The sequence below is a fragment of the Aphidius gifuensis genome, linkage group LG1, assembly GCF_014905175.1.
Source record: "Aphidius gifuensis isolate YNYX2018 linkage group LG1, ASM1490517v1, whole genome shotgun sequence".
Lineage (NCBI taxonomy): Eukaryota > Metazoa > Arthropoda > Insecta > Hymenoptera > Braconidae > Aphidius > Aphidius gifuensis.
The window spans coordinates 9,747,865-10,036,222 of record NC_057788.1 but is presented as its reverse complement, the minus strand read 5'-3'; the positions used below and the strand labels follow the sequence as shown (position 1 = coordinate 10,036,222).

The window sequence follows — 288,358 nt, the reverse complement described above, 5'->3', positions numbered from 1 at the left end:
ATAAATAACAGAAAAAAAAAAAAAATGAAAATAGCTAAAAGTTCAATCCATTGAACAAAAGCAATTAATAATCTACCAACACTTCAGAGCTTTATTTAAGTTTAATTTCCCCCAAGACCAGCTATAAGAAACATGTATTAGTTAAGCGTTGAAATAAATAAAAAAACTTTTTTTTTTTAAAAAAAAAAAGGATATCTGGCTTTCACCCAGAAGGTCCGGGTTCGATTCCCGGTATCGGAATAATTTTTTGTTTTTATTTATAATATCTCTATGACTTTTTGTCATTTTCATTTTGCTTGGAAATATTTCTCCGACTCTTCTCCAACTTTTTTTCTTTGTCCAATTGTCCAAAAAAATCAAATAAAGGGTAAGGCGTCAAGCCTTCCCTTGCACAACCTAAAAATGACAAACGTCAACGCAAGTTCACCATCCAAAACGTCAAACGTTAACATAAAATCTCCATTTAAAACTCAGTCAGCTAGATACACATCAAGCCAACTAGACAGGTTATATAAAAATAAAAAAATAAAGCTAAATAATCCAAAACCAAACTTAAATCTAAAAAGAAATTATCTTGGTAATTCCCGGATCAACAGATAAAGATGGTTACACATTTCCAAAAAAAACAAACAGAAATCAAAGCAATATTCGGATCAAACACCAAACATCCACTACACAATTCATATGAAAGCTTGAACTCAATTGACATAGAAACCAACAATGATCTACCAAACTCATCAGATACAAACAACAACACAACAACATCGACAACTAATCCACCAAGTGGTACATCACCAAAAAACATACACAACTCTAAAAAATTGGTATCAACAAAAATGACATCATAATCAAAAAAACTCACAGTGACATCACAATTTTACCAAAAAACATTGAGTTGGTACAAAAATTTTTTCAACAATGCTTCTGAGTGTAATAAAAAATGGATCACACAAATCAAATGGTATTAATAAAAAACAGTCAATTAAAATCGTGAAAAATATTCACAAAAGAACGTGCAAAAATTGATCTCAACACATACGTGAAGGCAACTAACGTAACCGTTGAAACAGGAAACAAAATCAGATCAAAAAACACAAAAATTTTATTGCAGGTACATTTTTTCCGCATTTGATGCCGTGTCTTTTATAAATTTGATGTTTTGAAAAATTTTTCGATATTGTAAATAAGGCTGTCCAACCACACTGTATCGAAAGCTTTTTCAGAAATTATCAAGATGGCACCAACCATTGAATATTTAAGCTTACAATTTTTTTTATACGACAGCAATGTACGGAATGTATGTGTTGTCTATGTTTGTCTGTGTATAGTTGTGTAAAGTAGATGCCCTGGTAAAAATATTTCTCCGCAATTTCTCCTAAATTTCTCCCGAATTGACCTATGCGGAGAAATGAGTGGAGAAAGGTATCAAAATTTTTTTCCGAATTTTCTCCAAATCGATTTGGGTGAAGAAACGTTCGGAAATATTTCTCCACGATAAAAATACGCGGAGAAACATTTGAAAAAAATAATTTTACCGCGCAGAAATTATCTCCGCCTGTCTTTTACGCGGAGAAATTTTTCACGAATTTTCTCCGAATCAACTTGAATGGAGAAACGTTCGAAAATATTTCTCCACACTCATTTCTCCTCATTAATCAATTTAATGAAACGATCACGAGAGTTTTGTAGACCAAGTACCTCAGATATATGTATCAACTTTTATGAAACACATACATATGTGTACTTAATTAAATGGCTGTTCAAAGAGTATGGTGTTGCATTTTTCTAGATTGATGAGAGAGTGAGTAAATGAAGGAAGGATAAATAAAGGTATGAAGATGACGATGAGGATGAATGTATTTACAATGGAGATGATGGATGAGTATGAGTTGAGTTTATGATGTGGAGTCAGTTGATGAAGATCAGTGATGGGTCATTAAGTACCATTTGGTCTTAATAGTCTATCAAGAATTATGTTGATGAATTTTGATTCATTGCTGAGCCACCAATATTTTTTGAAATTAAGCCTGTGCTTATCTTTACTCTCCACAGTTGATATAGACGTTGAATAACCAAATGCATCATATCTTTTGGTAGCAAAATCATCAGCAATGAATCGAATTTTTCTATTTTTACGATGACGTTTAAAATGATATAATATCGGTATGTTGTCTACATTTTGTATCAGACTTTTTTTGTCGCACTTAATAAAACCTTGCGGTTGCAGTAGCCTTCATATTTCCTCAGCTGGTAGTCGTTGGTGTCAACAGATCCAAGGTTTTTATTGATATTGATGATGTTGCTAAAGTAGTCATGAGTCAGCTTGATGATAAAATTATCTATTCTAGGTATACCAGCTCTATCATAGATAACTTTATTGCTGACTCTTCTAGTGTAGTTAGAAACCTTGGATCTATGGAGGTTAAGGCAAACCCTCAGGCATGATCTTTCAAATTGTCTCAATTCCTCCATTTGAGCTGCACCAACGTTCCACCAGATTTGGCATGCATAAGTCAGAATTGGACGAATCAATAGCTGGTAACAGATTACCTTGGCCATTTTTGAAAGTGATTTGTTGTGGAATAGGTTAGCATTTGCCATGAAGGCCCTGTTCAGATCACCAATATCAACAATACTTAGCTGGAGTGTTATGTGGAATGGTGATTAAGGTATTGGTACCTGGTATTGTAGTTGTTAATTCTATTGAGTGTTTAACACTGTTGCTACTTTTTGTTACTTCTGATGTTGGTTTTTTAAATAAGATTGTAGAACACTTTTGAGGGCTAATTTTGAGTCGCCAAGTGGTATAATAATTGTTCATTTTGTTGAAGATATCGTTGAGTTTGTGTTGTATTGATGATGGATATCTGTCACCAACATAAATGTCAAATTTAGATCTTTTGAAAATTGCTCGTTCGTAGATATTAATTGAATAATATTGATGAATATTAATTAAATTGTTATAAATCTATGAATAATTACTCATAGAAAAAAGAAACGAAATACAGCGAAACAGCCTTTTTTGTAATGTATTTGATATGGTCTGGAAATAATAGCTCTGTAGATTGGTCATGACTGATTTGTACAATATGATGATATCTGTCTGGTCTGTTTTTGTTGTAGATGAATTTATTAACTTTTAGTATTTTGACTTGATTATTTGTTGTTGTTGTTATTTCATTTAATATTTCGTCTGATGTGAAGTCACCTCTAACTCCTTTAAGAACTAGATTTTTTGGTCTAAGTTCTTTGGGAGTGTATGTGTAATAAGGTGTTTTGTCTTCTTTGAGTTGGTCAATACATTTGTTGTATGTGTCAACGTTTTTGCACATGATTGTCAAGTCGTTATCAATTTTTTTAATTATAATATCATTTTTGGCAATGTCTTTTTTGACATATAGTAGACCATATCGGATAGGACCTACCCGCAATTTTCCGGCTCACTCCGTTCTTTTTCGGTTGCCAAATTTGGCGGGCAATTATTTAATAAGGAGAATGAGACCTTTCTTCGGGACATTTGATTGGTTCTCACATTAAACAATGATTAATAATGATGTTTTATTTGTTTTTGTTTGATTAATCATTTTTTTTTATTAAGGTTGTTTACCCGTTATGAAGTAAGAATTTTTCTTTTTTTTAGTTAAATTAATAAAGTCAATAAATATAAAAAATTGTGCATTAATGAATAACTATTGTAGAAAGTATTTATTAATTTTGAATATTTAGTACAAATGTTGTATACGTTCACCTTCAATAACAAGATTGAAGATTGTTTAGAGCTATATTGCTCGTTCGTAGATATTAATTGAATAATATTGATGAATATTAATTTAATTGCTATAAATCTATGGATAATTACTCATAGAAAAAAGAAACGAAATACAGCGAAACAGCATTTTTTGTCTTGTGTACAAAAAAAAAAAAGGATAGTTGGGAGAAAAAGAGTTATTTATTTCTCGAAAGATGGATCATTTCTATGAAAAATTTGATAAAAGTTGGAGAAGAGTCGGAGAAATATTGCCAAGCAAAATGAAAATGACAAAAAGTCATTGAAATATGATAAATAAAAACAAAAAATTATTCCGATACCGGGAATCGAACCCGGACCTTCTGGGTGAAAGCCAGATATCCTAACCAGTAGACCATATCGGATAGGACCTACCCGCAATTTTCCGGCTCGCTCCGTTCTCCTCCAATTTGCAAAATTTGACGGAAAATTATAAAACTATAAAATCAGATGATTTATTTTTACTTTAAATTTGTCAATCAGTATAACGTACATAATTTTTAAAAAAAGTAAATAGATAATGTAGTATTGATGTTTTTTTCAATATCCAGACAATTATAGGTAATAAAAAATTAAATAATAAAATAAGTTTATATTTTTTATTACAATTATATAATTTAAAATAATTTCAAGCTACGAGAGTGTTTTAGAATAGACGTTAAATCATCAAGGTCAAAGAAATATCAAAATTACCATCATGTTCATAGACGAATATTAGACAGATAATTTCATTGACAAACTCGTCAACGACTTGACAAATTCTCCGACAGCCGTCACATCAAGAAACATTCTTTAGAACTTCTAGCATTTCTTTTCACATTTGATCCAGGCTCAGGAGCACACCTTGATAGAAATCAATTGCAGCTGAGTAGTTCATATTGACCAATAGGTGATAAAATTGTTAATAAAAATTGTAAAAAACTTAGATGGGATGCTCAAAAAAAAAAATGGTAACTGCCCACATGTTAGATCTTGATGAATTCCGTTTAGATAATACTACTTTAAAATAATTGGTCAAGATGACTCGAGTTGTATCTTAAAATTCCGATATTTATTGTATTGACAGGATAATGTTCATTTCGAATACCAATATCAAATAATATTTTGTACGCTTTACAGCTGTCTGAAAAATCATCTTATTTCCATAAAACATTTATTTTTCAAAATGCTCACACGTTTATTATATAAAGTAGTTAAAATTTCAATGAATATTGCGTGTTTATAAAACATTATGAATTCAACGAGCACCCCACCCGCATATTTATTAAAACAATATAATAATTAGACTGTGTATTGCTTATTATGACAATCATGCACATCGAATATCCATATGAAAAAAAAAAAAAATTTATATATATTTTTAACACAGAGTATAGGGGCACCAGTGAGAGCCATCAACACCCTCCGTTTTTATCAAAAAATCAACAATATAATATTGATTTATTTTAACGACTCGTAAAATTAATTTATGATATTTTTAAAAATACAATATAAATTTTGTATAAAAGCAAAAAAATAAAAATGAAGAAGAAATTTATTTAACACACTAAGAGCAGATGTCAATTGATTGGGGGAGTACATGAAAGTCTATATAGTCTATACGTGTTATAAGTGTCCCCAAAAAAAGAAAAAAAAAAAATTCTTTTTTAGAAAAATATTAGTGTGATACCAGCTGTTGAATATTTTTATATATTTTTTCTAAATTTTTCTAGACGAAATATTGTAAATAATATATTTCGAATAATTGACAAATAAATTATTCTTTTATTTTAATATTATCATTGTCTTGTCATTTTTAATTAACATTATTTATCAATAAAATATTATCATTGTATAAATTTCTAAAAATAAATATGTATAGACAAAATGAATAAATAAAAATAAAATTTTTAAAATAACTAAAATATTCAATTATTTGAACTTTGATATTTTGGGGATATTTTATTTTAAATATACACGTGTTTTGTATTTATAATAAAAACATGAAAAAATACAATAAAAAAAAAAAAAAAACAATTTAATATGTATTATATTCAAAATTTATATTCACTATTTATTATTCGTATATTAACTGTTAATTTATAATCTTTTTTTTTATTTATTTATTCTTTTTTTATATATTTTTTATTAAATATTTATCCAATTTTTTTTTAAATTATAAAAATAATTATTGATGTTATTTGAAAAAATACAATTAATATTTTCATTATTATTAAATGGAAATATGAATTATTATAAAGTTGACTAATGGGCCGATAAGAAGAGTAGAAATAACAACAATTACGTATTGCCCCTGTTGAGATGGCACGCGTCAATGTGATAAATCTTATGGGGCTTGGATTTTGATATGAAAAACACGCGGAAACGAGCATGCCCAGTCAACTCGTCTGTGCTGTCATAACAGGGGCGGTACTTGGCACGTGCTCGCGCCCTCTTTTCACCCTGTATATATAAAAATACATTTAAATATACATATTATTTATATAACCATATATCTACACGCATTCATAACTCGCAGACAAACAGTTTATGGAAAGATTAATCTTCAATAAGTACTCATCAAATAACAAGAAAAAAAAAAAAAAATGAAAAAATTTGATTTACACTTGTTGTTTATTTTATATAAACATAATAATTTTATTACAAATTAAATAACAGAAATATTTTTTTGTTTTTTAATTAAATTTTAATTAATTTACTATAGTTTGTTTGATATTTTTTTAAAAGTTAAATTCATTTAATTTTAATGAAAATATAATTAACATTTGTGTGCATCATTTATTTTTTATTTTTTTAGTTGTCATGTAAAATTGGATAAAACAATATGTAAAACAAAGGCTAATAAATACACACAATCCATGAATATTCGTTTGTAATTTTCGAATGGTCGAATAATGATAAAGAGAGTGAAAGAAAGAGAGAAAAAAAAAAAAATGACGCGTGCACGTCGTAGATCTATATCGACTCTCCCTTTCGACTTTTATTGTCTGTAATATTGATTGGTATGTACAGTAAACTACCATCATTCAACTTAAATATAACTATATATATTTATGAATATGTTTATGTATATATATGTACAAAATGTTATTTGTATTTGTCTGTTTGCTGTCTCCGCTCAGGAAACGTTAACGTCATAGGAAAAATCCATAAATTCAAAATAATACAATACACCGATATTCAATCAAAAATTTTCCAATTCTATAAATTAAATCGTAAATCAATTCTCCCTCTATTATTAACATCATAAAATTTCAAAAATTAAATGTCTAAATTATTTAATAATTTTTTGCGAATTGATTTATTGAAAACATATTTTCTTTTTCATCTATTTTCATTTATTATAATTTTTTTTTTTTTTGGATTGACACATCTGTGTCAATATTTAAAAAATTAATAGGAAAAAAATTTATAATGAAAGGTGGTATATTTAATTGTCTGGGGAGTTAAATCATTGAACAATTTACGACAATGGGAAGAGACAATTATCATCGATTTTTATTTGGTTAATAAAACGATTATTTTCAAACACGTTTATTTATTATTTTTTCTATTATTATTATCATCATCTCATCAACAACGCTTACTGAACACTTGTCGACAAATTTTAGTCTGCTTCTCATCAGTGAAAAAAAAAAAATTTTGTATTCATTCAGTTGTTATCCCCCCACGCTTTCAGTATAAACGCGTTCAACCAAAAATGTAATTTACATCCTTTTATGTTAGTGAAATTGAAATGTTTGTAAATTAATTTTCAAATGAAAATTTTATACTATATTATAATCATCAAGGGAGTACCGAATTAATCTGATATTCGTTTTTTATTTTCATATAAATATTCATTTATTTAAAAAATTGATAAATAATTTATTAAAAAATATAAAAAATAAATTATTATTTTAGCTGAAATAAATTTTTTAATAATTAAAACTTTATACAATAAAATTGTTGAAAAAAATTATATATAATTTATCTTATTTTTATTCTTTATCTTAATTTCAGTGACATTTGAATTCAATTAATTTTCAAGTGGAAAATTTGTCGCTGATGATAAATTTTATTGGATTTAAAGCAATTTCATTTTACTCTTATTATATTTTTTTTTTTTACTTCTTTTTATGTCTTAATTTTCTTCTTATCCATTTTAACATTTTAATATATTATTTGAAATAAAATTATCTGTTGAAAATATATTATAAAAAAAAGAAGTTTAATTTTCTTTATTAAATTTCAAATTAAAATTAATGAGAGATAAATTTTATTAATTTATTTATTGAATATTATATTGATGATGGAAAATACAAGTTATCTGAATGAATAGTTAGTTGTCGAAATAAATATTCATGGTAAATCGATAAAGTGAATCAGACATTGATGGTGGTGGTTGAATCTTGTGTTAAAGATCCGCAATGGGTACAATGCTTTGGATATGTACCATTAGTGAGATTGCTTGTATGTCTCGTTGATTTTACTAGTTCAAAACATCTTTTTGCCGCCAATGAAATACTTCAATGTGTTTCTCGATAATATCGACATTTGTTACAATTTTTTTTAAAGCTAAATATATAAATTCAATTTAATCAAATATCACGCGCAATCAATGTCTTAAATATTAATTAATATATTTTTTTATTAACAATTTTTCATTGATTTTTATAAATTAAATACAATTGATAATAAGTTGACAATGTTCATCATTAATGTCTGTGTATAAAGAGATAGTTTAAAAAGGTTATGCAGCTATCACTTTTTTTTTTTAAATATATAATGAGAATGTTCTGAAATTTTGTACACAGTTAGATCTTTTCATAATGAATACAACGGTATAATTATTTTCTTATGTTGATCGGTTGAATTTTTTGTAATTAATTATTGAAAATATTATTTAACATTGGCTCTTATGGAGATTTCAACCATTTTTTTCGGATAGAAAAAATGATGAAAAAGTCTTGAAAAAAATCACACATATACTAGAAACCGAGTTTTATTAATTGCGCGAAAAATTTTCATATGTTGATCGGTCAATTAATGAGTAATTAATTATAAACTTTACAAAAATTAGATGTGGCAACGTATGGCATGTTCAAACACACACACACATACCCGCAGTCCCATATATTGTATACGGGGCGCAGGCGCTTTTCACTTTATTTTTTTACAGTGTAGCCAGATTTCAGTTTTGTCTGTGACGTCAGAAGCGCCCCGCAACACCCGCAATGAATTTGTGCATTACCTCCTTAAGAATCAAATCGTAATATTATATCTTTAAAAAGAGTAATGACAATGGGTGTGCCAAAGATATTGTTATATCTTTTCTACGTGCACTTATATATTTTTTTTCTATTTTTCCTATCGATTGATAGAGTCTCAGATTGCTTCAAGATACATATAAATTTATGCAATATTTAAAAATCATTGTTGTAAATAAAAAATTGTAAAAATATATAAATTAAATTACGAAAAAAAATCATGTATGAAAAAAAAAAAAATACAAATAGATTATTGGACAAGGGTAGAAAGTAAAAAAATATTTTTAAGAAAAACTTTTATTTATATTATAGTATATACATGTGCATATGTCGATAATGTAATCGGAAATTCAATTCAAGAAAATATTTTGCAATGGAAGAAAAAAAAAGAGAAAGAAAAAAAAAATATATATAATAATATATAAAAGAAAAATTCTTGGGTAGTTGGATTGGCACAATCTCTAGTCGTGTGTACTACTGCTTGATAGAGGGGGTGGTTGGGTGGCTAAGGGGGAGGAGTGGTCTCAATATACTTTTTTATAAAATCTTGGGTTATAACCATCACTGATAGTAGTTGACTTTGAAATACGTTTCCATATGTAGATACATAAAAAATAAATTAAAAAAAAAAAATCTTATCTTATAAATATATAAATTTTTATTTTTATGATATTTTTTATCTTTTTATTATTATTTTTATTATTATTATAAACATTAAGTTTATGTTTCTTCATGTTATTTATTAATTTTATTTTTTAAAAAAACAAAATAGTCGTTAATTTAAAAATAAAAAAATTTCAAAAAAAAAAAAAAAACAAATTTTTTATTAAATTTAATAATTTTTTGTTAATATAAATTAAATACATATATATATTTTTAAATTTATCGTCTGGTCATTGTGATATACACAGTGTCTTGTTTAAAGCTCATAAAATTAAATGAATAAATAATGAAAATATTTATTGTATATAAAATTAAATTTAAAAAAATTGTCGTTGTATATTTGATATTGGTACTTTGACGATAAACTATCAATAAAAAATTCTAGTGTGTATATAAATGGCAAATAAAATAGCTTAAATTTGACACCTTATTACACAATTATACGTGTGAACCAAGCTGACAATATACCTTTAATATCCATTAAAATAAGATTGTTCGATGCATTATATTTAATGAGTTTGTCACACATGTGATTCATCAATAAAATTTTTATTCATCCATAGAATTATTTTAATTATTTTTCAACAATGTTTATTTATTTCTAAAACAAAAAATAAAATTATATATATTCTCTTTTTTACATACATATAAGCTTTTTTTTTTTTAGCCACTTTGAAATAGAACATTCTAAATTTGTCTTTTTTATTTTCATTTTATTCAGTATGTCACATGTGTGTAATTTGTATTTCACGTTTTACCTAGAATTTTTTATTTTTTTATATTGCAATTTTTTTTTTTTTATTTTTATTTATTTCATATATACATCTAAATTTCCGTTTGTCTCACTCGAAGCGTCGAGCAATCGTGCCTGGATTTTTGGAGTCACTGGTGGAACGGTTAGAGACAAAAAAAAAAAAATAACAAAAATAACAAAAAAATTTTATATATACATATAGATAGCTAGATAGATAGATGGGGTGTGTGAATCCGGACGTTTCGCGTAGCTGAATATACAGTAAAATAAAAATAAAGAAAATGAAAAAAAAAATATATATATAAATAAATAAATAAAAAAAGTTGAAAAATTTAGCAGCGTGGCATATCACAAACTCGACGTGCATTCAAACGCTAGTCACTACAGTAACCCGACGGTTTTTCCAATCAAGCAACTTGCTGAATTTGTTTTCCAAACGTCGGTGGTGTTTCAAAGTTATTGATTGCCATCCAAAGCCCTGAACTACTATATACAATATAAAAAAAATCTTTACAAAAATACAAAAAAAAAAAAAATGGATTTGACAAAAAAAAATACATGCAGGACTAGTTCAGTTTGTACTAATAAAAAAACCTACTGTATTTTGTACGAGTGTCTCAACACTAAAAATAAAAATTCGTTGAATTTTTTTGTATATATTTATTGCCTTGTATGCGTTTACATTATTATTTTATATAAACGTGAACATTGAGACTATAGATCATTGAATTTGCTGGCCAGTCGATTGTTCAATATGCACTTGTGTCAGTTTGATTATTTAACAAGGTATATATATTAAAATAAAATTTAAATAAAATGAAATTAAATTAAATAAAAAAAAATATAATAATGATAAATAAACATTTGTAAAAATAAAAAAAAATTTTATTATAAAAATTCATGTATATTTAATGTATAATGTCAGGAAGCAATGCTGAACGACATGTTAAATTCGATCGGTGCTTTCTCACCTGTTTTCATCTTGGTCGTAGTAGTATGGTGCCGGGTGCTTTAAACATTTCATCTGTAACGAATCGCGTATTTTCGATCGTTTGCCCTCGATTCGTAAAACTACTGAAAGATTTATATTCATCGATCGTTTTTCTTTGCCAATTTCTTGCAAATAAATGTATATGTTTATCTTTTGTATATACCACCAATATACATTATTATATTGAGAAAATATAAATAAATAAGAAGAAGAAGAAGAAGAAGCGCAGTCGGCTTGGTGAGGACCAAATCGCGATATCATGAAACTTTAGTAACAACATGGTGAATCTTCACAATATGTTGAGACATTTCCTTGTCGTTTCCCGTGGATATATATATATTTTTTTTTTTGTATTCATGCAAAAAGACACTCGATTCCTTTTAACGCACCCTCACCTTAAAATTATTACCTGCCCACCACTCGTCCGCACTCAATGCTATCATTTATTCTCTGATCCTACCTGAAGTCTTGTTGCATGTTAAACACAGTGACACAACACTGCGGTAAATTTTAACTTCTTTTTAAAAATACTATATACAATAAAATACATATGAAAAAATAAGAAAATATAAATAACCAAGTAAATGAATAAATAAATAAAAACAAATAAAAAAAATATAAATAACTAAATAAACAGCTCAATATGTTTATGGATGCATACAATCATAAATTAAGTAACCTTCTTAATGGTAATGATGACAATCTTACAAGAAAATCCAATCCCTCCCAGTTCTCAAAAAAAAAAAAAATGAAATAAATAAAAAAAAAAAACGCAAAAAAATATAAAAACGATAAAAAAATTTTTTATTATTTTTTTTCAAGAAACATTAAAATTTTTGATGATAAATTCATATTTTTTTTTTTTTTAAATTACGACTATGTCAAGTTGAAATGATTATAATAATATTTTCAATGTTGAATAAAGATAAAAAAAAAAAAATTATAATAAATGATGAATAAAAATTTTGAAGAGAAAAAAAAAAAAAAAAATACACAATGCGATCAGAAGCAAACCGTGAGTCAAGCGGTCCTTGCGCGCATTCCGCGCTTGCATTGCGATATAATATACGAGTGGTCAGGAAGCAGTCGGCTTTCCTCAACGACAAAGGCATGATGACGAAAGACCCTGAGGGTTGTGGGAGGAAGGGAAAGAGGTGGATGAGACCCTCCGAAGGTCAGAAATTCTGTCAAACAAGATACCAATGTATATACATAACTGAGAAATAGAATGCCGCACTTCACTCGTGTATAGTTATATATAAATTTTATATATATTCTTTTATATAAATATATAATATGAGGATGACATGAGGGTACCTCTCTTAAGCTCAACGCATATTAGGACGGTATGCCAAACTCGATTCTCAATCGCCTACTCTCACTGGTTATTTATTAATAAATCCCGGTGGTCATCTTTTTATATACAATTTTTTTTTTTTCATATATTTATTTAAATTATTTTTTATATTCAATATTTTTATATAACCCTTGTTTCTTTTTCTCATGACAAAAATAAAAATACGCACCACTCGTAATAAATAAAAAAAATTTAAACAAAGAATTGGCGCAAAAAAAATGAGGTCTTTTTTTGTATTATTTTTTTTTTTTTTTAAGTCTCTTTTTTACGTCATCAGGTATAAACACCTGATTTACATCCATGTTGCTCTTGTTGTCTATTTTCGAATTTTTAAAAATTCAAATAACACCGCCTTTCGCGTAACCGTCATATTTTAAAACATGAATAAATTTAATAAAATATATTCATAATGATATAAATTCTTGAAAATATTATTATCAATTAAAATATGTATTTATGACATAAATATAAAAAAAAAATTATTAATAATTAATCAATAATTCATTTTAATAAATGCAAATATTTTTTATTCAATTTTCAATGAAATAAAATGAAAAAATGGTTATTATGTATTGATACTTGTTATGGCAGGTACAAGTGCGTGTGGTACATACCAGTATGTTTAAACTATATACAGATATGCGGATAAAAAATATTTATAAAAATAATAAAAATAACATACCATATCAGAGACACCTGTTATATAGTTTGTCGGTGTGTTTTTTTGTATTTATATATTGGTACGGTTGTTGTAGGTTGATACGTCCGGTAGTTCATATGAATCGATATCGATGGATAAGGAAAACATGTTGAGAATTAAAAGCGCGTTGAGTTTATTATAATTGTATTATGGCGATGACCACCGCTGAGATGTTGTTTGACACAACGACAATATTTAAAAAATAAATATATATAAATAATTAATAATAATAATGACATTAATAATTAAAATTCACAGAAGCAAATTTTATATATATATTTATGAATAATAAAACCTAAAAATAATAAAAAAAGATCTTAATTAATATTCGAAATAAAAATATAATTAATTTACAAATATAAATTATTTAAAATATTTTTTTTAAAAAGTTGAGTAACTATCTGTTTGATATAAGTGACTCATAAATTGAAAAAAAAAAATTTCATAATTTATGTTTGGATAAAAAATGTTGTATGACAACATTGCCGAAAATAATAAAAATTAATAAAAAAAAAAAAAGGCAATAATAATAATGAATAAAAATATATATATTATTTGAAGTCGTGAGAATAAAATGTGCCTAAATATAACCCAATTACGTTGAAGTGCATCTGACTTGCTGTTGATTTCATTGGTCCAGTGTTTGTGAAGAAGCACAAGGATGACAACCAACTTTGCCGGCGGATAAAGACTGAAAGGACAATAAGAGGAAGATAATGAGGCACAACACACACACATGCATATACACATCAGATCAAAGATGAAAAAAAAAAAAAAAAATCCAAGAAAAAAAGAATATAAAGATTATATTTCGAGACAAAAAAAGAAAAAATATATCGATATGTATATAAATATATTGATTTATTTTTTCAAAGAAAAAAAAAAAAAGTTTTCCTCGTAATCATTTAAAAAAAACGATAAGACTATATGATGGTTATAACATTGGACCAATAGGCAATGGAATAATAAGTCCTTTTAAACTTGGTGTAAACTGTAACAAATCCAGCTTTCACTTGGTCTAACCCAGACAGGGAGACAATTTATGTGGCGCGTGTTTAGTTTTATTTAAAAACCGAAACAACAAAGGGATGCTTTACCTTATTTTCTATATACCTATATTCTATATATATGTAATATCTTTGACCAGCGATGATGGAATCTTCTATATATATTTACAAAATAATAGACGAGAATTTATTTTTAAAAAATTTTTATTCTTCATCATATTGACATAAAAAAAAAAAAACACCAAGACTATATTTTATATTAAAAATATCTCAACCTTTTTTTTTAGAATAAAAATAATATAATGTTATTATTATTGTTATTATTAATAATAATAAAAGGAGTTGTATAAAAAAATGAAAAAAAAAAAAGGTATTTACCATGTTAATGGACCATTCGCGCCCTTGTTATATTGAAAATTATCATTAAAACCTGACTGAAGGTCATTTTGGTACTTGTGTCTATATATGTGATGTATAAATTTTTATTTATAAATTTATATATGTATTTTATTTTAGCAGTGGCTATACCACGCGATCATCCATCCAGTCAGTGTTACCTCTATTTTACCAGCAAACGGATAAGTACGACTCCCAATTATAATAAATACCAATTAACGATGGAACGACGACACCCCTGGCCAGGAAAAAATACCGACCACTATACTAAAACTTGCATTCAATACATATATATTCTCTCAATATATTTTTTTATATTTTTTTTCATCTTCTTGGTTTTTTTTTTTCTCTTTTTTTTTTTTATATCTTCTTTTTGCTTTCTTATATATTCCATCTTCTTATTTATTTTTTTATTTTAATTTTTTTTTATTCATTTCTATCTGATGTATATTTTGATTTTTTTTTTTTTTTTTTGTACCTTTATTTGTGAGCAAAAAAGGACAAACAAGTACAAGTGCAATATCACATTGAGTCAGTACATTGAATACATACCAATTATTTGAATAAAAATTGATTCAAATTGTAAATAAATAAAAGGATTTCTATTATTTAAAATTAATATAAAAAAAATCATATATAACGAAAATTAAAATTTTCAATACTCCGGTGGGTTATGTGCAATTATTAGTTAGTGTAATTTTTTTTTTTTTTTCAAATAAAATGTCATATTGTTGAGTCACAACACTACGAAATTTTATCATAAACATATGTTCATCTGTGTAAGTGAGACGAATAAAGCAGGGCTGCCAACACTGCGCGTCGAATCTTCACAAAACATGATTTTGTTGGGTTCCAATGTAAATCGGGAAAAAAACAGCCACATCAAATTTTTCTATTAGAATTCTAATAACTCCGTGAGTTTTAAAGATATCGTTTTCAAAATAGTGGCGATTTAAAGATCAAAATAAAAGGAAACTTTTAATTAGTCGGTGCAAATCGATCACGCTTACAGATAAAAAGTTATTTAATATTTAAAAAAAAAAAAAGAAAAAAAGGTTTTTAACATTTTTGGCTCTGGCAACTTTAATAATTATTTGAGAAAAAATCGAAAATATACAAATTAAAGAGATTGAAAATATGCTTCTTTTGGTTCTAACACGGAGTATCTCTGACAATTACTCAAGAAATGAGAGCGTTTTTTAATTTTCGGTAGACAAATCCAATACGTAGGTGACGCGAAGCGTCCCACCTACGTAATAATATTTCTCAGATATTTGTCTTTGCTATACTTAAAGTTTTAATATATATAAAAAAATAATAAAAATTGTTATGATCTATTATGTCCATTTGAAGATAAAATTAATGTTAAAAACGTTTAAATTGTAAGATGAACATATAACAAGAATAAACAAACGTGAGACACAATGTACGTGATAAAAATGTAACTAAACAGTATATGATATGGTTGAAATGATCGTGAAACCGTAATGATGACGATGCAATTTAATGTTCATAATACCATAATAGGTACTCCGGGTAGGTAAGTTTTAACAAAATCAAGTAAAAAAAAAAAATCATCTATATATAAAAATAACATAATATAATAAAAATAAATAAATAATAATAAAAAAAAAAACTTGAAATGCAAGATCATTCTGTTGGATCCTTGGTGGCTACTGGCTGCTGTTATGGTTCCAAACACTTGATTCAACGCGTTCAACGGTTTATTCACTATACTACCAGTAAGAATATCATCATTTTCTTGGAACCAATCACTCGAAACGATTAATAAGGAATAAATGCACCGGTTGTATCAACATCCGGCAAACCATTTAAAGATTATAGTCATGTTTGAATGATTAGAAAAATCATTGTCAGCATGATTAATTCACAAATATCCTAGTCATCATAAAAATTATTATATAATTTTTTTATTTTTATATATATTTTAAATTGTAAAGAGGTAAATTTTATTTTATAATTATTTTTGGAGTGGTTAATTAGATGAAATGAATTTTTTTTTTTTTGAAGACATTGTAGCCATTAAGATGGCTAATAATTTGGATTTTAATGTAGGGTGAAAGAAAGAGTTGAAAAAAAAATATATAGTGTTCATTGGTGAAACAAAAAAAAGGTTTACTTGCCTTGGTTTGGAAAAAAAAATTAAGGGGGTTAAGGGTGGTTTGTACAGATATACACAATGATGAGGAAAAACGAGCAACGTCGAGGTTAGCTATATCATGCTTTAATTCAAAAATGTTCATTCAATGTGTTTCTTCTTTTCTCACTCGTTTTATATATCTCAACCCCCAAAAAATCTCATACCTTTGACTCATACCTTCACTGTCTTTCAATGAATACTAAAAGTTTTTTTTTTTTTTTTTTTAATTTGTGAATGCTGTTTCGCCTCTGATATTAGTTATACTTAATTCAAGATATACGAGAGAGACTCTATAACTGCCAGAAGTTGATGAGGCTATGCTTAGTACTTGGAAGATAAAAATAAAAAAAAAAACATTTTTTTTTAATGAAAAATAAATGCAGTAAAAATAAAGAGATGATGAAGGGGTGGGAATTATTGCAGAAGTAAAAAAAAAGTTAGATGGAAATGACGAATAAGAGAAAAAGTTTAGCTCAAAGGTTAAAAAATCCCTTTTTTTTTTTTTATTTATTTTATTTATTTTTTTTTTTCTACAGTTAAAACTTCTCGTTCTATTGATGTATGTGTATTTTTTTATTTTCATTTAAATATCCATCATGTTACAACTTATATTTTCATTAGCTTTTGAAACTCGCAAAACGAGATCGTAAAAAAAAATCACTGTATTTCACCTGTATGCCTCTGGCGAATTTTTGTTTCTTTTTTTTTTCTTTTTTTGTTTTTTTAATTTTATGGATATGATATTTTGATTTTTTTTTTTTTTTTAATTTTATTGGCTATTTTATTGAAGAGGTTCACGATCTCATTGAACCTTTACAACACATCATTTAAACCATGGATAATTTTCAATTTGTTATGGTATTATTTTTTATTATTATATTTTAAGATAGAAATTTTAAAATGCCAATGAGTATTATAATTTTTTTTCAATATTTAATTTTCATTTAATTTTATATTTATTATTTAAATATGTTATTATTGATTGTTTATAGCTAGTCTATATTGCTCAAAATAATTATGTACAAAAGTCTTTCGTCTCTTGTCCTGCAGTGTAAATTCCATCTCAACTTTCAAGTAATGTCAGTCACATTTTCCCGAAGTTTAATTGATCAATGATAAACTTTATCGATCATTTTAAATTCATTAAACTTTCTTTAAGTCTTTGGATAATACAGCCTGAAGGTTCGTTGACTTAAAATGTATATAAATCTTTTTGTATTAATACACTGTCAATTGACACTAAATTATAAAACTAGATTAGATATAAAAAAATAAATAAACTTTTCAAGTAAATAATTCATCTTATTTTAATTTTCATATATTTAATTTTAATAATTAAACATATTTAATTGATAAAAATTACACAAAAATAAATGAATAAAAAGTGTTATAAAAAAAATATGATGATGGTAAAAAAAAAATAATTTTTAAATGTAAAATAGTGAGACGATGTAGCTTAAAGAAACGAGAAGAAAAAACCACACACATTTGTTTATGTATTTATAAATATGTTAGGATATATAAGAGTGTAAATAACACACAAGTTTTTGTATATAACCCATGAACAGCTATGTTGATATTTTTTAAATTCTTTTTATTTGCATTATACATTTTATATTTTTTTTTCATTTTTCACGTGGGCGAAAATCACGTGAGTATAAGTTTTATATACGTCCCCATAGTGGGGTATCATTTTCACGCAAACTTTTTAAAATATTTACAATGAAATAAATAATCCTGTGAGAGTCCTTAAAACTTCTTATCCTCTCTTGTGCAAACTGGACGAACTTGCCGTGACAATAAATATGACACTGCTTTATTTTATTTATATATTTAAATTTTTTTCTTTTCCTTTTCTTTTTTTTTATCATTTTTATATATTTATTTATTTATATATTTTTCATGGTGATATTTATACAATGTCCTTCTTCTTGGCAATTTTTTTATTACATTTTACGTAGGTGGGACGCTACGTATTGGATTTGTCTACCGAAAATTAAAAAACGCTCTCATTTCTAAAGTAATTGTCAGAAACACTTCGTGTTAGAACCAAAAAAAGCGTATTTTCAATCTCTTTAATTTGTATATTTTCGATTTTTTCTCAAATAATTATTAAAGTTGCCAGAGCCAAAAATGTTAAAAACCTTTTTTTCTTTTTTTTTTTTTAAATATTAAATAACTTTTTATCTGTAAGTGTGATCGATTTGCACCGACTAATTAAAAGTTTCCTTTTATTTTGATCTTTAAATCGCCGCTATATTGAAAACGATATCTTTAAAACTCACGGAGTTATTAGAATTCTAATAGAAAAATTTGATGTGGCTGTTTTTTCCCGATTTACATTGGAACCCAACAAAATCATGTTTTGTGAAGATTCGACGCGCAGTGTTGGCAGCCCTGCTTAGTTCGTCTCACTCACACAGATGAACATATGTTTATGATAAAATTTCATAGTGTTGTGACCAAACAATATGACATTTTATTTGAAAAAAAAAAAAATTCCACTAACTAATTGCACATAACCCACCGGAGTATTGAAAATTTTAATTTTCGTTATATATGATTTTTTACTTTGATATTTTATTATTTATAATTTTTACTATATTTATTGAATCGCAAAAGCGACCTTATGCAAATAATATACAAAATGATTATATTCAAGTAGATATGTATGTTATATGTCAGGCCATATATCATATCGAAATTTATTGCTTTTTGCAATAATCAATTCTGATATGATTCTTACCAGTTTTTATGATATTTTTTTTTTTCTGTTCAGCTTTGTACCAGTTATGGAATCGATGCAATCACACATAATGGTAAGTAACTTTGTCTAATATGTCTGTGCGACCATATCAATTTTTTTAATTTATTTTACTTCATCACGACACTTTTTTTTCTCAATGATATTGTATATAGTCGAAGCGAGTTTAGTTAGAGTGCCAATTCAAACACACTCCGGTTTTTCTGGTTTTGTTGGGTTCTGATATTTATTTTTAAATATTATCATTATTTATTTATTTAATTATTATTATTTTTTTATTTTTTTCATTTGTCTTTAGTTTTTTATTTTGTTTTAACATGTAGATTCACGAATAACGCATAGAGATCCACTGATTCTTAAATTATTTGAAGAATTTTTTAATTGGTCACGGAAGATTGTATCAATCTTTTTTTATAGTGAGAGTGAAAACGTTTTTATAAAAAAAAAAATTGAAATTTGTATTTATAAATCATGGCATTTATTCAACACCCTTGAATTATTTATTTATGAATATCTATATATATTTATTTATATATACATCAATTTTATTTTGAACATAAACGACGAGATTAACTTTTCTGGTTTTTATCTGGTTTATTATGATTTTTTTTTTTCTTTTTCTTCTCATTTTTTTTTAGGGTAAAATTAAGTGTTTAATGTATTTTTGGATATTTACTATTCGAATATATATAACATAAATCTAGAAAATAAAAATTTGTTATTTATTTTTTTTTTCCGTATTTCGAGAAATAAACGAATTATTATTTAAAATTGAGGAATTTTTTTTCAAATAAATATGGTGACAGAAAAAACGAGCGGATCTTTTTCATTTAAATAATGCATTTTTGTTTCTGTAATATATATATTTTGAGTTGGGGTGTTTGTGGGTATATTTAAATTGAGTTTCTTGCTTGCATGCTCTTGTCTTGAGTCTTCCAATTTTTGTCTTATGTGCCATCTAACTAGCACCAATAGCGTCCGGGAACACATATCCCTGGTTTTTAGGGAAGAGATGCCTTCTTTTCACCAGAGATCGCCAGATTTATGACGGTCTGTTTTTACCTCGCTTTATTTTTAACCTTTCACCCATTAACGAACTTTATCTTGTGCTCATATATTTTTTCCTTCTTTTCCTTCTTTTACCTTTCCTTCTCTCAACCCCCTTGATATGAGAGACCTTTTATTTTCCCTTTTTTTTCCACATTTAAATAATAATTTATTTCCTTTTCTTTTTATTCATTTTAAAATTCTATAATCCTAAATACATCTTAAAATATATATATCGATAATAATCATATCTTAATGATCAATTTATATTTATTTTAGTCATTCAAATATAAAAAATAAAAAACGACATTTTTACTATTTCAAATCAATTTTTTAAAAATAAAAATGTAAATAATTTTTTAGGTATTTTTAGGTTAAAAATATAATAATATTTTATTAGACATATATGATATTAATTCTGGGTTTCTTTAACATAAATATTTCATGTTAAAAATACTGGGAAAAAAAAAATCTATAATGAAATATAAAATTAAAGAGCTTTATTTTTAATTTTGATGATTTTAGTTTAGAGCCTTTCATTAGTAAGAAGAGGATATATATAATATATATTATGATGCTACATGTAGTATCTTAATTCTTAAGGGGTTGCTTTTGGTACAAGATAAATGTATACACACAAGTTTTGGTATGTATTGAGATATAGTATTGCAAAATGTGAATGGGATGAGTCAAAGAGAAAGAGAGAGTAAAATGAAATTGAAGCTTGAATCTAGAGAGAAGTAGAGAATAGCATCTAGAATATAGTCAAGGCTATAGGAAGCATTACGGACATTAGATTGGGACACGAGCGCAATAAACCTATCTGTATATAATCTGCCCTACAGGAATTAACAGCCCTCTGAAGGTAGCCACTAACGAAGTAATTCACTGGATGAACGATAGAGAGAGATAGCAAGTTTAGCCAAGTGAGCAAGCATATACTGTTTCTTTTTTTTTTTAGGGTTGACTAAGCTATATGAACGTATTTGATAAAGGAAAATTGGTGGTAGTGGTGGATGAAAATCTCCTCTAGATGCCACTGTATCTGTAACTCTCTATACACAAAAGCAACCCTGTATCAGAATTTTCCAAAATTAAGATTTAGATTAAATCACTGTAAAGTAGCAACAATAGTAGTAATAGTAATTATAATAGTTGCAGTAATAGTAATCATTTTTCATCCTTTTTTTAAACCTTTTTTTCAACATGAGGATCTACATGTTGTTCAACATCATTCTGCCACATTGAATGGTAAATAATTTTCAAATGTATATACTTTTATTTTCACTTAATCCATTTATATATTTTTTTAATTAACGAAATCTTTATTTAATTTTATTTTAGGGATATATATTGAAGAAAAAAACAGGTAAAATTTAGTTGGATATATTTTTTTTATTTTATTTTTTTTGAAAATTGGATTAATATATAATTTTTGAAATTAATTTATCTCATTTTACTTGTGTATTTAATGTAGAGAGTACGAAAATTTTATTGAATATTTTTAAAAAATTGAAAAAAAGATGAAAAATATTATTGTCTATATTGTTTTAATAATGTTATATCTTCTGGTGGTGTAAGACAGCTTTGTAAATCTCTAGAAGATGAAGTTATTGTTTCAGTAAATTTAACATAATGACTCATTGAGCACTCGTCATATTGTTTTTCCAATGAACGAATTACATCTGTTGAATTATCCAAAATGTAAGCGTATTGAATGGTAGATCTCAAGTGTCGGAATTTAATGTTAAGACATTGTTTCCATTCTAAAGTTGTCATTCGTTGACAATTTTGTAATTCGTTTTTGATTTCTGGTAAATATGATTCCAACTGTGTTGAAAAAAAAAAATTATATAAATGAAAGCTGATTGATAAATTTGTTGATTAATTATATAAATAATTACCGAACGTGCTGCTGACATATCATAAACGAATAGTTCCTTAGAATAACTCAAACATTTTTCAATTCCAATTTTAGTTTTAAAATAAATATCATCATCAATATTACTAGCTGTTGAATTACACTTATTTTTAGTTTTTGGTCCAGCCATTGATAGCAACACTGATGAATCAATATTTCCCATTTCATTTGTATATGCATTTACAAGATTACGAATGTAATTTTTATATTTACTATCCAATAAATCAACTGCTTTTGAATGAAAATTATTCAAATCTTTACTATATTTTTCAACTGCTTTATTAAATTCATCTTCACTTTTTGATAAATTTTCAAGCAAATTATATCTTGCACCAAAAGTTGCCTAAATAATTATAAAAAAAAATTTAATTAATAAACAAAAAAATAAGTATTTATTTAAAAATATTACTTACTTGAGCAAACAATGCAATTGAAAGAATAAAAAAAATCCAATTTTTCATTTTTAAAAATGATTAATCACCGAAAATAATAACAATGAATATTCAAAAGGTAAAATTACATGTAAAAATATATATTTCCAAGAAGACCAGTGGGGAAAAAAATTATGAGCTTTCTCTTTAGCTTCGTCAGACGAATACTGAGACTAAAAAAAAAATTCGTCGACAGTTTCTAAGGCTCATATGGGACTTGAGCGACACCTATCATCAAAAAAAAAAAACAACTAAATAAATAAATAATAAAATATTTGTTTTCATTGGTTGTTTTTGTCTTTGTAAGGGCAAAGAAGGGATGTCATGTTTGTGATTCGAGGATATCAGGTCATAAACTAAGTATCATATATACCTGGCAATGTTAAACAGGATTGACACAAAAGGTTTTCTCAACATGTGGGCCTTTTTTTATATTTTCTTTAAATTTGTCAGTAAATTCTTGAATTCTTGCCACTGGTTTTTCCTCATATTTCTTTATTTTACATACAATTTATTATTTTTTTTTTTCAAGGTTAAACCTTGCTCTATATAATCCATCGTTTAGTCAAAAAAAAAAAAAAGACAATTCATCAACTTACAATGATATTTTTTTCTTTTTTGGCACAAGTGAAATTTCTATTATTCTCAACAACTAATGGTTTCATCATTTCCTTGTAATTTTTTTTCTTCTTTTTGATTTTTTTTTCTAGAAAATTTTTTCTTTATTGTGCTGGTAGAAAATATAAGGGTAACTTAGACATCAAATAAATAAAATAAAAAAAAAAAAAATTAGAGTAATAAACGCCGAGTGGATATATGTAGTTGGCCATTAACAAGAAGTGTAAGTTAGTGTCTGTCATAGAATCTCTACGAACAGTTGATGTTTTCGTGTGAATTCCCTGGTGAGCCACAAATATATTTATGTCGATAGTTTCTTGATTTGTCGACTCGTACAACTCATCAATATCTTACTATAGATACCACTCTCATACCATTTATGTTACTCAATATTATATAGCCAAACGAGCAAGTAGAGATATTTTTTGGTAATGCATGGTAAATCACATGAAAAAAAAAAATACTTTACCAAGTTGCAAATATATACTTGAAGATTGACTTTCAACTACTTTTTAAAGTTATATATACACTTAACTTGAGTCGTGTTAGTTTAAATGTTTTATATAGTTAATCAACTTGTTAATATGTTTATTTTGTAATCAACATTTTCAACATGTTGTTTTTTTTTTTTTTTTAGTTTCACGTATTTGTCGATGTACTTGTAATTAGACTTTCATTTATTTAATGCATCATTGAATATTTTACATTCATTCATTAAAATGTCATTACAACATTTTTCAAGTTTATTATTCAATTTGTATATATAAATTTTAATATTAATATTATTTTTTAAATTTAAAAAATTAGCTACATTATATTACGTAAGTGGGACGCTTCTCGTCACCTACGTATTGAATTTGTTTACCGAAAATTAAAAAACGCTCTCATTTCTTAAGTAATTGTCAGAGACACTTCGTGTTAAAACCAAAAGAAGCGTATTTTCAATCTCTTTAATTTGTATATTTTTGATTTTTTTTCAAATAATTATTAAAGTTGCCAGAGCCAAAAATGTTAAAAACCTTTTTTCTTTTTTTTTTTAAATATTAAATAACTTTTTTTCTGTAAGCGTGATCAATTTGCACCGACTAATTAAAAGTTTCCTTTTATTTTGATCTTTAAATCGCCGCTATTTTGAAAACGATATCTTTAAAACTCACGGAGTTATTAGAATTCTAATAGAAAAATTTGATGTGGCTGTTTTTTTCCCGATTTACATTGGAACCCAACAAAATCATGTTTTGTGGAGATTTGCAGCCCTGCTTAGTTCGTCTCACTCACACAGATGAACATATGTTTATGATAAAAAAAAAAAAAACCATAACTAATAATTGCACATAACCCACCGGAGTATTGAAAATTTTAATTTTCGTTATATATGATTTTTGAAGTTAAACTTGCTGTCAAAAATGATAAGAGTTGATTTTTTCGTTTTAAAATTAATTTACACCAGCTAGAAACGAGTTTAGCTTATTGAATTTTTTTTAAGTTTAATTTTTTTTTGGATAGTTTTCTGTGAAACAAAATCATATACAAAGTAACTAAAAATTTTACGACCCTTTTTATTAGGAATTTGCTTTTATTATTTTATTTTTAGTTGTGTTTTTTTTTTTTTTTCTATCTCAGTGTGTGTCATTCTTTGATTTTACCTGTTGCAAGAAATTTTCGGTAAGGTAAAAAAATATATAATAAAAAAAAAAAAAAAATCTCAGTGACCCATCACATTACCCCATGTAGTGGAAAAGTCAAAGGTGAAATTTACGATGCAACGAGCACACGCAGTGACTCTAAGATTTTTTTATGTTTATTTTTATTTTATTTTTTTTTTAGCTGATACTTTGGTTATCGTTTTGAGAATTCAAGGCGGTAGACCGTGACATTAGAAATGACACAGAAAATTTTACGATCTAGTATATGGAATATAATTTACAACAAAAAGCTAAAAGGATATTTTTTTTTTTTTGTCAACACCAGGAGATCCAGTTTTGTCTTGTCTTGTCCTTTCATCAATTTTTACATATTTCTTGTCTTCAATTTTTGATTTTTTTTTCTTTCTTTCTCACGCATATTTTCTTTTTTTTTTTTTTTTCATTTCAAAAATTTTCCCTTTTTCCAAGTAAGTCATTCATTTGGAAAATGAATATATTGACCTCTAAGAGTCTTACTGGGCATGACAACCCCCCGCCCTTTTCTTCATTTAAAAATTTTTCATTTTGTCACACTCTCAAGGTCCTGGGAATCAGTTTGTCAATTTCATTTTTTTTTTTTTTTTTTCGCCAACTGAACTAATATATTTTCTGTAAATAATTCTCAAAAAAGAATAAAAGAAAAAAATATACGAAAAAAAAATTCATTGTCACAAGGGCAAAAGTTGTGTCTAGACGATTTTACCTTCGAGATAGACATCGACAATTCCCAGGCCCTGCTGCAGCATATCCATGTGTGCCCTCTTCGAGATATCTTTTTTTTTTTTTTTTTAATTTTTTCTTCGCCCTAAACGTGGTCCTGTACTCCCCCTTCACCCACTCATTATAAAAACAGGGACAAAGTGCAAGAGAAAGAGAACTCGCCATTTAAAAAGACAAAAAAATTAAAAAATAAATTTAAAGTGTACTTTTTAGATGGAGAAAGAAACACAGTTGTATATAGTCTCATTGGCAAAAGGGAAATAGTTAACTCAGATATATGGTAGACAGTTTTAATATAGGTATATATTAAAGCTAAAAGCTACCATGGCAAATGCAAATGAAAAATATAAATAAAAAGTTAGCATGAGTGAGACAGATTCATCTTAAAATTGTATCGGCATCTCTATGGCTATTAGCATACTGGAACTGACGTATCTCCAAATGTTCTCATTAGCCAAAATTCATGGGCGGCATCTTCTTGCCTTGGCTATATATACTGACTAAAAAAATGCTTCTGAATTTATCCAAAATTTATATTCATATCTAAAGTTTTTTCAAAAAAAAATTATTTATATATAATAAAAAGTAAGGTGTCTAAAAATATATATGTGAAAATAAATTTTATATATATATTAACTAAAACAGATAAGAAAAATATTACATGTATATATTTTTTTAGTATTTAAAAATGACTTTTTATTGCAAATTTTGATGATGATGATGATGATGATGATGGGCTGATAAAATGAAAACTGTTTGAATGGAAAAAAAAAAGAATAATGCTAATGATTGAGACCAAGGCGAGGCACAAGATCGATTTTAATGACGATCATGTGGAAGGCAACATCAACATCAACTTGAAAAAAGACAGAGGACAAGTACAAGAGAGAGATAAATAATGAAAATAAAAAAATAAATAACATATTGGAATGATCATGCTCCCATAGTAGCAAATGCGTTGAAATAATCGATGCAAAATCGAATCACAACATACTCATTCTGTATTATATTATACAATGACACAAGACTCACAGGGTGGTAAAATCACAACAGAAAGACAAAGACAATAAACAAAAAAAATATATAAATATTGTGGCTATGCAGTTACGAAGCTTTGGTGAAGAGAGAGAGAGAGAGTATACTTATATTTATAAATATAAAACGTATAGATGGATATAGATAGAGTTTAAAAAATAAATATATATAAGAAACCATCAAAGAGTTGAGGTAAAATTCAAGAGAGTAAAATCAATGCCAGCAAATCATGTACGCAGATTGTTGGCAGATCCTGTCAACGTTGAACTTACAGTTATGTTACTACGACAGGGTAAAAACCAGCAAAACCAAGGAATGCCTTTATATGCAAATAAGCTGAGTGAAGAAGACGAGATAAAAAAAATAAAAAATAAGATAAATATATATATAAAATGGAAAAAATGAAAAATGAAAAAAAAATTAAAATTGGAAAGAGGTATATTGAAGTACATGCTGACTTAAGATTTGTTGGTTTGTTGGAATGGAAAGGCTTTGAGCTACTGTTGACTTCACTGATTCAACAACAGTTTGCATTAATGCATAAAAAAAATATAATAATAATTACAATAAATAAATTGTTAATGAATAAAAGAGTAAAGGGAGAGATAAATTAATTCTGATGATCATATATGAATATATTTTTGTCTCAACAAGACAATGTCTTATATTATTTATAAAAAAAATTAAATTTTATATGCTCATTCACCATCACCACCACCATCCACCAGCCATATTTTTTTATATTTTATTTATTATTATAATATTAAAAATTTCATGGTCATTATTCTTTTTTTTTTTATCTTTCATTCTTTGGTTACATTTGCTACTGGTGTATTATGATTAATGAATTATTAATGATTCAAAATGTATGTATATATATATATTGTAACGACTGTGTAGATCCATCAATGACTAAAGTGTCTTTTTACACAGTAGCAATGTGAAAAATACGTGAGTTATTCAACAACAAGAAAAAGCAATAAAGACACAAAACCACTTTCTTCATCTTTTTACTTTTTCTTTCTCTCTTTTTTTTTTTTTTTATTTAGACTATAAATAAAGTCTTATTGTGATGCCATGCAAAGATATATCGTTAGTCACATACTCATCAACAAGCATGTTGAAACAGCCAAGTTAACATGGTGACGATCAGTGTTGAGTAGTAACAACTAACATTTACAAAACCAACTCGTTCACACCATTTAAACTCAACACATATCAATAGAAAAATCTCAATTTACTATTTTTTTATTTACAATCAATATAGATAATAATATTTATATTTTTTATTTATATTAATTTTAAACTTGGCATAAACAATGAGACATTAGTTTTTGACACTCTGTTTGTAAAAGACGCCATTACGCACCAATTATAGTGCGTAAAGAAATACTTTTACGCACGATTTTTTAAGGTGGTTATGCAGCTATCACTTTTTTTTTTAAATATAATGAGAATGTTCTAAAAATTTTGTGCACAAGTAGATCTTTTCATTCTGAATACAACGGTATAATTATTTTCTTATGTTGATCGGTTGAATTTTTTGTAATTAATAATTGAAAATAATATTTAACATTGGCTTTTATGGAGATTTCAACCATTTTTTTCGGATAGAAAAAATGATGAAAAAGTCTTGAAAAAAATCACACATATACTAGAAACCGAGTTTTATTAATTGCGCGAAAAATTTTCATATGTTGATCGGTCAATTAATGAGAAATTAATTATAAACTTTACAAAAATTAGATGTGGCAACGTATGGCATGTTCAAACACACACACATACCCGCAATCCCATATATTGTATACGGGGCGCAGGCACTTTTCACTTTATTTTTTTACAGTGTAGCCCAATTTCAGTTTTGTCTGTGACGTCAGAAGCGCCCCGCAACACCCGCAATGAATTTGTGCATAACCTCCTTAACAAGAAATCGTGCGTAAAAGTATCTCCACGACTTTGAAAGTGTCACACTCGTCACCAGGTCGTTTTCGACTCGCCTTCGGCTCGTTCTCAACTCCTGGTGACTCGTATTGACACCTTCAAAATCGTGCAAAAATCACCTACTTCACATACTAGTTATATAATATACTATTTTTGTTGTTTTTATTTGTTGTTTGTTTATTTTTATTAACGAGGCAAGGATAATTGATACATTCATTATGAAAATATATAAAAAAAAAAAGACTCATCCAGGCTTTGAGGGTATTTATAAAGATATCTAATAGAACAGCTGACACACAATATTTGAATCCAAGTTAAGAAGATGGTCCAGTGAAAGGACAGCTGATCGGTCAGCTGATCGTCTTTACATTTGTCGTCTGATTACCCTCGAGAATTCATTTGTTAAATTCAACTTAATTATCAAAATGTTTTTTTTTTTCTCATCTTATTTATTATTTTCAAACTGGCTTATATTCATTATACAATTTTTATATATAGATCATCAATCTTTTGATGTAAATTAAAAATAAATATATTGGCAAACAATTGACCTTCATATATTTAAAAATTAAATGTGTCTATTGTAATGAGAAATTTTCAATTCATTGTTGTAATATACATGAATTGTTAAGATGAATTCTGAATTAAAATATACACAACCCCTCGATGAATTTTATTTTAAAACATGTACAATATATATTACTCAGCAATTTGTATTTTAAAATGAAAAATAAAAAATATTAGAAAAGAGAAATCAAGTTGATGTCAAGAGATTGACAGTTAAAAAATATGTATATAATGCTTTCTATATGTAATCGAAGGGTTCGTGAACCTTTTACCCTTCGAGAGGATTAAATTGGACGCCATGAATTAATCGGCTTCTGTTTGAGTGAAATTGGGCGAGTGTTGTTAGAAAAGGCCAGCTATTCGTATACCTACCCCATCATTATCATCATCATCATCATCATTCTGTATGGGTATTGTCATAAAATGAACCAACTGAATAATCGTACCGATAGTCAAAATATCTTCTCCCTCATTTTAAATACAACATACACTTTTCAATCATCCTGCAATTACTAATTTCTTCAACAAATAAATCAATTCTTTATTTATTTTTTTACTGCAAATAATTTTACCAATATTTAAACGAAAAAAACATGAAAATATTCTCCAATAAAATGAGAAAAAATAAATATATATATATGAATTTTAATTGACAGTTCAAATGATGTGCCAAATGACAGAAAAAAAAAATATATTGATGGCTTTAGGATTAATAAAATGTGATACGAGACTAATAAGTCTGACAAATAAATGGTGTTGTGTTCATGTTGAAGCAATTCTAGTGTATGAAAAAGCTCCTGTAACGCAATATCATATTCAGACGCATGTTGTATACTTAATTTACTATTTTTATTATTTATTTATTTGGCTTTAAATATATATTTTGTGTAGCCCCTCAAGCTGACACTCATTAACCTCTTGGGTTACAATGTCTATACTAAGTATGTATTTACAACTACCTTGGTTATTATCTTTCAAGAAATAAGAAGAAAAAAATTTCTATATATTGTTTGAAAATAAAGATGCATTTTTATCTATGAAGGTAATCCGAATAATGAATTCTTCTTGATGGATAAAAAAGTTTTCTTATTTCAGCTATAAACCCAGTTGGATAAAAAACGAAAAAAAAATAATAAAAAAAAAGGTATTTAAAAAGTAAAAATTAACTGATAAAGTTTTATAATAATAACAAAATAAAATTGTATCAGAAGCTTTTCATAGTGTTTTATATTTTTAGGTTTTTTTTTTTTATGTTTATCGTGCACCTTTTGAGATTCTCTTGGTGTTGTTTGTTGAATGCAATAAAGATATACCTGTTTGTCTTTCTTTCCTCGTCTAAACACTATTTTGAGATTGTTGATAAAATATATAGTTACATAGTTATATAGTCCAGTTAAAAAGAGTGAGAAAGATAGTTAATTCAACGATGCAATACCAAAGCCTTGGTGTGAAAAAATAAAATAATAGGGGAATGAGAATTTGTAACTTTTAAATTAGAAAAGTTTTTTAACGTCGTCGACATTGCGACGCTTAGAGTCGATGCTCCCTTGTAGATTTTAACTGCATTCATATTAAAGTTTAAACATATATAAAAATTTAAAAATTTAAAAAATTAAAATACACCAAAAAATGATTCAAAGCGACATGTGTTTATTGCAATTATAATTGAAATGATATATCAAATAATAATTAACAATTTATCTCAACTGTAAAACACTAATTTTTTCTTATTTATTTACTCCAAAATAAATTAATAAATTACGTAAATTATCACAGCAAAAATTTCATCAGATTATTATATTTTTATAATTAATTTATCATTTTTTAATTAGCAAAAAATATGATAAAGATTTTTTGAATTTACAAATTGGAGCAATGCCAAGTTCAAGGTCAAGTTTTATTTATTTATTTATTTTGAATTAATTGATAAATATTAAAATAAATTTTTATTGTTTGTTGTTATTTTCATTTTCAAATTTAACCGTTTGTTTTGTTTTCTTTTTCTTAGTTTATTTTTTGTCTCTTTCTTTTGCTTATTGTGTGCCCAGCAGCTCCCCCATAGAGAAAAATAAAATATTATTATTGTCATAATTTTTGACACGCGTCATCACACTTGTACAACGCTCTGAATATTTATCATTAATTTTGTTAATTATTAGTGAAAATTAATTATCAAAGTATAATAATTTAATAGTTTTTCAATCCAAGATTGATATAGTGTTGGTGTTTGTGTTTACAAATCAATAATTATTATTTATTTGAGTTTTTTTAGTTTTAGTAAAAAAAAAAAAACTATCAAATGTTTTTTACTGTTGACAGTGTTTGTTGGTAATTACAAGTGTAAATTAATAATAAACAGTGAAAAATTAGATATTTTAAATAATAATTTCAGTGTATTTTTAATTTTTTTTTTAGTTTTTGATAACGCCATCAAATATCTTGACATAATAAATGTCGTGAATTTTACAGGTTAATTATCATTCCAATAATATCTCCAATCTCGTAGTTAAAATAACTAATAACTATCATAATTTTAAAATTGATTGATTAAATATATCAGTGCAAATATCCTTTTTTTTTTTTTACAATTTTTTTCATATCAGTTTGATGTTGAGCGTCCATTTTAATCGGTTTTTTTCTCACCTTCTTCCTCCTCTCCTTGCATAAAAAAAAACAAAAAAAAAAAACGACTATAATCGTCGGCCATTATGTCACAGTGTGAATGTGTTGTATACTAGTGGAAAAAAAAACAAAATAAAAGACGCTCGCATATTCTTATTGACTTTAATTGTTAAAACTAATTATAATTAAATTATAATTATTAACAACTCCCAGTTACGAAAATTGAAGTAAATTTAGTGTTTATTTTTTTGGAGTTTGTCATGCAAAATCATGACGTAATTCGTTGACCTGGTGCATGTATAAATTCAAGGTATTTATTCAATTTTTTTAAATCATTTTTTTCATAATTAATTAATACATATTTTACAGATTATTGATTTTTTTAATCGAAAAAAATAATTATTGAACTCTGTAACTGTGTGATGTACTGGATGAGTAATTTTTTTTCTCACAACTTCCCTTTCGCCGCCCCCCCCCCACCCCTAAAAAAAAAGTCAATTCAACTAATCAAGTTGAATATTTTTATTTTTAAAATTATCATTTTGTTATTTTTTTAAATTAATTTAAAAAAATTATTAAACAATAACCTGCAGAATATATAAATTAACAGACTTTTTTTTAAAAAAAATAATTTTTAAAGACTATTTTTAGCCTTGAATTTATAATGATACCATATATCGATATAATTTTTTTTTTATTTTTTTATTTTCCATTCTTCTATATCTATCGAAAAATTATTATTTTATTTAATATTAATCATTTGATTGTAAGCCGACCGATGCGAATGATCTGGGTGAGTGAAAAAAAAAAAATATATAAAAATCAATATAAATAAATAAATAAAAAAAAAAAGTTATGGTATATAATCGTGGTTGGCATCGGCATCGGCAAACAGCAGCACACAGTTCCATTATGTCCGTGATCGGCTCCAGCAATATATACCTATAAATCGATGAATCGAGACGCGTAAACCATCCGTGGCTCTATCAAATTGAATTTATGATCATTTTGATGATGATAGTTTTTACTCGGTATATGTATGTTTCTTCATACATGTATTAAATGTTAAAATAAATAAATATATTTTATATTACACACACAAAAGTTTATGTATTTTTATATTATTATACATATTTATTTGTGTATGTTTGTGTGTTAGAAAAGTGGGCATATTTGCGCGCGCGTTCTCTTCCAGATAAGACTAGCAAACAAGGTTTCTGCTAACAAGTATCTCCTATGACCTAACGGAACATGATTAATGTCCATCTTATTTTATATTATATATATTTTTACTATTATATATCCACGCAATCTTAAAATGGTCACGTGTTTATGTTTTTAATTTACTCGCAACGAAGGACGTACGTATATATATTGTAACATCAAATGAAAATTGAAATGTTATATGTTTTTAATATTATAAATAATATTTATATATTACAAAATATGTTTATGTTAAAATATTTTTAATTGCATAATAATACATAAATATATATTATAAATTCATTGACGTATTTTATGAGTACTATTATATAAAAAAATTATATTACAAATGCAATTTTACAAATCAATATTTACTATGAAAATTTAATACGCTGTTTTTTTGTTGTTGTTTATTTTTTTATTTTACATATTTATATAAATATTGATAAACATTAAATTTATATTATATTATTTTGCAAAGTATTGATATCGCACGTAATGTATTTTTTATTTTTTTTTTGTAGTAGCTTTAAGCCAACGACGACGACTGTTATGCTAATTTTCCCAGGCAACGTATCAAACGTTAATATCGAATATTTATGATCGGCAAAAGCAAGACTTATGTTTATTACTTTCACCTCCGGTATCACGATAACCGTGTCCCCGCATTTCTTACCCGTCCAAATGGCTAAATTATGCAGCACGTACGTACGAGGAAATAATTACCGGTCAAGAATAATTGCTCTTTTGTGTTTTAAGAAAATTGATTTTTCTTATTATTTATTAAATTATATATTTAAAAATATTATTTTATTATTGTCAATTGAATATAATATATTTTTTTTTTACTAAGTAGGTGGGACGCTTCGCGTCACCTACACTGAGAGAAATTTTAACTAAAAATTACAAACGTATAAGAAAAAATTACAAAGCGAATAGTAAAAACTGCGTTCCTCCGATTATTTGTAAGGATTATTCGTATATTGATAAATAATTTTTACAATAAAGTTATGTAAAAAATTTGGCCATTGACTATATACAACACTAAGCCATAAAAATTACATAATTCTATTGTAATTTCTCTTTAAAAAAAATGACTAAATTCACGATACTCACAAGTAAATTCTAGCAGACTGAGAATTTACCCACTACCGGTTTTAGAATTTACTATATTTTATTATAAATTTTATTTAAAAGTTGGACATTTTTGCTAAGTTCGGCAGTTTGTTAGATTCACGGAGAACGGCAATCAATTCCCGGCAAATTTTTTTTCTCTTTACACGCTCAAAACTCGAAAACTAATTGATAAATAGAAAAATTCATTCTGATAAATTGTTCAGAAATAAATTACCAACAATAAACCTCGCTTAACCCCATACCTAGCTTCAACAGATAGCTGTAGAAATGCTTGAAATTACATGACAATTCAATCATTTGTTCAATCAGTCGCCATCTTTTGTATTATTTCGCTCACAACCAGAATTTTTACAAAGCGATATAGTAAAATATTTAAGTCTATGCTAACTTTTATATGTGTACATGATAAATTTTATTATATATATTAGAATATTTATTAAATTGTTCAGTATTTTTATTCGAACTTATAATATTTTATCGTTTCCACAAAACATGTATGCGCTTTATTTTAATTAACTCATAACTCATTATCTAAGACATTAATCAAAAAAAGTAATTCTTTATAAATTGTTTAGAATTAAATTCTCAATAATTAACTCCACTCAACCCCATGTCTATCTGCAATAGATAACGATGTACAGAGACTTGAAGTAACATAACAATTTTTTGACATTGTGTGACATTTTACATAATTTTATTGTAGAATATCATCTCTCGCGGCCAATCCCAGAAATAAAACAAAAATTACAAAGCAGTATAGTAATTTCTATTCAACATGGGTTTTGATTTTTAGTTAAAATTTCTCTCAGTGTATACGTATTGGATTTGTCTACCGGAAATTAAAAAACGCTCTCTTTTTTTAAGTAATTGTCAGAGACACTTTGTGTTAGGACCAAAAAAAGCGTATTTTCAATCTCTTTAATTTGTATATTTCCGATTTTTTTTCTTAAACATTTATTAAAATTGCCAGAGACAAAAATGTTGAAAACCTTTTTTTCTTTTTTTTTTTTAAATATTAAATAACTTTTTATCTGTAAGTGTGATCGATTTGCACCGACTAATTAAAAGTTTCCTTTTATTTTGATCTTTAAATCGCCGCTATTTTGAAAACGATAACTTTAAAACTCACGAAGTTATTAGAATTCTAATAGAAAAATTTGATGTGGCTGTTTTTTTCCCGATTTACATTGGAACCCAACAAAATCATATTTTGTGGAGATTCGACGCGCAGTGTTGGCAGCCCTGTTTAGTTCGTCTCACTCACACAGAAAAACATATGTTTATGATAAAATTTCATAATGTTGTGACTAAACAATATGATATTTTATTTGAAAAAAAAAAAATTACACTAACTAATAATTGCACATAACCTACCGGAATATTGAAAATTTTAATTTTCATTATATATGATTTTTTATAATTTTATTTACTTTCGAATTGAGCTTGTGATTTTTATCGATTATTACTCATATCCTGAACATGTCGATCTTAATGATATGCATAATTATTGTTACTTGATAAATATATAAATGAATAATAGAAAAAAAAAATTAAATTATAAAAAAAATTATGAGATTGCTTCTGTGTGGTTGTCAACATAAATCATGAAATTTTTTTTTAACATCCTTAAGTCATTAATAATGACTCATAAATCAATGACTGTTGACATTATGATGATGATGAAAAATTATTATTTTATTATTTTTTTTTTAATTAAATTTTTATTAAAGGAAGATTATAAATACTTGTTAGTATATTATAATAGTTGTTATTATTTTTAAATATTTAATATTCATTAATTCAATGAGTGAGTTATTTATTAGTATGATATTTTTTATTTATTGTTAATTTATATTGATGCTATGATTTAAAGTAGACATATTAACTTGATGATTGCATAAGTTGAGTCATACTCAATGAATTTTATTATGTTTGGTATTTTTTTTTTTTGTATTTATTTTGTTAAATGTTTGTGTGGATTGAGGTGTATCGCGTAATCGTTGAAAACCACAAACGATAAAGCTAATTGCAAGATCTTGTGGTATGATAGAAATATAAATAAATGTGGATAAATTTACAGAGGTTTTGCATCGACGAAGAAGAGCAAATGAGTATATAAAAAAAATATATTTTCAAATTAAAATTATGCATAATTAACACCTGGATTTTTTATTATGATATTTTTAGCTTTTTAATTCTGATTTTTTTTTGGCAATTATTATTTAATTGTATTCAATTATGCTATGGTTTAAAATATTTAAAAATCTTCACATTTGATCTTGTAAAAAAATGAATTATAATAACAAATTGACTCAATTATTTGTATCGTCATATATAAAAATCTTTGAGTCAAAAAAATTTCTAATCTTGTTTGAATATCTTGACAATTAAATGATGTGAATTTTGATACAAATAAATAAATATAATGAACAGTCGAGACTGCAAATAATGAAATAATAAAAAAAACAAAATTTAAATAATAATAATGAGGGCTAATACGTAAGAGGGAAGTTGCTTCTTAATAAAAATATATTCCCGCACTCATCAAATAATGCACCAAGCAATGCAATTATTACCAGCTTATTATTATATAATTGAAGCAACATATACAATTACTAAAAATAATGGACAATGCTACTTGAGACTAACCAGTTATAAATTTACCACTCGACAAATCATCATTTCATTTGCAAAACAATATGTACATATATATTTATTATAACTATACACATTATTTATTCAAATAGAACTATTAAATCATACATAATACAGATAAGATAACAGATAATAATAAAAAAAGGAAATATTACTTGTGCATAAAAAAATTTAAAATACTGGTTTTGTCAACAAACAAAGATATGAAAAATTAAAAACATAAGAAAAATATTTATTTATGTAATATAATATCTCATATGAATATTTAAATTTTGACACAAATGATAATTTTTCAAGGATTATAATTTTTTGAATATTCTATTTATTTATTATCATGAAAAAAAATACTACATTTATAAAGAGGGAAAAAACAAATCTTGTTTAAAGAGGTTATGCAGCTATCACTTTTTTTTTTTTAAATATAATGAGAATGTTCTAAAAATTTTGTACACAAGTAGATCTTTTCATTCTGAATACAACGGTATAATTATTTTCTTATGTTGATCGGTTAAATTTTTTGTAATTAATTATTGAAAATATTATTTAACATTGGCTCTTATGGAGATTTCAACCATTTTTTTCGGATAGAAAAAATGATGAAAAAGTCTTGAAAAAAATCACACATATACTAGAAACCGAGTTTTATTAATTGCGCGAAAAATTTTCATATGTTGATCGGTCAATTAATGAGTAATTAATTATAAACTTTACAAAAATTAGATGTGGCAACGTATGGCATGTTCAAACACACACACACATACCCGCAGTCCCATATATTGTATACGGGGCGCAGGCGCTTTTCACTTTATTTTTTTACAGTGTAGCCCGATTTCAGTTTTTTCTGTGACGTCAGAAGCGCCCCGCAACACCCGCAATGAATTTGTGCATAACCTCCTTAAATTTTTTTTTGATTCAACTCAGGTGTTTCTTGTAATCAAAATTGTATGAAAAAAAATTAGGTTATAAATTAGGTGAGAGATGAGACAGGTATGTAGACGCATTGACATTTTTGTTGAAGCAAAAAAGCCATGGGTTAATGAACGTCAATTTTAAAAATGCTAGAATGAGACAAAGATGCAAACGGATGCATCACAAAGGATCCAAAATAATATTGCAGTTGTGAACAAAAGTCGCAGTAGAAATAAAAAAAATTAAAATAAAAATAAAAAATTTAAAGTGAGTTTAATATTGATGGTAAATTGGTTGGTGGGAAGAGAAAAGAGTATGTAGCATAAAATTTTGGTGTATTGCTGAATTGAGGAAGGCGGTCTTACAAAGCATCCCGTAAATCCGCGCCGGGTTCGACACCCGACATTCCCTCCGTTTTATTTCTCGTCTTTCGATCGGTCCTCCCAGAGATAAAAAAAAAAAATTTATACATATAAAGAGGGATGGATTTAAAAAATAAAATAAACAAAAAGGAGAGCAAAATATATATATTCACTTTGATATTATGCAGCTTATATTTTCTTTCTCTTTCTGAATTTTATTTTTTATCTTTTATCTCCTCTCAACTGCCCTTCAATCCTATATACTTTTTTAAAAACTCTCTATCACTCCATCTTTCTATTTTTTTTTTTTATATTTTTATTCCTATTTTTATATAAAATATATTTTTTTTTCATTTGAATAAATATTTCATCCTTTTTTTTTCATCTCCTTTCTCATGCATTTATTTTTCGGTGGGACATCTATGCTGAGAATACATTAAAAAACATTAAAAATAATAGGTATAGGGATTTTTATATACGAGTGTCTTTTACATTTGACACTAACACGTAAAAATATATTTATTTTAATTTTTAACATTTTTTATATATACCATTCGTTTTTGAATTTTCAGCAAAAGACATATGCCCTTGGCATCGAAATGCAGAGCATTTAACATATATAAAAAACAAGCAAAAAATATTTCTATATTGATTAGATGATTTTATTTTAAACTAACATTACTTTTGTCTTTCAAGCAATATGTTGGATAGTTTTGTATTTCAACTGTTGGTACACGAAATGAATGCATTTTTAACTTAAAAAAAAAAAAAACATTAAAATTAAAACAATTTAAAATAGATAAAAATGCATTGTATACACGTATGAAGACAGTATACTTTTATATATATATAAACCCATATGTACATGAAAAATAAAAAATAAAAAAAAAGTTCGACCTGGTATGGCACCAGAAGAGAAATGTTTGGAATAGTGCATCAGTTGGCACTAAGCCCACATTTCAAGTGACAGTAAAGGCAAGTGCAATGGATACTTGGCTTGCGTATATAATTCAATTTGAAATAACACGTATTTATATTTCTTTATATCGTATGACTAATGTAAGCATGAAAATAAAAAAGATAAAAATTATTTATTTTTTTTTTTTCTCAAATGTTAATGAGGGTAATTAAGTTAAATTAAAATTAATAAATATATTTAAAAGCACCTGGAATAAATTGTATATAACTTGTTACAAAGTAAGATGACAGTGTCTAGAATTTAGACACTTTTGATTTTTAAGAAACAAAATCTGTTACAAAGCAAGACGACCATGTCTAGATATTAGACATTTTTGTAATTAATAAATTCAAACTTGTTACAAAGCAAGACAACAGTGTCTAAAATTGAGACATTTTTGTTTTTTAAGAAACAATATCTGTTACAAAGCAAGACGACCGTGTTTAGATATTAGATATTTTTGTAATTAATAAAACCAAACTTGTTACGAAGCATGACGAAAGTGTCTAAAATTTAGATACTTTTGATTTTTTTCAAGACAATTATATTTATTGAATAAGAAAAAAAAAATATTAATTTAATTCCTCCAATTGTTTTAAATGGAGGATATGAGTGGTTTAAAATAAAACTTTTTTCACTGTATTTGATGTTTCTAATATTCGAATCGAGATTTATTTTTTCTTCCAACCAAACTGTTTTTTACTTCTTTTAAATGTTTTTATTTCCTAGAAAAAAATTTTTATTTAACATAATTTTTTGTCTTAATTTCAACAAAAAATTTTAACAGTATATTGAAAATCAATAAATATAATTAAAGTGCATATTAAAAAAATTGATAAATATAATAATAACGGGCGTCGGCTGTTTAGTCGTTATAAACATATACAAATTCGTCAGTAGCTACCGCAAACAATAGGCCGTTTAGCATGCCCAAGATATATATCATCATGTGCTTCGGAGATATACTCAAATGTACATATATAAACTCGCATTTTATTTTTATTTATATATATTTTATTTATTTTTATTTTTTGCGTGTGTATCTCTTTCCATGTCCTCGTGCTTCTGCTTGATCTTTCAACGCATATAAAAGCAAATCCAATTGCCACTCTTTTCGCCATTACATTGCTGTATTATTATGTATCAAATTTTAAAATAATATATAACAATATATTATTGTTGAAAAAATTATAATAATATTGTTATTGTTCCTTAACTTTATGTATTTATATAAATTTTTTTATCTTTTAGTATTTGCAATTTTTGCTTTTAAAATGTGATTTTAGTCAGCTGGTTTTTATATATTTTACAAGACGTTATTATAAACAAAACAAATAAAAAAAAAAAAGTAATCAAAAGTTTTGAGACTGTTTTTATTTATTATCGGTTAATTAGAAAAGTTTGAAGTTTTTTTTTCGATGATTTATATGAGGATTCTTTTAAGAAGTAGTGTTGATTTTGTTGCATTAAATTGTTTTTTTTTTTTGTTTTTTATTGATTAAATATTTTTCCTCACTTGTCAATTAAGGAGGCTATGCAGCTATCACTTTTTTTTTTTTAAATATAATGAGAATGTTCTAAAATTTTGTACACAGTCAAATCTTTTCATTCTGAATACAACGGTATAATTATTTTCTTATGTTGATCAGTTGAATTTTTTGTAATTAATTATTGAAAATAATATTTAACATTGGCTCTTATGGAGATTTCAACCATTTTTTTCGGATAGAAAAAATGATGAAAAAGTCTTGAAAAAAATCACACATATACTAGAAACCGAGTTTTATTAATTGCGCGAAAAATTTTCATATGTTGATCGGTCAATTAATGAGTAATTAATTATAAACTTTACAAAAATTAGATGTGGCAACGTATGGCATGTTCAAACACACACACACATACCCGCAGTCCCATATATTGTATACGGGGCGCAGGCACTTTTCACTTTATTTTTTTACAGTGTAGCCCGATTTCAGTTTTGTCTGTGACGTCAGAAGCGCCCCGCAACACCCGCAATGAATTTGTGCATAACCTCCTTAAAGATGATTCGAAATTTTTTTATTTAAACTTTATCCTCTATTCAAAACAACAAAATAAATATCAATAAATTTGAAAAATTAAACTTTTACAGTTGCATTTTGCGGAAAACTTTTTCAATTTTTTAAATAAATAAATGAATACGTATTGTACATAATAAACAAAAAATAGAGGTGTTAATATAATGGGGGGAAAAAGGGGAATAAATATATAAAAAGGGCCGCAAGAAAGAGGCAATTTATTAAGATCCGTCGTTGAAGCTGTTGCTGATAATGATCAAAGTGAAATCATGAAAGATCTCATAGTTCGATAGAATGTAACTTTGAATTTTTTGTATATAAATATATATATATATATTTATTTTTTTCAATGCAAAAATATTGCAATGAAATTCATGATAAGATCCCATTGTCCATTTGGCAAAATAAAAAATATAAATTATTTAAATAAAATAGAAAAAAGTACATTTATTTATAACTTGATCTCGTTTCGGTTGTTTGCGTATTAAAGAATAGCAAGAATATATATACCTAAAAAAGCAAAAAAAAAAAATATCTAAGGAGATGAACTGATGGTGAAATCCAATTGTATACCTATTGTATATATTATTTAAAAAAAAAAAAAAACATACCATAAAATTATTTGACCAAAATGTAATATTCAATATGTCGAATAAATAGTGAATTAAATTTAAAAGATTTATTATAACATTTGGCGTATTAAAATGAACATATATGAATAAATATATATTTGTATATATTGATGGTTATTTTGTGTGCATAAGATTGGATGAATAAAATGATTGTAAGCAGTTTGAAAAGACGAAAAGAATGCCAGCGCACTATACAATCTCTTTTTTTTTTAAATTTTTTTTATATAAAAGTTCTCACTCTGTCGCGCTAGGTTGAATTATTTTTATCTCACTTTAACTTTAGCAACCCCTTGTATTGCTTTCTCTTTCTCACCCCTATGTTATATTGACCATCGTCGGTTTATTCGCAGGTGCCGGTGCCGCCGATAAATATGTCAACGAGCAACACCAAGAGCGCCAGAACCTCGACTATGCGCGGTCCGACTCGCGGCTTATTTCCAACGCGCGCCACTTCTATACCAAACACACTCTTCTTATTTTATTATTATTATTTTTTTATTTTTTATTCATTTTTCTCTTTTATTTTTTATTTTTTTCCCACCCTTTCCTTCTCTACTTGTCAACCCTGTTTTTATACGTTTTTTCATACCCTAAAAAGCCATCCAAGATTCGCGCATTTTAGCCATTTGAATATTATGGAAATTCATCGTTGTTGTCGTCGTCGTCTTCGAGAATCGCTTGATACTCTCTCACGGCTGCCGAAATATCTCGGCGTTCCAGTCTCGCGATTCAATGTAAAATGATAAAAATTTTTTTAAAAAAAAGGAAATACATATATCTTTGAATAATATGCATTTTTATTTTATTTAATTTTGAAAAATATATTTAAATGGAATTTGTTTTAGAAATTTATTTGGAGTCAATCCAGGCTAAAAAAATATTCAAAGTTATTTAAAATAATGATGATGATGATGCGTTGATGTGACTGAATTAAATTGGAAATACAATTCAGGTCGAATGGAAAATTACGTCTACGTATTTTTCACATTTTTATAATAACAATTTCATATTCTCGTTGAATTTTATATTAAAATTTACATAGATTTGTATTGTCTTTACATGATATTATATTGACCATCGTATGTATAATCTATGCCGGTGCCAATATATGTATACAGCAACACCAAGAGCGTAAGAACTTACTATAATAATTACGAATCGCGGCTTATTTCCAACGCGGCCATATATACAAATGTATTCTTATTTATATACAGATTTCATATTAATTTATTATTATTTATTATAATATATTCAATATACTTTGATATAATAATTGAATTATCCTTGTTTAATACAAATTAAAACATACATATATTTGTTAATTTTATATTGTTATATGAAATTAATTGTACAATCGAGAATCCATAACTGTATACATCTGTAAAAATTTATAGTATCTGAATATGAATAATTAATTGATAAAATTATATACATATACATTAATATATTTTTATATAAATACATATGTATTTTTATGCATTTTATTTTTAATAATTTATATATTATGTAAAATATATATTGATAAATTATATATATTTATATTAAATTGGAAATATATTATCATTAAAATTATAAATTAATCTACGTATTTTTCACATTTTTATAATAACAATTTCAATATTGATGCTTGAATTTAGATAGTATACAATGACGTAATACAAAGAATTATTAACAGTAAATAAATAAATAAATTTTTTTTTACATTTACAATTTATACATGATTAAATAATTCCGAGACACAGTAGATCTTATTGTCTACAATATTTCAATGACATTCATATAATTCCCACATTTTTTAATAATTTTTTTATTATTATTTTGCAATTTATTTTAACATATATTGCATTGATTATTCAAGCATTAATAAATCAATTTAAACTTAACATAATTCAGTATATATTTTTTTCATTTACATTTATTAAAATGCCAAGTGTTTTATTTATTTTATTTTTTTCCTTTTTTAAATATCAATATATTCATAATATCAATAAATAAATAAATAAAATTATATATAACGAAAATTAAAATTTTCAATACTCCGGTGGGTTATGTGCAATTATTAGTTAGTGTAATTTTTTTTTTTTCAAATAAAATGTAATATTGTTGAGTCACAACACTATGAAATTTTATCATAAACATATGTTTATCTGTGTGAGTGAGACGAACTAAGCAGGGCTGCCAACACTGCGCGTCGAATCTCCACAAAACATGATTTTGTTGGGTTCCAATGTAAATCGGGAAAAAAACAGCCACATCAAATTTTTCTATTAGAATTCTAGTAACTCCGTGAGTTTTAAAGATATCGTTTTCAAAATAGTGGCGATTTAAAGATCAAAATAAAAGGAAACTTTTAATTAGTCGGTGCAAATCGATCACGCTTACAGATAAAAAGTTATTTAATATTTAAAAAAAAAAACAGAAAAAAAGGTTTTTAACATTTTTGTCTCTGGCAACTTTAATAATTATTTGAGAAAAAATCGAAAATATACAAATTAAAGAGATTGAAAATACGCTTCTTTTGGTTCTAACACGAAGTGTCTCTGACGCAATTACTTAAGAAATGAGAGCCTTTTTTAATTTTCGATAGACAAATCCAATACGTAGGTGACGCGAAGCGTCCCACCTACGTAAAATTAATTTTAAAACAATAAAAAAAGAGGATATATTTGATGTATAATTATTATTTTTTTAAATGAATTTAAAATTTTATTTTTTAATTAATTAAGATATAATTAAAAAAGTTCAAGTTTGTGAATAATGGCAAGTTGATATTACGTTGTTGAAGTGTCTTATGTATCTTTGAGACTAGTCTCTTTTGGTTTCTCAACTGACCACATCGTATGCTAAGCTACCAAGTAACAAACCAAGTTACCAACCAAACCTTTTACGAGATCCTCTCTGTCTTTTCAAAGACACTTTCATATACAATGTATTTTCGTTTTCAAAGACCCAAGTATTGTTCTCACTTAACGAATACAGAGCTTTGGTCAGTTAAACATGCGCATATTGCATGAAACTTGCTAACAGAAAGTACAACAACTTGATAAACTTAAATATTCTTTTAAAAAAAACAATTTTGTTTTTATTTTTTCATCATTTTAAATATTTTTTACACTAAAAAAAGCTATTAAAATTCAATAACTAAATGCGATTCATCATATTTAAAATAATTATTTATTTTCAATTATTTTATGTTATTGTTATTATTATTTGCAAGCGCAGGTTTTAAGCTGCAGGGCAATGTAGGTATACACGTATATTACCAACACGAACATTCTCTTCCTCGTAGCAATTGGAGTCAACATGCCACATCATTACGCTTTGCTAATTAATTGTGATTTATTGCCTTCAAAAATATTTCTCGTGTATTTTACAATTGAGGGTGGCCATCACAAGTAATACTCGAAATTTTTTTTTTTTTTTTTTTTTCATTTATCTCTTTCTTAGTTTTTTGATCCTTTTCTTTATCTTTTCATTTCATTTTACTTCTGTGTATTGCTCAAACAATTTTGCTTTGTCCCTGTAGATTTTATTATAATATTTTACCATTTTTTTTTTTTTTTTTTTTCTATCTTCTTTATCTTTATTCATTTTTCATGCTTTAAATATTTTAAACCATGAAAATTTTAAAGAAAGAAGTTTTTAAATGTACTTGAAATATTTCCTAGGATTTTTTTTTTTTTTGTTAAATACAAGTGCAAAAATTATATGATGTATGAATGACAGTGATTATTCAAAAACATTTAGATGGCATGTCCTAAGGATTATAGATCATCAGGGGTTGAAATATCTTTGCGACAATATTTTGAAGTATCCAGTTGAGCGTGAATAAACGGTTTAAAATAAGGTTAGCTGTATAGTTTCTTTTTTCTTTTCTATTTAGTCTCACTGTGTGACATAAAAGCGGAAAAAAAAAAAAAACCAAGATATACATGTATTTTTTGGGTGACGGATGGTTTGAAATTTTCAGTAGATCCTTGGTAGATCCTTGGTTTATTATTCGTATGGAGACAAAACTTGTTGCGGTAAATTTTATGCTTCAAAGATTATTAGTTTGAAATATTTTACTTATTCTTTTTGGCCTTGAATGGGGAGAAGATAGTGTCGTGTGGCTTCGTAATATATTTGCCAAGAAATGAAGATGAGAAAAAAAATATTAGAAAATATTTCTTGCAGCTGCTAAATGTGTGTTCGTTTGGGATAATTCAAACGAAACAATTATTATAAATATGTGAAATATATATATATTTTTGTTAACATCTTTTTTTTAAATTTAATTTCAAGGATATTTTTTTATTTGTATTTGAAGTATGTCGAGTGCTTATTATAATGATGTGATATTAAACTTTTTTGATATATTTTTAAAAAACTATTTAAATGATAAATTTATTGATTATTTTGATTTTTAATTTATCAGAACACACTTGATTACTGGATCTTTTTTATCCAGCTCCAGATCTCTTCAATGTTATTCAACAAAAAGTAAGTACCTAAAAATCAATTGACTATTTATCTATTGCTGCTATTTCGAAAATGATTTATCATTTTATTTGTCGAAATAATTAGCATTAAAATTAGCAAACATGATGATAAAATAACATACAAATTTCTCTATTTTAAATTCCACCTTTTGCTCTATTTTTAAGCATAAATAAATTAATATTTATTTTTATAAATAATGACTAGACTATTGACTATTATAGTAAATTAAATTTTCATCAAAAAAATATATTTATTTTATTTTATTTTCTTTGAAAAGTCTGTGAGCAGTAGAAATACCATAAACAATAATTTATCATTATATAAAATTGTGAGTTTTTTATATGAAAAATAGTTGGAATATAAATTAATTTTTTTCTATTTTTATTTGTCAAATGGTTGATTACTGGAACGACGATGAAGAACCAAAATTGTTATAAATCATCTTTTTATAATGTATCATGTACGTGGTATGAAATATCCAAGACAGGCAAAGTCTGTCAACTTTTATTACTTGCTTTTTATATTGATATAAATCTATGTAGGGAAAACGAGATGTAACATGGCAAACATGTACACTCAACTTACCACCTGGAGGACAACAACTCGATATGATTTTCCACCTTTTTATATATATATTTATCTCTTTTTCCCTCGAGACAAAATTTTTATTTATATTTAAAAATTTTTTTTTTTTATTTTATTTATAATCACATTTAAGTTGTGAAAATAAATAAATACATGTATAGGTGTCCAGTTTGCAACTCGATATACATTAACACAAAGTCAATACCAGTATAAACTATTAAATACAAACATTTACGGAAATAATACAAGAAGTTGTCTGGCTACAATTTTACGAGATACGCACGTGCTCACATTCAGACAAACTGAGCAAGTCAGGTCAGGAAGAAATTTAAACGCGTGCTCTTCTCTTTTACTTTTATATATACTTATATCACTACTACAACTATATATATATTTGAACCATGTTATATCAACATTCCCTAAATGGTATTATACTCTAGTCATGCATCAAATTCTGAAAAATCATCGCGCAAATATATACCATATATAAAACAAAGTCGCATGTTGAGTATAAAAAAAATTTCAAAAAAATATTTCCATCATTTTAATTCGTTTATATATTTATTTGCCTTTTTTTTTTTTTATTTTATTTTCTCGAAATTTTATCATATACAACCCTGTATTAATCTCGTTTATGGCATCAAGTTATAAATACGAAGAAAAATACATAAAAATTTGCAATAAAAAAATTCAATAATATAAATTTTTAAATATATAATTAAAAGAATTAATTATTATTTAAAATAACAAGTGTATTTTCATATGATTTAAATTTAAAAAAAAAAACAATAATAATTCGTTAAAACAAAGTGATGGGCGAGTCATCATTGGACTTTTATAAATTTAATCTTTATCGTTATATATACCTTGTTGTTTTCAGCATCTTTATGCTTTTGAACATGGTACCCCATTAACGTTTGATTTACAACATTCTAGAAATCTATATAAAGGAAACACAAACCTCCAAGTATGCATCAAATATTTTTTTTATATTAAAATATATGTTGATTTGTTTTTTTAAATTTTTTTATTCAAAAAATTGTATCATTATAATTCGTCAGAAAAAAAGATAATATTTTTTTTTTTAGACTATATTTTTATGTTCTATTAATTTTTTTTTATTTTGATCTTGAGAAAGACACATCTATATATTTTATTTGTATGTTTTTTTAATGGTTTTTTATTTTCTTATGTATTCGGGGCGCAATATTTGGGGCCCATGCCAATGTCTCCAAGATCGGTTAGTTTGATAAAATTATATACACCATATAAGCTAGGTATCTCTCTTTATTTTGCCTACCCTCAATCTCCTCATCTTATTTTTTATATATATTTATTTTTATTTAAACATTATTTTTTTCTTGATCGTGAATCCCTTTTGGTCCACGTAGTAAGAAAAAAGTAGTTAAAATTAAAAACTGACGTAAAGGGTCGTTGTGCGATGAGTTAGCACCGGATATATTTATATGAAATATCAGCTTCTGACTTTATTTATTAACGTATCATTATTCTTATATATATCTTGCGACTATATATGCAAAAAAAAAATTATTTATACATCAAAATGACATATAAATTTATTTGACTATCAATGTAATAAACAATAATAACATTTATTATTATTTTTTTTTTTTCTTCAAATATAAAATTATTATCTCTTTCAATAATCAATTTATTTAATTTTTTTATTATTAAAATGTAATAAAAAATATTAATATTTTGTAGCTTGTTTTTTTTTAAATTTTTAACTTTGACTTTTTAATGGTTTTGAGTGGGCTTTATCATGACCATCATCATCATCATCAACAAGGTAGTTGGGATTTATAATATTATGGCAATTTTTGCAATAAACTCCCAGCGGCAACTTGGCGCGACTATCCTCTCGTTATTATTATTTATTTATTTTATGTTTTTTTGTTTATATTTTTTTTTTTTTATTATATCACTTTATTATTGGCCATACAACGTTTATTACCGTATTAAAAAATATTGCCCTCATGACGATATAACCCTACAATAATATAACATCGAAGGTTTTTTTATTTTTCAATTTCAATGTTGTATATTTATCATTGTTATAACGATTAAAATCATTTATATGTATTTTTTTTTAGCTTTGTAATTTTGCCACTATATTAATTATAATTTCTTGGAAAAATAAAATACGCTATACCATGAAGAAGAGACATCATTTTATTTCCAAAAAAACTTGCATTTTTCAATGATGCTTTTAAAAAATTTATCTTAAAAAATATAAATTTTTTTATGACACTTATACACACTTTGGATATATTATATTTAAAAAAATATCTTATAATAAAAAAATAAACAAATAAAAATAAAAAATCTATTGTTTTTAAATTTTATCTTGTCACTTAAATTTTATATGAATGATTTTAAAATTCTTCGTATTTTATATCTAATATTCTTTTTTTTTTTTAAAAAAAATCATTTAGATTTTTATCTCACAGGGTGTGTATATAATATCGAAATAATCAAGTAAAATATATTTGGCTCGTTAGAATCTAAATTGAGCTTCAGGTTAAAGGGGTTAATTTGTATCCATTTAAAAAAAAAAAATAAATAAACACGATTGCATGACATTTTTTTCTAACCGCAAAAGATGAATAATAATTATAATTATAATCATCATCATCAGGTATAAAATATAAATATACATATAATTTTTAACCATACATTTTTTAATATTTTTTTTTTTCTGTTCTTTGATAAAAACCGTCACACATTATATTCTAATTTACATACCTGACCTGTGTCTTTGTGCCCCGTCGGCTCAAAACACACACATCCTGTTATGTATCTCATAATTTAACAAAACTTGAATTAAATATTTAAAATAATATATAATATTATAAATATTCTTGATAATATACATAACGATACAAATAAATATGAGATTTTAAAATTAGCAAAGAAAAAAAAAAAAACAAATGGAAAAATGTATAAATATATATAAACAAGTTTTTAGTGTACTTCAAGTGTAGTTGGATAATCTATATAATAGTATAATAAGTGTATTTATATATAGTAGTTGTTGTCCTATCGATTGGAGATTAGCGGGTGCGCACGTTTGCGATTATCGATCGAAGTCACTGTACGCCGTGGGACCACCGGGATCGAGAGATGTTGGGCGCTGCTGTACACGATCGTTTCATCCAACTCTCAACCCATTCGATTCATTCTGCCAATACACACTTTTTTTTTTTTTTTTATTATTATTTTTTTTATTATTTTTCATTTCCATTTATGATTAAATCAGTCGCTAATTTATGCTAATGAATTTTTCTTTTTTTTTTTTCAACTATTTCATTTTTTTTTTTTTATTAAATCTTTACTGTTAGATGTTCAGACATGTATCAAATTATTCTCAGGGTAGTTAATAATTTATATAAAATATATTAAACTTTTAAATTAAATTTTCTAAAAAAATTTGACCCAATTTTATTTAAATAAATTATTGAAAAATTAATTTAAAAAAATTCTATTTTTTCTATTTAATTAAAAAGCTTTTTATTGTAAATTTAATATGTCTATATTAATATTTAAATAAAGAGACAGATTTTTGCCACTGTTAAATTGAAAAAGATAATTTAATTTAAATGAAAAATTGATTATTAAAAATGGGCGTTTATATATATTTTTAAAAAAAGACAAAAATAAACACAAATGTATATTTATTGAGAGGGCGTTGATATATTCAAAGTTTGTATATATATATTTACTCAATCAATTAGGAAATAATAACTCGTCTCTGTCGCGAGAATAAAAGCGCGATCACACTCCCTGCAGGTTCATTTAATTTATTCTCAACAGAGGCTCCCCGCAGTTACCTGCCACGCCCTGAATCGTCACCATCTCATCGGCCTCTTAATAATGTAGCATCTGCAAACGACCGTGTCATAAACACACACTTTATTATCATTGTTATTATATATTATATTTATTTTACCTTTTTTTTTTTTTTATTTTTATTATTTTAACATCTTGATTTATCATTATTTTCTCTCCATCAAGCCCACCAGCTTCATTATTTTTATTTTTAATTCAAATTGAATTTTTATTATTTTATTTTATATCCATTATAATCCATTGTAACTGACAGTATGACACTTTAAATTGTCGATATATATCGTTGAAGTTTATAAGAATAAGAAAATAAGGGGTTGTATACTCTTCTTGCATAATTATATAGTGTTCAAATATATATCCAATAGACGAGAATTAAAATAAAAAAGGTACATTGAAAACTTTTGAGTTCCTGATGTTTCTGCAGGGCAACAACACAACTGTTGTGCACAAATTTTTATATAAAAAAAATATAATCACACGCAAGAGTATAATTTATATAATTTTTTTTTTTTTTCAATTTTTCATGAAATACATTTCGTGAGAACTTAAAATCCACCCACCTCCCTCCCCGATCTACTCTATTCTCATAATTATTTTAAAAATGTTTATTTTATTTCCAAATTAAAAGTAGTCATGGTTAAAAAGAAAATTAAAAAATATAATAATAATAAATCATTAAATAAAATATATACGTTTATGAAAAAAATAAAATAAACAAGAAGATAACTTTGACTTGTGAGGATATATATAAACGAACGCAATGTTACATAGCAAGAGAGAGAGAAAAAAAAAAAAAATACTATTTGTTGAAGAAAAAAAAATTGAAAGAAAAGAGAAGCAAGTTTCTTTGGTTTCGGGATGGCAGAAATGCATTCAAGGCCACATTGAATCTGAACGCATAAACATGCCATGATCTTGGATGCCCATCACTCGGCCTATAATAACAATAAGAAATCTCATGGTTCTTGTTTTTGATTCAAGCCAAAAGCCTTCTCTTTTCTCCCTACATCTTACAAATACACCAAGGGCTTTTGACAGTATATATATATATTTTTTTATTTTTCTTAATCATTTGATTTTACGAATTTACTATCATTCTTTTAGTCTCATCTTTCAAGCATCCCTTTATGCAACCCTTTTAGTTACTTTTGTGTCATTCGCTCTTTATAACCAAGTGCAAGCACACACCAAAGACTGTTGAGAAACGACAGTCCAAAGATCCCACGTGATTACGAGCGCGGGAGCGTCTTCACAAATCACTCGAAGGGTTATTTTTTTTTTATTTTTATTTTTTTCAAATGTTTAAAACAAAGACAGATATATTTATATCACAAATAACCTGAAAACGAAACGATGAAATGAACAGAGAAATACTAAACAAGACTATGTGTGATTTTTAATTTTTTTTTTTTTTGAATTATTTATTTATCAAGAATGGATACAAAAATATTTTCACACACTCGCAAGTATAATACTTTTATATTTGAATTTATAATAGGACATAATCTTATGTGTGTGTGTGTGTGTGTTTAAAAATTTAAATTGAAAAAAAATATTTCAAGTATTTTCGATGATGGTCGCGCAAGTATAAAAGAATGCACTGACACAAAAAAAAAAAAAAATTTAAAAAACAAAAAATTATATATATTTTATGTAGGAAATATATATGAAAAATAAAAAAAGAATTATAATAAATTTGAGAATTGTTGAATGGGGTGTTAATAAGCTGGGAGAGACAATGGACAAGTTTAAATGGTATTGGTGGGTAGTCTTTGGACTTTTGGTTATTTTTTTTAAGTGATAGTAAGTATATATAGTCATACATTAACACATTTATATATTATATATTTGTGTTTGTGATTGGTGGTAGTTGTTGTTGTTGTTGGTGTTGAAAAACTTGAGCTTGAAAATACTCGCGACAAAGTGTGTGGGAAGAAACGGGCGTTCATATGTTTATTAGCCAGACCCAGCATAAATAACGCGGCCATAAGGTGTATGGCTAAATGTATACTGAAGGTTTATATATATTGTGAAAATAAATAAAAAGGGTTAAATGCAAGAAAAGAGTGTTATAAAAAAGAATTTAAAAAAAAAAATAAAGATGAAATGATACTTTGAGAATAAAAAGTTAAATTATTGGTTAAATGTGATAAAATATTATAAAAAATTTGATATTTTTTTATTTATTTTTTCTTAAATTAATTTCAAGTATTATATAGGTTTTTGTAACTGTCTATTATTAGTACTTTAAATGGTTAATAATTTTTAAAAAAATTTATAAAACTATAACTTGCAAGTCCTTTTTTATATACACCTTTTTTTTCTGAAGCTAATTTTCAATCTAACAAATATCTTTACTCTCGTATCTACACTAAAATAATAAATATATTATTTGTTTGAAAAGAAAAAAAAAATATATATAAACTTTTCTCAACTAAGAAAAGATCTTATTCGTATTTATTGATTTATTTGCCTGGAGTTTTTTTTGGTCAAACAAAGAACAATAAAATACAAAAAATATATAAGAGAAGAAAAAAAAAAATTCGAGAAAGTAAAATAAATATAAATTAATAAAAAGTAAAATGAAAAAAAAAAAAAAAAATGTATATATAGGGGAAGAAAGTGCAGTTTATAAAGGGGTGAGAGGAGGAGGAGGAGGAGGATGCAATGGGGGAAAGGGAGAGCAAGGGATTTTATTAAAGGGAGGCAAAAGCGAATTGTATGGTATATATCGACAAGGAATAATCCAAAGTAAATGGAGTGAGTGAATGAGGTATAAGAGAAATATATGTATATATAAGATATATATATAATATATAAATACAGAGACGGCAAAGCTGGACCTACCTACCTAATTTACCTCCCAGATAATGCGGCATAATTAAAGCAAAATGTAACGTCGCTGGCAATTAAAACAAATTTATGCGACCGAGATCCACGATCGGGTCCGAACCCCGAAGAGACTCGAAGAGAAGAGTGGATGTATAAGCCCTCCCTCTTTTTCGCGTCCTCCCTTTTGCTAACTGAAAACCAAGGTGAATGCAGACCTTGATGGAGAATCTGCCTTTGCTCGATTTTATTATTATATATACTTAAACTTCGTGATTCATACTCTTTATTTTATTTTATATATTTTTTTTTTTGCTATAGCATATTTAAATATCTTTGCATTTTTTTATATAAATTTCCCATCAGGCTATACTCAAGATGAAGAAAAAAAAAAAAATTATCATGTTATAGTTTTAATGTAAGATGTTTAATAAGATCAATTCGCACACAATGGAAAATAAAAACATTGATTTGTTTTCATCGTATAAGAAAGAGAGTAATGATTTTTTATTCATTTATTTTTTGTTTATTTAATTTGATTTTTTTAATTTAATGTTTTTTTTTATTGTTGTTTATGTATATATTTATTTATTTATTTATTTGTATTTGGTATAACATATATCCTTATAAACATCGACGGGAGAGGAGAAACGACGACGAGCATGAATTCTCATTAGCCAATCGAGATCTGTCCCAGCGGTCAAAGATCCTTTGAAAGATTAGCCCACCACTGCTAGCATATACATATATACATTGCCAATTCACCATAAGTACATTAGCATCTCAAGATCGATAAAATAAATACCCATAAAAAAATTAAATCAATAAAAAAATATATATAAATAATATATTTATCATTTAAAATAATTTCATTTTAAGGGATGCTGTAGACCTGCAGTTTAAATATTTTTAACTTTTTTTTTTTAAATTAAATTAATACTTTGTCGTGACAAAGAAGATTATTTATTTATATATCTAAATATTTATTTACGTAAAAAATACGATCAAACTATACGCGGACACATTTCGCATTCTGACGAGATCAAAAACCTTTTTATATATTTTTCTTTCTCACACAACAAATACTTTTATATACCGCAAGTCATAAACCAACTTCCTCGACAGACATTCATGAGACTTATATTCAACAAAATACCAAATGTATTTTCAACCCTTCACCCTTCTCTTTTCATCTTTTTTCATTTTATTTTTTTTTATTTTTTCAATTGCATTTATACAGCTTGCTCTGTCTTATATTTTATTTGTGCACTTGCATTTAAAAGACACATATATATTCTATTTTCTCAATTCGATTTCTTACCCCCCTTGTGTGTATTTACTTTATCTTCCACAACAATCATCATGATAAAAAATATATACTGACCATTGGTGAAGCTTTCAACAAAGAAAATTGCAATTTTCAAATAAAAAAATAAATAAATAAATAAATATTAAGAGGATATTATTTTTATATGGTATATAAGAATGACGAGAGAATAATAATAAAAAAAAAAAGAGAAGTGGTGAAAGAAAGGTGATAGAGAACAGGTCTGGTCTCGCCTGAAGCGAGCTCAAACTATTTCATGTTTTTCTTGATGCCGCACTCATGCTGCTCGGTCACTCTCGATGGACTTCTCCATCAGTTCTTACTTTTTATATTGGACAGTATTTAAGTGCAACAGAGAGAGATATTATTATACCTATATGTACCACAAGAGCCATCCCGCAAAGCCCACAAAAAGAGAATTTTAACTCCCCTATATTGTACAACGCGCACACGCCAATATATCCAACCAATTGTTGTACATATGTATTCTATATAGATGTATTGATTCATCAATAATACACACACACGAACAAAATGTCATAGTATACATTAGACTCTATTCAATTTATACATGTCACTCGAATAGATCTACCATATGTAGTGTATTTTTTAAAATACATCAAAATTTAATCCGTCAAAGCTAAAAAATTTCCTTAAATTACATTTTTATTTTTACAATTTTAATTTTACATTGTTTTTAATTGCATTTTAGTCTATTATATACCCTTGCTATTAAAATTATTCAAGACAAAAATTTATATATTATATAGAGCTTTAAAATTTTTGCCTTTCAATATTGCGTCTGACTAAATTTGTTTATGACTACTTGGAATGTTTGAATTTATTTAACGCTATATAATGGGTCAAGAATATAATATAATATTTTATTATGTTTATTTTTTAAAAATAGAATATATTCCATAGAGACAGGAAAATATAGTATAGCTATTGTTTTAAAAAAAATAAAAGAAAATATAGTTTGAAAAGTAAAATAAAAAAGATTTTTGAATAAATAGTTTTTTTCGATGGATATATATACATACATAGAATTGTTTTTTTATATACATGTGTGTTATTTTCATGAATGGTGAATACTTGTGTATGTTTTTTTAAGTGTATATATATTTATATGTTGGTATGAATGTGTGTGGTACAGGGGTCTCACAAACTCGACGGTTGCAGGTGTGAAAAATGCCGACTCTCGGTCATCGGCGCCGGCGCCGACCACCCTCGTTTTCCGCTTAAAATTCTTTACCTGTTCTCATCCTTACACCTTACTGTGTATATATATACAAATACACAAACTTTCAAAATACTTGTTCACAAATTCAACAAACAATTTGTCATATTCATATATATAAACTTTAAAGAACTATAAAAAATACTTAAAAAGAAAAATTTTAAAAAAACATTTTCACATGCACAAGTTTTTTAAAAAAATAATAATATAACAATGCTAAAATTTAATTTGAAAATACATATATATGTATAAAACAAAAGAATTAAATTTCAAAAATTTATATAAATAAAAAAAAAAATTTTAAATCAAAAGTTTTAATGAGATATTTGTAAAAAACATAAGTACTTTTGCGATTTATTTAATTTAATTTTTTTTCTTTTTTTTAATTTTATTTTATTATCTTATGAAATGATAGAGTATTATTCTCGGGACTTTGGCGCGATAATAATGCATAAGGGGGGCGGTTACTTGGTTGGGAAGTTGGTTGCTCCGCCTACGATTCACGTACATATCGTGGTCCAAATAGTGGGGGAAATCGCGCGAACGATTCAGTTTTACCACCCAGTCAATAGAGAGGGAAAGGGGAAAATATAAGACAGACTGCGACAGTTGAATTATACGGGATTGTTCATATGCAAAAAAAAAATAAAAAAAATATACATCATCCATATATACACACCCAAACTCATGGAAAAAAATAATCCCTTTCCAATTTTTTACCATCAAAATCAACCCCTAAAATCAGCTACAAATAAAATAATAATTTTTGCATTGTAAAAAATCTCCAATATCTATATATCAAAATAACTTTTATCAATATTGAAAAGTAGAAAAAATTTATTTATAAAAATGAGTAATGAAAATTTATAAATAATTTATTAATGATTATTTATTTAGCAATATTTATGACCCTTTTTTTTTTATTAATCATCATATAAAATATGAAAAAATAGTAGGGATAAAATTGTATGTACTTGTATATTTGCGGCGCATGAATTTTGTGTTGAGTAGGGCGAAGCACGTTAGGCCCGACCCGCGTATTTACACAAGTGGGGGATATTTGAAAAGCGCGCGCATATTTTTAGCCCTACCATCGGACATAACCACGGTAGGATGGAGAGGGGCGTCGCGACGACAGACCCCCAGAGCTGGTCCGTCCGTCGTCCGGCCGACTTGACGATCCGAAGTCGCGATTATTTAACTCGATATTTCATATGAATATTATTTTTTAAAAAAATTATTAATAAATAATATTTAATAATAATAACAACAATAAAAAAAAAAAAAATTTATTTTACTGTGCAGACACGTATTATCATCGTAAATAAAATTCAACAACGTATTTAAAATACAAGTAATTTTATTTTTTTATTTTTTAATTTCTTTATTTTATTTTTCAAATTATTTATATATATATATTTAAATAAAATTAATTTGTTAATATACGAAATAATAAACAAATATAAAAATCAAAGTAAATAAATATAAAAAAATTTACATTTGAAAATTTAAATATAAAAGTTTATGAATTATATTACTTGGATTAATAATAGCTATTGTTTAATAAAAATAATAACGTGTTTTTTTTTAATACACTAATGTGATTTGTGTTGCAATTTAATACCAGACAAGAGGAATTAATTTTTTTTTTCAAATTTTAAACACAACAATATAATACTTGGTACTAGTGACAGTTGTGACGTTTATATATTTTTGTTTACGAATATTATATATGCATTTGTGAGTACTTGGCATAAAGGTCAAACACTAATAAAACATTGGAGTAACAATGGTGACAACAACAACAATAATAAATTAAAATATAATTATCAATTAAAAACAAATTATTATTTTTATTTAATTTTTTTTTCATTTTTAATTTTATTAAAATGGGTATTGTGATTTTGATGATTCGTGTGCATCGACATGGTGCAACTTGACATTAATTATTATTTAAATAAATAATATCACGTGGATTAATAAGCAAAAAATATTTTTTGCACGCATGGAATTGCCAAAGGAGTGGAATCATCACGATGAGATGTTGCGAATTCGTGATTGTGTCTATTTACTATGTCATGAACGTATTAAGATAAACATAAAGTGTCACAACATTAATAATAAATAGTAACAACCAATTATCTATTAATATTTTCTATAAATAAATTTTAAAACTGTAAAATATTATTAGCAAAGTGAAATGCCTCGTGAAAAAATCAATGTGATTAAATTTCGCGAGCCAAAAAAACTTCGCTTAATTTTTTAATAAAAAAATTTTTAAATTATATATCAAGTGTATATGTGTATAAGTGTGTGATTAATTTTTTTTTTATTTATATTTTTTTTTTCTGTGTCTAATACATATAAAAAAAAAAAAACAAGAAAAATGCAAAAAAAAAATATTCTTTTGAAATAGAAAAAAATTTAGTTGTGTCAAGGGCACAATTTGTCCCGTCGGGGTATAAATAAATAAAAAAATAAAAAGAACGTGACGTGGTGTATTTAGGAGTAAAATAAATTGAGGGGTTATTGCACTTTGTTGATATATCAAAATAAAGGTATGTCGAGAAGAAAGCAGGCACGACCAAGCCGTGCGAATTTCGAGGAGGATCCGTTGCTTGGATCACGAAATAATCCATTGACAACAAATGATGATCAGCAACCATCAACACCACGTAAGTTTTAATAAAAACTTTTAAAAATGAATTTTTTTAAAAAAGCAAAATAAATTTTTTCAAACAATCATACCAACCTTCGCGCATTAAAAAAAAATAGACATCAATGTAAACTAGAAAAAAAAAATTTTCATAATTTTTATAAAATAAATATTTCGGTATACTTTAATAGGTATCCGGCGGCAGTGTACTTTTAAATTTTGTATATAAATTACTGTTTTTTTTACAAATCGTCATATTGATGTCGACACACACACACCCGAGTGTATCTATAAGTAGTCAAAGTCAGTGAAGCGTCATACACGTGGTCGCGTGGTTAATACCACTCATACAACTTCCCAATTTGTTATTATATAAATTAAATATAAAAATTATCAATATTGATTATTATATTTTATATATTATAAAAATTATTTTACGATAATAAACTGATTGGTTAATATATTTTTTTTCATTAATTTTATTCATCGATCAGGTTGAATTGAGTCGTATTCTGTTACCAAGTCACTCATCCTTTGAATGCTACTTCATCTATCAATTTATTTTATAAATTTTTATCTTATTTTTTTTCTTTTTCATTATAATAAAATATATATATAATTATAATTTTTATTTATTTTTATACTTAATTTTAAAACTTTGTTTTTTTTTTAAAAAAAAAAGTTTTTTAATTTCTTTTTTTTTTTCGCTCGTTTTTAATGACCAAAAATTTTTGTGTACATGTTATTTTATATATATATTTTTTTTTTCTTATTTTTAGTTTCTCGTATAATATGAATTAAGTGAATTTCTAATATATCGTAAATTACGAGGCTCGTATAATGTATCGCGATACGACGAAAACCTGACCGCATCATCATATCAGATGTCCCCGAATATAACCACCCGTTAATATCCACTATCGTATATGTCATAAAAAAAAATATTCAATTTTGTCTTTAAATTTTAATTCATAAATTTAATTTTTGTTTCTTTTTTTTTTTTTTTTTGCTATCTTTTTTATTTATTTCTATATTTTATTGATATTATTTTTTTTTTATTTTTAAATATTGTCTCGTTATTATTATTTTTTTTTTTTTATCTTAATTCAACTTTAATTTAAAAAAGTTTTTAAATATATATAAATTATACACATATATAATTTTTTTTTTAAATGTTTTATTGATGGGTCAGGTTGATAAATTATTTTTATTATTATACGAGTTGTGTGTGTGAAATGAATGACGATTGATTCAGACAATATAAAACATGTGTACATAAAAATACAAGTTACAAATATGACCTGAGAATTGAGGTGTTGAAAATAATAAAAAAAAATAAAAATAAGAGACAAGTATTAAAACTGTTATACTGTCACGAATTGAATCGTGATGCGAAATCGAAAAATTTCACACGACACACTCATGTGTGTGTCCAAGCCTTCAAAACGTTCATGGAATTTAAACTTGACAAATAATAATATATATAAAAAGCTAGACACATCAAACCAACATTTAACAATTCTTTCAATGAAAAAAAAAACTAAAAAAATAACCCACACTAATACAATTGACATCTATAATAATATATCAAACATATTTCTCAATAAAATTCAAAATTTATTAACCAAAAAAAAAATAAATATAAAGATATAAAAAAATTAGTATATATATAATTTCAATTTGTCCCCTTTGTTCTTGTGTTGTCAATATTTTTGGATACACCACAGGAAATGTGTGGGTGTCAAATCTGTACTAACGCGTTTTTTCATTTCGTTTTTCATCTTAAAGTTTTTGAAAATCCCTGAAACTTTATGCACCACTATCAACTATATATCAAGTCACAAAAAAAAGCTCTCTCTTTTTCTATCTCGAGAGGGATCCCTAAAAAAAATTTCGATATATAAAATAAAATTTATGTTCTTATATCCATTTGTCATCATTATTATATGAGAAAAATAAACTTGCTTTTATTTTTTATTTATTATAAATTGTATTGTTGATACTGGTATATAATAAAAATATATAAACAATATATATTTTTACATTATAATGATCCACAAATGATATGATGTGACCGTCGGTGCGAAGAAACGGGAGCAGGATCATCGACCTGATGCGAATATAATTAAAATTCTGGCAGCAATATAGTTTGATATATTTACGTGAGAGTCCCGCAAGCTATATGACAGACAATACACAAAAAAATTCAATTACAAATAAAATAAATAATTAAAAAAACAAAAAAAAAATCATATATAACGAAAATTAAAATTTTCAATACTCCGGTGGCTTATGTGCAATTATTAGTTAGTGTAATTTTTTTTTTTTCAAATAAAATGTAATATTGTTGAGTCACAACACTATGAAATTTTATCATAAACATATGTTCATCTGTGTGAGTGAGACGAACTAAGCAGGGCTGCCAACACTGCGCGTCGAATCTCCACAAAACATGATTTTGTTGGGTTCCAATGTAAATCGGGAAAAAAACAGCCACATCAAATTTTTCTATTAGAATTCTAATAACTCCGTGAATTTTAAAGATATCGTTTTCAAAATAGCGGTGATTTAAAGATCAAAATAAAAGGAAACTTTTAATTAGTCATTTAAATCGATCACGCTTACAGAAAAAAATATTTAATATTTAAAAAAAAAAGAAAAAAAGGTTTTTAACATTTTTGGCTCTGGCAACTTTAATAATTATTTGAGAAAAAATCGAAAATATACAAATTAAAGAGATTGAAAATACGCTTCTTTTGGTTCTAACACGAAGTGTCTCTGACAATTACTTAAGAAATGAGAGCGTTTTTTAATTTTCGGTAGACAAATCCAATACGTAGGTGACGCGAAGCGTCCCACCTACGTAAAATCAAGAGTAATCAACTTGAAAAGTCTGCACATTCGCGAATAAAAATTCATATAAAATGGTGAAGGGTTGCGATAGGAGGAAGAGGGCATGATTGAGAGGGAGGGAAGGAGGCTATATAATAATATGAGGCCATCATACAAAACCATCAGAAAGTTCATATATATGTTTAAATGTATTGTATATAATGATTCGCGTCTTGCGCTCATCATGCACCAATGATAATTGTTCGACCTTGGCTCTTCTTCGAAAGAATTTGCGCGTCTCTCTGAGAAGAATATATACACTGTTGTAATTGTTTGTATATGGTTTTTTTTTTTTTTTTTTTTTATATGCAAGTTCTTTAACAAACGGCATATATCGTTGTTTTGTCGGCAAAACACTGAGAACTCGTGTGACATAATGAAGGGACACACACGACAAACTGCCCCCCTCATCATTTTATTATTTTTTTTTTTTTAAATTTAATTAAAAAAAAGAACGTCATTTAGTCATTTTTAAATATGCATTAACGTGTTCAAGGTAGTCTAGGCTTTTTTATTAACTCAGAAAAAATAATAATTTATGATTTTTTTTTTTTGCTTATAATATTTAAAAATTGATGAATATTATTTTTGATAAAATTGTATAAATTATAAATATTTATTTATATTAATATATTGAATAAATAATGGTAAAATATAATATTGAAAATTAACAAGCATCAAACACGTTTATAAATATAATTCAACGTGAAATTGGCAACAAATTACTCGCGCGTTTTCATTTCATGTATTTTGTGCGGTATTATTTCATGATACATATATGTAGCAAAGAAATATATATATATACACTTTAAGTTAGCCAATTAGTGTGGTTCGTTTCAAACTTGCTTCCATACCATGAAGTTTTTAATGCAAAAAAATAAAATAATAATAATAAAGAACGATCCACAAAATTTCATGTTGTCTTTTGAGTTTCACAAGTCAGCATCATGCACTCACTTATCATCATTTTATTTATGTATTTATTTATATATAAATAAATATATACAACAACAAAATTATGTTTTTTATATCGCCCTTCACATCAACACACTTTGTTATATTTAATTTTGCTTTTTTTTTTTTTTTGTGTTATTGATGTTAACACAATTTTATCGGTGATGAATATAGTGAGATATTTGCGGTGAGCATCAAAAAAATTATTTATATGTATAGAGAAGAAAGGCATTCAGTATATGTATCTGCACATTACCCTGATGGCTTTTCTCTTCTTCATCAGTGTATAGCCTTTCACAATTTTTTGTCATTCTTGATTTTAAACCAGCAGAATGACACAGGGAACAAAAATATTTTAGATAATAAAAATTTAAAAACAAAATAAATAAATTTATACAAAAGACTTTTCAAATGTATATATAAAAATATAATAGACATTTTAATGTGTATGTGTGTGTTGAAAGGAAAAATACAAAATATAAAATTTTTTTTTTTTTTTTTTTGTATTTTTAAAATAAAATTTTTCATTTTAAAATATGCAATAAATTAAATATATATATTTTTTTATTTGTATTTTAAATTTATTTTCAAATTGACATAAAATCTTTAAACCAATGTCTTGAATATTCTATTTTTATAAATTTCTAATGTATCACTTATCGTTTATTTAGCCTGGTTTTAATATACCAAGGTAACTGTACTAGAAAAAAAAAAAAAAAAACATATTATGATTTATTTTAAAAATGAGAATCATTGATTTGTCATTAATTGTTTTTATTTAGATATTTAAAATACAAATAAAATACAAATTTTGTTATCAATGTTTCGATGAGAATGACAAGGTACTTGAACATTTTATGTACTCATTTATATATATATTTAGTAGACGATACACTTGGCCTTACAATTTGCACTCTCCAGCAGAGGCGGAGTCGAAGAGCAGGTGTCTCGTTTCACGGTCGATAACCCGACTAAAGTCAAGTGTGTCGTCGGAAGTTACCGATCTTGACGCTGATGACGCGCTTTTTACTCATTTGGCTACTTGTACACAAAACGGTTATTACACAGCTTTTTTTTTTTTCCATAAAAAACCATAAAACAAATCAAAAATTAAATCGAAATTTTTGAATTTTTAAAATGCGTTTAAAATGTAATTGTGTTTCAAAGTTTCATAGTCTTTTTAGCTTTATAATTATCTATATAAAATTAATAAATAAATTTTCTAAAAAATATATATAATTATATTTATCTTTTTTAATAAATTTAAAATGTATATAAGCATGTGTAAGTACAATACAAATACAAAAGCATGAAGGACACGCAGACGAGCCCAATTGGCACTCAGCCAAATGAAGATATTTTCAATGTCCGGAATTTAACAATTCTATATGTGTATTCAAGTCAAATATGTGTATATTCAATTTGTTGATATTCTTATTGGGAATATAAAAATATAAATGATTAAATTGCTTTTAATGTCCTTGTAGTTATCGAGGACATAAATAGGATTAAAATATTATTTTTAAAATGAAAAATAAAAAAATATATACATTTTAGATTGTGACGTGTGTATTTCTTGCCAATGAGATTAAGCCATATCAGTCAAAAAAAAAAATAACTGTGATGAGTAAAGTCTATCAACTATTAAATTATCAAAAAAAAAAAAACTTAAAACAATTTATTAAATTAAATAGAAGATAAAAAAAAAAAGCAATGGAGATTTTTATTTTTATTTTTTTAAATATATAAGCGAATGAAATAAGTGGTACTTTTGGATATATCCATATTAAGAAGGGGATGAAATAGCATTCTCTCGACAATTTAAATTGGCCAAGTGAGAGATTGGCTGGCATGATGGGTTTAAAATGTTCGTCCAAGCGATGACACATCAAAAGAGCCTCGTTTAAGGGGCTCATATTATTTGATGCGTGGGTGCGAAAAGGGTTATCAGACAACTAATACAAATATATTTTATATTAAACGTGTGGATTATAAAAGGCAAAATGAATGTCATGAAACAATATATATATATATATTGAGTTGAAGTACAAACAAAATACCTTGGGGGCGTATTTACTTAATAACCAGCCACGAATATCTAACTAAACGCACAAAATATTTAACATACATAACCCCAAAGGGCTTATTTACACTAAATCTATACTTTTTTATTTAATTTTTTTTGATGATATTGACTTTGCTCTGTCACCCAATATTTTGCAATATATAACTGTCAAAAATAAATTAAATTATTTTATTCAGATGACACGAATATTTATTGGAAATCAAGTGTGTTCCTAACCTCTTCTAAAAAGTTTATTGTTTTTATTTTATTCATGAATCTAAATAAAAATGCGGTAAAACACATGAAAATTATAAAATGGTTTATTTTTTAAAAATTAATAAACACGTTACATTTTTATTTTGATGTTTAAACAATAATGTTTTATTTAATTTTTTGTGTTGTTTTTTTGTTTTGTTTTGATTAAAATTACTGTAGTGTAGCAGGAAATTCTAGTCGATCCTGGTGGCCTCCCCACGCAACTTTTCAATTTCCAGTAGACTACAGTAAAATTTGTTTGATACTCTACAGCATTGTTTGCTGCGGATTTCTCTCCGTGTATGAATTAAAATTTACATGAAAAATGAAAATTCGTTTTTATTGATTGCAAATCAGTACTGTGACATGTGTACAGTTAATGAAAATAAATATACATAATAATGTGCCTTATGTACAAAAGTAAGTGGGGTGCTATTTTTTTAAAAAATATATAAATACATGAAGAAGAATAAATATAATAAAAAAATTGATGAGACCAAAACTGCGACAATGTATAAAAGGGGATTTATATAATGTTGCCAGTATTATATATATTTTTATTCACTTTTTTTTTTGTTATCCTGATTATTATTACATTTTTTTTTTAACCTTGTCACAATTCGATCTCGTTCCACTGCGTTATGATTCGATCTTTCGGTTGTCTATATGTGTGAGTTGATAAATATATGCTTATATTTATAAATGTATTTTTTAGATGTAATCGTGAGAGCTATTTAATAAGTATGTGTGTGTCAGAGGGAGAGAAAAATAAAAAAAAAAAAAAATAATATTGTCGGGTGGAGGGTGACAAAACGCGGGGCGGGTGTCCCGTTTTCCGGGTGACTTGGCTAAACGGGATCGCATTAGCACATAGTTTCCCTTCCATAGACGACTATGAGAGATTAGCATCTCGATATATATTTTTTTTTTTTTCATTTAGTTTTTTTATTTTTTATACTCACGTGCAGAAAACACACAAGCCGTATAGCAGTAGTAGCTTCTGTTGCTGGCACACGAGGGACTTTTGAGCCGCTTGTACTTTATATGTTTTAAAAAATTAAATTAAACCTTAAATGGAAAATATTTAATAAATAATTATGATTGGAATTGCAATGTAAACACTTTATACTCAATGTTTATTCATATTTTTTTAATTAAATAAATTTTTTTTCACCTGTAAATAATATTCCCTTTTTTTTTTGCAATTGACATATTTTATTTTCTTTTTTGTTTTAAAAATTCTATAGTGATTTATTTTATTATTCAAATTATTTCAAGTATTTCAAATATATCTTGAGATAAAGTTTGTCAAGTTGTTAAAATTGTCATCAAGATGCTTTAGAAAGGTGTTTATTTAATGATCATAAATTTTCTTGACTTTCCTGTAATTTTTTTCTATTTTTTTTTTGCTACTAATCGATAGTTTTGTGGAATTTTTGTTGCAACATGTTAACGAGCCAGTCGAGTAGTACTAGTATACCAGTAGATAGTTGTAAAATAAAAATGAATTATTTTGATTACACTAATCAACATGTCAATTGATAAATAATTAATCAAAAAAATTTAAATAATACTTTACAGTAAAAATTTAAGTTAAAATGTATGAATTTTCTATACATACACCCTCAAGACTTAATTATAGTTCATATATTATGAAAAATGAAAAAAATAAATAATTTACTCACACCGGATTTCAAATAAATTAGCATACTCGCATAAAGCTAATATCAGCTGATATACAAAACTGCATAATGACCAAGATTTTCATTAAAAAAAAAAAAAAGGGCCACTGATACACAAACAGTGATCTAGTTAAATGTAGAATAACAACAACAAAAAAAATCAAAGAATTGTATACGTTGAATCGCGGACATCCCGCAGTAAATAAACGTAATCTACAACTCATTTCCGGACACCTTTTATCCTTATCTTTCACGTTGAGTGAATACAAAATTTTACTAAAATTTACACTAAATATATAATTCATAAAAATAAATACAAAATAAACATAAAACAAAGAAAAATTTTAATTATAAAACTAGGCCCTTCGTTGAGTGATAGAGCAATGATATTTATATTATTTGTACATTTTGTCTTGACGTATTTCTTTTGACACATGTGAGTAAAATGTCACGTGGTTTTTGATACTAATAGTCTAGATAGATGTCTACTAGGTAATCCAGACGTTCACAAATGAAAACCTGATTTTTCTATTAACGCGTTAATAAAAAAGTCCACGTTCTTGTGTTTTTTATAAACGCACTAAAAAAAAAAGCTCAGTGGAGCTTTTTACAATAAATAAAATTTTTAATGCTACATTACACATAAAATTCAAGTTATGATTTTTCATATTTTTGGAGTTAAGACCTTGTATTAATAGCCAAAAAAAATATATTGTCACGTTAAACTGATAAAGAATAAAAATGCCGGATAAACGTGGCAAACCACTTTCACCCTTTTTCAGCGTCAGAAAGCCCATTGGAGGTTTCATCCCTCTGACGATTTTTTCGTTAGCATATCATATACATTTACATATATATAAGCATAAAATATACATACACACACATTCACATATATATCTTGATGTTGAGGCGGGTCTCTGAAAAAGGGTTATAGCTTGTTGTTCAAGTACCTTCAACCAATAACAATCCATCCTCAACACGACTCTTGCATATCACACACAATCACAATTCTTCTCAACCCCTTTATATCTCTATATTCACAAACATCTTTTTTTTTTTTTTTTTAAATGTGTGTTGTGCATGTATTTATAATATATAAATGAATTTACCTGCACATATTACAATGCAATATATATAGTACCAGTTGCCGCAGCCCACCAAACCACTTGGATCCCCGTTCATTTGTCCATCCAATAGCCAGACAGTTCAAAAAAAAAATTTTTTTTTTTCACTGTACCTATGCCGAAAGTATAACCCATGTAATATATACATAAACCGCCATTTCTCCACCTTTTTCTCCTCCTATATATATTTTCCTTTTATTTTTATTTGAATCAACCACAACCCTTGTTATAATTTCATCTCATATTACTTGATTATTATGAAAAAAAAAAAAAAACCACCCCCTCTTGTGTCCTCGAAATAATAATAAATATATATAAGAGAACCGCGAACGTGTTATTAATATCTGGTGACATTTTTTCACATGATTTTATATTTATTTTTATTATTATCCCTGATTTTTTTTTTTGAATATAAAAGGGGATCAAGGGGAGGACACAGTAGGCATATTGTTTGACACAGGAATGCTGCTGGTTTTTTTCGATTTTTATATAAGCCAAGTATAAAAAATAATATATAAAAAAATATAAAAAACATTTTATATATGTGTATGAAAATAAAGAAGGGGCGAGGTTACACGCGAAATTGACAGGATATGTCGTCGCGGTTATATTTTTTCTGATTCAAAAGTTGATGTTTATGGTATATATTTGTATGTAATGTATGTATGGATTGTTATTCCTGACTTGTGCGTATATCAGAAAATAAATATAAAAAATCCATAGGGAAAATATACATGTATATAAAAAATAATATAGCAAAAAAGATATAAAATTGAATAAAAAATATAAAATGGAACTATCGAAAATAGAAAAAATAATATTAAAAAAAAAAAAAGGGGAGTATGTGTTTACACACGGTTTTTCGCAAGACTGCACATTATTCTCCTAGAGGGCAACCATGATTTTTTATATTTTTTTTTTTCTAGCTTTACTACCAATAGATTATTTCTGCATGCTGTGTTTCATATATATATATTTAATCTATGAACCTGATATATATATTGGGAGCATCTCTCTTTCTCTAAATATACCTCATATTATCCCGGCTATTATTAGCTTCTTTTATTTATTTTTTTTTTTTTGTCATTTTAAAATGTAATACGTTTGTGACCTGAGGGGCCAAAGGGCACGAGGAGAAATAAAAAAGATGAACAAGAACACGGTGGGTTTGTTTTCTATTCGAATTTTTCGTGGCGGAAAATTTGTCCCGATGTCGCTAGTTTTTTTTGTATGCAATTGAAAATCTGCTCTCTTTCGGCTTTAGATATATATATTTATTTTTTATATTTATATGAAATAAATATAAAGACCACATAGTACAATGTGATGACAGGGTGGTCGCGAGTTATTCGCTTAAAAATATATACCCAAATGGTTATTTGACTGAAGTCCGGTTTGAAATATAAATATATAAGGGAGCAAGCTTGTTGCTTCGACGATGCTCACAGACATCTCTTTATATTATTTTTTGGTACATACTAAATACTGGATTACACGTGAGTTCTACTGTCAGACAATAACCAGGACAATACGACAAACCTGGGGACATATTTTTATGTATACTTGAAAAATTATCGTCATCCGGAGAAAGAGAAAGATAATGACTAGAAACAGAAAGAACATAATAATACTATAATAATATTTTATTATATTTTATTATTTTTTTTATTGTATTTGTCCTTCTTTCATATTTTTTTTTTTTTTTTTCATTATATTATTATTCCTTTGATTTATTTATTCAGTATTAAACGAATAATATTATATGCCTCGGGATATCAAATTTTATATACTTCCTTTTTTTTTAAATTAAAAAAAAAAAAATTCTTTAATATATTATTATATTATTTAAACGACCGTGGTGACAATATTATATTTTTTTTTTTGACATATTATTTATATTTTTTTCCTTTTATTTCGTCTTTATCTATCCTTGAAATTTATGACAGTATTTATATGTATAATGAGAATAAGTTGGTGAGATGAATTTGAAGTGATGTCGGGACATTGCTATTTTAGTTTGGCTGCATTTCGAGACATGAAAAAAAATTAAAAAAAAATTTTAAAATGTTAAAAAATATGTTTAAAAAAATTAAAACAAAGGAAGAGACATAAAGGAGAATAGATAGAGAAAGAATTGTTGGAAAAAGCAAGGGAATATAAAAAAAAAAAAAAAAAGAAAAATGAAAATGAGAAAAATGAAAAAGACGTAAAACAGACGGGCAGTTGGTTGGCCGGTGTGATGTACGCGCGACTAAAACGCCGCCGAAGCAAACTGATTTATCGAGGTATACACCACCCTCTCTTAGCCTCCCCCCCTCGCACTCCTCTTACCGCGTAAATTCCCCCCTGTTGAATGTTCTTCTTCACCATGTGTCTATGTCTCTTTTTTTTTTTTATTATTTTTTTGTCTCAATTCCTCCTCATTGCATTCACTCTCTTTACAAAGACTAAAATTTAGAGATTAAGAAAGAGAGAAAATGAAAAATTACATTTGGTTTGTTATATTCCACACTCAATTCTACTAAAGTAATTTAAAATTTTTCCTTTCATACAGATGACACTCAGTATGTTTTGTGACTTACTTATTATTATACAATTTTCATGTATATTCGCGTCTGGAGAATTAGACATAATATATAAAAAAAAAATAAAAAAATTTCATGATAAATTAGTTGTTATAGTTTTTGTGTTAGTTGGTGGAACAATGATAGCTTAACATCCCTTTAATATTACGCCTTGTACATTTACATTTTCATTTATATTTTTATTTTTTTTTTTTCGTTTATTATAATTATATATATATATTTTCTAACAACTGGTGACATACAACATATAAACGTCATTATATATTGTATGCCTTGGCTATATTCTTTGAATAATCACACTTTTATTCATCACTAGTATATCTGTGTCTGTCGTTTGTCTAATTCAAAAATAGATTTATATTTTATATATTTTAACATTTGGTATATCTTGATTTTCAGGTCATTCAATTGAAGTGTCGTAATTAATCATTCCTTTAAAGTTATAATTATTTAAAATTATTTTAAACTTTGGAGAAAATAAAATATTTAATTTTTTCATACTAATTAAAATTTTCATTAATTAGTTTTTTGTTTTTAGTTCAATAAAAATTATATATTTTAGTAATTTAAATTATTTTTTATCATCGAAAAAATTTATTTATTTAAATACCACGAATTAATGATAGATAAATTTTATTTTTAAAAATTTTTTTTTTAACTTCAAAGTTAATATTAATGTTACATTTCAAATTTAAATTTATCATAATATTTTAAGGTGTTTTTTTTTCTTTTTTACTTTGATATTTTGATATTATATATGTAGTTGAAATTTGTGGGTTTGGTGTACGTGATCGATTTGCTTGAACGACAATTCCAATATAGATATTTTTATATCAGATAGTCGCGTGGCAGTTGGATATGGAATTGAATCTCAAGAGAGTTAAAAAGAGATGGATAAAAAAAAAAAAAAACAAGCCAAGTGATCTTTGGGCAGCCAAAAAAATAAAATAAAAATTCTCAGTGATGTGGATATAGTCTCGGTTCGTGCGTTTTCTTATTTGGGGGATGAAAAGTGATAAAGATGCGGCCTCGAGGCAACACGAATTCACCCATATAAATTCACAGATATATATTTTTTTTATATGACATGTTTTGAAAATTCGCGGAAGTATATTACGATGAATAAAAAAAAAAAAAATGAAATATAAATTTCAACGCAAAGTCGTTGGTTTGTTTGTTGAGTAACGCGATAACTTGGAGCCACACTTACTGTGCCAAATACCATCACAGCTAGTAAAATCTCCCTTTTAAAAATTTTTTTTTTTTCTTCAATTTTCCTTCAAAGGCCTTCATTGATATTGTATAATATTAATGCCCCGGGTGATGGAGTTAGACACGCGCTCTCCAATTGTAAATATTCCGCAACACAAAATCTTAAGCACCGAAAAAAAAAATCAATGATATTATCTAGACTAAATAAAACCTCAAAAGTTTGTACAAAATAAAAATATATTTTTCATTTTTAACATTGTCAATTGTCATAAATAAAATTAATAAAAAAAATAAAAAAAAATATAAAAATTGGCAATATACAACAACTGCATTTATGCCTGAAAAGTGTTTAATGGTTTGGAAAATTATTACTACAATAATACTCCCTTTTTTCAGTATAATTCGCAAATATTATTTTCCCCCAAGTATATATATTTTTTTTTCTGATGAGGGACAATTTTTATTCTCATTTATTTTCATATAAAAATATGTTTTTTTGCTTCTATTATTTGATGATAAATAATAAAATTAAAGAGATGAACTATCTGTCATAATAACTCAAAATATAATAAGTATATAGTAAGTTAAAAAATTAAAAAATAAAAATCATAAAAATATAATATATATATCAAACAAAGTGTGTTATATATATGACTATGTTATTATTCTTTTTGACATATAATGCATGTGTGTTTATAACGAGTCAAGGGTGGTAAGATGTGACTTTCAAGGAATAAAAAAAAATTTTTTAGAATGAAATAAAAATAATAATGATAATAATAAAAATAGTGTTGTGTGCCCGTGATGAGTTACGACCGTTGGGCAAAGCGACCAAGCTGCAGCACTAAAATCCCGACTGATATATTATTACGTATTATTGCTACCGTTCGGTTATTTATACCCATATAACATAATGCCCCGCGAGATATCCGACGCAAAAGTCTACAGTCTGATACCTCTTCTTCTTCTTCTTCTTATACTCTATATATATGTAATTTTTTTTATTCTCTGCCCCACACAACATCCCATGAGACATTGATACCTTATAACAGTATTGGTCATAATTTTTATTTTGAAGCTTTATAAACCTTTGATTCAATCGCAATTACATATCAAAAAATAATAAAATATAAATAACTTTATTTTTATTGAAATATAAATATTTATAGATAATTTTTAAATAAATTTTTTAATTCTGTAAATTAATTAATACTCGGACAATTTTTATAGCTAAAATTGTTTTTTTTTTTGTGGAGAAACAAAAAAGCTCTACGAGGGAAAAAAGCTCCCCTTTATTTAGAAATAATATTTTTTATTATTTTAAGACAGTAATTTTCTTTTTTTATAAATAAAATATATACAATATAATTTAATATAATTTTATTCTACATTTTTATACATCTATAATAATAAAAATAAAGGAATAAAAATAACGAAATTCATTAAAAATTCAATCGCCTCTTCCACGCTCGTGTTATTTTATACTTAATATATTTTTTTTTTAAAAAAGTGCATATGGTGTATATAAAATGATAATGTTTTATGATATTATATTTTATAAATATATGTGTATTTGATACTTGACTGTTCACAAAGCGCACAATGCAAGTTATTTACAACAAACAAACAAACAAACAAACAAACAAACAACGGAATACGATATAGAGTCTTGTGGTAATAATTTCGTGGTAGAAAATATTTTCTAACGAGCATTATAAAAAAAAAAATAATATAATTTATATTATAGTTTATAATAAGCCATTGGAATTATTATTGCCTTTATACCTTTCACCAAACTCATTTATCCAAACGTTAATTAAAGTCACATACATGTTATTTTTCATATAACAAATATAAATATTTTATTGAGATTGTAGAAGCACGTGCCAAACTTTAAACCAACTACCAATTTACGTATTGAGTATAATAAATATATTATATATTTTATTTACATCGTTTGATGGCATATCAAAAGAACTGAGAGTTTATCAGTTTAATCGGTCTTTTGAAAACGACACATATATGTTTGTGCCGTCGGGCATTTAATTACTCGGTCGTGCAGATTATCGCGTGACACCTTTTTTTTTTTTACTTTTTTTATCATTTTTTCTTCTTCTTTTTTTATATATATCTTTATTTTTTTTTCCTTAAAAATGGATGAAAAAAAATTAAATAAAATTATGTTGATCACAGGTGTAACACGGAGTCTCTTGATGGGGGCAATGTGAAAGCTATTCCCTTGACAATTTACATAAGCATAACGAAATATTTATTTTACAACCCTACATTTAGTTCGATTAAAATCTTTTTGATTGTATATTAAAGAATGATTTAAAAAAATTATATTTTGTTGAGCTTTTTAAATTATTTTTATTTTAAATTAATGGATTTAAATTATTTCTTTTTTTTGACAATGTCAGGAAAATGTATTATTGGGTCAATCCTCCTGGTTGTTCTATAGATAGTTGAGTGTGTCGTGTGTGCTTTATTTTTTTTTTTTTTATTTTTCCCCTTGGGAGCACGCGTCGACCGTCAGATATATGCGTTAACGACAAATCGACCAAATATCTTCAAGCATTATTTCAGTCTTTTTCATTCATCTAATATATTTTATTTTATTTTTTTTTTTTTCCAAAAATATGTAAAAGTGCTTGCATTCATTTCCTACCAGTCAAGAAAAAAAAAAAAAAAAATATTACACACTCTTCGTTTATATTCTATAAATAAAATGCACATAGACTCATCAATTTTTTTTTTTTTTTTTCTACTCTGAATATATTTAAATATATAAAGAAATATTTCGCAGTAAAAAAAAAAAATATTATAATAGTATACAATATTATATAGTATACAAAAATAATTTCTTGACGACCCCATCAAATTTTTTTTTTTTATTTCTACATATTTTTGTGTAATAAATTTTTTTTATTTTTTCACTAAAATATATTTTTCTTAAATATTTCTAAAAATAACAAAAAAAAAAAAAAAAGTTAATACGTGATGGTATTCATTTACCCTCGAGGGTGTAGTGATATTGTTGAGAAAAAAAAAATAAATTCTTGTTGTTTTCAATACAGTAATATGACGAGATGAGAGGGGTTGAAAATAAATAAAAATAAAAAAAGGAGTAATAAGAGAAAAAAATAAGAAAAATAAAGATAAAGAAGAAAAAAGGGAAAAAAATTTGAAAAAGAAAAATAATAATATATTAAAAAAAGGGAAAAAGCCAAGGACAAAATGACGTGGTTGTATTTATTTATGGTTGTTGGTGTTGGTTGAAATGTCGAAGGGTAGATGAAGGGCGAAAAACAGGCACGCGCCACCTATTTGCCTTGATGCCACTTGGTTTTCATTCTCACTTTTCCAAACTTTACTTTCTCCCCCAATATATTATCCTCTTTTTACCAAAAAGCATCAGTTTACAATTCATAATATACATCCAAGTCTTTTTTTTTTTTTTTTACTTTATTCACCTCATTTTCATTTTTAACCATCTTCTTTTTATCATTTGAATATACACATTTTAATAATATAAATTTAAAATAAATTTATTATTTTTATTTATTTAAATAACGTGCGTATTTTATATTTCATTTATATTACTTTTATCCTCAATTTCAACTGAATTAAATCAACAACAATTGACTGATGAATTTAACGATCAAAGTCATTGTCACGGTTTCAATTTAAAGAGGAAGTTGAAGAGATGAAAAGTGGTCAAAAGAGAAAAGAGTGTAGGCGGCTGCATTGGTTTTTACTTTAACTGGAATATATATATGTGTTTGGTCAGTTAAGAGAACGGACCAGCTGTTCACTATATAGCTTTTTTTCCAATTCAACAGCTGACCATTGCCACTGAAAAACTTATCCTTGGTCCAGTAATTTTTTTTATTATTTTTTCGGGGTATATAGAGACATAAATGGTATTGTGTTTGACAAAATAATATATTGTTAGTTACCTATAGAAGCCATTAATATTAAGGACACGCGTACACTGTCCACCTACACGAACCAATTGACATATACTTTGACAATTCACTCTTATTATTTATCACGCTTTTATATATTTATGTCTATTGTTGTAATTCTGCAATAATGATTTTTATAAAATTTACCAATTTCATTATTATTATTATACATCCCTCTTATTTTATATATATCCCTCAATTTTACAATATACTTTTTATGAATCACATTGTTGCGTGAAAATTGAATTACCATTGAAGTATTTTTATATTTTCAATTCTTTGATGGTATAACAATGATACAATCAACACCTATGTAATTAACCATTTAACTATTTTTGAATTAATTTTTATTTATTTTATTTATATCTTTATAAATTTTATAAATTTTTTTTATATATATAAAAATCATGTATACTTTATATTTATATTCAAGTTTGTGTTAAACATTAAAAACCTCTTACCCTTTTGGGTTTAAATTCGTGTATAGTCGTATCGCTTGACCAAGTTTTCACTCGTAACGATCATGATTTTACGTTAAGGACAGATAAGAAATCCCTCGGGTATGATTCGCAATATAGTTCGTACTACATGTACCTATATGTTACGATGGTATTTCAAGTCGTTTCCGAGGTTGCCATACAAGCCGGTTCAACTTTTTTTTTTTTTTTTTTGCTTTTTCAATATATGGTTTTTTATTTAATACTATATATTTTTTTTTTTTTTATTTAAACTCTCTTGGTCCTGCTTCACAAGTGTCTTCAAGTTCTTGTGTCAGAATCGATCGACCTTATATTTATTAATTTACAAATAAATAAGTATTTCGATGGGGCTCCGATGTTGTCCAGTGAACCCGATAAGATAATACTACAATCTTTTGCGATATTTTTTTTTTTATAAATAAACTATATTTTACGCACTTTTATTTAATTTTTTTTTTTGCAATACTTGTTTCTTTATATATAATTTTTTTTCTTATATTTTTTGTCATTTTGTGCTTTTATTTTTATCTTCAAAGAAAAATACATACATGTTTTTTAAAAAAAATTATTTAAACATCAAAAGAATTGTTAAAATAATGTAAAATTTTTAACATTTTAAAATTGATGTTTATATACATGTTTAATATGGATAAAAAGATTTAAATACTATTTCGGCAAAATAAGATAAATAAGTAGAAGACGACAACAAGATTCAAGAGTATAGAAAAAAAAAAAAAAATAAAATGAAAATACAGTCCAGGGGTTTTGTAAATTATGACTTCCGACCCATTTAAAACTATTGTCAATTTAAAATGAATTTTTAAAGGCCACCTATGGTAAATTGTTTCAAAACTTTATGTTTGAACCGTAACGAAAATTTATAAAGAGAATAAAAATTTTAAGAAATAATGAAAAGAAAAATATAACAAGTATCATGCAGAGTGGTCATCACCACAGGTACAAGTCAAATCTACTGTCAAAAAAAATAAATGTCCAGTGCTTTTTTTTTTTCATGGAAAACAGACTGTTGAGGTATAGATTTTTCATATTTATTATTTTCTTGCAACTTTAGATAAACGTGAATATGCATGTCTATGAAATATTTGAAAATTTTTAAATCTTTTCAGATGAATATTTGAAAAAAAAAAAAAAACTGTTAACAACCCGCTGACTTAATGACACTAATGTATTACCAAATTCACAAATCATTTTACTGAGAAAGAAAGCTTCCAATTGTCATTATTATTATTAGTGTTAATATTTTTTTGTATAAAAAAAACACGTGTTTTTCTTTGACCGATTAAATTGCGTAATATTGCATGATAAAAAAACAAGAATGAGACAAGTTAAAAAAATAAAAAAAAAAAAAGGTCAAAAAGAACAACCTGTGCGACCTTGGCCGTCGGAAATTGACTGGACCCCCAGTAAATCACCTCATACAATAATTCCTAGAAGAAGAGTCAAAACGCAAATGATTGAGAGCAAAAAAAAAAAAAAAAAGCGTGACGAAAAATTTTCAAGAAAAAAAAGTGTGAAAAATAAATCTAAGAAATTTAAATTTTTTTTTATTTTTTATTTTTCTTTCACAAAGCGATACTAATTTTTTTCCTTTTTTAAAAGACATGTTAATTTTTTTTTTTTTTTTTCCTCTTTCTCTTGGAAAAAAACCAAAAAAAATTTAAATTTTATTTGAATTTCTTAGATTTATTTAAATTTTCATTTGATTTTTCTAACATGATTTTTCTTATCACAAATGTTAATGAGTAATTTGTTATAATTGTACAAAAATATTAATGATTTTTTTTTATGATAAAGTGGGTGTTACAATAGGTATAATAATAATTAATAAAGTCGTCGGTGAATGGTTCAATTTGACTCCGCCTTTTCTACTCCCCCTGATTTATGAATTGAAACACGCCCCTCCTGTCATAATTTAAGGTATATAATAATAAAAAAAAAAGTCTAATTTTCATTTGGTATTTTTTTTATTACTCCTTCTCTTATATATTATATATATATCTATTTATCTGTGTATGAATTTATATAGATATTATTATTTTATTTGTGATATTGTATTGAATTCGAGCAACGTAGGAGTCGCGAGTTGTTGCAAAATTCCTTGGTGGGGGATATTAAATTCTGCGCTGTACAATTTACAATACAGGCAAATAGCGACTATAAAAAAAATTCAAAATAGTGGGGATAAATATACTTATATATACAAAAAGAGAGAGAGTTACCTTTGTCGTGCTCTCTGCCTCCCTGCTGGTGCCGCTGGTGCTGCTGGTGCTTATTGCTCTTGCGGAGTCAAGTCAGTTGCCTCCTGTCTCTTCTCGATGTTACATCTACATCACTAATAGAATTTTTTTTTTTTTTTTTTTTTTTCTAAAATCATTATTATTGTAAATAATATTGATATTATTATAGTACTATGAAATAGTTATTATTATTGAATTTTAAATCATTACTATCACTGGATTACGTACTTGTGTTGTGATTACTTTCAAATTATATCATTAAATTAATTTACTATTTTTTTTTATCATTAAATTATTTCATAGAAATAATTAAAAAGTGAAAGTACTTGTAGTTTATAAAAAAAAAAAAAAAATTTATATATTGTACTACAAAAATATACTAGTGGTGATAAAAATTAATAATAAATTTTTGCCGTCGGATTTATAAACTTTGATGCAATTTTTTTTGTTCGAATTAATATATTATTTTATTTTTATAAAAAAGATTTTATTGAATATTATACTGTGGTAAAATGTCTTCAAAGACTGATATTAATCATAACATGAGTTTAATGAAATGGAGTATTACAAAACGATTAGAAGGTCTAACTAAAAAACAATTAAAACGTACATATGATGTATTTTTACGTAATTCCGGTACGAAATAATTTAATTATTTATTAAATTTAAAAAATTTTTTTTCTTTAAATTAAGATTAATACATTGATTTTATATTTATTTATACGAGAACCATTGAGTGTGCTTTGCCCGCCTGTTTCATCAAACAAATAATTCGTGCCAAATAGTTTTTTATTTATTTTTTTTGATTATAATCATTATTAATAAAATAATTTAAAAATATCAACAATAGATCTACATGAATAACAAATAATTTTAAAAGATAAAGATTTAAATTTGAAGCAAAAGACATTTTTCCAACATTTATTTTTGTTTCATTTGCAATATTTTTTAAATAATCAATTAATCCTTGATAAATATCAGCTCGAGTTTTTTATTGATTCAACGTAAAATAATTCATTTTATTTTTTTTTAATTTTCACATAATTATCAAGCACATTCTTTCACCAATTAAAAATATATTATCATTTTGAGATCCTCTTGAGCCATCCTCTTGTACCGAAAGGATAAATCCATAGTTCTACAATCGATTCCATATTACTAACATACTTAATTTTTGTTTTTGTATTTTTATTATGTATCGTTATATTATGACTCTGGAATATCTCCATTAGCAGGTGTAGTAAAAATTAAAAAAAAAAATTAAATTTGTGTTACAGAAGATGAAAATGATACAGGATCAGAAAATGAAGATACACATGTAACTGGAGAAGAAGCTGTAGATTTAACATCAAATAGATCATCACATCATGAAGAGGATGATGATGAAAGAGAGGCATCAGAATCACCAATGGATGAAGATGAAGAAGACGATAATAATATAGATAATATTAAAAATGATGCTCATAATGATCCTATTGATGATGATGAAAATTCAAAAAAACAAATTGAAAATCTTCAAGATGCAGAAAATAATAATGATGGTATATTTTCATTGGCATCTGGTCATACGAGTCATGTTACACTTGAAGCATTACAAAATACAAAAGTTGCTGTTGCACAATTTGCAGCAAAAGCATTGGCTGGTTGTGTTGATGACTCAGCAAAACGAGAGTTTGAATTAGTAAAAAGTACATTACAAGAATTACAAGATCAACAATCTCGTCAAATACAATTAATTGATCATTTACAACAACAATTATCAATTACACATAAACAATCTGGTGATAATATTAAAGAAGAAGGTAGTGATCTCACGTCAGTACTTTCATCACCACTAGGATTTTTATATCCAAAATCAATATCAAGTTTAACATTAAATCCATTAACAATACCATCATCACTATTACTACCAACAACTATAACATCACCACCAACACCATCAACAACGCCAACGACAACAACAATGGCAACAAATACATTATCATCAATTGGTACAGCAATACCATCATCAGCATCAGTAGCAGCAACATTAGCAGCAACAATTGCATCAAGACCATTACTTCATCATCATAATATGATGACATCATCAAGTTGTTCAACAACATCAACATCACCAGTGACTGTAATATCAGCTCCAAGCTTCACAAGTCATCATGATGATTCTCGTTCAAATAGTTTATCACCAGTATCACTTGTATTACCAACATCAACAACAACAACAACATCAGCAGCAACAACACCAATATCATCGTCATCATCATCATCAATAATTGATACAACAGCTGCAGTACCAACGATAACAACACATAATAATAATAATAATAATCCATCAAATATGTTACCATCACATCCAGGTTTAGCATCAATATCATCATCATTAGCATCAACAATTATAACAAATAATGATCCATTACCACTTAATGAACCAAATACATTGGAAATGTTACAAAAACGTGCACAAGAAGTACTTGATAATGCAAGTCAAGGTTTATTAGCAAATAATTTAGCTGATGAATTAGCATTTAGAAGTGGTAAAAGTGGTTCACGTTTATCACCATACGATTCAAAATCATCTGGTGGACGTGGTGAGCCATTCTTCAAGCATCGTTGTCGTTATTGCGGCAAAGTATTTGGCAGTGATTCGGCACTACAGATCCACATTAGATCACATACAGGTGAGCGTCCATTTAAATGCAATGTATGTGGAAGCCGTTTCACTACCAAGGGCAATCTAAAGGTTCACTTTCAACGGCATACTGCTAAATTTCCACATGTTAAAATGAATCCTAATCCTGTGCCTGAACACCTTGACAAATATCATCCACCTTTATTACAACAATTGGCTGCCTCTGGGCAACGTTCATTATCATCACCACCATTACCACCACCTCTTCCACCACCGCTACCACCACTACCACCATCATTACAACAACAACAACATCAACAACAACAACAACAACAATCACCACCACCACCACCTCCACCACCACAGCCACCATCATCATCATCATCATCATCAACAGCAACAACAGCAACGACATCGTCATTATTATTGTCAACAACATCAACAGCAACAACAACGACATCATCCTCACCTATAATTATTCCTGGTGGTACTCCAAATACAACAAATTTACATTCACCGTATCGTCCACAACAACAACAATCACCTTGTTTATTACCACCAACAACGCACGGTTTTTTAAGTCCTCAACCACCCTTACCAATGAATATTGCGTTACCAATTGCAGCTGGTGTTTTACCATCCTTTTATCATCGTCTTCCAATTATAAATAATTGTATTGGTGCTATTAACAATAATAATAATAATAATAACGATGATGATGAACAAGATTTACCTGAAAATTTAAGCAAATCAACAACAACAACAGAAACAACAACAGCAACAACAACAATGCCAACAGAAACAACAGCTCCAACGATATTATCATCAAGTGTATCAACATCAACAACAACATCACCATCACATTCACCCCGTTCATCACCTTTATCATTATCCATGCAATCATCCTCAACATTACAAACTACTACCTCCTTATTAAATAACAATAATAATAATAATCATAATAATAACAATAATAATACTCCAATTCATTCCTATCATCAACATTTACAACAACAACAACAACATCTTAATCATAGTGAAACATCACGTGATAGTATTATAAAACGTGAACAACAATCATCACCAGAACCAAGACCAATGAGTTGTGATAATAATAATGATGATAATATGCAAATAATACCAAAAAAAGAACCAGAAGAAACAATTGATGAATTACCAGATGAAGAATCAGAAGAATTATTTGAACCATTATCACCAGCATCACGTAATAGATATTTAGATCATTCAGTATCAATGAATTATCATCAAAATATTATTAATGAACGTATGTCACAATCACAACAATTTCATCATCAACAACAATTACAGCTACATCATCAACAACAACAACAACAACAACAACAACAACAATCATATGAAGATTGTAGTATGGATAGTAGTAAAGTAAGTGGACATTGTATTGATGATGATGACGATGATGATGAAGAAATGGATGAACAACCAGAAAATTTATCAGCACGTGAATCATCAATACGTCATTATCAACAATCATTAAATTATCATAATCAATCTGGTGCATCACCAGCAAGTAGTACAGCATCAAGTGGAAGTTTACAAACATCATTTGCTGGTTTATTATATCCTCCAGTAACAACATTACAAAATTCACATAATAATAATCATCATCAATCACATAATGTTAAATTAAATAATAATGAAAATATGATGGTTGATCCAGCACGTGATCCAGCAGTATATTCAAATTTATTACCACGTCCAGGTAGTAATGATAATTCATGGGAAAGTCTTATTGAAATAACAAAAACATCTGAAACATCAAAATTACAACAACTTGTTGATAATATTGAACATAAATTAACTGATCCAAATCAATGTATTATTTGTCATCGTGTATTATCATGTAAAAGTGCATTACAAATGCATTATAGAACACATACTGGTGAACGTCCATTTAAATGTAAAATATGTGGACGTGCATTTACAACAAAAGGTAATTTAAAAACACATATGGGTGTACATAGAGCTAAACCACCATTACGTGTATTACATCAATGTCCAGTATGTCATAAAAAATTTACAAATACATTAGTATTACAACAACATATACGTATACATACTGGTGAACCAACAGATCTTAGTTTAGAACAAATACAAGCTGCTGAAGTTAATGATTTTCCACCAGGTTATCCACCACATCATCCATTAGCATCATTTTTACCACAAGGTTTTCCTGGTTTACATAATGGTCCTGGTGGTTTTCCAATTGGTTATCCAGCAACACGACATTTATCAATGGAACATCATCCATCACATGACGATATGGATATTAAAGATAGAATAACAGCACATTATAATCATCAACGTTATATTGATGAACAATCAGAAGATATGATGGATGATCAAGATGATGTTGATGATGAAAATAATGAAGATGATGATGATGATATTGATGATGATGAACAACGACAACAACGACATCATCATCTTCTTCTTCTTCATCATCAGCGTCAACAACAACAACAACAACATCTACAACAATTACAACAACTACAACAACAACAACAAAAACAACAACAACGTGATAATGATATTATGTCAAATTGTGATGAATCACGTGATAAACGTGAATTAAATGATATTAATGATGATGATAATGATGATAATGATGATGATATTGATAATGATGATAAAAAGACTGAAAAAAATGATAATAAATTAATATCATCAATGCCTATTAATTTTTCAACATCATTAGCTGCACTTGAAAATCAAGTACGTACAATAACAACAATGGCAACATCAGCTGGTTCAATATCATCACTTGATAAATATCATTGTAGTGAAAAAAGTACAAGTCCAGTAAGTTCAATTATTGGTACACCACTTGATTTAACACCACGTGCATCATCATCACCTGGATCAATTGTATCAACATCAACACCACCACCACCATCATCACTGCCACAATTACCTTCAACAACTGCAACATCATCAACAACAACAACAGCAGCAACAACAACAACCACAGCAGCAGCAACAAATCCATTTGGTATGTTTGCTGGTATAATACAAGCTGTATCATCATCATCGTCATCATCTGCATCATCATCATCAGCATCATCATCACCAAATAATTTACAAACATCAAATAGTACTATTGGTGTTGGTGTTAATAGTAGTAATAGTGGTATTGGTGATGGTAATGGTAGTGGTAGTGGTACAACTGGTGTTGGATCATCAATGAACGTGATCAATCCAGGAACTGGTGGAAGCGGTGGTGGAGGAGCACTTGCTTCACTAACAACATCCTCTGTACTTGCTGCATCATCGACCTACAATCCGCTCGGTCTCGCTGTTGGAGGCCCAGCAGGTAGGCGCTGCTAGCACCAAGGCGAGCTGCAATTCCCACTACATACACAAACATTTACAACAAATATCATTCACACAAACATACACATCATTATCTCCAATTTCTTTCTTTTTTTTTTTTATTTAGTTTCCATCAATTCACAAACAACATATCTTTTTCTTTCCCATTTTTAATTATATATTATAAAAAAAAAAAAAAAAAGAAAATAATAATAATTAAAAAAGAAAATCTAGAAAAATTTTAAGATCTTTGTTTTTTAAATTTATTATTAAAATGAATAATAAAAATTGTTAAATTATATTAAATTTGTGAAAAATTAATATTATACCTTATTTTTAACACAAATAATTTTTATTATTATTTTTTTTTTTTTGTTAATGTATTTATGTTGAATGTCATCGAATTCACTGTGCACTATTTTCTCATTTTCCTTTTTATAAATAATTTTTCCTTCAGTATTTGTATATTTTTTAATTTTTTTTTTTTCTATATATAATATATATATTTGTGTATCCAATTTTTATTCTTATTCGTATGAAAATTATTTTATATATATCTGTAATTACTAGCTGTCAATATGAAATTTTATTTTTTTTTTTATTTTTCTCTGTTTATATTTGAATAATAAATAAAGTAAAAAAAAAATTAAATTACTAGTTAATATTACTCGCGAATGGCGTTATATGTAAAATTCGAAATAAAAATCATGGACTTTACCTTGACGCTTAAATCCTTTTATATTTTTTTTTCATTCCCATTATTTTTTATTATTTATTTTAATATATAAAATATATTTTTTTTTAGTTAATTATGCATAAGCACACTATTTTTCATTTATCTTTTTATTTTTATTATAAAAAAATACTACAATTATTATTTATTTAAATATTCTCGAGCTCGATAAACCTTGATCAATATATATTATTACTTGTAGCATATCATGAAAATTCATAAAACCAATAAAACAAAATCATTAATAAAGACAAAAAAAAAAAAAGATAGCTTTTGTAAAATTTAAAAAAGAGAAAAAAAAAAAGTAGATAAATTTAATAAAATAAAAAAAAAAAGTTGTTGAAATGAGCTTGATGTGATTTTAACTGAACTTTGACACGATTTGTTGCAGTACGTGGCAACACAACGTGTAATATCTGCTACAAAACATTTGCGTGTAATTCAGCACTGGAGATACATTATCGGAGTCACACGAAGGAGCGACCATTCAAATGCACTATTTGTGACCGTGGTTTTTCAACAAAGGTAAGTCACTATTTATTTTTTTTCTTTATATTATTGTTTTTGTTAACATCATGCTTGTAATTTCCATTCGTGTGTGGTTAAAAAATAAAAAAAAAAATACTTAAAGAATTTGTTACGCTATAGATTACTTTAATAAACAAAAAAAAAAAATAATAAAAAATAAAAAAACCAAATAAATAAATAAATAAAATTTTGCACACGCGAAATGTTGCAATAATAAGTCAGTCACACCCCCAAAATATCGATTAAACCATACGGGGCAAAAGAAAAAAAATAGCTAAAAATTTTCAGAATGATGATACAATAATGAGAACGTGTAAATGTATGGATCAACGTGATGGAAGTACAACAATCCAATTACAACAACAGAATAAACAAAATAATCAGTGTGGACAGAGTGGACAGAATACAAAAAGCAGGCGACGAAGGAACGAGGATAAGAAGAACCGGGGGCGGACAGTTATCGGAGGGGGGCGGGGGGCTCTGACGTCTGTCTGTGCTACCTCTGTCCACCTGCCCCCGCGGATGCCAGCCGCCCTCGGACTTCTCGCCTCGAACCACGTCTTCCTGGTAATCTCAATCCTAGTTCACTCATTTTCCACTTTTTTTTTTTTTTTTCAATTATTTTTCAATTTAATTAATTAATTTATTAATATGAAATATCATATAAATAAATAAATATTTTATAAGAAAATTTAAAAAATTATAACAAAAAAAAAAATTAAATATAACTAATTATTTTTGAATTTTTTCTTCTGTTTTTTAAAAAATAAATAGGGTAATATGAAGCAGCACATGTTGACACATAAAATTCGTGATTTACCATCTCATATGTATGGTGATTCAAAACAAGTTGGACAATCACCACAATCTGGTAATCAAGAACAACAACAACAACAAAGATCACAAGAATTACGTGATCAAAGACATCATCAAGATCGAGAAAGTTCACATAGTCCAATGGAACCAGATGAATCAAGTTTACCACCACCGCCACCACCACCACCATTGCCACCATCTGCATCAGCACCAGCAGTGACACAACCATCATTGCCATTACCATTACCACCACCTTCATCACCAATGACACCTTCGTCACTTCATGAACAACCTATGCCAATAAAAAGATCACCAACTGAGGGTGATCTTCCAGCCCCAAAGAGACCGAGTAAGTTACCACAATTTTACTATGTCCTCTTTAATTATCTCTCTTTCTATTTCCCTTTTTTTTTTTTTTTCTATATCTTATTTAAATGTATCAAATCCATTGGTGCTTTTTCTTTGCAGCTTTATGGCTCATTTTTTTATTAAACAAAAAATAAATAATAATGTACTTAATGAAATAGTAGAAACACAAAAAAAAAAATCAATGCATGCATATTGTGTTCTCAAATTACAGTAGGACTCGAGGCTTCTTCAATCGATTTGTTCTTGATATAATGGTCTCCCTTTTTTTTTTTTTTTTTATATATATAATCTCATAATATCTATTCAGAAAAAAAAAAGATAATAATTTAATTTAATTTGTAAATTTATATAAAATAATATTAGTGTTACAAATATGATTAGAAGGGATATAAAAGATGATACAAAATAGAAAAAAAAAAACAGTTGTATGAGAGTGTGTGTGTGTGTGTGATTGCAGGCATGTCCAGCAAACACTTGTGTCACGTTTGCAATAAGAATTTCTCTTCATCATCGGCTCTGCAAATTCATATGAGAACACATACTGGCGACAAACCATTTAGATGCACTGTTTGTCAAAAGGCGTTTACAACCAAAGGCAATCTCAAGGTATATAAATTAATAATAATAATATTTAAATTTTTTTTTCCAATAATTTAATTATATTTTATTTCTATTTGACTTACAATGGCTTTTTTTTCACTTACTAATTAATTTACTGATTTACTTGAAATATAAAAGAATTAAATAAAAAAATTCATTCGGATAATTAATTTATTGATTTTATTGAATATAATGTAGTCAATATTAATTTGCCCTCGGCTTTTGCACTAATAAGATTATATATTAATATCAAATATAGAATAATGTAAATTATATTTTTATTTAATTAATTTTTATATTTTTTAAATGTTAGGTTCATATGGGAACACACATGTGGACAAATGGAGCATCAAGAAGAGGCAGAAGAATGTCACTGGATTTACCACCACTTCCAATAACACCAAAAGACTCGGAATTTTTACAAAGACGACCTGATCTTTTTTATCCATATTTACCAGGTCCAGGATTTCTTAATGGTGTTCAACAAAAGGTTAATATTATTTAAAATTATTGATAGTAATTTTTGTATGTAAATGTTTTTATTAATATTTGATAATTAATGTTAATATAGTTGAGTGAAATATCAGTAATTCAAGGAAACAATGGTTTACCAGTAAATCATCCAGCAGCTGGTAAATATGCTGGATTATTTGGTTCACTATATGGTGGTGGTGGTGGTTTAAATCTTAGTGTTGGAAATGGTTTTCCCATGGACAAAGGACCACTTGTGCCAAGTAATAATTCTCATGATGATGGTAAACCATTAGTACCATCTGGCTCAATGCTTTTTCATACACCATCACCATCACATTCACCAAGTACACCATCATCAAATACAGGCAATCAAAATTCAGCTAGTATACCACCATGGAATAATGAAACATTACAACATCATTTTGAACGTGATGGTCCATCAAGAGACAATGACAATGAATCAACAAGTCCACCAGCACCACGTTTACCACCAACATCAACAACAAGAGGTGAAGGACTCGCTGCGTGAGATTAAATTATATAAAAAAAAAATTATTTTAAATTATTTAACATTTAAAAGACATTTTAAAAAAAAATTCGAAAAAGAAAAAAAAACAAATTTAGTTGACTGCATTTTTAAAACAATCAGATAAAAGTCAACTCTAAAACAAAAAAATTTTTTAAACAAATGAATATATATTAGAATAATAAATGGCATTTTATTCTTAAAAAGAATTTTTTTTTTTTTTAAATAATTAAATTGCAATTATTCCAATTGAATGACGATATAAAATTTGGAATATTTGCACATTAAAATTAATTATTAAACCAGTTAAAAAAGGACATTCATGTTCCTATTATCACACTAGTCGTAAATGTTGTAAAACTTGATCAAAGGACTTGTTTATTAATATTTTATTTTCATAAATATATGTGTATATATATTTTTTGTTTTTTTTTCTTTAAATTAAAAACTCCCAAATTTATTTCGATTTGAAAAAAAGAAAAAAAAATGTGACAATTATTTTTAAATTTAGAAAAAGTTCGAAATTAATTTTTAAAATAATTGATGAATGATAGAATTATTCATTTTAATTCGGTGCAAATGAGGTAATTATGGAGTTGATTAAGTGCATCTGTGCCTAGACTGAGCTCAAGGGTTACATTTATATCATAAAATAAAAATTACATAAATGCTTTGGGCCACAAGACACGTGGTGCATTATGATGCACTTAATTATTAATTTAATTCATATTAAAGACTTTTAAATTTCGATATTATTATAAATCTAAATAAATTAAATAATAAATAATAGTAACAAAATTTATTATAAATAAATTAAATAAAAACTGATGAATGAATGACTTGTAAAATGAATGAAATGAATAAATGAATTGTAAAAAGTTTTAAAAAAAAAAAATAAGAAAAGACGCAGAAAAATGTATAAGATAAAAATTGTATATGTGGTTAAAATACATTAAGTAAATTGAAAAAAAAAAAAAAAGATTAATCTAAATAAAGAAATGCAAAAAAATAAAAAAATAATGATTATAAATTAATATAAATAAAATGAATATAAAAAAAACGAAAAAAAAAACGAAATAAAAAATGGAAAAAAAATGAAAAAAAATGATAAGATTTGTTGTAAGTAAAAGGCCGGCCCGGCGACGCCCCTCGATGTGATATGAGAGGAGCAGCCTGCAATCTATAAACCAATGTACTTATATCCTGTATCATATAGTATTATCACAGATTAGATTTAATAGTTAAGTTAATTAATAATAATTTGTGTATAATTATACCAATTAAATATGAAAAAAAAAAAAAGTTGATTATGTTGAGTGTAAATGTATCTATGGCATCGCAGTCATCGCGATAGATACAAAATTTTTAAAACAAAATAACGATTATTATAAATATTTATAAATTCATTCAAAATAATAATTATGTTTTTTTTTTCCTGTTATAAAATTACCCGATAGTTCAACTGTATGACCCATCATCATCACCACACACGACTGAAAGCCAAAAAAAAAATTTTAATTTATTTTGTCTGATTATTATGTGCATTTTTAATTGAAATTCAAGTTAATGGAATTTGCATTTTTTTTTTGTCTCTTTCACTAGCTCTCTATCTCTCATTTCCCAATTCTTGATAACCCGAAATTTTGCATTGTCATTATGAGACAATTAAAGTTAAAAATATTATACAATAAAATCAAAAAAAAAAAATTTATTCAGTATTGATTTATTCATTTTATAATATTGTTATTAAATTTTTTTTTTTATATATGTATTTTTGAGCATTGAATCATGTCGCTTAACAGCGCCCAATCATATCGATAAAATTTTTGATATAAAAATTTATGAATGAATTTTTAATAAAATGTGTAAGAGATAAATTAAATTGTGAAAATATATTTATACGTTGGCAACGGTAATAGTTAAAAAAAATATTTCAGATAAAAAAATACACTGGCATTGATGTGCAAATTGTTTATAAAAAATAAAAAACAATTTGGAGAAAAAAATAGAAATTAATTAATTGTATTTATATAAAAGAAAAAATTCTTAGATTAGATTAAAAAAATCAGACAAAAAATATTATTTCATAAATTTTATCTATCAAATTAAAAAACAAAAAACTTTATCGAAAATAATATAAATATATCAACATTTATATAAAATATAGATAAAAAAAAAAAAAAACAAATATTTAAACTCAATTTTTCTATATAATAATAATGGAATTTTTTTCTCGCATACCAATGTTGTGTACTAGATCCAAAGTGTTAATAACATAAATAAAAAACCTAAAAATAAATAAATAATAATAATAAAAATAACGACAGTGATAAACAGTTGATAAAAAGACTAAATTAAAAATTGAAGAAAAAAAAAAATTAATTACGAGGTATACAAAAAAAAAAAAAATAAATAAAATGTGTCGGTCTTTGTGTCGTTTGCATGTATTATAAATAAATAATCTTCGTAAACGCGCAATGGAAAATAAAATACTATATAGAATTTGTAAATAATAATTAATTTAAATGAATGAATGAAAAGAGAAAAAAAATCAAATAAAATTCATGGAGGGCTCCATTCGGGGTCAATCTATATACTCACCAATGCGTGCTGCATAATTTCACATATATATCAATAAATAAATAATAAAAACATCATAATAATCATAATAAAAATAATAAAGCTGGCTCTTTGAGTGTCTAATGATCCATCGAAACAAAAAGAAAATTTAAAAATTATATTAAAATAAAGTGTTGCTTACGATGATTATGTTTTTTTGTAAATATTGTATAATCCGTGTATCATATAAACATCACTAAATTACGTTACGAATCATTATATCTATGATAATACAACAAGAATAATAAACCATGATTAATTAATGACAAATTATTAATATGATTTCATTTTATATTTTTATGATAATATAGGTTGTACTTGTGCTTTCTGCGTCTGTGGACGTTTGTTTGTACATAGCTGCTTATGAATATTGCTAAAAAAGAATTTCATTTAAAATTTCACTTGGATATCATCAAACCTGTAATTACATATGGTCGATTAAGGGTAAAAAAAATTGTTCAATACAAAAAATTATATAAGAAAGTATTTTTATTATTGAACTTTGTTTTAGAAAAATATAGACATTTGAGTTTTTATGATTTTAAGTAATATAGTAAACAATCTTCTTTTACAATGTCTTTGACTTGGTAACGTATTTTATGTCTTTCTAAAAATACATTATGGAAAAATATTGAGCGTATAAATAGAAGAGAAAGTATACGATAAATTTAAGAAAAACAATATTCAACAACCAACCATTGAGATTTAATTATTGACTTAGAAGCTTTGATTATTGACCCATCGCTTATTCTCATATGTAAAATGATACCATTTGTACGATTTTTAGTTGCCAGATCAGCAGCAATAACCAAGTCACTTGTCAAATCAGTAATAGCGAAAAGATCAATCTTTTCAAGATCTGGGTTATTTTTTATAAATTGAATAATACCAACATCTGTAAGTTCGTCGCAATAAGAACAATCGAATTCTTTTAATCCTCTTAATCTGATAATGAAGCTGTCTGAAATATCATGGCCTACGTTCAGTTTTTCTAAATTTTTCATGTTTGTTAAAGCAACGAGAGTTGTATCAGTAATATGACTACTTTTACCCTGAATATTTAAACTTTTTAGGTTTTTACAATTATTAGCAATAGCAATAATTGTACTGGCTCCAAGATTTTTTGCAAAACTTAAATTTAGATGTTCCAGATATTGTAATTTTGATAACTCATCAAGAACAGATGAAGAAGAAAGTGGCTCACCATCAATAGGTGATACTATAATACATTGAGAAATTTCTAAACGTTTAAGTTTTTTACAATTGTTTGAAATTGCAATTATTGATCCTTCACTCAGCTTAGTACAAGGGAGAAATATTAAACTTTCAAGATTTTCCAACTCTGTTAGCTTCTTTAAAGCAGTTTCATTCATGGTCGAGTCATTAGGACTTATCTTTAAGTGTTTTAAATTCTTGCAATATTTAACAATTGTATTTGCTAAGTCAGGCATTATATTACAATAAATACCAAGATATTCCAAGTTTTTAAAATTTATCCATTTCGCAAGAGGAATTTCATCTAGATCATAATGCCCCGATGGAATATCAAGATGTTTTAGATTTTTGCATGTACAAATAATAGTATTAACTTCTATTGTAGAAAGGTTCTTCGCTTCATACTTTGCACTCATTGTTAAGTCGATGTATTCTAAATTAACGAGTTTATTAAATGAAGGAAAGTTTGCGTGTTTATCATATAATCCAATGTGAAGATAAACAAGTGTTGTTATGTCTGCTATTTCTTGAAGGTTTATACTGTCTAAACAGAAGCCAACTGATGTTAATTTTTTGAGATTTCTGAATCTTTGAACGGTCTGAAAACACTAGAAATTTATTTGTATTTAATTAATTGTATTGATTGTCACTAGTGATACATAAACAACTACTTGATATTCAATAAGAACTTACCATAGAAATATTTTGTCCTTTTTGATTCCAAAAAGGTGGTTTAGAAAATAAATGAATTTCATTAATGTCTTCTGGAAGACTATCAATTATTGCAGAGAGATTAATTGTCTTACTCCAGTTAATGTGAGTCACCGTTATTTTGATGCATTTCAATTTATCCAACTGTGTAAATGCTTGAACAAAATGATCAGCATTATTAATTAAGGTATTATCATAAAATTCACATTCCAAGGTTGTCAAATTTTTACAGTGATTACCAATAAATGGCATGATACTTGAATCACAAACATTTGAGAGAGACAATTCCATTAGATAATTACTACATCTTAATAATATTTTTTCGAGGTAAGATTGTGTCAACAAAAGGTTATCATAAGAACGTCCAATTGATGATTTACATTTGTATTTTTTAATGTCATACCAAGCTAGTTGGCATGCCTCTTTCCATTTGGTACAAACTAGAATAAAAAGTATCAAATTTAAAATATAATAATAGAAACATTGATATTTTATTAACAAAAAAAAAACTTTATTTTGATAATAATATTGTATACCTTCTTCCATGTCTATCCTCTCTGGTATTGGCAGCAGCGAGATGATTTTTGCTAATGAGTCGTAGTCCAGTGAGTTGATGACAACTTTTCGATCACCATCAGTCTCAACAGAGGTTGCTTGGTCTGTCTCAACACATATTTTTTTTGTATTCATTTTGAACCCTGAAACTATACATTACAAGAATGATGATCAATGTAAATGTCACCCAGAATAATAAAATAAACAAAAATAACCTTAAAAAAATTATATATACTTAAGATATAGATCAATCAAAGATGATGATTTACCAGCAAAAACAACATCAATAAAATTACATTTTGAGCTAAATAATATTGAATGTCATACAGTATGTTATCATACTATAGATACGTGATTGTTTTATAAATGTAATTGTTAAAATTATAAATTTTTATTTACCTCAATTGATCCTTTGATTTTTTGATAATTAATTTAGTCTTTGATGCAATAAATTGTGCTATTGTTGTTTGTTAATCTTATTTTATTGCCTTTTATATGGATTAATATGGATGTCATGAATGTCAACAGATGTAAAAAAAAACAAATAATTAATAAACCTGTGTAGAACAGTGTAGAACAGTGTGGAATATAACGTGATCCTAGCTAGAATTCTATGTTACCAGCATGGTTTTGATAACTGACTACAATTGACTACTGAATTTATTGAGTTGACTACACTGACAATGCATTTATCGAAATCAAAACTCGTAGTCAACTTGTAGTCAAAACTAGTTTAAAGTTTCAAATTGTAAATAAAAAAAAAAAAAAAATTTCGAATATTATAGATGATCATTATCATTGATAACAAACAAATAAATTGTGCTGTAATTCATTGTCAGCTGTTAAAAATTAAACCCAGTGTATCATCAAACTACATTAAACTACTACTACATTAACTACTTTATTTGTTCAACTCAATCTTCTTGTATTTATTATTTCATCATTTTAATTACGATACGTAATGGTTAATTCAATAAATAAAAATTATTTTTGAAATACAATATTTGTTTTTTATTTTTGACAAGTATTTAGAAATAATTTTGTTTTATTTGTTTAGGTGAATGATTGTTCAATTCATTTTCGTAAATTTATAAAAAGAATATATTGTCAATAAGATGCGATTGTCATGTTCAAGAATTCACCTTACTAACAATTTAGTAATATATCAATGCAACAATAATGCAACAAAAATTTTTAAAATAATTTATTATTACTATACATAACACTTGTAATTAATTAGATGACTTTTTTTTTTTTTATAATATATTTTATATTTTTATGTATTACAATAAAAAACGAATTATATTCATTAAAATTATGAATTAAGCGTCTCAAAAAAAATGCATAGCAACGCAATTTATCATCGATAAATTTTATATAAAAAGGTCTGCATAAGAACAATTGTTTTGTATTTTATAAAATTTAGATTGATATTGAAAATACAAAGAGTGGGAATGCCATATGAGTTGCCAGTCAGCCCTAGCTGTTTGATAAATTTTATGTTCATTCGTTTGATCAATTTTCATAGATTTTATAAAAGGTTTGTTATTTTTATAAATGAAAAAATAAAAAAAACACAACGACAATTACTAGAAAAAAAAAATCAGCTGTCGTTAAATTAATTTGATAATCGAGGAAATATTATTAAGATGTGGTAATTATCTAAAAGAATTGTCTCTCAAATGTTGGTGATTCAAGTACCATTATGCCATTTATTGGAGATCATTGTAAAAATTTCATTGAAATTTCACTTGGATATCATGAAACCTGTAATTACATATGGTCGCTTAGGGGTAAAAGAAAATTGTTCCACACAAAAAATTACATAAGAAAGTATTTTTATTATTGAACTGTGTTTTAGAAAAATATAAACATTTACATTTGAGTTTTTATGATTTCAAGTAATATAGAAAACAAGTTATTATAGAAAAATATTAAGCGTATAAATAAGAGACAAAGATATACGATAAATTTAAATTAATTTAAAAGACAAATCTAAGTGATAACCAACCATTGAGATTTAATTATTGACTTAGAAGCTTTGATTATTGAAAAATCATCGATTACTATGTGTAAAATGATACCATTTGTACGATTTTTAGTTGCTAGATCAGCAGCAATAACGAAGTCACTTGTCAAATTATCTATCCAGCTGACATTAAGAAGTTCAAGATCTGGATTATTTTTTATAAATTGAATAACACCAGCATCTGTAAGTTCGTCGCAAAAACAGCAATTTAATTCTTTTAATCCTCTCAACCTGATAATGAAGCTGTCTGAAATATCACACATGCTTACGTTTAGTATTTCTAAATTTTTCAGGTTTGTTAAAGCAACGACAGCTGTTTCAGTAAATTCACAAAAGCTATAACTGATACCTAAATATTTTAGGTTCTTACAATTATTAGCAACAGCAATAATTGTACTGTCTTCAAGATCTAATGAGGCAAACAAACATAGTTCTTCAAGATATTGTAATTTTGATAATTCATCAAGAACAGAGGTTGAAGACAGTGGGTCACTATCAACAGATGGTACTATAACACATTCAGCAAGGTCTAAACGTTTAAGTTTTTTACAATTGTTTGAAATCGCGATTATTGATTCCTCTTTGAGCGAAGAATACTCACCATCCAATATTAAACATTCAAGATTTTTCAACTCTGTCAACTTTTTTAAAGCAGTATCCATTATATTGTCACTAGTTATTATCAAATGTTCCAAATTCTTGCAATATTCAACAATTGCATTCGCTAAGTCAAGCGTTACATTACAAGAAATACCAAGATGTTGTAAATTTTGAAAGTTTATCCATTTCTTGAGAGGAATTTTATTTACATCATAAGGACCTCGTGGAATATAAAGATATTTTAGATTTTTGCATGTACAAAAAATGGTCTCAAGTACTTTTGTAGAGAGGTTGAACGCATTATACTTAATACCCATCGTTAAGTCGATATACTCTAAATTAACGAGTTTATTAAATAAAGAAAGGTTTTTGTGTCTATGATCATTATACAGTCCAATGTCTAGATGAACAAGTGTTGTTATGTCTGCTATTTCTTGAAAGTTTCTGTGGTCTAAACAGAGGCCAACTGATGTTAATTTTTGAAGATTCTTGAATCTTTGTAGAGTCTAAAAATAATAGAAATTTATTTTAATAATTTGTATTCAATTGATAGTATTGTTTGTCACTGGTAACACGTGAACAACTAGTTGACGTTCAATGACAACTTACCATGGAAATATTTTGTTTTTGATCAGACAGAGGTGCAGCAAATAAATGAATTTCATTAATTTCTTCTGGAAGACTATCAATTATTGCAGAGAGATTAATTGTCTTATTCGTAGCTTGGATGACATTTTAATTTATCTAACTGTGTAAATGTTTTTCACCAGTGATCAGCATTATTAATTATGCAAATTACATGTCTAAATTCTACATTCCAAGATTGTTAAATTTTATCAGTGATCACATTGGTTTTTTGCAACACATGTTCTTTTTGGCCTCATTTTAATTGAATTCTAAAAAATATATATTCACAAAACTAATGATAAATTTAAATGTATAATACAACCAGAATAATAAAATAAACAAAAACTGCATGTTCCAAGATGTACATCACAGATTTATGATTTAGCAGTAATTACCAGTAAAATTAACATCAATAAAATTATATTTAATGTCAAATAATATTGAATGTCATGCAACAATTGAAACATGTATTTTTATTTTATAAATGTACTTATAATTATTGTTAAAATTATGAATGTTGATTTACCTCAATTAATCCTTTGTTTTTTGTTATTTTTAAATAAATGTATTGATTTACTGATGAATCCAATTAGACAATTTTGTATGTAACGAGTCATAATCCAGTGAATTGATGACAACTTTTTTTTTATTCTTGTCACCATCATCAGAGATTTGTTGGTCTTTCACAACACATCTTTTTTTTGGCCTTTTTTTATTATTGTGACCGTCATCAGAGATTTGTTGGTTTTTCGCAGCACATCTTTTTTTTGGCCTCATTTTAAGTAAATTCTAAAAAAATATATATTTAAAAAACTAATGATAAATTTAAATGTATACAACCAGAATAATAAAATAAACAAAAACTGCATGTTCCAAGATGTACATCACAGATTTATGATTTAGCAGTAATTACCAGTAAAATTAACATCAATAAAATTATATTTAATGTCAAATAATATTGAATGTCATGCAACAATTGAAACATGTATTTTTATTTTATAAATGTACTTATAATTATTGTTAAAATTATGAATGTTGATTTACCTCAATTGTTCCTTTTTTTTTTGTTATTTTTAAATAAATTTATTGATTTAATGATGAATCCAATTAGACAATTTTGTATGTTTGACCGTTAAATGTTAATTTTGCTATTGTTATCCTGGATAACCTTGATAATTAATATATCGAGTTGATAAATGAAATATGCATTGACCAGAATTGACATGAAAAAAAAAAAAAACACCATCACACATGTTATTGTAAAAAATCCACGTGTGATCCCAGCTAGAAGTCTACGTTACCAGCATGGTATTGATAACTCATTAGTTGACAATCCATTTAATCAAAGTTTAAAATTGTTGCAAATAAAAATTTTTAATTATAGTTATAAATGATAACAAACAAATAGATTGTGCTATAATTTATTGTCAGCTGTTGAAAGTTAAACCCAGCGTATCATCAAACTACATGAAATATAATTACTAATTACTTTAACCGTTCAATTAAATCTTCTTGTATTTATTTTTTTATTTCAAATTTAGTTAATTAAATAAATTAAAATATTTATTAGTTTAGAAATATAATAGTTGTTTTTTATTTTTGACAAATCTTTATAAATATTTTTGGCTATATACAAAAATATTAATACTGTCATTTGAATTATTATGATTTCAAGTAATATAGAAAACAAGTAATACTAATAATGTGGTCATTTATTAATATAATATATTGTCCATAAGATGATTGTCGTGATCAAGAATTTAACTTACTTACAAAGCTACTTAAATATTATCAAACCTGTAATTACATACGTACCATTTAAGGTAGAAATAATTGTTCCATACAAAAATTATTTGAGAAAGTATATTTATTTTTAAACTTAGTTTTACAAAAATATTAACATGTAAATCCAACAACTAACCATTGAGATTCAATTATTGCCTTGGAAAGTTGTCTTATTAAATGATCAAATATTCTTATGTATAAAATAATACCATTTGTACGATTTTTAGTTGCCTCATTAGCAGCAGTAACCATTTTAATTGTAATTTTATAAATAGAGCAGACATCAAGAAATTCAAGATCTGGATTATTTTTTATAAATTGAATAATACCAACATCAGTAAGATTGGAACAACTAAAACAATTTAATTCTTTTAGTCCTTTTAATTTGGTGAGGAAGCTGTCAGTAATTGTATCAAGAAAATTTACATTGAGTTTTTGTAAATTTTCCAAGTTAGTCAAAGCAATGAGACCTGTTTCAGTAATATCTGTGCAACGTCGGATATTTAAACTTTTTAGGTTTTTACAATTATTAGCAACTGCAATAATTGTACTATCTTTAATATGCAATGTCTCACTCAAATTTAGATGTTCAAGATATTTTAACTTTGATAACTCATTAAGAACAGATGGAGAAGAAAGTGGTTCACCATGAATAGATGGTACTATAGTGCAACCATGAATTTCTAAACGTTTAAGTTTTTTACAATTGTTTGAAATTGCAGTTATAGATTCTTCCTGAAGCTTATAATTCACGCTTACAGTATCACTATTCAATATTAAACTTTCAAGATTTTTCAACTCTGTTAACTTTATAAAAGCAGTATTATTTATAATGTGATAAGCATAATGTATTCTCAAATGTTTTAAATTTTTACAATATTCAACAATTGTATTTGCCAAGTCAGGCATCATATTACAAGTAATACCAAGATATTCCAAGTTTTTAAAATTTATCCATTTCTTGAGAGGAATTTTAGCTACATCATAAGGACCGAATGGAATATCAAGATGTTTTAGATTTTTGCATGTACAAAAAATAGTCTCAAGTTCTTTTGTGGAGAGTTTGTTATCTATAGATGAACTTGTAGTAATCATCATTGTTAAGTCGATGTATTCCAAATTTACGAGTTTATTAAATAAAGAAAGCCCTTCAGGTATATCATATAGTCGAATGTCGAGATGAACAAGTGTTGTTATTTCTGATATTTCGTGAAGAATGGTGTCCGACCAGAGACCATGTAATGTGAATTTTTTAAGATTTTTAAATTTTTTCAAAGACTGAAAATAACAAAAAATTTATTTAAATAATTTATATTTGTTTGATTAATAGTAGTATTGTTTGTCACTAGTCATAAAAAACTAGTTGGTATTTAATAATAACTTACCATAAGAACTCTTCGTTTTTTAAACACTACAGATTTAGAAAATAAATGAATTTCATTTATTTCTTTTGTAAGACTCTTAATTACTGCAGAGAAATTTATTGCTTTACTATAACACGGCCTATGATTCACTGTTATTTTAATGCACTTTAGTTTATCCAATTGTGTAAATGCCTGAACAAAGTGGTCAGCATCAAATTCTAACGAATCAACAGGAAATTCACATTGAAGACTTGTTAAATTTTTACAGTGATCACCAACAAATGACATGATACTTGAATTACAAACATCTGAGAGAGACAATTCTATTAGATAATTACCACATCTTGATAATATTTCTTCGAGATATGATTGTGTCAACAAACGGTTATCATAACAACGTCCAATTGATGTTTCACATTTGTATTCTTTAATGTCATACCAAGCTAGTTGACATGCCTCTTTCCATTTGGTACAAACTGGAATAATAAAACGTATATCAAATTTAAAAATTAATAATACAAGCGCATTGATATTTTATTTAAAAAAAAAAGAAACTTTATTTTGATAATAATATTTACCTTTTTCCATGTCTATCCTTTCTGGTATTGGCAACAACATGATGATTTTTGCTAGTGAGTCGTAGTCCAGTGTATTGATGACAACTTTTTGATCAATGTCACCATCATCAGAGGTTTGTTGGTCTTCCTCAACATATATCGTCTTTACACTCATTTTAAGTAAATACTAAAAATACTGTTATCAACGTCTTCGAGAAGCCGAGGTTTTTTAAATACAGAAAAATATGTTATTAAGTTCTGCTTTTTTTTTTTTTTTTTTTTATTAACAAAAATCCAAATTTTTATTTGAAAACAATTTAAAGGTTAAAAACACGTGGGTCACAGTAATTTTTTTTTTTTTTTTCAATAAGTAAAAGCTTTTTTTCAACTATATTCAACATAATCTTTACCTGGAACTCTAGGTGAACTCCCTGCAGCTTTTATAATTTTTGAAATTCATAATTGTCGATAAGTAAAATTCTACAATATAATGGTCGGTAATTTTTTAGAGAAAGTCAACTGCAGTCAACTATAGGGATATGCGATACTCGGCGATATATCGGAACAGCCGATATATCGCATATATATATCGGATACTTTTACTCGATACTTTACTCATTGAACATTACCCTTTTTTTTTATTTTAAAAATACTCGATATTTGATATACCGAGTACTTTTCAACCAGATATATCGGATAACCGGTATTTGAAAAAAACAAATTGATACCGAATACTTTTAAAAGTATGGCACATCCTTACAGCCAACAACCAGCCATTGAGATTTAATTATTGACTTAGAAGCTTGTAATATCGACGCATCAGATATTCGTATGTGTAAAATGATACCATTTGTACGATTTTTAGTTGCCTGATCAGCACCAATAATCAAGTTAGTTCTAATCGTATCAATAGAGCAGACATTAAGAAATTCAAGATCTGGATTATTTTTTATAAACTGAATAATACCAGCATCAGTAACTTTATCACAAGCTTCACAATACAATTTTCTTAATCCTTTTAATTTGATAATAAAGCTGTTGGTAATTATATCATCAAGAAAACTTACATTAAGTATTTGTAAATTTTTCAAGTTTGTTAAAGCAACAAGAGCTTTTTCAGTAATAGCTGTGCACTCTCGGATATCTAAACATTTTAGGTTTTCACAATTATTAGCAATAGCAATAATTGTACTATCTTTAAGCTTTTCTACAAGACGTAAATTTAAATGTTCAAGATATTGCAATTTTGATAACTCATCAAGAACAGATGGAGAAGACAGTGGGACATCATCAATAGCTGATACTATCATGCATTCAGCAATTTCTAAACGTTTAAGTTTTTGACAATTGTTTGAAATAGCGATTATTGATTCATCATAGAGATCAATCGGACCATCCAATATTAAACATTCAAGATTTTCCAATTCTGTCAACTTCGTTAAAGCATTGTTTATAATGCCATAAGAATAATATATTCTCAAATGTTTTAAATTCTTGCAATATTTAACAATTGCATTTGCGAAGCCAGGCTTTAAATGACAAGAAATTCCAAGATGTTGTAAATTTTGAAAGTTTATCCATTTCTCAAGAGGAATTTCAGCTACAGTATAAGGACCTCGTGGAATATCAAGATGTTTTAGATTTTTGCATGTACAAAAAATAGTCTCAAGTTCTTCTGTTGAGATGTTGTCCGCACAATACGCAGTACCCATCGTTACGTCGATATACTCTAAATTAACGAGTTTATTAAATAGAGGAAGGTTTCTGTGTATATTACTATGTAGTCCAATGTTAAGATGAACAAGTGTTGTTATGTCTGCTATTTCTTGAAGGTTTATGTTGTTCAAACAGATACCAACTGATGTTAATTTTTGAAGATTTCTGAATCTTCGAAAAGACTGAAAATAATAAAAATTTATTTAAATAATTTGTATTCAATAGATAGTATTGTTTGTCACTGATGATACATATAAACAAGTAGTTGATATTTAATAATAACTTACCATGGAAATATTTCGTACTGGAACATCCCTTATAGGTTCAGAAATTAAATGAATTTCATTAATTTCTTCTGGAAAACTATTAATTATTGCAGAGAGATTAAATTTCCATTTCGAGCAGTTGTGACCCACTGTTATTTTAATGCATTTTAATTTATCCAATTGTGTAAATGCTTGAACAAAGTGGTCAGCATTATCAATTAGAGAATCATCATTAACTTTACATTCCAAGGTTGTTAAATTTTTACAGTGATCCCCAACAAATGGCATGATACTTGAATTACAAATATCTGAGAGAGACAATTCATTCAGATAATTACCACATCTCAATAATATTTTCTCAAGGTATGGTTGTGTCAACAAACGGTTATCATAACAACGTCCAATTGATGTTTCACATTTGTATTTTTTAATGTCATACCAAGCTAGTTGACATGCCTCTTTCCATTTGGTACAAACTAAAATAAAACGTATATCAAATATAAAAATTAATAATAAAAACATTTTATTAACAATAAAAGAAACTTTATTTTGATAATAATATTCACCTTTTTCCATGTCTATTCTTTCTGGTACTGGCAGCAGCATAAAGATTTTAGCTAATGAGTCGTAGTCCAGTGAGTTGATGATGACTTTTTGATCCATGTCACCATCATTGGAGATTTGTTGGTCTTCCTCAACACATATTTTTTTAGCATTCATTTTAAGTAAACTCTGAAAATATATATTAAAAAAATGATGATGAATTGAAATGTATAATTATAGTATATGGTTGTTAACAACCAGAATAATAAAATAAACAAACCATTAAAAAAAAAAACTATAAATCCCAATAAGATATATGTCAATAATTAACAGTTGATGATTTATCAGCAAAATTCACATCAATAAAATTATATATTCAAAGCCAAATAATAATAAATGTCATGCAACATGTTAAAATACAATGGACACACGAAATTATTGAATAAATGTAATTGTTAAAATTATAAATTTTCATTTACCTTAATTGATCCTTTGATTAGGTGATAATTAATTTAGTAGTTAGTGCAATAAATTTTTTCCTTTTATATAACACAATGTCATTGACTTGGTAACGTATTTTCTTTTTTTAATAAATGTATTAATGTAATGTCGATTTTTAATTAGAAAATTTTTTACGTTTGACCTTTAATTTTGCTATTGTTGATATGTCAAGTTGACAGATTTGATATGAAATGTTATGAAAAAAATAAAAACACTCTCACATGGAATAACGTATTAACGTGATCGCAGCTAAATGACTATGTTGCCAGCATGGTTTTGATAACGGTACTTTCATTGGGGACAATAAAAAAATTTTGAATGTCATAAACAATAACAAACAAAAAATTTTGAATGTCATAAACAATAACAAACAAATAAATTGTGCTGTCATTTATTGTCACCTGTTAAAAGTGCATCATCAAACTACATTAAATAATTTTACTGATTACGTTATTTGTGCAATTGAATCTTCTTGTAATTATTTTTCTATTTGAAATTAAGCTACTTAATTGATCCTTTATTGATGATTAATTTAGTACATAGTTAATGCAATAAATTTTTTTCTTTTTTAATACACAATATTATTGACTCGATAACGAATTTTAAAAAAAATAAATAAATGTCTTATTTTAATGATGGGCTTTAATTAGACAACTTGGTACGTTTAATCGTTAATTTCGCTATTATTATTATTTGTTAACTTTTGATATGGATATTGAAAAAATAGTAACAAAAAAAAAAAAAAAACCCACGTGGAATAAGGTCATCCCAACTATACATAGAAGTCTAAAAGTTGCAAATAAAAAATTTCAACTATTATATAAATAATAAAAAATTGTGTAGCTTAATTTATTGTCAGCTGTTAAAAGTTAAACCCAGAGTATCATCAAACTACATTAAATAACTTTGCTCATTACTTCATTTGTTCAATTCAATAATGTTTGTTTTTCATTTTCAACAAATCTTCAACAATCAACAATAAATTGCACGTTTATTAGAAAAATATAAAAATATTTTTTAAAGCCTGCAATGAGATATGTACTCTCAAAAGTAAAAATAATTGTTCCATACAAAAAGTTATTTGAGAAAGCATATTTATTTTTTAACTTTGTTTTACAAAAATATTGATACTATCATTTGAATTATTATGATTCCAAGTAATACTGATAATGTGGTTACTTATTAGTATAATATATTGTCCATAAGATGATTGTCATGATCAAGAATTTAACTTACTTACAAATTTGTAAGTATCAACAATAACAGGCAAATTTATATTGAAAAAATATATAAAATGGTTCTTTAGGCCACTTGAATATCATCAAAGCTGTAATTACATACGTACCATTTAGGGTGGAAATAATTGTTCCATACAAAAATTATTCAAGAAAGTATATTTATTTCTAAACTTAGTTTTACAAAAATATTAACGTGTAGATCCAACAACTAACCATTGAGATTTAATTTTTGACTTAGATGTTTGTATTATTGACGGATTAGATATTCGTATGTGTAAAATTATACCATTTGTACGATTTTTAGTTGCCTTATCAGCAGCAGTAATCAAGTTAGCTGTAATCTTTTCAATAAAGCAGACATTAAGAAATTCAAGATCTGGATTATTTTTTATAAATTGAATAATACCGGAATTAGTAAGTTTTCGGCAATAAGAACAATCCAATTCTTTTAAGCCTGTCAATTTGATAATGAAGCTGTTGGTTATTATATTATCAAGATAACTTACATTAAGTATTTGTAAATTTTTCAAGTTTGTTAAAGCAACAAGAGCTGTTTTAGTAATAGTTTTGCAATCTCGGATATCTAATTTTTTTAGGTTTTTACAATTATTAGCAATAGCAATAATTGTACTATCTTCAAGATTGTTTGCTCTACGTAAATTTAGATGTTCAAGATATTGCAATTTCGATAACTCATCAAGAACAGACGGAGAAGATAGTGGGAGATCATCAATAGCTGGTTGTATATCGCAATCAGGAATTTCCAAGCGTTTAAGTTTTTTACAATTGTTTGAAATTGCGATTATTGATTCCTCATGGAGATAATTCGGACTACCCAATATTAAACATTCAAGATTTTCCAACTCTGTTAACTTTTTTAAAGAATACGTATTATTCCCATAGTAATTAGGTATTCTCAAATGTTTTAAATTCTTGCAGTATTTAACAATTGTATTTGCTAACTCAGGCGTTAAATGACAAGAAATTCCAAGATGTTGTAAATTTTGAAAGTTTATCCATTTCTCAAGAGGAATTCCAGCTACAGTATAAGAACATTGTGGAATATCAAGATGTTTAAGATTTTTGCATGTACAAAAAATAGTCTCAAGTTCTTCTGTTGAGATGTTGTCCCCATAATACATAGTACCCATCTTTACGTCGATATACTCTAAATTAACAAGTTTATTAAATAGAGAATGGTTATTGTGTCTTTTACTCTGTAGTCCAATGCTAAGATAAACAAGTGTTGTTAAGTCTGCTATTTCTTGGAAATTTATGTTGTTCAAGAAGATACCAACTAATGTTAATTTTTGAAGATTTCCGAATCTTCGAACAGACTAAAAAAAATAGGAATTTATTTAAATAATTTGTATTCAATTGATAGTATTGTTCATATCACTGGTGATGCATAAACAACTAGTTAATATTCACTAACAACTTACCATGGAAATATTTCGTACTCGAAGATCACATATAGGTTCAGAAAATAAATGAATTTCATTAATTTCTTCTGGAAAACTATCGATTATTGCAGAGAGATTAAATTTCCATTTCGAGCAGTTGTGACCCACTGTTATTTTAATGCATTTTAATTTATCCAATTGTGTAAATGCCTGAACAAAGTGGTCAGCATTATCAATTAGAGAATCATCATTAAATTTACATTCCAAGGTTGTTAAATTTTTACAGTGATCACCAACAAATGGCATGATACTTGAATTACAAACATTTGAGAGAGACAATTCTTTTAGATAATTACCACATCTTAATAATATTTCCTCGAGGTATGGTTGTGTCAACAAACAGTTATCATAACAACGTCCAATTGATGATTTACATTTGTATTCTTTAATGTCATACCAAGCTAGTTGACATGCCTCTTTCCATTTGGTACAAACTAGAATAGAACGTATATCAAAATTAAAAATTAATAATAGAAACATTTTATTAACAATAAAAGAAACTTTTATTTGATAATAATATTCACCTTTTTCCATGTCTATTCTTTCTGGTACTGGCAGCAGCATGAAGATTTTAGCTAATGAGTCGTAGTCCAGTGAGTTGATTACGACTCTTGGATTCTTGTCACCATTACCACATATTCGTTGATCTTTCTCAACACATATTTTTTTTACACTCATTTTAAATAAACTCTGAAAACATATATCAAAGAAAATATGATGAATTTAAATGTATAATACCCAGAATAATAAAATAAACAAAAATAACCATAAAAAAAAAAATATATAAATCCCAATCAGATATATGTCAATTAACAGTTGATGATTTATCAGCAAAATTAACATCAATAAAATTATATTTAATGTCAAATAATATTGAATGTCATGCAACAATTGAAACACGTATTTTTATTTTATAAATGTACATATATAATTATTGTTAAAATTATCAATGTTGATTTACCTCAATTGTTCCTTTTTTTTTTTTTAATAAATGTATTAATTCAATGATGAATTTTAATTAGACAATTTTGTATGTTTGACCGTTAATTGTGCTATTGTTATCCTTGATAATCTTGATATGTATAATTAATATATCAAGTTTGACATGAAAAAAAAAAAAAAAAAACACTATGTATCACATATTAACGTGATCGCAGCTAGATGTCTAATTGTCTACATTACCAGCAGTTACCAGCATGGTTTTGATAACGGTATTTAATCGGTATTTTAGGATTTTAGTCTTTAGCCTGGATGACGTTTTGTTTGTGATGATGAGATAATGATGATTAATGATTGATGATGATTCTCCACCAAAACATTCAACTCAAGTTTTCTAGAGACAATTAAATATACAATGTTCATTAAACATAATTGATGGTATTTTTTATTAATCAGATTTATTAATATTAATATTTCAATCACTAATATTCCAGGATGAGGATTACCATTTTTTCTTGTTGTGATGTACCACTTGATTGTTCATCAAGAGTACTTAGTTATGATGGAACTACCAATGATTATTGCAACAAAAAATTTGAAAATTATTTATTATTATTATATATAACACTTGTAATTAATTAGATCGCTCTTTTTTTTTATAATAATGTTTTATATTTTTATGTATTACAATAAAAAACGAATTATATTTATTAAAATTATGAATTAAGCGTCTCAAAAAATATTAACATTGACATTCAAATTTTTATGATTTAAAGTAGTATAGAAAACAATTAATAATAATAATAATAATAATAATAATAATAATAATAATAATAATAATAACAATCTTCTTTTACAATGTCTTTGACTTGGCAACGTATTTTGAATGTGTTTTTAAGAATACATTATGGAAGAATATTAAACGTATAATAATGACAGAGAATGATATATGATAAATTCAAGTTAATTTAAAAGATAAATCTATAGATATATGCTTTAACTAGTAACAACCAACCATTGAGATTTATTTATTGACTTAGAAGCTTCAATTATTGACGGATCATATATTCGTAAGCGTACCCAGGTAAAAATTTGACCTCGCAATAATATCGCAGCGGTGTTGGACTGTTGGTGTGCAGTGTGAAGGAGTGTTGGAGTGAAATAATCTTTTTTTACAATATCTTTGACTATTGGTAATACGTATTTTGTATGTTTTTGAGAATACATTGTGGAAGAATATTTAGCGTATAAATTAGAGAGAAAGATATACGATTGATTTAAATTAGTTTGAAGGATACATCTATGTTCCAACAACCAACCATTGAGATTTAATTATTGATTTAGAAGCTTCAATTATTGACTTATTAGGTATTTGTAAACGTAAAATTATGCCATTTGTACGATTTTTAGTTGCCTGATCAGCACCAATAACCAAGTCAATTGTAATGTTATCCATATCGTAGGCAAAAATATATTCAAGATCTGGGTTATTTTTTATGAATTGAATAATACCAGTATCAGTAAGATTCTTGCAATGAGCACAATGCAATTCTTTTAATCCTTTCAACCTGCTAATGTAGCTGTCTGAAATATTACGAGGGCCTACTTTTAGTATTTCTAAATTTTTCAACTTTGTTAAAGCTAAGAGAGCTGTTTCAGTAATATCATCACTGGTACCAATGACATCTAAATATTTCAGGTTTTTACAATTATTAGCAATAGCAATAATTGTACTATCTTCAATATTATCTGTATAACTCAAGCTTAAATGTTCCAGATATTGTAATTTTGATAACTCTTTGAAAACAGATGGAGAAGAAAGTTCGTCATCATTATCAATACCTGTTGATACTTCGATAGAAACAAGTTCTAAATGTTTAAGTTTTTTACAATTGTTTGAAATTGCGATTATTTCTTCCTCACTGAGGCTTTCATGGCTAATAGCTAATCTTTCAAGATTTTCCAATTTTGTTAACTTTTTTACAACATATGTCTCTCTAAAATCGCATGTAGAGTTCATGTACAAGTGTTTTAAATTCTTGCAATATTTAACAATTGTATCTGCCAAGTCAGGTAATACTTCAGAACAAGATAAATTAAGATATTCTAAATTTTTAAAGTTTTCCCATTTTTCAAAAGAAATTTCAGCAAGATCATAAAAGTCATTTGGAATATTAAGATGTTTTAGATTTTTGCATTTACAAAAAATAGTGTTGAGTACTTTTGTACAGTTTTTCTTGTCTTCATTATCTCCTTCAATGTCTATTTCAATATATTCCAAATTAACGAGTTTATCGAATAGAGGAAACTCTATGTGTGTATTATATAATTGGATGTTAAGATGAACAAGTGTTGTTGCTTTTGCTATTTCTTGAAGAATCAGCTCGTCTAAACAGAGGCCTTGTGAAGTCAGTTTTTGAAGATTTTTAAATTTTTTTAAAGTCTGAAAATAATAAAAATTTATTAAAATGATTTGTATTTATTTGATTGTCACTACGGTGATAAACAACTAATTGGTATTCAATAAAAACTTACGAAAAGAACTGCTCGATTACTGCGCTGATCCCACCAACATTCACTAAGTATATGAATTTCATTAATTTCTTCTGGAAGACTATTAATTATTTCAAATAGATTTATTGTTATATTTTTTGTCGTATACTTCAGGAACATTTTAATGCATTTTAATTTATCCAAGTGTGTAAATGCTTGAACAAAGTGGTCAGCATTATCAATTAGAGAATCATCATTAAATTTACATTCCAAGGTTGTTAAATTTTTACAGTGATCACCAACAAATGGCATGATACTTGAATTACAAATATCTGAGAGAGATAATTCATTTAAATAATTACCACATCTTAATAATATTTCCTCGAGGTATGGTTGTGTCAACAAACAGTTATCATAACAACGTCCAATTGATGATTCACATTTGTATTTTTTAATGTCATACCAAGCTAGTTGACATGCCTCTTTCCATTTGGTACAAACTAGAATAGTACGTATATCAAAATTAAAAATTAATAATAGAAACATTTTATTAACAATAAAAGAAACTTTATTTTGATAATAATATTCACCTTTTTCCATGTCTATTCTTTCTGGTACTGGCAGCAGCATGAAGATTTTAGCTAATGAGTCGTAGTCCAGTGAGTTGATTACGACTTTTGGATTCTTGTCACCATTATCACATATTCGTTGATCTTTCTCAACACATATTTTTTTTACACTCATTTTAAATAAACTCTGAAAACATATATTAAAGAAAATATGATGAATTTAAATGTATAATACCCAGAATAATAAAATAAACAAAAATAACCATAAAAAAAAAAATATATAAATAAGATATATCTCAATTAACAGTTGATGATTTATCAGCAAAATTAACATCAATAAAATTATATTTAAAGCCAAATAATATTGAATGTCATGCAACGTGTCAAAATACAATTGAAACAGGTGGTTATTTTATAGATGTTATTGTTAAAATAATAAATTCTTATTTACCTCAATTGCAGATTCTTTGTTGATGATTAATAATTTAGTAGTTGATGCAATAAATTTTTTTCTTTTTCAATACACAATGTCATTGACTTGGTAACGTATTTTCTTTTTTAATAAATGTATTAATGTACCTAATGATGATTTTTAATCAGAAAAGTTTTTACGTTTGACCTTTAATTTTGCTATCGTTATCCTTAATTGTCTTTGATAATATCAAGTTGACAGTTTTGATATGAAATGATATGAAAAAAATAAAAAAACACTCTCACATGAAATAACGTTTTAACGTGATCACAGCTAAATGTCTAGGTTACCAGCATGGTTTTGGTAACGGTATTTTCCAGTATTTTCATTGAGGGCAATAAAAAAATTTTGAATGTCACAAACAATAACAAATAAATAAATTGTGCTGTCATTTATTGTCACTATCAGCTATCAAGAGTGTATTATCAAATTACATCAAATAACTTTACTGATTACATTGTTTGTTCAATTGAATCTTCTTGTATTTATTTTTTCATATTTTAAATTGGAGGAATACATTATGTTTCAGAGGGAGAGAGAGAATGAGGAGAATATAGATTGAGAGAATTGATATAAACAAGGCCCAATTATAGCAAGAAAATACAGCCTCACAAAACTGATCGTTATTACTAACAGCATGCTTAATTTTTCAAGTGTATGTGAGCTTAGTTTAGAAGAAAAAAAAATACAAAAATTATAGAAAATAATAATACAATTGCAAGGCAATGATTTTTAAAATTTTATTATTTTAAATAGTTAAATATATTGATACATTTGCTATCAAAATCATTCGATAATATATGTTTTTTTTTATGTTTTTAAGTTTGATGACTGACGTGCTTTGATCCTGGGAATTTAAATAAATTTGATTCAATCTTCTTGTATTTATTTTTTCATTATTTAAATTAAAATATTTAATGATTAATTAAATAACTAAAAATATTTATTATTTTTGAAATATTTGTTTTTTATTTTGACAAATCTTTAGAAATTTTTTTAGCTGCATGTATATTTGTTTAGATGTATAATTAATCGATTCATTTTTTTGAATGATTATTTATTAAAAGAATAGAAAATTTATAAAAAGAAAGGTAAAAATAATTGTCCGATTTGAAAAAGTATATTTAAATATTTTTAAACTTTGCTTTACAAAATTAATATTAACATTATTGACATTAGAATTTTTATAATACCAAGTAATATCGAAAACAAGTTATAATAAAAATGTTCTTATACAATGTCTTCACAATGTCATTTTGTATGTGTTTTTAAAAATAAATTAGAAAGAGAAGTATATGATAACTATAATCTATTCAATAACCAACCATTGAGATGTAATTATTGACTTAGAAGCTTGTACTATTGATGGATCAAATATTCGTATGTGTAAAATAATACCATTTGTACGATTTTTAGTTGCCTGATCAGCAGCAATAACCATATCAATTGTAATATTCTTTATACCCCTGACGATAATCAATTCAAGATCTGGATTATTTTTTATAAATTGAATAATACCAACACTAGTAGAATTCAGGCAACTATGACAATTTAATTCTTTTAATCCTTTCAATTTGATAAGGAAGCTGTCTGTAATTGTATTAAGACACGTTACGTGTAGTTTTTGTAAATTTTCCAAGTTTGTGATAGCAACGAGAGCTGTTTCAGTAAGACCTAAGCAAACTGAGACGTCTAAACTGTTTAGGTTCTTACAATTATTAGCAATAGCAGTAATTGTACTATCGTTAAGATTTTGTGCCCATTCCAAGTTTAGATGTTCAAGGCATTGTAATTTTGAAAACTCATCAAGAACAGATGGAGAGGAAAATGAGTTACCATTAATAGATGGTACTATAACGCAACCAGGAAATTCTAAACGTTTAAGTTTTTTACAATTGTTTAAAATTGCTATTATTGATTCCTCATGGAGCTTGCCTGGACCAAGCATTAAACATTCAAGATTTTTCAACTCTGTCAACTTTTTTAAAGCAGTACTATTAACGTGCTGAGGAAAATGTATTCTCAAATTTGACAAATTCTTGCAGTATTCAACAATTGTATTTGCTAAGTCTGGCATTATTTCACAACAAATACTAAGATATTCCAAGTTTTTAAAGTTTATCCAGTTTTTGCGAGGAATTTCAGCTACATTATAAGAACCAAGTGGAATATCAAGATGTTTTAGATTTTTGCATGTACAAAAAATAGTATTGAGTATTTCTGTAGAGATGTTGTACGCAATACCCATATTTAAGACAATATACTCCAAATTAACGAGTTTAGTAAATGGAAAAAAGTTTTCGTGTATATCTCTACTTAGTTCAATGTTAAGATGAACAAGTGTTGTAATGTCTGCTATTTCTTTAAGAATAATGTTGTCTAGACAGAAGCCAGCTAATGTTAATTTTTGAAGACTTCTGAATCTTTGAATAGTCTGAAAATAATAGAAGTTTATTTAAATAATTTATATTCAATTGATTGTATTGTTTGTCAATTGTCACTGGTGATACATAAACAACTAGTTGATATTCAATAACAACTTACCATGGGAATATTTGATTTTCGAATCGGACGACGTTCGAAGAATAAATGAATTTCATTAATTTCTTCTGGAAGACTATTAACTATTGCAGAGAGATTAATTATCGCATTTGATTTGTTGTAATCCACTGTTATTTTAAGGCATTTCAATTTATCCAACTGTGTAAATGCTTGAAGAAAGTCATCAGTATAATCAGTCAATGACTTGATGTTAAATTTACATTCAAGACTTGTTAAATTTTTACAGTGATTACCAACAAATGGCATGATACTTGAATCACAAACATCTGAGAGAGACAATTCATTTAAATAATTACCACATCTTGATAATATTTCTTCAAGATATGATTGTGTCAACAAACGGTTATCATAACAACGCCCAATTGATGATTCACATTTGTATTTTTTAATGTCATACCAGGCTAGTTGACATGCCTCTTTCCATTTGGTACAAACTGGAATAATAAAACGTATATCAAATTTAAAAATTAATAATACAAGCGCATTGATATTTTATTTAAAAAAAAAAGAAACTTTATTTTGATAATAATATTTACCTTTTTCCATGTCTATCCTTTCTGGTATTGGCAACAACATGATGATTTTTGCTAATGCGTCGTAATCCAGTGAATTTATGACAATTTTTGGATCCTTGTCACCATCATCGTAGATTTGTTGGGCTTCCTCAACACATATTTTTTTTGCACTCATTGTAAGTAAACTCTAAAAATATATATTTAAAAAATGATGATGAATTTAATTGTATTACAACTAGAATAATAAAATAAATCAACAAAAATAACCATAAAAAAAATATAAATCCCAAGATAAAGGTCAATTAACAGTTGATGATTTAAAGCCAAATAATATCGAATGTCGTGAAACATGTTAAAATATAATGGATACACGAAATTATTGAATAACTGTTTTATTATAAATTTTCATTTACCTTAATTGATACTTTGTTGATGATTAATTTAGTTGTTGATGCAATAGGTATATTTTTCTCTTATTCGATACACAATGTCATTGACTTAGTAACGTATTTTTTTTTGTTTTTAATAAATGTACTAATGATGATTTTTAGTCAGTCAATTTTGTACGTCTGACCGTTAATTTTGCTATTGTTATCCTTGATATAATACCAAGGAAGTGTCAACTTTATTTATCACAAGTATAGATAAGAATTGATATGAAACAATATGAAAAAAAAAAAAAAAACACTCACATGGAATAACGTATTAACGTGATCCTTAAAGATGTCTACGTTACCAGCATGGTTTTGATTGAAAAAAAAAATTAAAATAAAAAATCGTGAATGTTATGAATAATAACAAACAAATAAATTGTGCTGTCCTTTATATATTCTCACCTATCAAAAGAGTATCATCAACTCACACATAACTTTACTAATTAGTAATTAGTAATTACTTTCCTTTTGTTCAATTCAATCTTTTTGTATTTATTTTTCTACTTTAACTTGAGATACACAATGATTAATTAAAAAAATGAAAATATTGATTATATTTGAAATATATTTGTTTAGATGTATAATTAATAAATTTTTTTTTGTAAATGGTTATTTATCAAAATAATATATTGTCAATGAAATGTGATTTTCATGCTCAAGAATATTTGCGTTACTTACAAATTTGTAAGTATCAACAATAGGCAAAATTAATAAAAGAAATATAAAATGATTTGTTGAACCACTTGAGTATCTTTCATCCTGTAATGACATATATACGATTAAAAGTAAAAATAATTGTTCATACAAAAAATTATTTGAGAAAGTATATTTATTTTTAAACTTTGTTTTACAAAAATATTAACATTGTGATTCAAATTGTTATGATTCCAAGTAATATTTAAGTAATTAGAAAAAGGTATATGATAAATTTACCTAAATTTATCAACAACTAACCACTGAGATTTAATTATTGAATTAGAACTTCTTAGTAAGTTAGAAGTTTCTTTTGTTAACGGATTATATAAATTTATGTGTAAAATAATACCATTTGTACGATTTTCAGTTGCCTGATCAGCAGCAATAATCATGCCAATTGTTATATTGTCAATAGAATGAACATCAAGAAGTTCAAGATCTGGATTCTTCCAGCACAATGCAATTCTTTTAATCCTTTTAATTTGATAAGAAAACTGTCGGTTATTATATCAAGAAAACTTACATCTAGTTTTTGTAAATTTTCCAAGTTTGTTAAAGCAACGAGAGCAGAGAGCTGTCTCAGTAAGACCCGTGCAACTTTGGATATCTAATTTTTTTAGGCTTTTAAAATTATTAGCAATAGCAGTAATTGTACTATCTTTGAGATTTTTTGTATAATGTAAATTTAGATGTTCAAGGCATTGTAATTTTGAAAACTCATCAAGAACAAATTGAGAAGAAAGTGGTTTACCATCAATAGATGATACTATAGAGACACGAGGTATTTCTAAACGTTTAAGTTTTTTACAATTGTTTGAAATTGCAGTTATTGATTTTTCACTGTAACTATTGGTAATAAGCAATACTAAACTTTAAAGATTTTCCAACTCTGTTAGCTTCTTTAAAGCAGTTCCAAACATTATTAAGTAACCAAAATTTATTATCTTGAAATGTTTCGAATTCTTGCAATTTTTAACAATTGCATTTGCTACGTCAGACAGTATGTAACAACAAATACCAAGATATTCCAAGTTTTGAAAGTTTATCCATTTCTTGAGAGGAATTGTAGCTACATCATAAAGACCTAATGGAATATAAAGTTGTTTTAGATTTTTGCATGTACAAAAAATAGTATTGAGTACTTCTGTAGAGAAGTTATTTGTTTCTATACTGCATATATATCCAGTCATGTTCATCATTAGAATGATGGATTCCAAATTTACGAGTTTATTAAATAGAGGAAACCCGTGATGTATATCATATGGTCGAAGGTCGAGATGAACAAGTGTAGTTTTTTCTGATATTTCTTGAAGAATTATGTTGTCTAAATAGAAGCCATCGTTTCAATCGGTTTTGATAAAGGTAATCGGTATTTTAGTCTCAAGTCTGGACGACGTTTTGTTTGTGATGATGAGATAATGATGATTGATGATGATTCTTCAACTCCACCAAAACATTCAACTCGAGTCTTCTAAAGACAATTAAATAAACATAATTGATAGTATTCTTTATTAATCAGATTTATTAATATTAATATTTTAATTACTAATATTCCAGGATAGGGATTACCATTTTTTCTCGTTGTGATGTACCACTTGATTGTTCATCAAAAGTACTTAGTTATGATGGAACTATCAACATGATTATTGCAACAAAAAATTTGAAAATTATTTATTATGACTATCCATAACACTTGTAATTAATTAGATCGCTCTTTTTTTTCATAATATGTTTTATATTTTTATGTATTACAAAAAAAAACGAATTATATTCATTAAAATTATGAGTTAAGTGTTTTAAAAAAATATGCATAGCAATGCAAATTAACCACCACTTTATCATCGATAAAGTTGATAACAAGGTATGTACATAAAGACAATTGTTTTGTATTTTATAAAATCTAAATTGATATTGAAAAAACAAAGAGTGGGAATGCCATATATGAGTGGCTAGAGTCTGCCCCAGCTGTTCATACATTTTAAAAAGTTTGTTATTTTTATAAATGAAAAAAAAAAAAAAAACAATGACAATTACTAGAAAAAAAAAAAAAAATCAGCTGTCATTTAATTAATTAATTTAAGTGTATTGACGTTGCCGCAAGTAATAAAAATTATAAATGTAATAATTACAATTAACTAATTTTTTTTTTTTTTTAAATAAATAAATAAAGCTGTTTAAATTATTTATTTGTATTTTTATGTAATTATATTAATAAAAAAATCTATTGAAAATTAAATTAACTAATGTTACTTGATAATAGAGCTTTAAAACCTGTTGATAAAATCATTTCATTGTTTGTTATTTTTCAACCGAATCCACTTACTATACATAGGAAAACTATGTATAGGAAAAAAAATAAAAAAGATTCCAACAGTTATATAAACCTGTAATGACATATAGGTATATGTACAATTAAGGGTAAAAATAATTGTTCCATAAAAAAATTATTCAAGAAAGTATATTTATTATTGAACTTTGTTTTACAAAAAACTTACATTAACATAGTAACGTATTTTGTATGTTTTTAAATAATAAATTAGAAAAAAGTATAATTAAACTTAATTAGATTGATTCAATACCAGTAAGATTTAGCTGGTATGTTATGACAAATAGAAGTTCTCAGAAGTTCTTTATATAGAGCTCTGTTGAACAATCCCTAGTTGTTTTTAAGTGTAAAAAAATACCATTTGTACGATTTTTATTTGCGCTATTAGCAGCAATAACAATATTCATTGTAATATCTATACAAATAGAGCAGACATCAAGAAATTCAAGATGTGGATTATTTTCTATAAATTGAATAATACCATCATCAGTAAGTTTTTGGCAACCTTCGCAACGCAATGCTTTCAATCCTTTTAATTTAATAACGAAACTGTCTGTTATTACATCAAGAAAACTTACATCTAGTTTTTGTAAATTTTCCAAGTTTGTTAAAGCAACAAGAGCTGTTTCAGTAAGACCCGTGCAACTTTGGATATCTAATTTTTTTAGGTTCTTACAATTATTAGCGATAGCAATAATTGTACTATCGCTAAGATTTTTTCTATGACTCAAGTTTAGATATTCAAGATATTGCAATTTTGATAATTCAACATAAACAGTTAGAGAAGACAGTGGATTACCATCATAATATGATGATATGGGACAATAAGGAATTTCTAAATGCTTAAGTTTTTTACAATTGTTTGAAATTACAGTTATTGATTCCTCATGAAGTTCAGCCTCACTATTCAATATTAAACATTCAAGATTTTCCAACTCTGTTAACTTTTTTAAAGCAGTATTATTTACAATGCTACGAGGAAAATGTATTTTCAAATATTTTAAATTCTTGCAATATTCAACAATTGTATTTGCCAAGTCAGGCATCATGTTACGAGAAATACTAAGATATTCCAAGTTTCGAAAATTTATCCATTTCGCAAGAGGAATTCTAGCTAGATCATAAGGACCAGGTGGAATATCAAGATGTTTTAGATTTTTGCATGAACAAAAAATAGTCTTAAGTACTTCTGTAGAAAGGTTGGACGCATACTCAGTACCCATCGTTAAGTCGATATACTCTAAATTAACGAGTTTATTAAATAGAAAAGACCCAACGGGTGTATCATATGATAGTCCAATGTCAAGATGAACAAGTGTTGTTATTTCAGCTATTTCTTGAAGAATCATGTTGCTCAAACAGAAGCCAACTGATGCTAATTTTTTAAGATTTTTAAATTTTTTAAAAGTCTGAAAATAATAGAAATTTATTTAAATAATTCGTATTAAATTGATAGTATTGTTCGTCACTGGTGATACATATAAACAACTAGTTAATATTCAATAAGGATTTACCATGGGAATAGCTTGTTGCCTCAGAGCATTATAAAATAAATGAATTTCTTCAATTTCTTCTGGAAGACTATTAATTATTGCAGACAGATTAATTGTCTTATTTGAGTAGTAATCCACTGTTATTTTGATGCATTTTAATTTATCCAACTGTGTAAATGCTTGAACAAAATCATCAGCAAAACACTTCAACCAATTGATGTTTAATTTACATTCAAGACTTGTTAAATTTTTACAGTGATCACCAATAAACGGTATAATACTTTTAGTGAAAGCTTTTGAAAGTGACAATTCCTTTAGATAATTACCACATCTTAATAATATTTTCTCAAGGTATGATTGTGTCAACAAACAGTTATCATAACAACGTCCAATTGATGATTCACATTTGTATTTTTTAATGTCATACCAAGCTAGTTGACATGCCTCTTTCCATTTGGTACAAACTACAATAAAACGTATATTAAATTTTAAAATTAATAATATAAACATTGATATTTTAACAAAAAAAAAAGCTTTATTTATACCTTTTTCTATTTCTATTCTTTCTGGTATTGGCAAGAACATGATGATTTTTGCTAATGAGTCGTAATCGAGTGAATTGATGACAACTCTTTCTTGATTCTTGTCACCATCATCAGAGATTTGTTCTTCCTCAACACATATTTTTTTTGGCCTTTTTTTATTACTGTCACTGTCATCAAAGGTTTGTTGGTTCATTTTAATTAAATTCTGAAAATATATATTTAAAAAACTAATGATAGATTTAAATGTATATTACAACCAGAATAATAAAATAAACAAAAATAACCATAAAAAAATATATATATTCCAAAATATAGCGGATCATAATTAAAAGTTGATGATTTACCAGCAAAATCAACATCAATGAATAAATTATATTTAAAGTCAAATAATATTGAATATCATGCAACGTGTTAAAATACAATTGATAAACGTGATTGTTTTATAAATGTAATTGTTAAAATTATAAATTTTCATTTACCTTAATTGATCCTTTGTTGATGATTAATTTAGTTGTTGTTGATGCAATAAATTTTTTTAGTACATAATGTCATTGACTTGGTTATGTATTTATTTCTTAAATACGTTTGACCATCAATTTTGGATCGCAGCTAGATGTCTACGTTACCAGCATAGTTTTGAAACATTCACCTCGAGTCTTCTAGAGACAATTAAATAAACATAATTGATAGTATTTTTTATTAATCAGATTTATTAATATATTAATATTTTACTCACTAGCATTCCAGGATGAGGATTATCATTTTTTCTTGTTGTGATGTACCAGTTGATTGTTCAAAAATAAAAAATTTAAAAATTATTTATTATTACTATACATAACACTTGCAATTAATTAGATGGCTCTTTTTTTTTATAATATATTTTATATTTTTATGTATTACAATGAAAAACGAATTATATTCATTACAATTATGAATTAATCGTCTCAAAAAATATGAATAGCAATGCAAATTATCAGCCAATTTTATCATCGATAAAGTTATAATAATACTAAGGTCTACTTACATAATGTTGAAGGATAATTATTTTTATTCTATAAAAACCGAATCGATATTGAAAATATAAAGACTGGGAATGCCATATGAGTGGCCAGAGCCTGCCCCAACCGTTTTATACTTGTTGTAAGAGAAATTAATTAGTTCCATACAAAAAAATATTTAAGAAAGTATATTTATTATTGAACTTTGTTTTGTTGAAACTAAAACTAAAACTGTTGTGTGACAAAAATATTAACATTTTTTTTTTTATTATATTAAAAAATATTAACATTGACATTTAAATTTTTATGATTTAAAGTAATATAAAAAACAAGTAATAATAATAATAATAGTAATAATCTTCATTTGTAATAAAGAATTTGTATTTCACTGAACATAATTTACATTGAAGAATAAAAATTGTACTCATACAAAAAAAGAAAATTTCTCGTTTCTAATTTTTATTATTAAACTGACTTGTACACGTTTAAATGCTTCGATAACATATGTCTACACAAAAAATATTTAATACAAAAAATTATTTAAGAAAGTATTTTTATTATTAAACTTTGTTTTACAAAAATATTAATAGAAAAAGCATTAATTGTAATCTTTTTGTATATATATCTGGGTTCTGGAAGGCACTTGCCTAGAACATTGTTTGATAAATAAATAAATAAATAAATAAATAAATAAATAAATAAAGTGTTTTCAAAAAATATGCGTTGCAATGCAAATTAACCACCACTTGATTATTGATAAAGTTGATAACAAGGTCTACATAAGGACAATAGTTTTAGACATTGCCGCAAGTAATAAAAATTATAAATATAATAATTAAAATTAATTAAATTTTTTTTTATGTCAAATAAATAAATATACCTGTTGAAATTATTTATTTGTATTTTTATGTAATTATATCCATAAAAATATATCATAAATTCATAGCTATTTGCGATATTTGTTTGATCAATTTTTATACATTTAACATTTTAAAAAATTCGTTATTTTTATAAATGAAGAAAAAAAATTACTAGAAAAAAAAATCAGCTGTCATTAAATTAATTACTTTTTTTTTTTTTTTTAAATAAATAAATATAGCTGTTTAAATTATTTATTTGTATATTTTCATGTAACTATATTAATAAAAATATATATTATAACTTAAATTAACTAATGTTACTTGATAATTGAGCTTTAAAACCTCAAATAAAATAATAATAATAATAATCTTCTTTTACAATGTCTTTGACTATTGGTAATACGTATATTTGGTATGTTTTTATGAATACATTATTATAGAAGAATATTTAGAGTATAAATTAGAGAGAAAGATATACGATTAATTTAAATTAATTTTTTAGGATAAAACCAGCTCTGATCAGAAACAACCAACCATTGAGATTTAATTGTTGACTTAGAAGCTTCAATTATTGATTTATTAGATATTTGTAAACGTAAAATTATGCCATTTGTACGATTTTTAGTTGCCTGATCAGCACCAATAACCAAGGCAATTGTAATATTATTTATATCGTTGGCATAGATATTTTCAAGATCTGGGTTATTTTTTATAAATTGAATAATACCAGTATCAGTAAGATTCTTACAACCAGCACAATTAAATACTTTCAACCTGATAATGAAGCTGTCGGAAATATTACTAACTCTTAGAATTTCTAAATTTTTCAACTTTGTTAAAGCAACAAGAGCTGTTTCAGTAATATTATTACTGGCATTACAGATATGTAAACCTTTTAGGTTTTTACAATTATTAGCAATAGCAATAATTGTATTATCTTCAATATTATTTGTTTCATCCAAGTTTAGATGTTCAAGATATTGTAATTTTGATAACTCATTTAAAACAGATGGAGAAGAAAGTTTGTCACTATCAATAGATGGTACTAAATAGCAATCATAAAGTTCTAAACGTTTAAGTTTTTTACAATTGTTTGAAATTGCGATTATTTCTTCCTCATTGAGGCATTCATAACAAATCTCTAAACTTTCAAGGTTTTCCAATTTTGTTAACTTTTTTACAACATATGCCTCTCTAATATCACGTATAGAGATTATGCACAAGTCTTTTAAATTCTTGCAATATTTAACAATTGTATCTACTAAGTCAGGTAATATTTCATAACAAGATAAACGAAGATATTCTAGATTTTTGAAGTTTTTCCATTTTGCCAAAGGAATTTTAGCAAGATCACAAAAGTCACTTGGAATATCGAGATGTTTTAGATTTTTGCATTTACAAAAAATAGTGTTGAGTACTTTTGTAGAGACTTTCTTGTCTTCATTATATCCTTCAATCTCTATATCAATATATTCCAAATTAACGAGTTTATCGAATAGAAGAAACATTATGTGTGTATTATATAATTGGATGTTAAGATGAACAAGTGTTGTTGCTTCTGCTATTTCTTGAAGAATTAGCTCGTCTAAACAGAGGCCATTTACAGTCAGTTTTTGAAGATTTTTAAATTTTTTTAAACTCTGAAAATAATAGAAATTTATTAAAATGATTTGTATTTATTTGATTGTCACTGCGGTGATAAACAACTAATTGGTATTCAATAACAACTTACGAAAAGAACTGCTCGTTCACGGTGCAAAAAATATTTATGAAGTATATGAATTTCATTAATTTCTTCTGGAAGACTATTAATTATTTCAAATAGATTCATTGTTTTATTTTTTGTCGTATACTCCAGGAACATTTTAATGCATTTTAATTTATCCAATTGTGTAAATGCTTGAACAAAGTGGTCAGCATTATCAATTAAGACATTATCATTAAATTTACATTCCAAGGTTGTTAAATTTTTACAATGATCACCGACAAATGGCATGATACTTGAATCGAAAATATCTGAGAGATACAATTCTTTTAGATATTTACCACATCTTAATAATATTTTATCAAGGTATGATTGTGTTAGCAAACGGTTATCATAACAACGCCCAATTGATGATTCACATTTGTATTCTTTAATGTCATACCAAGCTAGTTGGGATGCCTCTTTCCATTTGACACAAACTACAATAAAACGTATCAAATTTAAAAATTAATAATATATACATTGATATTTTATTAACAAAAAAGAAACTTTGTTTTGATAATAATATTTACCTTCTTCTATGTCTATCCTTTCTGGTATTGGCAACAACATGATGATTTTTGCTAACGAGTCATGATCCAGTGAGTTGATGACAACTTTTTTTTTATTCTTGTCACCATCATCAAAAATTTGTTGGTCTTTCACAACACATCTTCTTTTTGGCCTTTTTTTATTGTTGCCACCATGATCATCAGAGATTTGTTGGTTTTTCACAACACATCTTCTTTTTGGCCTCATTTCAAGTAAATTCTAAAAAATATATTACCAGAATAATAAAATAAACAAAAACTGCATGTTCCAAGATGTACATCAAATAAAGATTGATGATTTACCAGTAATGTCAAATAATAAATTGAATGTCATGCAACAATTGAAACACATGTTTATTTTATAAATGTACTCAATTGTTAAAATGATAAATTTTGATTTACCTCAATTGATCCTTTGATTTTCTTGATTTCTGAATAAATGTATCAATTTAATGATCAATTTTAATTAGACAATTTTGTACGTTTGACCGTTATATCAAGATTCAAGTCTGATATAGATTGATATTTGACACACATATATGGATATTGGATAATATGATAATATGGTTATCCCAATTCACAGGCTATACCTATCAAGGTCTGTAGATTAATAGACGGCTGGGATCAGGTCGTCGCACAAGCACCAAACATGGCCGACTTTTAGGCGCGCATTATTTGAACCATATTTAGAGCTTACATGTGGTCTATAGGTATATATATAACAGAAGCAGTATATAACCAGAGGTTATATTTTTTTTAAAATTAATTTTCATTAATTTTTTTTTAATTAATAATTAATTAGTCAAATATTCTGAAAAATCAACAAAGTTAGCAGACAGTTGAATATAAATAATTGTAAAAAAGCGAAACAAAAGTTACTTAAAAAATATAATTGTTTTTTTTTAATATAAAAATAAAATAATCAAACACAATTTTTTATCTCTCTACATAATATGTTTTCTTCAGTAGACTTTTGCCTGGCGCATACTATGAATAAATAAATTAAAAAAATTAAGTTTATCCAAACTGTAAAAAAATTTTTAACTCATGTGCTGTCTGAAAGAGCTTTTTGAAGCAAAAGAGTCATCAGATTTTTTCTTTTTTTTTTCTTTTTCTCTTAATTTTAATTGATTTACATGAGTCATTACTCGTAAATGAATATATCGATTCACGAGTAAATCAATAGAATTACAAGATTTACATTTTTGAAAAGGATAAGGAGCATATTGATGAACGATGTACTTTAAATGATGTTCTAGAAGAGGATGCAAATCTCAAACAAGTATGCAAATGATATTGCAGCTGTAACTCTACTGAAAAAATATATTCAACAATTTTTGCTTTTGCTTGATGCAATGAACCTTGATTTAAGAGTTTTGTGTACAACATAAAATTAATTCCATCATCATTACTTATCAGATTATCAATGCAATTTCTACACAAATGTTCTCTTCGAAAAATATCAAGCTGACTTGACTAACTGTGGGCTCCAGTACCGTTTATTGTCGTTGGATAACTCAATTAAAAGATTTTTCAAAAATGAACTGTTATCAAATACATTAAAAAGCCTGTTTAATTTATTTTCAATTTTTTCTCGTTGTTATTCTGACTTTATTCTTTTTTCTTGTTCAACTCGCAATTCACCTTCCAATCTAATATTTATTTTTTTTAAGCTTTCTACTTCCTTGCTTAAGCTCGAAATTTCATGTTGATGAAGACGATGTTGATCTTGAAGCATTAAATTCAATTTAATAACTTCTTGCTTATATTTGTTGATTAATTCTGCATGTAATTCATCAGCAGGAATTGATGAAACACTATTTAAAGTATCAGGATAAACATTATGAGTAAAAATTGATACTGAATGTTCCTTATCCAAGTTTATAAGTGGCAATTCAATCTGCTGCTCATCACTTGGTACAGATTTGGTATTATCAGACTTTGGTAACTCGGATAAACTCGTTGGGTTGTCAGTGGTACATTCATCTATGATTACATCACTCACATTAGGCAAGGAACTGGATAAAGATTCATCTAAGTCCATTGTTGACAACTGGTTGAGTGATTCACATGAAGTCCAACTAGCATCATGTACTAAAAAAAAATAATTATTAAAGTTTTTTAATCAAGACAACTTTAATGTTGGTAAAAATTAATGTTTATTCTTACTGGTGTTACTTTTATCTTGGTGGTCTTTACTCAAATAATCTGTCAAAACATCACCAAATAAAGTTGGCACTGCATTTGGTTTTAATTTTTTTAAGCCATCCTGACGGTGTTGTTCATATTGAGATGCATCAAAATGGAGCTTTATAAATATTTTTGTAAATATTAATATTTTAACTTGTAAACTGATAATTTTAATCAGAAAAAAAAAATTATGTGACGAAATAAACTTACCTCACATAACCTTAAGCTTGGTTTTATTTGGCTCACACCAGCAGCAGTAGCCCATTTTTGACGACGATCTGGATCTCTAGGAAAAGCCTTGAGTATTGTGGTTCCTTTTGATTGTTTTTTACCACAACCAATTGCACAACATTGATTTACCATATTTATTTTGTAAATTAATAATTAAATTTTCAATTGGAAATTTTTTTGACATGCCACTGTTTGTTTACATTATGTGGTGAACATTAGTAGTGGGGAATGGAATCAAACATGGCTGACCGCGCATGCGCACTGAGTCATGCGACGACCTGATCCCAGCCGTCTATTAATCTATACAGACCTTGATTTCTACTTTTTATATCACCTTTGAGATTGGCCACTTTTTTATTTATACAAGAGAGCTGATTAGCTATGATAATTTTTTTTTTTTATTGGATGATAAAAGTGACGACAGCGCTCATAGTGTTTACTTCCGTCAACCTGATTACAGGCTCCAGATGATCCATCCATAGATAGCCATAAAGTCGAAAGCCTTCGCAGTGATAACAGTGATAACAAGTATTTGAATTGATTTCTGCTAAGCGCATTACTAATAATCAAGGTAAGAATTATTTCACTTTTAATTTTTACAGTAGTTTTAATTAAGTTTAATAAAAGTAGTTTTCTTTTTAAAAATTTTACATGATTTTTCAAATCGAAATAGTGAATATTGGATCATGTGGTGAATTGTCAGAAAAAATAATAAATATTGTTCGCGGCTTTTTGATCGTTGCTAATAAAATAATAGTATTAATAATTAATTCATTAAATTAATCTACATATTTTTCACATAACAAGTTAATTATTTTTAAAAACGTTTTAATACGTATTATTTTTTAAAAAGTTTTGAACACTCTTCGCAAAAAATTAGTACATTTTATTATTCAGTATATTTACTTGTTACTGTTTTTTAAAGACGTTTTAACATTTAGTTTTAACATTATCATTATTTTTTAAACCTTTTGATATATACAACCTTAAACACTAATTGGCTATTCGGTAGGGTGGACTGGGAAAGTCATAAAAATTAAACTTATCGTTATTGTTTCAATATATTAATTTTTTTTATTTTTAGAATTTATCATCATGAGTCAAGAAAAGATCTGTCACGTTCAAGAACAACATCATCATCATGTTGACGAAAAAATAGATCTCATTAACACTATAGATCATGATTCATTGGCACAAATATTCATGCTGCTGTCAGTACCCGAAAGAATGACCATGGAAAAAGGTAATAAAAATTAAAATAAAATTTTACTCATTTGAATTATAATTTTAATATTTTTATTTTATTTAATTTGATATTTTTTTTTACAGTTTGTACCAAATGGGAAGAGACATGTAAACTAGCTTGGTACGACATTAAAGAATACACATTCGGCGAATCAATTGGTCGTTTTTTTGATGATAGTTTGTTGGCACCATCATATGTTAAGAAATTATTATCAAATTTTGGTATTTATTTGAGAGATTTGTTTCTTTTGGAAAATTGCGATTCAAGTATCATGCCAATCATTGGTGAGCGCTGCAAAAATTTAACAAGTCTTTATTTAATTGTCAACGAAAAATTAAAAATAAATATCAATCACTACATTCATGCCTTCAAAAACTTGGATAAACTAACAAGAATTCAAATACGCGTAGGAAATATGGAAAATTTTATGAATACCAAGTTTCAATCTCACATAATCAATTATCTTCCAGAAGGAATGAAAAAAATTTTTTTACATTATGATGAAGACATTTTCTGGCGACCAGTGCTTTTCGTAAGTTACTATATTGATTATTAATATATACTATTAATCAAATTAATTTATTACAATAAATTCAATTTGTTTAAATTAATTTTTATTATTTTTCAGAATATAAGGAAATTTAAAAAACTTCAATATTTGTCATTAAGTGGCTGTCTTCTAGATGACATGATTCAAGGAATATCCGAGACAACAACACTTGTAGAACTCAGTCTTCTCAATTCTTTCGTGAGTGAAAACTGCTTGTACAATCCTGTTGATATTTTTAATCAATTTGTAAATTTAAAATATATTGACATTGATAATTCATGGGCAATAAATACTCCAAACGTACTCAATAACATTTTAAATTCATCCAAGAGTATAAGATATTGCAATATTATGTTGCTTCCAGATTGGGATGCACCTGATATTTCAATTAAAGATTGGGATAATCTTCAAAACTTGGAACATCTCGGTACTCGTTTTAGAATTAATGATAACACAACAATCAAATTGGTGAAATATTGCAAGAATTTAAGGTCTTTTAGTATTTGGAGTGAAGGAATAATAGAAATTAATCTTAAAAAATTGACAGAACTACAAAATCTTGAATATTTAAATTATTGTTTCGCGAATGAAGTTTCCGGGGAGGAATTTATAGATACACTATATACAATTTCAAACAATTGTAAAAAACTTAAATATCTGATTTTATCAGATGAAGAAGATGATGGTGATGATGATGATGATAATGATGATGATAATATATTTAGACGACAAGTTGCTCCTGTCTTTTTTGATGAGTTGGCAGAATTGCAATATCTTGAATATTTAAATGTGTCAAATATGCCTGAATTCCAAGATAGCAGTCTTCTTGCTATTGCTTATTCATGCAAAAATCTAGAAAAATTAGATATAAGTTCATGCATTTATATTACTGAAGAAGCTCTCATGTCTTTAACAAGCTTGGAAAATTTAAAAGAATTAAGTGTTGGTAATATTGATGGTGTTACAGATAATTTTATCAGTCAATTAAAAGGATTAAAAAAATTTTTTTGTGAATATTGTAAAAATATTACTGATGCTGGTATCATCGAATGTATAGAAAATTGTCCGAATCTTGACACTCTTAATCTCGACGGCTCTAACATGACAATTAACACGCTTACTGGTGCTGATGAAATAACTAAAAATCGTACAAATAATATTGCTTTGTGTATATTCTTTGAAGATTTTGCAGAAGCTTCAACGTTAAAAATTGAATCTAACTGGTTAAATCTTCGCCCCGGTGGTTTGATACCAATTGAATAATAAACTAAAAAAAATTAGTCATTTAGTATTTATAAGTACGTAGTTGTTAAGCTATTCATATAATTTCAATATATTTTCATAAAAATATCGAATTAATTATAAATATGTAAATTATGATTTTTTTCTATTTTTTAGAATTATTGTAAATAAGTATCAGTGATGATAACAACAATATAAATTTATTATATCAATAATAATAATATATACCTAAATTAGAAAAATATATCTTAAAATATCAACTTGTTGTGTATTTAATAATTCTCACAATATATTTTCTTAGCTACCACAAATCGTTATACTAATATCCATTGCTGACTAGTGATACAGTTGCCTGACAAGCAATTGAAAATTATTACTCTTACATTTCATAAATAATGTATCTAATTATCATATTTTTTATAGATCCCTCTCATTATTTGATATTTTTTTTTTTTTCTCCATCCAGTATTTTTGATATACCATGTGTTATTAAAACTAGATTATTTGACAATAATGTATACTCCAATTCATCCATATTTTGTATCTTTTTTGGTTTTTAAAATTAATTTTTTATAAATAATTACATTTAATTTTTATATAATTAATAAAAATTTTTTTGTTTATATAATTGACTTGTTGATTTTGAATTTTTTAATTGAGCATGTGCAAAAATAGAGTGGGTATAATCATGATTATATATATATACCCACTCTCTATATGCAAAAACATCTTGTTGCTCTATCTCTTAATATTGAGATTAATTAAGATTGTAATTAAAATTAATTGTGGTAGGAAGTAGTGGGGACTGAAACATAATAAAACAAGTTTGCACAGCGTTTTTATAACAATTTATATACTTCATGTTTTAAAAAATTGATTTTTATATGATGATGATAAATGATGATGATGATGGAAGTGACGACGGCACTGTAGCGTTCACTTTCGTCAACCTGTTCAATAGGCAGTTTTATTTATCAAAATAATTAATTAAATTTATTATATTTATAGATAGACAAAGATAGACATACAGTCAAAAGCCTTCGTAGTGGTAACAAGATATTTAAATTGTTTTCTGCTAAGCGCATATATTATTAATAATAAAATCAAGGTAAATATTATTTAAATTTTACTTTTTACAATAATGTCAATAAATTTTAAATGATTTTCTAAATCAAAATTTCGAATATTGAACCACGTAATAAATTCTCGTAGAAAAAATAATAAATATTGTTTTAAATGTTTTTAAAAAAAAATAGTCATTTCGTATTTATATATTTAGTTGTTAAGTTATTCATTTTTTTTTTACTAAAGAAAAAATGTAAATTATAATTTTTATCTTTTTTTTAGAATTATTGTGGATAATTATTATTAAAAGTGTCAGTGATGATAACAACAGTGATTCTAAAATAATAATATAATAATATAACTTAAAACAAATAAAAAAATATAAATTGACAATAATTTACTGATAAACCTGACCTCATTCTATGATATTTTCTCTGTCTATGATATAGCGAGCACTGGGGCTGGTCAATCTATCATATCAATGATAGTATGTGCAATAATACTGAAACATCAGTAATTTTATTGCTGTCTGGTAATTTTTTAGCAATTTAACCGAAGAGTCAGTGACGTGACTATATCAAGCAGCGATTTCAAACACCTTAATTGTTCTTTAATTGTTGGATATTGCTTCAAATAACTTGAACACTCATCAGCCAGGCAATCATCATTAACAAGGTCTTACTTGCAATTGTGAAATCATACATTATATTTGATTAAATTAAAATGTGGTATATCCGCTATTTAATCAAGTTTTAGTTTGATATTTTTTTATTTCTATATATTATATTTTAAAAAATCAAGATTTTTGAGCTATTTATATTTCTCACCGAGCATAATAACGTATAAGTTATAACCACGTTTTAGTTTAATCAAGTTCATGATTCAAGTTGAATAAAAATGTAAACAAAAATAACACCTGACCATGAAACACAAGCGTTATTATCAGCAAAAAAAGATACTATGTAACTTGCTCTAAAAATTAAAGTTTATATTTCCATTTTTTTTTTATCATGCTGCATATATTTATTTAATATTTTTTCCATTATCTTTATCACAATTTAAATCTTGCTCAATTTGTAAAAATTTCGTTTTATCAAGTAGCAGAATAATTTTAGACTTATTAATTTTAATATTAAATTTATCAAATTATTAATATATAATATATTTTATTTATTTATATTTTTTTATATCACCTTTGAGATTGGCCACTTTTTTATTTATATAAGACAGCTGATTGGCTATGATAATTTTTTTTTTTATTGGATGATAAAAGTGACGACAGCGCTCATAGTGTTTACTTCCGTCAACCTGATTACAGGCTCCAGATGATCCATCCATAGATAGCCATACAGTCAAAAGCCTTCGTAGTGGTAACAGCTAACAATTATTTAAATTGATTTCTGCTAAGCGCATTATTAATAATCAAGGTAAGAATTATTTAACTTTTAATTTTTACAGTAATTTTAATTGAATTTAATAAAAGTAGTTTTCTTTTTAAAAATTTTACATGATTTTTCAAATCGAAATAGTGAATATTGGATCATGTGGTGAATTGTCAGAAAAAATAATAAATATTGTTCGCGGCTTTTTGATCGTTGCTAATAAAATAATAGTATTAATAATTAATTCATTAAATTAATCTACATATTTTTTACATAACAAGTTAATAATTTTTAAAAACGTTTTAATACGTATTATTTTTTGAAAAGTTTTGAAAAATAATCAACTTGTGAATATAGTAAAATTGTTCGTATCACTCTTCGAAAAAATTAGTACATTTTATTATTAAGTATATTTACTTGTTACTTTTTTTTAAAGACGTTTTGATAGCACTATTCGGCTATTTATAGTGGGATGGACTGGGAAAGTGATAAAAATTAAACTTATCGTTATTGTTTCAATATATTATTTTTTTTTATTTTCAGAATTTATCATCATGAGTCAAAAAAGAATCTGTCATGTTCGAGAACAACATCATCATGTTGACGAAAAAATAGATCTCATCAATACTCTGAATCATGATTCATTGGCGCAAATATTCATGCGGCTGCCAGCACCTGAAAGGATAGCCATGGAAAAAGGTAATAAAAATTAAAATTAAGTTTTATTTATTAAAATTATAATTTTATTATTTTTATAATATTTAATTTGATATTTTTTTTTTACAGTTTGTACCAAATGGAAAGAGGCATGTAAACTAGCTTGGTACGACATTAAAAAATACACATTTGGCGAATCGATTGGTCGTTTTTTTGATGATAGTTTGTTGGCACCATCATATGTTAAGAAATCATTATCAAATTTTGGTATTTATTTAAGAGATTTGTTTCTTTTGGAAAATTGCGATTCAAGTATCATGCCACTCATTGGTGAGCGCTGCATAAATTTAACAAGTCTTTATTTAATTGTCAACGGGGAATTAGAAATAAATATGAATCACTACATTCATGCCTTCAAAAACTTGGATAAACTAACAAGAATTCATATACGCGTAATAAATATGGAAAATTGTATGAATACCAAGTTTCAAGCTCACATAATCAATTATCTTCCAGAAGGAATGAAACAAATTTTTTTATATTATGATGAAGACATTTTCCGGCAACCAGTGCTTTTCGTAAGTTACTATATTGATTATTAATATACTATAAATCAAATTAATTTATCACAATATAAATATTCAATTTGTTTAAATTAATTTTTATAATTTTTCAGAATATAAGAAAATTCAAACAACTCCAACATTTGTCATTAAGTGGCTGGCTTCTAGATGACATAATTCAAGGAATATCCGAAACAACAACACTCTTAGAACTCAGTCTTCTCAACTCTTTTGTGAGTGGAAACTGCTTGTACAATCCTGTTGATATTTTTAATCAATTTGTAAATTTAAAATATATTGACATTGATAATCCATGGGGAATAAATACTCCAAACGTACTCAATAATATTTTAAATTCATCCAAGAGTATAAGATATTGCAATATTATGTTGCTTCCAGATTGGGATGCACCTGATATTTCAATTAAAGATTGGGATAATCTTCAAAACTTGGAACATCTCGGTACTCGTTTTAGAATCAATGATAACACAACAATCAAATTGGTAAAATATTGCAAGAATTTAAGGTCTTTAGATATTTGGAGTGATGGAATAATAGAAACTGATCTTCAAAAATTGACAGAACTTAAAAATCTCGAATATTTAAATTATTGTTTCACAGATAGAGCTTCTGAGGATGAATTTATAGATACACTATATACAATTTCAAACAATTGTAAAAAACTTAAACATCTGATTTTATCAAATGATGAAGATGATGATGATGATAATAATAATATATTTAGACGACAAGTTGCTCCTGTCTATTTTGATGAGTTGGCAGAATTGCAATATCTTGAATATTTAAATGTGTCAAATATGCATGAATTCCAAGACAGCAGTCTTCTTGCTATTGCTTATTCATGCGAAAATCTACAAAAATTAGATATAAGTTCATGCTTTTATATTACTGAAGCAGCTCTCATGTCTCTAACGACCTTGGAAAAATTAGAAGAAATAAGTGTCGGTAATATTGATGGTGTTACAGATAATTTTATCAGTGAATTGAAAGGATTAAAAAAACTTTTTTGTGAATATTGTAAAAATATTACTGATGCTGGTATCATCGAATGTATAAAAAATTGTCCGAATCTTGACACTCTTAATCTCTACCACTCTAACATTACAATTAACACGTTAACTGGTGCTGATGAAATAACTAAAAATCGTACAAATAATATTGCTTTGTGTATATTCTTTGAAGATTTTGCAGAAGCTTTGACGTTCCAAACTGAATCTTACTGGTTAAATCTTCGCCCCGGCTGTTTGATACCAATTGAATAATAAACTAAAAAAAAATTAGTCATTTAGTATTTATAAGTACGTATAGTTGTTAAGTTATTCATATAATTTCAATATATTTTTATAAAAATATTGAATTAATTAAAAATATGTAAATTATAATTTTTTTCTATTTTTTAGAATTATTGTAAATAAGTATCAGTGATGATAATAACAATATAAATTTATTATATCAATAATAATAGTATATACCTAAATTAAAAAAATATATCATAAAATATCAACTTGTTGTGTATTTAATAATTCTCACAATATATTTTTTTAGCTACCACAAATCATTATAATAATATCCATTGCTGACTAGTGATACAGTTGCCTGACAAGCAATTGAAAATTATTACTCTTACATTTCATCAATAATGTATCTCACTCTGATATTTTTATACATCACCATCTCTCTCATTATTTACTATTTGACAATAATGTATACTCCAATTCATCCATATTTTGTATCTTTTTTGGTTTTTAAAATTAATTTTTTATAAATAATTACGCTTGATTTTTATATAATTAATAAAAATTTTTTTGTTTATACAATTGACTTGTTGAATTTAAATTTTTTAATTGAGCATGTGCAAAAATAGAGTGGGTATAATCATGATTATATACACCCACTCTATATGCAAAAACATCTTGTTGCTCTCGATTAAGATTAATTAAAATTAATTGTGGTAGGAAGTGATGGGCACTGAAATATAATAAAACAAGTTTGTACAGCGTTTTTATAACAATTTATATACTTTATGTTTTAAAAAATTGATTTTTATATAATTAAATGATGATGATGATCAGATGATGATGATGGAAGTGACGACAGCGCTGTAGCGTTCACTTTCGTCAATCTCTTTAATAGGCAGTTTTATTTATCAAAATAATTAATTAAATTTATTTTATTTCAGGCCATTTTTTATATTTTTTTTTTACAAATTGAAGTTGCCATAAAAGTTGGATAATTAAAAAAAAAAAAAAAAGAATAATTCATAAAATATATAGTAGTAGTTTCACTCCAATAAGATCATATGCACATGCGCAATGGTTGTCATCTCTTTTTATTGCTGTTTATTTCCAATCAAGGTCCATAGATAGATAGTGATAGATAGACACAGATAGTGGTAAGCCTTCGTAGTGGTAACAAGTAATTCAAGTTGATTTCTGCTGAGCGCATATATTATTAATAATAAAATCAAGGTAAATATTATTTAAATTTTACTTTTTACAATAATGTCAATAAATTTTAAATGATTTTTTAAATACAGTACATTTTGTTATTCAGTATATTCACTCGTTAATTTTTTTTAAAACGTTTTAATTTTTAGTTTTAACGTGCTCATTATTTTTCAACACATTTTGACGTAAAACATTCAGTGGGGTGGACTGCACAAGTCATAAAATTTTGTAAAGATTGTGTTGAAAAAATAATTTATGTTTTTTCTGAAAATAAAAACAAATATTCATTGAAATTTAATGTATGAATTATTTAAATAACGGATCATAAGATGCATAAATATAATAAATTTGCAATTTAAAATTACGAATAATTCTTGCATACAAAATTTTATTTATTAATTAAACTTTATTTGATATTTGATAATAATTAGTAATATAAACTCGGAAGATTAATTTTTATGAAGATTATTTCAGGAGGATAGTCAATATATAATAAGCCTGAATCCATTTTATTCGAAAAAAATTAAACTTATCGTTATTGTTTCAATATATTATTTTTTTTATTTTTAGAATTTATCATCATGAGTCAAAAAAGGATCTGTCATGTTCAAGAACAACATCATTATGTTGACGAAAAAATAGATCTCATCAATACTCTGAATCATGATTCATTGGCACAAATATTCATGCTGCTGCCAGTACCTGAAAGGATAGCCATGGAAAAAGGTAATAAAAATTAAAATAAAATTTTACTTATTTAAATTATAATTTGAATGTTTTTATTTTATTTAATTTGATATTTTTTTTTACAGTTTGTTCCAAATGGAAAGAGGCATGTGAACTAGCTTGGTACGACATTATAAAATACACATTTGGTGGATTAAGCGATCGTGTTTTTGATGAAAATTTGTTGGCACCATCATATGTTGAGAAATTATTATCAAAGTTTGGTTTTTATTTGAGAGAGTTGCGTTTGTTGGAAATTTGCAAATCAAATATCATGCCACTCATTGGTGAACACTGCAAAAATTTAACAAGTCTTGACCTAGTTGTCAACGGGAAATTTAAAATAAATAACAATCACTACATTCATGCCTTCAAAAAGTTGTAAAAATTAAAAAAAATTCATATACGCGTATTAAATATTGAAGATTGTAACAATACCAAGTTTCGATCTCACATAATCAATTATCTTCCAGAAGAAATAAATCAAATTTTTTTCGATTATGGAGTAGACATGTTCATGCCACCACTGTTTTTCGTAAGTTACTATTTATTATTAATACTATAAATCAAATGAATTCATTACAATAAATTTAATTTATTTAAATTAATTTTTATAAATTTTCAGAATATAACGAAATTCAAAAAGCTTCAGTATTTGGCATTAACTGGCTGCCTTCTAGACGACATAATTCAAGGAATATCCGAAACAACAACACTTGTTGAACTCAGTCTTATTGATTGTTTTGTGAGTGAAAACTGCTCGTACAATCCTGTTAATATTTTTAATCAATTTGTAAATTTGGAATATATTAACATTAATAACCAATGGGACAAAGAGACTCCAAACGTACTCAATAATATTTTAAATTCATCCAAGAGTATAAGATATTTTAATATTATGTTGTATCCAGATTTTAATGCACCTGATATTTCAATTAAAAACTGGGATAATCTTCTTACCTTGAAACATTTCGGTACTCGTTGGAGAATTAATGATAACATAGCAATCAAATTGGTAAAATATTGCAAGAATTTAATGTCTTTAGATATTTGGAGTGGAGTGATAACACAAACTGCTTTTCTAAAATTGTCAGAACTAAAAAATCTTGGATTTTTAAAATATTGTTTCTTAAATGGAGTTTCCAGGAATGAATTTAAAAATACAATATTTACAATTAAAAAAAATTGCAAAAAACTTAAACATCTGATTATATCAAATCATTATAATGATATTGATAATAATGAGACTGAACCAGTTCTGCCTGCAGTCATTTTTAATGAGTTATCAAAATTGCAATATCTTGAATATTTAAATGTGTCAAATATGCATAATTTCCAAGATAGCAGTATTATCGCTATTGTTAATAAATGTAAAAATCTACGAAAATTAGATATAAGTTCATGCATCTATATTACTCAAGCAGCTCTCAAGTCTATAACCAGTTTGGAAAAATTAGAAAAATTAAATGTCAGTTTTATGGATAGTGTTACAGACAATTTTATCAGTAAATTGAAAGGATTAAAGAAACTTTGGTGTGAATCTTGTAAAAACATCACTGATGCTGGTATAATCCAATGTATTAAAAATTGTCCAAATCTTAACACTCTTTGTCTCTACCACTCTAACATTACAATTAACACATTTACTGGTGCTGACGAAATAACTAAAAATCGTATAAATAATATTGTTTTGTATATATTCTATAGTAATTTTACGGAAGCTTCAAAGTTAAAAACTAAATCTAACTGGTTAGTTCTTCGTCCTGGAAGTTAGGTAAAAAGTGATATGAACTAAAAAAAAAAAAAATAGTCATTTCGTATTTATATACTTAGTTGTTAAGTTATTTTTTTTTTATTAAATAAAAAATGTAAATTATAATTTTTTTCTTTTTTTTAGAATTATTGTAGATAATTATTAAAAGTATATCAGTGATCATCATTACTAATGATCAATAATAATAATATAACTTAAAAAAAATTAAAAAATATAAATTGACAATAATTTACTGCTGAACCTGAACCCTTTTATCTTTTGTCTAATTTTTGATTCAAACAAATTATTATTAAATGTCATGGTGCAGAGTTGGTATTTAACCATGGTATTAACCATGTTGGTATTTAAATCAAGAAATAAAGGCTAACTGCATACAAAGCTATTTTTCTATTATTTAATTATTTTTTCTTGCGAATTACTGTGTTATAATTTTACAGATTTTTTGTATTGATTAATTCTTATCTAAAACATAGGAATAATGCAAAATTCACACAAAAGTGACTTAAAATATATTTTTTTTTTAAATTTTGTCAGAAAGAAAAACAATGTTTCAAAAATTACTACACTAATTAAAGTCTAAGTTTACAAATAAGTTTAAAAATATTTTTTAGTCTAATATTTAGTCACATTTTATACAAATTAGAGCCAGTAAAATTGTTTTTTGCATTCCTGTTAATAAAATGTTTACCACTTGGATCTCTTATATAAGAGTATATTCGATAATAAATCAACTTTATAGAAATACTTTCATCTCTGATACCTGAAAAATAAAAAAAAAATTTAAATTATATACTTATGTATTTATATATATAAATATATATTTTCACAACATATTATAAAATTATTATTGGTATTATTATACTTACTATATTCTCCCGGGCTAGTGGGGAATCACAAATTGTTCCATTAAAAAATCTAACTCTTGAGTCGATTTTTTGATGTCGTTTGCGCCATGTTTTATTTTCATATGGTACTTTCGGTCTTAAATTAAACTAAAAAAAAAAAAAATAATTAAAAATCCGATTCAAAAACTTTTTTTTATAATTAATACAAATTTTCTTTTAATATTGTCAACTTACTGAATAAGGTAATGAATTTTTTTTTTCATCTGATTCTTTTATTGATGACCAGTTTTTTGTTGTTTGTGTAGATGTATGTAATTTTGAATTAACCAATTTGTTTTTAGGTTTTAAGTTGGAAGTATATTCGTTATCGGATTTCATCTAAAAATTATTAAAATTTTATTATTTCTCATAGTTTTTAGTACTCTTTCATAAAATGATAATGCAGATAATAAATTTTTTTATTTTTGCTCACCGAAATTGCTCCAGTTTGTTGTATTGGTTGTTGCTTGTACCAAGTTTTATTCTTGCTTTTACCTAATCCATTGGTATTGTGACTGGGTTCTTGATTAATCTAAAAACAGAATAATTATATTTGTCATTGAACAAAGTATATGTTTTACAAAATTTAGATTTTTTAAAAATTTAAATTTTTGGTTTTAAATATCGACTGAAATTTTTCAAAAAAAGATATAAAATACTTTACTATATCTATAACGTGATATATTAAACGATTTGAATAATACATAAATTAACTAAATTTTTAGTACTCTTTTATGTAATGATTATGCAGATTATAAATTTTTATATTTTTGCTCACCGAAATTGTTCCAGTTTGTTGTATTGGTTGTTGCTTATACCAAGTTTTATTCTTGCTTTTACTTAATACATTGGTATTGTAACTGGGTATACCTGGGTGTAATTCTTGATGAGGAATCTAAAAACAAATAAAAATCATAAAAATTCAACTTATACCTATCGTTATTGTTTTTTTTTATTTCAAAAATTTATCATCATGAGTCAAAAAAGGATCTCTCATGTTCAAGAACAACATCATCATAATTTTATAATTATAATTTTTTTTTTTTTTTTAGAATTATATTGTTGATAATTATTATTAAAAGTATCAGTGATCACAATCAATGATATAACAATAATAATTCTAAAATAATAATGTAGTATATATCAATAATAATAATATAACGAATAAAAAAATATAAATTGACAATAATTTACTGACAAACACGAACCCATTTTATGATTTTTCAGAGGATCCATTATTTATCGTAAGATGCAGCCCATATGCAATTGTTGTTGTTTAGTTAAGTAAAAAAAAAATAATTTTTTAATTATATATTAATATATATAAATATTCTCGTATACTCTATAGAATATTTCGTCGTCTTTAAAAAAAAAAAAAAACAAAATAAAATACCTGGTGTTTATACAATACAAACAATATTATTTCAGGGTCTTTGTGTTCAGTTTTAGTGTTATCTATCATTTTAATTTAAAATTTTTTGAATTTATTTTTCTGAGGGATTTGAAATATTGTATTTTATTTTTTTTTTCTTTCAGTCAATAGATAATAGTAGCACGAGGCTAAAAAACACCATAAATAAAAAAAAAAAGGATCAAATAAACTATAAATTAAGAAGTTTAAAAATAAACTCCAATATTATTTCCTATTTTGGAATATTTTTTGTTACTAAAATACATGTCAATAATTAATCATAGAAAAAAAAAAAAAATGAGAAAAAAAAGAAACTCAAAGTTTATTATGAAAAATTGAAACGCTGATTGAACTCAACACATGAATATTCTATAAAATATCCTTCCTACCGAATGACATATATGAAAATAATTCAAAATTTAAATTTCACCCTAAAGCATTGACAAATAATTTGGAATATTTGAATAATGCTCGATTGGAAAAATGTGTGTATTTGGCATACATGATATTTTAGTAAAAAACAATCAGAAAACTTATTACCCTCTGTTTTAAAATACATATAAGCATAATAAAATACACCCTTATATGTATATTTAATTTTCATAATTTAAAAACAATTAAAGATATGTTGAAAAATAATTTTAACAAAAATTACAGTATACGTTTATGTGCAGCATTATTCATTTGACTTTATGCAAATTCTTAATACAGCTCCATTGAGAATTTTAGTCAAAATTTTAAAGCCCTTGAAACTTTGAATATATTAAATTAATTTGTTTCACATGACAATCAAAATAAAATATGCTGAAATTAGTCTAATTAAATTTAAAAACTTTAATATCTTACTTTATATGATGAATTATTAAACTGATTTTCTTTCGATTCGTGAAATCTTTTACTGTTATCCATTTTTATTTTTTTTTTTTGCTGCACTACGATTTGCCACACACTCTTAAAATAAACAACCAGTATAACTGAGTAGAGATCGGGAAAGAAAGAAATGAAAATTTAGACAATGTAGACAAATAGAATAATGGCTAGAGGATTATTGGTATCTCAAGGGCATCCATAAAATTCAATATTTATTTGCTAAATATATTTAAAATTCACTAGTATGTATATAAATAATTGTTGTTTATTTATTAACAATGCTCAATTCATAGTTTTTCAATTTATTTAATTATTATTTTTTTTTTCTTTCAAAGTTATTTTTATCTCTTTTATTATTATTATTATTATTTTATAATATCAATATCAATATCAAGATTAAGAATTATATTGATAAATCATTCATCAATTGCTTTAAATTGTCAATTTATTTTATACAAATTTAGTTTTTTGAATTTAAACTCGCTTTTTTAATAATTAAATATTTTTATATAAAATATTTCATCTTTTTATCGAATAATTTAATGTCTTCATTACTAAATTGGAATTCAAAGTCCATTATCCCATCCAATTGGTACATTTTCTTTACTGACAACCATTTCTGGTATCATAAATACCAGCTCATTTGTATTATCAACTTGTTGTGTATTTGATAATTTATAAAGTACTTGTGATAATACACTACTTGGATAGTTTGGATATTTTTTAATAATTTTACATAATATTTTTCCAGTTTTTAATAATATTTCTAAATTATTTGTATATAAAAAAATTCCTGATAAAACAAATTTATGTTTGTAAATATTACTTTCTGTAGATTTAAATAATTTATCTAGCCATTCAATAAAATTATCAGTTGACCATGATTTCATACAAATACAAATGTCAGTACAAAAATTGTACATTTTCATGTGCATGACAAAGTACAGAGTGTATTTTATTTGTAAAAAAATCATGTATTGATTCATTCCAATCATTTTTATTTGTTATTTTGTTAATTAAGTTTGTTGCAATGTCCAATGCTTCTGATGATAAAATATTTGCATATGCCATCCAGGTTAAAATTGATGCTACCAATGAGTAGGCTGAAATTTTATCACAATTTAATTTATCAAAAATCATTGAGCCAAGTTTTATGATATCCAACAAATTAGTACTTGGACTTATTGGTACCATTTCAGCTAAAAGACACATGATTAAACTACCAATATCTTTATCAACATGCTCAATGACATCTTCCATCATAAAAATGTTTGGCTTAAAATCACAATTTAATCGTAAAAATTCAAGAGCTGTACTCATTATCATTGGACTTATTGCTGTACAATAATCAATGTTTTTATTTGATACTAAAAATTCAGCTAATCCTAGAATTCTCGTATTTGTATCGATGCATGTTATTGAATCATTTGTTCGTAGCCATTGTAAAATATTCAATTGAAGATTCAATGTGCCTGGTGGACTATCAAGCAGCGATTTCAAACACCTTAATTGTTCTTTAATTGTTGGATATTGCTTCAAATAACTTGAGCACTCATCATATTCCCAATGAGTTAGTTCAAGTTTTTTTACATTCGACCAAAAATCATCAAGGGCTTTTTTACATTTCTTGCATATATACTAAAAAATAAATTTATTATCATTACAATATATATTTTTTTAAATCAAATAATTGTTGTGTTATAACTATTATACCCAAAGCATTTTCGATCTTTCCCATACTGGCACATACGCGAATATTTCAGCCAGGCAATCATCATTAACAAGGTCTTACTTGCACTTGTGAAATCATACATTATATTTGATTAAATTAAAATGTGGTATATCCACTATTTAATCAAGTTTTAGTTTGATATTTTTTTATTTCTATATATTATATTTTAAAAAATCAAGATTTTTGAGCTATTTATATTTCTCACCAAGCATAATAACGTATAAGTTATAACCATGCACGTTTTAGTTTAATCAAGTTCATGATTGAAGTTAAATAAAAAAGTAAACAAAAATAACACGTGACCATGAAACACAAGCGTTATTATCAGAAAATAGTATATTTCGTTACAAGTGCCCTAAGTTACTATGTAACTTGCTCTAAAATTAAAGTTCATATTTCCATTTTTTTTTTATCATGCTGCATATATTTATTTAATATTTTTCCATTATCTTTATCACAATTTAAATCTTGCTCAATTTGAATAAATTTCGTTTTATCAAGTAGCAGAATAATTTTAGATTGATTAATTTTAATATTAAATTTATCAAATTATTAATATATAATATATTTTTTCGTTTATTTATACTTTTTATATCACCGTTGAGATTGCCCACTCTTTTTTATTTATATGAGACAGCTGATTGGCTATGATAATTTTTTTTTTTTATTGGATGATAAAAAGTGACGACAGCGCTCATAGTGTTTACTTCCGTCAACCTGATTACAGGCTCCAGATGATCCATCCATAGATAGCCATACAGTCGAAAGCCTTCATAGTGTTAACAGTGATAACAAGTATTTGAATTGATTTCTGCTAAGCGCATTACTAATAATCAAGGTAAGAATTATTTCACTTTTAATTTTTACAGTAATTTTAATTAAGTTTAATAAAAGTAGTTTTCTTTTTAAAAATTTTACATGATTTTTCAAATCGAAATAGTGAATATTGGATCATGTGGTGAATTGTCAGAAAAAATAATAAATATTGTTCGCGGCTTTTTGATCGTTGCTAATAAAATAATAGTATTAATAATTAATTCATTGAATTAATCTACATATTTTTCACATAACAAGTTAATTATTTTTAAAAACGTTTTAATACGTTTTATTTTTTAAAAAGTTATGTTCGTTAATTAAAACTGTTCGTATCACTCTTCGAAAAAATTAGTACATTTTATTATTCAGTATATTTACTTGTTACTGTTTTTTTAAGACGTTTTAACTTTTAGTTTTAACATTCTCATTATTATTTAAACCTTTTGATATATACAACATTTAACACTATTTGGCTATTCAGTAGGGTGGACTGGGAAAGTCATAAAAATTAAACTTATCGTTATTGTTTCAATATATTAATTTTTTTTATTTTTAGAATTTATCATCATGAGTCAAAGAAGGATCTGTCACGTTCAAGAACAACATCATCATCACGTTGACGAAAAAATAGATCTCATTAACACTATAGATCATGATTCATTGGCACAAATATTCATGCTGCTGCCAGTACTCGAAAGAATGACTATGGAAAAAGGTAATAAAATTTCACTTATTTAAATTATAATTTTAATATTTTTATTTTATTTAATTTGATATTTTTTTTAACAGTTTGTACCAAATGGGAAGAGGCATGTAAACTAGCTTGGTACGACATTAAAGAATACACATTCGGCGAATCAATTGGTCGTTTTTTTGATGATAATTTGTCGGCACCATCATATGTTAAGAAATTATTATCAAATTTTGGTATTTATTTGAGAGATTTGTTTCTTTTGGAAAATTGCGATTCAAGTATCATGCCAATCATTGGTGAGCGCTGCAAAAATTTAACAAGTCTTTATTTAATTGTCAACGGGGCATTAGAAATAAATATGAATCACTACATTCATGCCTTCAAAAACATGGATAAATTAACAAGAATTCATATACGCGTAATGAATATGGTATATCTTGAGAATACCAAGTTTCAATCTCACATAATCAATTATCTTCCAGAAGAAATGAAACAAATTTTTTTATATTATGATGAAGACATTTTCCGGCAACCAGTGCTTTTCGTAAGTTACTATATTGATTATTAATATACTATAAATCAAATTAATTTATTACAATAAATTCAATTTGTTTAAATTAATTTTTATTATTTTTCAGAATATAAGGAAATTCAAAAAACTTCAATGTTTGTCATTAAGTGGCTGCCTTCTAGATGACATAATTCAAGGAATATCCGAAACAACAACACTTGTAGAACTCAGTCTTCTCAATTCTTTTGTGAGTGAAAACTGCTTGTACAATCCTGTTGATATTTTTAATCAATTTGTAAATTTAAAATATATTAACATTGATAACCCATGGGGAATAAATACTCCAAACGTACTCAATAATATTTTAAATTCATCCAAGAATATAATACATTGCAATATTATGTTGCTTCCAAATTGGGATGCACCTGATATTTCAATTAAAAATTGGGATAATCTTCAAAACTTGGAACATCTCGGTACTCGTTTTAGAATTAATGATAACACAACAATCAAATTGGTAAAATATTGCAAGAATTTAAGGTCTTTTAGTATTTGGAGTGAAGGAATAATAGAAATTAATCTTAAAAAATTGACAGAACTACAAAATCTTGAATATTTAAATTATTGTTTCAAGTGAATGAAGTTTCCGGGGAGGAATTTATAAATACACTATATACAATTTCAAACAATTGTAAAAAACTTAAATATCTGATTTTATCAGATGAAGAAGATGATGGTGATGATGATGATGATAATGATGATGATAATATATTTAGACGACAAGTTGCTCCTGTCTTTTTTGATGAGTTGGCAGAATTGCAATATCTTGAATATTTAAATGTGTCAAATATGCCTGAATTCCAAGATAGCAGTCTTCTTGCTATTGCTTATTCATGCAAAAATCTAGAAAAATTAGATATAAGTTCATGCATTTATATTACTGAAGAAGCTCTCATGTTTTAACAAGCTTGGAAAATTTAAAAGAATTAAGTGTTGGTAATATTGATGGTGTTACAGATAATTTTATCAGTCAATTAAAAGGATTAAAAAAATTTTTTTGTGAATATTGTAAAAATATTACTGATGCTGGTATCATCGAATGTATAGAAAATTGTCCGAATCTTGACACTCTTAATCTCGACGGCTCTAACATGACAATTAACACGCTTACTGGTGCTGATGAAATAACTAAAAATCGTACAAATAATATTGCTTTGTGTATATTCTTTGAAGATTTTGCAGAAGCTTCAACGTTAAAAATTGAATCTAACTGGTTAAATCTTCGCCCCGGTGGTTTGATACCAATTGAATAATAAACTAAAAAAAATTAGTCATTTAGTATTTATAAGTACGTAGTTGTTAAGCTATTCATATAATTTCAATATATTTTCATAAAAATATCGAATTAATTATAAATATGTAAATTATGTTTTTTCATTTTTAGAATTATTGTAAATAAGTATCAGTGATGATAACAACAATATAAATTTATTATATCAATAATAATAATATATACCTAAATTAGAAAAATATATCTTAAAATATCAACTTGTTGTGTATTTAATAATTCTCACAATATATTTTCTTAGCTACCACAAATCGTTATACTAATATCCATTGCTGACTAGTGATACAGTTGCCTGACAAGCAATTGAAAATTATTACTCTTACATTTCATAGATAATGTATCTAATTATCATATTTTTTATACATCCCTCTCATTATTTGATATTTTTTTTTTTTTCTCCATCCAGTATTTTTGATATACCATGTGTTATTAAAACTAGATTATTTGACAATAATGTATACTCCAATTCATCCATATTTTGTATCTTTTTTGGTTTTTAGAATTAATTTTTTATAAATAATTACGCTTAATTTTTATATAATTAATAAAAATTCTTTTGTTTATATAATTGACCTGTTGATTTTGAATTTTTTAATTGAGCATGTGCAAAAATAGAGTGGGCATAATCATGATTATATATATATACCCACTCTCTATATGCAAAAACATCTTGTTGCTAAGATTGAGATTAATTAAGATTGTAATTAAAATTAATTGTGGTAGGAAGTAGTGGGGACTGAAACATAATAAAACAAATTTGCACAGCATTTTTATAACAATTTATATACTTTATGTTTTAAAAAATTGATTTTTATATGATGATGATAAATGATGATGATGATGGAAGTGACGACGGCGCTGTAGTGTTCACTTTCGTCAACCTGTTTAATAGGCAGTTTTATTTATCAAAATAATTAATTAAATTTATTATATATATAGATAGACAAAGATAGACATACATACACCAAAAGCATTCGTAGTGGAAACAAGATATTCAAATTGTTTTCTGCTAAGCGCATATATTATTAATAATAAAATCAAGATAAATATTATTTAAATTTTACTTTTTACAATAATTTTAATAAATTTTAAATGATTTTCTAAATCAAAATTCCGAATATTGAACCACGTAGTAAATTCTCGTAGAAAAATTAATAAATATTGTTTTAAATGTATTTAAAAAATAGTCATTTCGTATTGATATATTTAGTTGTTAAGTTATTCATTTTTTACTAAAGAAAAATGTAAATTATAATTTTACTTTTTTTTAGAATTATTGTGATAAATTATTAAAAGTGTCAGTGATGATAACAACAGTGATTCTAAATAATAATATAATAATATAACTTAAAACAAATAAAAAATATAAATTGACAATAATTTACTGATAAACCTGACCTCATTCTATGATATTTTCTCTGTCTGATATATAGCGAGCACTGGGCTGGTCAATCTATCATATCAATGATAGTATGTGCATAATACTGAAACATCAGTAATTTTATTGCTGTCTGGTAATTTTTAGCAATTTAACCGAAGAGTCAGTGACGTGACTATATCAGCAGCGATTTCAAACAATCTTAATTGTTCTTTAATTGTTGGATATTGCTTCAAATAATCTTGAACACTCATCAGCCAAGCAATCATCATTAACAAGGTCTTACTTACACTTGTGAAATCATACATTATATTTGATTAAATTAAAATGTGGTATATCCACTATTTAATCAAGTTTTAGTTTGGTATTTTTTTATTTCTATATATTATATTATAAAAAATCAAGATTTTTGAGCTATTTATATTTCTCACCAAGCATAATAACGTAAAAGTTATAACCACGTTTTAGTTTAATCAAGTCCATGATTCAAGTTAAATAAAAAAGTAAACAAAAATAACACGTGACCATGAAACACAAGCGTTATTATCAGCAAAAAAAGATACTATGTAACTTGCTCTGAAAATTAAAGTTCATATTTCAATTTTTTTTTTTATCATGCTGCATATATTTATTTAATATTTTTTCATTATCTTTGTCACAATTTAAATCTTGCTCAATTTGAATAAATTTCGTTTTATCAAGTAGCAGAATAATTTTAGATATATTAATTTTAATATTAAATTTATCAAATTATTAATATATTATAATATATTTTATTTATTTATATTTTTTATATCACCTTTGAGATTGGCCACTCTTTTTATTTTATATAAGACAGCTGATTGGCTATATGATAATTTTTTTTATTGGATGATAAAAGTGACGACAGCCCTCATAGTGTTTACTTCCGTCAACCTGATTACAGGCTCCAGATGATCCATCCATAGATAGCCATACAGTCAAAAGCCTTCGTAGTGGTAACAGCTAACAATTATTTAAATTGATTTCTGCTAAGCGCATTATTAATAATCAAGGTAAGAATTATTTAACTTTTAATTTTTACAGTAATTTTAATTGAATTTAATAAAAGTAGTTTTCTTTTTAAAAATTTTACATGATTTTTCAAATCGAAATAGTGAATATTGGATCATGTGGTGAATTGTCAGAAAAAATAATAAATATTGTTCGCGGCTTTTTGATCGTTGCTAATAAAATAATAGTATTGATAATTAATTCATTAAATGAATCTACATATTTTTTACATAACAAGTTAATAATTTTTAAAAACGTTTTAATACGTATTATTTTTTGAAAAGTTTTGAAAAATAATCAACTTGTGAATATAAAATTGTTCGTATCACTCTTCGAAAAATTAGTACATTTTTATTATTAAGTATATTTACTTGTTACTTTTTTTAAAGACGTTTTGATAGCACTATCGGCTATTTATAGTGGGATGGACTGGGAAAGTGATAAAATTAAACTTATCGTTATTGTTTCAATATATTTTTTTTATTTTCAGAATTATCATCATGAGTCAAAAGAATCTGTCATGTTCGAGAACAACATCATCATGTTGACGAAAATAGATCTCATCAATACTCTGAATCATGATTCATTGGCGCAAATATTCATGCGGCTGCCAGCACTCGAAAGGATAGCCATGGAAAAGGTAATAAAATTAAAATTAAGTTTTTATTTATTAAAATTATAATTTTATTATTTTTATAATATTTAATTTGATATTTTTTTTACAGTTTGTACCAAAATGGAAAGAGTGCATGTAAACTAGCTTGGTACGACATTAAAAAATACACATTTGGCGAATCGATTGGTCGTTTTTGATGATATTTGTTGGCACCATCATATGTTAAGAAATCATTATCAAATTTTTGGTATTTATTTTAGAGATTTTGTTTCTTTTGGAAAATTGCGATTCAAGTATCATGCCACTCATTGTGAGCGCTGCAAAATTTAACAAGTCTTTTATTTAATTGTCAACGGGAATTAGAAATAAATATGAATCACTACATTCATGCCTTCAAAAACTTGGATAAACTAACAAGAATTCATATACGTAATAAATATGGAAAAATTGTATGAATACCAAGTTTCAAGCTCACATAATCAATTATCTTCCAGAAGGAATGAAACAAATTTTTTTATATTATGATGAAGACATTTTCCGGCAACCAGTGATTTTCGTAAGTTACTATATTGATTATTAATATACTATAAATCAAATTAATTTATCACAATATAAATATTCAATTTGTTTAAATTAATTTTTATAATTTTTCAGAATATAAGAAAATTCAAACAACTCCAACATTTGTCATTAAGTGGCTGGCTTCTAGATGACATAATTCAAGGAATATCCGAAACAACAACACTCTTAGAACTCAGTCTTCTCAACTCTTTTGTGAGTGGAAACTGCTTGTACAATCCTGTTGATATTTTTAATCAATTTGTTAATTTAAAATATATTGACATTGATAATCCATGGGGAATAAATACTCCAAACGTACTCAATAATATTTTAAATTCATCCAAGAGTATAATACATTGCAATATTATGTTGCTTCCATGTTGGAATGCACCTGATATTTCAATTAAAAATTGGGATAATCTTCAAAACTTGGAACATCTCGGTACTCGTTTTAGAATTAATAATAACACAACAATCAAGTTGGTAAAATATTGCAAGAATTTAAGGTCTTTAGATATTTGGAGCGAAGGAATAATAAAAACTGATCTTCAAAAATTGACAGAACTAAAAAATCTCGAATATTTAAATTATTGTTTCACGGATAGAGCTTCCGAGGGTGAATTTATAGATACACTATATACAATTTCAAACAATTGTAAAAAACTTAAAAATCTGATTTTATCAAATGATGAAGATGATGATGATGATAATAATAATATATTTAGACGACAAGTTGCTCCTGTCTATTTTGATGAGTTGGCAGAATTGCAATATCTTGAATATTTAGATGTGTCAAATATGCATGAATTCCAAGATAGCAGTCTTCTTGCTATTGCTTATTCATGCGAAAATCTACAAAAATTAGATATAAGTTCATGCTTTTATATTACTGAAGAAGCTCTCATGTCTTTAACGAGCTTGGAAAAATTAGAAGAATTAAGTGTCGGTAATATTGATGGTGTTACAGATAATTTTATCAGTCAATTGAAAGGATTAAAAAAACTTTTTTGTGAATATTGTAAAAATATTACTGATGCTGGTATCATCGAATGTATAAAAAATTGTCCGAATCTTGACACTCTTAATCTCTACCACTCTAACATTACAATTAACACGTTAACTGGTGCTGATGAAATAACTAAAAATCGTACAAATAATATAGCTTTGTGTATATTCTTTGAAGATTTTGCAGAAGCTTTGACGTTCCAAACTGAATCTAACTGGTTAAATCTTCGCGCCGGTGTTTTGACACCAATTGAATAATAAACTAAAAAAAAATTAGTCATTTAGTATTTATAAGTACGTAGTTGTTAAGTTGTTCATATAATTTCAATATATTTTTATAAAAATATTGAATTAAAAATATATAAATATAAAAATATTTTTTAGAATTATTGTAAATAAGTATCAGTGATGATAACAACAATATAAATTTATTATATCAATAATAATAGTATATACCTGAATTAAAAAAATATATATCTTAAAATATCAACTTGTTGTGTATTTAATAATTTTCACAATATATTTTCTTAGCTACCACAAATCGTTATACTAATATCCATGCTGCCTAGTGATACAGTTGCCTGACAAGCAATTGAAAATTATTACTCTTACATTTCATCAATAATGTATCTAATTCTGATATTTTTTATACATCACCATCTCTCTCATTATTTGATATTTTTTTTTCTTTTGCTCCATCCAATATTTTTAATATACCTGATCAGATTTATTAATATTAATATTTCAATCACTAATTTTCCAGGATGAGGATTACCATTTTTTCTTGTTGTGATGTACCAGTTGATCGTTTATCGAGAGTACTTAGTTATGATGGAACTATCAATGATTATTGCAACAAAAAATTTAAAAATTATTTATTATTACTTTATACATAACAAAAAAAAAAGAAACTTTATTTTGATAATAATACTCGCCTCTTTCCATGTCTATCCTTTCTGGTATTGGCAACAACATGATGATTTTTGCTAATGCGTCGTAGTCTAGTGAGTTGATGACGACTTTTGGATCCTTGTCATCCACATCAGAGGTTTGTTGGTCTTCTTCAGCATATATTATTTGCGCATTCATTTCAAGTAAATTCTGAAAATATATATTTAATGAGTAATGATGAATTTAAATATATTACAACCAGAATAAAATAAACAGAAATATAAATCAATTAAAAGTTGATGATTTACCAGTAAACTTAACATCAATAAAATTATTATATTTATATAAAGCTAAATAATATTGAGTGCAACATCTTAAAAAAAAATTGATACACGAAATTATTTCATAAATGTAATACTGTTAAAATTATGAATTTCCATTTACCTTAATTGATCCTTTGATTAGGTGATAATTAATTTAGTAGTTAATGCAATAAATTTTGTTTTTTTTCTATAAACACAATGTCATTGACTTGGTAACGTATTTTGACGTTTGACTGTTAATTGTGTCATTGTTGTTTGTTAATCTTTGGATGTCATATTGTCATGGATGTAAATAAATGTAAAAAAAAAAATAACTCACGTGTGGAATAACGTGATCCCAGCTAGAAGTCTATGTTAACCAACATGGTTTCGATAACTTTTGAGTTGCAACTATTGTAGTCATGACTACATTATTGACTACTGCAATTATTGAGTTGACTACACTGACAATGCATTTATCGAAATCTTAAGTTGTAGTCAAAAGTAGTCTAAAGTTTCAAATTGTAAATAAAAGAAAAAAATTTCGAATATTATAAATAATAACAAACAAATGAATTGCGTGCTGTAATTCATTGTCAGCTGTTAAAAATTAAACCCAGTGTATCATCAAACTATACATCAAATAACTTTATTTGTTCAATTCAATCTTCTTGTATTAATTTTTTTATTTTAAATTAAGATACACAATGGTTAATTAAATAAATAAAAATATTCATTATTTTTAGAATACAATATTTCTTTTTCATTTTTAACAAGTCCTTAAGAATAGTTTTATTTGTTGAGGTGAATAATTAATCAAATCATTTTGGTGAATTTATAAAATGAATATATTGTCAATAAGATACGATTGTCATGTTCAAGAATTTACCTTACTTATAATTTAGTAAGTATCTAAAATAACTGTAAGTATTAGCAAGTTAAAATGAAAATATTCTTTTACAATATGTCTTTGCAATGTCATTGACTTGGTAACATATTTTTGTATGAATTTTTAAAAATAAATTATGAAAAAATATTACGCGTAAATTAGAAAGAAAAGTATATGATAACTGTAATTAAATCTATTCAACAACCAACCATTGAGATGTAATTATTGACTTAGAAGCTTCTATTAATGACTCACTACATTCTGTTATGTGTAAAATGATACCATTTGTACGATTTTTAGTTGCCTGATCAGCACCAATAATCAGATGATCTGTAATTCTACCTATATAAAAGATACTAATCATTTCAAGATCTGGATTATTTTTTATAAATTGAATAATACCAGCATCAGTAAGGTTATCGCATTCATCACAATAAATTCTTTTAAATCCTTTCAATTTGATAAGGAAGCTGTCTGTAACTGTATGAAGAATGCCTACATCAAGTATTTGTAAATTTTTTAAGTTTGTTAAAGCATCGAGAGCTGTTTTAGTAAGACCTCTGCAACCTTTGATATTTAAACTTTTCAGGTTCTTACAATTATTAGCAATAGCAATGATTGTACTATCTTCAAGCTCTAATGCCGTATGGAAAGAAAGATGTTCAAGATATCGTAATTTTGATAATTCATCAAGAACACTTTGAGAAGAAAATGAGTCACCATCAATAGATGGTAATATGTAACAATAAGGTATTTCTAAACGCTTAAGTTTCTTACAATCGTTAGAAATTGCAATTATTGATTCTTCATAAAGCTCAGTCACACCATCCAATATTATACTTTCAAGATTTTCCAACTCTGTGAAATTTTCTAAAGCAGTATTTATTGTATTCTGACTTTTTATTTTTAAATGTTTTAAATTCCTGCAATTTTCAACAATTGTATTTGCTAAGTCAGGCATTATGTCACAATAAATACCAAGATATTCCAAGTTTTGAAAATTTATCCAATTGTCATGAGAAATTTCATCTAGATCATAAAGCCCCCGTGGCAGATCAAGATGTTTTAGATTATCGCATGTATGAAAAATTGTCTCAAGTACTTCTGTAGAGAGGTTATTCGCATCATAGTCAATACCCATCGTTAAGTCGATATACTCCAAATTAAAGAGTTTATTAAATAGAAAAAACCTTTCATATATATCATATAGTCCAATGTCTAGATGAACAAGTGTTGTCATGTCTTCTATTTCTTGAAAGTTCATTTGGTCTAAACAGAGGCCAACTGATGTTAATTTTCGAAGATTCTTGAATCTTTGTAGAGTCTAAAAATAATAGAAATTTATTTTAATAATTTGTATTAAATGATAGTATTGTTTGTCACTGGTAACACGTGAACAACTAGTTGACGTTCAATGACAACTTACCATGGAAATATTTTGTTTTCGATCAGACAGAGGTTCAGCAAATAAATGAATTTCATTAATGTCTTCTGGAAGGCTATCAATTATTGCAGAGAGATTAATTGTCTTATTCGTGTAGTTGTGAATCACTGTTATTTTGATAGATTTTAATTTATCTAACTGTGTAAATGCTTGAACAAAGTGATCAGCATTATTAATTAAGGAATTATCATCAAATTTACATTCCAAGATTGTTAAATTTTTACAGTGATCACCAACAAATGGCATGATACTTGAATTACAAACATTTGAGAGAGACAATTCTTTTAGATAATTACCACATCTTAATAATATTTTTTCGAGGTAAGATTGTGTCATTAAACGGTTATCATAACAACGTCCAATTGATGATTCACATTTGTATTTTTTAATGTCATACCAAGCTAGTTGACATGCCTCTTTCCATTCGGCACAAACTGGAAGAAAACGTATCAAATTCAATAATTAATAATACAAACATTGATATTTTATTTTTTTAAAAAAAAAACTTTATTTTAATAATAATATTTACCTTTTTCCATGTCTATCCTTTCTGGTATTGGCAGCAACATGATGATTTTTGCTAACACGTCGTAGTCCAGTGAGGTGATAACGACTTTTTGATCCTTGTCACTTTCATCAGAGGTTGCTTGGTTTTTCTCAACACATATTCTTTTTGAACTCATTTTAAGTAAATTCTGAAATTATATATTACAAATACGATAATGAATTTAAAAGTATTACAACCAGAATAGAAAAAATTAAAAGTTAATATGATTCACCAGTAAAATCAACATTATTAAAATTATATTCAAAGCCAAATAATGTTGAATCTCATGCAACATGTTAAAATAAAACTGATACACGTGATTGTTTTATAAATGTAATTGTTAAAATTATAAATTTCCATTTACCTTAATTGTTCTTTTGTTAATGATTAATTAACTTGCTGATGCAATAAATTTTTTCTTTTTCAATACACAATGCCAATGACTTGGTAACGTATTTTAAAAAAAAATTAATGTATCTAATTATGATGAGTTTTGATCAAAGAATATTGTACGTTCAACCATTAATTTTACTATTGTTACCCTTGATCGTCCTTGATAATATAAAGCTAATATTAGTTGATATGAATTCAATATGGCTTGCAATGGCTTGTTATGAAAAAAGAAAAAAAAAACACTCTCGCATCAACGTATTAACGGGATCGCAGCTGGATGTCTACGTTACCAGCACGGTTTTGATAACGGTATTATAGTCTCAAATAAAAAATTTTGTATTGTTTTGAATGTTATAAATAATAACAAACAAATAAATTGTGCTGTCATTTATTGTCACCTGTCAAAAGTATATCATCAAACTACGTCAAATAACTTTGCTGATTGTATGCTTTTATTTGTTGACAAATCAATCACTAAAAATGGCACCAAGAACTGGCCAACCAGTGAAAGTAAGCTATTGTTATTGTTTATTTCCACTAATAATTAATATTATTTAAACACTAAATTAATATATTTTCAGGAAACTATTATCTATGTTGCTGATGTTGGAATTAAACAAGATGATCTAAATGGAAAAGTTTCTATTGATGCCAATTGATGCTGTTGAAGAGGTTATGAATTAATAATACAAAAAAGCAGTTTGTTGTTTGTTGTTTTGTATTTTTTTCTTTTAATTAATAACAACACAAAGACATTTGTCATCATTATATTTTTAGATTTTCTTAAGACCCAATGATGAAGTTGGCATCATTCTCATGGGTTTTGATGCAGCCCAGTATAATTTTGATAACATTAAAGAGTTCCAGTCAGTTCAAACAGTATCAATTGATACAATAAAAATATAAATAAAATAAAACCAAAAAATTGGCACAATAAAAATTGGATTAAGGAACTGCTGTTAAAGTTGCAAAGAGTAAATGTTCAAATATAAAAAAATACTGAAAAAATAAAGTTTAAAATAATTTGGTAATTTTTTTTAGGTCATTTAGAACAACATTGACCATGCTGAATAATTATTCATCTTCTGATGATTGTTTACCAACAATACAAAAAAATTTTTTACAAAGAAAGTATATCTATTTTTAAGCTTTGTTTTACAAAATTATTAACATTAAAAAAGTCATAGGAAAAATTTAATTTTGTAATAAAGAATATCCAAGAACTAACCATTGAGATGTAATTATTGTCTCAACACGATCAATTAATAACGGATTGAATATTCTTATGTATAAAATAATACCATTTGTACGATTTTTAGTTGCCTGATCAGCAGCAATTGGCGTATCGATTGTAATTTTATCCACAAAGCAGATACTAATCATTTCAAGATCTGGATTATTTTTTATAAACTGAATAATACCAGCATCAGTAAGTTTCTTGCAACCATCACATATTAATGTTTTTAATCCTTTTAATTTAATAATAAAGCTATCAGTAATTATATCCATATAACTTACATCTAGTTTTTGTAAATTATCCAAGTTTGTTAAAGCATCGAGACCTATTTCAGTAATACCTCTGCAAGATTGAAGTTGTAAAATTTTTAGGTTTTTACAATTATTAGCAATAGCAGTAATTGTACTATCTTCAAGATTTTTTACATGATACAAATTTAGATGTTCAAGACATTGTAATTTTGATAACTCATGAAGAACAGATGAGGAAGAAAGTGGCTCAATGGATGATACTTCGTAAGGAATTTCTAAACGTTTAAGTTTTTTACAATTGTTTGAAATTGCGATTATTGATTCAGTATGGAGTCCCATTATCTTAAACCGATTAAACAATATTAAACATTCAAGATTTTCCAGCTCTGTCAACTTCTTTAAAGCGGTATTATTCATAGAGAAATTATGATTATGTATTTCCAAATGTTTTAAATTCCTGCAATATTTAACAATTGTATTTGCAACACCAGGCATTATGTCACAATAAATACCAAGATATTCCAAGTTTTGTAAGTTTATCCATTTTTCGCGAGGAATTTCAGCCAGATCATAAGAACCACGAGGAATATCAAGATGTTTTAGATTTTTGCATGTACAGAAAATAGTATTGAGCAACTTTGTAGAGACTTTATCCTCTAGTTCCCTCCATGGAATGCGTTTCAAATGGTACAAGACGATCGTAAAATTAATATATTCCAAATTAACGAGTTTATCAAATAGAAAAAACCTTTCAGGTAGATCATATAGTCGAATACTAAGATGAACAAGTGTTGTTTTTTCTGCTATTTCTTGAAAAATCATGTTATCTAAAAAATAGTCGCCTAGTAATGTCAATTTTTGAAGATTTTTAAATTTTTTAAGAGTCTGAAAATAATAGAAATTTATTTAAATTATTATTGGATATATTCGATTGATGTATATAGTATTGTTTATCACTAGTGATAAACAACTAATTGATATTCAATAACAACTTACCATAGGAACTATGTGTTCTTGGGGTACAGGAGATTCAGAATTTAAATGAATTTGATTAATTTCTTCTGGAAGACTATTAATTATTTTAGATAGATTAAATACTTTATCATACCGGCAATCAGTACACGTTGTTATTCTAATGCATTTTAATTTATCTAATTGTGTAAATGCTTGAACAAAATCATCAGCATGATAATTCACCGAACGGACGTCAAATTTACATTCAAGATTTGTTAAATTTTTACAGTGATCACCAATAAATGGCATGATACTTGAAGTGAAAACTTTTAAAAGTGACAATTCTTTTAGGTAATGACCACATCTTGATAATATTTTCTCGAGGTATGATTCTGTCATTAAACGGTTATCATAACAACGTCCAATTGATGATTCACATTTGTATTTTTTAATGTCATACCAAGCTAGTTGACATGCATCTCTCCATTTGGTACAAACTACAATGAAAGGATTCAATTTAATAATTAATAATAGGAACATTAAAATTTTATTAAGAAAAAAGAAACTTTATTTTGATAATAACATATTTACCTTCTTCCATGTCTATCCTTTCTGGTATTGGCAGGAGCATGAAGATTTTTGCTAATGAGTCGTAATCCAGTGAATTGATGACAATTTTTTTATCCTTGTCACCATCATCAGAGGTTTGTTGGTCTTCCTCAATACATATTTTTTTTGTACTCATTATAAGTAAATACTGTAAATGCCGTTGTCCACGTCTTTGATAACGACCTAAGGTCTTTTAAATACAGAAAAATATGTTATTAAATCTGCTCTTTTCCTCTTTAATTAATAAAAATCCAATTTTCTTTTAAAACCAATTTGAAGGTTAAAACACGTGGGTCACAGTATATTTTTTTTCAAAATAAGTAAACGCTTCTTTTCAACCACATTAAACTAATCTTTACCTGGAACTCCAGGTGAACTCCAGGTGTACGACTTCCAGCAGCTTTTATAATATGTTTAAAAATTCATAATTGTCGATAAGTCAAATTCTACAAAATAATAGTCGATTACTTTTTAGCTAGATAGCGCGATGAAATTTTCTCAAATCCAAGATGGCCGCGCCTATTAGAGTAACATTTTTGAATTTTGTGTCGTGATTTTATATATACTCTTTTATTTTTGCAATAATAATTGTTTAAAAATTAGAAATTGTTGTTTTTGTAAATTTTGTCAAAAATTAATGGGCTTGTCAATGGTGTTGGAGCTGGCAAAGGAAAATCTTAATTTTTAAAAAATAAACAAATAGTATAATGTCAATTTCATGTTATTTAATTGTGATAAAAAATATTTTTGTTGTATATACAACAATTATTTTTATTATAATATACAACAAAAGGATGACCAGCAAATATTTGGATAAATGACGTCCTAAATGACAATTAACAAAGGTCTTGGGTTTTCATTGACACCAGAGTATTTACAACCAAAAAAGGCAACAGGTTGAATAGCAATTATTATTTATAAGTATTTTTTTTGTCGTAAAATAATCAAAGAAGCATTTAACAACAAAAATTATTTCTTATAGATACAAATAATAAATGGCCAGTTATTATTTGGAAAATATGTTTATATAAGTGACGGCACTTGAAGTCTTAGCAATTTATTAAACAAAAAATGATGAGATTATATTCGACGAGTAAGTGTGCTGTTTCATCACGATAAGCAAGTAGTGAAAATGACGATCGTGACGCCAGGACCACCAGTGAAAACTTAACTATGACTTCTGTAAAGCTCCTGCTAAAATGAATCCAACAAAGTTCTTTTCAGTTTTCTCCATGATTTGTAACCCGAGCTGATTAACAACAATGACTTAAAATTAAAAATTTATTATCTTAATCAAAAAAACAAAAATTGTCTTGATATTTATAATTATTTTTGTTTCAGGAAAAGTCATATAACATTGTAAATTGTACCATCTAAATCATCTTTCGTGCTCTTTTAATGAAGTGCTTTAAAAATTAATTCAACAATCTTCATGATATTATGCTTCAACAATGATGAATCCCTAGTAATGAAAAATTATTCCTCAATTATTATGAATGTCAACTTCAATTGAATTTACAAATAATTCAGTTTGAATGAATCTTAACACTTTGAGAATTATTTAATATGATTTAGCTTTATCAATGTTAAATTTATTAATTTTTTTTTTTAAATTAGTCTAATTAGTTTTTAAAACTTGAAATGACATACGTACGATTGAAGGTAAAAATAATTGTACAAAAAGTTATTTAAGAAAATATATTTATTTTTTAACGTATCTTTTAAAAATATTAACATTGTCATTCGAATTGTTATGGTTCCAAGTAATATTACATAAAAAATTAGAAAAAGATATACAGTAAATTTAAGGAAGTTTATTAACAAGTAACCATTGAGATTTAATTGTTGACTCAGAAACTTCTTCCAATAACGGATAAAATAATTTTATGTGTAAAATGACACCATTTGTACGATTTTTAATTGCTTGTTCAGCAGCAATTATCATGTCAATTGTTAAATTATCAATAAAACGGACATCGAGAATTTCAAGATCAGGATTATTTTTTATAAATTGAATAAAACCAGCATCAGTAAGTTTTTCGCATTCATAACAATAAAATTCTTTCAATCCTTTCAATTTGATAAGGAAGCTGTCTGTAATTATTTCAAGACCACTTACATTAAGTTTTTGTAAATTTTTTAAGTTCGATAAAACAACAAGAGATGTTTCAGTAATTTTACTGCAACATCGGATGTCTAAACTTGTTAGGTTCTTACAATTATTAGCAATAGCAATAATAGTACTGTCATCAAGCTCTAATGCTGCACACAAATATAGATGTTCTAGATATTGTAATTTTGATAATCCATTAAGAACAGATGGAGAAGAAAGTGGGTCACCATCATTAGCTGGTTCTATTCTACATTCAGCAATTTCTAAACGTTTAAGTTTTTTACAATTGTTTGAAATTGCGATTATTGATTCCTCTTTGAGCGGAATGTCAACATTCAATATTAAACATTCAAGATTTTTCAACTCTGTTAACTTTTTTAAAGCAGTATCCATTATATTGTGACTAGTTATTCTCAAATGTTCCAAATTCTTGCAATATTTAACAATTGTATTTGCTAAGTCAGGCATCATGTCACAAGAAATACCAAGATGTTGGAAATTTTGAAAGTTTATCCATTTCTTGAGAGGAATTTGAGCTACATCATAAGGACCAGGTGGAATATCAAGATGTTTTAGATTTTTGCATGTACAAAAAATAGTCTCAAGTACTTCTGTAGAGAGGTTCGACACATACTCAATATCCATCGTGAAGTCGATATACTCTAGATTAACGAGTTTATTAAATAGAGAAAGAATTATATGATCATCATATAACCCAACGTTTAGATGAACAAGTGTTGTTATTTCTGCTATTTCTTGAAGGTTTATGTTGTCTAAACAAAAGTTATGTACTGTCAATTTTTGAAGATTTTTAAAGTTTTTTAAACTCTGAAAATAATAAAAATTTATTCAAATAATTTATATTCATTTAATTGATAGTATTGTTTGTCACTAGTGATAAGCAATTAGTTGGTATTTAATAACAACTTACCATGGAAATATTTTGGCTTATATCCCACCACGGTTTAGCAAATAGATGAATTTCATTAATTTCTTCTGGAAGACTATCAATTATTGGAGAGAGATTGATTGTCTCATTCGAGTCGTTGTGGTCCACCGTTATTTTGATGCATTTTAATTTATCTAACTGTGTAAATGCTTGAACAAAATGATCAGCATTATCAATTAAGGATTTATCATCAAATTTATATTCCAAGGTTGTTAAATTTTTACAGTGATCAACAACAAACGGCATGACACTTGGACTACAAACATCTGAGAGAGACAATTCTTTTAGATAATTACCACATCTTAATAAAATTTTTTTGAGGTATGATTGCGTCAACAAACGGTTATTATAACAACGTCCAATTGATGTTTCACATTTGTATTTTTTAATGTCATACCAAGCTAGTTGACATGCCTCTTTCCATTTGGTACAAACTACAATAAAAAGTATCAAATATATAATAATTAATAATTAGAAACATTGATATTTTATTAACAAAAAAAAAGAAACTTCATTTTGATAATAATTTTGTATACCTTCTTCCATGTCTATCCTTTCTGGTATTGGCAACAACATGATGATTCGTGCTAATGAGTCGTAATCCAGTGAATTGATGACAATTTTTGGATCCTTGTCACCATTATCGAAGGTTGGTTTGTCTTCCTCAATACATATTTTTTTTAAACTCATTTCAAATGAACTCTGAAAATATAAGTAGGTATATTAAAAAAATGATAATGAATTTAAATGTATGACACCCAGAATAATAATAAAAAAAAAAAAAAATAACCATAAAAAAATATATATTCTAAGATCAATTAAAAGTTGATGATTTATCAGCAAAATCAACATCAATAAAATTATATTTAAAGCCTAATAATATTGAATGCCATGCAACATGTTAAAAGACAATTGTTACACGTGATTGTTTTATAAATGAAATTGTTAAAATTACCTATAAACTTTTATTTATCTTAATTGATCCTTTGTTGATGATTAATTTATTATTGATGCAATAAGTTTTAATTGTCTTCTCCAATACACAATTTTATTGACTTGGTATCGTTTTTTTTTTCTTTTAAATAAATGCTGTACGTTTGACCGTTAATTTTACTATTGTTATCTTCGATAATATCAATTAAATTTATCAAGTTGACATGGATTGACATGAAAAAAAAAAAAACACGTATTACATAACCTGATCGCAAGTCGCAACCAGATGTCTACGTTACCAGGATGGTTTTATAACGGTATTTACATTAAAAAGTCTCAAGTTGTAAATAAAAAATTGTAAAAAATTTCTTGAATATTATCATGTCTTATAAATAATAACAAACAAATAAATTGTGCTGTCATTTATTCTCACCTGTCAAAAGTGTGATCATCAAACTACATCAAATAACTTTGCTGATTATATGTTTTTATTTGTTGACAAATCAATCAGCTAAAATGGCACGAAGAACCGGCCAACCACTGAATGTAAGCTATTGTTATTGTTTATTTTTACCATTAATTAATATTATTTAAACACTAAATAAATATATTTTCAGGAAACTATTATCTTTGTTGCTGATGTTGGAATTAAACAAGATAATCAAAATGGAAAAGTTTCTATTGATGCCAATTGATGCTGTTGAAGAGGTTATGACATTAATAATACAAAAAAAAAAGGGTTGTTGTTTTGTATTTTTTTTTCAATCAATAACAACACAACAACATTTGTCATTCTAATATTTTTATAATTAAATTTCTAACAACAAATGATTATTTTACATTAAAATTTAGAATAATAATATTTTTAATAACATAAATAGTTCCAGCCAGTTCAAACAGTATCAATTAATACATTGAAAAATATAAATAAAATAAAACCCAAAAATTGGATTAAGGCACTTCATACTTCTGTTGAAGTTGTAAAGAGTGAATGTTTAGGGTAAATATCAAACAATAATCATTAAAAATACTAAAAAAATAAAGTTTAAAATATTGTGGTAATTTTTATTTAGGTCATTGAGAACAACTTTGATCATGCCGAATTCTGATGAATTAAATGCAGCTGAGATGCAAAAAATTTAAAACAGTATTCTCAAGGAAACACTTTATTTACTTTGCATGTAAGAAATATTATCAATTTTGTAATTTTAAGCTGCATATAATGGCAATTGATATTTTATTTTTCAAGTGGAATAAAATCCACAACAACAATTGAAGAGTGGAAAAATAATTCTGGGTTATTAGTCTATCAAGTAATTAACCAAAAAAAAATGCAATTAAATTTAAATATTCGAATAATTTTTGTTTTTATGTCAACAGGTTTCTGGTGGATACATGACATTCAATCAAACTTTATCATCTTTTAGAATATTTGGATTTGAAGATAAAAAAGCAATGGCTTGGAAATGTGATCTTGAAATATGTGATATCAAGATCAAAATAAATGCATACATTTTGGTAACAAAAAAAAATAATTTATTATTTAATTTTGTTTATGATGTTATGCCTCAACAACGATGAATCCCTGATAATGAATTCCTGAATGAATCTCAACACTAAGAATTATTTAGTATGATTTTATAAGAAAACTTTATCCTTTATCCTTTTTTTTACTATGAAATTGAAGACCATGACATATAGTTCTGGTGTTATTGATTTTTATGCTCTTTCTAATGTACCAACACTCTTTGTTGTTGTTATTATTGGTGAACATTTACTCGTTCTTTTTTTTGAGCTTTATGAATGTTAAATTTATTATTTTTTTTTTGTTCGATAAACCGCTGTTGTTGCTCACAAATAACTTTACTAATTACTTCATTTTTTCAATTCAATAATATTTGTTTTTCATTTTCGAAAAATCTTTAGAAATATTTTTGTCTATATGAATATTTCTTAAGGCGAATAATTAATCAATTTATTTTTGAAAATGATTATTTATCAACAGAATATGTTGCCAATAAAATGCAATTATCATATTCCAGCACTTACCAGCTTACTTACAAATTTGTAAATATCATTGTTCCATAGAAAAATTCTATACAAGAATTGTTATTGTTGATTTTGACCATTAATTAATATTATTCAAACACTAAATCAATTTATTTTCAGGAAACTATTATCTTTGTTGCTGATGTTGGAATTAAACAAGATGATCTAAATGGAAAAGTTTCTATTGATGCTGTTGAAGAGGTTGTGACATTAATAATACAAAAAAAGGGTTGTTGATTCTGATCTTGATCAAGATACAATTGTTATTAAAAAAAAAAAAGAGCTTGTTGATAGAGAATAAAATATTGACACTTGAAATAATTGTAATGAAGGCTATCTGTATGATCAAGAATTTATTTCAATAACAGGTTTGTTTTTTATTAAAATAAATTAATAAATATCACAACAAAAACAGTATAATAAATTGATGATTTCTAATTTTTAGAACATGAAGCACATAGTTTAAAAATTGAAACAGAAAAATCATTTATACTTTATGGTTTTACTAATCAAGATTTAGTTGAACTTGATTACAGATGTGGACTACAGACTCATATAATTTTGCCAAGTCAGGTAATTAACATGACAATTGTTAATTCAATAATAATACATAAAAATTAAATGAAATTATTGCAATGTAAGATAATCATTATTAATTTGTGTTAAATTATTTTCAGTGTATGTATATTTATGAATTAATTCAGACTGATGAAAGAAGTGTCATTGATACAAGACCTTATAGATCAATTTTGAGGCAATTAGAAAAGGAAGAAAGTGATGCAGTTGATAATTTAATTGACACAATGTTATTGGATGATGATGTGTTAAAACCTGGTCAAATAAATGATGTTAAAATTCAAAATATATAGAACAGCTTAGCTTATCGTGCTATCAATCCAAATTCACCATTGCCACCTGTTAAAACCTCTCTACTTGCACCAATTAAAGCAACAAATTATATTGCCAATGAAAAAATTGATTTATGTGTAAAAAAACTCATAGAATTATTTTCAATTCCAAAAGAAGAAAAAGATGGAGAAACTTTAGAAAATAATAATACAACAGCTATGTAATGTTTTTTTTTATTTTTTATTATTTTACATAATTAAGCATAATTGATTTTTAAAAATTATTATGTTTATTATTTGTTTATGTAGGGATGTGGAAGAGGCACAAGTGAGGTAAAAATAATTGTCCGATTCTAAAAATGATTTGAAAAATTATATTTATTTTTAAAATTTGCTTTACAAAAATTTCAACATTGACATTAGAATTTTTATGATTCCAAGTAATATCGAAAACAAGTTAATAATGTTTTTTTACAATGTCATTGATTATTCGTAACGTATTGCGTGTATGTGTTTTTAAGAATAAATTAGAAAAAAGAATGAATAAATTTAATTAATAACAGTCAACAACCAACCATTGAGATTGAATTATTGACTTAGAAGCTTTGATTACTGACATATTATCCATCATTATGTGTAAAATGATACCATTTGTACGATTTTTAGTTGCCTGATCAGCAGCAATTATCATGTCAATCGTTATATTGTCAATACGATAGGCAACAAGAATTTCAAGATCTGGATTATTTTTTATAAATTGAATAATACCAGCATTAGTAAGTTTCTTGCATCCATTACAATGCAATTCTTTCAATCCTTTCAATTTGATAAGGAAGCTGTCTGTAATTATATCAAGAGAACTTACGTCTAGTTTTTGTAAATTTTCCAAGTTTAATAAAGCAACGAGAGCTGTCTCAGTAAGATCCCTGCAAATTTGGATACTTAAACTTTTTAGGTTTTTACAATTATTAGCAATAGCAGTAATTGTACTATCTTTAAGATTTCTCACATAACTCAAATTTAGATGTTCAAGATATTGCAATTTTGATAACTCATCAAGAACAGATAGAGAAGAAAGTGGCTCACCATCAATAGATGGTACTATAGCACAACCAAGAATTTCTAAACGTTTAAGTTTTTTACAATTGTTTGAAATTGCGATTATTGATTCGTTATCGAGTTCCATTATATCAAACAGACCAAACAATATTAAGCATTCAAGATTTTCCAACTCTGTCAACTTTTTAAGAGCAGTATTATTTATACAGAAATGAGTTATTTTCAAATGTTTTAAGTTTTTGCAATATTTAACAATTGTATTTGCTAAGTCAGGCATTAATCGACAATAAATACCAAGATATTCCAAGTTTTGAAAGTTTATCCATTTTTCAGGAGGAACACGAGCTACATCATAAGGACGAGCTGGAATATCAAGATGTTTAAGATTTTTGCATGTACAAAAAATAGTCTCAAGTTCTTTTGTAGAGAGCTCATACAAATTATACTTAAGTCTCATCGTTAAGTCGATATACTCCAAATTAACGAGTTTATTAAATAGAGAAAGGTTTTGATGTATATCTTTATATAGTCCAATGTGAAGATAAACAAGTGTTGTTATGTCTGCTATTTCTTGAAGGTTTATTTTGTCTAAACAGAGGCCAACTAATGTTAATTTTTTAAGATTTCTGAATCTTTGAACAGTCTGAAAATAAAAGAAATTTATTTGAATAATTTGTATTCAATTGATAGTATTGTTTGTCACTGGGGATACATATAAACAACTAGTTAATATTCAATAACAACTTACCATAGAAATATTTTGTTTTCGACGCCATAGAGGTTTAAAAAATAAATGAATTTCATTAATGTCTTGTGGAAGACTATCAATTATTGCAGAGAGATTGATTGCCTTATTCGAGTCGTTGTGGTTCATCGTTATTTTGATGCATTTCAATTTATTCAACTGTGTAAATGCTCGAACAAAGTGATCAGCATTATCAATTAAGGCATTATCATCGAATTTACATTCCAAGATTGTTAAATTTTTACAGTGATCACTAACAAATGGCATAATATTTGAATCACAAACATCTGAGAGAGACAGTTCTTTTAGATAATTACCACATCTTAATAATATTTCCTCGAGGTATGATTGTGTCAACAAACAGTTATCATAACAACGTCCAATTGATGATTTACATTTGTATTCTTTAATGTCATACCAAGCTAGTTGACATGCCTCTTTCCATTTGGCACAAACTAGAATAAAACGTATATTAAATTTAAAAATCAATAATACAAACATTTAATTTTATTAACACAAAAGAAACTTTATTTTGATAATAATATTCACCTTTTTCCATGTCTATCCTTTCTGGTATTGGCAGCAGCATGAAGATTTTAGCTAATGAGTCGTAGTCTAGTGAGTTTATGACGACTTTTGGATTCTTGTCTCCATCATCATGGGTTTGTTGGTCTTTTTCAATACATATCGTCTTTGCACTCATTATGAGTAAATACTGAAAATGCTGTTGTCAACGTCTTCGAGAACCTCAAGTCTTTTAAATAAAGAAAAATATGTTGTTAAGTTCTGCTTTTTATTTTTTGTTTTATTAACAAAAATCCAAATTTTTATTTAAGAACAGTTTAAAGGTTAAAAACACGTGGGTCACAGTATTTTTGTTTTTTTTTTAAATAAGAGCTTTCTTTCAACCACTGCAACCACTTTCAATATAATCTTTACGTGGAACTCCATGCGAACTCCAGGTGTATGGCTCCCTGCAGCTTTTATAATTTTCAAATTCATCATTGTCGATAAGAAAAATTCTACAAAATAATAGTCAGTAATTTTTTAGCTAGATAGCACGAGTAAAACTTTCTCAAATACATAATTGCTCAGTGTTATCGCGGCCGATCAGTACTTGCTGCAATGAGCGCAATCGAAAAATTTAAATTCCCATCGAAATAATCCTAGCCAATTTCTTTTCAGGTGTATTAAAAAATGTTACACCTTCCATAAAATAAAATATGATTATCATATATTTTTAGATAAAATTATATATAAATAAATATATTATTTTATGAGTTTTATACTTTTATATATATTTTTTTTTACACTGTCAGTTGAGAATACTGTTTGAAATTTTTTGCATATCATTCTTTTTTTATTTACAATCAATATCAATACTTACACTTTTAAATTTGGTAGAATTGTTGTGTTTAATACAAAAATATTTGTTTTTCATTTTTAAAAAAACTTTAGAAATATTTTTGGTAGTATGAATATTTGTTTAAGTGAATAATATTAATCAATATTTTTTTGTGAATGATTATTTATTAAGAGAATATGTTACCAATAAGATGCAATTATCATATTCAAGAATTTACCTTCCCTACAAATTTATAAAATGATTTTTTAATCCACTTGAATATCATCAAACCTGTAATTACATATGTACGATTGAAGGTAAAAATAATTGTTCCATACAAAAAATTATTCGAAAAAGATATTTATTTTTGAACTTTGTTTTACAAAATTATTAACATAGTTTTTTTACAATGTCATTGATTATTCGTAACGTTTTGCGTATGTATGTGTTTTTAAGAATAAATTAGAAAAAAGAATGAATGAATTTAATTGAAAACAGTCAACAACAACCATTGAGATTTAATTATTGACTTGAAATGGTGTCTTATTGAAGAATTCAATATTTTTACGTATAAAATAATACCATTTGTACGATTCTTAGTTGCCTGATCAGCAGCAATGACCATTACAATATTACAATTGTATCTATTTTTTCATTACTTAAATTAAGATACTTAATGGTTATTTATTAAAATAATAAATAATTGCCAATAAGATAATTGTCATGTTCAAGAATTTATCTTACTTAAAAAGTAAACTACAAGAGAATATGTTGCTAATGAGATGCAATTGTCATATTTAAGAACTTACCAGCTGACGAATTTGTAAGTATCAACAATAACTGGCACATCTTAAACTTTGTTTTACAAAATTGTTAACATTGTCATTAAAATTTTAATGATTCCAACTAACATCGAAATCAAGTTATACTAAATTAGAAAAAGTCATACGATAAATTTATTTCCAGAAGTATTCACAATTAACCATTGAGATGTAATTATTGACATAGAAGCTTTTATTAGTGACCAATCGCCTGTTCTTATATGTAAAATGATACCATTTGTACGATTTTTAGTTGCCTGATCAGCAGCAATAACCATATTTATTGTAATATTATCAGTAGAGCAGACATCAAGAAATTCAAGATCTGGATTATTTTTTATAAATTGAATAATACCAGCATTAGTAAGTTGCTTGCATTTATCACAATGCAATTCTTTTAATCCTTTCAATTTGATAAGGAAGCTGTCTGTAATTATATCAAGACGATTGACATTAAGTTTTTGTAAATTTTTTAAGTTTGTTAAGCCAACGAGAGCTGTTTCAGTAATACCTGCGCACAATTCGATTTCTAAACTTTTGAGGTTTTTACAATTATTAGCAATAGCAGTAATTGTACTATCTTTAAGATTTTCTGAATTACGCAAGTTTAGATGTTCAAGATATTGTAATTTTGATAACTCATCAAGAACAGATGGAGAAGAAAGTGGCTCACCATCAATAGATGATACTATAATGCAACCATCAATTTCTAAACGTTTAAGTTTTTTACAATTGTTTGAAATTGCGATGACGGATTCCTCATGGAGCTTAACTACACGAAGCATTAAACATTCAAGATTTTCCAACTCTGTCAACTTTTTTAAAGCGGTATTATTTATAAAGTGACGACGATTATGTATTCTCAAGTGTTTTAAATTCTTGCAGTATTCAACAATTGTACGTGCTAAGTCAGGCATTATATTACAAGAAATACCAAGATGTTGTAAATTTCGAAAGTTAATCCATTTTTTAAGAGGAATTTTAGCTACATCATAAGGACCAGCTAGAATATCAAGATGTTTTAGATTTTTGCATGTACAAAAAATATTATTGAGTATTTCTGTAGAGAAGTCATTAGTATTTAGGTATATATATCCAATCATGTTCATCGTCAGATCGATATATTCCAAATTAACAAGTTTATTAAATAGAAAAAATCCTTCGGGTATATCATATAGTCGAGTGTTGAGATGAACAAGTGTTGTTATTTCTGCTATTTCGTGAAGAATGTCTTCCGACCAGAGGCTATGTAATGTCAATTTTTTAAGATTTTTAAATTTTCTAAAAGTCTGAAAAAAATAAAAATTTATTTAAATAATTTCATTTAATAGTATTGTTTGTCACGAGTAATAAGCAATGAGTTCGTATTTAATAACAACTTACCATAGAAATATTTTGTTTTCGATCCCACAGAGGCTTAGAAAATAAATGAATTTCATTTATTTCTTGTGGAAGACTATTAATTATTGCAGAGAGATTAATTGTCTCATCTAAGTAGTCGTGTTCCACCGTTATTTTGATGCATTTCAATTTATCCAACTGTGCAAATGCTTGAACAAAGTGACCAGCATCATATTCTAACGAATCAACGTCAAATTCACATTCAAGACTTGTTAAATTTTTACAGTGATCACCAACAAATGACATGATACTTGAATCACAAACATCTGAGAGAGACAATTCTTTTAAATAAATACCACATCTTAATAATATTTTCTCAAGGTATGATTGTGTTAGCAAACAGTTATCATAACAACGGCCAATTGATGATTTACATTTGTATTTTTTAATGTCATACCAAGCAAGTTGACATGCTTCTTTCCATTTGGCACAAACTACAATAAAAAGTATCAAATATGAAAATTAATCATAGAAACATTGATATTTATTTAAGAAAAAAGAAACTTCATTTTGATGAATACCTTCTTCCATGTCTATCCTTTCTGGTATTGGCAACAACATTATGATTTTTGCTAATGAGTCGTAATCCAGTGAATTGATGACAACTTTATTTTTATTCTCGTCACCATCATCAGAGGTTTGATGGTCTTTTTCAATACATATTCTTTTTGCACTCATTCTAGGTAACCTATGAAAATATATATCAAAATAAATGATGATGAATTTAAATGTCACCCAGAATAATAAAATAAAGAAAAATAACCATAAAAAAATATATATATTTGAGATATAGATCAATTAAAGGTGATGATTTACTAGCAAAATAAACATCAATAAAATTACATTTTAAGCCAAATAATATTGAATAACGTGCAACATGTAAAAATACAGTTGACACATGTGAGTGTTTATAAATGTAATTGTTCAAATTATAAATTTTTATTTATACCTTACTTGATCTTTTTTTGATGATTAATTTAGTTGTTGATGCAATAAATTTTGTTCTTTTTTCACTACATAATGTCATTGACTTGATAACGTATTTAAACAAAAATGAATGTATTAATTAAATGATGTGTATTAATTAGACAATTTTGTACGTTTGATCGTAAATTGTGCTATTGTCATTTGTTAACCTTTGATATGATATGGATTGATATTAAATATTTAAATACCATGGAGGTGAATAATATTTACATATGTAAAAAAAAAAAACAAAAAAAAATCATGTGTGGGAATAACGTGATCCCAGCTAGAAGTCTACTCTACCAACATGGTTTTGATAACTCATTAGTTGACTACAATTGACTTGAATTGATTACTGCATTCATTGAGTTGACTACATAGATAATGCATTTATTAATACAAGTCTTAAGTTGTAGTCAAAATTTCAAAATGTGAATAAAAATTTTTGAATGTTATAAATAATAACAAACAAATAATCTGTGCTGTCATTTATTGCCACTATTGTCAGCTATCAATAGTGTATTATCAAACTACATTAAATAATTTTACTGATTATTCCCATTTTTTCAATTTAATCTTGTATTTATTTTTTTTATTTTAAATTAAGATACTATATATGGTTCATTAAACAAATAAAAATATTTACTATTTTTGAAATATAATTATGTTTTTTTGACAAATCTTTAGAAATAATTTTGGCTTAATGAATATTTGTTTAGGTAAATAATTGATCAATTTATTTTTTTTAATTATTAAAAGAATATATTGTCAATAAGATGTGATTGTCATCTTCAAGAATTTAACTTACAAATTTGTAAGTATCAACAATAACAGGCACATTGATTAAAAAAATATCAAATGATTTTTTTTGGCCACGACTTGAATATCATCAAAGCTGTAATGACATTCGTACCATTATATAAGTAAATATAATAATTGTTCCATACAAAAAATTATTCGAGTTAATTTGAGTTAATATTTTTTGACTTAGTTTTACAAAATTATTAACATGACATGGCGTTAAAATTTTTATGATTTCAAGCAATATTGAAAACGTAATAGTTGTAATGATAATACTGTTTTTTTACAACGTCTTCAATGTGTCGTTGACTTGGTAAGGTACTTTGTATGTATTTTTAGGAATAAATTATACAATGATTTTAATTATATATATCCAACAACTAACCATTGAGATTTAATTATTGACTTGGAAGCATCTTTCAGAACGGACGATATAAATATATGTGTAAAATGATACGATTTGTTCGATTTTCAGTTGCCTGATCAGCAGCAATTACCGTATCGATTGTAATTTTATCTACACAGCAGATACTAATCATTTCAAGATCTGGATTATTTTTTATAAATTGAATAATACAATTCAATGTTTTTAATCCTTTTAGTTTAATAAGAAAGCTGTCTGTAATTGTATTAAGATAGCTTACATATGTAATATGTATAAAATATGTAATAATTTTGAGCCAGTTGAATATCATCAAACTTGTAAATACATGTTTCATTAATTAATCATTATATTATGTAAAAATAATTGCTACATACAAAAAATCATTTGAATTAATTTAAGTTGATTTTTTAAAATTTTATTTCACAAAATTATTAGCATTGACATTAAAATTTTTTATGATTCCAAGTAATATAGCGAAAACAAGATATAATTATAATGTTCTTTGACAATGTCTCCATTGACTGTCATTGACTTGGTAAGGTGCTTTGTATGTGTTTTCAAGAAAAAATTATACGATGATTTTACTTCAAAAATATTTAACAAACAACCATTGAGATTCAATTATTGACTTAGAAGCTTTGATTATTGACAAATCACTTATTATTATGTGTAAAATGATACCATTTGTACGATTTTTAGTTGCCTGATCAGCAGCAATAATCATGTCAAATGTTATATTGTTAATACAATAGACACTAAGAAGTTCAAGATCTGGATTATTTTTTATAAATTGAATAATACCAACATCAGTAAGGTTCGTGCATTTATTACAATACAATTCTTTTAATCCTTTCAATTTGATAAGGAAGCTGTCTGTAATTATATCAAGATAACTTACGTCTAGTTTTTGTAAATTTTCCAAGTTTGATAAAGCAACGAGAGCTGTCTCAGTAAGACCAGTGCTACCTTGGATATCTAAACTTTTTAGGTTTTTACAATTATTAGCAATAGCAGTAATAGTACTGTCTTTAAGATCTTGTGCAAAACACAAGTTCAGACGTTCAAGACATTGCAATTTTGATAACTCATCAAGAACAGATAAATAATCAAATGAGTTATTATTGAAAGATAGTACTATCCAACAACTAAAAATTTCTAAACGTTTAAGTTTTTTACAATTGTTTGAAATTGTGATTATTGATTCCTTCTGGAGACCACCTACATCAAGCATCAAACATTCAAGATTTTCCAACTCTGTCAACTTTTTTAAAGCAGTATTATTTATTGAGTAATTAGAATAATTATATATCTTCAAATGTTTCAAATTCTTGCAATATTTAACAATTGTATTTGCTGACTCAGGCATTATATAACAGAAAATATCAAGATATTCCAAGTTTTGAAAGTTTATCCATTTTTCGCGGGGAATTTCAGCTACATTGTAAACAGCAGTTGGCATTTTAAGATATTTTAGATTTTTGCATGTACAAAAAATAGTATTGAGTACTTTTGTATTGCGCTCATTTTGCCGTGCGCGTTTTAATGTAAGGTACCTGACCAGCGTTAGGTTAATATATTCCAAATTAACAAGTTTATCAAATAGACAAAATCCTTCGGGTATATCATATAGTCGAATGCTAAGATGAATAAGCGTTGTTTTTTCTGCTATTTTTTGAAGAGATATGCTATCTAAAAAATAGCAGACCTGTAATGTCAATTCTTGAAGATTTTTAAATTTTTCAAAATTCTGAAAATAACAGATATTTATTCGATTAATATAGTATTATTTGTGACTAGTGATAAATAACTAGTTGGTAATTTGGTATTTAATAACAACTTACTATATAAACTATGTTATTTGTGCGTACAGGAGGTTCAGAAATTAGATGAATTTGATTAATTTCTCCTGGAAGATTATTAATTATTCCAATTGGATCAAATGTTTCCTCATACCGCTTATCATTAAACGTGTTGCTGTTTTAATTAACATCCCAACCAAAAATGACGGATTTCCAAAGCTTATCATAAATGGGTTCAACTTAAATCGACGTTAAATTCGAAATTCACACTTCACAAACAATGGAATTGATGGAATGTAATTGAATGGAATCACCAAACGGTACAAATCGATGATCATTGAATGTAATAAAACGAATCGAAAATTAGAAATTCAATTTTCCATGTCGAATGGAACCAACTTTGATCCATCAACAGAGATTTTCAAAATCATTATAAGCAATAAAACGTCGCAACGTCCTGAGGGTCTTAAACAAAAAGGAGCAAGTCCTGATATTTTTTACAAATGCACCTTGGTTTGACAAAAACAATTTAAATGGAATCGAATTGATAATGTAAACCTAGTAAACCAAAAATCGAATAGTCAATTTCTAACCCAAATGTCCAAGTTAGATAACATTTGAATTTGTATCGTGATTATATTTTTATCGAAAATGTATCAATCAATTTGTTGAAACAATCGAAAATTTATCATTATGAATATACCTATTGTTGTAATTTATGGGTTGAGCACAAATGTTTGAATTTTTAATCAATCAATCAATTTATCAAATTTCATAATAAATAAAATGGTTGATTTACAAATTGTTGTTTTAATTCAATCTTCTTGTATTTTTATTTTACTATCTTGCTTTAAAGATAAAATAGTTAATGTGTTATAAAAATTTATTTAGTTTAAATATTTGTTTTTCATTTCAGAAAAATCTTAAGTAAGCTTAAGAAAAATTTTGGCTGTATGAATATTTGTTCAGGTGGATAATTAATCAATTTATCTTTGCGAATGGTCACTTATTAAAATAATATATTGTCAAAGAGATGCGATTGTCATGTTCAAGAATTTGACATTAAATCAGGTTCATTTTTTTCTCTTAGCTTTGTCTCTATAATTAAAAAAAAAATAATAAATAAAATAATTGTATGTTTTTTGTTAATGATATAATTATTATATTAAACCTGTGGATAATTGTCGATTTAATTTTACAACAAGTGCGAATGAATGTATACAAAATAATATACGGGTAATAAAATTTAATGTTCAACCAAATTTTCAGTACATACTTAGTTTGTTGACGAACAATGCATATGTTCTTGGTCTTTTGTAAATTTATATATGAGGTATAATTTATAATTGGCATAAATTCCTTTGTTGAATAATCAAAGCAAAATCGTAACGTGAATTTTTCGATAAAACAAATTGATGCAAAAGGAAAAATTAATATAGTAAATTTGGTTTTTATTTTTTTTAAAATAAATTTTAATTATAAAATTAGTAAATTGGAATTCAGGTTGAATTTAATAATTTAATATCTCAGTGTTAATAAATTTTGATATTTTTTGTAAACAATTATATGTTTTTTTCATTTATATTACAATGATAAATTCACCGCAGAGTCAAAATATTTCTGTCACACAGTTATTTATAGTAAATAAAAAAGCTGTGAGGTATTATTTTTATCTTTGTTTTTTTACTACCCTTGTTACATGAAATTGTCTATTTAAATAAAGACAACTATATTTTGTGAATGTTAAAATTGATTCAAATTACTGTAAAAAGTAAAATTCAAATATTTACCTTGATTTTAATATTAATATTATATGCTTAGCAGAAATCAATTTGAATTATTCCTTGTTATCGCGAAGGCTTTTGGCTGTATGGGCTGTATGTGTATTTATAGACCTTGATTGAGACTCAGTCGGACAACCATTGTCTAAACAATACAAACGGTAGTAACTATTTGCAGTTATTTGACAAAACTGAAAATAGTGATAATTATTGTTGATTAAAATTATTCATTTATTTTAATCATGGTTCAAACTCCAAAATGATTCGGTCAATGGCCAAGTAACCAAGTTGCTTTGCCAAAAACTGCCAAGCAGTTTGAAAAAGAAGCTAAAAAAAACTTGCAAAATTAGAAAAGTTTAAACCAAAGTAAGATAAAACAGATATTTATGATTTTTATGATTTCAAGCAATATCGAAAACGTAAGTTATAATGATAATACTGTTTTTTTACAACGTCTTCAATGTGTCGTTGACTTGGTAAGGTACTTTGTATATATATATATTTTAGAAATAAAATATACGATGATTTTAATTATATATATCCAACAGCTAACCATTGAGATTTGATTATTGACTTGGAAGGTTGTCTTGTTGAAGGATTAAATATTATTATGTGTAAAATGATACCATTTGTACGATTTTTAGTTGTCTGATCAGCACCAATAACCATATCAATTGTAATATTATTCATATACCAGACACTAATCTTTTCAATTGAATAATACCATATTGAATTAGAAAAAGTCATTGCACAATGCAATTCTTTTAATCTTTTCAATTTGATGAGGGAGCTGTCTGTAATTTTATCAAGATAACTTACGTCTAGTTTTTGTGAATTTTCCAAGTTTGATAAAGCAACGAGAGCTGTCTCAGTAAGACCAGTGCTACCTTGGATATCTAAACTTTTTAGGTTTTTACAATTATTAGCAATAGCAGTAATTGTACTATCTTCAAAATCATCTGCATAACGCAAGTTTAGATGTTCAAGATATTGTAATTTTGATAACTCATCAAGGACAGATGAAAAATTAAATAAGTTACCATTAACAGATGGTAATATAACACAACTAGGAATTTCTAAACGTTTAAGTTTTTTACAATTGTTTGAAATTGCAATTATTGATTCTGTATTGAGCTTAATGCGAGGAAGCAATATTAAACTTTCAAGTTTTTCCAGCTCTGTTAGCTTTTTTAGAGCAGTTTCATTCATTAAGTCATCAGGATTATGTATCCTCAAGTGTTTTAAATTCTTGCAATATTCAACAATTGTACTTGCCAAGTCAGGCATTATATTACAAGAAATACCAAGATGTTGTAAATTTTGAAAGTTTATCCATTTTTTAAGAGGAATTTTATTTACATCATGAAGACCAGGTGGAATAACAAGATGTTTTAGATTTTTGCAGGTACAAAAAATGGTCTCAAGTACTTTCGTAGAAAAGTGGTACGACTCATACTCAATTTTACCCAAATTTAAATGAACAAGTGTTGTTATTTCGGCTATTTCTTGAAGAATGTCTTTTGACCAGAGGCCATGTAATGTCAATTTTTTAAGATTATTAAATTTTTTAAAAGTCTGAAAATATCAAAAATTTATTTGAATAATTTGCATATTCATTTGATTGATCGTATTAGTTGTCAATGGTGATAAACAACTAGTACATGATCAATAACAACTTACCATAGAAACTTGTTTTAGAATCGACACAAATTTAGAAAATAAATGAATTTCATTAATTTCTTGTGGAAGACTGTCAATTATTGCAGAGAGATTAATGATCTCATTCAAGTTGTTGTGATCCACCGTTATTTTGATGCATTTCAATTTATCCAATTGTGTAAATGCTTTAACAAAGCGACCAGCATCATATTTGAACGAATCAATGTAAAATTGACATTCCAGACTTGTTAAATTTTTACAGTGACGACCAATAAATGGCATGATACTTGAATTACAAACATCTGAGAGAGACAGTTCATTCAGATAATTACCACATCTTAATAATATTTCCTTGAGGTATGATTGTGTCAACAAACGATTATCATAACAACGTCCAATTGATAATTTACATTTGTATTTTGTAATGTCATACCAAAATAGCCGACATGCGTCTTTCCATTCGGTACAAACTAAAATGAAACGTATCAAATTTTAAAATTAATAATAGAAACATTTTTTTCCATCAGGATTAATATCGTCTTTTCTTGTAATTCCTGGATCTTATCAAAGTATAATTTAAATTTTTCTATCAACAATTTTATTTGAAATATTTTAATTGACTTCTGACTTTAATATTTTAATAACTTACCAATAAATAAATTCAACAAAACTATGACAAACAAATAGGAGATTTTCATGGTCTTAGAATTTTTTTATTTCTTGCGAATTTTTTTTTTTTCCTTTGTATAACACCAATGAGGTTTTCTATTCGTACTAAAGTAATATATATTTTTTATCAAAAAAGAATACTGTCCGTTGACAATAAATTTTTAATTGCATTTTTATTTTTAATTTTATTACTAAACCTTGAAATTCCTAGATAAGACAATGAGTCAACTTTAAATATATTATTTAAATATATTATTTTATGAATTTAACAGTAAAAAAATATTTTTTAAAAATCCAACATTGTACGTTTAAAAAAGTAATGATATATATAATTAAATAAATTTAAAAATATTTTACTATGTTTTTACCAATAATAAAAATAAAACAATAATTTTAATTCTTTTTCTTTACATAATTTAAAAATTTTAAAAATATCAAAAACAATCAATAACAATGATCAAAATTTATTCATTTATTTTCTGATTTTTATTACAATTTATTTTTAATAATTAATATAATTTAGATTTGGCTGGTACCAATGAAAAAACAAGATTTACCAAAACGACAAACTTACGAGTGTCCTTTGTATAAAACAAGTGAAAGAAGAGGTGTACTATCGATAACTGGACACTCGACAAATTTTGTTATTGCTATTAAATTACCAACAATTAAACCAGCTGAACACTGGGTTGTTCGTGGTGTATCAATGCTTTGTCAACTTTTTCAATAAAATTAAACGAAATGAATCAATATATTTACTATAATATATGTTAATTTTTTTTAACGATAACTGCATAAATGTTGAGCTTAATTTTTTTATAATCAGTACATAAAAATATTAGAACGATAATATGTTGACTTTGCTTGAAATGTCTGTTTCTGAATATCATCACTTAATGAAGCAATCGCCTCTTCTAAACTTAATGTTGTATACAATTTTCGTGATTCCATTTTCAACCAAAATTTATGAAGAAGATCATCAAAACAAACATTGAATTCTTGTCCATTATTTTCAGATAATTTCTTTTCGATTTTACCTGTAACATTTATTACTTCAAGTTATTCCTATGTTGATAGAAAATTTAATTTATAAACATGAAAAAAAAGCAGTTTATTTTACCAAATATAAGACTCATGTGAACAAAACACTGAATAAATTTATCATAATAAATACGAGACTCATCTCTATATGTATCAACCAAAATTTCAATGATAGTATATGGCAGTTCATATCCAAATTCATCGAGCATACGCTTCATTCGTGTGTATGGAACAAAACCACTTTTACTAACATCATACTTGATGAATATGTTCTGAGGAAAAAAGCAAATCATTATTTTCAATGTATAATAATGAACTAATAATATTTAAAATTCTTTTTTAATTAACTCTGAGATTTTGTATAAATTGAATAATTGTTTCAAACTGATTAATATCAATGCTTGGATATCGAAGTACTTCTGTTTTTCCAGTCAATTTATCTTGACGAATTTCTTTGTGTTCATGGTAGAAATATACAGGTAGGTCCATGCGCATACGTTTTTTTAAGCCAATGAGAAGTGCTGACCACCGGTTGCCATATTACAAAGTGGCGCGATTTATTTTAAACTTTACCAAAATACATATTAAAGATGATCTTAATAAAAGATTGAAATAATAAAAATACATAAACACATGATTAATTATATAAAAAATAAAAAATAAAATACATATTAAGCTTTGTTAATCTTCTATAATTTGCTCATTAGAAACTCTGAGTCAAATGTACGTACAAGTATGTACCAAACATTGTATTGCATCCAGTGCAATATTTATATCGTTCTTTTTATCCAAACTTCTAGTTTGTCAACTAAATATGTAAAAATTTCTTTTATTTTTTCAAATTGTTTTTTTGTAAAAAAATAAAAGTTCAATTTCTAATTGTTTTGCAACATCTATAAATACGTAGAATTATCAAATATTATTTTTAAAGTTTTTATTTATGATTGATGTAACTTTTAAGCATGCCATACATAAATAATTAATAGTACAATAATAATAATATGACGGACACACAGATTTACACACATGCAAACAAGATGGCCGCCAATGGCCTGCGCAGTAGATTTTTATTTTCGACCGAGGCATGGACATACCTGTATATTTCTACCATGTTTGTGTTTATGATCGGGTATCATTGAGATTAAATTTTGACAAAAGCCATGACTTATATCAAGTTGATTTGAACCTGTAAAGATAAAACATTGACAATCATCGTGCACATTTTATTATTTATGTAATAGTTTTTTTTTTTTTATACCAATTTCACTTTTTATCGTGATTATAATTTTAATGTAGTCTTTCAAGTATATCAAATTATCATTTTTTTTATATTTAAAAAATACAATTTTCAGTAATTCTTCACTCAAAATATATCCACTTGAAGAAAAAGCTTTTTCCATAAAGGCATAAGAAATAAATCCAGGTTTTTTCAGTTTTTGATATTTTTCAAATATTTCCTAAAAAAAAAAAACGAATTTTTTATTTTCTTTATTTTAAAAATTGAATAATCTTGTATTTATTTACTGCACTAGTCGAAAATATATGTTCAATAGCTTCAATAGATAATCGTTTTCTACTTCCAAACTTTTCACTTGAAAATAATTTTTGTAAATTTAGACTTAGTCCATCAAGTTGTATTGGACGTTTACCTATATAGGTTAAAAATAATTTTAATATGTTTCGATTCAAAGTTAAAACATATTTTTTCATAATTCTACCAAAATCTACGTACATAATCTATTTGTTGATACTTTTGGATTTTTTAAAATTAAATACAACGCTTTAAAATCAGCTGTTTTTGTATATCTATTCTGAAATTCTTTGTAGACTTTGCGATTTTTTTTACAGCTCGATACCGTTTCGGAAATTTTTTGAAACTGTTGAAATATTATTAGATTATTTTTTTAAATTAGAAAAGTATATTTAAAATTGTTTAAAAAAAAACAGAATACCTGATCTTTCATTTTAGGCACGTTAACATCACGATCATACACCCTAAATAAATAGAGAATCGAAAATATAAAAAAAAATTTGTTATATTTTCTAGAATGAATTATTTATATACGAGAAATTCCAGTACGTCATAATAATAATCATGTTATTAATTTTATTACTGTTTCAACTTACTCTAAAATATCTTTTTCCTCTGATAATATTTGTAGAAAATATGTTGCTCTTTTTATTGTATTCATGATAAGTGGTAAAATATAATATACACCAGGTGGTAACTCTAATCGATAACCAACCTGACCCCCATTAAATCGGCCTCTTTTTGATCTCATTATCTCATCCATACACTTCTTGCAACCACTGTTCAATGGTTTTGGCAAATTTTTGTCATCATTGAACTGTCAATGAATATCAATGTATATTGTAATTGAATATCAAAATAATAAATCACAAAACTCAACCGCGAAATACCAACAATAGAATCAGTTACTAATTTTAAATCCTCTCGGTGTTTCAATGATAATCCAATAAGAATGCTATATGTTTTGTTATCTTCATGATGCCGTTTCAGTGTCATACGGTATTGAGGATTAGTATCCAAAATTTCTGCATTATTTCTAACATAATCATCAAATATTCCACCCATCCATCTTCCCTCAACAGTTGTTAATGCTAGTTTTGCTGTATGATCATCAGTAAAAACATCAGGATTTATATTATTAGGTGTCAAATTACAAATGTCAAGGGTGGCAAAAAATTTTACATAATCTTCCAATAGTATCCAACTTTCTTCATCAACTTTCAATCCAAGCAAACTGTGTTTAATTGATGGATCATATTTAATAGCGCCAATCAAGGCCTCGCTTGCTTTAATACCATGTGGATTACGGATTCGTATCAGACGATGTGTAAGTACGGAATTAACATTTATGATTTCTGAACCTGTGATAGCATAAGCATGAGCTTGATAAATGCCCTGATTTTCCATTTCGTCTAAGATTTCTTTTGTGGATGTAGTATTTGTATGAGTACTACTAGTTACTATTAGATTTTTTATTTTGGCATTTGTAATAATATCAAATAATTCATTTCCTGTAACTGCAGAAGTATTTGCAGGAAGATTGTACGTTTCAGAAATTCCTCCCAATAAATCTTGCATTGATATTGCACCTCTACTTCCCTCAAAAAATGCCTTGTATGATCTTGAAATTAATTTTGCATAGGCTTTTTCAATTAAGGATGGCTGAAATTTTTTCATTTAATTAAATGATGGTTTCTTTTATTTTTTTTCTCTATCTTACCCAAAATTCATTACTATATTTTGATTGCAAGTAAATCAGTTTATTATTCAAAGTTGGAAGTCGATCATCAACAACAACATCTACCCATTTTCCAACTTGCCAAAATCTTTATATTTATAAATTGTCTTATTATTATTAAACTTTCTATATACTATACATATACATTATACAACGAGAAAAAATTAACCTGAAATGGAATATTCCTGCGTACTCTTCATCTTTGAAACTCTGATCATTCGGCACAATAAAATGAAATAAATCTTTTTGCTTATAAAGACTCATCAATGTACTAACGAACCAGCAATTTCCTAAAAACCCTTGTTTTATTTGAAAATATCTATTCTTTTCATCAATCAGTACTGGATTATCTATCAGATCCTATACGTATTGTGATTAAAAAATAAAAAATTTACTCATATTATTTCTTTTCATATGATTAAGTTGATTAACTTGATATTTGATACCTTAGGTCTTTTGAGTTCTATTGTGAGACCATTTACAGAGGATTCTATGGAAAATTGTTCGTCAACGAAATAGTCTTTGGTTTCAAGTAATTCTTGACGAATTTTTTTAAAATTTTGTTGCTTAAATTTTATTACTTGACCGTCTTTGTACTCTGTCAACTATAATAATTTTTTTTTTTTAAATAAAAAAAAATAAATTAATAAATTTATTGGTCATAATTTTTTTATTATCTTTACGATAAAAGTATAAATTTTAAACGTTTTTTTTTTTTTTGTACAAACTGACTTGAACGTCTTCTACTTCCATTTGATCCGTATTGGATTTAATGCTTCGACGTTTATTTAAACATTTTTTCTCATTAGGATCGATATCATCTTTTCCCGCGATTCCTGGATCTTACCATAGTATAATTCAAATTTTATATGTCAAAAAGTTTATTTAAAATATTTTAATTGATTTTAATAATTTAATAACTTACCGATAAATAAATTCAACAAACCTATGATAAACAAAAATGAGATTTTCATGGTCTCTAAATTTTTTACTTATGAATTTTTTTTTTTCCTTTGTATAACACCAATGAGGTTGTCTATCCGTACTGGAATAATATATTTTTTATCGAAATAAAGTACTGTCTGTTGTCAATAAATTTTTAATAGCATTGTTTTTTTTCATTTTATTACTAAACCTTGAAATTCCTAGATAAGACAATAAGTCAAACTCTAGATATATTATTTTAAAAATCTAACTGTAAAAAAGTATTTTTTTTAAATTCAACATTGCACGTTTAAAAAATTAATGCTATATAATCAAATAAATTTAAACTTTTAATTTATTCATTTATTTATTTAATAATATCATGCGTATTTTAGAACCATTGTTGTTATCATCACTGATACTTTCAATAATAATTATCAACAATTGTTAATTATTAATAATTCTAAAAAAAGAAGAAAATTATAATTTACATTTTTTTAATTATTTTAATATTTTTCTAAAATATTATAGTGAAAATATATGAATACCAAATGAATATTTTTTTACACTTCATATCACTTTTTATTCAACTTCCGAGACAAAGAACTAATCAGTTAGATTTATAGTTTTTAACTTTGAAGCTTCCGTAAAATTATTATAAAATATATACAAAACATTGTATGTGTTTTTAGAAATAAATTATGGAAGATACTATTACGCGTGAATTAGAAAAAAAAGTATATGATAACTACCATTAGATCTATTCAACAACCAACCATTGAGATGTTATTAATGACTTGGAATATTCTATTAATAACGGACCACATATGATGTGTAAAACAATACCATTTGTACGATTTTTAGTTGCCTGATCAGCAGCAATAACCATATCAGTTGTAATATTATCTATACCCCTAACACAAATCTTTTCAAGATCTGGATTGTTTTTTATAAATTGAATAATACCAGCATCAGTGAATTCCTTGCTAACATTACAATTCAATGTTTTTAATCCTTTTAGTTTAATAAGAAAGCTGTCTGTAATAGTATTAAGATAGCTTACATCTAGTCTTTGTAAATTTTCCAATTTTGTTAAAGCATCGAGACCTGTTTTAGTAATAGCTCTGCATTTTCCAATATCTAAACTTTTTAGGTTCTTACAATAATTAGCAATATCAATAATTGTACTATTTTTAAGACCGACTACCGCATGTAAATTTAAATGTTCAAGATATTGCAATTTTGATAATTCATTAAGACCAGATGGAGAAGACAGATCATGGGATTGAAATATGTAGCATTTATTAATTTGTAAACGTTTAAGTTTTTTACAATTGTTTGAAATTGCGATTACTGATTCCTTATCGAGTCCTACTGGTATCAATGTATGTGCAAACAGACCAAGCAATATTAAACATTCAAGATTTTTCAACTCTGTCAACTTTTTTAAAGCGGTATTATTCATACAGAAATAACGATTATGTATTCTCAAGTGTTTTAAATTCTTGCAATATTCAACAATTGTTTTTGCTAAGTCCGGCGTCATGTCACAAGCAATACCAAGATATTGTAAATTTTGAAAGTTTTTCCATTTTTCAAGAGGAATTTTAGCTACATCATAAAGTCCAGGTGGAATATCAAGATGTTTTAAATTTTTACATGTACAAAAAATAGAATTGAGTATTTCTGTAGAGAGGTTCTTCGCTTTATTAAACTCTGTACCCATTGTTAAGTCAATGTATTCCAAATTTACGAGTTTATTTAGCCCTTTCGGTATATTAAATGATTCAATGTTAAGATGAACAAGTGTTGTTATTTCTGCTATTTCCTGAGGAATGTTTTCTGACCAGAAGCCATGTAATGTCAATTTTTTAAGATTTTTAAATTTTTTAAAAGTCTGAAAATAATAGAAATTTATTTAAATAATTTGTATATATGTAATCGATTAATAGTATTGTTTGTCACTAGTGCTAAACAGCTATATGTAATACGTATTCGATAACAACTTACCATAGAAACTCTTTGTTTTCGATTCAACAGATGTGAAGATTTAGCAAATAAATGAATTTCATTAATTTCTATTGGGAGACTATTAATTATTGCAGAGAAATTAACTGTCTTATACCAACTATAATCCACTATTATTTCAATGTATTTTAATTTATCCAACTGTGTGAATGCTTGAACAATGTAACGCTCACCATTATATACTAACGACTCGGCGTCAAATTCACATTTAAGACTTGTTAAATTTTTACAGTGATCACCAACAAATGGCATAATATATAAATCACAAACATTTGAGAGAGACAATTCTTTTAAATAAATACCACATCTTAATAATATTTTCTTAAGGTATGATTGTGTCAACAAACGGTTATCATAACAACGTCCAATTGATGATTTACATTTGTATTTTTTAATGTCATACCAAGCAAGTTGACATGCCTCTTTCCATTTGGTACAAACTAGAAGAGAACGTATATGAAATTCAAAAATTAATAATACAAACATTGATATTTTTTTAGCAAGAAAAAGAAACTTCATTTTGATAATAATATATTCACCTTTTTCCATGTCTATCCTTTCTGGTATTGGCAACAACATGATGATTTTTGCTAATGCGTCATAATCCAGTGAATTTATGACAATTTTTGGATCCTTGTCACCATCATCATAGATTGCGTGGTCTTTCTCAACACATATTTTTTTTGCACTCATTTTAAGTCAACTCTGAAACTAAAATAATGATGAATTTGAATGTACCGCAGATTAAAAGAAACAGAAATATATTCTCAAATATAAATCAATTAAAGGTTAATGATTAACCAGCAAAATATCAACATATCAATAAAATTATATTTATATAGCCAAACAATATTGAATGCAGCATGTTAAAATAAAATATTGATTCACGATATTATCTTATAAATGTAATTGTTAAAATTATAAATTTTTATTTACCTTAATTGAGCTTTTGATTAGGTGATAATTAATTTCAATGAATTTTGTTACATTCATTCTAAGTAAATTCTGAAAATGGTGTTGTTTACGTCTTCGAAAACCTGAGGTCTTTCAAATACAGAAAAATATGTTGTTGCGTCCTGCTCTTTTTTTTTTTTATTAATGAAGTCCAAACTTTCTTTAAAAAACAATTTGAAGGTTAAAAACACGTGGGTCACAGTATATTTTTTTTTAAAAATAAGTAAACGCTTATTCTTTTCAACCACATTAAACTAATCCTTACCCGGAACTCCAGGTGAACTCTAGGTGTACGACTTCCTGCAGCTTTTATAATATGTTTAAAAATTCATAATTGTCGATAAGTCAAATTCTACAAAATAATAGTCGGTAATTTTCTAAAAAAGTTTGTGCATTCCAAAATCGGAACGTGAATTTTTCGATTAAACAAATTGATGCAAAAGGAGAAATTAATATAGTAAATTTGGTTTTTATTTTTTTTTAAATAAATTTCAATTATAAACCTAGTAGATTGGAATTCAGGTTGAATTTAATAATTTAATATCTCGGTGTTAATGAAGTTTGATTTTTTTTGTAAACAATTAAAAATATTTTTTTTTTTATTTATATTACAATGATAAATTCACCAGAGTAAAAATATTTCTGTTACACAGTTATTTATAGTAAATAAAAAAGCTGTGAGGTATCAATTTAATCTTTTTTTTTTACTACCCTTGTACTTGTTACATGAAATTGTCTATTTAAATAAAGACAACTATATTTTGTAAATGTTAAAATTGATTCAAAATTACTGTAAAAAGTGAAATTTAAATAATATTTACCTTGATTTTAATATTAATATTATATGCTTAACAGAAATCAATTTGAATTATTCCTTGTTATCGCGAAGGCTTTTGGCTGTATGGGCTGTATGTGTATTTATAGACCTTGATTGAGACTTCAGGTCAATCAACCATCAAGTCTAAACAATAATTCTAAACGTGGCAAAGTTACATATTTGCAGTTATTTGACAAAACTGAAAATAGTGATAATTATTGTTGATTAAAATTATTAATTTATTTTAATCATGGTTGAAACTCCAAAATGTTAAATGATTCGGCCAATAGCCAAGTAACCAAGTTGCTACACCAAAAACTGCCAAGGAGTTAAAAAAAGAAGCTAAAAAACTTGCAAAATTAGAAAAGTTTAAACCAAAGTAAGATAAAACAGATATTATATTAAATGAATTTAATTTAATCTTCTTGTATTTATTTTTTTATTCTAAATTAGGATATACAATATATGCAGTTTATTAAATAAATAAAAATATTTATTATAATATTTGTTTTCGATTTCAAAAAATCTTTAGAAATAATTTGGCAGTATGAATATTTGTTTAGGTAAATCATTAATCAATATTTTTTTGTGAATGATTATATATTTATTAAAAGAATATATATGTTGCCAATAAGATGCAGTTGTTATATTCAAGAATTTATCTTACAAATTTGTAAGTATCAAAAATAACAAGCACATTTATAAAAAAAATATAAATTGGTTTTTTAAGCCACTTGAATATTATCAAAGCTATATATAATTACATATATGTATACAATTAAAGGTAAAAATAATTGTTCAATACAAAAAAATTCTCAAGAAAGTATATTTATTTTTATACTATTTGTTTTTCAAAGCTATTAACATTATCATTAAAATTTTCATGACTCCAACTAATATAGAAAACAAGTTATATTGAATTAGAAAAAGTCATTCGATAAATTTATTTCGAAAAGTATATATTCACAACTAACCATTGAGATGTAATTAATGACATAGAAGCTTTTATTATTGACCAATCGCCTATTCTTATATGTAAAATAATACCATTTGTACGATTTTTAGTTGCCTGATCAGCAGCAATAATCATGTCAATTGTAATATTATCTATACTTTCGATATCAATCTTTTCAAGATCTGGGTTATTTTTTATAAATTGAATAATACCAGTATTAGTAAGTTTCTTGCATCCATTACAATGCAATTCTTTCAATCCTTTTAAATTGATAAGGAAGCTGTCAGTAATTATATCAAGAAAACTTACATCTAGTTTTTCTAAATTTTCCAAGTTTGTAAAAGCAACGAGAGCTGTCTCAGTAAGACCTGTGCAACCTCGAACATCTAAACTTTTTAGGTTTTTACAATTATTAGCAATAGCAGTAATTGTACTATCTTTAAGATTTACTACATAACACAAGTATAGATGTTCAAGACATTGCAATGTTGATAACTTATCAAGAACACATGGAGAAGAAAGTAGCTCATCATCAATAGATGATACTACAATGCAAAAATGAATTTCTAAACGTTTAAGTTTTTTACAATTGTTCGAAATTGCAGTTATTGTTCCATCACAGAGCCTAAACGCATTGAGCAATAATAAACATTCGAGATTTTCCAACTCTGTCAACTTTGTTAAAGCGGTATTATAATTCATAGGGTCACCATCACGATTATGTATTTTCAAATGTTTTAAATTCTTGCAATGTTCAACAATTGTATTTGCTAAGTCAGGCATTATATCACAAGAAATACCAAGATGTTGTAAATTTTGAAAGTTTATCCATTTCTTGAGAGGAATTTTATTTACATCATAAGGACCATTTGGAATATCAAGATGTTTTAGATTTTTGCATGTACAGAAAATACTCTCGAGGACTTTTGTAGAGAGGTTACATTTTCCTATACATGAAATCTCAGTCATGTACGACTTTATTAGGTCAATATATTCCAAATTAACAAGTTTATTAAATAAAGGACCGTGGTCTATATCATATGGTTGAAGGTTGAGATAAACAAGTGTAGTTTTTTCCGATATTTCTTGGAGAATTATGTTGTCTGAATAGAGGCGATGCACTGTCAATTTTTTAAGATTCTTGAATTTTTTAAAACTCTGAAATAATAAAAATTTATCTAAATAATTTATTTTCATTTTATTGATAGTATCGTTTGTCACTAGTTATAAGTAACCTTACCAGAGAACTATTTTGTTTTCGATCCAATATAGATGTAGCAAATAAATGAATTTCGTCAATTTCTTCTGGAAGACTATCAATTATTTTAGAGAGATTAATTGTCTGAATCGAGATGTTGATGCATTTTAATTTATCCAGCTTTGTAAATGCTTGAACAAAATCATCAGTGAAATAATTGAACGGACTGACCTCAAATTTACATTCAAGACTTGTTAAATTTTTACAGTGATCACCAACAAATGGCATAATACTAAAATCACAAACATCTGAGAGAGACAATTCTTTTAGATATTTACCACATCTTAATAATATTTTCTCGAGGTATGATTGTGTCAACAAACGATTATCATAAGAACGTCCAATTGATGATTCACATTTGTATTTTTTAATGTCATACCAAACAAGTTCGCATGCTTCTTTCCATTTGGTACAAACTACAGAATAAAAAGTATCAGATTTAATAATTAATAATAGAAACGTTAATATTTTATTAACAAAAAAAAAACTTTATTTTGATAATAATATTGTATACCTTCTTCCATGTCTATCCTTTCTGGAATTGGCAGCAACATGATGATTTTTGCTAATGCGTCGTAATCCAGTGAATTGATGACAATTTTAGGATCCTTGTCACCATTATCGAAGGTTGGTTTGTCTTTCTCAACACATATTTTTTTAAAACTCATTTTAATTAAATATTGAAAGTGTATTGTTGTTAACTTCTTTGAAAACCTAAATCTTTTATATACAGAAAAATATTTTGTTAAGTCCTGCTCTTTTTTTTTTCATTAATAAAAATCCAAATTTTCTTTTAAAAACAACCCTAAGGTTAAAAACACGTGGGTCACAGTATATTTTTTTTTAATAAGTAAACGCTTTTTTCCAACCACATTAAACATAATCTTTACCTGGAACCCCAGGTGAACTCCCAGGGGTACGACTTCCTGCAGCTTTTATAATATGTTTAAAAATTCATAACTGTGGATAAGTCAAATTCTACAAAATAATAGTCGGTAATTTTTCAGCTAGATAGCGCGATGAAATTTTCTCAAATCCAAGATGGCCGCGTCTAGAGTAACGTTAATTTCTTCACTTCAATTTACTTTCTTTTTTCGTTGTTAATAATTACTCCAGTTTGAAAAAAATATATATTAACATTTTTATTGTTTACAGATAGTAAAAAGTATGGTTCGAACGTCTAAGGTGTTATTGTAATACATCAAACACAGTTATTAAAAGTGAAACAAAGAAAAAAAGGACTAAATGGGATTTTCATTGGAGACAAAATTATTTTGGAGTATACAGTGAGTTGATTTTTTTTATTTTTTAAAATTAAATTATATAGGGCCGGTTTTTTCGTCCAATATTACAGTTAACTAAGGTTTAAACTCTAGTTAACTAACTAAGGATTTGGTTACCGACTGCGTTTTGTATATGCTTTAGTATTGAAAATATCAATCGATAAGTAGTTAATCCTTAGTTAGTTAAAGTTAGTTAATGCTCAGTTAACTGTAATGTTGGACAAAAAAACCGGCCCATAGTCTCAAATTCATTTAATAATCATTTAATATTTTATTGTTGCAGTTGCTATCGAATTTATTCATGATGAAAAAACTAATCTTGTTAGAATATGCAAAAATTTCAATGATAGAGAAAATTATAAAACAAGACTTGTTAAAAAAAAGTTACTTGTTGTTAAAAAAATATTAACATTGCACGGAGAAAAAAAAACGACAAATATTGTTGAGAAAACAGGACAAAAATTGTCGTGCCGCACAACAAAGTAGAGGCGAAGTTGAAACTCTATAATATTTGTTCTGCCGGTAGTACAGTTTTTGTTCATCTGGCAGAGTAATAATTACCGTGCTGTTTAACAAAATTTGTCATGCTCCAAACAAAAATTAATAGACATACAACAAAATTTGTTATGCTCCAAACAAAAACTGTTGAACATACAACAATTTTTGTATTTAGTTTAATAATTTTTATTATTCCACATAACAAAAATTCTAAAACCATATTAAATTTTTTTTTTTTCAAAATTACGAAATAAATTTTCATTATGATAATTAAAAAGAAGAAGGAAAACAATCAAGGAACAAATTAATTCAAATTAATGCTTTGATTTATTTTTCATATTTATAATTATTAAAGATTAAAATAAAAAATCTCTGCATTAAAATGACAGATGCAGGTTATGTTTGTCATTTTCATATAATTTCATACTTTATTGTTGATGTGATTTGTTAAATATCAAGTTTGGTTATTTATCTAGTTGCTCACAAATATTTTAGTTTATAATTCAATGATTAAAATGTTATTAAAACTTGACATCTTGGGATTAATTAATTTATTTTTAAAACGTCAGTCACACCAAAGCTGATCTCAACTTAGACTGACTTAGAAAATTCCACACAATGCCATGTAGATATACCGAGGCACACGAACAAGACCGAGTCTTACCGATAACACCCGAAAATCAAATTGTTGTGCAGCACGGTAATATTTGCCTTGAAACTGGAACAAATATTATTGGATGGTAAAAATTGTTGTGCAGCTAAATAAAATTTGTTCAACGATACAATAAAATTTGTTGCAGCACAACAAAAAGCGACAGGATAGGATTTCGCCTCTAGTTTGTTGTGCTCTCACAACAATTTTTGTGGTTTTTTTTTTCATGTGGTGTCATTCAAATTGTTATGCAATTCCAAGTAATATATAATAAATAAGAAAAAAGTGTACGATAAACTTAATAAAATTTATCAACAACAGCTAACCATTGAGATGTAATTATTGGCTTCAAAGAATTATTGACTTCTTTCATTAACCGATTATCTAAATTTATGTGTAAAATAATACCATTTGTACGATTTTCAGTTGCCTGATCAGCACCAATAATCATGTCAGTTGTAATATTATCTATACTTTCGATATCGATTTTTTCAAGATCTGGATTATTTTTTATAAATCGAATAATACCAGCATTGGTAAGTTTCTTGCATCCACTGCAATGCAATTCTTTTATTCCTCCTAATTTGATAATAAAGCCGTCAGTAATTATATTAAGAAAGCTTACATCAAGTTTTTGTAAATTTTTGAGGTTCGTTAAAGCATCGAGAGCTGTTTTAGTAATCGCACTGCATCCTTGGATATCTAAACTTTTTAGGTTTTTACAATTATTAGCAATAGCAGTAATTGTGCTATCTTCAAGATCTTTTGACCAACGCAAGTTTAGATGCTCAAGACATTGTAATTTTGATAACTCATCCAGGACAGATGAAACATCAAATGAGTTACCATTGAAAGATGGTACTGTAGCACAACCAATAATTTCTAAACGTTTAAGTTTTCTAAAATTGTTCGAAATTGCGATTATTGATTCCTTATGAAGCCGATCTACACGAAGCATTAAATATTCAAGATTTTCAACTCTGTCAACTTTTTTAAAGCGGTATTATTCACAGGGTAAAAATTACAATAATATATTCTCAAGTGTTTTAAATTCTTGCAATATTCAACAATTGTATTTGCTAAGTCAGGAATTATATTACAAGAAATACCAAGATATTCTAAGTTTTGAAAGTTTATCCATTTTTTAAGAGGAATTTTAGTTACATCATAAGGACCAGATGGAATATCAAGATGTTTCAGATTTTTGCATGTACAAAAAATAGTTTCAAGTACTTTTGTAGAAAGGTCGGTCAAACTATCGTCAATATCAGCTGCCGTTAAGTCGATATACTCCAAATTGACGAGTTTATTAAATAGAAAAAGGTTTCTGTTATGATCATTATATAGTCCAGTGTTGAGATGAACAAGTGTTGTTATTTCTGCTATTTCTTGAATAATGTTTTTTAACCAGAAGTTATTTAATGTCAATTTTTTAAGATTCTTAAATTTTTTAAAAGTCTGAAAATATCAAAAATGTATTTGAATAATTTGCATATTCATTCGATTGATTGTATTGTTAATGGTGATAAACAACTAGTAGATGATCAATAACAACTTACCATAGAAACTTTTCGTTTTCGATACCAAAAAGGTTTAGCAAATAGATGAATTTCATTAAGTTCTTCTGGAAGACTATCAATTATTGCAGAGAGAGGACTTGTGTTATTCGAGATATTGAGATCCACCGTTATTTTGATGCATTTTAGTTTATCCAGCTGTGTAAATGCTTGAACATAATCATCAGCGAAATAATTCAACGAATTGACCTTTAATTTACATTCAAGACTTGTTAAATTTTTACAGTGATCACCAACAAATGGCATGATACTTAAATCACAAACATCTGAGAGAGACAATTCCATTAGATAATTACCACATCTTGATAATATTTTTTCGAGGTATGATTGTGTCAACAAACGATTATCATAACAACGTCCAATTGATGATTGACATTTGTATTCTTTAATGTCATACCAAGCTAGTTGACATGCCTCTTTCCATTTGGTACAAACTACAATAAAAAGTATCAAATTTAATAATTAATAATAATAGAAACATTGATATTTTATTTTAAAAAAGTAACTTTATTTTGATAATAATATTGAATACCTTTTTCCATCTCTATCCTTTCTGGTATTGGCAACAACATGATGATTTTTGCTAATGAGTCGTAATCCAGTGAATTGATATTGACAATTTTTGGATCCTTGTCACCATCGTCAGAGGTTTGTTGGTTTTCCTCAACATATATTATTTTTGCACTTATTTTAAGTAAACTCTGAAAATATATATTTAATAAGTAATGATAAATTTAAATGTTTTACAACCAGAATAATAAAATAAACAAAAATAACCATAAAAAAAATATATTCCAAAATATAGATTAGTTGGTCTTCCTCAACACATATTCTTATTGCATTCATTTTAAGTAAATTCTGAAAATGGTATTGTCTACGTCTTCGAGAACCTAAGGTCTTTCAAATACAGAAAAATATGTTGTTGAGTTCTACTTTTTTTTTTTTTTTTATTAATAAAAATCCAAATTTTCTTTTAAAAACAACTTGAAGGTTAAAAACCCGTGCGGGTCACAGTATATTTTTTTTTCTAAATAAGTAAACGCTTATTCTATTCAACTACATCAAACTAATCTTTACCTGGAACTTCAGGTGAACTCCAGGTGTACGACTTCCTGCAGCTTTTATAATATGTTTAAAAATTCATAATTGTCGATAAGTCAAATTCTACAAAATAATAGTCGGTAATTTTCTAAAATAGTTTGTGCAGAATAGCTCGTGGTTTTCATTTATTATCAAGTGTGAATTGAATACGCATATTCTTTCATCACTATCGTGGCTAACCAATATAGTAGCTACTACGAGTATATATGTTTTTTTTCTTATCGACTGTATCCACTATGTCCGATCAGAGCGAGTGATAGTCGCATATAGTGAATATGCCCAGAATTGTCTTATATATCTATATTTTTCTTCCGTACATTTTCGTTGCGATTAATCAGTACTTGACTACTTGTTGCTATGAGCGCAATCGAAATAAGTTTAAATTCACATTAAAATAATCTGAGCCTCTTTTTTTTTAGGTGTATATTAATATACTATAGTATTTGTAATACTTTTTACCGCCGACTTAATAAGTCCGAACCATATGTCATATACCCGATAAATATTTCTACCAGGGTTTTATGGTTTTTATATTTTTGTTTACACTGTCAGCTGAGAATACTATTTGAAATTTTTCCCATATATCTCTTTTTTTATTTACAAATTGATATCAATTATTCCTACACTTTTAAATGCTCAGTTGTTTCATATTGATATGGATCAATTAAAACTGGCAGATGATCGATTTACCAAAAAAATCAACATCAATAAAATTATATTCAAAGCCGAATAAAATTGAATGCAATGCAACATGCTAAAATAAAATTGATACACGGGATTATTTAATAAATGTAGTTGTTAAAATTATAAATTTTCATCTACCTCAATTGCAGATTCTTTGATTTTTTGACGATTAATTAAGTAGTTGATGCAATTATAAATTTTTTTCTTTTTCAATACACAATGTCAGTGACTCGGTAACGTATTTAAAAAAAAAAAATAAATGCATTAATTTAATGATGGGTTTTTATTAGACAATAATTTTGTACGTTTGATCGTTAACTATATCAGTGTATCATCAATAACTACATCAAATAACTACATTGATTCCTTTATTTGTTTAATTCAAAAATATTTGTTTTTTATTTTCAGAAAATCTTTAGAAATATTTTTGGCAGTATATGAATATTTGTTTAAGTGAATAATTAATTAACCTATTTTTTTGTGAATGGTTATTTATTAAAAAAATATAAAACGATTTTTTAAGCCCTTTGAATATTTTCAAAGCTGTGATTACATATATACAATTAAAGGTAAGAATAACTGTTCAATATAAGAAAATTTTTGGGAAAGTATATTTATTTTTATACTTTGTTTTACAAAATTATTAACATTATCATTAAAATTTTCATGACTCCAACTAATATAGAAAACAAGTTATATTAAATTAGAAAAAGTCATTTGATCCACAACTAACCATTGAGATGTAATTATTGACTTAGAAGCTTGTATTATTGACCAATCGCCTATTCTTATATGTAAAATAATACCATTTGTACGATTTTCAGTTGCCTGGTCAGCAGCAATAATCATGTCAATCGTTATATTGTCAGTATAATGGCTGACATCAAGAATTTCAAGATCAGGATTATTTTTTATAAACGGAATGATACCAGCATTAGTAAGTTCTCTGCATTCATAACAATAAAATTCTTTGAATCCTTTCAATTTCATAAGAAAACTGTCTGTAATTATATCAATAGAACTTACATTAAGTTTTTGTAAATTTTTTAAGTTTGATAAAACAACGAGAGATGTTTCAGTAATCTCACTGCATCCTTGGATATCTAAACTTTTTAGGTTTTTACAATTATTAGCAATAGCAGTAATTGTACTATCTTTAAGATTTTCTGCAAAACCCAAGTCTAGATGTTCAAGACATTGCAATTTTGATAATTCATCAAGAACAGGTGGAGAAGACAGTGGGTCACCATCAATAGCTGGTTCTATTATACATTCAGCAATTTCTAAACGTTTAAGTTTTTTACAATTGTTTGATAGCACGATTATGCATTCCTCTTTGAGGAAAAACTCACCTAACAATATTAAACATTCAAGATTTTTCAACTCCGTCAACTTTTTAAAAGCAGACGTATCCATTATATTGTTTCAAATTCTTGCAATATTCAACAATTGTATTTGCTAAGTCAGGGATCATGTTACAAGAAATACCAAGATATTGTAAATTTTGAAAGTTTATCCATTTTTCAACAGGGATTCTTTCTACATAATAAGGACCATCTGGAATATCGAGATGTATTAGATTTTTGCATGTACTAAAAATAGTCTCAAGTACTTTTGTAGAAAGTTTATCTGCAATATAATCGAAAGACATCGTTAAATCGATATACTCCAAATTAACGAGTTTATTAAATGAAGGAAGGTTTTCGTATATATTATTTAGTCCAATGCTAAGATGAACGAGTGTTGTTATATCTGCTATTTCTTGCAAGTTTATGATGTCTACACAAGAGTCATGTATTGTCAATTTTTGAAGATTTTTAAAGTTTTTTAAACTCTGAAAATAATAAAAAAATTTTTAAATAATTTCTATTCATTTTATTGATAGTATTGTTCGTCATAAGTGATAAACAATTAATTAGTATTCAATGACAACTTACCATGGAAATGTTTTGTTCTATATCCCACCGAAGTTTAGCAAGTATATGAATTTCATTCATTTCTTCTGGAAGACTATCAATTAGTGCAGAGAGATTGATTGTCTCATTCCAGTCGTTGTGGTCCACCGTTATTTTGATGCATTTTAATTTATCCAACTGTGTAAATGCTTGAACAAAGTGATCAGCATTATTAATTAAGGAATTATCATCAAATTCACATTCCAAGATTGTTAAATTTTTACAGTGATCACCAACAAATGGCATAATACTTGAATCACAAACATCTGAGAGAGACAATTCTTTTAGATAATTACCACATCTTAATAATATTTGCTCGAGGTATGATTGTGTCAACAAACGGTTATCATAACAACGTCCAATTGATGATTCACATTTGTATTCTTTAATGTCATACCAAGCTAGTTGACATGCTTCTTTCCATTTGGCACAAACTAGAATAAAACGTATCAAATTTAAAAATTAATATTAGAAACATTATTAATTTATTTAAAAAAAAATAGAAACTCTATTTTGATAATAATATTTACCTTTTTCCATCTCTATCTTTTCTGGTATTGGCAACAACATGATAATTTTTGCTAATGAATCGTAATCCAGTGAATTGATGACAATATTTTGATCCTTGTCACCATCATCAGAGATTTGTTGGTCTTTCTCAACACATATTCTTTTTACATTCATTTTAGGTAAACACTGAAAGTGTATATTGTTGTTAACGTCTTCAAAAACCTAAATCTTTTAAGTACAGAAAAATATAGAGTTGAGTCCTGCTCTTTTTTTTATTAACAACAACCAAATATTTATTTAAGAACAATTTAAAGGTTAAAAACACCTTGGTCACAGTATTTTTTTTATTCAACCTCTCTTTCAACAAAATCTTTACGTGGAACCCCAGGTGAACTCCCAGGTGTACGGCTCCCTGCAGCTTTTATAATTTTCAAAATTCATAATATTGTCGATAAGTGAAATTCTACAAAATAATAGTCGGTAGTTTTTTACGTAGACATCCATTTATTCTCTCCAAGCAACTTTTTACTGTTTATTCATCTATTTTTTATACACTTACAATTCATACATTATGAATTTGCTTATTTAATTCAAGATCTGGGTTATTTTTTATAAATTGAATAATACCAGCATTAGTAAGTTTCTTGCATCCATTACAATGCAATGTTTTTAATCCTTTTAGTTTAATAAGAAAGCTGTCTGTAATTATATCAAGACGATTGACATTAAGTTTTTGTAAATTTTTTAAGTTTGTTAAGCCAACGAGAACTGTCTCCGTAAGACTTGTGCTACATTGGATTTCTAAACTTTTGAGGTTTTTACAATTATTAGCAATAGCAGTAATTGTAGTATCTTTAAGATTTTTTGCATAAGACAAGTTTAAATGTTCAAGATATTGTAATTTTGATAACTCATCAAGAACAAATGGAGAAAAAAGTGGCTCACCATCAATAGATGATACTATGTAACAATAAGGAATTTCTAAACGTTTAAGTTCTTTGCAATTGTTTAAAATTGCAATTATTGATTCCTCACTGAGCTTAATGCGGGGAAGCAATCTTAAACTTCCAAGATTTTCTAGCTCTGTTAGCTTTTTTAGAGCAGTGTCTATTGTTTTGTCACTAGTTATTCTCAAGTGTTTTAAATTCTTGCAATATTCAACAATTGTATTTGCTAAGTCAGGCATTATATTACAAGAAATACCAAGATATTCCAAGTTTTGAAAGTTTATCCATTTTTTGCGAGGAATTTTAGCTATATCGTAAAAATCAGGTGGCATATCAAGATGTTTCAGATTTTTGCATGTACAAAAAATAGTTTCAAGTACTTTCGTAGAGAGGTTATCCATTGTCCAAGTCAATTTTACCCATCGTTAAATTAATATATTCCAAATTAACGAGTTTATCAAATAAAAAACCTTTTGATAAATCATATAGTCGAATGCAAGATGAACAAGTGTTGTTATTTCTGCTATTTCTTGAAAATTATGCTGTCTAAACAAAAGCCATGTAATGTCAATTTTGAAGATTTTTAAATTTTTAAAGTCTGAAAAATTTATTTAAATAATTTATATTCATTTAATTGATAGTTTGTCACCGGTTATAAACAACTAGTTGGTATTCAATAACAACTTACCATAGAAAATATTTTGTTTTATCCCACCAAGGTTTAGAAATAAAATGAATTTCATTAATTTCTTCTGGAAGACTATAATTATTTCAGAGAGATTAATTGTCTCATTCGAGTAATTGTGACCACCGTTAATTCTAATGCATTTTAATTCATCCAACTGTGTAAATGCTTGAACAAAATGATCAGCACTATCAATTAATGAATCAACGTAAAATTGACATTCAAGACTTGTTAAATTTTTACAGTGATCACCAACAAATGGCATAATATATAAATCACAAACATCTGAGAGAGACAATTCTTTTAAATAAATACCACATCTTAATAATATTTTCTTAAGGTATGATTGTGTCAGCAAACGGTTATCATAAGAACGTCCAATTGATGACTTACATTTGTATTTTTTAATGTCATACCAAGCTAGTTGGCATGCTTCTTTCCATTTGGTACAAACTAGATTAAAAAGTATCAAATTTAAAAATTAATAATAGAAACCTTAATATTTCATTAAAAAAAAAGAAACTTTATTTTGATAATAATATTTACCTTTTTCCATGTCTATCCTTTCTGGTATTGGCAACAACATGATGATTTTTGCCAATGAGTCGTAATCCAGTGAATTGATGACAATTTTTGGATCCTTGTCACCATCATCGAAGGTTGGTTTGTCTTCCTCAATACATATTTTTTTTAAACTCATTCTAAACAAACTCTAAAAATATATATCGAAAAAATGATGATGAATTTAAATGTATAACATTCAGAATAATAATAGAAACAAAACTAACCATAAAAAAAAATATATATTCTAAGATATAGATCAATTATAAGTTGATGATTTATCAGCAAAATGAACATCAATAAAATTATATTCAAAGCCAAATAATGTTGAATGTCATACAATATGGTAAAATACAATTGATACACGTGATTGTTTTATCAATGAAATTGTTATAAATTTTGATTTACCTTAATTGTTTTTTTGATTAGGTGATAATTAATTTAGTAGTTGATGCAATATAAATGAATGTATTAATTTAAAAAACAAATGTATTAATTTAATAATGGGTTTCAATTAGGCAATTTTGTAAATACGTTTAACCGTTAATTATGCTAGTGTTATTTGTTAACCTTATTGATAAATGATAATTGATATGGATTGATACAGATTGATATAAATGTGAAAAAAAAAAAAACGCCATAGCGTGATCCCAGCCAGAAGTCTACGTTACCAAGAAGTGGTAGTTTCGAATTTCGATAACTCGTTATGTATATAGTATATACAATAATAATTATTAAAGTTGTAGTCAAAAATAGTTAAAAGTTTCGAGTTGCATAAATAAAAATTATGAATATTATAATAATGATAACAAACATATAAATTGTGCTGTAATTCATTGTCAGCTGTTAAAAGCTGTTAAACCCAGTGACCAGTGTATCATCAAATACTCTACTACATCAATTGATCAATTCAACTACATCAAATAACTTTACTGAATACATTGTTTATTCAATTGAATCTTCTTGTATTTACTTTTTCATTTCAAATTACGATACACAATAATTATCAAAATATAAAAAAAAAATTATTATTTTTGAAATATAACATTTGCTTTTTATTTTCAAAAAGAGATTTTACGTAATTTTTAATAATAATTGAGTCAAAAAACAATTAATGTTTTGAGGTAAGGTTGTTACTGTTGACAAAGACAATGAATTTATCAATTTTTTTATAAATATTTAAAAAAATATTTGTTAATTATGACATTGTTATAGCATCCTTGTTGTATAACGATTGTTTTTTCATTAATAATAATCAAAAAATTGTGAAATATTTCAACATTAATTATTCTTTGTTGGAGCACTTGGTCAGTTTTTATTTTCAATGTTTGACATTCATTCATTCACTCTAAGACTTAATTTTTTAATGTTTCTTTCATTATTTATTGTTCATTAATCTATTATTTATAGTTACAATTTATATATTTGTTTATTTAAATACCATAAATTAATTAATGTCATTTTCATCTACTCTCTTTTTTTGTTGTTAATAATTACTCCAGTTTGTAAAAAAAATTAATAATATAATGTTTACATAATATTTTTATTGTTTACAGTTATTAAAAAATATGGCTGAAACGTTCAGGGTGTTAATGTAATGCATAAAACACAATGGAACGATATTGGAACACAATTGGAACAAAAAAAAAAAAAAAACTCAATTGGATTGTCATTGGAGACAAAATTATTTTTGAGTACAGTGAGTTAATTTTCTTTATTTTTTAAAATTAAATTATATATAAATATCAATATAGTGCCTAGACGTAATTGGATTATATTTGTTTTTTATTTTTGACAAATATTTGGAAAGATTTTTGGCTGAGTGAATATTTGATTAGGTGAATGATTAATCAATCTATTTTTGTTAATTTATTAAAAAAATATATTGTCAATAACATGCGATTGCCATTCACAAATTTGTAGGTAACAACAATTAATTGCACGTATGTAAAAAAAAATATATAAAAATAGTTTTTAAAAACCTGGAATGACATACGTACGATTGAAGGTAAAAATAATTGTATAAAAAGTTATTTAAGAAAGTATATTTATTTTTTAACTTTGTTTGACAAAAAAATTGACATTGACATTCAAATTGTTATGATTCCAAGTAATATTATATAATAAATTGGAAAAAGGTATACAGTAAATTTAATGAAATTTATCAACAACTAACCATTGAGATTTAATTATTGACTTGTTGGAAGCATCTTTCATAAACGGACGATATAAATATATGTGTAAAATGACACCATTTGTACGATTTTCAGTTGCTTGATCAGCAGCAATTATCATGTCAATTGTTATATTGTCAATATAACAGACATCGAGAATTTCTAGATCAGGATTATTTTTTATAAATTGAATAATACCAACATTAGTAAGTTTCTTGCAACCATCACAATACAATTCTTTTAATCCTTTCAATTTGATAAGGAAGCTGTCTGTAATTATATCAAGATAACTTACTTTAAGTTTTTGTAGATTTTTTAAGTTCGATAAAACAACAAGAGATGTTTCAGTAATTTTACTGCAAGATCGGATGTCTAAACTTGTTAGGTTCTTACAATTATTAGCAATAGCAATAATTGTACTGTCATCAAGCTCTAATGCTGCACACAAACATAGATGTTCTAGATATTGTAATTTTGATAATCCATTAAGAACAGATGGAGAAGAAAGTGGATCACCATTAATAGCTGGTTCTATTCTACATTTAGCAATTTCTAAACGTTTAAGTTTTTTACAATTGTTTGAAATTGCGATTATTGATTCCTCTTTGAGCGGAATGTCAACATCCAATATTAAACATTCAAGATTTTTCAACTCTGTTAACTTTTTTAAAGCAGTATCCATTATATTGTGACTAGTTATTCTTAAATGTTCCAAATTCTTGCAATATTTAACAATTGTATTTGCTAAGTCAGGCATCATGTCACAAGAAATACCAAGATGTTGGAAATTTTGAAAGTTTATCCATTTCTTGAGAGGAATTTGAGCTACATCATAAGGACCAGGTGGAATATCAAGATGTTTTAGATTTTTGCATGTACAAAAAATAGTCTCAAGTTCTTTTGTAGAGAGCTCATATGAATTATACCTATGACTTATCGTTAAGTCGATATACTCCAAATTAACGAGTTTATTGAATAAAGGAAAATTTTTGTGTATATCATATAACCCAATGCTAAGATGAATGAGTGTTGTTATGTCTGCTATTTCTTGAAGAATGTCTTTTGACCAGAGGCCATGTAATGTCAATTTTTTGAGATTTTTAAATTTTTTACAACTCTGAAATAATAATTTTAATAATAATTTTAATAATTTATATTCATTTAATTGATAGTGTTGTTTGTCACTAGTGATAAACAATTAGTTGATATTTAATAACAACTTACCATAGAAATATTTTTTTTTCGTTCCCACCACGGTTTAGAAAATAGATGAATTTCATTAATTTCTTCTGGAAGACTATCAATTATTGGAGAGAGATTAATTATCTCATTCGAGATATTGAGATCCACCGTTATTTTAATGCATTTTAATTTATCCAACTGTGTAAATGCTTGAACAAAGTCATCAGTGTTATGAATTAAAGACTTGACGTCAACTTCACATTCAAGACTTGTTAAATTTTTACAGTGATCACCAACAAATGGTATAATACTTGCATCACAAATATCTGAGAGAGATAATTCATTGAGATAATTACCACACCTTAATAATATTTTCTCGAGGTATGATTGTGTCAACAAACGATTATCATAACAACGTCCAATTGATGATTTACATTTGTATTTTTTAATGTCATACCAAGCTAGTTGACATGCCTCTTTCCATTTGGTACAAACTACAATAAAACATATTAAATTTAGTAATTGATTTTATTAAAAAAAAAAAAAAGAAACTTTATTTTGATAATATATTCACCTTTTTCTATGTCTATCCTTTCTGGTATTGGCAACAACATGATAACTTTTGCTAATGAGTCGTAATCCAGTGAATTGATATTGACAAGTTTTTTATCCTTGTCACAATCATCAGAGGTTTGTTGGTCTCTCTCAACACATATTTTTTTTGCAGTCATCATGAGTAAATACTGAAAATGCTGTTGTCAACGTCTTTGAGAACCTGAGGTCTCTTCAATACAGAAAAATATGTTGTTAAAAACAATTTGAAGGTTAAAACACGTGGGTCACTGTATATTTTTTTTTAAATAAGTAAACGCTTCTTTTCAACCACATTAAACTAATCTTTACCTGGAACTCCAGGTGGACTCCTGGTGTACCACTTCCTGCAGCTTTTATAATCTTTAAAAATTTATAATTGTCGATAAGTCAAATTCTATAAAATAATAGTCGGTAATATATTAATAATTTTAAAAAATAGCTTGTACAGAATAGCTCGTGGTTTTCATTTATCAAAAAAAGTGCAAGTGTACAAATTGAATTTGAATACGTATACTCTTTCATCACTATCGTGGCTAATGAATAGTAGCTATACTACGAGTATATGCTTTTTTTCTTATTGACAATGTCTACTATCAGAGCGAGTGATAGTGGCATAGTGAACTATCTATATTTTTTTGTTAATCAAACAAAGGTTTGTTAGTCGCTTTCTCAACACATTCTTTTTGCACTTATTTCAAGTAAACTCTGAAAATATATATTTAAAAAATATTGATGAATTCAAATATATTACAACCAGATTAATCAAATAAACAAAAAAAAAACCATAAAAAAATATTTATTCCAAGATATGGATGTATTAAAACTGGCAGATGATTCACCAGAATAATCAACATCAATAAAATTATATTCAAAGCCAAATAATATTGAATGCAATGCAACATGTTAAAATAAAATTGATACACGAGATTATTTGCTAAATATCATTGTTAAAATTATAAATTTTCAATTTTCATTTACCTTAATTGCAGATTCTTTGATTTTTTGACGATTAATTAAGTAGTTGATGCAATTATAAATTTTTTTCTTTTTTAATACACAATGTCATTGACTCGGTGACGTATTCAAAAAACAAAAAATAAATGCATTTGTTTAATGATGGGTTTCAATTGGACAATTTTGATCGTTAATTATCAGTGTATTATCAAACTACATCAAATAACTACACTGATTACTTCATTTGTTTAATTCAAAAATATCTTTAGAAATATTTTCGGCAGTATGAATATTTGTTCAAGTGAATGATTAGCTATTCTATTTTTTTGTGAATTGTTAATTATTAAAAAAGTATAAAATATGATTTTTTCAGCCACATGAATATTATCAAAGCTGTAATTACATATATACAATTAAAGGTAAAAATAATTGTTCAATATAAAAAAATTTTTGGGAAAGTATATTTATTTTTATACTTTGTTTTACAAAATTATTAACATTATCATCAAAATCTTCATGATTCCAACTAATATAGAAAACAAGTTATATTAAATTAGAAAAAGTCATACGATAAATTTATTTCTATAAGTATCCACAACTAACCATTGAGATGTAATTATTGACTGCGAAGCTTTTATTATTGACCAATCGCCTATTCTTATATGTAAAATGATACCATTTGTACGATTTTTAGTTGCCTGATCAGCAGCAATAACCATACCAATTGTAATATTATCTATACACGCGATACTTATCATTTCAAGATCTGGATTATTTTTTATAAATTGAATAATACCAGCATTAGTTAGTTGCTTGCATTTGTCACAGTGCAATTCTTTTAATCCTTTCAATTTGATAAGGAAGCTGTCTTTAATTATATCAAGACTACTTACATTAAGTTTTTGTAAATTTTTTAAATTCGTTAAGCCAAAGAGAACTGTCTCCGTGAGACCCGTGCTACATTGGATTTCTAAACTTTTGAGGTTTTTACAATTATTAGCAATAGCAGTAATTGTACTATCTTTTAGATTTTTTGCATAACACAAGTTTAAATGTTCAAGATAATGTAATTTTGATAACTCATCAAGAACAGATGGTACTATAGCACAACCAAGAATTTCTAAACGTTTAAGTTTTTTACAATTGTTTGAAATTGCGATGATTGATTCCTCATGGAGCTCAACTATACCAAGCATTAAACATTCAAGATTTTCCAACTCTGTCAACTTTTTTAAAGCGGTATTATTCATAGAGAAACTATGATTATGTATTCTCAAGTGTTTTAAATTCTTGCAATATTCAACAATTGTATTCGCTAAGTCAGGCTTCATATTGCAAAAAATACCAAGATGTTGTAAGTTTTGAAAGTTTCTCCATTTTGTGAGAGGAATTTTAGCAACATCATAAGGACCTTGTGGAATATCAAGATGTTTTAAATTTTTGCATGTACAAAAAACACTCTCAAGTACTTTTGTAGAGAACTCACATCTATCTATCCATGAATATTCATTCGGGTACATTATTAGGTCGATATATTTCAAATTAACAAGTTTATTAAATAAAGGACCGTGGTCTGTATCATATGGTCGAAGGTTGAGATGAACAAGTGTAGTTTTTTCCGATATTTCTTGAAGAATTATGTCGTCTAAAGAGAGGCGATGCAATGTCAATTTTTGAAGATTTTTGAATTTTTTAAAACTCTGAAATAATAAAAATTTATCTAAATAATTTATATTCATTTAATTGATAGTATCATTTGTCACTAGTCATGAGCTAGTCATATTTAAGGTTGTATGTAAATAGAATTTCTAAGTATACGATTTTTGAGTTTTTGGTCCCATATAAAAGCCAGAATAATTTGTCTATTTTAAAATCTATTTTGTTGATTTTTTTCAGAATTTTGTATCTCGGTTTTTTTTAGATAATTAATGTCAAAGTTGACAACTTACGTAGGTATAGGGACTGAACACATATTTTCTTATGTAGCTTAAAAAGTTTATATACGATTCTTCTAATTGACTATCAGTTTTTCCTTCTTTACAATACAGATTTTTTAAGCTCTCAATGATCATTTTCTACCTGGGATTTTAGAATGTTTCGTTCTGTACAGTTCTGTCTCATGTTTCTTGGCTATGGAAGTATATGTGTGCTTATTCAGATAAACTACATACACACATACTACCAAGAACCTGCCAGTATAGTGAATATATTTTGGATAGAGGGGGACTGAAAATATTTTTTATAACCCTGTGTAGATGCGCACCCTCTCGGGCCCAAACTTCGTCCACCGATGGGACTTACATACAACCTTAATATTCAATAACAACTTACCAGAGAACTATTTTGTTTTCGATCCGACGAAGATTTAGCAAATAAATGAATTTCATCAATTTCTTCTGGAAGACTATCAATTATTGGAGAGAGATTAATTGTCTCATTCGAGATATTGAGATCCACCGTTATTTTAATGCATTTTAACTTATCCAATTGTCTAAATGCTTTAACAAAGTGATCAGCATTATCAGTTAAGACATTATCACCAAATGTACATTCCAAGGTAGTTAAATTTTTACAGTGATCACCAACAAATGGCATAATACTTGAATCACAAACATCTGAGAGAGACAATTCCATTAGATAATTACCACATCTTGATAATATTTTCTCGAGGTATGATTGTGTCAACAAACGATTATCATAACAACGTCCAATCGATGATTCACATTTGTATTTTTTAATGTCATACCAAGCTAGTTGGCATGCCTCTTTCCATTCGGTACAAACTAAAATGAAACGTATCAAATTTTAAAATTAATAATAGAAACATTAATACTTTATCAACAAAAAAGAAACTTTATTTTTATAATAATATTGTATACCTTCTTCCATGTCTATCCTTTCTGGTATTGGCAACAACATGATGATTTTTGCTAATGAGTCGTAATCCAGTGAGTTGATCACAACTTTTGTATCCTTGTCACCATCATCAAAAATTTGTTGGCCTCTCTCAACACATATTTTTTTTGCACTCATCATGAGTAAATACTGAAAATGAAAATCCAAATTTTCTTTTAAAAACAACTCTAAGGTTAAAAACACGTGGGTCACAGTATATGTTTTCTTAATAAGTAAATGTTTTTTTCAACCACATTAAACATAATCCCTACTTGGAACCCCAGGTGAACTTCCAGATGTACGGCCTCCTGCAGCTTTTATAATTTTAAAAATTCATAATTGTCGATAAGTAAAATTCTACAAAATAATAGTCGGTAATTTTTCCGCTAGATAGCGCGATGAAATTTTCTCGAATCCAAGATGGCCGCGCCTATGAGTAACATTTTTGTTGATTTTTGTGTCGTAATTTTATACTTTTATTTTTGCATAATAATCGTTTAAAGTTATAAATTGTTGTTAAATCGCTCAATTAAATTGTTGTGAAAAGATTGTGTTACAAATATCACTAATTTTTGTGAATTTTGTCAAAAATTAATGGACTTGTCAATGGAAAATCGTAATTTTGTTATAAAATATAAACAAATGGTATGTCAATTTCATGTTATTTCATTGTTATCAATTATTTAGTGCATAAACAAACATAATTACGTAATTTTTATCAATAATTGAGTCAAAAAAAAAACTTAATGTTTCGAAATTAGGTCGACATAATTAGTATCACTTTAATTTACTCTCCTTTTTTGTTAATAATAATTACTCCAGTTTGAAAAAAATGTTTATATAATATTTCTATTGTTTACAGATAGTGAAAATTATCGTTTGAACGTCTAAGAAAAAACTGGAACATAGAAAAAAATGACTCAATTGGATTGTCATTCGAGACAAAATTATTTTTGAGTAAAGTGAGTTGATTTTTTTTATTTTTTAAAATTAAATTATAGTCTCAAATTCATCCAATAATGATTTAATATTTTATTGATGCAGTTGCTACCTAATTTATTCATGATAGAAAAACTAATCTTGTTGAAGTATCCAAAAGTTTCAATGATGTAGAAAATTATAAAACATAACACTTTTAAAAAAAAGTTACTGCGCAGTTTAAAACCATTGAGACAATTGAGGCTACTTGTATGCTAAAATATAACATGAAACATACAAAGTAAAAGATGATATTGTTGAAAGTGTCATAATGTACTTGGATTTTAATTTGTCTTTCCAAGTGCTAAAAAGTAAGAGTAAGAAACAAGGATGGGCAGAAATTACAAGATCTTGGATATACTTATTGAACGAAAAGAAAGGTATTGATTATTTTTATATTTTTTTATATTTAATTTTTTTATTTATTCAAATATTTACTGAAATAATTTTGTTATAAAAATTACAGATATGCTTGGATATTTTAAAGTTGAACAAACACTAGTTCGTTTACAATCCCGAATGTCCACAAGTAAACGATAATTATTATTATTTATTCGTTTGTTTTTGTCATATAAGATTAAATTGTCGATAAAATGTGATTGTCATTCACAAATTTGTGGGTATCAATAGAAAATTTTAAGTATAATAAAAAAATATAAAAATAATTTTCAAAACCTGTAATAACAATACGTGAGATTAGAGGTAAAAATAATTGATCCATACCGGAAATTATTTAAAAAAGTATATTCATTTTTTAACTTTGTTTGACAAAAATATTAACATTGTCATTCAAATTGTTATGGAATTCCAAGTAATATATAATAAATTAAAAAAAAAGTGTACGATGAACTTAATAAAATTTATTAACAACTAACCATTGAGATGTAATTATTGGCTTCAAATAATTATTGACTTCTTTCATTAACCGATTATCTAAATTTATGTGTAAAATAATACCATTTGTACGATTTTCAGTTGCCTGATCAGCAGCAATAATCATGTCAATCGTTATATTGTCAGTATAATAGCTGACATCAAGAATTTCAAGATCAGGATTATTTTTTATAAATTGAATAATACCAGCATTAGTAAGTTCTTTGCATTCATAACAATAAAATTCTTTTAATCCTTTCAATTTCATAAGAAAACTGTCTGTAATTATATCAATACAACTTACATTAAGTTTTTGTAAATTTTTTAAGTCTGACAAAACAACGAGAGATGTTTCCGTAATTGCACAGCATCCTTGGATATCTAAACTTTTTAAGTTTTTACAATTATTAGCAATAGCAGTAATTGTACTATCTTTAAGATTTTCTGCAAAACTCAAGTTTAGATGTTCAAGGCATTGTAATTTTGATAATTCATCAAGAACAGGTGGCGAAGACAGTGGGTCACCACGAATAGCTGGTGCTATTATACAGTCAGCGATATCTAAACGTTTAAGTTTTTTACAATTGTTTGATAGCACGATTATTGATTCCTCTTTGAGCGAATAGTTACCATCCAATATTAAACATTCAAGATTTTTTAACTCTGTCAACTTTTTAAAAGCAGTATCCATTATATTGTGACTAGTTATTCTCAAATGTTTCAAATTCTTGCAATATTCAACAATTGTATTTGCTAAGTCAGGGATCATGTCACAAGAAATACCAAGATATTGTAAATTTTGAAAGTTTATCCATTTTTCAACAGGGATTCTTTCTACATAATAAGGACCATCTGGAATATCGAGATGTATTAGATTTTTGCATGTACTAAAAATAGTCTCAAGTACTTTTGTAGAGAGATAATCCGCATTATAGTCGGTAGACATCGTTAAATCGATATACTCCAAATTAACGAGTCCATCAAATAAATGAAGGTTTTCGTATGTATTATATAGTCCAATGCTAAGATGAACGAGTGTTGTTATGTCTGCTATTTCTTGCAAGTTTATGATGTCTACACAAAAATCATATATTGTCAATTTTTGAAGAATTTTAAATTTTTTACAACTCTGAAAAATTTATTTTAATAATTTATATTCATTTAATTGATAGTGTTGTTCGTCACTAGTAATAAACAATTAGTTGGTATTTAATAATAACTTACCATCGAAATATTTTTTTTTCGATCCCAAAGCGGTTTAGAAAATAAATGAATTTCATTAATTTCTTCTTGAAGACAATCAACTATTGCAGAGAGATTGATCGTCTCATTAAAGAAATTGTGATTCACCGTTATTTTGATGCATTTTAATTTATCCAACTGTGTAAATGCTTGAACAAAGTGATCAGCATTATCAGTTAAGGCATTATCATCAAATTTGCATTCCAAGGTTGTTAAATTTTTACAGTGATCACCAACAAATGGCATGATACTTGAATCACAAACATCTGAGAGAGACAGTTCTTTTAAATAATTACCACATCTTAATAATATTTTCTCGAGGTATGATTGTGTCAACAAACGGTTATCATAACAACGTCCAATTGATGATTCACATTTGTATTTTTTAATGTCATACCAAGCTAGTTGACATGCCTCTTTCCATTTGGTACAAACTAGAATGAAACGTATTAAATTCCAAAATTAATAATAGAAACATTGATATTTTATTAACAAAGAAAGAAACTTTATTTTGTTAATAATATATTCACCTTTTTCCATGTTTATTCTTTCTGGTATTGGCAACAACATTATGATTTTTGCTAATGAGTCGTAATCCAGTGAATTGATGACAGCTTTTTCATCTTTGTCACCATCATCAGAGATTTGTTGGTCTTTCTCAATACATATTATTTTTGCACTCATTTTAAGTAAACTCTGAAAATATACATTAAAATCAATGATGATGAATTTAAATGAATAACACCCAGAATAATAAAATAAACAAAAATAACCATAAAAAAATATATATATTCCAAGATATAGATCATAAGATCATTTAAAAGTTGATGATTTACCAGCATAATCAAGACCGATAAAATTATATTTAAAAGCAAATAGTATTGAATGTCACGTGTCTATTTTCTAAATACAATTGTTAAAATTATAAATTTTTATTTACCTCAACTGCAGATATTCTTTGATTTTTTGTTTGATAATTAATTTAGTAGTTGATGCAATAAATTTTTTTTTTTTTCAATACACAATGTCATTGACTTGGTGACGTATTTAAAAAAAAAAGAAATGTATTAAGTTAATGATGACTTTTAATTAGACAATTTTTTACGTTTGAGCGTTAAATGTGCTGTTGCTATTTGTTAACCTTTGATATGGTTTATGGTTTGCAAAATGCAAAAAAAACCCACGTGTGGAATAACGTAATCCCAGCTCTAGCATAGACTTTTAAGTCTATGTTACCGACATTGTTTCGATAACTCATGAGTTGACTACATTGACAATGCGTTTTTTTCGAAGCTTTAAGCTGTATACATAGTCAAAGTATAGTCAAAAGTTTCAAGTTGTTAATAAAAAATTTTGGATGTTATAAATAATAACAAACAAATAAATTGTATACTGTAATTTATTGTCAGCTGTTAAAAGTTGAACCCTGTGTATCATTAAACTACATCAGATAATTTACTTTATTTGTTCAATTCAATATTCTTGTATTTATTTTATCATTTTCAATTAATTAGTATTTTATTCATATTAAATATTAATTATTATTATTATTCATATTAAATTATTATTTTTTTTAAACTATGGTTACAAGGGTGCCTCTTCGAACCCAAAGAATTGTCCCACCAACAATAACCGGCACATATTTGTTTAAAAAATATGAAATAATTTTGAGCCATTTGAATATCATCAAACTTGTAAATACATAAGTTTCATTATACATATGTAAAAATAATTGCTACATACGAAAAAATTATTTGAATTAATTTAAGTTGATTTTTTTAAATTTTATTTCACAAAATTATTAGCATTGACATTAAAATTTTTATGATTCCAAGTAATATAGCGAAAACAAGTTATAATTATGATGTTCTATTACCATGTCTTCACACTGTCATTGACCTGGTAAGGTACTTTGTATGTGTTTTTCAGAAAAAATTATACGATGAATTTACTTCAAAAATATTTAACAACCAACCATTGAGATTCAATTATTGACTTAGAAGCTTTGATTACTGACTTATTATCCATTATTATGTGTAAAATGATACCATTTGTACGATTTTTAGTTGCCTGATCAGCAGCAATAATCATGTCAAATGTTATATTGTTAATACAATGGACATTAAGAAGTTCAAGATCTGGATTATTTTTTATAAATTGAATAATACCAGCATTAGTAAGTTTCTTGCATTCATTACAATGCAATTCTTTCAATCCTTTCAAATTGATAAGAAAGCTGTCTGTAATTATATCAAGATAACTTACGTCTAGCTTTTGTAAATTTTCCAAGTTTGATAAAGCAACGAGAGCTGTCTCAGTAAGACCCGTGCAACGTTTGATTTCTAAGCTTTTTAGGTTTTTACAATTATTAGCAATCGCAGTGATTGTACTATCTTTAAGATTTTCTGCAAAACCCAAGTTTAGATGTTCAAGACATTGCAATTTTGATAACTCATCAAAAACAGATGGTACTATAGCACAACCAAGAATTTCTAAACGTTTAAGTTTTTTACAATTGTTTGAAATTGCGATTATTGATTCCTTCTGGAGACCAGCTACATCAAGCATCAAACATTCAAGATTTTCCAACTCTGTCAACTTTTTTAAAGCAGTATTAATTATTAGGTAATTAGAATAATTATATATCTTCAAATGTTTCAAATTCTTGCAATATTTAACAATTGTATTTGCTGACTCAGGCATTATATAACAGAAAATATCAAGATATTCCAAGTTTTGAAAGTTTATCCATTTTTCGCGGGGAATTTCAGCTACATTGTAAAGAGCAGTTGGCATTTTAAGATATTTTAGATTTTTGCATGTACAAAAAATAGTATTGAGTACTTTTGTATTGCGCTCATTCTGCAGTGCGCGTTTTATTCTAAGGTACCTGACCAGCGTTAGGTTAATATATTCCAAATTAACAAGTTTATCAAATAGAAAAAATCCTTCGGGTATATTATATAGTCGAATGCTAAGATAAATAAGCGTTGTTTTTTCTGCTATTTCTTGAAGAGATATGCTGTCTAAAAAATAGCAGACCTGTAATGTCAATTCTTGAAGATTTTTAAATTTTTCAAAATTCTGAAAATAACAGATATTTATTCGATTAATATAGTATTATTTGTGACTAGTGATAAATAACTAGTTGGTAATTTGGTATTTAATAACAACTTACTATATAAACTATGTTATTTGTGCGTACAGGAGGTTCAGAAATTAGATGAATTTGATTAATTTCTTCCGGAAGATTATTAATTATTCCAATTGAATCAAATGTTTCACCATACCAGTCATCATTAAACGTTATTATTCTAATGCATTTTAATTTATCCAACTGTGTAAATGCTTGAACAAAGTCATCAGCATAATAATTCAACGAATTGACGTTGAATTTACATTCAAGACTTGTTAAATTTTTACAGTGATCACCAATAAATGGAATAATACTTGAAGTGATAGCTTTTGAAAGTGACAATTCTTTCAGATAATTACCACATCTTGATAATATTTTCTCGAGGTATGATTGTGTCAACAAACGGTTATCATAACAACGTCCAATTGATGATTCACATTTGTATTTTTTAATGTCATACCAAGCTAATTGACATGCCTCTTTCCATTTGGTGCAAACTAGAATAAAACGTATCGAGTTTAAAAAATTTAATAATAATAATAATAATGATAATAGAAACATTGATATTTTATTTAAAAGAAAAAGAAACTTTATTTTGATAATAGTATTTACCTTTTTCCATGTCTATCCTTTCGGGTATTGGCAACAACATGATGATTTTTGCTAATGAGTCGTAGTCCAGTGAGTTGATGACAATATTTTGATCCTTGTCACCATCATCAGAGATTTGTTGGTCTTTCTCAACACATATTCTTTTTACATTCATTTTAGGTAAACACTGAAAGTGTATATTGTTGTTAACGTCTTCAAAAACCTAAATCTTTTAAATACAGAAAAATATAGAGTTGAGTACTGCTCTTTTTTTTTATTAACAACAACCAAATATTTATTTAAAAACAATTTATAGGTTAAAAACACGTGGGTCACAGTATATATATATTTTTTTTTTCATAAATAAACGCTTCTTTTCAACCACATAAAACATAATCTTTACCTGGAACTCCAGGTGTACGACTTCCTGCAGTTTTTATAAAGTTTAAAAATTCATAATTGTTGATAAGTCAAATTTTACAAAATAATAGTCGGTTACTTTCTAGCTAGATAGCGCGATAAAATCCAAATCAAATCCAAGATGGCCGCGCCTGTGTTAGAGAATAGAATCAATAGAGTAATATTTTTGTTGATTTTTGTGTCGTAATTTTAGACTTTTATTTTTGCATAATAAGTACTTGTTTAAAGTTATAAATTGTTGTGAAAAGATTGTGTTACAAATATCACTAATTTTTGTGAATTTTGTCAAAAATGAATGGACTTGTCAATTTCATGTTATTTCATTGTTATCAATTATTTAGTGCATAAACAAACATAATTACTCAGTGTATATCAATATAACTGCATAACTCATGAGTCAAAAAAAAATTAATGTTTGGAGATCAGGTCGACATAATTAGTGTCACTTTAATTTACTCTCCTTTTTTGTTGTTAATAATTACTCCATTTTGAAAAAAATGTTTATTTCATATTTTTATTGTTTACAGATAGTAAAAAGTATGGCTTGAACGTCTAAGGTGGTATACATCAAACACAATTATTAAAACTGGAATAAAAAAAAAAAATTACTAAATGGGATTGTCATTGGAGACAAAATTATTTTTGAGTATACAGTGAGTTGATTTTTTTTATTTTTAAAAATTAAATTATAGTCTCAAATTTATCCAATGAATAATTTAATATTTTATTGTTGCAGTTGCCAGCAAATTTATAAATGATAAGAAAAACTAATCTTGTTAAAGTATGCAAAAGCTTTGATAATAGAGAAAATTATAGAAGAAGACTGTTAAAAAAAAGTTACTACACAATTTAAAACCATTGGGACAGTTGAGGCTACTTGTATGCTAAAATATAACATGAAACATACCAAGTAAATGATGATATTGTTAAAAGGGTCATAAGATACTTGGATTTGTCTTACCAAGTGCTATAAAGTACGAGTAAGAAAAAAGAATGGCTAGAAATTAATAAAACGAAAGTCTTGGCTACTTATTGAACGAGAAGAAAGGTATTGATTATTTTTATTTTTTTTTATATTTAATTTTTTTATTTATTCGAATATTTACTAAAATATTTTTGTTATAAAAATTACAGGTATAGTTGGATATTTCAAAGTTGAACAAACACTAGTGCATTTACAATCCCGAATGTTCACAAGTAAACGATAATAATTATTATTTATCAGTTTGTTTTTGTCATATAAGAATAAATTGTCGATAAGATGCGATTGTCATTAACAAATTTGTAGGTATCAACGATAAATTGCACGTATATTAAAAAAATTTAAAAATAGTTTTTAAAACCTGTAATAACAATTAACAATACGTACGATTTAAAGTAAAAATAATTGATCCATACAAAAAATTATTTGAGAAAGTATATTTATTTTTTAACTTTGTTTGACAAAAATATTAACATTGTCATTCGAATTGTTATGCAATTCCAAGTAATATATAATAAATAAAAAAAAAGTGTACGATAAACTTAAAAAAATTTATCAACAACTAACCATTGAGATGTAATTATTGGCTTCAAAAAATTATTGACTTCTTTGATTAACCGATTATCTAAATTTATGTGTAAAATAATACCATTTGTACGATTTTCAGTTGCCTGATCAGCAGCAATAACCATATCAGTTGTAATATTATCTATATCCCTGACACAAATTTTTTCAAGATCTAGATTATTTTTTATAAATTGAATAATACCAGCATTAGTAAGTTTCTTGCATCCATTACAATGCAATTCTTTTAATCCTTTCAATTTGATAAGAAAGTTGTCTGTAATTATATTAAGATTACTTACGTCTAGTATTTGTAAATTTGTGAGGTTTGTTAAAGCATCGAGAGCTGTTTTAGTCAAGGCTCTGCAACCTTGGATATGTAAACTTTTTAGGTTTTTACAATTATTAGCAATAGCAGTGATTGTACTATCTTTACAATTTTTTGCATTACACAACTTTAGATGTTCAAGACATTGTAATTTTGATAATTCATCAAGACCAGTTGGAGAAAACAGTGGGTCACCATGAATAGCTGGTACTATTATACAATCAGAAATTTCTAAACGTTTAAGTTTTTTACAATTGTTAGAAATGGCAGTTACTGTTTCGTCATGAAGCCTACCAATCAGACCATCCAATATCAAACATTCAAGATTTTTGAGCTCTGTTACCTTTTTAAAAGCAGTATCTATTATTTTGTAACTAAGTAATCTCAAATGTTTTAAATTCTTGCAATATTTAACAATTGTATTTGCCAAGTCAGGCATTATCTTACAATAAATACCAAGATATTCCAAGTTTTGAAAGTTTATCCATTTTTTAAGAGGAATTTTACTTACATCATAAGGACCATATGGAATATCAAGATGTTTTAGATTTTTGCATGTACAAAAAATGGTCTCAAGTACTTTTGTTGAGAGGTTATCCGCATCATAGACACTTTTATCCATCGTTAAGTCGATATACTCCAAATTAACGAGTTTATTAAATAAACGAAGGTTTTTGTGTATATCATATAGCCCAATGCTAAGATGAACGAGTGTCGTTATGTCTGCTATTTCTTGAAGGTTTATGATGTCTAAACAAAAGTTATGTATTGTTAATTTCTGAAGATTTTTAAAGTTTTTTAAACTCTGAAAATAATAAAAAAATTTTTAAATAATTTCTATTCATTTTATTGATAGTATTGTTCGTCATAAGTGATAAACAATTAATTAGTATTCAATGACAACTTACCATGGAAATGTTTTGTTCTATATCCCACCGAAGTTTAGCAAGTATATGAATTTCATTCATTTCTTCTGGAAGACTATCAATTAGTGCAGAGAGATTGATTGTCTCAGTCCAGTCGTTGTGGTCCACCGTTATTTTGATGCATTTTAATTTATCCAACTGTGTAAATGCTTGAACAAAGTGATCAGCATTATTAATTACGGAATTATCATCAAATTCACATTCCAAGATTGTTAAATTTTTACAGTGATCACCAACAAATGGCATAATACTTGAATCACAAACATCTGAGAGAGACAATTCTTTTAGATAATTACCACATCTTAATAATATTTGCTCGAGGTATGATTGTGTCAACAAACGGTTATCATAACAACGTCCAATTGATGATTCACATTTGTATTTTTTAATGTCATACCAAGCTAGTTGACATGCTTCTTTCCATTTGGCACAAACTAGAATAAAACGTATCAAATTTAAAAATTAATATTAGAAACATTATTAATTTATTTAAAAAAAAATAGAAACTCTATTTTGATAATAATATTTACCTTTTTCCATCTCTATCTTTTCTGGTATTGGCAACAACATGATGATTTTTGCTAATGAATCGTAATCCAGTGAATTGATGACAATATTTTGATCCTTGTCACCATCATCAGAGATTTGTTGGTCTTTCTCAACACATATTCTTTTTACATTCATTTTAGGTAAACACTGAAAGTGTATATTGTTGTTAACGTCTTCAAAAACCTAAATCTTTTAAGTACAGAAAAATATAGAGTTGAGTCCTGCTCTTTTTTTTATTAACAACAACCAAATATTTATTTAAGAACAATTTAAAGGTTAAAAACACCTTGGTCACAGTATTTTTTTTATTCAACCTCTCTTTCAACAAAATCTTTACCTGGAACCCCAGGTGAACTCCCAGGTGTACGGCTCCCTGCAGCTTTTATAATTTTCAAAATTCATAATTGTCGATAAGTCAAATTCTACAAAATAATAGTCGGTAATTTTTCACGTAGACATCCATTTATTCACTCCAAGACTCAATTTTTTACTGTTTATTTATCTATTTTTTATACACTTACAATTCATACATTATATATTTGTTTATTCAAATACCATGAATTAAGTATCACCTTAATTTACTCTCCTTTTTTTGTCGTTAATAATTACTCCATTTTGAAAAAAATGTTTATTTAATATTTTTATTGTTTACAGATAGTAAAAAGTATGACTTGAACGTCTAAGGTGTTATTGTTATACATCAAACACAATTATTGAAACTTGAACAAAAAAAAAATGACTCAATTGGATTGTCATTCGAGACAAAATTATTTTTGAGTACAGTGAGTTAATTTTTTTTATTTTCTAAAATTAAATTATAGTCTTATATTCTTTTAAATTATAGATTTTTTATTTATTTTGAATATGTAATTCAATCGATTACGTTATCATTATTATTAATAATTTTTGTTGTTGATTATTATATTTAATTTTTTTTTGTTACCGTTGATATAGTTGATCCAAATCTTTGTCTCTTACTGTCACTAAAATAACCACTCAATAATCTCGATAACATTATTAATATTAATTTACTATGCATTATCAAATGCAAATTAATATTAATTTGAAAAAAAAAAGAAAATAATTTTTTATTATTAATCTATTGTTTATTTAAATAACTAATAATATAAAAATTAAAATATTTATTTAAACACTAATTTTTATTTCAAAGATTAAATATAAATTTTACTTGTTTTTTTCTTCTTTTTCCATTATTATAATTTATATATTCAATTAAAAAAAATAATTTCCTTGTTTTTATTTTATTTTGTTATTATTCATATTTTTTTATTGCAAATTTATTGTGCAATGTTGTCACGCAACGACGAGCACATCTCAATTAAAAAACTTTGTAACACTGAAGACAAAATCATAGTCAGCATGGAGGATGATTTGAGCATCAGTCTACCCGGGTAATAATACATCCGAAAATAAAGAAGAACGAACAAGATGATGATGATGTTGATGATGAAAAAATAAAAAAATAAAAAAGTAAATGAAGAAAAAAAGAATATTTAAAATGATTTAAAATACATGTGTGTATTTAATGAAGAAGGGGAATTTATGATGAAAAAAAAATAAAAATGATTAATCAAAATTGAATATTAATAATAAAATATAGATATTTATAAATATTATTTAAGTATATAAATTTTTTTTTTAATGTTACTTTATAAAATCGCATATAAAGTTATTTGTTTGATTTTTTTTTTTAAATAATAGGGGGATGTGTATACACTGTGAATAAGATGTATATAATTCTGAATGCATATACATTCGATAAAAATAACTTGTTGTTACTGATGGTGGGGTTAAGACCATCACCTGATAAATTTTAAATAGCAAAAAATAACATAAAATAACCAATTTCACACTCAAGCAAAATGTTTTCATTTTTTTTTCAATAATCTAATTTAATTTGATGAATTATTTTCAATTTTTTAAGCAATAAATTATTAATGGATCGCTATGAAAATTTTTACAACGTAATATGTCCGCCATCTTAAGGGGGTTATACAGCTAACACTCTTATATTTATTGACATACAATAAGAATGTTCTGAAATTTTTTACACAGTTAGATCTTTTTATTCTGAATACGACGGTATAATTATTTTCTAAAATTAATTGATTGAATTTTTTGTAATTAATTATTGAAAACATTATTTAAGGTTGAATGTAAATCGCATTGGTGGACGAAGTTTGGGCCTAAGAGGGTGCGCATCTACATATGGTTATAAAAAATATTTTCAGTGCCCCTCTGTCCAAAATTTACTATACTGGCAGGTTCTTGGTAGTATGTGTGTATCAGTCTATCTGGATAGACACACACACACAACTACCATAGCCAAGAAACATGAGACAGCACGACGAATAAAAAAAAGAGAATGACCGCTAATGATAAAAAATTTTGATTCTAATAATTGAATATCTTTTAAAACTCGTTGTAGAAAATGATCGTTAAGGGCTTAAAAAATCCGTATTGTAAAGAAGGAAAAACTGATAGTAAATTGAGTAAAATCGTATAGAAACTTTTTGAACTAGAAAAGAAAATATGAGTTCAGTCCCTATACCTACGTCTTAAAGTTGTCAACTTTGACATTAATTATCTAAAAAAAAACGTGGTGTAAAATTCGGAAAAAAGTCAACCAAATAGATAATTATTCCGGCTTTTATATGGGACCGAAAATTCAAAAATCGTATAGTTAAAAATTCTATTCACATTCAACCTTAACATTGGCTCTTATGGAGATTTCAACCATTTTTTTTGGATAAAAAAAATGATGAAAAAGTCTTGAAAAAAATTACACATATACTAAAAACCGAGTTTTATTAATTGCGCGAATACTTTTGATGTGTTGATCGGTCAATTAATAAGTCATTAATTATAAACTTCAAAAAAATTAGATGTGGCAACGTATGGGTAGCTCATACACACACACACACACTCGCACTCCCATATATTGTATACGGAGCGCAGGCGCTTTATAGCGCTCAGAAGTGAGTGACGTCACCCGCAAAACCCACAATGAATTTGTGCATAACCTCCTTAAGAGATTTCGTCAATTTTTTTCCGAATATGAAAATGCTTTGAAATTATTATACAGTAGATTCTTGAAATACATTTTATGTAATTTTTTGGTAATTGTTTAGGAGCTTGTTATTTTTTTATTAATTTTCAAAGTTGACAACTTTTAACATGGGGTCTTATGGAGAATACGATTTTTGTCAAAAAAAAGTCCATTAAAATACCAATATCTCTAATCGACAATATGACATCGTGAAAAAAAAACTATCGGGTTATAAAATAAGACAAAACAAAATGTATTAAAAAAAATAAAAGAGGTTTGGAGCTTAGTTTTTTAACATAATTAATAATTAAAGTATGAAAAAATTGACTTTTATGAGGAATTATTGAAAAATCACTAGAGACATCTTGCGGATGACTTTGAGAAATACAATATTTCTATGAATGCGAAAAAGACAAAAAACAGAGGAAAAATGTTGTCTCACTCTTCGTTTTAAAAAATCGACGAAATCCCTTAAATTAATGCTTGTAAAAATTTCTCATCTAATTTTTTTTATTAAATAAAATAGCCAAAATAGTAGAATAGTTAAAAAAACTAAAATATTAAGAGGGCGCTGCAAGTTTTATAATAATAATCGACCAATCACAATAGCCGAAAGTTTCACCGCCTAAATAGTGAGGCTAGACAACTGATATCAGCTATTGTTAAATCAACTACCGTTGGACTAGGTTGGACATTCGCAAGTATTCATTTTAATTATTTATTAAAATTGTTATAATAATTGATTATTATTTATCAATAATCAATTGAGTCAAAGCAGTACTATTCAAATTGTAAGTACAAATTATTATTATTTTATTAAATATCATTTTTAGCAAGTAGATGTTTATTGTTCATTGTTCGCCACGTGGTCATCTCCACGTGGTCATTGCCACGAGGCCATATTTTTTTTTTTTTTACTTTTTACTCCAAGATTAATATGTTTTTATTATACCAATATTATAATATTGTTTTAACGTATTTTTCAGGAATTATTTCTTTATTTAAAAATAAAAGAAACATGGAATACGAAAATCTAAGAAAACGCCAAAAAATTGCATCATTTGATGCTGATAATTTTGATGAATATCAAGTCGAGAAAAACCTAAATGTTGATTGTCTATCCTTGGATGTTATGGAATCGGTTAAATTCCTACCATTAGCTGACAAGATGATGATTGATAAAGGTAAATAATTGGTAATTCGAGAAATATTAAAAAGGAGGGTAAAATGAACACACCTTATACATTTAGCCCATTTAGCTAAACGTATAAAAACGTGATCATTTTGGGGTTAACTTTTCTTTAAGGCTGCTGTCCACTGGAAAAGTTTTCGACCATAGTTGCCAAATCTAAGTTACCCAAGAGAAACCGGCCACAGAGTACGGCGACAGTTTTCATGAAAACTGTCGCTATATTCTATGGCAGGTTTTTCTATAGAAACAACTCAGTCTTCCACTGGTAACTGGAAAAATACTAGTTGTTTCTGGTAAGAAATGGACTTGGTCAAAGAACTTTACTAGTGAAAATTTTTTTCAAGTGAAAAAAATTAATTTTCATAAAAATTGTCAATTATTATCTAGTGAATAATAATGTATATTTTTATTCTTTAGTTTTTCACCAATGGCAAAATGAAAAAAAATCGTACAAAACAAAAAAAATCGACATCGCAAAATGGATAAATCAAACTGAAAATATTTTAACAAGTCTTAATATTCCGAAAAATTTATGGATCAATTCTGATTTAATAAGTCATTTAACAATAACAGAATATACATGTGATTCATCTGTTATTGAATACATTAACAACAATTGTATCAATGTTGTTAATTTAAATTTCAAATTAAATTTAAATAAATTCGAAGAAAAACACTTGAAAGATGGTTTTAAAAATTTAAACAAATTAAAAATATTTAAAAATACAGCAATTATCGATAATTCATCACCAAAAAATGCCATTGATATGTATCATCACCTTTTACGTACTATAAATCCAGCAATAAATGAGTTATATCTTCAAAGTAATACTTCGAATGAAATGATGATTCTACTTGCCGAAGATTTTTCATTGGTAGGTTTATTACTTATTTATAAAAAGAAAATATTTATATATTAACACTTGTTAATAAATTAACTTGTTAATAATAAATATTATATTTATTATTACAGATTATTAAAGAATTTGAAAACTTGTCGGATTTGACACTTCGTTATTTTGAATTGGAAAGAATAGCAATGATGGAAATTTGTAAAATGGAAAACTTGGTTTACTTGGATCTACATGGTTGTAAGTTGAATGATCAAATGCCAATACTCAATTTAATAAACTTGGAACATCTTAATTTATCATCAATCAAATATATTGAAGAAAATTTAATAAGTGAATTACCAAAATTAAATAGACTAAAACATTTTGATGTTAATAATTCAAGTCTTAGCATTGGCATGCGTGACAGTATATCAAGAATCAAAACACTTATTTATTTGGATGTAAAACATTGTTCAAATGTTGATGATGAATTTATAACAAAAGTCATTGATAATTGTAAATATTTAAAGCATCTTAATGTTGCTTCTTGTTCATTAATATCATCATACGTACTTGGAAGAATTGGTAGATTAAATAATTTAGAAAATTTAAATCTTGATAACGTTTCAAATGTTGATAAAAATGTTATTTTTAATTTAACTGAAGATGCTAAAAAATTGAAGCTACTTGATATATCTTATGGAGAAAATTTAACTATTTATGATATTGAACTTATTGGTAATTTAAAATGTTTAGAAAGTTTACGTATTAATCATGTTACGAGTGTTGATGATATACTGATATCAAGTATTGTATTTAATTGCAAAAATTTACAACATTTAGATTTGAGTTATTCATGTAATTTGAGTGAACGTGCATATTATGATATTGCGCAACTAAAATATCTTGAAAGATTAGTTGTTGTTAACAGTTTAGATGTGCAAAATGCTGTACCAGTTAAAATGATGAAATTGAAATATCTTAATTGTGCTAAATCATACAGAGTTTATGATGAACATGTTGAAAAATTTATAAAGAATTGTCCAAATTTAGAAGAGCTAATTGTTTGTCAAAATCCAATTTCATCACGAATATTTGAAATAGCTGCGATGTTAACAAATCAACGGAAAAATAATATTCCATTGACAATATATACCAGTATTAATCTTGTAGAATTTTTTGAAGAAACAAATTGTCAAATGAATTTACTAAAATTATCAACAGAATGTGCATTTAAAGAGCATCAATTTTCATATGAACTTGATGATTAAAAATGTTATTTATTTTAATATTTTTTATAATTTTGTATGTAGATAAATTTATTAATTTTATTTACTAATAAGTATTCTGTCTAAGTACTCTGAATATATTCGTACGCAAACTGCATATATTTTTAAATTAAAATAGCTTTATATTTAAGATTAAATTGTATAAATTTTTATTAATTATTAATGACAAATACAACAGATATTCATAAAAAAAAACAAAATAACAATCTACATATTTTTTTTAATTCACAAAAAAACCCTTGTTAAAGTTTAAAAATTAAAAAAAAAAAATCTTAAAAAGACCTGGTAACATTTGTTGAGGCATGTGGCCAGCGTTACCCGTTGAAAATTAAAAACTTTTAAGAGTTTTTTAATGCGCTTCTTTTGAGCCTAGTACGAAGTCTCTTGGTTATAAGTTCGTAAGTTATGAGCGTTTTTTTTTTTTTTCGCCGATGAATTCAAGACTGCGGCTGAGCCTATGGCTTCTAGCCTCCGTAAAATATTTATTATTTTTAAAATATAGTATTTGTTTTTTTTTGACAAATCTTTAGAAATATTTATGGCTGTATGAATATTTGTGTAAGTAAATTATCAATCAATTCATTTTTGTGAATGATTATTTATTAAAAGAATAGGAAATTTATAAAAAGAAAGGTAAAAATAATGGTCCGATTGAAAAAATTATGAGCATTTGATAAAAAAGTATATATGTTTTAAACATTGCTTCACAAAAACATTAACATTGACATTTTTATAATTTCAAGTAATATCGCAAACAAGTTATGATAAAAATGCTCTTTTACAATGTCTTCTTACGATGTCATTAACATCGTAACGTATATGTGTTTTGTATATGTTTTTAGAAATAAATTATGGAAGATAATATTAGTCGTAAATTAGAAAGAAAAGTATACTTTTCTTACTTTTCTTAATATATATGATAATACTATAATTGAATCTATTCAATAACTAACCATTGAGACGTAATTATTGACTTGGAAGCTTCTATTAATAACGGACTGCACATTGTTATGTGTAAAATAATACCATTTGTACGATTTTTAGTTGCCTGATCAGCACCAATGACCATATTAATTTTAATATTAGCCATAAGCCAGATACTATATATTTCAAGACCTGGATTATTTTTTATAAATTTAATAATACCAGCATCAGTAAGTTTCTCGCATTCATGTCTATGTTCAAGAATTTAACTTCCTTACAAATTTGTAAGTATCAACAATAACATTTTTTAAAAAAATATAAAATAATTTTTTTAGTCATTTGAATATCTTCAAAGCTGTCATGACATATGTATATGATTAGAGGTAAAAAAAATTGTTCCATACAAAAAATTATTTAAGAAAGTATAATTAATTTATAATACTTTATTTTACAAAATGATTAACATTGACATTGACATTTAAATTTATATGATTAAGAATAATAATGAATTAGAAAAAGGTATACATACTATAAATTTAATTATTCCTTTCGAATCATACAACTTTTGCTGGAATCATTTTTAAATTGAAGGCATATTTTTGAAGAAAAATCGATTTATAGATTAAAATGGGACAGCCTTTATACGCATTTAAAAATCAACCATTGAGATTCAATTATTGGTCTAGTAAAAGATTTACTGTCGGACCACTTACTCATTGTTAGATGTAAAATGATACCATTTGTACGATTTTTAGTTGCATGATCAGCACCAATAACCAAGTCACTTGTCAAATTACCAATACATGTATAGCGGACATCAAGAATTTCAAGATCTGGGTTATTTTTTATAAATTGAATAATACCAGCATTAGTGAGTTTCTGGCAATAAGAACAACTCAATTTTTTTAAGCCTTTTAATTTAATAATAAAGTCGTCTGTAATATTAAGAGAATCTACCTCTAGTTCTTGTAAATTTTCCAAGTTCGTTAGAGCAACGAGAGCCGTTTCAGTAACAGCTTCGCAATCCTTAATTTGTAAAATTTTTAGGTTTTTACAATTATTAGCAATAGCAATAATTGTACTATCTTCGAGATTTATTCCCTCATATTGGTAGTTTGTTGTACATAAGTTTAGATGTTCAAGATATTGTAATTTTGATAACCCATCAAGAACAGATGGAGAAAAAAGTGGCTCATCATCAATAGATGATACTATGTAACAAAAAGGCATTTCTAAACGTTTAAGTTTTTTACAATTGTTTGAAATTGCAATTATTGATTCTTTACTGAGCTTAATGCGAGGAAACAATATTAAACTTTCAAGATTTTTCAGCTCTGTTAGCTTTTTTAGAGGAGTTTCATTCATTAAGTAATCAGGATTATTTATTCTCAAATGTTTTAAATTCTTGCAATATTCAACAAGTGAATTTGCTAAGTCAGGCATTATATTACAAGAAATACTAAGATATTCCAAGTTTTGAAAGTTTATCCATCTTTTAAGAGGAATTTTAGCTCGATCATAAGGACCAGGTGGAATATCAAGATGTTTTAGATTTTTGCATGTACAAAAAATAGTATTAAGTACTTTTGTAGAGAGGTTATTCTCCAATATACATAAAAAATCAGGATACATGGCCCGCGTTAGGTTAATATATTCCAAATTGACGAGCTTATCAAATAGAAAAAACCTTTCGGATAAATCATATAGTCGAATATCAAGATAAACAAGCGTTGTTTTCTCTGCTATTTCTTGAAGAATTATGCTGTCTAAATAATCGCAGCCGTGTAATGTCAACTTTTGAAGATTTTTAAATTTTTTAAAGGTCTGAAAATATAATAGAAATTTAGTCAAATTATTATTGTATTTATTCGATTGATATGGTAATGTTTATGTCACTGGTTATAAACAACTATAGTTGGTATTCAATAACAACTTACATTAGAAGGAATTGTTATTTGGCGTACTCGAGGATGAGAAATTAAATGAATTTGATTAATTTCGTCTGGAAGACTATTAATTATTTCTAATAGATTAAATTTTTTATCATACTCGTGACGATAAGTTGTTATTATCCTAATGCATTTTAATTTATCCAACTGTGTAAATGCTTGAACAAAATGATCAGCATTATCAATTAATGAATCAACGTAAAAGTGACATTCAAGACTTGTTAAATTTTTACAGTGATCACCAACAAATGGCATAATACTCGAATCACAAACATCTGAGAGAGACAATTCTTTTAAATAATTACCACATCTTAATAATATTTTCTCAAGGTATGATTGTGTCAACAAACGGTTATCATAACAACGTCCAATTGATGATTCACATTTGTATTTTTTAATGTCATACCAAGCTAGCCGACATGCCTCTTTCCATTTGGTACAAACTACAATAAAAAGTATTAAACATAAAAACTAATAATACAAACATTGATGTTTCATTAACAAAAAAGATTTTGATAATAAATATATATTTACCTTTTTCCACGTCTATCCTTTCTGGTATTGGCAACAACATGATAATTTTTGCTAATGAGTCGTAGTCCAGTGAGTTGATGACAATATGTTGATCCTTGTCACTATCATCAGAGATTTGTTGGTCTTTCTCAACACATATTCTTTTTACACTCATTTTAGGTAAACACTGAAAGTGTATATTGTTGTTAACGTCTTTGAGAACCTAGATCTTTCAAATACAGAAAAATATAGAGTTGAGTCCTGCTCTTTTTTTTATTAACAACAACCAAATATTTATTTAAAAACAATTTAAAGGTTAAAAACACGTGGGTCACAGTATTTTTTTTATTCAATTGCTCTTTCAACATAATCTTTACATGGAACCCCAGGTAAACTCCGAGGTGTACGGCTCCCTGCAGCTTTTATAATTTAAAAAATTCATAATTGTCGATAAGTCAAATTCTACAAAATAATAGTCGGTAATTTTTCACGTAGACATCCATTTATTCACTTCAAGACTCAATTTTTTACTGTTTATTTATCTATTTTTTATACACTTGCAATTCATACATTATATATTTGTTTATTTAAATACCATGAATTAAGTATCACTTTAATTTACTCTTGTTTTTTGTTGTTAATAATTACTCCATTTTGAAAAAAATGTTATTTAGTATCTTTATTGTTTACAGATAGTAAAAAGTATGACTTGATCGTCTAAAGTGTTATTGTAATACATCAAACACAATTATTAAAACTGGAACAAAAAAAAATGACTCAATTGGATTGTCATTGGAGACAAAATTATTTTTGAGTACAGTGAGTTAATTTTTTTTATTTTCTAAAATTAAATTATAGTCTCAAGCTTATCCAGTAATAACTCAACATTCTATTGTTGCAGCTGCTATCAAATTTATTCATGATGAAAAAACTAATCTTGTCAAAGCAAAAGCTTCAACGATAAAAACTATAGAACAAGACCGTTAAAAAAAAATTACTGCACAATTTGAAACCATTGAGACAGTTGAGGCTACTTGTATGCTAAAATATAACACTAAACATACAAAGTCAATGATGATATTGTTGAAAATATTATAATGTATGTGGATTTTAATTTGTCTGACCAATAAGTGCTAAAAAGTAAGAGTAAAAAAAAAGGATGGCCAGAAATTACAAGGACAAAAGTCTTGGCTATTTATTGAACGCAGAGAAAGGTATTGAATATTTTCACTTGTTATAATTAAATTTCTTTATTTATTTCACCATTTGCTAAAATATTTTTTTGTTATTAAAATTACAGATCGTTTTTTTAAAGTTGAACAATTCTAGACAGACACCATGTGAATTTACAATTAGATATTGACTCAGGTAAATAATGATAATTATTATTGAGTTTGTTATGGTCATATAATAATTGAAAAAGCTTAAACAGTATGGTACATTAATAAATATGAAGGTAGAATTAGCCATATATAGTAAAAAATTTGAGAATACTATTATTATTCTATTACCGACATCCATATACATGTTATATTTAGTTTATATAGTCTTTTTTTGGATTTAGTTTGTAAAAAAAAAATTAATAATACCTATATAATGTTTACATAATATTTTTATTGTTTACAGATAATAAAAAATATGGCTAAAACGTCTAAGGTGTTATTGTAATGCATTAAAAACAATAATTGAAGCTGGAACAAAAAAAAATGATTCCAACGGATTGTCATTGAAGACAAACTTATTTTTGAGTACAGTGAGTTAATTTTTTTTATTTTCTATAATTAAATTATACTCCCAAGATTATCCAATAATAATTTAATATCTTAATAAATTTACGATGTCGTTGACATTGATTTTTAGTTGCCTGATCAGCACCAATAACCATATTAATTGTAATATTAGGCGTAATCCAGATACTAATAATTATTTCAAGATCTGGATTGTTTTTTATAAATTGAATAATACCAGCATCAAGGAGTTCCTCGCATTTATTGCAATAAAATTGTTTCAATCCTTTCAATTTGAAAATGCAGGTGTCTTTAATTATATCAAGAAAGCCTACGTTAATTTTTTGTAAATTTTTTAAGTTTGATATAACAACGAGAGATGTTTCAGTAATGTTACTGCATCCTCGGATTTCTAAACTTTTTATGTTGAAGTCGATACAACATGTTAAAAGACAATTTGATACACGTGATTGCTTTATAAATGAAATTGTTAAAATTATAAATTTTGATTTACCTTAACAGCTGATGCAATATATTTTTTTCTTTTTCAATACACAATGTCATTTACTTAGTAACGTATTTTTTTTTTTAAATAAATGTATTAATTCAATGATGAGTTTTAGTCAGACAATTTTATACATTTGAACGTTAGTTTTGCTATTGTTATCCTTGATATATCGAGTTGATCTGAATGGATTGTTAGCTATCAGAATTATATCATCAAACTACATCAAAAAACTTCACTGATTACTTTGATTTGTTCAATTCAATCTTTTTGTATATTTATTTTTTCATTATTTAAATTAAAATACTTAATAATAATAATATTAATAACAAAGAATAAAAATATTTATTGTTATTTTCGAAATACAATATTTGTCTTTTATTTTTGACAATTCTTAAGAAATAGTTGTAGCTGATAATGAATATTTGTTGAGGTGAATATCTATAATCAATTTATTTTTGTGAATGGTTATATTTTATTAAAATAATATATTGTCAATAAAATGCGATTGTCATGTTCAAGAATTTAACTTTCTTACAAATTTGTAAATATCAACAATAACATTTTTTAAGAAAATATAAAATAATTTTTTTAGTCATTTGAATATCATTAACGCTGTCATGACATATTTTCGAATGAAGGTAAAAATAATTGCTCCATACGAAAAATTATCTTACAAAGTATAATTAATTTGTAACTTTGTCATACAAAATTATTAACATTGACATTTAAATTTATAAGATTAAGGATAATAATGAATTAGAAAAAGGTATACATACTATAAATTTAATTATTCCTTTCAAATCATACAACTTTTGCTGGAATCATTTTTAAATTGAAGGCATATTTTTGAAGAAAAATCGATTTATAGATTGAAATGGGACAATCTTTATACGCATTTAAAAATCAACCATTGAGATTCAATTATTGGTCTAGTAAAAGATTTACTGTCGGACCACTTACTCATTGTTAGATGTAAAATGATACCATTTGTACGATTTTTAGTTGCATGATCAGCAGCAATAATCAAGTCACTTGTCAAATTACCAATATAGCGGACATCAAGAATTTCAAGATCTGGGTTATTTTTTATAAATTGAATAATACCAGCATTAGTGAGTTCCCGGCAAGAAGAACAACTCAATTTTTTTAAGCCTTTTAACTTGATAATAAAGTCGTCTGTAATATTAAGAGAATCTACATCTAGTTTTTGTAAATTTGCCAAGTTTGTTAGAGCAACGAGAGCTGTTTCAGTTACAGCTCTGCAATTCTTAATTTGTAAAATATTTAGGTTTTTACAATTATTAGCAATAGCAATAATTGTACTATCTTTAAGAGTTATTTCCTCATATCGGTGGTACTCTCTATTACATAAGTTTAGATGTTCGAGATATTGTAATTTTGATAACTCATTAAGAACAGATGGAGAAGAAAGTGGGTCACCATAAATAGATGATACCATAGTGAAACCATCAATTTCTAAACGTTTAAGTTTTTTACAATTGTTTGAAATTGCAATTATTGATTCCTCACTGAGCCAAATGCGAAAAAGCAATATTAAACTTTCAAGATTTTCCAGCTCTGTTAGCTTTTTTAGAGCAGTTTCATTCATTAAGTCATCAGGATTATGTATTCTCAAGTGTTTTAAATTCTTGCAATATTCAACAATTGTATTTGCTAAGTCAGGCATTATATTACAAGAAATACCAAGATATTCCAAGTTTTGAAAGTTTATCCATTTTTTGCGAGGAATTTCCGCTATATCGTAGAGAGCAGGTGGCATATCAAGATGTTTTAGATTTTTGCATGTACAAAAAATAGTATTGAGTACTTTTGTAGAGAGCTCATTCTTTATTATACATGAAGAATCAGGATACATGGCCAGCGTTAGGTTAATATATTCCAAATTAACGAGCTTATCAAATAGAAAAAACCTTTCAGGTATATCATATAGTCGAATATCAAGATAAACAAGCGTTGTTTTCTCTGCTATTTCTTGAAGAATTATGCTGTCTAAAAAATCGCAGCCATGTAATGTCAACTTTTGAAGATTTTTAAATTTTTTAAAGGTCTGAAAATATAATAGAAATTCAGTTGAATTATTATTGTATTCATTCGATTGATATAGTGATGTTTGTCACCGGTTATAAACAACTAGTTGGTATTCAATAACAACTTACATTAAAAACTATTTTTTTTTGGCGTAACCAAGGATGAGAAATCAAATGAATTTGGTTAATTTCGTCTGGAAGACTATTAATTATTTCTAATAGATTAAATGTTTCATCATACTGATAATGATAAGTTATTATTCTAATGCAATTCAATTTATCCAACTGTGTAAATGCTTGAACAAAATAATCAGCATTATCAATTAATGAATCAATGTAAAATTGACATTCAAGACTTGTCAAATTTTTACAGTGATCGCCAACAAATGGCATGATACTTAAATCACAAACATTTGAGAGAGACAATTCTTTCAGATAATTACCACATCTTGATAATATTTTTTCAAGGTATGATTGTGTCAACAAACGGTTATCATAACAACGTCCAATTGATGATTTACATTTGTATTTTTTTATGTCATACCAAGCTAGGTGGCATGCCTCTTTCCATTTGACACAAACTAGAATAAAAAGTATCAAATTTAAAATATATAATAATAGAAACATTGATATTTTATTAATAAAAAAGAAACTTTATTTTGATGATAATAATATTTACCTTCTTCCATATCTATCCTTTCTGGTATTGGCAACAACATGATGATTTTTGCTAATGAGTCATAATCCAGTGAATTGATGACAACTTTTTGATCCTTGTCACTATCATCAGAGAGATGGTCTCTCTCAACACATATTTTTTTTGCATTCATTTTAAGTAATCTATGAAAATATATATTAAAATAAATGATGATGAATTTAAATGTATTACAACCAGAATAAAATAAACAGAAATTTATTTTAAAATATTATAGATCAATTAAGAGTTAATGATTAATTACCAGTAAAATCAACATCAATAAAATTATATTTATAAAGCCAAATAATAATAAATGTGATATTGCGACATGTTAAAATACAATTGACACACGTAATTATGTTATAAATATATTTGTTAAAATTATAAATTTTTATTTACCTTAATCGATTCTTTGGTTTTTTGATAATTAATTTAGTAGTTTAGGGAATTAATTTTTTTTTCTTTTTTTATACACAATGTCATAGACTTTGTAACGTTCTTTGTACGTTTGACAGCGTTAAATGTGCTATTGTTATTTTTTAACCTTTGATACAGATGTAAACAGATGTAAAAAAAAAAAAAAAGACAAAAAAATCCGGTGGAATAACGTGATTCCAGCTAGAAGTCTATGTTACCAAATGGTTTTAATAACTCGTAAGTTGACTATTTACACGGAGATGAATATTCATTTCCATGATTGACTACAACATTTGTTTAATTCATTCTTATTGTATTTAAATTACGCGATTGTACGCGATACTTGATAGCTAATTAAATAAATGAAAATATTGATTATTTTTGAAATATAATATTTGTTTTTTATTTTTGACAAATCTTTAGAAATATTTTTGGCTGAATGAATATTTTTTTAGGTGAAATTAAAATTTTCATAATTCCAAGTAACATAAAAAACAAGTAATAATAATATAATGTTTTTTTACAATGTCTTCGCCAATAAGAGAGAAAGTTATACGTTAACTTTAATTATGTTTTTTCAGGGATATATAGATATAATTAGATCTTCAACAACCAACCATTGAGATTTAATTGACTTATAAGCGTCAAGTAATAACTGATTGGTTGTTTCTATGTGTAAAATGATACCGTTTGTACGATTTCTTGTTGCCTAATCAGCACCAATAACTATATTACTTGTAATATTTTTCATACAGCGGACTGTAAGATATTCAAGATCTGGATTATTTTTTATAAATTGAATAATATCAGTATCAGTAAGTTGCTTGCATTTGTCACAATGCAGTTCTTTAGATCCTTTCAATTTGATAAGGAACCTGTCTGTAATTATATATCAAGACAACTTACATTAAGGTTTTGTAAATTTTTTAAGTTTGTTCATTTAAAAAAGTCCAAGATACACAATGGTTAATTAAATAAATTAAAATATTTATTATTTTTGAAATATAATATTTGTTTTTTATTTTTGACAAGTATTTAGAAATATAGATGTATAATTAATCAATTCATTTTTGTCAATGATTATTTATTAAATTAATATATTTTCAATAAGATGCGATTATGACAATAACATGACGTTCAAGAATTTATCTGACTACAAATTTATGTCAAACTCTGACAAGCCTATTAACATTGACATTAAAATTTTTATGATTCCAAGTAACGTTGAAAACGATTAATTATGATGTTCTTTTACGATGTGTTCACACTGTTATTGACATGGTAAGGAACTTTGCATGTGTTTTTGAGAATAAATTATACGATGATTTTAATTATGTACATTCAACAAGTAACAACTAACCATTGAGATTTAATCATTGACTTAGGAGCTTGGAATATTAACCCACTATCTAAATATATGTGTAAAATGATACCACTTGTACGATTTTTAGTTGCCTGATCTGCAGCAGCAATAATCATATCAATTGTGATATTGTAATTATAATAGACTTGAAGAATTTCAAGATCTGGATTATTTTTTATAAATTGAATAACACCAGAATTAGTAAGCTTGTCGCAATTATTACAATGCAATTCTTTCAATCCTTTAAATTTGATAAGGAAGCTGTCTGTAATTATATCAAGACGACTTACATTAACTTTTTGTAAATTTTTCAAGTTTAATAAAGCAACGAGAGCTGTCTCAGTAAGACCCGTACAATTTTGGATATCTAAACTTTTTAGATTTTTACAATGGTTAGCAATCGCAATTATTGTACTATCTTGAAGATTTTTTGAATGAGACAAGTTTAGATGTTTAAGACATTTAATTTTGATAACTCATCAAGAACAGAAAGTGGCCCACTATCAGTAGATGATACTGTAATGCAATTAGGAATTTCTAAACGTTTAAGATTTTTACAATTGTTTGCAATTGCAGTTATTGATTTATCATGGAGCCTAAACGTATCGAGCAATAATAAACATTCAAGATTTTCCAACTCTGTTAACTTTTGTAAAGCGCTATTATTTATAATGTAACTACAATTATGTATACTCAAGCGTTTTAAATTCTTGCAATATTTAACAATTGTATTCGCTAAGTCAGGCGTTACATTACAAAAAATACCCAGATATTCCAAGTTTTGAAAATTCATCCATTTCCCAAGAGGAATTTCAGCTAGATCATAAGGACCACACGGAATATCAAGATGTTTTAGATTTTTGCATGTACAAAAAATAGTATTGAGTACTTTTGTAAAGAGTTCCTTTCTATTTCCATATTTATATGGTTTTTTTTAATTTTCATTTTAATATATTCCAAATTAACAAGTTTTTCAAATAGAAAAAAAAAACTTCCGGGAAAATCATTTAGTTTAATGTCAAGATAAACAAGGGTTATTTTTTCTGATATTTCTTGAAGAATTTTTATGTTGTCTAATTTGAGGTCATGCACTGTCAATTTTTGAAGATTTTTAAATTTTTTAACACTCAGCTGAAAATAATAAAAATTTATTTAGATAATTTATATTCATTTAATAGGATTGTTAGCCACTATGGTGATAAACAACTAGTTGATATTTAATAACAACTTACTATAGAACTATTTAGTTCATTAAACCAGCGAGGTTTCGAAAATAAATGAATTTCATTAATTTCTTCTGGAAGACTATCAATTATTGCAGAGAGAATAATTGTCTTACTTGAGCAGTTAATTATTTTGATGCATTTTAACTTATCCAATTGTCTAAATGCTTGAACAAAGTGATCAGCATTATCAGTTAAGACATTATCACCAAATTGACATTCCAAGGTTGTTAAATTCTTACAGTGATCACCAACAAAAGGCATGATACTTGAATTACAAACATTTGAGAGACACAATTCTTTTAAATAATTATACCACATCTTGATAATATTTTCTCAAGGTATGATTGTGTCAACAAACGGTTATCATAAGAACGTCCTATTGATGATTCACATTTGTATTTTTTAATGTCATACCAAGCTAGCCGACATGCCTCTTTCCATTTGGTACAAACTACAATAAAAAGTATTAAACATAAAAACTAATAATACAAACATTGATGTTTCATTAACAAAAAATATTTTGATAATAAATATATATTTACCTTTTTCCACGTCTATCCTTTCTGGTATTGGCAACAACATGATAATTTTTGCTAATGAGTCGTAGTCCAGTGAGTTGATGACAATATGTTGATCCTTGATCTTAATTTCGTTGAAAAATAAACAAATGGTATGTAAATTTGATTTCATTTCATTGCTTTTAATCATTTACTGCATAATAAACAAACATAATTACGTAATTTCTATCAATAATTGAGTCAAAAAACAATTAATGTTTTGAGTTTAGGTTGTCACTTTTGACAAAGACAATGAATTTATCAATTTTTTTATAAATATTTATAAATATTGGTTATTTATGATATTGTTATAACATCCTTGTTGTATAACAATTGTTCTTTTATTAATAATAATCAAAAAATTGTGAAACATTTCAACATTAATTATTCTTTGATTTAAAACTACAGTCAACAATCAACCATTGAGATTTAATTATATAAACTTGGAAGGGTGTCTTATGAAAGGATTAAACATTTTTATATATAAAATAATACCATTTGCTTGATTTTTAGTTTCCTTTTTTTTTTAATGTCTATTGTAATGACCGGTAAATGTTTTTACGCGATGAAAAAATTGAATAAAAAAAATTAAATAAATGTTGAGAACTGTGAAAATTTCCGAAGACCATCTGAGATCGTCATAGATCTTCCGCGATATGGTTAAAATGGTTATCGTTGGAGATCGTGTAAATTTTTTTTCGGATATATCAAAACTGTAATTGCATATGTACAATTGATTATTGATGGTAAAAATAATTGTTAAGATAAAATTTTTAAAAAAGTATATTTATTTTGAAACATTGTTTTACAAAATTATTAACATTGTCATGAAGATTTCCATGATTCCAATTACCAACTAATATCGAAAACAAGTTATATTATTAAATTAGAAAAAGTCCTACGAAAAATTTAATTATAGAAGTATCGAACAACTAACCATTGAGATGTAATTATTGACTTAGAGGCTTTTATTATTGACGGATTGGATGATTTTATGTATAGAATAATACCATTTGTACGATATTTAGTTGCCTGATCAACAGCAATAACCATATCTATTGTAATATTTTTTATACACCAGACACTAATTTTTTCAAGATCTGGATTATTTTTTATAACTTGAATAATACCAGCATCAGTAAGTTTCTTGCATTTATCACAATGCAATTCTTTTAATCCTTTTAATTTGATAATGAAGCTGTCTGTAATGATATCAAGACAACTTACATCTAGTTTTTTTAAATTTTCCAAGTTTGGTAAAGCAACAAGAGCTGTCTCGGTAAGACCCGTGCTACCTTGGATTTCTAAATTTTTCAGGTTTTTACAATAATTAGTAATAGCAGTAATTGTACTATCTTTAAGTTTTTTTGCATAAGACAAGTTTAAATGTTCAAGATATTGTAATTTTGATAACTCATCAAGAACAGATGGAGGAGAAAGTGGCCTACCATCAATAGATGGTACTGTAGCACAACCAAGAATTTTTAAACGTTTAAGTTTTTTACAATTGTTTGAAATTGCGATGATTGATTCCTCATGGAGCTCAACTATACCAAGCATTAAACATTCAAGATTTTTCAACTCTGTCAACTTTTTTAAAGCGGTATCATTCATTGAGTAATTACGATTATGTATTCTCAAGTGTTTTAAATTCTGGCAATATTCAACAATTGTATTTGCTAAGTCAGGCGTTATATTACAAGAAATACCAAGATGTTGTAAGTTTTGAAAGTTTATCCATTTTTTAAGAGGAATTTTACTTACATCATAATGACCAAATGGAATATCAAGATGTATTAGATTTTTGCATGTACAAAAAATAGTATCGAGTATTTCTGTAGAAATCAAGTCGTTCGTATTTGGAAATATATACTCAGTCATGCTCATCGTCAAGTCGATATATTCCAAACTAACGAGTTTATTAAATAGAGGAAGCCCATAGTGTTTATCCCATTGTATGAGTTTGAGATAAAGGAGTGTAGTTTTTTCTGATAATTCTTGAAGAGTTATGTTGTCTAAATTGGGACAATGCACTGTCAATTTTTGAAGATTTTTAAATTTTTTAACACTCTAAAAATAATGAAAATTAATTTAAATAATTTATATTCATTTAATTAATAGTATTGTTCGTCGCTATAGTGAAGAACAATTATTTGGTATTTAATAACAACTTACCATAGTAATTTTTTGTTTTTGATTCAGAAGAGGTGGAGAATATAAATGAATTTCATGAATTTCTTGTGGAAGACTATTAATTATTCCAGAAAGATTAATTGTCTCATTCGAGCAGTTGTAATCTATTGTTATTTTGATGCATTTTAATTTATCCAACTGTGAAAATGCTTGAACAAAGTGATCAGCATTATCAATTAAGGAATTATCATCAAATTTACATTCCAAGGACGTTAACTTTTTACAGTGATCGCCAACAAATGGCATCATAGTTGAATTACAAACATCTGAGAGAGACAATTCCATTAGATAATTACCACATCTTGATAATATTTTCTCAAGGTATGATTGTGTCAACAAACGGTTATCATAACAACGTCCAATTGATGATTCACATTTGTATTTTTTAATGTCATACCAAGCTAGTTGACATGCCTCTTTCCATTTGGTACAAACTACAATAAAAAGTATTAAACATAAAAACTAATAATACAAACATTGATGTTTCATTAACAAAAAAGATTTTGATAATAAATATATATTTACCTTTTTCCACGTCTATCCTTTCTGGTATTGGCAACAACATGATAATTTTTGCTAATGAGTCGTAGTCCAGTGAGTTGATGACAATATGTTGATCCTTGTCACTATCATCAGAGATTTGTTGGTCTTTCTCAACACATATTTTTTTTACACTCATTTTAAATAAATCCTGAAAGTGTATATTGTTGTTAACGTCTTTGAGAACCTAGATCTTTCAAATACAGAAAAATATAGAGTTAAGTCCTGCTCTTTTTTTTTTTTATCAATAAAAATCCAAATTTACATTTAAAAACATCTTAAAGGTTAAAAACACGTGGGTCACATTAAATTTTTTTTTTTTTTTAATAAGTAAACGCTTTTTTTATTAAACATAATCTTTACCTGGAACTCCAGGTGTGTACGACTTCTTGCAGCTTTTTATATTTTCTTCAATTAATGATTTGGAATTAGTTTTTTTTTATTGATCAATTAAATATCTATCGGTATTTTGAACTGTAAAATTAATTTATCTGTTGGTAATGTCAACGTTTGGTTTTTCAATCATTATTATTGGCGCGGCCATCTTGGATTAAAGGAAATTTTACTCACGTGCTATCTGGCTGAAGAATCACCAACTGTTATTTTGTCGAGAAGTGTAATTTAGAAAAAATTATTGAATTAAGATAATTAGAATTCATCGTCGTATACACCTGAAGGTCACCTGGAGTTCCAGGTAAAGATTAAGTTAAAGGTGGTTAAAAAAAAAAATTTTTCTTATTTAAAAAAAAAAAAAAACATACTGTGCCCCACGTGTTTTTAACCTTATAATTATTTTCAATCAAAAACTTTTATTTTTATTGATAACTTAACAACATTTTTTTTTGTGTTAAAAAGATCTTTAGTTCTAGAAGACGTTAACAACAGTGATTACTTAAAATGAGTGCAAGAAGAATATGTATTGAAAAAGACCAACAAACCTCTGATGTTGGTGACAAGGATCCAAAAGTCGTCATCAACTCACTGGACTACGACTCATTAGCAAAAATCATCATGTTGTTGCCAATACCAGAAAGGATAGACATGGAAAAAGGTGAATATTATCATCAAAATTAAGATTCTTTTTTGTTAATAACACATCAGTGTTTGTATACTATTAATTTTTAAATTTGATACGTTTTATTGTAGTTTGTACCAAATGGAAAGAGGCATGTCAACTAGCTTGGTATGACATTAAAAAATACAAATGTCAATCATCAATTGGACGTTCTTATGATAATTGTTTGTTGACACAATCATACCTTGAGAAAATATTTTTAAGATGTGGTTATTATTTAAAAGAATTGTCTCTCTCAGATGTTTGTAATTCAAGTATTATGCCATTTGTTGGTGATCACTGTAAAAATTTAACAACCTTGGAATGTAAATTCGATGATACATCCTTAACTGATAATGCCGATGATTTTGTTCAAGTATTTACACGTTTAAATAAATTAAACTGCATCAAAATAACAGTGGATCACAGCTACTCGAATGAGACAATTAATCTCGTTGCAATAATTGATAGTCTTCCAGAAGAAATTAATGAAATCCATTTTTTTTCTAAATCTCTGTCGATTGAAAAACGAAGGGGTTTTATGGTATGTTGTTCTTGAATAACATTGTTGCAACCAGTTGTTTATATGACTAGTGACAAACAATACAATCAATTATATAATTATTATTATATATTATTATATAATTATTACAAATATATAAATTATTCAAATAAATTTTCATTATTTTCAGAGTTTAAAAAAATTTAAAAATCTTAAAAAATTGACATTACATGGCTTCTGGTTAGAAAACATTATTCAAGAAATAGCAGAAAAAACAACACTTGTTCATCTTAACATTCAATTCTTTAATATACACAAAGAGCTTTTTTTATTTAATGAACTCGTAAATTTGGAGTACATCGACTTAACGATGGTTGCAGAGCTTGATGAAATTATAAAGGAGCTCTCTACAAGAGTACTCAATACTATTTTTTGTACATGCAAAAATCTAAAATATCTTGATATTCCACGAGGTCCTTATGATGTAGCTGAAATTCCTCTTAAAAAATGGATAAACTTTCAAAACTTGGAATACCTTGGTATTTCTTGTACAATAACGCCTGACTTAGCAAATACAATTGTTGAATATTGCAAGAATTTAGAACACTTGAGGATACATAATCCTCGTGGCATTATAAATGATACTGCTTTAAAAAAGTTAACAGAGTTGGAAAATCTTGAATGTTTAATATTAGATAATCTGTTTGCTCTCCATGAGGAATCAATAATCGCAATTTCAAACAATTGTAAAAAACTTAAACGTTTAGAAATTCCTGATTGTTTTATTTGCGGTAACAAATCTAATCTTAATGAATTATCAAAATTGCAATATCTTGAACATCTAAATTTACGTTTTGTAGAAAATCTTGAAGATAGTACAATTATTGCTATTGCTAATAATTGTAAGAACCTAAAAAGTTTAAATATTGGAAGTTGCAAAGCTATTACTGAAACAGCTCTTGTTGCTTTAACAAACTTGAAAAATTTACAAAAACTTAATGTAAGTTGTCTTGATATAATTACAGACGACAGCTCCCTTATCAAATTAAAGGGATTAAAAGAACTCAATTGTTCTTTTTGCCAGAAACTTACTAATTCTGGTATTATTCAATTTATAAAAAATAACCCAGATCTTGAAAAGATTACTTTGTTTCACATAAATAATATTACAATTGACTTGGTTATTGCTGCTGATCAGGCAACTAAAAATCGTACAAATGGTATCATTTTACACATAACACATTGTAGATTGTCAATAGTAGAAGCTTCTAGGTCAATAATTACATCTCAATGGTTGGTTGTTGAATATTTTTAATTATGTAGTTATCATATACTTTTCTTTCTAACTTACCCCTGATATTCTTCCATAATTTATTTTTAAAAACACATACAAAATGACATTGTGAAGACATTGGAAAAGAACATTTCAATGTAACTTGTTATAATATGAAATATTAATGTTAATATTTTTGTAGAGCAAAGTTTAAAAATAAATATACTTTTTCATCGAATAAATATATTTTTTTGAATTCAACAATTATTTTTACCTTTCTTTTTATAAATTTTCTATTCTTTTAATAAATAATGATGCAAAAAATAAATTGATTAATGATTCATCTTATCAAATATTCATACAGCTAAAAAATATCTCTAAAGATTTGTCAAAAATAAAAAGCAAATATTGTACATCAAAATCAATAAATATTTTTATTTATTTTATTAACCATTGTGTTTCTTAGTTTAAATGAAGAAAATAAATACAAAAAGATCAATTATCAGTAAAGTGATTTGATGTAATTATTAATGATTGGCAGTTTTGAATGATTTTTGTGCAAATCATACTCCATCAAATAATATTGTTTATCTATATTTTATAAATAAAATGACAAAAGAAAATTTGCCAAAAATATTCAAAGCGAAATATTAAGAAAACTAAGCAAAAATCATGGATGCGAAAATTTGACAGAATAAATTACGAAACGAAATTGACATCATTAAAGGTCTATTTTATTTTTATTTGTTAAATTCATTTATTTATTTAACAAAAACCAATATCTGTTTTTTTTATACCTTACACAACTTTTTCAAAAATCATCTTACTTGTTTTTTCTTAGTTTTAATGGATTATTCGTGCCGAAATCTACAACCAAGGCTATACTCGGAATTTTTTCAACAATTAGTTTACTTATAATCAGCAATTGTTTATAAAAAAAAACCGAGTAAGTGCTTTATACAATGAAATAAACCACAAAAGAGTTATTTCTTGACCATTTTTATCTATGTAACTTGTAGAAAATGTTTCAATGAATTTTTTGACGATAGTACGAGCTCTTTTTATTGCTTAGTTAATTAATTAATAAAGATTTAAATTTTAGTGATTTTTCTATAATTCCCTAGTCTTCCCCATACAAATTACAAAAGCGTATTAGTGTAAAAACTGAATGACAGATGGCGGTACTTTTATTGACAATAAAAGCATTATCTTTTTTATCATAAATAATTGTAGGGTTAAGAATTTGATTATTATTAATTTATTTAATTGTTATAGATATTGCATATTGTTGAATATATAATAATTGTGAATAATATTGGACCAAAAATGATGTAACCAAACGCGCCATCCCACCGGAGTTTTCGAAATTATCAATTTCCAATTGATAAAAGACCAAAGGTCGTCCGTTAATGCATTTTAAAAATTATAAAAGCTGCAAGGAGCCGTTCACCTGGAGTACCAGGTAAAGATTATGTTGAAAGTGGTTGGAGGAAGCTATTATTTGAGATAAAAAAAATACTCTGACGCACGTTTTTTTAACCTTTAAATTGTTTTTAAATAAATATTTGGATTTTGGTTAATAAAAAAAAAAAGCAAGACATTTTAGCTTTTTTAGTATTTACTCATAATGAGTGCAAAAAGAATATGTATTGAAAAAGACCAACAAACCTCTGATGTTGGTGACAAAGATCCAAAAGTCGTCATCAACTCACTGGACTACGACTCATTAGCAGAAATCATCATGTTGTTGCCAATACCAGAAAGGATAGACATGGAAAAAGGTATAAATATTATTATCAAAATAAAAATTCTTTTTTTTTTTAAATAAAATATCAATGTTTGTATTATTAATTTTTAAATTTGATATGTTTTATTGTAGTTTGTACCAAATGGAAAGAGGCATGTCAAATAGCTTGGTATGACATTAAAAAATACAAATGTAAATCATCAATTGGACGTTCTTATGATAACCGTTTGTTGACACAATCATACCTCGAGAAAATATTATTAAGATGTGGTAAATATCTAAATGAATTATCTCTCTCAGATGTTTGTAAATCAAGTATTATGCCATTTGTTGGTGATCATTGTCGAAATTTAACAACGTTGGTATGTAAATTTTATATCAATACGTTCCATCATTATGCTGATGATTTTGTTCGAGCATTTATACTGCTGGATAAATTAAAATGCATTAGAATAATAACGATTGATGATGATTTGTATGATGGAACATTTGATCTACTTAGAATAATTGATAGTCTTCCAGAAGAAATTAATCAAATTCATATAACTTCAGCTGGAACTTCTCGCAATGTACCCCCACAAAAAAAAGTTTCTTTAGTAAGTTGTGATTGAATACCAATTAGTCACGTTTATCACCAGTGACAAACAATACTATATTAATCGAATAAATACAATAATAATTTAAATAAATTTCTATTATTTTCAGACTTTTAAAAAATTTAAAAATCTTCAAAAATTGACATTACATGGCTGCTATTTTTTAGACGACATAATTTATCAAGATATAGCAGAAAAAACAACACTCGTTCATCTTGACATTCCACTCCATGTAATACCAGAAAGGTTTTGTCTGTTTGATAAACTTGTCAATTTAGAATTTATTGACCTAACGCCAGCCATGTACTCTGATATTTCATTTGAACTGAAGGATATCTCCTCTACAAAAGTACTTAACAGTATTTTTTGTACATGCAAAAATCTAAAATATCTTTATATGCCAACTGCTCTTCACAATATAGCTGAAATTCCTCACAAAAAATGGATAAACTTACAAAACCTAATATATCTTGGTATTTTTTGTAATATAATGCCGGACTTAGCAAATGCAATTGTTGAATATTGCAAGAATTTAAAACATTTGAAAATACATGATCCTGGTAAGATTATGAATGAAACTGCTCTAAATAAATTAACAGAGCTGGAAAATCTTGAAAGTTTAATATTGGTTATTAACGTTATCCTCAGAGAAGAATCAATAATTGCAATTTCAAACAATTGTAAAAAACTTAAACATTTAACAATTGGCGGTAGACTTTTAATGCCAACTATTGATGGTAAGCCACTTTCTTCTCCATCTGTTCTTGATGAGTTGTCAAAATTGCAATATCTTGAAGTTCTATATTTGTGTGGGACATTACATCTTAAAGATAGTACAATTATTGCGATTGCTAATAATTGTAAAAACCTGAGATTGTTAGCAATTAATAGGTGCACAGCTGTTACTGAAACAGCTTTTGTTGCTATAACGAACTTGAAAAATTTACAAGAACTAGACGTCACTTCCCCTAATATTACAGACGATTTTATTATCAAATTAAAAGGCTTAAAAAAATTGATATGTTTTAAATGCCGTGAACTTACTAATGCTGGTATTATTCAATTTATAAAAAATAACCCAGATCTTGAAGTAATTGATGTCAGCGGTATAAAGAATATTACAAATGACTTGATTATTGCTGCTGATCATGCAACTAGAAATCGTACAAATGGTATTATTTTACACTTAACAATAAGTGATCCGTCAATAATACCATTTTTAACTAGGCCAACAATTAAATCTCAATGGTTGGTTGTAAAATATTTTAAAAAAAAATGAACCAATATGTACCGTTTTGTAATTTAATCTCAAAATCACATACAAAATACGATACCAAGTCAATGATATTGTGAAGACATTGTAAAAAAACATTTTATTATTATTACTAGTTTTTTATAGTACTTGGAATCATAAAAATTCAAAGGTCAATTTTAATATTCTTGTAAAACAAAGTTTAAAAATAAATATACTTTCTTTAATAATTTTTTGTATGCGGAACAATTATTTTCACCTATCTAATCATACATATGTGATGACAGCTTAGATGAGTAGTGGTTTTAAAAATCATTTTGGAATTTTTTAATGAATGTGACATTTATTATTGATTCTCAAAAATTTGTGAATAAAGTGAATTTTTGAACATGACAGTCGCATCTCATTGACAATATATTATTTTAATAAATAATCATTGACAAAAATAGATTGATCAGTTATTTAGCTAAACTAATTCTCATAAAGCCAAAAATATTTTTAAATATTTGTCGAAAATATAAAAGGAAAATATATTATATTTCAAAAATAAATAAATAGTTATTTGTGTTAAAACGTTTGAAAAATTAATTTTATTAGCTATTGTGTACCTTAGTTTAAAATGAAAGAATAATATACGAGAAGATTAAATTGAACAAACAATTTTCAAGACAAGCGTTTCAACACAAAAAAAAGAAAAATTAAATTTTTTTTTCACTCTAACCATATATATAATATAATAACAACAACAATAAATTGTGGTACATTATAATGAGCATAAAATCAATAACGCCAGTGTTTATAACAATTGAATTGATCACTTTAATAACAAATATCACTCGCGCTACTTAGTTGAAAAATCACCAACTGTTCTTTTGTCGATAAGTAGAATTTTACTAGACGACAATTATGGGAATTTTCAAAATTATAAAAGCTGTAGGAAGTCGTACGTCCGGAGTTCACCTGGAGTTCCAGGTAAAGATTATGTTGAATGTGGTTGAAAGAGAGAGTTTACATATAGAAAAAAAAAAAAATAAATAATACTCTGACCTGAGTGTTTTTAACCTTTAAATTTTTTTCAAATAAATATTTTGATTTTTGTTAATAAAAAAAAAAAAAAAAAAACAATAATCAACAACATATTTTTCTGTACTAAAAGCACTAAAAGGATCTCAGATTCTCTAAGACATTAACGATAGCATTTGAAGTATTTATACTCACAATGGGTGCAAATAGTACATGTATAGAAAAAGACCAACAAACCTCTGATTCTGATGACGAGGATCCAAAAGTCGTCAACGACTCACTGGATTACGACTCATTAGCAAAAATCATCTCGCTGCTACCAATACCAGAAAGGATAGACATGGAAAAAGGTAAATATATTATCATCAAAATAAAGTTTCTATTTTTTTAAAAATGAATTAATAATGTTTGTATTAATAATTTTTACATTTGATATTTTTTAATGTAGTTTGTACCAAATGGAAAGAGGCATGTCAACTAGCTTGGTATGACATTAAAGAATACAAATGTAAATCATCAATTGGACGTTGTTATGATAACCGTTTGTTGACACAATCATACCTCGAGAAAATATTATTAAGATGTGGTAAATATCTAAATGAATTATCTCTCTCAGATGTTTGTAAATCAAGTATTATGCCATTTGTTGGTGATCATTGTAAAAATTTAACAACGTTAGAATGTAAATTCCATATCAATACGTTGCATTATTATGCTGATGATTTTGTTCAAGCATTTACACAGTTGGATAAATTGAAATGCATTAGAATAATAACGTTTAGTGATAACCTGTATGATCAAACAATTAATTTACATAAATTGATCAATAGTCTTCCAGAAGAAATTAATGAAATTCATTTAACTTCTGAACTACCTTCAAGACGCCCACGAAAAATAGTTTCTATGGTAAGTTGTTATTCAATACCAACTAGTTGTTTATCACCAGTGACAAGCATCACTATAAATCGGATAAATACAATAATAATTTAAATAAATTTCTATTATTTTCAGACTTTTAAAAAATTTAAAAATCTTCAAAAATTGACATTACATGGCTGCTATTTTTTAGACGACATAATTTTTCAAGATATAGCAGAAAAAACAACACTCGTTCATCTTGACATTATACTCCATGTCATACCAGAAAGGTTTTGTTTGTTTGATAAACTTGTCAATTTAGAATATATTAACCTAACGCCAGCCATGCACTCTGATATTTCATTTAAACTGAAGGATAACTTCTCTACAAAAGTACTCAATACTATTTTTTGTACATGCAAAAATTTAAAACATCTTGATATTCCACCTGGTTCTTACGATATAGCTGAAGCTTCTCGCAACAAATGGATAAACTTTCAAAACTTGGAGTATCTTAGTTTTTCCTGTAATATAAAGCCTGATTTAGCAAATGCAATTGTTAAATATTGCAAGAATTTAATACACTTGAAGATACATAATCCTAAATTCTTGATGGATGAAACTGCTTTAAAGAAGCTAACAGAGCTGGAAAATCTTGAAAGTTTGTCATTGGTTTCTCATATTAAGCTCAGTAAAGAATCAATCATTGCCATTTCAAACAATTGTAAAAAACTTAAACATTTAGAAATTCCTGGAAGACTTTTAGTACCACCTGTTCATGGTTCTTCTCCTACTGTTCTTGATGAGTTATCAAGATTGCAATATCTTGAACATCTACATTTGTGTGGGACATTACATCTTAGAAATAGTACAATTTTTGCAATTGCTAATAATTGTAAAAACCTGAGAATTTTAGAAATCGAAAATTGCACAAGTATTACTAAAATAGCTCTCATTGCTCTAACAAACTTGAAAAATTTACAAAAACTAGACGTCACTCTCGTTAATATTACAGACGACTTTATTATCAAATTAAAAGGCTTAAAAGAATTGAAATGTTCTTATTGCCAGGAACTTACTAATGCTGGTATTATTCAATTTATAAAAAATAATCCAGATCTTGAAAATATTTATGCCAAGGATTTATATAAAATTACAATTGATTTGGTTATTGGTGCTGATCATGCAACTAGAAATCGTACAAATGGTACTATTTTACACTTAACAATAACTGATCCGCGGTCAATAAGACCATTTTCAACTAACCCAACAATTGAATCTCAATGGTTGGTTGTTAAATATTTATAAATATTATATGCGTTAGTTTTATAATTTAATCTCAAAGACACATACAAAATATGTTACCAAGACAATGATATTGTAAAGACATTGTAAAAAAACATTAAATTATTATTACTTGGAATCATGAAAATTTAAATGTTAATAATTTCAAATAACAAGGCCAATAATTAATTATATACTTTCTTAAATATAATTCAAAAAATTATAAATAATTGTTGAAAAATTTTATATAAAAAAATCTTATAAGTCACACTTATAGGAGAGACTTATAAAATGAACTTATAGAACGAAAAAAGAATAAAATTTATTGCATTAACTACTAAATTAATTATCACCTAATCAAAGAATCAATTAAGGTAAATAAAAATTTATAATTTAAACAATTGTATTTATAAAATAATCCCGTGTATCAACTGTATTTTAACATGTTGCATGACATTCAATATTATTTGGCTCTAAATATAATTTTATTGATGTTGATTTTGCTGGTAAATCATCAACTTTTAATTAATCTATATCTTGGACTATACATTATAAACAATTACTAAATCTTTTAGTTGTGTCGTTGCTCAATCAAAGTATTAAAGTCATATTACAGCTTTTTATAAAGTCAATTGTATTATTATATTTGATGAAAAAATATAATTAGCAATCATACGTAGCACGCACACACTAACTTTTTCTATTTGTTTACTTATTTATATAAATATTTATACTTTATACAATATTTAAATCTATATATTATTTTAATTAAGTAATATTAATAAGTATGATGAGGTTTTTGATAAACGTAGTAACCGTAGTAAAAATATTGAATCGTTCAGAGAATTTCACCTCACAGTCATTCGTCGGAATTGTATGTCGGAATTGTGTGAGAATAAATTTCACAGACGATTCCAACTATTTTTTGTTTCAAATTTATAAAAAAAATCTAATAGTTTCCAAAATCACATAATATTATAACTTTAATATTGAATAAAAATTTTTATTAATAAAATGCTTTTTATATTAAATACAAAATAAAAATATACTGTCGTACGTCCGTCGGACTTGTGTCGGAATTCAGGTCGGATTTACAATTCACAGTCGTCTGTCGGAATTGTGGGAAATGGAATTGTGTGAGAATTGTAAAATTTCACAGTCGTGTACAGACATTCTGACAGCTAACCTCACTTTTAATACATCAACAGAATTGAAAGTTTTTCAATAAAAATTATTTTAAAATTTCTTAATGTTCAAATATAAAAATATTATTTAGAAATTTTTAGACATAATATTTTATTTTTTAAATGCTTCTTACTATTGATTTTTGTGACTTGGAAATTCTTATATTCGTGTGTCGGTTTTGTGTCGTTTTTGTATGAGATCAGTGCACAAACCGACTATCGGCATTTTCGCTAGGGCTTGAAATGAATGCAAAAAAAATATGTGTGGAGAAATACCAACAAATCTCTGATGATGGTGACAAGGATCAACATATTGTCATCAACTCACTGGACTACGACTCATTAGCAAAAATTATCATGTTGTTGCCACCCTGGTGGAAATATTACTCCGGCATTACTCCGGCATTATTCCGGCATTACTCCGGCATTACTCCGGCATTTCTCCGTTTTTGGCCCATTTCCGGAGAAATTACTCCGGCATGAGGTTGATGGCGGAAAAATTACTCCGGCATGAAATTGATGGCGGAGAAATTATTCCGGCATGACGTTGATGGCGGAAAAATTACTCCGGCATGGAATTGATGGCGGAGAAATTACTCCGGCATGAGATTCGTGCCGGAGAAATTATTCCGGCATGAAGTTGATGGCGGAAAAATTACTCCGGCATGAAATTGATGGCGGAGAAATTATTCCGGCATGAGGTTGATGGCGGAGAAATTATTCCGGCATGAAGTTGATGGCGGAAAAATTACTCCGGCATGAAATTTATGGCGGAGAAATTATTCCGGCATGAGGTTGATGGCGGAGAAATTATTCCGGCATGAAGTTGATGGCGGAAAAATTACTCCGGCATGAGGTTCATGCCGTAAAAATTGTTCCGGCATGGGATTAATGCCAGCAAAATTATTCCGGCATGGGATTGATGGCGGAGGAATTATTTCGGCATGGGATTGATTGCGGAGGAATTATCCCGGCATAGGATTCAAAAGCCGGAGAAATTATTCTGGCATGGATCAGTGAAGGAGAAATTATTTCGGCATTAGATCTGTGAAGGAGAAAACTCCGCATAAAAACTAGTAGTGATTCATTTTTCCGACATTAACTTCATGCCGACAAAATTATTCCGACATGAGATTGACGGCGGAAAAATTACTCCGCCATGAGATTGATGGCGGAGTAAATACTCCGGCATGAAAGTAATGTCGGAAAAATTAGTCCGCCACTAGTTTTATGCCGAAGCATTTTCTTCAGCATTCATCTTATGTTGAATATTACTACCTGCATAACATTAATGCCGGAGTAATTAATTCGGCATGAGATTACTAAAAACAATGTAGAAATGTTATATGTTCATCAATTTTATAAATATATTTATTTAAACTAACCATCAACATTTGTGACTCAGAAAAACTAAAAATTATATTTTCGGAATGTGGTACGTTTATAATTAACCGCCTTCCAAGATCTATAAATTCATCATCAATCATATAATGTACACGCCATGATAAATCAGCAGCACATTGACGTAATTTGGCATAACACGTTGTTCAACATCTTCGTTGTAATAATGTTGCAATATACTAACACATGCATCAACAGCTAATAAACGAACAGAATCTTGTTCATCTCGTGCAAGTGTATATAATAAAACATTAGAATTGAATCAGATTTTAAATACTCAATTTCAACAACTTTCGCAAATTCTCCCAATTTTGATGATGCTGAATGTCGCCCCATTAGTGTATCATCTTGACATAATTAAAAAATGATTTCTGATTCAGCTGATGTTGTTGTACTGACACGGGATAAGATACACTTATTAAACCACATGTCGATGTTCTTGACGTAAACCAATCACCAGATGCCAAACGTTGTACCAATGGAACAAAATGTATCAACTCACAACGAGTAACAGCACAAAGTGCCAAGGCAATCGTTGAAAGTTTTGATTGAATTTAATCGCAGCTATAAAACAAAAAATATATTCATTAATTGTATAAAATAAAATGTTCATCATATTTACATTTTAAAACAAATTTTTAAGTCAACTGATATGATGAAATTAATATAAAAACCGCTCCAGTTATAACCTCATTGTTACAAACACCTGCTGACTAAGATCGAGCATTTTTTTTTCAAACATAAAACTTTGGTAATATTTGAAAAATAATAATTATTGTACTTACTTTGTAAATTTTCATTTTATAAGTCATCGATCAGAACTGCAATTGATAAAGACTGTCGTCAGTTGGTGAGTCTTCCATTATTGCCATTTTGCTGAACCACAAATTTATCCAACAGAATTCATTTATTCTGAGTGTTTTAATATTAGCCAAGGCACAATATGGCTTTTTATTATTTTATTTGTTTATTGATATGATTTTCCATTGCCAATATATACTAGGGCAATAACACTACAACTTTTTTCTTTTTAACAAGATAATGAATAAAACAATTCTACGTTGCTTCCACTGCAATGCCTGCTATGCTTACAGTGGCACACATGTATATGAGTAGCATGGTGAGCAGTGTAGAGGTATTTGGCATGTCCATGACTGGCGAGGATTAGATTATAAATGTGTGAGCGAACTTGACAATTTTTTTTTATAAAAGCATGTGTATGTGGGGTTGGATGTGGTTCTCCATGAACCAAAAAGAACACAAAAGAATAGATTGTCATATTATAAAAATGTTCAACTGATGAAAAATACTTCTAGTTTGTCTGCTCAAAAATAGTATTTATTAATAATAATTGTAATATTTTCTCCGCCATCAATCCATGCCGGAAAAATTTATCCGCCATCAATCTCATGCCGGAGTAATTTCCCCACCATCGATCCATGCCGGAGTATTTTTCCCACCACCAATCTCATGCTGGAGTAATTTCTCCGCCATCAACCTCATGCCGGAATAATTTCTCCCGCCGGAGTAATTTCTCCGCCATTAACCTCATGCCGGAGTAGTTTTCTCCGGAAATACCAAAACGAGTAATGCCGGAGAAAGCCGGAGTAATGCCGGAGAAAGCCGGAAAAAGCCGGAGTAACGGCGGAGAAATATTTCTACCAGGGCAATACCAATATCAAAATCTTTTTTGTTAATGAAACATCAATGTTTGTATTATTAGTTTTTATGTTTAATACTTTTTATTGTAGTTTGTACCAAATGGAAAGAGGCATGTCGGCTAGCTTGGTATGACATTAAAAAATACAAATGTGAATCATCAATTGGACGTTGTTATGATAACCGTTTGATGACACAATCATACCTCAAGGAAATATTATTAAGGTGTGGTAATTATTTAAAAGAACTGTCTCTTTTAGATGTTTGTAATTCAAGTATCATGCCATTTGTTGGTGATCACTGTAAAAATTTAACAAGTCTAGAATGTAAATTTAATGACAATTCCTTAATTGATCACTTTATTCAGGCATTTATACAGTTGGATAAATTGAAATGTATCAAAATAACGGTGGATCACAACTACTCGAATGAGACAATTAATCTCTCTGCAATAAGTAATAGCCTTCCCGAAGAAATTAAGGAAATTCATTTATTTTCTAAATCTTTGTATTACCTAAAACTAGATATTTCCATGGTAAGTTGTTATTAAATATTAACTTGTTATTTATGTATCAAACAATACTATCAATTAAATACAAGTTATTTTAATAAATTTGATCTATTATTTCTAGGGTCTCCAAAGATTCAGAAATCTTCACAAATTAACATCACTTGGTCTCCGTTCAGACAACATAAACCTTCGAGAAATAGCAGACATAACAACACTTGTTCATCTTAAGATTGGATTATATACTGCTCATATATTTATACCATTAATTCTATTTAATAAACTCGTTAATTTGGAGTATATCGACTTAACGATGGGTATTTGGTGTGATGCGTACGTCCTTTCTACAAGAGTACTTGAAAATATTTTTAGTACATGCAAAAATCTAAAACATCTTGATATTCCATATGATTTTTATGATGTAGCTGAAATTCCTCTTGAAAAATGGTTAAACTTTCAAAATTTACAACATCTTGGTATTGCTTGTAACATGATGCCGGACTTAGCAAATACAATTGTTGAATATTGCAAGAATTTGAAACACTTGAAGATACATAATACTAATCGCTTGATGAATGAAACTGCTTTAAAAAAGCTAACAGAGCTAGAAAATCTTGAAAGTTTGTCATTGGTTTTTCGCATTAAGCTTAGTGAAGAATCAATAATTGCCATTTCAAACAATTGTAAAAAACTTAAACGTTTAGAAATTCCTGATAGCTTTTTAGTACCATTTATTGATGGTGAGCCACTTTCTTCTCCATCTGTTCTTGATGAGTTATCAAATTTGCAATATCTTGAACATCTTAATTTACATAAATTTAATTACCCACATGAGGGAATAAATCTTGAAGATAGTACAATCATTGCGATTGCTAATAATTGTAAAAACCTAAAAATATTACAAATTCAAAATCACAGAAATATTACTGAAAGAGGTCTCGTTGCTTTAACAAATTTGGAAAACTTACAAAAATTAGAGGTAGATTCTCTTAATATTACAGACGACTTTATTATCGAATTAAAAGGCTTAAAAGAATTGGATTGTTCTTATTGTCGAAAACTTACTAATGCTGGTATTATTCAATTTTTAAAAAATAACCCAGATCTTGAAAATATTTATGCCAAGGATATATATAATATTACAATTGACTCGATTTTTGCTGCTGATCAGGCAACTAAAAATCGTACAAATGGTATTATTTTACACTTAACAATAAGTGCTCCGTCAATAAGACCATCTTTAACAAAACCAACAATTAAATCTCAGTGGTTAGTTGTTAAATATTTATAATTATATATTAGTATACCTTTTTATAATTTAATCTCAAAGACACATTATACTAACAAGTCATTGATATTGTGAAGACATTTTAAACAAACATTATATTATTATTACTTGAAATCATAAAAATTCAAATGTTAATAATTTCAAATAACCAGATCAAAAATTAATTAAACTTATTCTTAAATATAATTCAAAACATTATAAATATATAATTAAAAAATTTTTTGTATGGAATAATTATTTTTACTTTTAATCGTACATATGTCATGCCAGATTTAATGATTTTTAATTTTTTTCATAAATGTGCCTGTTTAAAATTAAAAACAAATTATAATTTTTAAACATTTGTACGATTTCTTGTTGCCTGATCAGCACCAATAACTATATTACTTGTAATATTTTTCATACAGCGGACTGTAAGATATTCAAAATCTGGATTATTTTTTATAAATTGAATAATATCAGTATCAGTAAGTTGCTTGCATTTGTCACAATGCAGTTCTTTTAATCCTTTCAATTTGATAAGGAACCTGTCTGTAATTATATCAAGACAACTTACATTAAGGTTTTGTAAATTTTTTGAGTTTGTTAAAGCAACGAGAGCTGTCTCAGTAAGACCCGTGCAACGTTTGATTTCTAAATTTTTCAGGTTTTTACAATTATTAGCAATAACAATAATTGCACTATCTTCAAGATTTCCTGCATTCTTTTTTTGTTTTGATAAACCGCTGTTGATGCTCACAATTAAACCTATGCTTCAACAATTGCTCTATTTGAAAAATGTAACAAATATTATAACACAGCCTGCTCAGAAAAAGATCCTCTTTTTAAATTAATAAATCGTTTTCAAATAATAATAGTATTAAAAAGTAAATTATCAAGCTAATAAGAATAGAATATTAAAAATAATAGAATAGCTTGTGCAAAATAGCTTGTGGTTTTCATTTATCAAAAAAAGTCCAAGATACACAATGGTTAATTAAATAAATTAAAATATTTATTATTTTTGAAATATAATATTTGTTTTTTATTTTTGACAAGTATTTAGAAATATAGATGTATAATTAATCAATTCATTTTTGTCAATGATTATTTATTAAATTAATATATTTTCAATAAGATGCGATTATGACAATAACATGACGTTTAAGAATTTATCTGACTTATACAAATTTCTGTCAAACTTTGACAAAATATAAATAGTTTGTATTAATTAATTTTTACATTGACATTTTATATTTTAGTTTGTCCCAAATGGAAAGAGGCCTGTAAACTAGCTTGGTATGACATTAAAAAATACAAATGTGAATTAACAATTGGACGTTCTTATGATAACTGTTTGTTGACACATTCATACGTGAAAAAAATATTATTAAGATGTGGTAAATATCTGCATGAATTGTCTCTCTCAAATGTTTGTAAATCAAGTATTATGCCAATTGTTGGTGATCATTGTAAAAATTTAACAACGTTGGAATGTAAATTTCATATCAATACGTTGCGTTATTCTGCTGATGATTTTGTTCAAGCATTTACACAGTTGGATAAATTAAAATGCATTAGAATAATAACGATTGATGACAATTTGTATCATGGAACAGTTAATTTACATAAATTAATCAATAGTCTTCCAGAAGAAATTAATGAAATTCATTTAACTTCTGAACTACCTTCGAGACGCCTAATAATAGAAATAATTTATATGGTAAGTTGTTATTGAATATCAACTAGTTGTTTATCACCAGTGACAAACAATACTATAAATCGGATGAATACAATAATAATTTGAATAAATTTCTGTTATTTTCAGGATTTAAAAAAATTTAAAAATCTTCAAAAATTGACATTACATGTCTGCTATTTTTTAGACAACATAATTTTGCAAGATATAGCAGAAAAAACAACACTCGTTCATCTTGACATTATACTCCATGTCATACCAGAAAGGTTTTGTTTGTTTGATAAACTTGTCAATTTAGAATATATTAACCTAACGCCAGCCATGCACTCTGATATTTCATTTAAACTGAAGGATAACTTCTCTACAAAAGTACTCAATACTATTTTTTGTACATGCAAAAATTTAAAACATCTTGATATTCCACCTGGTTCTTACGATATAGCTGAAGCTTCTCGCAACAAATGGATAAACTTTCAAAACTTGGAGTATCTTAGTTTTTCCTGTAATATAAAGCCTGATTTAGCAAATGCAATTGTTAAATATTGCAAGAATTTAATACACTTGAAGATACATAATCCTAATTTCTTGATGGATGAAACTGCTTTAAAGAAGCTAACAGAGCTGGAAAATCTTGAAAGTTTAATATTGTTTCCTTGGATTAAGCTCAATACAGAATCAATAATTGCAATTTCAAACAATTGTAAAAAACTTAAACGTTTAGAAATTCCTGGAAGACTTTTAGTACCACCTGTTCATGGTTCTTCTCCTACTGTTCTTGATGAGTTATCAAGATTGCAATATCTTGAACATCTACATTTGTGTGGGACATTACATCTTAGAAATAGTACAATTTTTGCAATTGCTAATAATTGTAAAAACCTGAGAATTTTAGAAATCGAAAATTGCACAAGTATTACTAAAATAGCTCTCATTGCTCTAACAAACTTGAAAAATTTACAAAAACTAGACGTCACTCTCGTTAATATTACAGACGACTTTATTATCAAATTAAAAGGCTTAAAAGAATTGAAATGTTCTTATTGCCAGGAACTTACTAATGCTGGTATTATTCAATTTATAAAAAATAATCCAGATCTTGAAAATATTTATGCCAAGGATTTATATAAAATTACAATTGACTTGGTTATTGGTGCTGATCAGGCAACTAAAAATCGTACAAATGGTATTATTTTACACTTAAGGGAGTACTTTTAAGATAATCCAAATAGAAAGTTTAGGAAAAAGCGTAGTGTTAATTGCAACAAAAAGTCTATATCGGAGCCCGAAATTTTTGCCTGATACTGTACAAATCCCAGCCAATCACAGCCAAGTTGTGTTCGGGAAAACGCTCGGATTAATGTGTACTTGTGTTTGTGTGAATCTATGATGCTTATGCCAGACAGCTGTTTATTTAGTTGTAAATTGAGATTATCAATATAGGAATATGCATTTATTTATTTATTTCATTTGTTAATATAATCAATTTGTTTAAAAATAATTGGAAATTTTAATTCAATAAAATTATAGTTTATTTTCATCTAGATGTTTGTATGTATGTGTGTGATATATAAAATAAGTGGAGAGTTGCGCGCGACCCATCATCGCCACTCGGATACACTCGGCCTCACGTTCATGTCAAATATTAATAAATATTGCAAACTTTAATTAACAATATCTCTGATTCTAGAAAGTTCAAGCATTTAATTTTTTTTCCAAAGTTTTCTAAATTATATCAATTTTGACATATTAATTTTTTATCAAATTTGTAAGAACCGTTTTTTTGTTAGAACTAAAAATATAAAAAAATAAAAAAAAAATCCTATACCTCCAATGTTAAGCCACGTAAAAAGTCTCAATTCGTTTAGACTCACCTTATTCCTAATACTAGATTGTTCATGATTACAAAAATTAGGATCATTAGATGGCAGGGAATTTCAAGATTTATATATCCAAAAATTATTAAAATTGTAAGAAAACTAATTGATGTAAGTACTCCTTAACAATAAGTGCTCCGTCAATAAGACCCTTAACAAAATCAACAACAATTAAATTCAGTGGTTAGTTGTTAAATATTTATAATTATATATTAATATACCTTTTTATAATTTAATCTCAAAGACACATTATACTAACAAGTCATTGATATTGTGAAGACATTGTAAAAAAACATTATATTATTATTACTTGAAATCATAAAATTTCAAATGTTAATAATTTCAAATAACCAGATCAAAAATTAATTAAACTTATTCTTAAATATAATTCAAAACATTATAAATATAATTAAAAAATTTTTTGTATGGAATAATTATTTTTACTTTTAATCGTACATATGTCATGCCAGATTTAATGATTTTTAATTTTTTTCATAAATGTGCTTGTTTTAATTTAAAAACAAATTATAATTTTTAAACAATTATCATTGCAAAAATATTTATAAGTATAAAATCACGACATAGAATGTTACTTCAACAAAAAAGAGGGACCATCTTGGAAATTAGAGCTTCAACAACCAACCATTGAGATTTAATTGACTTATATTATAAGCGTCAAGTATTAACTGATTGGTTGTTTCTATGTGTAAAATGATACCATTTGTACGATTTCTTGTTGCCTGATCAGCACCAATAACTATATTACTTGTAATATTTTTCATACAGCGGACTGTAAGATATTCAAGATCCGGATTATTTTTTATAAATTGAATAATACCAGTATCAGTAAGTTGCTTGCATTTGTCACAATGCAGTTCTTTTAATCCTTTCAATTTGATAAGGAAGCTGTCTTTAATTATATCAAGACGACTTACATTAACTTTTTGTAAATTTTCCAAGTTTAATAAAGCAACGAGAGCTGTCTCAGTAAGACCTGTGCAATTTTGGATATTTAAACTTTTTAGATTTTTACAATGATTAGCAATCACAATTATTGTACTATCTTGAAGATTTTTTAAATGAGACAAGTTTAGATGTTTAAGACATTGTAATTTTGATAACTCATCAAGAACAGATTGGGAAGAAAGTGGCCCACCATCAATAGATGATACTGTAATGCAATTAGATATTTCTAAACGTTTAAGATTTTTACAATTGTTTGCAATTGCAGTTATTGATTTATCATGGAGCCTAAACGTATCGATCAATAATAAACATTCAAGATTTTCCAACTCTGTTAACTTTTGTAAAGCGCTATTATTTATAATGTAACTACAAGACATTTCAACATTAATTATTCTTTGATGGAGCACTTTAAAGTCAAGTGTTTGTTGTTTACAGATAGTAAAAAGTATGGCTTGAACGTCTAAGGTGTTATTGTCAATGGCGAGTGGCAACAAAATTACAAGTACAAAAGTCTTGGCTATTTATTGTCAAATTATTAATACCAGAAAGAATAATCTTTTCAAGATGTGGGTTATTTTTTATAAATTGAATAATACCAGTATTAGTAAGTTCCGTGCATTTCAACCCTTTCAATTTAATAAGGAAGCTGTCTGCAATTATTTCAATCAATATCAATTCCAACTCTTTTAAATTTGGTTAAATTGTTGTGTTTAAGTAGTAAAAATATTTGTTTTTCATTTTTGAAAAATCTTTAGAAAAATTTTTGGCAGTATGAGTATTTATTTAGGTAAATAATTAATCAATATTTTTATGTGAATGATTATTTTCTAAGAGAATATGTTGACAATAATATGCAATAACCATATTCAAGAATTTACCTTACAAATTTATGAAATGATTTTTTAATCCATTTGAATATCATCACACCTGTAATTACATATGTACGATTAAAGATAAAAATGATTGTTCTATACAAAAAATTATTTCAGAAAGATTTTAAACTTTGTTTTACAAAATTATCAACATCGTCATTTGAATTTTCATGAAGTTTCAAGAAATATAGAAAACAATGCGTGTTTTTTAAGAATAATTTTAAAAAAATAATGAACAAATTCATTCAAAAAAACAGTCAACAATCAACCATTGAGATTAATTATCGACTTGAAAGGGTGTCTTATGAAAGGACTAAATATTTTTATGTATAAAATAAGACCATTTGTGTGATTTTTAGTTTCTTGATCAGCAGCAATAACCAAGTCAATTGTAATATTTTCTAGACATTTTTTGAATATAATTTTTTTTAAGACTTTTTTTTTTTAATGTCTATTGTAATGACCCGGTGAATATTTTTGTCGTCTGAGATCGTCAAAGATCTTTCGCGATATGATCAAAATGGTTATCGTTGGAGACCCAGTAAATTTTTTTTCAGTTATATCAAAAATGTAATTACTGATTAGTAATGACATATGTACAATCGAAGGTAAAAATAAATGTTAAAATAAAATTTTTGAGAAAGTATATTTATTTTAAAATATTGTTTTACAAAATTATTAACATTGTCATGAAAATTTTCATGATTCCAATTTCCAACTAATATCGGGAACAAGTTATATTACTAAATTAGAAAAAGTCATACGAAAAATTTAATAACAGAAGTATCCAACAACTAACCATTGAGATGTAATTATTGACTGAGAAGCTTCTATTATTGACAGATTAGATGATTTTATGTGTAAAATAATACCATTGGTACGATTTTTAGTTGCCTGATCAACAGCAATAACCATATTTATTGTAATATTATCAATACAGCGGACATCAAGCATTTCAAGATCTGGATTATTTTTTATAAATTGAATAATACCAACATCAGTAAGTTTCTTGCATTTATTACAATGCAATTCTTTTAATCCTTTCAATTTGATAATGAAGCTGTCTGTAATGATATCAAGATAACTTACGTCTAGTTTTTGTAAATTTTTCAAGTTTGTTAAAGCAACGAGAGCTGTCTCAGTAAGACCCGTGGTATTTTGGATATCTAAACTTTTTAGGTTTTTACAATTATTAGCGATAGCAGTAATTGTACTATCATTAAGATTTTCTGCATAAGACAAGTTTAAATGTTCAAGATATTGTAATTTTGATAACTCATCAAGAACAGATGAAGAAGAAAATGAGTTACTATTAACAGATGGTACTATAGTGAAACCAGTAATTTCTAAACGTTTGAGTTTTTTACAATTGTTTGAAATTGTGATGATTGATTCCTCATGGAGCTCAACTATACCAAGGATTAAACATTCAAGATTTTCCAACTCTGTCAACTTTTCTAAAGCGGTATCATTCATTGAGTAATTACGATTATGTATTCTCAAGTGTTTTAAATTCTTGCAATATTTAACAATTGCATTTGCTAAATCAGGCTTCATATTACAAAAAATACCAAGATATTCCAAGTTTTGAAAGTTTTTCCATTTTTCAAGAGGAATTTTAGCTACATCATAAGGACCAGGTGGAATATCAAGATGTTTTAGATTTTTGCATGTAGAAAAAATAGCATTGAGTTTTTCTGTAGAGATCAAGTCATTCCTATTTAGATATATATACTCAGTCTTGCTCATCGTCAAGTCGATGTATTCCAAACTAACGAGTTTATTAAATAAAGGAAACCTGTAGTGTTTATCCCATTGTATGAGTTCGAGATAAACAAGTGTAGTTTTTTCTGATACTTCTTGAAGAGTTATGTTGTCTAAATTGAGATAATGAACTGCCAGTTTTTGAAGATTTTTAAATTTTTTAACACTCTAAAAATAATAAAAATTTATTCAAATAATTTATATTCATTTAATTGATGTTTGTCACTATAGTGATGAACGACTAGTTGGTATTTAATAACAACTTACCATAGAAATATTTTGTTTCAGAAGAGGTTTAGAATATAAATAAATTTCATTTATTTCTTCTGGAAGACTATCAGTTATTGTAGAGAGATTATTTGTCTCATTCGAGCAGTTGTAATCAATTATTATTTTGATGCATTTTAATTTATCCAACTGTGTAAATGCCTGAACAAAGTGGTCAGCATTATCAATCAAGAAATTATCATCAAATTTACATTCCAAGGTAGTTAAATTTTTACAGTGTCCACCAACAAATGGCATGATACTTGAATCACAAACATCTGAGAGAGACAATTCATTCAGATAATTACCACATCTCAATAATATTTTTTCAAGGTATGATTGTGTCAAAAAACGTTTATCATAATAACGTCCAATTGATGATTTACATTTGTATTTTTTAATGTCATACCAAGCTAGCCGACATGCCTCTTTCCATTTGGTACAAACTAGATTAAAAAGTATCAAATTTAAAAATTAATAATAGAATATAGAAACCTTAATATTTTATTTAAAAAAAAGAAACTTTATTTTGATAATAGTATTTACCTTTTTCCATGTCTATTCTTTCTGGTATTGGCAACAACATGATGATATTTGCTAATGAGTCGTAATCCAGTGAATTGATGACAATTTTTTGATCCTTGTCACCATTATCCAAGATTTGTTGGTCTTTCTCAACACATATTTTTTTTGCATTCATTTTAAGTAAACTATGAAAATATATATTAAAATAAATGATGATGAATTTAAATGTATAACACCTAGAAAAATAAAATAAACAAAAATAACCATAAAAAAATATATATTCCAAGATATAGATCAATTAAAAGTTGATGATTTACCAGCAAAATCAAGACCGATAAAATTATATTTAAAGGCATATAATATTGAATGTCATGTGATCATTTTATAAATACAATTGTTAAAATTATAAATTTTTATTCACTTCAATTGCAGATATTTTTTGTTTATCTGATAATTAATTTAGTAATTGATGCAATTATAAAGTTTTTTCTTACTCGGTAACGTATTTAAAAAAAAAATAAATGTATTAATTGAATGATGGTTTTTAATTAGACAATTTTGTACGTTTGAGCGTTAAATGTGCTATATCGTTATCTGTTACTCTTTGATATGGATTGATATGAATGTAAAAAAAAAAAACCCACGTGTGGAATATAACGAATATAACGTGGTTTCAGCTCTAGCAGTCTACACCTCAAAAAAAAACCCACGTGTTTGTGAAAATGATGAGAAAAAAATAACGTGATTTCAGCTCTAGCATAGACTTTTAAGTCTATGTTACCGGCATTATTTTGATAACTCATGAGTTGACTATATTCACAATGCTTTTATTCAAAGTCTCGAGTTGTAGTCAAAAATTTCAAGTTGTGAATAAAAATTTTTAGATGTTATAAATGATAACAAACAAATAAATTGTATTGTAATTTATTGTCAGCAAGTCAAAAGTTGAACCTAGTGTATCATCAAACTACATCGAATAATTTCACTGAGCGTACTTTATTCGTTTGTAACTCGATCTCCTGGTATTTATATTTTTTCATTCTAAATTAAGATACACAATGGTTAATTAAATAAATAAAAAAAATATTTATTTCTTTTGTAATGTAATATTTGTTTTTTATTTTCGACAAATATTCAAAAATATTTTTGGCTGTGTGAATATTTTTTTAAGTGAATAGTTGATCAATTTATCTCTGTTGATGGTCAATTTATTATTAAAAAAAATATGTTGCCAATAAGATGCATTCATAATATTTAAGAATTTACCTTGCTCCATACGAAAAATTATTTGAATTAATTTAAGTTGATTGTTTTAAATTTTGTTTTACAAAATTATTAACATTTACATTAAACTGTAAAATTTACAAAACATTGACTCTGAAACTTATATTTAAAAAATAATAATGAATTTAAATGTATTATACCGCAGATGATTAAAAGAAACAGAAAAATATTCTAAAATATAAACCAATGTGTGTCATGTCATTTACTTGCTAACGAATTAAAAAAAAATAAATAAATGTATTAATTTAATGATGGGTTCTAATTAGGCAATTTTGTAAATACGTTTGACCGTTAATTGTGCTATTGTTATTTGATATAACCTCTGATAATTGATATGGATAATTGCTATAAATAATTGTTAAAAACCTGTTAAAAAATTAATTTAAAAATTTTACACCTTCCATATAATGAAATATTATTATCATATATTTTTAGATAATATTATAAATAAATAAATATGTTATTTTATGGCTTCTATATTTTTGTTTACACAGCTATCAGTTGAGAATACGTTTGAATTTTTTTGCATATATTTCTTTTTTTATTTACAATCAATATCAATCATTTCAACTACACTTTTAAATTTGGTTGAATTGTTGTGTTTAATTAAGAAAAATTTGTTTTTCATTTTCGAAACATCTTTAGAAATATTTTTTGGCAGTATGAGTATTTATTTAGGTAAATAATTGATCAATATTTTTTTGTGAATGATTATTTATTAAAAGAATATGTTGACAATAAAATGCAATTACCATATTCAAAAATTTACCTTACAAATTTATTAAATGATTTTTTAATCCAAGGGTAAAAATAATTGTTCCATACAAAAAATTATTTCAGAAAGATATTTATTTTTAAACTTTATTTTACAAAATGATTAACATTGTCATGAAAACTTACATGGTTCCAATTTCCAACTAATATCGAGAACAAGTTATATTCTTAAATTAGAAAAGAAAATGAAAGTATCTAACAACTAACCATTGAGATGTAATTATTGACTTAGAAGCTTTGATTATTGACGAATCATCCATTATTATGTGTAAAATGATACCATTCGTGCGATTTTTAATTGCCAGATCAACAGCAATAACCATATCTATTGTAATATTTTTTATACACCAGACACTAATTTTTTCAAGATCTGGATTATTTTTTATAACTTGAATAATACCAGCATTAGTAAGTTTCTTGCATTTATTACAATGCAATTCTTTTAATCCTTTCAATTTGATAATGAAGCTGTCTGTAATGATATCAAGATAACTTACGTCTAGTTTTTGTAAATTTTCCAAGTTTGATAAAGCAACGAGAGCTGTCTCAGTAAGACCTGTGCAATTTTGGATATCTAAACTTTTTAGGTTTTTACAATTATTAGCGATAGCAGTAATTGTACTATCATTAAGATTTTCTGCATAACGCGTTTACACGTTCAAGATATTGCAATTTTGATAACTCATCAAGAACAGATGAAGGAGAAAATAAGTTACTATTGACATATGGTATAACTATAGTATTTTTTTGCATTTATTTTAAGTAAATAAAAGTATTAAACAAAATGATTTGAAAAAAAAAAATTGTTTAGTTAAAAAAAAAGTAAATTGAACGATTTATTTTTTTAATATTTGTATTGATTTATTTCTTGAACAAATCTAATAGAATCATTGATATCAATACCTGCATGAAGTATAACCTTAAATTTGTTTTAAAAAATGTTAAAAATAATTCAATCATATAATTTAAAATTGTAAAAAAAATTAAACTGTAATGAATTTGGAATAATCGAGATAAACCACACGGGCTTTCGCCGGAGTTTTGAAAATTATCAATTTTCAATAGAACGAATTCGTTACTAAAAATTTTTTAGTATTATTTTTTAAACTGTTTGGGAAATACTTGACTGATTTGATAACAATAGTGTTATTTAAATTAACAAAAAATAAGCTATTAAAATTATTAAATTAAGAATAAATAAGATCTAATGTCAGTGTTACTATTTTGTCAATTTTTTATATTTTTTTTGCAAAAAAAATCGGATGTATGAGGCGAATACTTCCCAGCAAAGAACCAGGGATAGAGATATCTTCACTCGTTCTTTGCCAGGAGATATTTGCCTAAGATATATGAAGGTCTTTGCCAAATTGATCGTAAATTATGAGGGAATAATCATTCTCTTTATGCAGAGTACTATAAATTGATCTATCCAAGTACAGTTTCGACACAGGTCGGATATAGGTTTGATTTGAACTTGGTCCTGCAAAAGCTCAACCTATTAGCCACGCGTTTGCTCGCTTAACCACAAGCTTGCTCGATATATTTACCAACAGATTGTTATTCATGTGTCTATATTTCCCATTTCTTATAAATAATAAATGTATAAAAAGTATTCACTCTATTTCATAATAGACAATAAAAATTTTAAATATATTAATTTGTTTTTTTTTTTTCTTAAATTATTACTAGAGAATATAATTTTTAAATAAATAATTTGTATTTACCTTTTTGTCTTCTTCTTCAAGAGTAAATTCCTTCTTTTTAACTTGCTTCAGTTGATTTCTAAAATTAAATTCTGCTGCTTTCTTTTAAAGCTTGGCAAATTTATTTTCATATTTTGAAACTTTTTTCAAAGCTGGTTTCATACTGAAATATTTAATGTTTATATTAAACAAATTTCTATAGTTATTACCTTTTTATAAAAAAAAAAAAACACTTACAATTTGCCTCGGAGATCATTCACCTGACTGTTGAGCTCGGCAATCTACATATATAATTTAAAAATTAATTAAAAATACAACCAATTGTTTATATTTATTTAAAAAAATTAATGAAATTGTATTTTCATATAAATTTATATAATTTTTTTTTAGAACAAAACCAAAAATATATAATTCATTAATGCAAAATAAAATGCAAAAGCAAAAATTTACAAATTTGACTATTCACATGTAGCATAAATAAATGAAAAAAAATTATTTATGATTAAAAGCATCACATAATGAATAATAAATGAATAATTTTTTCTTTCTAAAATCTGTACTTAATTTTTTTAAAATAAGTACAAGTTAAAATTGTAAATAAAAATTTTATATAAATGAAAAAATAAAAACACTATCAAATTGTTGATAAAAAAAGAAAAAAATTATTCCAAAAATATCATTAATAAATTAATAATAAAATAAATTAAGTAATCCCAAATTTAAATTTTTAATTTTTTATTAATTCACTGATTATCAGCTGGTATTTTGTGGCTCGGTGCAAAATCGAACAAAATAATAATGATAATTAATTATAAATGAAGGGTAGCTAGAAAAACACGAGGAAATAATGGTAAAACATTTTACAGGGATATATTTGATATAAGAAAATATGTATTATCCATAATTATCTACAATAGTTCTACAGCTTACTAAAAAAAAAAACAGCTTGTTGATTTTTATAAAACAAAAAATAAAATTAATTACTTAAATTAAATTATTTTTAGTAAATTTAGAATAACTAAATTTAATAAATTTATTTGTTTTGTTTTTTTAAATACTTTTCTACGTAATTAATTCATACGTTATTGTTTTTTTTTTTTTTTTTTTTAATATATTCATTGAACCTCATAATCGTATTTTTCCTCCTCAAGAATCAAAATCTTCTTGTGATACTGGCGAACAATTGACTTCAACATTGCTGACAAATGTCAGAAAATAAAATAAATATAATTCTTTAAAATTAATTATCAATTTAAAAAGTTTTTTTTATAATAAATTAATTTTTAAATATTTTAGAAGAATAAAAAAATTTAAAAAAAAACAACATACACATATAGCGAAAGTACATAATGACAATGAAATGATAGAAATAGAAAAATATTTTCAAAATAAAATGACAGAATTGTAGATGCTTGAGCAAAAAAAATAATTGCAAAATTAAACAAACAAGTTAATAATGTGCGAGACAGAATCATAGAAGATAAAACAAATTGCAATTTGAAAAAAATTAAAATACAATCAAAAAATTTAACATAGCGCCATATGAAATTATTAAATTTCATTTGTCTTGTGCAATTAACAAAGCAACCGTAATATATCTCTTTTTATTTTTATTTTTTTTTTATCGTGCAAAACATTGACTGACACTGCACTGCGAATGTATAGCCGAAAATGAAATACTTTTTTTTGTCTTTTAAAAAGTATTTTTTGTTGTCTCATTTTTTTGTGACCTTTTTTCTAACGATATACTCGACATCGAATTTTTTATCCTCCAAAGAACAGATTTTATTGTAGTAATCATTTAGTATGCATTTCACCGCGTCTGTTTATTAACAATTTATTAACAATTAAATATATGAATTTTATTTGTGTATTGTTAATTGTATGAACCGTTGATTTTATATTTGATGAAATTTTTTATCACGTGAGAATAATATTACGGTGATAAAGTGTTGTATTTTGCCGATAAATAAATAATAATAAGGAATTGTTTAAATAATAATAATACGTATTTAAATTAGTGGTAAATTATTAAATTTTTTTTTGGTAACTGTCTATTGGTAAGACGACTAAATATTCTCGTCAATATATATTCTAAACAAAAAATATCCGGTTAAAAAATCATGAGCAGTCGCAAAAGAAAAAAAATAATAAATATTTCATTATTATCAAAATATCTACTAGTAAATTTAAAATATATATAATGATTAATTTGCAAAGTGATATAAAAAATTGAATACAATATTTGAAAGTTAATTTAAAAAAAATTAAATTTGTAAATTTGAAATATTAATAGCATTGAGTTGAATGACTAATGAATTTATTTTTAAATTAATGAATTTTAAATTTATCCAATAAATATGATAAAAGTAAATTTAAAAAATATAAATAAATTGTTTAATGAAATATTTGTTTGTTTATTATAATTTTTTGGACATTTGACAATAGTGTCATTATTTTTATATGTGTGTTTTTCTATTTTATAGTATTATTTTTTAAACCGTTTGGGAAATACTTGACTGATTTGACAACAATACTGTTATTTAAATTAACAAAAAATAAGCTATTAAAATTATTAAATTAAGAATAAGTGAGATCTAATGTCAGTGATACTATTTTGTCAATTTTTTATTTTTTTTTTGCAAAAAATATTGGAGTTTGAGGCAAATACTTTTCATCAGAAAACCAGGATAGAGATTATCTTCACTCGTTTTTTGCTAGGAGGTATTTGCCTTAAGTATAACACTGTTCAAAATATATTAGAATAATTTGTTGTCCTACAAGTCAATAATGTTGTGGTAACTTGTGACACATTGGGATTTGGGATTTGGGATTGAACTAACGACTGCAGTATCGAAGACACGTGTAATCATTTTACGCGTTTGCTCGCTCAACCACAATCCTGCTTGATATTTTTTATTGACAGTTGTTATTTATAAGTCTATATTTTCCGTATGAGGCAAAATTATTTTGAATATGATAAACAATACATTTTTCATGTTTATATCATTTTTATAAATAGTAAATTTTCATTTCAAATAAATTTATACACTAATGTTTTTTTGTATACTAATTTCGCCGTAGAGAATATGTTAAATTTTTTTTTAACAATTGTATTTGCTAAGTCAGGCATTATATAACAAAAAATACCCAGATATTCCAAGTTTTGAAAGTTAATCCATTTTTTAAGAGGAATTTTAGCTACATCATAAAGACCACACGGAATATCAAGATGTTTTAGATTTTTGCATGTACAAAAAATAGTATTGAGTACTTTTGTAAAGAGTTTCTTTCTATTTCCATATATTCATATGATTTTTTTTTAATTTTCATTTTAATATATTCCAAATTAACAAGTTTATCAAATAGAAAAAAAAAACTTTCGGGAATAGCATTTAGTTCAATGTCTATAGATAAACAAGGGTTATTTTTTCTGATATTTCTTGAAAAATTTTTGTTGTCTAATAATAAAAATTTATTTAAATAATTTATATTCATTTAATAGGATTGTTATCCACTATAGTGATGAACAACTAGTTGATATTTAATAACAACTTACTATAGAAATATTTAGTTCTTTAAACCACCGACGTTTCGAAAATAAATGAATTTCATTAATTTCTTCTGGAAGACTATTAATTATTCCCGAGAGATTAATTGTCTCGTTCGAGTTCTTGTAATCCACTGTTAATTTGATGCATTTTATTTTATCCAGCTGTGTAAATGCTTGAACAAAGTGATCAGCATTTTTAATTGAGGAATTATCATCAAATTCACATTCCAAAGTTGTTAAATTTTTACAGTGATCACCAATAAATGGCATGATACTTGAATCACATATATCTAAGAGAGACAATTCTTTTAGATAATTACCACATCTTGATAATATTTTTTCGAGGTAAGATTGTGTCAACGAACGGTAATCATAACAACATTCAATTGATGATTTACATTTGTATTTTTTAATGTCATACCAAGCCAGTTGACATGCCTCTTTCCATTTGGTACAAACTATAATAAAACATATTGAATTTAATAATTAATAAAATACAAACACTGATATTTTATTAACAAAAAAAAAAAAAGAAACTACATTTTAATCATTATATATTTACCTCTTTCCATGTCTATCTTTTCTGGTATTGGCAGCAACATGATGATTTTTGCTAATGAGTCGTAATCCAGTAAATTGATGACAACTTTTTGACCCTTGTCACCATTATCCGAGATTCGTTTGTTTTTCTCAACACATATTGTTTTTAAATTCATTTTAAGTAAACTCTGAAACTAAAATAATGATGAATTTAAATGTATTATACCGCAAATTAAATGAAACAGAAATATATTCCAAAATATAAATCAATTAAAGGTTAATGATAATACAGCCAGCTCAAGATCCCCTTTTCAAATTAATAAATCGTTTTCAAATAATAATAGTATACGAAAATGACCCATGGTTGGAAAAAAATTTGAGTGAATTTTTGGTTGGAAAAAAGTTGGAGTAAATTTCAGGTTGAAGAAATGGCGGAAAAAAAGTTGGAGAAAAGTCGGAAAAAAGTTGGAGTAAATTTTTGGTTGGAGAAAGGTTGGAGAAATTTGTCCGCCATTTCTCCAACCATGGGTCATTTTTCCTAAAGAGGTGCGGAGAAATGGCGGAGAAAAGTTGGAAAAAAGTTGGAAGAAAGTTGGAGAAATATTTCTACCAGGGTGACTGTTACATGGTTTAAAAAAAAAAAAAATTCAAGTGGTTAATCAATTAAATACTTTTCTCAATTGCTGGTTCTAAAAAAATTATATGTAGATTAAATAGTTTGTGCAGAATATCTTGTGGTTTTATTTATCAAAAAAAGTTCAAGACACACAATGGTTAATTAAATAAAAATATTTATTATTTTGGAAATATAATAGTTGCTTTTTATTTTCAATAAATCTTTAGAAATATTTATGTTTGCATGAATATTTGTTTAGATGTAGAATAATTTATTATTAATAAATCAATTTATTTTTGTCAATGATTATATTTATTAAAAAAATATATTGTCAATGAAATGGCAAGATTATGGCAATAACATGACGTTTAAGAATTTACCTGGCTTGTACGAATTTATAAGTGTCTACAATAACTGGTGCGTTCATTAAAAAAATATAAAACAATTTTTTTAGCCACTAGTAGCTACTTGAATATCATTAAACCTGTAATGACATATATGTACCATTATAGGTAAATATAATTGTTCCATACGAAGAATTATTTAAGTCAATTTGAGTCTATTTTTCTAACTTTGACAAAATTATTAACATTGACATTAAAATTTTTATGATTCCAAGTAACATTGAAAACGAGTTATAATTATGATGTTCTTTTACGATGTGTTCACACTGTCATTGACTTGGTAAGGAACTTTGCGTGTGTTTTTAGAAATAAATTATACGATGATTTTAATTATGTACATTCAACAAGTAACAACTAACCATTGAGATTTAATCGTTGACTTAGAAGCATGGGCTATTGACGGACTATCTGAATATATTTGTAAAATGATACCATTTGTACGATTTTCAGTTGCTTGATCAGCACCAATCATCATATCAATTGTGATATTGTCAATATAGCGGACATCAAGCAGTTCAAGATCTGGATTATTTTTTATAAATTTAATAACACCAGCATTAGTAAGTTTGTCGCATTCACTACAATTCAATTCTTTTAATCCTTTCAATTTTATAAGGAAGCTGTCTGTAATTATATCAAGACAACTTACGTCTAGTTTTTGTAAATTTTTCATCTTTGTTAATGCAACGAGAGCTGTTTCAGTAATATCATCACTGCTACTGATATTTAATATTTTTAGGTTTTTACAATTTTTAGCAATAGCAGTAATTGTACTATCTTTAAGATTTTCTGCAAAACCCAAGTTTAGATGTTCAAGACATTGTAATTTTGATAACTCTTCAAGAACAGATGAAGAAGGAAGTGGCTCACTATCAATACATGATACTATAGTGCAACGATCAATTTCTAAACGTTTAAGTTCTTTGCAATTGTTTGAAATTGCAATTATTGATTCGTCACTGAGCGAAATTTTATTTTCCAATATTAAACATTCAAGATTTTCCAACTCTGTTAGCTTCTTTAGACCAGATTCATTCATTAAGCCATTAGGATTATGTATTCTCAAGTGTTTCAAATTGTTGCAATATCCAACGATTGTATTTGCTAAGTAAGGCATCATATTACAAGAAATACCAAGATATTCCAAGTTCTGAAAGTTTATCCACATTATGCGAGGAATTTTAGCTACATCATAAGGGCCAGGTGGTGTATCAAGATGTTTTAGATTTTTGCATGTACAAAAAATAGTATTGAGTAATTTTGTAGAGAGTGTACTTTCTTTAAAACAGCCACCATCGTTCATCATGAGGTCGATATGTTCCAAATTAATAAGTTTATTGAACAAAGGAAACTCGTTGTCTATATGATCTGGGTGAAGTTTGAGATTAACAAGTGTAGTTTTTTCTGATATTTCTTGAAGAATTATGTTGTCTAAATAGAGGCGATGCACTGTCAATTTTTGAAGATTTTTAAATTTTTTAAAACTCTGAAATAATAAAAATTTATTTAAATAATTTATATTCATTTAATAGTATTGTTTGCCACTATAGTGATGAACAACTAGTTGGCATTCAATAACAACTTACTATAGAAATATTTAGTTTTTGATCCGACCAAGATTTAGAAAATAAATGAATTTCATTCATATTTTCTGGAAGACTATTAATTATTCTAGAAAGATTAATTGTCTTTTTATACGACTCATGATTCACTATTATTTTGATGCATTTTAATTTATCCAACTCTCTAAATGCTTGAACAAAGTGACCAGGATAATTATTCAACGAATAGACGTCAAATTCACATTCAAGACTTGTTAAATTTCTACAGTGACCACTAACAAATGGCATGATACTTGAATTACAAACATTTGAGAGAGACAGTTCATTCAGATAATTACCACATCTTAATAATATTTCCTTGAAGTATGATTGTGTTAACAAACGGTTACGATAAGAACGTCCAACTGATGATTCACATTTGTATTTTTTAATGTTATACCAAGCAAGTTGACATGCCTCTTTCCATTTGACACAAACTAGAATAAAAAGTATCAAATTTGATAATTAATAATAGAAACATTAATATTTTATTTAAAAAAAAAAAAAAAAGAAACTTTATTTTGATAATAATATATTCACCTTTTTCCATGTCTATCCTTACTGGTATTGGCAGTAACATGATGATTTTTGCTAATGAGTCGTAATCCAGTGAATTGATGACAATTTTTTGATTCTTGTCACCATCATCAGAGGTTTGTTGGTCCTTCTCAACACATATTTTTTTTGCATTCATTTTAAGTAAACTCTGAAAATTTATATTCAATAAATAATGATGAATTTAAATGTCAACCACAATAAAATAAAAAGAAATATATCCAAAAATATAAATCAATTAAAGGTTAATGATTAACCAGCAAAATCAACAATCAATCAATAAAATTATATTTACATATAGCCAAATAATATTGAATGCAGCATGTTAAAATAAAATATTGATACACGAAATTATCTTATAAATGTAATTGTTAAAATTATAAATTGTTTATTTACCTTAATTGATCTTTTGTTGATGATTAATTTAGTAAAGTCAACTCAACCAATGTTAGTTTTTAGCAATCTTTACCTGGAACTCCACGTGAACTCCAGGCGTACGACATTCTGCTGCAGCTTTTATAATTTTAAAAATTCATATGTACATAAACACATACGTATCGTTTTTTTTTTTTTTTTAATCATAATTCAGTTGCTTAGATCTAATAAAAACATCAAGTAAAGTGAAATATATTTTCAATTTTAAATATAAATAATAACATTAAATATAATAATAATAATAATAATGCTTCATTGTTGTTAATTTTTTATTGTGTTTGAATTTTTTGTTCTCCATTACCAATTCAAAATGGCGTTAGTAACAGTTTCGAAACCAAACTACAGAGTCGCTACAATCTATGATAGATGGCGTATGATCAACAAGATTGAAGATTCTTCTCTTGTACGAACTTCAAGATCTATGGTTGTTAAAAAAAATTGTGCCGGCGTTGAATCAAGCATCGCCATTTAACACGTGCATCGTGTTGATAATATTTAACCATTATTAACAATAATTCGTTAACAATGGCAGAAATTGGTAAGTTGCATTGTATTCTTAATCAAGTACCAATTATTTTAATTAATTACCAAATAATCTCAAGTCAAAAATATTGTTGTAATCATGTAAACTTTACACGTAACCATAACCAGTCTTCATTTACATTGTAAACATGTGCTCTTGCATATTTTATTCAGAGGTTATAAATGTTTAACAATAAACTTATTAATAATATTAATCTAACTTTTTATTATTTACAGAAAAAATGAAGAAAAAAAATAGAAAGTCACTTGGTGACCAACAAGTAGCAATGGAATGTAAAATGGAGCCATCTGATGCTCCAAGCAAACTGGATTGCAAAGATTGGCCTCTTCTTTTCAAGGTAATCATATTATTAATATGAAAAATAAATAATTAAAATAATATTTCCATTAAAAATACTTATATTAATATTTGTTTTGCTTTTCATTTAGAATTTTGATAAAATGATGACCAGAACAAAACACTTTACACCATTGGCATGTGGTACAACACCACTCAACAGAAATATCAAAGAACATCTTAGTTATGGTTGTATTAATTTGGACAAACCATCAAATCCATCATCTCATGAAGTTGTTGCATGGATAAAACGTATATTAAAAGTTGAAAAAACAGGTCATTCTGGTACACTTGATCCAAAAGTATCTGGTTGTCTTATTGTTTGTATTGATCGTGCAACAAGACTTGCTAAATCTCAACAATCAGCTGGTAAAGAATATATATCTGTATTCAAACTTCATGAATCAGTTAGTGACACTAAAAAGGTAAATAAAAATATTATTATTAGCATTATTATTATTTTTATTATTAGTGGGTAAATATAAAATAATAAAATAAATAAATTCAGGTTGTATCTGCATTGGAAAGATTACGTGGTGCGTTGTTTCAAAGACCTCCACTAATATCAGCAGTCAAGCGACAGTTACGTGTCAGAACAGTTTATGATAGTTGGCTGTTGGACTATGATACTGAGCGCAATATGGGAGTATTTAAAGTTAAATGTGAAGCTGGTTCTTATGTCAGAACAATATGTGTACATTTAGGTTTATTCCTTGGTACTGGTTGTCAAATGCAAGAATTGAGAAGAAACAGATCAGGTGTACAAGATGAAGAAGATAATATGGTTACAATGCATGATGTTATGGATGCTGCTTGGTTATATGAAAATCATAATGATGAATCATACTTGAGAAGAGTTGTTAAACCATTAGAAGCACTTCTTGTTAATCACAAGAGAATTGTTGTCAAGGACAGTACTGTAAGTATATTTTAATATATTAATTTCTTTCTTTAATGAATAATAAAACTAATTATTTTATGATTTATTTTGTAAAGGTAAATGCAATCTGTTATGGTGCCAAAATAATGTTACCTGGTGTATTGATGTATGATGAAGGTATTGAGCTCAATCAAGAAATTGTCATTGTATCTACCAAAGGTGAAGCTGTTGCCTTGGCTGTTGCACAAATGACATCACCAACAATGGCTGCATGTGATCATGGTGTTGCTGCTAAAATTAAACGTGTTATTATGGATAGAGATAAGTATCCAAGAAAATGGGGTCTTGGTCCAAGAGCATCAAAGAAAAAGCAAATGATTGCTAATAATTTATTGGATAAACATGGTAAACCAAATGAAAATACACCAGCTGATTGGATGTCAAGTTATAAAGATTTTTCAGAAGTTAAAAAAGAAGAAAATGGTAATGGTATTGCTGGTAAAAAACGTAGTCATGATGAATCAGAAGTTGTTTCATCAGCTGTTGAAACTGGTAATAATAATGTAAAAAAAGAAGATGATGTAAAAATGGATGTTGATGTAACATCACCAAAAGACAAAAAGAAGGAAAAGAAAGATAAAAAAAAGAAGAAAAAGGATAAAAAAGATAAAGAAGAAGGTGAAGAAGATGCAAATGAAACATTAGCAACTGAAACTGAAGCTGATGTTGGTGAAACGCCGAAAAAAGATAAGAAAAAAAAGAAGAAGAAGAGTAAAGATGAAGAAGCAATGTCATCATAATAATTCATAATAAAACTTTTACTTTTTTTTTCACATTAAATTCGTATTATTCCATTTTTTTTTTTTTAATATTAAAAAACATTTATAATAATTACTTGAGCTCAGGTTTTATTTGTGAAACCAAGTTTATATTGTCGGTGACAATATATATATAATTTTTTTTTTTTTTCGTATTTGGCTAAAACAACTTGCGCTGTATATAATACGTCTCAATACTTTTTTTATATATAAATTGCTGTTTAATTTTCATGCTGTTAATTATGTACCATTCAGCCAATTTACCTCATCAATATTTTTCAAGTAAATACATTCGTTTTTTCTATTTAAAATTTAAGAAAGAGAAAAGAGAAATGGTGGATTTATGTTTTGATATAAGGCAATTGAAATTACTATTTTCAAAAATCAAATAAACATAAATATACAAAAAAAAAAAAAAGGACTTTTAATTCAAGATAATTTAACGTAATTTTTTAACTTTGCTTATACTGAATTTGTATATTTTTTTATTGTTATATGGCAATCGAAATTTAACAAAACTCGTAGAATCAAATAGGGTATATTTTATGAATAAATAATAACAGAATAAAACAACTCGTAAAAATATATTCAGGAAGAGTCTACAACACAAATATTTCTGTTGTTTATTTTGATAAATTTTTTATATTAATCGAAAGATCTTTTATAGATATCCATCCAACCTTTTTAATATAAAATAATTTCTAAATTAAAAACATCAATTTTCATGCATTATAAAACAATATCAATATTAATTATTCATCAACTCTTTTTCAATTATCGATATAGTAAAATGTCCCTTTAATTCGTTACTGATCACCACAGTGATCACTTCGTCACAATCATTAAAATGGTCAACTAACAAAATGGGTCAAGAAATCAAATGGATGACGATGAACGTAAGTTAAAATTTTAATTCAGTATCTTTTTTATCTTGTCACATGAAAAAAGTTAATTATAAAAATACAGAAGCGTGTAAGCTGCTTCAAATCAATGAGATTTGTTCTAAAGCTTGGCAAACTATGTGGATTATTTCTATCATCAGAAGCATACAATCACAGTTCGAAAATTTCAGTGAAAATAAAACCGTTTAAAAAATTATACAGCTTGATAATTTTGATGATGCTTGTCATTCATTTGATTCGATATATTTTTCTGGCTTTGAATGAAGTATCAGGAATAAAAAGCTGTATTTATGGTCATAAAGGTAGATACAACAAAATCATTATCATAACAACTTTTAGAAACACTGTAAAGATATAATTAAATTTCTTAAAATATTCACAGCATCAGTGGTCACAATCATTGCATCTCTGTGTCATCGTGGAGGTAGTTTTTGTGAATATGCAATTTTTATATTTTGGCTATCTCCAAGATGGATTGAGCTTAAAAAAAAATGGAATGAAATTGAAATACAATTATACAGGTTTGTTGGAGTATCACCTTCATTGCAATGATCAATTCAAATTTAAATTTATAATTACATTTTAGATTCCATCATAGTCTTCCTAAATTTCAAAGAAAATTAAAAATAATGACAATGATTTTCCTAGTGACTGGCTTGATTGAACATTTTTGGTGGGTGATTATTAAAACTACAACAAGAAATATCAATTCAACAACTTGCAGTGTCTGGTTGAAAAAAAATTCTACAAATTATATTTTAGAATATAATGATGGTATCACCAGTAATGGTATAGTAATTTTATATAATTTCTAAATGAAAATCATATTTTAAATTACTAATAACATTTTATTTCCACAGTTGCTTATTCAATTGGAGAAAATTTTTTATTTGCATCTACTATTGTCAATTCATTTGTGTGGAATTTTACAGATTTATTTATCATAATGGTTTGGATTATTTATTTATCTGATGATCCAAATGACAATTATAATATTCAATTTTATATGTAGGTAGCAACAGAACTTGCAGAAAAGTTTAAATATCTAAACAGAGCCACGAAGCATTCAAAAATATGGGAAAATCATGAAGAATATTGGCATCAACTCAGATTAAATTACAGCAACTTGAGTAAACTTGTCAAAGAAACAGACAAGCTGATTTCACCATTGATTCTTATTTTCTGTATTCAGTATTCTGTTTTTATTTGTAGCTCACTCACTTATGGAATCACGTGAGCATCATACATTGAATCTCATTAATCTACATCAAAAGTTTTGATTAAATCATTGAATTTTTTTGTTAATTAATTGATATAGACTTGGTAATTCTTCAAACTTTGAATCAGCTTACTCTAGCTATGTCATTGGCCTCTTAATTTTCAAGATGACTGTAGTTTTTTTTTCGATGGCAAGATTACATGATCACAGCAAAGTCATCTTGCCAATTATTCATGATTGTCCAACATCAAAATTTACTCTTGAGGTTTGAATATTTAATTATATTTTATCTTGATAACTTACCCATGATTTTCATACAATTTTTGTTAATCTTTGCCTTTTTTTTTTTGTTGTTTTACAAGGCTCAACGATTACAGTATCAAATAACAAACGATGATATTGCACTAACTGGAATGAATTTTTTTTCTATTCGACGAGATTTTATGCTAACGGTAAATATAATAAATTAATTGTAAATTTTTTAAAAACATATTTGTCATTTCAGGTAGCTGGTTCTATTGTTACATATGAAATTATTTTTCTTCGTTTTAAGAGTGATGAATAGTTTAATTTATTCATCAATAAATTTGTCACCCACGTGTGCATGAATTTAATTTTAATAATGCGTCATTAAACATTTACATTTGAAGATTATAAAAAAGAACAAATGAATTAGAAAAAATTGATTATTGAATCAATAAAAATTTGTTTGTTTGAGGTCATTAATTTTATTAAATATTAACGTTTTAATGAAATTAATATACACTTTGTTTTAGTGTATTAATAATTATGTTTATTTATTACTGGCGTTTAAGTGTGAGAAAATTTAGCGTGGATAAATAATAACCACTTAAACACATTATTCTTGATAAAAATACTTTAGACAAAGTGGAAATTTTAGCCCTCGTTCGAAATATTGCACGTCGAAATACAATTAATTTATACTTTCATGTTGAAACGATTATTAAAAAAGTAATTTTAATGTTGTTAGCAAGTATTTAATGTAACAAAATAACTGCACATCGTATGTTGTCATTAAAACCACAAAAAAAAACTCCATTTCGTTCGTTATTTGTGATTTAATTGTTGGATTGCCTTGCAGTAATTTTACCTCCATAAAGAAGAACAAAAATAATTATAAAACTTGAAAACAAAAAAGGATGTATATCATATAAAAATAATTGTTTATCATATTCAAACATCAAATATTTATTTGTACGTTATTTATTTTTAATTATATATAAAAAAAAAGAAGAAAAAAAAAGGATGAATTGTTTAATGAAAGTATTTTTTTATCTAAAAAATAAAAAGATCCAAAAGAGAGAGAAAAAAAAAAAAAAGAATTTTTGATGATTTGACTTAACATAGGTAAATTATTGAAAATAATAATACAAAATGAATATTAACTCTGTAAAAAGAGGTATATTTTCGTAGAAAGATATTGATTTTTATTATTTTTCTTGTTGTTCTTACCGTTGTAATAAAAAAAAAATAAATTATTTAAAAACAACAGTGTCCAACATAGCTCCAAGACACTGAACAATATTCGTTGACATAAGCATATCAACTTTTTCTTCTAAATGTCGTTTTGGATCTTGTTTACCAACATTTTTAATAGCCAATTGTTCTGGTGTCATTTTTTCTTCATCTTCAAGTGACTTATTATAATTTTTAGCAAGTTCCAACATTTCAGATACAGTATTTTCATTTAATTTAGTATGTTCTGAATATTCAGCAAGTGTAAGACCATCCATCCATGTTTTTTTATGAAGATTAAGAAGCATTTTTTGTTCAAGTTCATTTTTACGATAATTAATACTAATACTATAGTAATGACGATTTAATCCATGAATAAGAGCTTGAACAGATGGTTTATGTAAATGTCCAAGATTTGATGTTGTTTGACGAGGTTCTTGTCCAAGTACCTATAAAATAAACAACATTAAAATAATGAAAATTATGATATTTACAAACAGTCAATTAAAACATACCATCATGTTGGGATTGATTAATCTAAATGCATCAATAACAACTTTTCCTTTGACTGATTGAATTGGATCAATGACAACAGCAACAGCTCGTTCACTGAGTGCTTCAAATGATTGTTGTGTATTGATATCAACACCAGATAACCAACAACCAAAACCAGGATGTGAATGATACCATCCAACAACCATTTCTGGTCGTCCAGTTTGTTTAAGCATATCCAACATTTTAGCTTGAAATACTGGATCAACAGCTTCAACACTAACACCCTAAAATAATTAATTATTATATTTTTATCAACAAAACAATATTTAATATATAAAAATTTTAAAAATTAACTTACTGTTCCAGTTTGAGGCATGGCAAATACATCAATAACTCTGACAGTATAATCATCAACAAATTCACCCAACATAAGACCCATAACTTCCATTGGAACACCAGCTCTTCCATGTTTTAACATTTTTAATAATGCCAATGATGATATGTATACCTTTAGACATAAAAAACGATTGTATTATTAATCAAATAACAATTATTTATGTTAATTTACTTACTTGTTCAGCAGTGTCAACAACTGGAGCATCAGAAGGTGCTGGTGGATTACTTAAACCAGGCATACCTCCTCCTAATCTTAAAAGTCTGTCCATATTTGATAATTTATCTGTTAAAACAATTATTAATGTATTAATTATTTTGCATCAAGTATTGTTAAAATTTTTATGTTTATAATGGAAAGAGGTTATGAGCTGACAATGACAGTTCAATATTACTATGATGCTGGTTATTTTTTTACACAAAATAAACAAGTTTTTTTTATATTTTTAGAAAATTTAGATTTATTTTTACCTTAAATTAACAATTTATTGATTATTATCACTTGATAATTAGTTATAAACAGTTATAAAATGAAACACAAATAAGCGGTTTGTTTCAATGAAACTTTATGACAACCTCAAATTCTGCAAACTCATGAGCAGTGAAATGGAGTTTACAAAAACCATTGAAAGAGGGAGTAACTTAATAATAATAATAATAATTAAATAATATAAATAAATAAAATTTACAATGTCTGATGAAAAACCACAAGAAAGTCCAAATCCAAAAATTGTACGTAAATTAATTCATTCTGTTTTGCCACAAAATATTGGAGGAGGTCCTCATGGTTTAGGTAATTATCTAATTAAACAAAAAAAAATTATTAATTTAATATTTAAGCTTTAATAATTAAGGTTATGTTTTTGTTAAAAGTACAAGTATATAGAAAAATTTAATCACCAGGTGATCCAGAAGATCAAACTCTTAGAAAATTGGAAAGAGATGTTTTAATACCAAAAAAAATACGTGAAAGAACAAGCCGTGAAAAATGTGTTGAACAAGCAAAAGGTAAATAAAATAAAAAAAAATATATAAAATTTTATTAATTAAAAAAAAATTTTTTAGCTTTTAGTGAATGTGGTAAAGCAGCTGGTTTTCTTGTTGTTCACAAATGTAAATTAGAAAATAAAGCACTATGGGATTGTGCTGCATATTGGTGGAAAGATAAAGAATTTGTTGATGAATGTACAAAAGAATATTTAGCTGAACGTTCAGAATACAGACGAACTGGTGTTGGTGTAAAAGATCAACAACAAAGATTTAGATCTGGCATTAATTATTAAATAACAATTATCATATTACTTAATAAATAATTAGAAAAAATAATTGTTTGTTTTTTCTATAAATTACGTATCAATCGTATAAATATATATTCTTTGAATTTCTTTTCCAACAATTTATAAAAATCTACGTTGAATCATCATTTTCAGAGTTTTCATCATCATCATATTCATCATCTTTTTGTTCTGGATGCCATCGTCGTATGAGTGTTTCTCTAACAGTAAATTCAGATAGAGATTCCAAGCCAACATTATTTGTATTTATTGATATTGATGAAGGCCATAGTACATCAACAATCAGCAATTCCTAAAATCCATTAATTTTATCAGTTAAATTCATTGATTTTGCCAATTATTTTTATGAATATTTTACCTTGCCCAATGTATTAACAATACGATTTTTAGAATGTAATGAATTCCAGGTAAAATGTCTTATTGATTTCGATTCAATTTTTGCTAAAGTATCTGCATCAGCAACATCAATTACAACAACATATGAGGCATGATAAAATGGTGGTCCATCTTTGTACAAAACTAGATAAAAATTTATATTATTATTTAAAAATAAAAAGACAATAATCAGCACATTATAATGATAATGACTTACGAAAATCACCACCAAATTTGATACCATTTTTGACAATCCATCCTTTGCTACGATAATAATGATATACAATATATTTAATTAAAAAATATTTATCTTGTTGATTAAAATGATTCCAAGCATCAATAATTGTTAGAAAATTATTGTCATAATTAACAAGTTGTAAACAACCAAGTCCATACATTAAAAAAAATGTTTCTTCAAATGTTAATTGTAATGTTTCAGCAATTGGAAAACCATCTGTTTCAAGTCTTGGTTTAATATTATTCATATAATTATCAATGTCATCATCATCACTATCAGGAATAACAATAACTTCATTTCTATTATCAACATTTATATTAGTATCCATTTGATCATGACAATTTTCAAACGAAAATTCAGACTGATCAACAGAATTTTTATCATCATCATCATCTTCATTTTCATTGGCGATAATTTCAGATATGTCATCATCAGTTGAATCTAATATAACTTCATCAATTTTATTATCTATTTTATCATTAATTAAATCTGGATTTTTTATATTTTTGGTATTATTTTGATTTGTTTTTGAATCATCAGTCTTTATTGTTTCATTTGTTTCTTTTTCATCATCATTTTCACATATTATTTCAATTGATGTATCTGATAATGCTCGGCTTTTATTATTAATTGTTGTATTATCATTTTCATTTGAACATGATGCTTCAGATTGATTTTTTTCAACTACTAGTTCATCAACTATTTCTTTAGGCAATGGTGAATTATCTTGACCAACTGATTCACTCAGTTCTTTTTGTTTATCTGGATCAACTGAATTAATTTGTTCTTTATCTTTATTTTCATCAACTGTTTCACTTGGTTCTTTCTCTTTATCTCCATCAACTGATTCACTTGGCTCTTTCTCTTTATCTCCATCAACAGATTCACTTGGTTCTTTATCTTTATCTCCATCAACTGATTGACTTGGTTCTTTATCTTTATCTCTATCAACTGCTTCACTTGGATCTTTCTCTTTTTCTCCATCAGCTGCCTCACTTGGTTCTTCATCACGATTATCAGCAGACATTTCAAATGATTGTTCAACCCACATTTTTCTACGTTTCCATTGACGTTCACGAATCAATGGTGGTGCACCAAAAAGTCTCTTACCAAAATTAGGAGCATTTCTTGATAATGATCCTTTGCCAAAATATCCCTGAGGGTATAAAAAATAAAATTATCATATTCCAAATGATCCAAATAATGTCTGTAATAATATTAAAAATTTACCATGTGATAAACAGCTTTGATTTCATCTGGATGAACAATACAAGTACCTGATACACCAAGATGTGCTGTATATTGTATTATTTTTTTTTTATCACTATCAAGTGTCAATGGAAGAGGAAGATCACGACGTTGATGAGAAACCTTTCTTTTTGGTTCTTTTAATTCCATTATTAGCTCAATGAAGTAGTAATCAATTGATTATTCATTAACAATATAAATTTTAAACAAATGACAATTTATTATTGACCAGCGAGATGTGTTTTGTTTCAAACGATAAACAAATACAAATGTCTACTGTTTAACCAGGAGTAAATGTCATCAAAGGAGGTCGTCGTCAACAAAGTTTAGCGCCTCTGGTGGAGCCTTTCCTTTTGGATGGATAAAAACAAAAAACAACAACGACGTGATTCTCTTTCTTCCATCAAGCTGTACGAATATTTTTCAAGATGATTAATCAACAATTATTTGATCTGATTAGATCTGCATATAGATAAAATGCATCAAGAATTAATACAAGTTGAAAATGTCCAATAGATTTATCAAGCAACTTCGAAATGCAAGCAACGAAAAAAATATAACAATCAATACAAGAATCAATTCAACTCCAAAATATTCAACACTAAATCCATCAATTAAATTTTTTTTATAAAATATTTATTGTTTTATTTAAATAACGATAGTAAAAAAAAACAATCATTTATTCACAGCCATCATCTGGAACTAATTAAAGCTCTTTGGTGTATTTTTTGATCCTAGAAACTAAAAAAATAAATAAAAGGTACACAGGGTAATGTTTTTTTTTTTTTCTTTGATAAATATTCAACTCTTTGTTCATTAGTTTAATCGTTAGAATAAACGTCAACTTTATTGTTTAATTTTTCGTACCATGGTTCACGTCGTTACAATTTGAATTATGTAAAATAATACTATATTATCATTGACGTGAACAATAAAAGGTACAAAAATATAATTTTTAATTATTACGACCGGCTTATTAAGCTTCGGTCTCTTCCAATTTCTTGAGGAATGATGCCTTTTTCTGGGCAACACGATTTTTACGCTCAGATAATGAAAGTTTAGCGCGGTTCCAACGTTTCTTGACTGGTTCCTTTGATTTAACAATTTCAGCACGATCTGGATCAGCACGAATAGCTTCATGTGCTTTTTTGTACATGGCTTCAACCTGTAAATAATAAATTTTTGATTAATAATCAATTTCTTTTAGAACAAAGCAACAAAAAAAAAGGATAAATCAGTTGATCAAGTGTCACAGTGGTCAATGAGATAAATGCCCAAATAAAAACATTTAACACTTTCGCTCAACCGATGTTGATTAATATTGTCCAACTGCGACGCTGACAAGATATCAAGGTGTTCTTGTAACAATTTAAGCTGGACGTATTGATGTTAATTAAATTATTTTAACAATTAAACTTACACCATCAGCAGTAATGCCATTTTTGATGTATTGAGAAAATTGACGTTGGAAATTTTCTGGTTCATTTTCTTCAAGAGTCTTCATGTAGTTGGCAATGTGTTGAGCAAAGATATGTTGACGATGAACATCAGCATTGAATGATTTTGATTCACTGTCATATCCTGGGAAACGTTTGGTGCTGTAATTTACAAAAATTAAATTAGTAAATCCAATAAGAAGAATAACTAATTGATAAAATGATTTGAATTTATGTAATAAAGTTTCAGATAAAATTATAATCCTTAATGCCTGTGTTAAGTTAGTCAAAATGTGGTAGAACACACACAAAATGATTTCCCTTTACGGCGGCTCAGATGACGCGCATGTGTCAGTTTTTCATCATTAAAATTAAGACAAAATAATTAGAGTGAATTATCAAGATGATTAAATTACCTGTGTGGAATGTTAAGACCACCATCAACAGCTCCTTTCATTGCACCGAAAATACGTGCACCAGTTGTGGTACGCATAAGACCAGTATCCAAATAACATCTGAATGCACCTGGACCACTGTCGTTTTCTTCAACATTGTATTCATCACCATCAACTTCAGTTGTACCAGTGTACAATGTGTCCAACTTCAATTGCTTGAGAAGCTATAATTTAAATTAAAAAATACACAATTAGTTAATATTTTGATGATAAATCAACGAATTAATTTGATGAATTTTATAATTTTTCTTTTCAGATTTAAGTATTTAGGGAACAAGATGTTTTCTTCATGGTCGTCAAAGCGAGCTGAGTGGGATCATCATTTAGAAAAATATTTTTATTGATCAATGAACTAATTGAATATATATTTATCAAGTAAAAATACTTACTCTGCGAGCAAGAAGAAGACCAGTGCAGTAAGCAGCAGCATAATTGGTCAAACCAACTTTAACACCATACTTTGGAAGTTCATGACTGTATGCAGCACATACAATTCTATCACCTTCAATTCTTGAGTATGCAATTTGGCATGTAATGTCCTTGTTTGACAAACGTACAATTAATCTGTATTTTGGAGTATTGTACTTGCTTTTGTCTTGGACAGTCAAGCGTTTACGTGCATAGTAATCAGTTTTACCTTCACGACGTCTCTTGTATTTAACTTGGAAACGCTTGAAGTATTGCTTGTTCTTGACAACTTTAACGAAACCCTAGAATATCATAAAACAAAAAAAAATATATTAGAAATTGTATACACGTGTTAAATGTTTAAATAAAATTTGCAATATTTTGGCTTTTTTTTCAGAATCAAGTATTTAGGGAACAAGATTTTTTCTTCATGGTCGTCAAAGCGAGCTGAGTGGGATCATCATTTAAAAAAGCAATTAAAAAAATATTATTCAATCAAACAACACAAACATAACCTCTATCAAAATGTGGCCACGAGACATGCAGTTACTGTATGTGCAATGGCCAATAAAAATTAAATTTTTACATCACTTGATTATTTAATAATCAAACAATTTAATTGATTAATTGATATGTAGTTTTATTTGTTATTGATTGAAGAATATTATTGATGTAATATTTTTGTTTAATATTATAAATTGATCGAGTAAAATATTTAATTAGTAACTTACCATCTTGACTGGATAAAGAAGACGCCTTAATGGACACCTTCTATGTTAGCAGCCACGGTAGAAAGAGATCGAATAAAACCGAAGTTGTCGGGTGCTGCTGTCGAGATCACGGCGACTCCCCTCCTAATTTCTAGTCATGTGACTTGCGTTTGCAGGTTTGACAATCTCTAGATAATAAAGTAACTAGAAAATTTTATTAACTAGAAATTTTCTAGATGGAACACACAAAGCGGTGTTTACACTTGCTACTTTTTAAAATTTAAATTTTATATTTTTATTGGGACCGGGACTCTCCACTTTTTTTTTCAATTAAATTAAATAACTATTAAGTACAGATAAAAGC

The 288,358-nt window shown here is 26.3% G+C and overlaps 25 protein-coding genes, 3 long non-coding RNA genes and 1 other non-coding gene across 35 annotated transcripts; 11 read left to right on the top strand and 18 right to left on the bottom strand.

Moving 5' to 3' along the window:
* Positions 1-4,080: 4,080 nt before the first annotated feature.
* Trnae-uuc lies at positions 4,081-4,152 on the bottom strand. Its single transcript has one exon. It is a non-coding gene; the product is annotated as a tRNA-Glu (tRNA).
* An 18,190-nt stretch (positions 4,153-22,342) lies between these two features.
* LOC122847751 lies at positions 22,343-23,378 on the bottom strand. The gene is made up of 3 exons (XM_044145604.1): positions 23,211-23,378; positions 22,781-23,140; positions 22,343-22,706 (listed from the first exon to the last, which is right to left on the bottom strand). Exons 1-3 carry the CDS (start codon positions 23,256-23,258, stop codon positions 22,410-22,412), a joined length of 705 nt encoding a protein of 234 aa, XP_044001539.1. The 5' UTR covers positions 23,259-23,378; the 3' UTR covers positions 22,343-22,409.
* Positions 23,379-57,817: 34,439 nt separating this feature from the next.
* On the top strand, positions 57,818-88,917 carry LOC122847750 (homeotic protein spalt-major-like). 4 transcript variants are annotated; one of them, XM_044145602.1, is made up of 8 exons: positions 57,818-59,337; positions 80,070-84,770; positions 85,894-86,027; positions 86,319-86,597; positions 86,805-87,195; positions 87,673-87,821; positions 88,129-88,305; positions 88,387-88,917. In XM_044145602.1, the coding sequence occupies exons 1-8, from the start codon at positions 59,223-59,225 to the stop codon at positions 88,816-88,818; spliced, it is 6,378 nt and encodes a 2,125-aa protein (XP_044001537.1). In that variant the 5' UTR covers positions 57,818-59,222; the 3' UTR covers positions 88,819-88,917. The 4 variants fall into 4 exon arrangements, 3 of the variants coding, with proteins under 3 accessions (XP_044001537.1, XP_044001536.1, XP_044001538.1); XM_044145601.1 differs by lacking the exon at positions 57,818-59,337 and adding an exon at positions 78,851-79,428; XR_006373404.1 differs by lacking the exons at positions 57,818-59,337; positions 87,673-87,821 and adding an exon at positions 79,169-79,428 and having other exon boundaries at positions 88,387-88,502.
* A 3,085-nt stretch (positions 88,918-92,002) lies between these two features.
* Positions 92,003-124,224, bottom strand: LOC122847747. Of its 3 annotated transcripts, none has more exons than XM_044145598.1 (4): positions 124,204-124,224; positions 93,897-94,064; positions 93,343-93,800; positions 92,003-93,257 (listed from the first exon to the last, which is right to left on the bottom strand). In XM_044145598.1, the coding sequence occupies exons 2-4, from the start codon at positions 94,048-94,050 to the stop codon at positions 92,103-92,105; spliced, it is 1,767 nt and encodes a 588-aa protein (XP_044001533.1). In that variant the 5' UTR covers positions 94,051-94,064; positions 124,204-124,224; the 3' UTR covers positions 92,003-92,102. The 3 variants fall into 3 exon arrangements, with proteins under 3 accessions (XP_044001533.1, XP_044001532.1, XP_044001534.1); XM_044145597.1 differs by lacking the exon at positions 124,204-124,224 and adding an exon at positions 94,315-94,477; XM_044145599.1 differs by lacking the exon at positions 124,204-124,224 and adding an exon at positions 94,151-94,228.
* Positions 101,615-102,589, bottom strand: LOC122848096 (F-box/LRR-repeat protein 2-like). The gene has a single exon (XM_044145971.1). It carries the CDS (start codon positions 102,587-102,589, stop codon positions 101,615-101,617), a length of 975 nt encoding a protein of 324 aa, XP_044001906.1.
* LOC122847748 (putative adenylate cyclase regulatory protein) lies at positions 105,169-107,207 on the bottom strand. The gene is made up of 3 exons (XM_044145600.1): positions 107,129-107,207; positions 106,584-107,038; positions 105,169-106,478 (listed from the first exon to the last, which is right to left on the bottom strand). Exons 1-3 carry the CDS (start codon positions 107,166-107,168, stop codon positions 105,330-105,332), a joined length of 1,644 nt encoding a protein of 547 aa, XP_044001535.1. The 5' UTR covers positions 107,169-107,207; the 3' UTR covers positions 105,169-105,329.
* Positions 108,844-123,823, bottom strand: LOC122848022. The gene is made up of 8 exons (XM_044145839.1): positions 123,784-123,823; positions 122,041-122,398; positions 117,969-118,582; positions 113,622-113,701; positions 113,322-113,511; positions 112,476-113,222; positions 109,140-109,805; positions 108,844-109,025 (listed from the first exon to the last, which is right to left on the bottom strand). Exons 1-8 carry the CDS (start codon positions 123,821-123,823, stop codon positions 108,844-108,846), a joined length of 2,877 nt encoding a protein of 958 aa, XP_044001774.1.
* Positions 124,225-124,863: 639 nt separating the features above from the next.
* Positions 124,864-126,429, bottom strand: LOC122847746. The gene is made up of 3 exons (XM_044145596.1): positions 126,202-126,429; positions 125,971-126,109; positions 124,864-125,895 (listed from the first exon to the last, which is right to left on the bottom strand). The coding sequence occupies exons 1-3, from the start codon at positions 126,352-126,354 to the stop codon at positions 125,402-125,404; spliced, it is 786 nt and encodes a 261-aa protein (XP_044001531.1). The 5' UTR covers positions 126,355-126,429; the 3' UTR covers positions 124,864-125,401.
* A 4,385-nt stretch (positions 126,430-130,814) lies between these two features.
* On the top strand, positions 130,815-134,210 carry LOC122847889. The gene is made up of 3 exons (XM_044145783.1): positions 130,815-130,838; positions 133,041-133,389; positions 133,762-134,210. The coding sequence occupies exons 1-3, from the start codon at positions 130,815-130,817 to the stop codon at positions 134,208-134,210; spliced, it is 822 nt and encodes a 273-aa protein (XP_044001718.1).
* A 1,997-nt stretch (positions 134,211-136,207) lies between these two features.
* Positions 136,208-137,928, top strand: LOC122847745 (F-box/LRR-repeat protein 7-like). Its single transcript, XM_044145595.1, has 2 exons — positions 136,208-136,656; positions 136,747-137,928. Exons 1-2 carry the CDS (start codon positions 136,633-136,635, stop codon positions 137,893-137,895), a joined length of 1,173 nt encoding a protein of 390 aa, XP_044001530.1. The 5' UTR covers positions 136,208-136,632; the 3' UTR covers positions 137,896-137,928.
* Positions 137,929-144,307: 6,379 nt separating this feature from the next.
* Positions 144,308-151,011, top strand: LOC122847779. The gene is made up of 5 exons (XM_044145672.1): positions 144,308-144,323; positions 144,398-144,732; positions 144,941-145,060; positions 149,842-150,227; positions 150,474-151,011. Exons 1-5 carry the CDS (start codon positions 144,308-144,310, stop codon positions 151,009-151,011), a joined length of 1,395 nt encoding a protein of 464 aa, XP_044001607.1.
* Positions 151,012-152,614: 1,603 nt separating this feature from the next.
* On the bottom strand, positions 152,615-155,441 carry LOC122847744. The gene is made up of 4 exons (XM_044145594.1): positions 155,191-155,441; positions 154,809-154,974; positions 154,262-154,713; positions 152,615-154,159 (listed from the first exon to the last, which is right to left on the bottom strand). The coding sequence occupies exons 2-4, from the start codon at positions 154,960-154,962 to the stop codon at positions 153,029-153,031; spliced, it is 1,737 nt and encodes a 578-aa protein (XP_044001529.1). The 5' UTR covers positions 154,963-154,974; positions 155,191-155,441; the 3' UTR covers positions 152,615-153,028.
* Positions 155,442-159,956: 4,515 nt separating this feature from the next.
* On the bottom strand, positions 159,957-162,028 carry LOC122847743. Its single transcript, XM_044145592.1, has 3 exons — positions 161,869-162,028; positions 161,315-161,766; positions 159,957-161,211 (listed from the first exon to the last, which is right to left on the bottom strand). The coding sequence occupies exons 1-3, from the start codon at positions 162,020-162,022 to the stop codon at positions 160,075-160,077; spliced, it is 1,743 nt and encodes a 580-aa protein (XP_044001527.1). The 5' UTR covers positions 162,023-162,028; the 3' UTR covers positions 159,957-160,074.
* Positions 162,029-162,915: 887 nt separating this feature from the next.
* Positions 162,916-164,577, top strand: LOC122847741. Its single transcript, XR_006373402.1, has 4 exons — positions 162,916-163,265; positions 163,339-163,562; positions 163,646-163,783; positions 164,435-164,577. It is a non-coding gene; the product is annotated as an uncharacterized LOC122847741 (long non-coding RNA).
* LOC122847742 lies at positions 164,572-165,322 on the top strand. Its single transcript, XR_006373403.1, has 3 exons — positions 164,572-164,682; positions 164,760-164,887; positions 164,992-165,322. It is a non-coding gene; the product is annotated as an uncharacterized LOC122847742 (long non-coding RNA).
* Positions 165,323-165,463: 141 nt separating this feature from the next.
* Positions 165,464-177,552, bottom strand: LOC122847696 (putative adenylate cyclase regulatory protein). Its single transcript, XM_044145555.1, has 8 exons — positions 177,306-177,552; positions 176,892-177,224; positions 173,376-173,819; positions 170,830-170,967; positions 169,408-169,820; positions 166,475-166,864; positions 165,780-166,402; positions 165,464-165,515 (listed from the first exon to the last, which is right to left on the bottom strand). Exons 1-8 carry the CDS (start codon positions 177,550-177,552, stop codon positions 165,464-165,466), a joined length of 2,640 nt encoding a protein of 879 aa, XP_044001490.1.
* Positions 177,553-179,415: 1,863 nt separating this feature from the next.
* Positions 179,416-182,572, bottom strand: LOC122847603 (calpain-2 catalytic subunit-like). The gene is made up of 7 exons (XM_044145436.1): positions 182,060-182,572; positions 181,762-181,982; positions 181,587-181,629; positions 181,367-181,511; positions 181,159-181,283; positions 179,714-179,906; positions 179,416-179,630 (listed from the first exon to the last, which is right to left on the bottom strand). The coding sequence occupies exons 1-7, from the start codon at positions 182,570-182,572 to the stop codon at positions 179,416-179,418; spliced, it is 1,455 nt and encodes a 484-aa protein (XP_044001371.1).
* A 2,015-nt stretch (positions 182,573-184,587) lies between these two features.
* LOC122847525 (SCF E3 ubiquitin ligase complex F-box protein grrA-like) lies at positions 184,588-190,363 on the bottom strand. The gene is made up of 4 exons (XM_044145320.1): positions 190,354-190,363; positions 190,022-190,255; positions 188,891-189,126; positions 184,588-184,983 (listed from the first exon to the last, which is right to left on the bottom strand). The coding sequence occupies exons 1-4, from the start codon at positions 190,361-190,363 to the stop codon at positions 184,588-184,590; spliced, it is 876 nt and encodes a 291-aa protein (XP_044001255.1).
* Positions 190,364-208,564: 18,201 nt separating this feature from the next.
* Positions 208,565-209,758, top strand: LOC122847740. Its single transcript, XR_006373401.1, has 4 exons — positions 208,565-208,736; positions 208,954-209,053; positions 209,136-209,449; positions 209,536-209,758. It is a non-coding gene; the product is annotated as an uncharacterized LOC122847740 (long non-coding RNA).
* A 161-nt stretch (positions 209,759-209,919) lies between these two features.
* On the bottom strand, positions 209,920-213,752 carry LOC122847453 (F-box/LRR-repeat protein 2-like). The gene is made up of 3 exons (XM_044145193.1): positions 213,255-213,752; positions 211,715-211,880; positions 209,920-210,794 (listed from the first exon to the last, which is right to left on the bottom strand). Exons 1-3 carry the CDS (start codon positions 213,750-213,752, stop codon positions 209,920-209,922), a joined length of 1,539 nt encoding a protein of 512 aa, XP_044001128.1.
* Positions 213,753-245,388: 31,636 nt separating this feature from the next.
* Positions 245,389-258,737, top strand: LOC122847384 (F-box/LRR-repeat protein 3-like). The gene is made up of 7 exons (XM_044145063.1): positions 245,389-246,153; positions 248,665-249,118; positions 254,084-254,094; positions 254,192-254,384; positions 254,493-255,140; positions 257,755-258,096; positions 258,721-258,737. Exons 1-7 carry the CDS (start codon positions 245,389-245,391, stop codon positions 258,735-258,737), a joined length of 2,430 nt encoding a protein of 809 aa, XP_044000998.1.
* Positions 258,738-259,530: 793 nt separating this feature from the next.
* Positions 259,531-262,302, bottom strand: LOC122847323 (dynein regulatory complex subunit 6-like). The gene is made up of 3 exons (XM_044144927.1): positions 262,056-262,302; positions 261,618-261,974; positions 259,531-260,078 (listed from the first exon to the last, which is right to left on the bottom strand). Exons 1-3 carry the CDS (start codon positions 262,300-262,302, stop codon positions 259,531-259,533), a joined length of 1,152 nt encoding a protein of 383 aa, XP_044000862.1.
* Positions 262,303-272,515: 10,213 nt separating this feature from the next.
* On the bottom strand, positions 272,516-273,214 carry LOC122861160 (F-box/LRR-repeat protein 2-like). Its single transcript, XM_044165408.1, has one exon. The coding sequence runs from the start codon at positions 273,212-273,214 to the stop codon at positions 272,516-272,518; it is 699 nt and encodes a 232-aa protein (XP_044021343.1).
* Positions 273,215-275,195: 1,981 nt separating this feature from the next.
* LOC122847738 (H/ACA ribonucleoprotein complex subunit 4) lies at positions 275,196-277,724 on the top strand. The gene is made up of 5 exons (XM_044145591.1): positions 275,196-275,304; positions 275,526-275,647; positions 275,739-276,071; positions 276,155-276,565; positions 276,643-277,724. The coding sequence occupies exons 1-5, from the start codon at positions 275,292-275,294 to the stop codon at positions 277,324-277,326; spliced, it is 1,563 nt and encodes a 520-aa protein (XP_044001526.1). The 5' UTR covers positions 275,196-275,291; the 3' UTR covers positions 277,327-277,724.
* Positions 277,725-279,165: 1,441 nt separating this feature from the next.
* On the top strand, positions 279,166-280,381 carry LOC122847736 (gustatory receptor for sugar taste 64f-like). The gene is made up of 4 exons (XM_044145589.1): positions 279,166-279,195; positions 279,259-279,479; positions 279,565-279,730; positions 279,828-280,381. Exons 1-4 carry the CDS (start codon positions 279,193-279,195, stop codon positions 279,933-279,935), a joined length of 498 nt encoding a protein of 165 aa, XP_044001524.1. The 5' UTR covers positions 279,166-279,192; the 3' UTR covers positions 279,936-280,381.
* A 111-nt stretch (positions 280,382-280,492) lies between these two features.
* Positions 280,493-282,414, bottom strand: LOC122847735 (26S proteasome non-ATPase regulatory subunit 14). Of its 2 annotated transcripts, XM_044145588.1 has the most exons (6): positions 282,301-282,414; positions 282,009-282,115; positions 281,795-281,944; positions 281,457-281,720; positions 280,939-281,390; positions 280,493-280,576 (listed from the first exon to the last, which is right to left on the bottom strand). In XM_044145588.1, exons 2-5 carry the CDS (start codon positions 282,099-282,101, stop codon positions 280,962-280,964), a joined length of 936 nt encoding a protein of 311 aa, XP_044001523.1. In that variant the 5' UTR covers positions 282,102-282,115; positions 282,301-282,414; the 3' UTR covers positions 280,493-280,576; positions 280,939-280,961. The 2 variants fall into 2 exon arrangements, with proteins under 2 accessions (XP_044001523.1, XP_044001522.1); XM_044145587.1 differs by lacking the exon at positions 280,493-280,576 and having other exon boundaries at positions 280,770-281,390.
* On the top strand, positions 282,412-283,112 carry LOC122847737 (COX assembly mitochondrial protein homolog). Its single transcript, XM_044145590.1, has 3 exons — positions 282,412-282,622; positions 282,733-282,837; positions 282,895-283,112. The coding sequence occupies exons 1-3, from the start codon at positions 282,520-282,522 to the stop codon at positions 283,110-283,112; spliced, it is 426 nt and encodes a 141-aa protein (XP_044001525.1). The 5' UTR covers positions 282,412-282,519.
* Positions 283,113-283,172: 60 nt separating this feature from the next.
* LOC122847734 (probable tRNA-splicing endonuclease subunit tsp-2) lies at positions 283,173-285,295 on the bottom strand. Its single transcript, XM_044145586.1, has 4 exons — positions 284,968-285,295; positions 283,717-284,893; positions 283,483-283,643; positions 283,173-283,416 (listed from the first exon to the last, which is right to left on the bottom strand). The coding sequence occupies exons 1-4, from the start codon at positions 285,133-285,135 to the stop codon at positions 283,237-283,239; spliced, it is 1,686 nt and encodes a 561-aa protein (XP_044001521.1). The 5' UTR covers positions 285,136-285,295; the 3' UTR covers positions 283,173-283,236.
* Positions 285,296-285,599: 304 nt separating this feature from the next.
* On the bottom strand, positions 285,600-288,130 carry LOC122847733 (60S ribosomal protein L5). Its single transcript, XM_044145585.1, has 5 exons — positions 288,016-288,130; positions 287,266-287,586; positions 286,838-287,040; positions 286,406-286,583; positions 285,600-286,150 (listed from the first exon to the last, which is right to left on the bottom strand). The coding sequence occupies exons 1-5, from the start codon at positions 288,016-288,018 to the stop codon at positions 285,962-285,964; spliced, it is 894 nt and encodes a 297-aa protein (XP_044001520.1). The 5' UTR covers positions 288,019-288,130; the 3' UTR covers positions 285,600-285,961.
* Positions 288,131-288,358: the final 228 nt, after the last annotated feature.

Bases quoted from the DNA above. Each gene is read 5' to 3' on its own strand.
- LOC122847384 (XM_044145063.1), top strand. From the start codon at position 245,389: ATGCCGGACTTAGCAAATGCAATTGTTGAATATTGCAAGAATTTAAAA. The intron at 254,385-254,492 runs GTATTTGGTGTG...TTTATGATGTAG, and splicing joins GTATATCGACTTAACGATGG to CTGAAATTCCTCTTGAAAAA. The intron at 255,141-257,754 runs GTATTATTCAAT...TTAAACGTTTAG, and splicing joins TCGAAAACTTACTAATGCTG to AAATTCCTGGAAGACTTTTA.
- LOC122847743 (XM_044145592.1), bottom strand. From the start codon at position 162,022: ATGAGTTTAAAAAAAATATGTATTGAGGAAGACAAACCAACCTTCGAT. The intron at 161,767-161,868 runs GTATACAAAATT...TTTTTATTGTAG, and splicing joins AAGGATAGACATGGAAGAAG to TTTGTACCAAATGGAAAGAG. The intron at 161,212-161,314 runs GTAAGTTGTTAT...TATTATTTTCAG, and splicing joins TAAGCCAAAATATTTCCATG to AGTTTAAAAAACTTTAAAAA.
- LOC122848022 (XM_044145839.1), bottom strand. From the start codon at position 123,823: ATGTTGTTGCCAATACCAGAAAGGATAGACATAGAAGAAG. The intron at 113,702-117,968 runs GTATTTTTTTAC...TCTCTGCAATAG, and splicing joins AAATAAAAATCGTACAAATG to TTAATAGTCTTCCAGAAGAA. The intron at 113,512-113,621 runs GTAAGTTGTTAT...TATTATTTTCAG, and splicing joins GAAAATCAAATATTCCCATG to ACTATTCAAAGATTCAGAAG.
- LOC122847748 (XM_044145600.1), bottom strand. From the start codon at position 107,168: ATGCTGCTGCCAGTACCAGAAAGAATAGACATGGAAAAAG. The intron at 107,039-107,128 runs GTGAATATTATT...GTTCTATTCTAG, and splicing joins AAGAATAGACATGGAAAAAG to TTTGTACCAAATGGAAAGAG. The intron at 106,479-106,583 runs GTAAGTTGTTAG...TATTTTTTTTAG, and splicing joins GAGTACGAAATATTTCCATG to TCTGTTCGAAGATTCGGAAA.
- LOC122861160 (XM_044165408.1), bottom strand. From the start codon at position 273,214: ATGAATGAATCTGGTCTAAAGAAGCTAACAGAGTTGGAAAATCTTGAA.
- LOC122847323 (XM_044144927.1), bottom strand. From the start codon at position 262,302: ATGAAGCCTGATTTAGCAAATGCAATTGTTAAATATTGCAAGAATTTA. The intron at 261,975-262,055 runs GTAACTCATTTT...TGTCTTATGCAG, and splicing joins TATAGTACCATCTGTTAATA to AAAATCTTAATGATAGTACA. The intron at 260,079-261,617 runs GTATTATTTTAC...ATTGCATTACAG, and splicing joins AACTAAAAATCGTACCAATG to TATCATCTATTGATGGTGGG.
- LOC122847735 (XM_044145588.1), bottom strand. From the start codon at position 282,101: ATGGACAGACTTTTAAGATTAGGAGGAGGTATGCCTGGTTTAAGTAAT. The intron at 281,721-281,794 runs GTAAGTTAATTT...TAATTATTTTAG, and splicing joins CCATGCCTCAAACTGGAACA to GGTGTTAGTGTTGAAGCTGT. The intron at 281,391-281,456 runs GTATGTTTTAAT...TTTATTTTATAG, and splicing joins TAATCAATCCCAACATGATG to GTACTTGGACAAGAACCTCG.
- LOC122847736 (XM_044145589.1), top strand. The intron at 279,480-279,564 runs GTGAGCATCATA...TAATTGATATAG, and splicing joins TCACTCACTTATGGAATCAC to ACTTGGTAATTCTTCAAACT. The intron at 279,731-279,827 runs GTTTGAATATTT...TTGTTTTACAAG, and splicing joins CATCAAAATTTACTCTTGAG to GCTCAACGATTACAGTATCA.
- LOC122847889 (XM_044145783.1), top strand. From the start codon at position 130,815: ATGTGCAATAATACTGAAACATCA. The intron at 130,839-133,040 runs GTAATTTTATTG...ATAATTTTTCAG, and splicing joins GCAATAATACTGAAACATCA to AATATAAGAAAATTCAAACA. The intron at 133,390-133,761 runs GTACTCGTTTTA...ATGAATTCCAAG, and splicing joins TCAAAACTTGGAACATCTCG to ACAGCAGTCTTCTTGCTATT.
- LOC122847453 (XM_044145193.1), bottom strand. From the start codon at position 213,752: ATGCTTGATGTAGCTGGTCTCCAGAAGGAATCAATAATCGCAATTTCA. The intron at 211,881-213,254 runs GCAACTAAAAAT...GTATATTTTCAG, and splicing joins TGATTATTGCTGCTGATCAG to AGTTTACTTAAAATGAGTGC. The intron at 210,795-211,714 runs GTGAATATATTA...TCGATATTCCAG, and splicing joins AAGAATAAACATGGAAAAAG to ATGGTCCTTATTATGTAGAA.
- LOC122847603 (XM_044145436.1), bottom strand. From the start codon at position 182,572: ATGGAAAATCAGGGCATTTATCAAGCTCATGCTTATGCTATCACAGGT. The intron at 181,512-181,586 runs GTATTCTGTTTT...ATATTTCAACAG, and splicing joins TGCCTAAAATGAAAGATCAG to TTTCAAAAAATTTCCGAAAC. The intron at 179,907-181,158 runs GTAAATAAATAC...TTTTTTCCTCAG, and splicing joins ATATATTTTCGACTAGTGCA to AACATATTCATCAAGTATGA.
- LOC122847744 (XM_044145594.1), bottom strand. From the start codon at position 154,962: ATGAGTTCAAAAAGAATATGTGTTGAGAAAAACCAAGCAACCTCTGAT. The intron at 154,714-154,808 runs GTAAATATTATT...GTTTTCTTCCAG, and splicing joins AAGGATAGACATGGAAAAAG to TTTGTGCCGAATGGAAAGAG. The intron at 154,160-154,261 runs GTAAGTTGTCAT...TATTATTTTTAG, and splicing joins GAAAACAAAATATTTCCATG to ACTCTACAAAGATTCAAGAA.
- LOC122847733 (XM_044145585.1), bottom strand. The intron at 286,584-286,837 runs GTAATTTAATCA...TGTAAATTACAG, and splicing joins GGTCTTAACATTCCACACAG to CACCAAACGTTTCCCAGGAT. The intron at 286,151-286,405 runs GTAAGTTTAATT...TATTATTTACAG, and splicing joins ATGGCATTACTGCTGATGGT to GTTGAAGCCATGTACAAAAA.
- LOC122847779 (XM_044145672.1), top strand. The intron at 145,061-149,841 runs GTGAGTGAAAAC...ATAATTTTTCAG, and splicing joins TCAGTCTTCTCAATTCTTTT to AATATAAGAAAATTCAAACA. The intron at 150,228-150,473 runs GTTGGTAAAATA...TAATATATTTAG, and splicing joins AATAATAACACAACAATCAA to ACGACAAGTTGCTCCTGTCT.
- LOC122847751 (XM_044145604.1), bottom strand. From the start codon at position 23,258: ATGAAAAATTGGATTTTTTTTATTCTTTCAATTGCATTGTTTGCTCAA. The intron at 23,141-23,210 runs GTAAGTAATATT...ATAATTATTTAG, and splicing joins CAATTGCATTGTTTGCTCAA to GCAACTTTTGGTGCAAGATA. The intron at 22,707-22,780 runs GTAATTATTTAT...TTTTCAACACAG, and splicing joins ATATGTCAGCAGCACGTTCG to TTGGAATCATATTTACCAGA.
- LOC122847525 (XM_044145320.1), bottom strand. The intron at 189,127-190,021 runs GTAAATTTGAGG...TTTGCATTGTAG, and splicing joins AAATTTAACAAGTCTTGAAT to TATCATCTATTGATGATGAG. The intron at 184,984-188,890 runs GTAAGTTTTCTT...AATTATTGTAAG, and splicing joins AAAATTTAGAAAAACTAGAT to AACCTAAAAAGTTTAGATAT.
- LOC122847747 (XM_044145598.1), bottom strand. From the start codon at position 94,050: ATGAATACAAAAAAAATATGTGTTGAGACAGACCAAGCAACCTCTGTT. The intron at 93,801-93,896 runs GTATACAATATT...TTTTTATTCTAG, and splicing joins GAGGATAGACATGGAAGAAG to TTTGTACCAAATGGAAAGAG. The intron at 93,258-93,342 runs GTAAGTTCTTAT...ATAAATTTCTAG, and splicing joins AAGGACAAAATATTTCTATG to TGTTTTCAGACCGTTCAAAG.
- LOC122848096 (XM_044145971.1), bottom strand. From the start codon at position 102,589: ATGGGTACTGCGTATTGTGCGGACAACATCTCAACAGAAGAACTTGAG.
- LOC122847734 (XM_044145586.1), bottom strand. From the start codon at position 285,135: ATGGAATTAAAAGAACCAAAAAGAAAGGTTTCTCATCAACGTCGTGAT. The intron at 284,894-284,967 runs GTAAATTTTTAA...TTATACCCTCAG, and splicing joins TCAAAGCTGTTTATCACATG to GGATATTTTGGCAAAGGATC. The intron at 283,417-283,482 runs GTAAAATATTCA...AATGGATTTTAG, and splicing joins TTGTTAATACATTGGGCAAG to GAATTGCTGATTGTTGATGT.
- LOC122847737 (XM_044145590.1), top strand. From the start codon at position 282,520: ATGTCTGATGAAAAACCACAAGAAAGTCCAAATCCAAAAATTGTACGT. The intron at 282,623-282,732 runs GTAATTATCTAA...TTTAATCACCAG, and splicing joins AGGAGGTCCTCATGGTTTAG to GTGATCCAGAAGATCAAACT. The intron at 282,838-282,894 runs GTAAATAAAATA...AAAATTTTTTAG, and splicing joins ATGTGTTGAACAAGCAAAAG to CTTTTAGTGAATGTGGTAAA.
- LOC122847746 (XM_044145596.1), bottom strand. From the start codon at position 126,354: ATGGTAAATCAATGTTGTGCAATTGGTTGTGGTAAAAAACAATCAAAA. The intron at 126,110-126,201 runs GTAAGTTTATTT...ATATTTATAAAG, and splicing joins CAAGCTTAAGGTTATGTGAG to CTCCATTTTGATGCATCTCA. The intron at 125,896-125,970 runs GTAAGAATAAAC...ATTTTTTTTTAG, and splicing joins CCAAGATAAAAGTAACACCA to TACATGATGCTAGTTGGACT.
- LOC122847738 (XM_044145591.1), top strand. The intron at 275,648-275,738 runs GTAATCATATTA...CTTTTCATTTAG, and splicing joins ATTGGCCTCTTCTTTTCAAG to AATTTTGATAAAATGATGAC. The intron at 276,072-276,154 runs GTAAATAAAAAT...AAATAAATTCAG, and splicing joins CAGTTAGTGACACTAAAAAG to GTTGTATCTGCATTGGAAAG.
- LOC122847745 (XM_044145595.1), top strand. From the start codon at position 136,633: ATGTTCATGCCACCACTGTTTTTC. The intron at 136,657-136,746 runs GTAAGTTACTAT...ATAAATTTTCAG, and splicing joins TCATGCCACCACTGTTTTTC to AATATAACGAAATTCAAAAA.
- LOC122847750 (XM_044145601.1), top strand. From the start codon at position 79,305: ATGTCTTCAAAGACTGATATTAATCATAACATGAGTTTAATGAAATGG. The intron at 86,028-86,318 runs GTAAGTCACTAT...AAAAATTTTCAG, and splicing joins ACCGTGGTTTTTCAACAAAG to AATGATGATACAATAATGAG. The intron at 86,598-86,804 runs GTAATCTCAATC...AAAAATAAATAG, and splicing joins CCTCGAACCACGTCTTCCTG to GGTAATATGAAGCAGCACAT.
- LOC122847696 (XM_044145555.1), bottom strand. From the start codon at position 177,552: ATGCCTGACTTGGCAAGTACAATTGTTGAATATTGCAAGAATTTAAAA. The intron at 177,225-177,305 runs GTAACTTATTTA...TGCGTTATGCAG, and splicing joins TATATTACCATCTGTTAATG to ATGATTTTGAAGATAGTACA. The intron at 173,820-176,891 runs GTATCATTTTAC...GTTGTTGGATAG, and splicing joins AACTAAAAATCGTACAAATG to TACTATCTTTCAATAATAAC.